At 46.8% G+C, this 288,358-nt stretch overlaps 2 protein-coding genes across 2 annotated transcripts; both read right to left on the bottom strand.

Moving 5' to 3' along the window:
* Positions 1–93,725: 93,725 nt before the first annotated feature.
* On the bottom strand, positions 93,726–96,017 carry LOC144165826 (toll-like receptor 2 type-1). Its single transcript, XM_077695602.1, has one exon. The coding sequence runs from the start codon at positions 96,015–96,017 to the stop codon at positions 93,726–93,728; it is 2,292 nt and encodes a 763-aa protein (XP_077551728.1).
* Positions 96,018–211,491: 115,474 nt separating this feature from the next.
* Positions 211,492–215,127, bottom strand: LOC144165784 (toll-like receptor 2 type-1). The gene is made up of 2 exons (XM_077695554.1): positions 215,069–215,127; positions 211,492–213,846 (listed from the first exon to the last, which is right to left on the bottom strand). Exon 2 carries the CDS (start codon positions 213,838–213,840, stop codon positions 211,546–211,548), a length of 2,295 nt encoding a protein of 764 aa, XP_077551680.1. The 5' UTR covers positions 213,841–213,846; positions 215,069–215,127; the 3' UTR covers positions 211,492–211,545.
* Between the last annotated feature and the right edge of the window lie 73,231 nt (positions 215,128–288,358).

Genomic DNA, 288,358 nt, shown 5'->3' with positions numbered 1-288,358 from the left:
AGTAACGTACTACAACGTAACTGCCTTGTCCGACTAGTCTGTTAATTATAACGAGGGGGCCGTAATATTGTAGCAGAATGCGCAACACACACGCAAAAATCAAGCCCTACTAGAGCCGATAATTCTACGGAGGCACCAGTATGCTATACTGTTTTCAGAATAAATGCATGTCAAGCAGTAAGACGCCACTCATAGAAGTGCAGTAGCGATTGTGAAGGCGCCTTTGCGCCGCTGCCCAAATGACGAGCGCACGCGTGTGGGTTTCTGTATGCGGATGAGTAACGGGGCTGGGGTGGGCGACAACGAACAAAGGAAATTCGGAGGCAGAGTCGGCTTCTTGGTTTATGCGTGCACCGGCCACATATGTTTCGCATATACGTTTACAGTGCATGAACGCTATTTTTTCGCGCAGTGCACACGTTCATGCTTTTCGCTGGTACATTGTTTATAAAACGCTGCTTAATCTTCGGCATAAATGGTTTCGTATATAGGAGCAAACAGTTCAGACAGTACCTAATATAAACATAAGAAATAGAAACCCCGTACGCTGGTTGCCTAATTCATAAATATTTTTACGGAACCCTCTAGCCGACGCCACTGTCACTACTTTGGGATTCTCAGTCGTGTAAAGCAAATTTATGCTCCAAGATAAGGGAACCAACAGCACGGGAAGTTATAAAGTAAACTTGCAGTTATGTGCGAACATTAAACTGCAAGCTAAATTGCTGAAAAGGCACGCGCCGCTGCCGTGCGATCGTTCCAAATGCTTCAGACAAGCCACGCGGCCGAAGGGTGTCCCCCTTTGACGTAATGACGGGCGCAACCAATCAGGGGAGTCAAACGACAAAAAGCGCGCGTCTTTCAAACGGGACCGCATGTTTTGCAAGATAAATGCCTGTTGGACTCATGCACGCTAAAATTAAATGTGATATTCGGAGCCAGCGCGCAAGAAACTATATAAACGTGCCTCTGACTCAAGTTTTTCGGAAAGCGCTTCAGCTTCCCTTTAAAGGGACCCTGCAACACTCTTTGAGCAGTGCAAGTAAACCTGCGCGACGTTTAGATTACACTGCCAGGAATACCTGAGCCAAATATTACACGTGCACGTGAAGCGGTGAGCGCGCAAATCGACGTGAAAGACGCGGAAAAACCAACCGCTCTCTCTTCAGTTGTCCTCATTATGCAGGGCCTAAGGGACGTCACATAGGCCATGGCTGCCCGATCGGCTGTCATTGGTAAACTTCGTGGCTAGATTCTCCCATTTCCGTCGTCGTCATCACTGTGTACGAACCTCTTCTATGCCTGAACCTGTAGGCACAGTTTTGCCGTTTCTTTTGTGTTTTGAGTGCGCGCGGAGTTCAAGTGATGAGCTCAATACTTCCCTTTCAACGGGACCACTCGACTACAAACGTTTATTGCTTCAAAAACGCCCTATCAGCCCGAGCGCACACTTGCGAGCAGGCACCCATGCCTGCTTTTTTGTGGCACCAGACCGGAAATAGGCCCCTCCGCGTTGCGGAGAAAAGGAGAAAACTACCCGGCATGCGATATATCGAAGGCTGCCGAAGAGAACGCCGCGAGCCGCCCCCCTCTCCTGGAGAGAGCGCGCAGCTTTCGTCGCGTTGTGCGAGGTCGAGTTGAGAGGGAACGATTATGCGCGATTTCTCGTCGCGCGTAGTTTCGTTAATTGTGAACGGATTTTCATAATTCTTGCGGCGGGAGATTTCTGGGACAATAGACTTTATCCCAAAATACATTACTAGTAGTCGATGGCAAGTGTTGCAGGGTCCCTTTAAGGTCGGCTTGTGGGCAGGGGAGATCATATATTTTGTGAGTTTGCAGGGGAGACGGCATAAGTCCATCGGTTGCGGTATCGTAACGCAGCAATGCAAAGCGTGTGCGTAAAATGGTGGTAGTGGGTGAGCACGTTCTGGGTGGGGCGGTGGTTCGATTGTCGGGAGTGTCTGGATGCAAGTTTTGGCGAAAGGTTTAATTGAATCAGAACGCGCCGTTGGGGCAGCCGTGCGAGGCGGCGAAGCTGAGTCCGGGTCGGATAGGCCAGTGGAGATAAAGTTCCTGGGCCATTAGACATAGTCTTAAGGTGTCAAAATTGCGAAAATCATTGATCTCAATACAGCTATGGCCTGGTGTTTTGTGTGGCTTACTGTAAGAACAAGTCAGTAGAGGTGTGGTTGGGCAGACGGAGTGCAGGTGCACGAGCGTCTGCAAATAAAATTTCCAGTTTGTTGTGCCTGCTTGCTCACACGCCAGGTAAGCAGCTCCTGATATGAGGGTACTTATTCGGACAGCTTCGACCAGCGGGAAGGGCCAGTGTCTGTGAGAGCCGTACGTTGGTGGAGGATATGTTTTGTTATCCCAATTGGGTATTAATCGTTGAAGTTCCTGGATGGCGGGCGAGCCTGAGCCGTCTCGTGGCATTGGGAGATGAGTGCACTGAAATGAGTTACTACTGGGACGGCGCGAATATGTACAATAGGAACCGGGTCCAGAGTCGGAACTAAGCGTCGAACCGAGTTCTCTGTTGAAGGGATGGCATTGGAATTTTTTCTTCTGGGAAGCAGGCCATGTACAACATTTCAGAGGACACATGCTGGTGATATCAATGATTTCGTAAAGTAAATGTTGATGTTTTAAAAAATCTGATTTAGTCTCTATTTTAACATCGTTGGCATATAGGGCACGGAGTATGAATGGGAGTGTATCCACTAGGGGAGGCAGATCTTTGAGTGCCACGGTGAAAAGTAAAAACACAATTACAGAGGCCTGTGGAGCGGCTCTGAAAAGTGCTGGGTATGATAGTGTTGGAGTGTGGGCGATTCCAACTCAACCGGTGGGGTTCGTAAATAAAGGTCTCACGTAGCCGAAAAGACATATCCAACATGGAGAGTGACCAGGCTGTTCCTTAAGGCGTCGTAAGAACTATTATCAAATGGCATCTCTGTCTTCAGAGCAAGAAGCAAGTGCTTGCGATTTTTTTTAAAGTTGGAGAAGTCTTTTTTGACCTGCAAGAGTGGGTCATGGTAGACAGTGGAGCTCATAAGCCGTTCGCTGTTCGGGAGAGCTTGGGATGATCAATGTGTGTCGTTAAGGCGATTATGAACCACGTGTTGCCGCAGTTTCCTAGGCAGGAAGCGAGGGAGATAAACCGCCGATTGAGTATCTCGATCGGTTGGCCGTGTATGGGGGTTTGTGAGTTGCGTGCGTGTTTTCATGGGGGTGCAAACGCCCCTTGTGTGCAGTGACCATTAGTAAGATTCAGGATCTGGGCGAGGCTGGCATCCATGGAAAAGGTTGCGTAATAAACGATCAGTGATTTTTTATGGCAGGGAGAAGCGTTGCGCGGGAGGTATGCTGATCGCCACCTAATATTTCTTCGCATGGGAAAGGCGCGTCCAGCATTGCTTTGAGATCAACAATATAGTTTACATAAAAAGGCCAAAGGAGTCTGAGGAGCACGTTGCTACTTTAAGTACATGTTGAGGCGTGTATGTTTATCGTTTGGAAATACCTACATGAATCGGCGGATGTGATGGTGGGTGGTGGTCTTCATCCATCGATTTCTCTGTAGGTATCGAAGTAGGTGCGCTGTTTACCTTGTATAGAGCATTTACTTCAAGTGGGTGCAAAACGTGTTCGAGTAATGCTGACCGAGTCGTTGGGCAAAGTGTTTCGCTTTCTTTGTGAGGCGAGCAATACGTAACTTCAGGCAAAAATTCGTTTTGTTACGTGTCAGATGCTTTGGTAGCAACAGTATCACTCAGCATCCTCTCTGAAACGTTGAGTATAGACGGAATAATTTGAAATGCGGTACTCATACCGAACACTATACATTGAGGACTAGCTATTGCATGTAATATTTCAAGAAAACAAAATGATGAAATGATTTGCACGACAGAAAACGTTTGACAGATTTATGCATCTATTATTAAAACCGAAGTACAGCACCATTGTGTTTACGTTGTGATTTCGGTATGCTCCGTATGTACGAAATTCATACAGACTATCTTGCTGCGTTTCTAGCGCTGAGACCGACATAAAGCTGGTGTCAAAATTTCTAAACGTTAACACCGTTGTTGTTGTTGAGGACGCCATATCCCTGTTTTTGTTTCGGTGGTGGGTCAGCAAAGGTAAGACTATTGCATTCCAATACTTTTTATATACTGAACGTTCCTGAGGCGCATGTTCAACGTAAAAAATCCATAACACCTCATGCAAGTATCAACGCCACCTTCGAGGTCTTTTGATAACACCAACGATATCGGTGGGAAATAGGTTCCTTTCGGTAATTGTGCTTCGGGGCTGCTGGGAATGACAGAGCACACTTCCAGAGAAAACATGTTTGCGAAATAACTGTACCTTTAAAGGAGCCAGCCCGTTTTTTTCTTCCCAATCGTCCGCTTCAATGCACGGTGATGGGTTTGCTTTGATTAATCACATGCATGATTTCTACGGCTCGAAACTCCCCTGGGCGCCGGATGTCGGTTTCGAAAAATGGCGGCCCGGTAGGGTAATTCCATCTAGCGCAGACAAGACGTGCCTTCAAAAGACAGTGGCTGATTCAAGAATAGCACTTCGACCGTGATTTTAACACCCCAACCCAACTTTCTCACGTGCCCATTAACGGAATCCAGATAACGATAATGACTTGTGGTGGGGTCATCATTATCCACATTTAGCTCCATTATCATCATGAGCCTCCTTTCAAAATCATCTGTTGTACGTGGCCTTCAGCGTGCGAGCCGCCACGCAGCATAACACAGCTCGAAGACGACCGTGTTCCTGGATGGTCGCTCGTCTTTGCCGCTTACACTTGACGCCGGGATGACGCACGCACAGTTAGTTTGCAGGCAAGAGATTACCGAGCTCACTGCTCCTTCCTACAAACTCTTCTCAGGAACTCATGACAGATTTGCCAACTTCCGTCTGGCTGCGAAGTCACCATAACCACACAATATTTTATATATCCGTTATAAAGTAATATTAGCGCACAAGAGCTGAAGATGGAAGAGACCATGACAAGCCTGAGTATGCGCTCTTGTTCAGTCCGATTCGCGTTTGTCCTAGACAGTTGGTTTCACAAGATCTATGAGTTCGTCCACATTGACGCCCGGTCTTTTACATTTCCGAGAGGCTAAACCCCAACAATGATCAGGGCAACCTTCTCAGGCACACAACCTATTTACCAATTCCGAGTGATCACCGCAACTTCTGTATACCCATCCACAAATATGCTTAAACCCGTACGACGGCTGCGTTGTGGGTTTCTGTATAGATGTTGAGGTGAATGGTCACAGCGGATTCACTACATGCATATTCATTTTTGCCTGAGACAGTGAGGAATCGAAGTGTTGGGAGTTGGTTCTCCTCTCGGAACCTGATAGCTTTTTGCGGTGTCTTTCGGAAAAAGCTTATATTTTTTAGCTTCATAACCTAGTCTTATTCTCTGTGTGCCGTCGGTAACTTATTGCAATTGCTATCGGTCCAGATGCAGTATGTTTGTTGTAAAGTTTCAAGCAATGTTTTTGCTAAAATAAGTCAGGCCATCAGTATCAACACCTTGACATGTGGAAGCTTTAAAAGAACTCTAGTTACTTATCAGGGAACAAGCGGGTCAGCGATTGGCGCATTCAGTACGCTGATTTAAGCGCACAGTATTTGAAACGTCACTTTGGCAGACGCTAAAACTCTGCGCGTCCCTTTACTATGTCCATAAAACGTTCTTGTGGCTGTATATATCCTCGCTGTACAAGTCGAAAAACTGAAAAAATTGTTGGTTTCAAATACTGTTATTTGATTGTAGTTTTAGAGCAGAAAAACCGGAGTTTTTCTCACCCGGTATAATATACTTAAGCAGAAAAATTTATGTAATAACTTAAAGGCCGTTTTCTCTCGGAAATAAAATTATATGCATAAACATATTATACATAGAGTTCCCACTTCCAGATTTAACCAGATTTGTTTGCAGTTAGCAGAATGTCCGCCTCGAAAGCAATGGTGTTCTGCCAGGGGTACCTGTAATACTGCAACAAAGCTTATAGTTCGAGTTTTCCTCCAGTTGTACAAAAGGTTACCTAACTATGCTATTTATTTTGTTAAGTTGCAGGTGTATGCAAGTACATTCCTACTAAAACTTTCTACGTCAGGTTACACTGAAGGAGCTTCCGGAATGGATCATGGAGAAAAGAACAATCTGGCCGACTTAAACTCATGGGATTTAAATTCACCCTGAGATTAATTGTTCCAGTTCTTTCCCTGGATTCAAATTTGATGTACGAGTTTACGTCTGTTCAATACGCAAGTATACCGGTGTGACACTGGCGGTCGCTTTGACTAGTACCTTGCATCCAATCTGGCGTTTTAACCCAGCTTAGGTAGCATAGCAAGGCAGGCGGAATTTGTTCAATAACTACGAACGATGATATTGCCATTTTATTTAATTAACGGAAAGCTTAACATAATCCGGTTGCGTAGTATATTTAAAATTCATCTGTGTTGATTGCGGAACAAATGACAAATTTTTCTTTTACTGATTCTTGGCAAACCGCTCTGAAATTCACAAAAAAGTCTCAAAGCGCAAGTACCCTACTACATTTGTGGACCACAATTTCAGTCATCACTGATTTTCATGCGGGAAAATATTAGGAAATAATTATTGTGAGATAATTAATATATTTTATTTATCATAAATAATATCATAAATAATTATAATGAGACCGTTGCGAAAATCTTTATCCACCCGTATTCTGCACAAAACATTGTTACCTGCATATTGTCAAGAAATCATACGCTTGGAAGGTTTCTCTTCTAAAAATAAACTGTTGACAAGATAGTTGCATGGCAGCTAGCATTTTCACAAAAAACAGACACCAAGATAACATTGTAGTGCTATCTTTTAAGTGATTTGCTTATTTAATGTATTTACGAATGCAAAACCTCACTGAACCGTACGCTAGGCGGCTACATGTGGAAAATAATTACAGGCTTTATTGCAGGCTAAAAATATCCCTGGATTTAAATAACAAATATTGCGAAATAAATAATTTTGCTTCCTTGCTCGTATTCTGACGTGCGCAGATGAAGGGCCATGCCCCAATCGTCTCTGCTGGGACCGTCAATGCATAGGTTGGTGGCGCGACTTTCAGGCTACGGCCGAAGCGCAGTCCGCCCGCTAAAGCCCAGTCTTGCGTGGTTTAGTCGAGGCTTGGCCACGCCCCCCGCGGTCGCTCCTCCTAGAACATCCCTGGCTTGTGCCGCGTGCTCCTGCTATTCTCTTTCCTCCCCCTCTGTCCTCTTTTCCCGGACTTAGGAACTTTTTCCCGGCATTCGCGACATGCTCTGCTAGGTTGGCTGCGACAGCCGAGCCTTTAATGTACACGCCTTTCTGTGATTGGGGCACTTCTGGGCCGCCTGTTCAAAATCGGCGTCATCTTTGTCTCTTTCAACCCTTAGTTAACACCCGTGATCCCATAAACATCGGGTTTTTCAAATTAAAAATGATAATTTGCCATATCTTCTCCTACTGACGGATACTGAACGTTTGGCAGTGACGTTACCGGCTCCCTATCTTTCTACAACTGTGCTATCATTTCAGACGTGAATATAATATTATTATTGAGGAATTACTCTCTTCTCCCATGTAAAACTGCAACTTCGTTACCTTTAAACGAATAAATATGTTTGGTATTTACGGTAACGAAATGGCAACAACCTCTTTTTTCAAAAACAACGTAAAGAAAAGAAAAGTACGCATCACTAATATGTAGGTTCCTAAACCACGCCAGAGCATTGTAAATGAATACAGTAGAATCTCGATAAACGGAAATCGCTTAAACGGAATTGCCGCTTAAACGGAACAGTAGCTGGTAAGTTGGTTGGTTTTGTATTCAGACAACTTAAAAAAGAACTATCGGTACTCGCAACTAAAATTTCCGTGCCACCGTGTAAACGGAACAAGAAATGAAACTTCTTTTGAAACCCATCGGCATAAAAATCAGCTTTGTACGCTTCCGGCTGTTTCGTTTTTCTTTTTATTGTTCTTCCTCCAGGTTTTTTTGACCTCGTTGGCCTCTTAAGCCTCGTCTCATTAGTGGTCAGCCGTGTTAGCGCAGCGAATGCAACATAGCAGTTCTTGTTCCAGTCATTTGGTCCCGATTCAAGACGCTGAGGTTACAGGGTTCAGCTCCTTCTGCCTTGTTTGTGCCATCGTGGTGCTATTCGCGCTTCCTTATCGCGTTGCGGTATGCTACATTCGGTATCTTGTAACACTCGCGAAGTAGAGGCCTCTAGCCTCCGTGAAAACGCAGTTTCAAATACTCAAACAAAAATATTTGATGAATTTTTAGTGCACAGCGACTAATTGTTGCCAAATCAACTTTGTGAATGCTTTGCCTAAAACGTTTTTAGTTTTCTTGCTTTCTTAAAAACTGTCAGCTACATTCGCCATCTATTGCTTAGAGTTCCATCAAATGGTATAAAGAGTGCGTACGCACACAAATGTGCACTTTTACGCATCTATCTCAGTAAACGGAACTCCTGTTAAACGGAACTAATTTTCTCGGTCCCTTGAAGTTCCGTTTGTCGAGAGTCTACTGCACTTTAAAGGGACCCTGCAACACTCTTTCAGCAGTGCAAGTAAACCTGCGCAACGTTTATATTACTTTGCCAGGAATACCTGAGCCAAATATTACACGTGCACGTGAAGCGATGAGCGCGCAAATCGATGTGAAAGACGCGGAAAAACAAACCGCTCTCTCTTTAGTTGTCCTCATTATGCATGGCCTGAGGGACGTCACATAGGCCATGGCTGCCCGATCGGCTGTCACTGGTCAACTTCGCGGGTAGATTCTTCCATTTCCGTCGTCGTCATCGCTGTGTACGAACCTCTTCTATGCCTGAACCTGTAGGCACAGTTTTGCCGTTTCTTTGGTGTTTTGAGTGCGCGCGGAGTTTGAGTGATGAGCTCAATACTTCCCTTTCAACGGGACCACTCGACTACAAACATTTATTGCTTCAAAAACGCCCTGCGAGCCCGAGCGCGCACTTGCGAGCAGGCACCCATGCCTGCTTTTTTGTGGCACCAGACCGGAAATAGGCCCCTCCGCGTTGCGGAGAAAAGGAGAAAACTACCCGGCATGTGATATATCGAAGGCCGCAGAAGAGATCGCCGCGAGCCGCCCCCCTCTCCTGGAGAGAGCACGCAGCTTTCGTCGCGTTGCCCGCGGTCGAGTTGAGAGGGAACGATTAAGCGCGATTTCTCATCGCGCGTAGTTTCGTTAATTGTGAACGGGTTTTCATAATTCTTGCGGGAGGAGATTTCTGGGACAATAGACTTAATCCCAAAATACATTACTAGTAGTCGATGGCAAGTGTTGCAGGGTCCCTTTAATCACCGCTTCATAAGAGATATAGCCACGAGAGCAAGGTGATTATCTGACGCGTAATGTTATTCGTGCCACCCGACTTTACCACGAAGCGCTGCCTTCTGTTTGTAAACCAGAGCGCAAAAATTAGTGCGTACTCCCGTCTTTTTTATTGGTTTGATCTCTGGTCAATAATGTGTTATGCACGGCCAGCTCGCCTAACATTTTCCGTCGCCTAACGTCCTTCCGTCCGAGCAGCGCAAACAGGGCTTTGCGTCTCTGCCAGGATATCTTTGGTGGGGCAAGACAGGCAGATAGCAGACGCAGCCTAATTCCAGGCTTCAAAAGTCGGCCCTTAAAAAGTCCTCTTTCCCACATGTCACGGGCTAGTGAGAAAAAAGCACCGTTTCGCGTTTTTCATCTTGCGCCACACCTTCGTTATTGAGTGGGACGTTCCACCGACTTCAAAGTAGCTGACTTATTAGAGCGCTGCTGGCATGGTAAAAATCTGCGAAGAGACCTACTGGTGTGATCTCGAGTAGCAATGAGCAAGCGGACAGCAGTGCTCCAGAAAGAGCTCTGCTGGTGTCGTTGGCAAGCATTCTTAGAGGGTCAATAACATTGCACGTCGCTGAACAGTAGAACACCAACCAGAATTTGAGAACGAAAACGTATGCATTTGCAAGTAATTTGCTAAGAACCCATTGTAGCTGATAATACCATATCTATATCTATATAGACATACATACATACATACCTACATACATACATACATATATATATATATATATATATATATATATATATATATATATATATATATATATATATATATATATATATATATATATATATATATATATATATATATATATTACACGTAAGTACTCACTACCCAATGATACGTACTAAGATTACATACGGTTTATAAGGAGGCACGCTAAGGCAGATAGGAAACTATTCAGAAGGGCTCGCTTTCTTGAAGTCTACGCAGCACCGGAAATTTACGTGCACCAGCCATTGTTCGGCACTTCACTGGACACAAGATTTCTGTATTCAACTCTTCTGTTTCTAAAACAGCCCTATGCGTCCTATATGACTAAACACGCACACTATAGATCCACACGTGCGTTGGAACACTCTATACAACACGAAGGATCTTAAAAGAAAACAAGTTACAAGAAAACTACTAGAAACCAACACGAAAGAACAGCTCAAAAAAAAAACGAGTTACCAGAAAAACTGCCAACCATCCAAATGTAAAAGCTACGAAATGCAAAACTTGATACGCGGGTGCATGAGACAAGAAAGTTGGGCGCCTCGTGAATTCCTTTGGCACATTTCATACTCTTCCCGCCACTGAAAACTAAGAAACAAACATCCAACCGGACAAGGATTCATTGTTGTTCATGAACAAGAGCGAAAATGATACAAGTAAAACATGATAAATTAACGAAGAAGACTTGATAGATACAGTACATGTTTACAGATGAAGAAAAGAGTAAGTGCAAAATCTCAGCAGCGGTGAGTAACTGTCGCCAACCCGACGCATTCGCAGAACTGCACACGCGCTAGCTCTCCCCGTCCGCGGCATCCCGGGTACCCCGTCTGGTGTCTTTGTTTGTACTTCGAGCAGCGCCGTGCAGCGTAAACATCTCCTCTACTCCCCGTTCCTCTCAGACCCCCCACCCCGAAGTGGCTGCCGTGTTTACTTCAAGACATAACCTAACTGCGGTGGACAGGAGCCGAGGAAACGGATATAAGGGATCACATATATAGCGTGATCTGCGTAAAAATCAGCCTTTTCATAGGCGCGTGGGGGTTTTCCTCTTCTTCGGGGCCCCTTCGCTGGGAGAACCGAACGCTTGTGCCGTTTAGTTCCTGACTACAAAGTCGTCCAACTCCCGCGCGAAGAGAGCCCACGTACCCCAAGGGTGCACGCTCATAATTGTTACTCCAGCATCAGCAGCGGCTGGGTACAGATATCTAGCTGGTGGTGATGAAGCAAAAACACCAATGACAACCAGTGGGTGCCCCAGAAACGCGGAGAAGAAAAGCCTACAGGTCTACAGTCATGTGGTGCGCCGAGAGGCAAAATTATCTCACCTCACTGCGTGCGCAGAAATTAGGTGGTCGCGGTGAAGGATGGCGGTCGCGGCGGAGTTCCGTTCACGTCCAGGCCACAGGCCACACACACACACACTTCGCCGGAGCCGGTGATGAGTATGACGCGCCTGGTTGGCGCCGGGACGGTGCTGCGTGGCAGGGTGGGAGGTCGAGAACTCATTTCCACTGTCGCAAATCTTCTGGCTTGCCTGTTGGGCCCGCGATGAAGGGACAGATGGCGCGAAAACTGAACATTCTTGCCAGGTCCAGTAGAAGGAGAACTTGAAGATCAGAAGCAGGAAGCTGAGCGATGAGAAGGGGGAGCCCATGATGGCAGAGGGGGTGCTCGTTACCGCGCACCTCACCACTTTTGTAACGGCCTAATTTGGTCCAGCACCGCTACTGTTGAAGGAGGAGTCCGGCGACGAAGCAGTCAAGGCGTTGAAGAAGTTTGAAAGTTAACTGATTTAATTTACTGGTAACATTGTTGACATCTAGCACATAAAAATCCGAACGAATACACTTGTTACATAAATGAGAAAGACAGTCAATAGCTCAAGAGTACTTAGCGGGACATGGCGACTGGAGCTTGGTCTCCCGGCGGGAGGGCACGAAGACGGGCGGCAGAGTTTCGGAAGTGAGTCCGGGTGCAGGTCGCCCGCCGCCCTCAATAGCCGGAGGAGCCGAGTTATATTCGCTTCAAGCGGTCTGGTGGGGGACGTATTGGGGGAAAAAGTGCATCGTGGAGTGTGCAGAACTAATAGAACAAGGCTTTCTGCAGCCAATCGGGGAACCAATCACGGAAGACACGATGTTCAAACTGGAAGGCGGCCGTTTGTGGCAAAAGAATTACTGTTGAGAATAAAGTAAAGGTATACAAACTCGAAAGGCAAAAAGACAGGCGGTCGTTTGAACGAGACCGGGGGTTCGGAGAAGAGAGCGGCCCGCTTATACGCAACCGGGTTCGCGGTCGGAGACGCCACTGCGGCGGGGAAACCCAACCACCGCAACAGCCGTGTATCCCGGCCACTCAGCGCGCAGACACACTCGCCGGTCCGTTTCTCAGATAAAAAGGGGCCAGGGCCTAGTCGCGTCCGAAGCGCTTCACACAACACACTTGGGAGGAAGAGCCACGGCGGCGGGAACACAACTCAAAACAGACAACATCAAAAGACCTCGGCTTCGCGACACCTCCCCTAACGGAAAAAAGAGTGCCCCCCCTCTTGTACAAACTTTAAAACATAAGAAAACATTTTCACAAACTGACGGCGATACTCAAATGACATGGCATACGGACTCGAGAAGAAGAAACCCTCTAACACAGGACACAGGAGTCGTCAAACTATCTCCGCTAAATCAGTCAACGCTCACGCGGTCACCCAGGGACGTTCTGTTTTCACTTCACACGCGCACAGTCTCTTGTCCATCACTAGAGAAAACACTACATTCACACGAGAAAGCAAGAAAATAACAAGAACACACACCATCAATAACACCGGAATAGCATGCACATTCTAAAGGTCACATCTATAAAGAAATCGTAAAAGTACCTCCGCCAGTCAGTCCATATACAAAGTTCTGAGCAGTAAGACGCAAAAGAAATAGTCTGTCCTTCGAAAAAGATCACATAAAACGTAATACTGAAACAACTCGTAAAGTACTAAAAGTAATCGTAAAATAAAAAAAAACAAAAGCACTGTCTCGGCAATATATATGTATATATTTTATATACATATATATATATATATATATATATATATATATATATATATATATATATATATATATATATATATATATATATATATATATATATATATATATATATATATATATATATATATATTTATATATATATATATATATATATATATATATATATATATATATATATATATATATATATATATATATTTGTATATATATAAGAGAAGAAAAACTTCGAACAAGGTAAAAACACGATTGTGGCCTACGTTTCAGCAAAGAGAACTTGCTTTCCTCAGGGAAGCAGGAAAGCAAGTTCTCTTTGCTGAAACGTAGGCCACAATCGTGCTTTTACCTTGTTCGAAGTATATATATATATATATATATATATATATATATATATATATATATATATATATATATGTAAATAGGGAACGATAGGGCTTTGAAGATGGTCACCAGACAGAAATAATACTTTGGAGAACATAGCGGCTTTAGACCTCTTCCAACGTTTCGACAAAGAGACTCGTCATTTTCAAGGCATCAGGGTTCATCTCTGGCACACTATTTTATAGATACAGATTGAGTTGAAGAGAGAGGGGGGAGGTTGTTAAGAGCGGTGCCGGAAGGACGACAGCAGATCGGGTGAACGGTCGGTTAAAAGAAGCGAAATAGTGAGAGAGAAAGGGAGGTGTGGATGTTGTGACAGGACCCCGCAGTAGAGAAAGAGGCAAGACTACGAGATGGTACGAGAAAAGAAGGGGGAATGGTTTAAGCTGGGCAGCGGTGGCGCCGGGCGACCTCCAAGGAGGCTTCCGGGAAGCTCGGGGACCAGAGGGGCGTCTTGGGGGTGGAATTGCAAGGTTACTGAACTGTGTGTGAGAGAGAAAACTCGTAAACAGCAACAGCCCGTATAGTTCAAAGAATTCCGACTGGGGAGGTCAGTGTTCGCAGAATAATAGAAGGGGTATACGCGGATACAACCCACGGGGAGATTTGCGGTACATTCAAGGACTTCTTTTCTGTTATCTTTCTTTATTTTGCCTTTTTTCCGTGTGTGCGTGAAGCAGGTAGTAAGACAAAATGCAGACGGTCGAGGGAGGTGAGGGCGCGTGGTATGTCGAAATCGGCTAGAAGCAAGACACGAGGAAAAAAGGGAGAAAAGCACAGAAATTGCATTGAAGTGCCAGCCTTGGGGATGGGCAGGCAGGAATGTTGCGAATGGAGATTCCCACTTTTTGTAAGAGCGTTATTTTCCTGTGCGATTCAGCTACCGTAAGGTTTCTAAGCTGTCTTTCGAAGCATTGATTCCAGCTGGCTCCAGGCAATTGAATTTATGGATTAAGTACGATTCTCTGTATTTCCGGTCAATACAGTATTTCCGGTCAATACACACAGTTCAATAACCTTGCAATTCCAAACCCAAGACGCCCCTCTCGTTCACGAACTTCCAGGAAGCCTCATTTGAGGGCGCCAGGTGCCACCGCAGCCCAGCTTAAACCATTCCTCCTTCTTTTCTCGGACCATCTCGTAGTCTTCCCTGTTTCTCTACTGTGGGGTCCTGTCACAATAACCACACCTCCCTTTCTCTCTTACTATTTCGCTCCTTTCAACCGACCGTTGACCCACTTTGACCCACTCTGCTGTCCTCCCTCCGGCCCCGCTCTTAACAACCTCCGCCCTCTCTCTCCAACTCAATATGTATCTATAAAACAGTGTGCCAGAGATGAACCCTGATGCCTTGAAAAAGACAAGTCTCCTTGTCAAACGTTAGCAGAGGTCTGAGGCCGCTACCTTCTCAAAAGTATATATATATATATATATATATATATATATATATATATATATATATATATATGTAGCGAATCAGAATAGGAAATGAGGGACTCGTAGAAATAACACAGAAATAAGGATTGGCAGTCAAGAAGACCTCGGAAAGCAAAGGGGAGGTTGTGGTAGGCCATTGAAACAGATCAAGAATTTGGAAAGAAAGAAAGAAAGCGAAGAAAAAATGCCCGCCAGGTGGGATCCGAACCCACGACCTCCAGAAGGTTGTGGGTTCGGATCCCACCTGGCGGGCATTTTTTCTTCGCTTTCTTTCTTTCTTTCCAAATTCTTGATCTGTTTCAATGGCCTACCACAACCTCCCCTTTGCTTTCCGAGGTCTTCTTGACTGCCAATCCTTATTTCTGTGTTATATATATATATATATATATATATATATATATATATATAATGGCACGGGAATAAGAAGACCCAGCTGGGCGGGCCTCCCTCATGGCAGACATCGACCTGAACGCACATAATGTGTCAATGTAGAATAAGGGCAGGCCGACTTTTATACCTTACCCAGATAACCGCCGCGGTGGCTCAGTGGCTATGGCGTTAGACTGCTAAGCATGAGGTCGCGGGATGGAGTCCCGGTCGCGGAAGCCGCTTTTCTGATGGAGGCGAAAAACAAAAACGCCCGTGTCTACGAGATTTCGCCGCATGTTAGAGATCCCCAGGTGGTCAAAATAATCAGTAGCAGTGCATGCGGCGCGCCTCATCGCCTGCGTTGCTTTGGCGCGTAAAACCCTACTGTTGTGACTTCCTCTTCGTCCCCTTGCAGCAGACGACGCTAACCATCATCATTTCGTTATGCTTCACGAGCCGTCACATGCTCGTGAGGCTGCGCCGGCTCGCTCCCGCTTCTTTATTTTCCGTTAAAGCCTCATCGTATCACAACGTGTCGCTACGGTCTCTGAGCATCGCGCCGCAGCTGGAGGACCAAGAGGACCAACACCAATAATCAGGCAAAATCACAGACTGCATTTGATGTTCCAGGATTTATTCGCAGTGTTCATTTCTACAGGGGGTGTGATATCATATTTGGCAATTGATGTATATGAGGGGGTGGCTCAAGTATGTAGGCCTAAAATATGGGTGGTCATACCGGTTGTCATATAGTAATTTATTGGCATCGATCAGAAAACTTCTGTACTAAATCGTCAATCCTGCGCTGCTCACTACGGTCTTTATTGACACAGAACAAAACTGCCTTTTCTGGCGAAGGATGATTGCGGATTATCAGCGGCACTTCGACACACCAGTGGAACGCCATTATTTCTGCATGTAATGCCGCATGACACTCCACCATTACCAAGTATTAGTGAATAGTAGATGGAAATGTTTGATGAATTAGAAAAGAGTGTGTTTGGTAAGTTTTCGGTTGTATGTCAGATTCGAGACGTCTTGAGACTCCATCACACACGCGCCATTGAAGAGAAGACCCAGCGCCCACCCAACAAAAAATGGTCTAGTTTACCCAAAAAAAATACATTCGGCAATTTACAATAGATGCCGATAAATAATATTTCAATGTTTCCGTGGGAAGCAGCAAGTTTGACTAATTTCCAAAGGTAACAGCAAGAACAATTACGACATTGGCTTCAGACAGTGGACCATTCTGTCTGAACATTAGGAACAAACAAACACTCCGGTCAGTAAACAACAGCTTACAGTTGCAAACAGTACTTGCAAGGCAGGGAGTCTAGCCGGGAGGTTTTGTTTATAAGTAATATGGAAAAGGTACTTCGATGATATTATCTCCTAAAGCGAAGTTTATGTGACTAAGCGAAAGTAACCTCCAGCCCTCTCGTGTACGCAAAACAACCCTGGCGCCACCCATTGCGCACACGCAAAAAAAAAAAAAAAATACAGGTTGGAGTGCAATTCAAATCCAGGGGCCGGCTTTAATTAAGATTAAGCTGTGCGGGTTTATTTCTCGCGCAAAAAACCGGCCGCGCTTGTAAAGCACAGTTCAGCGATAATTCTGGGCAGAAACGGCGGCAGGGTGGATGAAGCTGCTTCAAAGTTGCAATGGCAAACACCGGCAGAGCGTTATATCCAAATGCCTCCTTCCTATTCCCGAAGAGCAGGCAGCTTACCGTCAGCGCCTCCAAAACAAGACCGCGCATGAGGTATTCTCCACAAAGCCGATGCGGCTGTCCGCGACAGCTTCTGTGATTACCCATCTGTACGGATTGCATGGATGCATTTTTGTAAGTACTCCCGCCACTAACGTTAGCCAAAGAACACCACACACACGTTGCAGAAAGTCAGCACCCTCACTGTGTGTGAACGGCCGAAGGAAATTCGAATATTCGGTAGTAAAAACGTTGCACCTGTCACAACGCGGGTTCTTCATTTTTTTACCGGAAGAAATTCCTCGGTTTCCCACAGACCACTGCACGCTCAAAGTGATAACATATATTATAACCCGCTAGCAAAAACGTCGCCATCATGATATGAGCACAACCAGTACATAGCACAAAATAATGTGTGTGTGTGTGTGTGTGTGTGTGTGTGTGTTTGTGTGTGTGTGTGTTTTCAGGTGTCCAGGGCAACTTCAACCGAACGGACATTATCTTTGGATATGAGCGCTCACAACGTGACACCTGAAACTGCGTTAACCACGGAAAATGTCGTAAATGGAGACCGTTCCAATGCCATCGCCCTTCCGAGCACATCGACGAATACTGCGCTGCGAGAGTCGAAAAGCTTGTAAACTACTTGCCGCTTTTGGTTCTCTGCAGAGACATTTGATGTTTAACTCAAGAGTCTACTTTAAACTTAAGAAATTTTTCGCTGGACAAGAAACATTTGCATGCATAAGACCGTCTCCATCAAGAACATAATCAATCGTGTATGAGAGTTCCTTGTGATAATGTTTCTATGTATAAAGATTTTTTCAATTACTGTTTCTCCGAAGTAGCTGTCAATTTTTCAGAATGTCTAAAACAAGTTCAACAATTTTTTGGCATATTCCAGGAGATGAGAGCGTGAAATCTCTCATTTTATACAGGTGCAGTCATGGATGAAGGGACCGCGAACGTGAAAGTATACCCGGTAACGCGCAAATCACGTAATTTCCCGCTCAATCTATGATGCTCAAATTATCAGATCCATTTTATATTTCTATGCAGCCATCGGCACTTCGCAGCATGGGTTACGGAGCCAGCACCTAATGCCCAATTTGAGGATTAGCGGCAATAAAATATTAGCGCCTATTAGAAATTCAGGGTCGTTGCGAGGGCCTCTGTTCTGGCAGTCTTACCCGCCGCGATGGCTCAGTGGCTAAGGCGCTGCGCTGCTGAGCACGAGGTTACGGGTTCGATTCCCGACCGCGGCGGACGCTTTTCTGATGAAGGCGAAAAGCAAGAACGCCCGCGTGTACGAGAATTCGGGGCATGTTAAAGATCCCTAGGTGGTCAAAATTAATCTGGTGCCCTCCACTTCCACGCACCTCATCGCCTGCATTGCGTCGGGGCGTTAAACCCTAGAGTCAATCGAATCAATCTGGCAGTCTTTGTGCCATAGGGAGCTTAAGAGGGTACAAAGCTGGTAGACCACTCTCGAAATGTCGTATTCATTCCAGTTACAGTGCGGTCGTTCACAGAAAGGTCGCCTTCACCCTGAGTAGTCCGAGTGGCGCTGGCTACAACAACCCCCAAGGGCAGAAAACAAAATACCTTAACATAAACACCCTAGAAAGTTGGGGTGAAACATCCCCGCCGATAGCGTAGCGGATGTCGCACCAGACGCGTATTCTGGAGGTCGTGGGTTTGGATCCCACCGGGGGGGGCATTTTTTCACCAATTTCTGTGTTTCAAAATGCTTCATCTCAACTCTCCCCTTTGCTTTCCTAGGCCTTCTTTCTGCCAACCCCGATTTCTTTCTGATATATATCTATATATAAATAAATAAATAAATATAAATATTTGTATATATATATATATATATATATATATATATATATATATATATATATATATATATATATATATATATATATATATGTGTGTGTGTGTGTTTGTGTGTGTGTGCGTGTGTGTGTGTATTCTGTGTATGTGTATCAGGAAAGTAAAGACAAACACGACTAAGACATTAAACAATAAAAGTTTACAGACGTTTCAAGTAGAGGACTCCAGAGTTCCATGCAGCCTCGCATGCTCATTCATTGTGCGGTTTAACGCGCTTATGCAACGCCGGCCATTATGCTCGCTGTAGTGCAGGCTGCGGATTAATTTTGACCACCTGGAAATCTTTAACGCCCGCCAAAATCTTGTACACACGGGCGATCCAGCTTTCACCTGTATCAGAAAAGCGGCCGCCACGACCGGGAATCCTGCCATGCGCCATTTTGCAAAGGAACACTGCTTTGAAAGTGTCAGCATGCTGCAATCGGGCAGACATCGGGACGTATCCGGGCTTGCTTCAGCAAACTGGAAGCCTTTCTGTCTTCATTTCCGAGAGGACATTCAGCGTCAGAGGAAGTTGCGTTTCCTGGCAGTGCTTGTTGTGGTGCGTACGGGCGATATTTCATTCCATGATATGTTCCCGCCGGGCCCATCCGTTGTGGTGCAAGACATTAATGAAACGTGACAGTATGCCGTAACCTACCTCTAAACGGCCCTACACAAGGCCAATCAATTTTACTTACAAAAATATTGCGCAGAACGCTTTCAGGAGGTCCTTTTACAATTCAAAGTAAGGGGCGTCAAAAAAACATTTTGATTTGTCACAAGCTCGAGCGTACGACGCCTAAAAGTAACGCTCAATTTTTTTATTTATTGTACAGCGCCTTATTCTTGTTACAGTCATCCGATTCATTTAGTTCGGTTCAATTCGCCCCGAGCAAATGCTAGAACTCTCTCGAGCGAAGCGGCGGTAAGGCGACCACTCGCCGGCTCGCCGGCAACGAAATACCAACATAAAAGCTCCGCCGCTCAGCTTTCACCGAAGCTTCGAGTTCTTTCGAGGGGGCGAGCGCCGCTTTGCCAGTGCTAAGGGACGGCGATGATTCTAGAAGAGACAAACAGGGGGAGTTCTGCGCTCGTCGGTGGCGGGCTCGTTGCGGGTTGTGGCCTGTCTCTCCGCGTCGGCGCAGTTATAAAAGGAGAATCCCCGGCTCCGCAAATTAGCTACGTTTGGACGTACTGATGTGACAACGGCTTCTGCCAGTTTGTGCACCACACCATCGGCGACCCGCGCCCTGAAGGACTCCCACGTACTCCCGGGCCTCGAATCACCGTGATCGTCTCGAACGGCCTGGCCAACGACGAAGCCACGCTTCACAGGTTGCCGACTCGCCTCCGACAGCGGTGCATGGTCCGGACCGGTCGTTGAATATTGTGGGACTCTGTATCTCATATGCATGGAACTGTCTTTCTTTCAATTAGCATTTCTACCTTCAAATATTTGTTGTTAACGCTCCTTACTGTAAACTTTGTATTTGAACTGTTTGTCGCATTTTTATTCATTCTAAGTAACCTCTCCTTTACTTTACATGTCCTCGTGCTTGTCCAGTGTTTTGCCCGTCTAAATATATATGCCTTTGTGTTTTTTCGTTCAAGGCTCTGACTCATTCTTACCGCTCTGGTCGGCGAAAGCCGCACATCAGACGGCCACCCCCTTCGTCTTTTCTGCCCTGCAGAGTCGGTTGGGTAGTTGGCTCTCTTGAGTCGACTCCCCATATCTTCTCACAGCGCACCCAATCAAGGAAATGGTGATATCATTATTTGGGCTCGAAACGGTGCGTTCGTTCTAGAACCCACAATTCGACCCGAAGGATACTGAGGAAGGACCGCGGGGCACTCTCAGGATCTGCTCGAAAAAAAAGAAGTAGTTTTGCTCGCGAACGACTATGTGCGCCGGGTGTGCACAGAAAATGCGCTGCTTGTGTACCCCCAACCGAACGGAATCTCTCTGCGTCCAGAAGCCATGAGTTAGACATACAATGCTTTGCTGTAATAGAATAATATTACAATAAATAACTCTTGCCCAAGCGTTACTTCAGAAAGGTACCACATTTATTTCCACAAAATTATCGAATGCGAATTATTCGTGGGATCACCTGCCGCGGTGGCTCAGTGGCTAAGGCGTTGCGCTGCTGAGCACGACGTCGCGGGTTCGATTCCCGGCCGCGGCGGCCGCTTTTCTGATGGAGGCGAAAAGCAAAAACGCCCGCGTGTACGAGATTTCGGCGCACGGCAAAGATACCCAGGTGGTCAAAATTAATCCGGAGCCCTTCACTACGGCGTGCTAGTACTAAAGCGGCGTAAAGGTTCTTACGTGCACATAAATGCATAAGGTGAGGTTAACAAATTGCCCAGGGGCAATGGTGGAAACGTAAAATATTTGTCCATGAACTGAACCTACAAATGTAACAAATGAGATGAGAGAATACAACGTGAACACAAAATTTCCAAAATCGCAGAGATGCGTTTAATCCGTAGCACCCGTGATACTCAGGCACGCAGGAACAGATGTTTAAAAAGAGCCAGTTATGAACAGATTGTACTTTCACCAAACTGCGCATTACCTAAAAATCGATTTGTACAGAACTCTACATTTAGAGCGTCAGTCAACAAAGTATGCAAAAGAAACAAAAAGTGAAATAAAACGAAAATTAAGAATAAAGCAACATTATAAGAAACACTATTTGCATCAATCATCGACCTGGCAAAATTGAGGTGAAATAACCCCTGCCACCTTTTAGGAAGCAGATTGAAACGCAAAAACATTACACCATCTTCCCGTTGGGGAACCCTGAGTAGTAGGCAAAGCAGCCATCGGGTCGATTCAAGTGCCCTTTAGTTTTCAGTTTGTCGTTTCCGTCAGGTTGAGGTACGTAGCTACCGTTATGTTTACAGTTTGGTTTCCATGGTAACTACCACACTTTTCACTTACTGGACCTATGAAATGGGAAATTGCGTTGAGCACATGGCTGTTTTGCATACTACTCGGAGTTTCCCTACGGGAAGATGGTTTAATTTTATAAGATGCGACCGGGCTATGTCCCTCCCTTGTCGTTGTTGCGCCGTCCACACTCCGACTGCGCTTTCTCGGCTTGCTGAACGCTTGGTGGTGTCTTACCCTTAAATGGCTCCTGGAGCGACAGTGTTACCGGTGTCTTCCTGGGCCGGCCCGAGATGAGCCGAGCATGCGCAGTGTGGGTGTGGACGGCGCCACAACAAGGGAGGGACATAGCCCCGACCATGAGATGCTGGAGCGACAGTGTTGCCGGTGTCTCCGTGGGCCGGCGGATGGATGGACGACGGACGACGGACGACGGAGCCGAGAGCAACAGATGCATTGCGTTTAAAATCGGCAGGGTGTATTTCTGCTTCGCTGGACGAACAGCCATCTCCCGTTCCTGTCAAGCAATTGTCTCTCCTGTTATCAGCTTCCCCATTTACGCTGTTCCCATCGTCTGCCAGAACGCCCATTACGAATGCACTGGGCGTGTGTTTCCTACAAATCAGTTTCTCGCGTTAACCATCCCATCGAGGCCGTTATGGCTGCGCACCTCTTTCTTCTATAACTTGTTCTGCTAGGAAGTGGACGCGCATGATTTCTTGTGTTTATTTTACAGCACACCTTTTCGATGCCGTTTTTTCCCTCGTATCAATTTTCTTGGCTACTTAGGAACGAATGTCACCAGCGTTCCTAATCTTGTTAGCGCTGGTTCTCTCGCTAGAGTACTTATAGTTTACCTAAAATATGTGTGATGTTTATATTGCATTAAATAATATGGACAAGTGTACGAGGCACGCCAGCTAGCTTAGCAGTGCTTTCTTCTAACATTCTTTTATTTTGGCTGGGCGGCCGTAAACATTGGCGTACGGCGGACATGCAGAGCCATAATTTAAGAAAACACCAGCAGAACCACAATTTTCTATTTCGGCAGCTCAAGGTAGACTATCGGGTTGAAAAGAAAAAAAAAGTAGGATTATTCTGTCCTGAATTCTCAGCTACGGCAGTGTTCCGCCTGAGAGTAGTTCATACCCCATTGCTGATAGTGTTACAGGCAAAAAAAATCTTAAGGTTGAACCGCACCCCGCTATACCCTCTACCGGTTAGAATGGTGTACCTTGTAGGTTCGTTGTTAAGTAAAACGTCTTTTTTCTTCATTGATTACCAAGTATAATAGCAGGTGCCCGGCATAGAAAACGCTTTCGGGAGCTAAGCAGAACAATGCCCTGAACCAACTAGCGGCGGCACCGAATCTCGCCCTTCCTTTTTAATGTTATTATGTTACCACTGGCCTGGCATCTCGGCTCTATGCCTGACATGCACTTTCTGATGTACGCGGATGACATCACAGTGTGGACTGTACACCCAGACCTGACTCGGCAAACCGCGTGCCTCCAACAAGCCTTGTCTGACACGCAGAAATGGTGCGAATATGCTGGACTGACACTCTCCGTCGAAAAGACAGCTATTCTGCCTGTGGCCAGTGCTTGGGGCCGTCGCCGACTGGCGATGTCTCCAATCGCATTGCAACTCTGCGGGCGACCCGTACGCACTGCCACCTCACTTCGCGTGCTTGGATTAGAAATTTATGCGTCTGGGTCAGCGTCTATGTGGATACGTTCAGCTCGCCAAAAAGCGGGACAGATGCTCCACCTCATCCGACGCATCTCACAGAAGTCTGGTGGCTCCTGTTCCAAAATGGCCCGTCTACTGGTGCGGTCTGTACTCCAGCCTCGGCTTGTTTACCAGGCACAATTCCAACACCTGAACCAGGCGGAGTGGGCTCGACTTGAGGCAGTTAACCGAGCCGCAATGCGTGCAATTACCTGCCTCCCTAGGATAACACCGATCCCGGCTCTTCAGGCTGAAGCTCAAGTTAACACCTTGGATGAGCTTGTCCATCAGCGTCGGTCCGCCCGCATGCATAAACTCACCTTTGTTGCTGAGGCAGCGGCGTTAGGAAATTACATGGGTCGTTCACTACCCACATCTCCAGCCTGCGTCGTTACCAGGCCACCTTGGCTATACCACCAGGTGACCGACAACAGGCCACTAACGCGACTTCACAATCGATGCAACGGACATACTGATACGCTTTTCGCGGTCGCGCAAGAACTGGCGGCGGAGTCTCAACCCCAGGTGGTGCAGGCATTTGTGGATGCTGGGGCCAAGGACTACGTGGTGACGACAACACTACAATGTCCTTCCCACCCAGAGGCCTGTCAAACGTGCTTTTACGAAACACACCGCACCCTGCCGTCTATGCTGGCTGAGCTTACGGCCATCCGGGACGGCTTGCAAGCACTAACTCCTGCTCTTCATCAAGCCCCTGGAGGTACTACTTTACAAATTTACACAGACTCCACGGTGGCCATACGTGATTTACGTCGAGTGAATAACAACTCTGCTATCTCGAGGGACATTCATGACATACTGGATACGTACCCCTGCCCCCTGCGGCTCTCGTGGGTCCGGCGAAATACGCTTCCCGCTCACATTGCAGCGGATGGTGCCTGCCACACTGCATTTGTTCCACGACCATTGCCTTTGCTGACATTAGATACCCCAGGACAGTTTTTACAAAAGAAAGAAGATCTTCGTCGCGCCACACGAGCTCTAATTCCACCGTGTGGAACGGACCTCCCTAGCCGACTCGCTCGCTGGGAGGAGGTCTTGCTGCGAAGACTTCGTGTTGGTGTAGCCCTCTCTCCCGCTGTTACCCGGGAGTGGCCACCACGCTACCATGCCCCATTCGACCAGAGCTGCCCCTTTTGCACGGCTCCTGCCCAAGATGCCGACACAGAACATTTGCTGTGGACGTGCCCTTCATTGCAAGCGGCCAGAACACGACACCTTCGAGGCACAGGCCTCCACCCTGGCAGACCACCTGACCTCCATCGGTGGATATGGGGACCCCACCACCGCTCCCTTCTTGCGTTTGTTCGCGAAACGGGAGTTAACCTATACTTGTAGCATAGTATTTATGCCAACGGGCATACTGTCGCAAATAAAAAAAAAAAAATAAAAAAAAAAAAAAACTAGCGGCGGGGGGGGGGAGGGCGCAAGGGAGGGAGGGAATGGACTTTTTTTGAGAATAAGTTCTGCGATGCTGTAATTCTTCGCTGAGCTGCATGTGGCTCGAATGCCGCAGAATGTTTGTGTCGGTGTGCGAGATGCTCGGAGGGACATGCACGCAAAATTACGCATTTTTCTCTGCGTATGATTCATGAGCACATTTTACAAGCTGTCACCACTGCGGGAACCATGCATTAGGCTGCGTCGGAGGAAGCTATGGGAAGTGTGTATCCTCAATTAGCGGTTTGCAACTTGACTGATCCGGTTAAGTCATACGAGGAGAACGCAGGGAAGACCTTCTGAATGTGAAGAGCGGGGGAATCGTTCGTAAAAGAAAATCAGTAACACGGAAAAACGCGCTACAGCGGACGGCGTCAGCCCCAGGCCGGACGGGATGACGCTGTCGTGAAGCGGAGAAACAGGCTGGTGAAGCAAGAACCATGATAAAGAAACGACAAAATATAGGAACGGAATAGCTAAAGCAAAATCATATTGTGATATCCAGGAGGATAGCAGACTGGGGTTTAGTTGTGGCCGATTTGATAGTTTGTTGCTTTGATTGGCGCATGCGGACAGCCCGCCTCCTCCGCAGACACACGAGAATCCACATGACTTTGCAGCTTTTCAGCAGCAGGAACAGTTGCAGTCGCAACTATTCGGCTCCATGTAACTTAATTCTATCGTATTTACCACGTTCTCTTGAAGTATTTTAGTCATTTCGGAACACCGACAATTTACAACTTCCGTTTACTACCACTTTCGCTGGGCTGAGTTGCTGGACTTTTTCATACAGTCGCTGAATATTTGTAAGATTTTTATAACAATAATTGATTACTCTTTGGTGTTTTCTCGGTTGCTTTAACCACGCGAGCAGTGCTTTTTAATGTAAAAAGAGATGATACCACAATTTTTTTAGCTCTATGTTGCAGATTTAGAATCCGTGTGCATTGATGAAAGCAGTTTCATGTTGGTAGCTATGGGATTACTTTGGAATGAATGTGTCAAGCGCAATGCTGTATTTGTTACAACAGATGGGTGGATCGGTATGTGGCGTCCGCTTGGCATTTCCCAAAAAGCGTACCCCACGGCAAAGATAAGGCTATACCACCTGACTCCGGTAACCGAAGACACTGACAATGTGGGTGTTACAGAGACTGAGAGAGATAGAGAGAGCGGGAGAGTGTGAGTGAGAGAGAGAGAGAGAGAGAGAGAGGCTGCGAGCACCCGCTCTTGGGCAAAGTGCTCATTTCATCATGACAGGAACAGTTGCTGGAAGTCACTTCGAGTGGAGGCAATAAACCCATGATTTTGAAAAAGTGTTTCATTGATAAAAGAAACACGGCAGTTTTTGCACAGTTGGACGCGGAAAAACGGTATCTATTTATTACAAAACCTTTTAAGAACACAGCCCTTTAGGCGCTCGCCTTGTCGTTGCTCGATCACTAGACATAGCCGCTGTCGGCGCGACATAAGCCAGAGGTTCCGATAGCCAAACGATTTACATAATCATAAGCGTTCTAAAATGCGGAAGCGCTGGCGCTTGTCCTACATCTCCCTGTTGTTAATGCGGACAGAAACCATAGCTACATTCCAGGCAAAAAATACGTAAATAATCGGCAGCGCTAACCGTTCGTTTAGTTAGGAAAGCTTGTTGCGTTGGTTTGTACTACAATAAGCCTAAATAAAAATAAAGCCCTTCCACCAAATGTGAAAGCTGTCGGAAGTGCAGAACAGTGATTCTCCATAATGGGCTGCAGCGCCGTTATCCGCTCACGGCTGGCAGCCAGTGCATTTAAAATTTCCCTCATTTCCATTGCTCGCGTGATTCCAGCGGGAAACTACGCCAATGGGAGTTTTGTTCTCTTTGTGGTTGCTTTAATTGCGTATGCTGCCGCTGTTTTGCTGCATTTCGAACGCGCGAAGTTTTTCTTGCGCGGCTGGAGCCTTTCTGCGTCATTCCGAACCGCCATTTTTTTCCATGGCTGCTTTTTTTGCTTACCCTCGTAAGACCAACCCAACGAGCGTTCTAACTGAATGAACACGGGGGCTGCCGGTTATACACACAGATTTTGCCTGAAATAAACCAGCAGATCTCATTTCGCTAATCAACGAAGAGATGTATGACAAGCACGAGCGGTTCGCGATGTTCGAAAGTATATGACTATTTAGACCGCGTGGTTTTCGAAACCTTATCGTGACTCTGTGACGACGCTTACAGAAGGCTCTACTTCGGTCCGCTATCTAGCTGCGCCGCCTGATTCCAGCGGTAGCATCTACCGTTAGCGAGCTAATACGACAAAGATGGCTTGCAAAGTGCTCTGCACCTAAAAAAAGTGGCAGTTCAACACGGTACGAGCGGAACGAAAAGCAAGCGCAAAAAGAAGAGAACTCCCGCTGGTGCAATTTCAGCCAGGGGGCGTGTGAGCACTACAAAGGCGAGATATTTGACTTTCGCTGGGTCGTAGCAGCGAGCAGGTAACAACGCTACAGCCAATTATTGCAAATCACTGGTCAGAAGTTCCTACAGCTTTTACATTGCTTGGAACGGCTTTAATTTTTATCATAGTTCGAGGGTATTTGTCACCAACCGTTACACACACTCTAAATAACCATAGTTTATTTATTCGCTGCAATGCAAATAATTTGACTGCGCCGTGTACGTAATCAAGCGTCTACAAAGAGCTGTCCACAGCCTTATAGTCACTTTGCCTTCTCTAGGTCTCGCGTTAGGGCCAGTCAAAACAGAATTTATTAGTGGAGAAAATGCTTGTCCGTGGCAGTGAGAAGTTGCGTCAGCAGTTTTATCAGGTGATATACATATCGTACATTCCTATTCCATCTGAAACCGGGCTTCTGGGATTTTCGCTAGCCAGAAGCAACAGCGTAAAACATTGAATAAATCAGCTTACGTCAAGCTGGAAGCCGAATACGTATGGCGGAGCATCTCAAATGGCAACACATACGCTGTTAAGGGGAATGCCACTGGGTCGAACATGTCATGGGATTCCGCTGGAGTACTACCCCTGGCAACCCACGTGAAACATCTCGTCATTTTATATCGAGGGGTTTCTCGCAAAATAACTGGCCTAGCGCAATATTTATTTAACCAGTCACTCGATGTTTTCAACTAAGTGTAGGTTAAACTAGTGTCGCAATAATTCAGTATTGTGGAAACACGGCCTCCAGTCCGGCACACAGAATCTAGCACAACGTCACTTGGCAGAAAGTGCTTATGTGGTACAAATTAGATGTCTTGAAATTTTTGACGGTGAAGTAATGTGTGAGTAATACACCCGTAATGCAGGCTTCTATTTCAGCATCACCTCCAAACTCAATAAAAACTAGTTCGGCAGCTTCAGATTTAGTTGTCCGCAAGACATTACCCAAAAAAGGAGAACAAAACGGGGAGATCCGAAGGACCTCAAGCCCTACACATCCATCAGCCTACTGTCCGTTGTGTAGAAGCTTTTTGCCAAATATTTAGTTAACAGCATAGGTGAGAAGCGCGATTTCAAACAACACAGAGCAGGCTTTGTTTAGGAAAGAGTACTCAACTAGAGATCACACTCATGTCGCCATTGAAGCCATAGAAAAATCCTCAGTATACACTAAACCCCTTTACATAGCATTTATAGAATATGAGAAACCGTTTTAATTCGTATTCACCGCAGCCATGATAGAAGCTCTATAAGATCAGAGAAAAGGATACCAATGTGAGATCTCCAGAAATCATTTATAATGAATGCCCGGGAACAATAACCCTCCGCAAGCAACGCGACAAATTTGTCATCCTGTATGGAGAAAGAGAGGGAGATTACACCTCGCCGAAACTATTCACAGCATATCTAGAGTGTGTGCATAGAAAGCTTGACAGTGAAAACGTGCGACTGAGGGTAAATGGGGAATATTGGAGACATTTGAGGTTTGCGGACGACATAGTATTGCTGAGTGGGACTGAAGAACTTCTGGAAACAATGCTCTAGGAACTACAATCGAAAGCATGGCTGTGGGGCCAAAAATAAATGCGAATAAATCTAAAGAAATGAAGAATAAGGATAAAGAGAGCGTCGTCTTCAGCTAAGAAAACAAAGTGCTCGTACAAATACAGAACACAACTGCCTATGTCAGTTGGTTTTACGCTGACCCCTACCGCGAAAGAGAAATCCGGCACAGAATAGGTATGGGTTGGGGAGCACTCAACAAGCACTCCCAAATAAGAAAACGTAAGCTGGCTGTCATTCAAAAGAAAGCTCTACAACCTGTTCATTCTGCACGTTATGACGTATTGAGGTGAAACTTGGCAGCTCACTAAAAAATTACAAAGCAAACTTAGGTCGGCTCAACGGGCCATGGAACGAATAATCTTAGGAGCTACCAAAAGACGAGTTACCTGGATCAGAGAACAATTTAGAGTAGAAGATATCATAGTTGAAATGAGCTAGAAGAAATGGGATTTGGCTTTTCATGCAGTGAGGTGAACCGACAACCGGGGGAAGATTAGGAAGACAGAGTGGATAGCAAGAGATGGGTCTCGAAGTAGGGGAATGGTAGTAATCCATTGCAGGGATGAAATAAGGAAATTCGCCGGTAAACTGTGGACCCGTGTAGCGCAGTACAGGACCAGTTGGAGGTCAACTGAGAGTCCTTCATCCGGCAGGGGACCTGACTAGGCTGCTGCTGATGATAATAATAATAATACAAATATTACAAAAATAATATTATTTATACTAACGATAATATTCATAACAAATATGAATAATAATATTACCACGGAAGCAAACGGAATCAGTGACTACTCAGCAAATACTTTCCGGTTCATTACGAATAGTTGGATGAAACATGTTACAACGATTGAAAGCTTTACACAATCGAGAGCTGTCAATGTGGATTCTCTGCCCATAATTGAGTATAATACCTTACCCAGTCCTGAAACTGGAAACAGAATAACACGGATAAAAGAAGGGCGGACAGAATACATTAAGCAAACAGAAGATTCTAAAATATCCGTCCCTAAAACTAAAGAGCCGATTGAACAAAAAAGCGAGAAGAATTTTTTTTCACAAAATGCCTACGTACCTGGATAAAACTGGTGTTTATGTCAGAAGGTTCAACTTTTGGCCTCGCGCATACCGAAAGAACTTTTATCAAAACTGCTCTATTTGTAATGCTTTTGCCGATTCCGTATTTTTATGTTTATATTAGCAGACGGTTTAGTAGGCCCAAAGCAACCGCAACCAAGTACGTAAAGCACTGTCGCCTATGCTAGTTGGCTAACCAATCCGTTTCCTACTGAACTAATATACCAAATGAAGCTCCAGTCTTCTGAAAAGTCCAGATAAGGCATTGGATTAGAGAATGGGGTCCTATATTACAATTAAAATATTATCCACTGGTCCAGGTTCCTTCTCTAAACAAATGACAACCGGAATATACTGCTATGTCATACACTCACTACGCTGGAACGACGGCCTCGGTGACAGCGCCGTGTACGATGCAAGAAAATTTCTTTTGGGGGTGGGCTTGCCTGGAGGAGAAACGACATTTACTTTTTATTTCAATTTTCTTTACTTGGTGACGGTCTAGTTATGCGAACAGTTTCGACCACAGTGAATCCATTGTTGAGAGAGCATTATGTGCCCAATAAGTCGACGAAGTCGGCCGTTTAAGCCGAGATGGCCGCTAATTCCTTTCATCTTGATTTTCCTGAAAATCGAGGAATGTATTCAGTTCTTCACGAGTTACGATGCAGATGAGCGCACAGCTCAGTAGCGCGGGCTATGATTATTCATGTGACATCTTATAGTGGTGCCCCGAGAAGTATGGCGATCTGGCTCTTTGTCAGTCATTTGTGGCTAATTCAAATTACCAACAGAATCAATATTTATATCTTAAATTTGGACGAAGGGTTGCGCGTGGTTCCTCCAAATATGAATAAGCGCGGCTGGCGAAAGATCTGCACGGGCTATCTTGTGTGTAGAACCTGTATCACTTGTCATTATACACTATCCTTACCGAGTTGATGAAAAAACGAATAACATCGTTTTTCAGCTATAATGATATAGCAATGCCGGAATAGAAATGGGGAGTCGTAAAGCCTTACCTAACTTACACAGGAATGCTGAGGAATGCCTTTACAAAAGTAAGTAGAATTTTACTCTGGAATACATTTCCACGTATAGGTGCGACACGGTCATGTTAGGTAAGGTTAGGTTAGGTTAGGTTACACCCGCGACGGTGGCTTAGTGGCTAAGTCGTTGCGGTGCTGAGCACGAGGTCGCGGGTTCGATTCCTGGCCGCGGCTGCCGCTTTTCTGATGGAGGCGAAAAGCCTAAGCGCCCGTGTGTACGAGATTTCTGCCGCACGTTAAAGATCCCCAGGTGGTCAAAATTAATCTGGAGCCCTCCACTATGGCGCGCCTCATCGCCTGCGCTGCGTCGGCGAGTTAAAACCCTACAATCAATCAACCAATCAATCAATCACTCAATCAATCAATCAATAAGACCACGTGGTCCTCTTACAAAAAGTTGACATTGGATTTGGCCCCTTCACCGTAGCTGAATCCGAAAAAGGACTTTCTGCTATGCGATATCTTCGGCCAATTTAAAATTGTAATAACGAGCGGGGTCCGAGACAGCCCTGAGGAAATCCTGGACCTTCACAGGGCTTTCGACAAAACCGTGAGTTTAGGTTTGAATGAAGTCCTCGCTGTCGGTCTAATCGCCCTTCCTAAATGTTAACAAGAAGTTTTACGTTCCAATGAACACTTCTATTTCGCAGTCTTTGTTGAACGCGTAAGCTTCAAATTAGGTCTGGGCCCTGTGCAGTTGGTGTAATGCGGCAACAAACTTTGAAGAAAACGTTTTCAGCGTGATAAGTCTGTCACAATTTACGGTTGTGCTTTGGCAGAAAGTTATCGAGGAGTTATTCGCAGCGACTCAAGTGATCCCTTGAGCTACTCCTGAAGCCCCTAAAGTTGGAAAATATACGTAGCGAGCCACCATACATTACCGCATGAAAAGAAGGCATTTCAAGCACCGCTTGTGATCGTGAAGAAACGCACGCGACAAAGAGACACACACACAAAAAAAAAATTTACTTGGCCACAGCTGGGGCGATTAGGCTTCACTCACGAAGGGCGGCCTCCCAGTGCTCCTCGCTGGTGATGGTAAGGAGACTGGGATGGAATCGTTCTTGGATAGTGATATGCCATTGCAGGCCCATATGATCTGGAAAAGCAATGTTTGAGATACAGAACATTATGCGTCTACGTAGGTGTCTGGAAAAGATCGCAGACATCATGGCAGGGATGGGAAACGAGCGGGTCTGGAGCTACCTATAGAATACCGCCAAAGTTTGGTATAGAGAAGAATGGGGATGAGGATAAACGGTACGCTCCAAACCGTAATGGACGAGGATGTCCCTGTATGTGAGCAGCCTGACCCATAGAATGATGATATCAATATCACTGGCAGCGCCATCGAGCCTTCGGAAGAAGACCAAAGAGCGTGTAGCTTCGTGTGCCACTGAGTTTCCAGACAGCGCTGTAAGGGCGGGAGCTCAGACGAGGGTGAACGAGTGAGATCGGAAGTTCTGTGCCTTAAAAAGACTGATAAATTTGCAGGGAAAACTATTGCGTAAAAAATAGGATGGCTGATTTGGAGGTACTGATAATACTGGTGGAAGGGGGGACTGTGGGCCATAGCGAACGCGATGGCGATACCTCTCCCGCCGTGGGGGATGTCGTAGGTAACGAGGTGGAAGCGAGGGGGTTTGTGTCAAGTCAACCGCCCTGGTTTACAGCAGTCGCTCTGGTAGAATAGGTTGCAGCATCCCGTGTATGGCATGGAGGAGCCTGGAGGGTACACCTTTTCAAGGGCTTTCGCGCGAGGCAGTCTGCGATCCTAAGTGTGTACGGGATGCATATTTCGCCGGAGGGCGCTTTGACTCAGAGAGCCTGGCGGATGGAAGGGCGAATTTCTACCAATTGCTGGTAGTTGGAGGGCGGGGGTGAAAGACCTAAGAAAGTAAGCAAGTGCCGACCGGCGTGAGCTTTAGAGAGTCTTTCTAACTGGGCGGTGTGTTGCGGTTCCACTATCTCGGCAAGGGAGTTGTGGACACCCAAAGCAATGAGGCGGTCATTGTATGTTTTCGGGGGAGTCCGAGGGCTACACTGTAAAATTTACGTATCATGCCATCAATTTTCATTCGTTCGTTAGTTTGATGGTTAAGAAGGTGGTCGAGTATGTTTTTGGGACAAAACAAAGGCTTGTATGAGTCGAATGAAGTTGCCCTCCTTGACACGCTGATGCTTCGCAGCTATTCGAGATATTAGTCTCATAGTTTGGTATACCCCATGCTCGATTTTTCGAATAGTGTCGAGGTTGTGCGCATTGCGACGAAGGCGCAGACCAATGACCCTGGTGGTGTGGACGTTACGTATGATGTAGCCTGATTCGGTGGTAATCGAGATATTGTGTGTGTTTGTGGGGGGGGGTGTCATGTGTGTTAGGGCGAAATAGGAAAAGCTAGGAATTTTGTGGAGAGCAGGAGAGCCTACGGCTAGATGTGTACGGTTCAACCGGCGCAGACGTAAAGCGACCTAGTGTGTCAGTGGTTCATATAATACATTATAAACGTTTACCGGGTAATTAATTCTCTTGACAGCACTGAAAACAGTTCTAAGTGTGCCCTTCGTGTTTGCGGAAGCCTCCGCATCAGAAAAAAGAGGCCCTGTTATCCGTCGTCTGCGCCATTACCACCCGATTTTCGGCCATGGCGTCAACAGGTATGCATAATAAAATGGACATTATGCTGTGATACCCTACTTTCCCTGGGGAACTCCGCATCCACAATAGGGAACAGATCTTTGGTTGCGATAGGAAGTGACACGAAGCACGAAGCAGAAAAGGCCTACTTTGCAGCGCAGTTTCCTGCGAACACGAATAAGGACACATGTGCTCCCGGACCTTGCACATGTAAGAGTCATTCAGCGCAAATGCGAAATAATGCTTCGGAAGAAATTATGAATGTTCACGCACACACAGCTTGAGATAGGACGGCAGCGTCACAGTGCGCTTATTGTTAGCTTTGAGACTAGCAACGTCTATTCGCAAGCGGTCGATAGGGACGGCGCCCGTGGCCGATACAAAAGCATGGCAGCTGGCAAACAGTACCGACGACTTCACTCGGTCCTTGCAACTCGTAGGCTGTATGATGCTGCACTAAACGGTAGTTAACGTAGAGATAGTGCTATTAAGCCCTTTGGATGGCCTCATCTGTGAGCCACCATGCCGGAGTCTGTGCGTCCCCGTTGCTAAGGCGACGCATGGCCCCCGGCATGCGTTCCACGCCGGTGAATACAACCTATGTCTTCTCAGAATTTAGCAAACCAATTTGCTTGACATCCAATATCGCGCTAAGAGGACTGTTTTACTAGCATGAACGGTGACGGATAAAAGGCTTCATTCTACATGAGCCCACTTCCATCGCTCGTTAGACGGCGCTACTGCGAAATGTCTGAAGCAAACAGTAAGCGAGTGTATGTACAGCCAATTCCTGAAACTAGTCTTCGAAATGTTTCCAGTCGCCTATGTTTGTCAAATTTAGCGCGTGTACTGCTGTACAAAGTTTTATAATTTTATTACCACTGCAAAGTGCTCAGATCCGCGTGAAGTTTACTTAAAGGGTATTTAATTGTCGCTCAATGAACGAACGAAAAAACGAAAAACGATAAAAAGGCCATAATCGGTAATTGCGCTATCGCGTTGAAGACTTGCGTGTAAATGCTCAGTAGCTCCTTCAGGGACCTGCTTGTGTATCTGTGTGGCAGAGGAGCCATTTTCTTTAAGAAGCGTAGGCTGTTCTTAGCACTAGAATATACGTTAAAGCCATTCCTGAAGGGGCAGGAAGTATTTCGGTAGTGGCGGCATTTTCGGAATTGCAGGGGCCCCGATACGCACTGTCTATTTTCTGTGCAATCTGGTAAGAAGGGAAAGCGAATGCTAGCGTTGTTCTTAAGCGCGTTGCGTACTCCCAATATACCCGCCCCTAGAGTAAGGGGCGGGTATACTGTAATTTTGCAACGTAATCTGCGGGCGTTCCTAGGTGAAGATTTTTTGTGAGGCCAGTTCATCTCTGAATGGGCGATGGGAACTCCAAAGGGTTACTATTTGTTCCGGAAATTCACCTAGACAAATTCAATTCGGTAAATCTTGACGCAATTAGGATGATATTTAGGCAGTGCGTAAGACAGGTAGACATGCGATCAGTGTGCGGTTACGAATCGGCCCGCCGCCGTACTTTCCTGCCACCCTCCTCGGCTGTGCGGCGAAGCCTCTACTATGGGCGCCTTTCAAACAAGTGCCACCGTGTCGGTGGCTCGTGTTTTCAAGTCTCGACAAGCCCGGGTAAGACGCTTCCCTTTCGGCGCGTTTCAAACTTCGGCGGTAGCCGACACACGCTTCAACGCGCCCCAAGGACACGGAAGCCCCGCGTCCGCAGCGGCATCCTCCTTTCTCCCTACTATAGGATTCAGCATGCGCCGCTACAACCGACTGCTCACGAACACTGGAAAGAGTGTTGTGTTTGTCTGTGACGTTCATGGCGTGTGCACAAACTAGAGGGAACGCATGTTTTGATCGTTGACTTCCGGAGGCTTCCGGAATAGAGGCGAGGCTCTTCGTGAATAGCAGGTCCATCAGGGTATGGCTGGGTAGCCCGAGACGCTGGAGGGCGGCCCGAAGCTCTGCTCATAGACCTCGTGCTCGCGGGAGGAGCAGGGCAGGTGCTCCAGTGTCTCGGGTTCTTGGCAGTCATCCCATGTGGGCGACGACCGGCGGCCTCGTCTTTGCAAGCCGGCTGCCTCCTTGCAGCAATCGAGCAGCATGCGGAGGATTATGGAGCGGGTGTCCCTGCTCATGCGGCCAGACACGACCTGTAAAGCTTGGCTGCTGATGACTCTAAAGTCCGGGTGCATCGTCTCCACCTCCCGCACAAGGAAGGGTTGTGCAGCGTGAAAGGGCCTCAGGTCGCGGGAGGCTGAGACCCCCTCCAGGAGAGCAGCTCCTTTAGGCAGGGCGTCAGCCACCTCATTGCCTGTGATGCCGACATGAGATGGCAACCAGTGGAGCCGCAGGTCACAACCGCGGGACTCCACCAGGGGAAGCTTAGCCTAATAGAACTTGTTGTTGGGCTAGTTGGTTCATGTTTACAAGTAGAAATTTGAGCGAAAAAATTCGACAAAGACACAGAAAGACCAGACGGGACTAGCGCTCACTTACAACTGTGTTTATTTTGCCGAAAGCATCGAAGTATAAGAGTTGACGGAGCCCATTATCACGTTTTTAAAAGATCCAAAAACGCTTGCTCTTTGCCACGCAAACATACTGAAGTGTCACTAACACACTTGTCACCCATTTTTCTGATATGATAAGCCTCCATTAATTCTCGCGCTGTCTTATCACGGCTTCTGCCTACAATCGTAATCTCATGAAATAAAGGGGTGCATTTGCTGTAACTACACTCCCTACAGTGGGTAGGCAAGTGTACCCCCTTTGCGTTTGTTAGTGAAAGATAATGTTCCCTTGAAGGGTCATTTACGGATATTCCCGTCCGACCGATGTACTCTTTGCCGCATGTCAAAGGAATGCGGTAGACCACTCCAACTGCGCAGTCAACGTAATGATTAGCATGCCGCTTTTGGCAAGCCTGTTTCTTGTCGCCTCGGGCGCAAGTTCGTGGACATAGCTGCGCAAGCTTTTTGGGGGCAGAAAACACAACGGGTACGTTGTGCCGGGTGGCGACTTTTTTCAAATTATGAGCCACCTTGTGGATATAAGGCACTAGGCCGCCATTTTTTCTTTCGTCAATGGCTCGGTTCTGTGGTCAGTTCTGCCCTTAAGCTTCTGGAGGAGGGTTTCAACAACTGCTTAGCCGCCAGCAACCCATTCAACGTAGCCGCTGGAGCTAGACGGCTGGTCCGCCGCTCGCAGTCGCCACTAAACGGGCGGGCAGTCGGTGAGGTTGACGGCCCCGTGAGTCTAGTGGCCCTGCTCCAGGAGCAGGTCTGAAGCAAGGTGCAGCCTGGCCAGCTCGGCATCGGTGAAGTCGTGGGGAAGGGTAGGCAGCACATGCGACTGGTGCCAAGCTCCATGGCCGTGCAGGGGGCTCCAGCTCTACCTACGGACGGTTGCACGGAGCCTTTTGTGTAGAACTGCAAGAGGCCAGCCGTCTCGTCCTGTAGCAGGGCAGCAAAAATCCCGATGGATAGCGTAGGTCGGCGTTGATCGCTTGCTACGAATCCACGGGAGCATGGTGCTGATGCGAAGAGTTCGACCGGCGCCAGGTGGTGATGCCTCTTGGGGGGGACACTGCGGCAGCTCAATGTGACTCTCGTAGAGGACGCCAGCATGCCCATCTGCGAATAGGGGCGGCTGCGGTAGCGATGCAGAAGGGCTGTCCCACTCGGTGCACTATAGAGCAGTCGATGCGGTAAAGCCCCCTCTGTAGGGCCCGCATCTTGATAGTCTAGGTGCCGGCCTCTGGGTAGGTTGCCCAGCCGGGTACGCGCTCAGGAGCCCACGCAGAGGCGTTTGGTCCGGCGCTGGTGCATCTCCAGCTTCTTTCGCCGGAGTGGCTACAGGTGTACCAGTGGCAGAGCATGCAGGACGGCCGAGGACGCCATTCCATGAAACACTCGCATGGACACGGAGTTCGAGCAGCCCTGTCCTCGTGCCAGCAGCCTCGGCGCGCCCTACTGGACACCCACCGTGCGCTGCTGGAGTGCCCACAACGCTGGGATCCAGGTCAGCTGCCAGTCAAAGAAGAGCCCCAGGTATTTCACCCTCAGGCACCACGCAGCGGCTGGCCGCTCAGGGGGTGGAGGGGGTGTTGTCCTGCCTGCCTGGTACCCACGTGGATGGTACGAGATCGCCGGCAGAGACGGAGGATAAGTGAGAGGCCATGCGTTGGTGGTGATCTTTCATTAATTTTGTAGCTCCTAGAACAAGCGCAAAGCGTGCACACTGCGCTACACGAGCCGTGGACGGAGGGCTCAGCCGCGCCGCAGGTGGCGTTATGCTATCACTTGGCATTCAGCGAGAACGTGGGATGTAAACCAGAAGAGGTGCTTGACGAGTGAAGTGCCTGTCTTCCCCATCTGCTCGACGGCTGGTAGCTCAATCGGTAAGACAACGGGGCTGTCGCTACATAGCGCTATTCGTTGCGCTCCATTTCGCTCCATCGCGCGATTCCTGGCGGTGCCAATGACTTCTTTTATTTCTTCGTCGGAGTTTTCTGTTTACAGCAATGGTCGCGATAGAACCCTTGGGGGGGGGGGGGGGTAGAGGTAAAAAGCTTTGCTTTAATATGCCGCGTATTCGTTGCAACCCTACGCAAGAGCACTGGATATGCGGACGTAATGTTGGATGGCCCGTCGCCATTTAGAAGTTCAAAACACGTCGAGTTGCTTCTCGTAGCAGAGAATCATCAGGAACACCATTTTCAAACCGTTCAGGCCTGATGAAACTCCTCACGCCTGAAAAAGGGCTAAGCTGTCTAAATATGAACTGAGGATGGCCACAGCCTTGATTGAACTCCTCTCCTCCGCACAGGAAGCCTCGGAGGTGCTGCAAAAAAGGCCCGCGACAGCCGGGTTTGTGCTTCCCACGTTGTAAAAGATCGAAGATTTTTTGGCGGAAATCTTAAGTAAATGGTCATTTCTTCGCAAACAGGTAGCTAACGGCCTACATCTTAGCCTGCAGAAGCGGCTCTATTTTTTCATAGGTGCTCCTGTAAACCCTCGGTAAGATTTTCATCCCGCTTAAGTATGCATGTTTTTATTAACAGCAGGGGGGGGGGCTGCTGTCTGGTTTCGGTGCCATACTTTTTTGTTGCACTGACAATGGTCTTACGATGCGCCTTCGTGCAGTTGCACGAGAGCCGTCTGACGAGACTTGGTCGATATGTCTAACCACACGCAGATTACTGTTATCGCCCGGCGCCAACAAACGTAAGCGCGTGCCACCGAAATGCAATAACAAACACAAAAAACAATGATGGCGAAAAAAAAGCGGTGAGCCAGGGAGTGCCAGAAAGCTTACAGGTTTTATGTCAGCCTTCAGGTCTGGAAAAAGATTCATCATTCCCAAGCGCCATTCCGTTCTGCTGTGAAGATAATTTTAAAGCAAAGGTTTATATTCTTGTACTATGATTTTTCCGTCGCAGTAAATCTGAGGTTCATTTGACCGCAGCATTGCCGTATCTTTGGCAACGCGTCATGTGACCCTCCGGGCCTGGCTCCGCAAACAGCGCGTTCGCAGCTGCCGCCGCCGCTGCCAGCTTGGTGCATGCCCCCTGCTCAGCTGGTTCTCGCCTTACCCCGTGACTCGACGCGCACATGATAGCTTGGCAAGTGATTAAAGAGAGGCCGGATCGTATTTCTGAAGTTGCGCAGGAGTGGTCTCTTAGCCGACGGGTTTTAGTCGTCGACCTAGAAAGCCGACGGCTTTTAGCCGTTGTCGGCAAGCGTCGTCTGACCACCCGGCGAATATTGTCGGCGAGGCGTTCGGTTCGCAAAACGGCGGAAGGCAGACCAAAACCATAATAGACAAAGGCAGGCTTTGGATTTTTTGTTGAAACATTTATTGGGTATAAAATTCGCTGGCTTTATTACTGTTAAATCAAATGTTTAGCAAGTCAAGCACATAATAAAACCACACTTATGCAGACGTTTCGCTTTGCATATACAGTAATCCCTCGGTATTACTTCGTTATAACGAGGAATTACGGTACAATGTTGGCTGAGCTAAGTCGCAGTCTTTTTTTAAAGACGATAGCTTTTGTTGGGCTACTTGTAGACTGTCTGTCTGTCTGTCTGTCTGTCTGTCTGTCTGTCTGTCTGTCTGTCTCTCTCTCTGTGTCTGTCTGTCCGCCCGTCCGTCCATCTGTCTGCCTGTCTGTCTGTCTGTCTGTCTGTCTGTCTGTCTGTCTGTCTTTCGGTTCATCCGCCCAGACAAAAGCGCAGTGCTAATTTGGACGAGAGTTTCTATCTGATTACCTGGCACACCCTCCCCACCTAAGGGACACTCGCTAGGACTAAACCTCGCCAGGAATAAAAGTTTTTCTCTCACTCTCTCTATCTGACAAGACACTTTTACTTGTCATTATTAAGCAAAAAGAAAACATTAGGCATATTAGAAGTGTTGCAGTTGTGTCCTAACTATAATACATGCATACTTGGTTTTGGGATAAGAAGTTAAAAATAACGTGTTCAAAACCGTGTTTTGATCCAAAAATCCAAAGAGCACGACTGTCTATCCGCTATATTGTGGCGGCATTTCAAGAGGTCCAGCAGTAACAATAGGCTGAAGTAGGTCGCACGCAAACCATGCAACACGGCAAATTTTAATTGGGTTGAGCTAACCTCGACCGTGTTTATTATAGAAGTGGGAGACGGGAGGCAAAGAGCGTGAGATGGGACCAGGAAACTGACGAAAGGCAGCGGCGGCAAACGACAATCGTCTTTCGACGTCATTTGCACCTCACTGAGCAGATAAGCGGCAACCTTTTTCTCTATCGGCCCCCATCAGACAAACCACAACAAGCTGTTTCTCTTCAGAAGGAATTACAAAATACATTGAGAGTGCCCGCTTTTATCATGGATGCTGCTACCCAGAAGTTCGATTGTAATTGCTGAGGAGTGTGGAGGTGTTTCGTTTCGTCCACTCGCTGAAGCTTCGGAACTGCGGTGTCAGCCATTCAGCCATAGGCCTGATCTCTGTCTTGTTGAATAGGTTTTCTGCAGCGTGGTGTCATTGAAAGCAATCTCGAAGCCTCCAGGAAGCAGAGCGCCCATCGCAAGAAGTCAATTACCCATCGCAACAGCACTTTGCCGAAACGTCTTGTTACCGTCTCTTAATTCAGCATTTTTATTTAAATTCTGTTCCAAAATACCTTGACAGGCAGGCTGGCGGCACTTCACGCAGCCGCTTCCGTAGAATTCTTTTGTCGTGGTTTGAGCGTACTTGTTTTAGTCCGGTCCAGTCACATTGACCTTTCGCGCGATTTGATGTCATTACGGAAGACACTCGGACTCTCGATCCGCCGGTGGCAACGTGATAGACTAGTGCAGTTGGAACGCGCTCTGTTCCTACCTTGCAACCCTCCTTCAGTTCACCTAAGAAGTAACTTTTATTTACTCTTTAAGTGGTGGCTATTTTATGCATTGGATAATAAGAAAAAGCTGTTTTTTTTATCAATCGGGCACTTCAGGACTTCGGCGTTTTGACTGAAAATCCTGCTCCCTTTTACGTATTTACGAAATCACTCGCTAAGTTCCCCGCGGATGGGGTAGTGTCATGTTGATATTTACTATTTGTAAATCGCGCGTCAGAAAAATGCCAACATTATTCTGATTCAAAGACGGGAGATCCCAAAGACCTCAACAATTACAGACGCATCAGCCCATTCTCCGTTGTTTACGTACTGTTTACCAGTGTTATAGTTAGCCGCATAGGTGACAGCCTGGCTTCTCATAAACCACGAGAGCAGGCTGGGCTAAAGAAAGGGTACTCAACCATGGATCACATTCCTGTCGTCAACCAAGTGATAGGAAAATCGGCCGTGTACACTAAACACATTTTCGTGGCATTTAAATATTACGACAAAGCGTTTCATTCCGTACTCACCGCAGCCGTTTTAGAAGTACTAAAAGACCAGGGAATAGAGGAAAACTACATAAGACTTTTACAAGACATTTATAAGGCATGCACAGGCAGGATAACCCTTCACCAGCGAAGCGATAAATTTCCCATCCGTAAGGTAGTAAGACGGGGAGATAAACTATTCACAGCATGTCTTGAGCGCGTATTTAGAAAGCTTACCTGGGAAAACATAGGATTAAGAATAAACTGGAAATACTTGAGGGATTTCAGATTTGCGGACGACATTGTCTTGCTGAGTGAGGCTGGAGAACACATTCAAAGAGTACTTGGAGACATACAATGAGAGAGCATGGCCGTGTGGGGGAAATATTATGACTAAAAAAATAAATATAGCGAAATCTAAAGTAATGAGAATAAGCATGCCAAGAACATCTTTTTCAGCTTAGGAAACGGAACGCTAGAGGAAGTAACAGAATATAAATACCTCGGACAGATGGTTAGTGCTGACCCCAACAATGGAAGAGAAATCTGGCGCACAATAGGTATGGGGTTGGCAGCCCACGGATAGCACCCCCAAATATTGAAAAGTGAGCTACCTCCGTCACTCAAAAGGAAAATCCACAAACAGTGCATACTCCCGGTGATGACATATGGGTCTGAAACGCGGCGCCTTACTAAACACCTGGCATGCACAGTTAGGTAGGTTCACGGGCTATGGAACGAATACTGTTAGGAATAACACTCAGGGACAAGAAACGAGCTACCTGGATCAGAGAAGACACTAGAGTTCACGATATCACAGTTGAAATAAAGAAAATGAAATTGACTTGGGCTGGCCATGTAGTGAGATAAACCTACAACCGGTTGTCGATTTCCTGTAACATAGTGGCTACTAAGTGATGGGTCTAGAAGGAGGAGAATGCTGACAACACGATGGAGAGATAAAATATGGAACTTTGGGGGTAAACACAGGACTCAATTATTGCAGGATAGGAGGAGCTCGAGGTCAATGGGAGAGGCCTTCGTCCTGCCGTGGACATGAGCAGGGTGATGATGATGGTGATGGAGGTGATGAAATCGCACGCCACTGTGGACGCCTACACAGCAACTAAAAAACAGGTCACATAATTTTCTTGTTCTTGTTGAATAAAGCTTCTAAATAATTGCAGAAAATCATCTTTGAGTTAACTTTTTCTAATAATACGAGCGCTTTATGCCTTGTACAAAAATTTTCACACGACATCACAAAGCTGCTAAGAAGTGCGGAGCGTTAGGCCTACCTGTGAAGAAATCGTTTTGGAACAGCGTAGCTGCGTCTATGGTTTATTCTTTCCAACCCTCAAGTTAAGTAAAGAGAATTAGGTCAGGGGCAACGGTGTTTAATCGCCGCAGTGCACGCAAGACAAATTTAAAGAGGTTGCCGCTGCGGGGTACGTGTCAGTCACTTTGAACAAGAACGCAGGAGTTTGTGTTTCAGGATTTTTTCGTTCATTTGTTTTTGGGGGGGTGGGGGAGGTACTATTTCTTCACCTTGTTAGTTGCAATAAAATCTCGTACAAATGATAACAGGTTCGCTGTATTATAAGATTCTGAGGTCATCTCTGTCGCTTCTGGGTCGGACCATGCTTAGGATTCTCACAAAACCATCCTCTTAACATCAAACCCTAGCAATACTGTTTTGTTGGCTTTTAAAGTGTCCGTTTAGAACCATCCATTGTTTTCTTGAGAGAGCTTGCTGTGGTGGCAGGGGGGATAATATTAAAAGACTTTAACACATTCCGGTAATTCGGCGCCATTGGCTCTGTGTTACATCTGCTCAGGTGCTACTTTGTTTTGCTTGTTTTCCTTATATAGGCCTTCCTTGGTTTCTTAGATCGTGGGGTTTATTCTTCGTCCCATTTTTATTTAGGTGACACAATGTTAGTGCAGGCCTCAGTTCGTGTGGCAAAGGACCTTTTGTGCAATGACAAATGTTGCCGGATCGGCTAACGACCATATGTGTCGATAAGGCGAGGAACAACGGTGCACAAAAAAAAACTTCCTTCCCCGGCGCCACCTGGCGCCTCCTCATATCGCGTATCCTTTCTTTCGCATCCGCAGTAGTATCTCAGCCCTCTTTTCCACACTTCCGTGGCTGCTAGGTGATATTGGAGATCAAGGCAAGCTTTCGCATCCGGCTGCTTCGCAATAGCTTCCGCTTGGCAGTGATGGCGTACTTCTACGGGCGTATGAGGAGCACGGTTTCCATCGGACGGCAAGCACGCACGAACAATTTCAAAATGTGTCTAAAAACGCTGTCTCGCTAATTTTGCGCTTTTTTTTCGGCCAGAGGCAACTTTTCACCCTGTTCATCACCCATTCCACAGACATGTGAAACGTCAGCCGCTAACATTCACCGCCATTTTTGCTTTGAAATTTTGCTACTTGTAGTATCAACCACCACCAATATAGGGCGTCACTACCTCTAATAAAAGTTTGAGCGCCTCCAGCCTATACCGTGATTACATGGAAAAAGCCGACGATCAGAGTGGTGTGACCCGACCCGGTGCCTTTTATTGTACAGGAGCTTTCTTCTCGCCGATTCGCAATGTGTAGAAGCGGGGACAGAGTAATGTGTTGTAAACGTCACCGATAGCGGTTCAGCATGGTTTACGAGTGACGACTGCCGCAGTAGATTTCTAGATTTATTGATATGTGGGCGAACGAAAATATATAAGGAATCTATTCATGTAGTAAATACGGATTCAACGAATTGGATGAGGTAAAGTAAACGGAGCTGCCTAAGAACCGGGGAGTAATCTGAATCACCTTTATAACGAACGAAGTAGACTGCAAAAAAAGGAACCTTGATTCTGTAACAGTATAACTCAAGATAGTAAAAGAAAGGCTTGTTTACACAGTCGGGAAAACATTTATTTCCCGTTTGAATGAAACCGCCAGCTACAAGCTGTGGCTGAAACAATGACTACCGTCACAGGATGAAGTCAATCATGAACGCCCAAATCAAACAAGGACTCCGAAAAGTAATTGTGAAACGGAAATCGCAACGGCTTTAACGGCCCCTTGTTAATATGCGGAACTCGAAGGTGTTCCATCCTTCCCCAATAGATACGCGCATGGGGTATTGTCATGTAGATATTTACTACTTGTAAATTGCGCGTCAGAAAAATGCCAACCTTATTCTGATTCGAAGAGGGGAGATCCCATAGACCTCAGGAATTACACACGTATCAGTCTACTGTCCGTTGTTTAGAAGCTGTTCACCAATGTTATAGTTAGCCGCAAAGGTGACAGCCTGGATTCTCACAAACCGTGAGAGCAGGCTGGGTCTAGGAAAGGGTACTCAACCATGGATCACATTCATGTGGTCCACCAAGTGATAGAAAAATCGTCCGTGAACACTAAACACATTCACGTGGCATATATAGATTACGACAATGCGTTTTATTCCGTACTAACCACAGCCATTTTAGAAGAACTAAAAGACAACGGAATACAGGAAACCTACATAAGACTTCTACAAGACATTTATATGGCATGCACGGGCAGGATAACCCTCCACCATCGAAGCGATAAATTTCTTATCCGTAAGGGAGTAAGATGGGGAGATTCCTTCTAACCAAAACTATTCACAACATATCTGTAGCGCGTGTTAGAAAGCTTACGTGGGAAAACATTGGATTAGGTATAAACGCGAATACTTGAGCGATTTGTCGTTTGCGGACGACATGGTCTTGCTGAGAGAGGCTGGAGGACATATCCGAAAAATACTTGAAGATCTGCAATCAGTGAGCACGGCCGTGGGGATAAAAATTAATATGACTGAAAAATTAAATAAGACTAAATCTAAAGTAATGATAATGAGCCTGCCAAGAGCATTTTTTTACAGCTTAGGAAACGAAACGCTAGGGGAAGTAACAGAATATAAATACCTCGGAAAGGTGGTTAGTGCTGACCCTAACCATGACAGAGAAATCCGGCGCAGAATAGGTATAGTGTTGGCAGCACCCGGATTGCACTCCCAAATATTAAAAAGTGAGCTACCTCCGTCCCCACAAGGAAAACCTACAAACTGTGCGTACTGCCGGTAATGACATACCGGTATGAAACGTTGCGCTTTACTACACACCCAGCACGCAAATGTACGTCGGCTCACGGGCTATGGAACGAATACTGTTAGGAATAACACTCATGGACAAGAACTGAGCTACCTGGATTAGAGAACACACTAGAGTTGACGATATCGTAGTCCAAATAAAGAAAATGAAATGGACTTGGGCTGGCCATGGGACAGACGAGCCTACAACAGGTGGTCAATTACGGAGACAGAATGGATACCAAGTGATGGCTCTAGAAGGAGGGGAATGCTGTCAACACAATGGAGGGATAAAATACGGAACTTTGGGGCAAACAGTGGACTCGATTAGCGCTGGATAGGAGGAGATCGAGGTCAATGGAAGATGCCTTCGTTCTGCAGTGGACATGAGCAGGCTGATGATGATGATGATGATCATGGTGATGAAATCGCACGTCACTGTGGACGCCTTCATAGCAACCAAAAAAAAAAAACAGGTCACATTATTTTTTTGTCTTGTTGAATAAAGGTTCTAGGTTATTGCAGACAATTATCTTTGAGTTAACTTTTTCCTAATACGTGAGCTTTATGCCTTGTTGTGCAAAAATTTTCACATGACAACACAAAGCTTTTAAGAAGTGTGGAGCGTTAGGCCTACCTGTCAAGAGATCCTTTTGAAACGGAGTACCTGCGTTTACGGTTTATTCTTTCCATCCTTCAAGGTAGGTAAAGAGCGTTAAAGCGACACTGAAGTGAATTTGTCAAGCTCCCGTTTTTGCTTGCACTGCGTAGACTGGCTCAAATTAGCACACTTTTCTTCGGTTATCCGGTTGATTAATCGGTAATTATTTTACAAAAAACAAAAGAAGAAAAACTACCGTGCCCGGTTAGCGGTGGCCGCACCAACTAAAGCTGTGACGTTGGGAGGAGCGGGCACCGTGATTGGACCAAGGTGAGCAACCAAAAAAGTTTCGGTTTCAGTTTCGGTTCTGTAAAACACAACCGGTGGCGTTGTTGGATGGGCATTCTCAAAAACTCATTAATCATCGTACCGCGCTTCTGCCATATTGTCAGGTGTAAAAATGCATAAAGATAGGCCTCCCAGGACGGCTTGGAATCGTAGCATTCACTAGCCGAGACCTACACAGTGCATGAACGCCCTCCGCGTACCCGTAGACGCCCAAAAGTATGCGCTTTTCCCCCATATTTGGAGCTTGCCTCCCTCATGCCTGTATCGTAAAAACCGTGTTCGCACCAGGCCAAGGGTCTGTTCATTCTGGCCTGTGCCCACTGCCTGCAAGAGTGGGTGCTTATGGCAACAGCACGCCAAGGAGAACTCGCTAGCGCGCCACTGCCAGCCTGCGGGCGTTTTGTGAACTAGTTCGTGGAGCCATGAACGTTGCAGCCCAAAAAAAGGTGAACTCAATATAGAAAACATCGGCGGAAACCGAAAAAGTTAACTTACAAAAAAGAAGCACGTACCCGCCGGTATTCGAACTGGTGACTTGCAAAATACTTCCGGTGACATACCTAGCGCCCCAGACCCCTCGGCCACGGGGCGGGCTCCGCTGCCCACGGTAATATAGGGTATATATTGTACAACCAGTTTACACTTTTATTTAGTTTTGGAATTTCAGGCAGCTTAGGTGACTCTTTGTTGTATTGCGCACGTGCAGTAAGCGTCGCTCGGGTTTCCACAATAGCTCACGTCTAGCAATTGCATTTCGTAGAAGGAAAAGCGTTCGCAGATGCGTAGTTGTGCTGCTGACCGCTGTGCTTGTTCGCCCAGAGCAAAAAAGTGCTCCTCGCACCCTAGTTTTACGCTGTACGGTAAAAATATCAGTTGATTTTATTTCCTTAGTACCTATATTGACTTCGCTGACTCTTCTCCCGCCTTGAAGAGGCCTTATATTTTCCTACTGGCGTACCAGTCAGCGAAGCGTCGCATGTGCGCTTGTGCAGCGCTTGTGCGAAGCGACCTTGACTTGGAGCTAGATACAGTGTACAAACTAACCAAGTAAAGAAAGGCAGATTCTTCCATTCACAAACGTGTCCTGGCTGCGTTTCAACTGAGCGAACGAATTGCGACGACCCGTCGGCGGCCCGCGGACGAAACGCTGGGCCGACTGACTCTGTCTGAAGGCCGGGGAGCCGTGCAGTAGCGCAGCCAATTGCGAGCTCGGCTCCTCGCGACGTCACACGAAAACGCCGCAGAAAATGGGCGAGCATAGAGAGTGGAGGACAGCAGTTTCGAATTAATTTTTCTACTAAATAAAATCGCGCAAACGCGCCCAGGGTGGTCGAAACATGGCCTGGGGACTCCGGACTAAAACCTGCGCAAGTAATCCCGGAATGTTTAGATATCACTTCAGTGTCCCTTTAAGTCACGGTCCACGGTGTTTAATCGCCGCAACGCACGCAAGACAAATTTAAAGAGTTAGCCGTCAAAGGTTGCGCTGCGGGGTGTCGGTCACGTTGAACACGAACGCGGGAGTTTGTGTTTCATGGTTTTGTCGTTCATTTTTTGGAGGGGGTACTATCTGTTCACCTTGTTAGTTGCAGTGAAATCTCGGACAAATGATTACAGATTCTCTGTATTTGGAGACTGTGAGGTCAGCTCTGTCGCTTCTACCTAGAACCATGCTGTGGATTCTCCCGGAACCGTCCTCATAACATCAAATTCCAACCAAAACGTTGGGTTGGTTTTTAAAGTGTCCGTTTAGAACCTCCCATCGTTTGCATGACAGAGCTTTCTATGGTGGCAGTGCGGACAATATTAAAAGACTTTAAAACATTCCGGCCATTCGGCGCCATTGGCTCTGTGTTACATCTGCTCAGGTCCTACTTTTTTTGTATGTTTTCCTTATATAGGCCTTCCTTGGTTTCTTAGATGGTGGCGTTAATTCTTTGTCCCATTTTTATTTACGTGACACAATGTCAGGGCAGGCATCAGTTCATGTGGCAAAGGAGCTTTTGTGGAATGACAAAAGTTGCCGGATCGGCGAACAACCATATCTGTCGATAACGCGAGGAACAACTGTGTACAGAACAAACGTCCGTCCCAGGCGCCACCTGGCGCCACCCGATATCGGGTATTCTTTCTTTCGCATCCGTCGTCGTATCTCAGCCCTCTTTTCCACACTTCCGTGGCTGCTAGGTAATATTTGAGATGCAGGCAAGCTTCCGCATCCGGCTGCTTCGCAATAGCTTCCGCTTGGCAGTGATGGCGTACTTCTACGGGCGTTTGAGGAGCACGGTTTTTATCGGACAGCTAGCACGCGCGAAAAAATTCCAAAATGAGTTTAAAGACACTGTCTCCCTAATTTTGCATTGTTTTTGTGGCCAGAGGCAACTTTTCACCCGGTTCATGACCCATTCCACAGACACGTGAAACGTCAGCTGCTCACATTCGCCGCTGTTTTTGCTTTGAAATTTTGCTTCTTGTAGTATCAACCACCACCAATATAGGGCGTCACTACCTCTAATAAACTTTTGAGCGCCTCCAGCCTATACCATGATTACATGGAAAAAGCGGACGATCAGAGTAGTGTGATCCGACCCGGTGCCTTTTATTGTACAGAAGCATTCTTCTCGCCGATTCGCAATGTGTAGAAGCGGGGACAGAGTAATGTGTTGTAAACGTCACCGATAGCGGTTCAGCATGGTTTACGAGTGACGACTGCCGCAGTAGATTTCTAGATTTATTGATATATGGGCGAACGAAAATATATATGGAATTTATTCATGTAGTAAATACGGATTCAACGAATGGGATGAGGTAAAGTAAACGGAGCTGCTTAAGAACCGGGGAGTAATCTGAATCACCTTTATAACGAACGAAGTAGACTGAAAAAAATAGAAGGGACCTTGATTCTGTAACAGTAAATCTCAAGATAGTGAAAGAAAGGCTTGTTTTCACAGTCGGGAAAACTTTTTTTCCCGTTTTAATGAAACCGCCATCTACAAGCTGTGGCTGAAACAATGACTACCGTTACAGGATGAAGTCAAACATGAACGCCCAAATCAAACAACGACTACGAAAGATAATTGTGAAACGGAAGTCGCAACGGCTTCAACGGCGCCTTGGTAATTAGCGGAAATCGAAGGTCTTGCAGCCGTCCCCAAGAGTTAAGCGTCACGTCTTGACCCGAAAAGAGAGGTCCCTGAGATGCCATAAGTAAGAGTGCTTTTTGCGACACCCCACTCGATTATTTCGCTGACGGGCGCATGGGCTATTTGAGTTCGCCGTCTGTCTGAATACAGCGAGGTAGTATGGCCCGTTTCACGAAGGCAGAGTTATTATTTTCTTCGTTTCCGGTAAGCCTGTGGTACGGTAGAGATTTCTTCAATTGAAGGCAATTCCGTTATTCTTTTTTTGCAAGTTAAATTTAATACGGCTAATTTGGCACTTGGCAGTAGGAAAAGTGGTATTACAGCGCTCCCTTTATTTGCCACAAATCTGCAGATTAACTTATGCTCATTCCAGAAAAATAAAAAAAAATATCTGTAAAGAATCGACGCTTCTTTTCTACGAGAAAGATGGTTAAAACGCGAAGCTTGTTACCATGCAGCTTGAATTAGAGCCGATGTCCAAAATGTAAACTGCTTCGATACAATCGGAATGGCGGAATTGGATAGACGTCGCCTCCGCGACGCGAGTGACCCAACATCGAATTTGACCACGGAACGCATCAATTTCTTCTGGCGCTTGATGGGCCATTATGAAAACACATTATGTAAGTGGGCTTTCCGGACAAGAGGTTTCGGCTTGGCGATACTTATATTGTATGTTTTACTTGGAAGACACGTACCTAATAATAAGAGAACACCTCGCGTTTCAACAATCTTTCACTTCTCCAAAGAGCATCATCTTCGTCACAGAAGGTTAACGTTCTCCTGCCAAAGCCGCCTGTATACACATTGCCAAACGCGTGAGCGAAAAATGGTCAAACAACCACTTTCCTGGGGCTCTGCCCTACCCTTTCCCTCTCCGTACCCTTCCTGCGTGCTGTCATGTCCACCAGCCAGCGCCGCTTCTCGGAAAATATGCAAAATAGTAGTTAGTTTAACTAGCGTTCCAATGGCCGCACTCCCACGCCTGTCGGTCTTGGGCATTGAGGGCCTTGGCTGTGTCACTGCTAAAACCGCCTGCGCCGCGGAGGACGCAAAATTACTGGGGCTGCCGCAGTCTAATGCCGGCTTTGCGCGCTCAACTACTTGGATCGCGAACCCTACATTTCTGAGTGATGCATTTCCCATTTGTCCCCTACCCTCACCTACGCTATTCGCAATCCACAAAAGTATGCTAATACCGTATGTCAAAACAACAGAATGACACTATGTAGGATAATGAAATGACATGATATTTGCATGCAGGCTCTCTTTTTTTCATTTTTTTTCGCCAGCCTATAACACGCTCCGAAGAATACTTTTGGCAACGCCACTGCTGATGTTTCTTATTAAAAGGGCAATTACTACAACTACCCGTACCGCGGAAGGAACCCGCTTCATCGCGAAGCAAACGGTGTCAAGCTGCAGCAGCAGGAAGCCGTTCAAGAAATTAGAGAGATCCGTCAGCCATTTTTTGATAAATGCCGCAAGCAAGAAGCATGGGTACGGATTCTTGGGCAAGTTGGTGTGGCGATCTTGATGAATTCATAGCGCAAAAAGGACGAGGACGCAAAAAGGACTCTCTGTCCTCGTCCTTTTTGCGCTATGAATTCATCCAGAAGCATGGGACCGTTAAACGTGGTCCCAGTGGCACCCAGACCGTTCCGTCGCGAGGGGCCTCTGTAGGCCCCCTCGCGACCTAAAGAAAACGAAACAGCTCTTGAAACTCAACAGATACACGTCGTAGAAGTGGGCGACAGTTCGCGACTCTCGAGCCGTGACTTAAGCCGGGACGTCCACCGGCGCGCGCCACGTAGCGAAGGAGTGACTGAAGTAAGCGTCGCCACCATTCCCATTTGAAAGCGGGTGACGTATTAGGCCATGTTTATACAGGCAGCGTTGCTCCTGCAGTGCACGGCAGGTCAACGTGGCCACTAGTGAGGCGTAGAAAGCTTTGCCTTACTAACGTGCAAACGAAATACATGCAAGCACGTTCATGTGTAGCCGACGATATCCTAAAACTTGGTGTTGCAGTCTGTTCACGTAGGACCTGCTACGGCCACATACGGAAAGAACAAGGACACGACCACAGGTTATCTCCCGCACCTTTGCTTGTACAATTTGAAATGCTTTTAATAAAGGCAACCTTAATAGTCGGAGTTCATCTCGCCAATTTTGTCCATCGGCATTTCATATTTCGGTTGTGCTTTACCAGAACAAAAGCGCCCGCTCTGGTGGAGAACGGCGGTTTATTTTCTTTTTAAATAGAACATGACGGCTGTTGATTTCCTTCTTTAAAAGCGGGAACTCAGAGCCAAGGCAAGCGCACCAAGTTATAACGATTCACAAGTCTGACAGGAATTCCAAACGAGTAGCGAAATCAGATGCTTCCATAAAGGTGGATATGTGTGCTTGAAGGAAGTAAATATCGCATATCTCTTGTTCTTGGTTCAACGGGCCAAAGAAAATTTGTCAAATCTCAGGGAATCATATCCACACCTGATGAATATGATGTTTGGATTTTAATGCCGCAAGGCCAACTAAGGGCAAAGAGCGCCAAACAGTAGTGATTACATGAGAGTGACAAGAAAGTATAAGTATAACAGTTCAGTAAATATAAACAAAGTAGAACACAACGCAATGAAGATGACTGGTGTAAAGGGTCACGTCGTCAAGATGCATGGTAAAAAATGACATTAAAAAAAATCCCGCAATCAACGAAGTGAATGATGATGAGAGGGGCGAAGGTAAAATGCTTATCGGTAAATCCGTGACACATTCGCTAACACATCAAATAAAGTCTCGACACGTCAAGCTTTCCACCGCTCTGTTTACAAGCCCGTCGACGACGTCGATGTTTCTGGTGATTATGTAGGGCTTGTTTGGGACGATGAGAATCTCCTTGGGTAAGTTGGCGAATTCGGTGTGTGACATTTTAGCCACCTTGGTCGTCGCCTTTTGCAGAGCGTCTGGTGCCGCGTACCCCCGGTACGTGTCTTGAGCTCGCATGCTACGAACGACAACCTCTTCTTCTTCCTCTCCTCCTTGTTGTTTAGCAACGAACGCGTTGAACGTTTTGACCTCGTCTGCAAATCTTTGGTTGGCCAATCCCTAGGGGGATCCTGCCACAATCATCATCAATCCGTCATGTATGGTAGCAACGAGGAACGGGACAGGGCCCGAGCAAGTCTTGAGCTCGCAGGCGATGAACGACAACCTCTTCTTCTTCCTCTCCTCATTGTTGTGTAACAACAAACGCGTTGAACGTTTTGACCTTTTCGGCCAATGTTTGGTTGGCCAATCCCTAGGGGGATCCTGTCACAATCATCCTTAATCGGCCGTGTACAGTCGGGACAGCGCCCGAGCAAGAGGAGCTTCTCCCCTAATATTTTACGCCGCTAAGAAACTCAAAAACACGTTTGACTGCAAACATCGGATGATCTCCAAGAAGTATGATGGGTGTGGTGGAATATGTCGTGTGTATAGCTGTGGGAAGTGTTTGCGTGGTGTTGTGTCAAGTGCCTTACATTGTATGATGATGTGGATCACAGATAGCTCCTCTCTGGAACTGCTGCGCAGTGTTCTAGGAGATCCAGTGAGAAGTTGCGAGTGCATTGATTGTGTGTGCCCTATCCGTGATCTAGCCAAGGCGACTTTCGTGTATCTATTGCGTGTGTCGGTGGTGTTCGGTCCCAAGTATGGTTTTATTACGTGTAACTTGTTTTTTGTTTGTTCACTTCAGTGTGTTTGCAATGTTTTGCGAAGTTGTTGACTGATCTGTGGCTTCACGTTGGTGTAGGTTTCTGTGGTTATGTCTACTGTATTAAGAAGTGTAGCAGCAGCAGCCATTCAATCCGCCGCTTCGTTCCCGGCGATACCACAGTGACCAGGGCCCAGCAAAAAGCCAGTTCAAATTTGTGGACATACAGACATAATACCCATGACTATCAGGTTGACAACGTGGTTTTTGGAAGACTTTGTTGACGAGAACGCCCGCACAACACTGAGGAAATCTTTATAAATAATGGATTGTGGGATGTGTCATTCCTGTATATGATTAACAACCAGAAGTACATCATAAGGCTCTGTCGTATAGATACTAGTAATACTATTCAATGTTTTAGTGACTGTAATGCCGGGTCCATGCGCAGAGCAGGAAACAGAGGTGGCAGTTTTAGAGGCGTCCGTATAAAATTCACAACAGTGATATTGCTGCTGGAAATACAAGTTATGGAGAATTGCACATCTCGGAGATCGATTTTTATCTATATGTGTGAAAGATGTATCGCTTGATACAGGGAAGAGATGCCATGGTGTTACAAAATCTGTTACATAACTTCTGATGGTATCTAAAAAGCAGACAGCAAGCTCTGACGCTTCCTCTCTACCTCTGTAAGAGAAGGGCGCAGAGAACGATGGTCGATTTAGCGGGAGTTCAGTGATAAATGTATTATAAAAGACTGATTTAAAGAAGGGTGAGGCATGGAGGAAATTTTTAAAGCATGAAGGAGATCAGCGTAGGCTCCCTGACGTTCTAGGCTCCATTTGGTGCAGTCTACATACAGGCTTTCGACTGTACTAGTCCGGACGCCACCGCACGCCAAGCGGACCCCTAGATGAAGCACACGGTCCAGCAGTATGAGGGATGTTTTTGGGGCTGACCCATACACAACACTACCATTGTACAATCGTAAACCATTTAGACTGGTAAAAACATGGAAAAGAAGTTGTTTCTAAGCCCTAAAAGTCATGTTGGAGAGAACCTTCGGGAGAGTCATTGTTTATAAGCATTTGTGTTTTAGTTGATTTATATGTGGAATGAATGTGAGCTTTTCGTAAAAAGTTATACCTAAAACTTGTGTTCCTTTTTGACAGGAATCAAGAAACCCTTGAGTTGAATGTCTGGATCCTGCCGGGTGCCGCGCTTCTTGGAAAACAAAACACAAGTGCACTTTCGTGGATTAAATTTATAACTGTTGCTTTCTGCCCAGCCGGCTAGCTTGTGACCATAAAGCTGAACTTGGCGCTCGCAGATAGACACATTACAAGACCTAAAGGATAGATATACGTCGCCTACATAGATGGAGCAGGAAATTTATTGTGGCATTGCCTTTCATAGTGAATTTATTTTTACAATAAACAAAGTGCAACCCAAAACTCTGCATTTCAGCACGCCATTTTTGTGCACATGAACCATAGAGAGTGCACTTCCAACTGCTACACGAAAGGTTCTTTCACACATGTAGCTGGCAAGGGTGTTTAGCATCTTACCCGACATGCTAAAGGACTTCAGGTCGCTTAGGACGCCGCACCGCCACGGGGTCTCGTACAGTTTTTCAAGATTAAAGAATACCGTCATACAATACTGCTTGTGCAGGAAAGCTACTTTGATAAACGACTCTAATGCAACGAGTTAATCGTTGGTAGATCGTCCCACCCTAAATGGTGCCTGGCAGCTCTGGAGATGACCGTTGTTCTGTAAGGAGTACACGAGTCTCCTGTTTATCATGTTCTCGAAGAGCTTGCACAGGCAGCTTGTCAGGGCGATCAGGCGATACATTGCGGGAGAGTAAGGGTCTTTCCCTCCTTAAAAAATGCCGCTACGATTACCTGCCTCCAAGAACCTGGAAGGCGCCCTGAAAGAAATATTTTATTGTAGAGGTGAAGTAGTGTCTCAAGTGTGTCAACATGTAAGCGTTGTATCATTGTGTATGAGATCTTGTCTGAACCTGGAGCTCAAGGTTTACAAGTACCGAGTGCGAACTTGAGATCATGAAGTGAAAAGGGGGTGTTATAATGTGTGTTCGACCTATTACTGTCTTGCAATGGCTTCTTCTCACATGATATTGTGTTTTATAAAAGTGTTTGTGAAGAGTGCTGAGCTGGACACGTGTTGGAAGGGTTGTGCGAGTGTGTTAGCCTGTCTTCCAGTCTGTCTCCTGTTGTACTAACCAGGGCAGGCTGTGTGTCTGTTGTCCTTTTGGTTTTCGTATTTGTGTGCAGACTTTGTGTGTATCGGTGTATGAATTGATGGAGGTGAGGAAGGTGCGCGAACTCGCCCTTTTCGCCTTACGGTGCCCTCGCTTCCAAAAAGCCTAGGCCCGTTTAGAACAGATGAGATTATCTGATGTGAGGTACCGGCGAAGGATACCCCACGCCTTGTTCTTTGCCTCTCGCGCACGCCTACAGCCCTCATTCCACCAGGGCCTCCTTGCGTTGCACAGGGCACTGGAGGCGTGGGGAAGGGACATTTTTGCGGCGGCGAGGATGTGTGCCGTGTGGATTTGGGCGCCTTCTTCAATGCGTAGGTGTGGTAGGGATGTGCGTTGTAGTTTGGATGTTTCTGTAAATGTACTCCAGTTCGCTCAAGCTTCATTGAACCGGTTATGGGAAGGTGAACTGTACGGGCCTTAACCTATGTATGTTAATGTAGTTGGGAAATGGTCACTACCATATGGGTTAGTGTAAACATCCCATTCAAGAGATGGAACGGGTACTTCAGAGCCAATAGCCAACTCAAGGTCTGAATAAGTGCTGTGTCCTATATTATGGTATGCAGGCTTGTTTTTATTGAATAGGCATACTCCCGAAGATGTTAGACATTTTTAGATGCGACGCATCTCTTTCACTCGCCTTGTCCCTCCGGCGTCGTCCGGCGTAGTCCGCATCCCTCCCCCATTCCCCTCGCCGCGCCAGCTGCGCGCTAGCCCCGCTCTCACCGCAGTGCCATCTGCATATTAGCGCTCGCCGACGCTCGCCCCGTCGCCGTGCCAGCTGGCGTGGGTTCGGGTTATTGCGCAGCTTGCGGTCGGTTAACAAATGCGGAGGCGCTGCTATGCGCTTCTCTCTCACATTCCGCTGCATATAAATGCGGTAACTGCGCCGCTCCGCTCAGTCGTTCCGCCGCCGTTCCGCCGACGATATCCTCCGATTACCACCGATGATTTGGATGGAGACTAACAGGCCTGCTATCGCGATGGTCGGTGCAACCGTAACAAGCACCGGCCACCCCGAAAAAATTTGCACCATCTTCCCGCGATTGGAACCATGGGGTAGATGCGACGCATCGGGGGTCAACATGCTGCGTAAAATATGAACACACAACCACAATGAACACGCTAACAAAACGAAAACGCAACCGAAACCTCCGATGCGTCACATCTACCCCATGGTTCCCCTCGCAGGAAGATGGTGTAAATTTTTCGATAAGGTGACCTCGTGCATCCCTGCGAGTGGAGCCCCAAAGAGAGTAATGTGTGTTGATGGCGCCTGAAAGAATGAAAGGTGCGGATAGGGATCTAAAAGGCCCTCGAAATCGGAGCTCAAGAGCTAGAAGTCAGGAGGGATGTAAACGAAACGTAGTGTTATTAGCCTATTGAAAATTATGGTACGAATGGCAACAGCCTCAAGGGCGGTCTATAACTGGATAGTGTGACGCGCCAACGACTTTCGGGCAATGATGGCCACACCCCCGGAAGATGTACCACCAGCATCCCTCTCCTTCCTAAATACCAGGTAACTAATAAAAAAATTGTATGTTTGGAATTTAAATGTGTTTATTGTAGACATATGACACTTAGGTAATTGGAGTGTTTTATCTCGTACAACTCGTCAAGAATTTTAAGAAGGCCTCAACATTTCCACAAATTTTTTTATTTATTTTATTTACAGATAGTGCAGGCCCTTCTCGCGCCCATGCAGGAGTGAAGACAAAGAAATACATCGGAAGAAATTCAACATACAATTATGTTTTCTCTTCCCATTATTTAGTGTGAGAGCTACTGGAGTGTGTATATTCAGGTGTCGTCTTTCGAGGCTGTGATTCTACGATTGGGTTTTGTGGGCCTTTCTGTAGGCTTGGAAGACGGAGGCCGCTCTTTGAGCTGCATTGCAGGCCGGAACCGCCCGACATCCATCTCCTCGTCAGATGTCAATGAGGCGCCCGATGGACCGGGCCTCCCGGACTTGGCCCCCCTTCGGGGACCCTTCATTTTACCCGCCAGCACCGAGGGCGTTGGGGAGTCAGAGGTGGCAGGGTTGGTATGGTGGCCGTGGGAGCCGATGAGGGGCTCCTAGTGTCCATCCCCTCGGCACCCTCCAACGCACTGGAGGAAGAGGTGTCAGGGGCGGGAGCGGTACCTGTCCCGACGGAGGCGGTTGACACAACAACCGCTGCTGCCTCAGCAAGCGGCATGGTGAGGTGCTGGGCTGCCGGACGCAACCCAGCGGTGTGCGGGGGAGGGACCAGGTCAGACTTGCTGAACTGAGACCCTATGAAAACCAGCCGCCGCTCCACCCCCGGCGGCGTATTCCCAAATCATATCCCGTAGGGGCCCAGGCCGACCACACCCACTAAGCAGCGGCGCAGCCATTGAGGTTGAATAAATTGCAATTTTTTAAACTACTTGGACGCAGCACTGTGACGTCACTACCTAGATGTGCGCGACTTCATGCGAGTTGGATTTTTTTTCCCTCTCACCTCGTTTCGACTGCTTGGCAGGCGGCCGATGGTTTCGCTCCGTGGGCGGGGCTGGCCGGCGGCGCTGGGGAAGCTGACGCACATGTGGTAGACGTTAACCTTTTGTACCTGAGCCCCTGATCTCTGCGCGCTCTTCTTGCGCACCTGCAAGTTGACGCTGACCTCCGATCGTGTTCCTAGATAAGCGCTCGGCTCGGTGCTCGAAGTGCCCTCGCGCGGATGGACCCTTTCACGTACATGTGGCCATTATACAAGTTCCGGACAGCAAACACTCTAATAAAAATGAAGACAAAAATTTGTTTTGATCTTTTGTGATCGCGCTGCTTCGCGGCGGCCGATGCTTTTGCTCCTAGCACAAGCCTGGGGTACGCGCTGGGAAGATGAAACTCGCTCTCTGCGCTCTCTTGTGCGCCGTCAGTCACTCGTCTCCCATGCTGTTCCTCGTTAAGCTAGCGCTCCGCGCGTTGGTCAAAGTGCGCGCGCGGATGAATGCTTTTGCACATAACATATGTAGTTATTGTTTACGTTCCGGAAAGCAAGCACTCACAGTAAAAGGCAAGAATGTTTTTTTTTTGGTCTTGGGTGGTCCTTTGGACTCCCTACCGAAGCGTAGAACGTTTGCTCTCATTCGGTCGAAAGCCCACGCTTACGTCGGTCACTGGTCTGCTGCGAACATCAGCGAGCATGTTATTAGCCATACTCGTCTGTGCCTCCCACTCGCGCAGAACTGCCCATCACAAGGCCCGTTATCATAATTGTGGGCGCCACGCGCGTACCCCGCGCATTCACGCGATGGTCGCGACGCTTATAACTTCTGCTTCATGGATAAGCACGAGCAGCCGCTCGAGGTCGTCAGAGATGACTTCGCGTCTACAAATCATGATTCTGCGTTCCGCGCGAAACTGTCTCACGAAGTAGCAGTCAACGCCTTCATGGACACGTAGAGCGGGTGCACCAACACAACCTGGATTGTCCAAAGGTCCAGAAAAGGGGCGAAAGGTATGTTTTTCGATACGAAGCGCTGTAGTACGCGAGGCGGCGTTTTGCAACTTGTGTTGTACTATTTATATTTGTATTCCTGCCATTTCTTGTTTATACATTTGTATACTTTTTTTGCGTGTGTGTGGCTCACAGTTGAGGCGCGAGCTGTGAAACAATGCTGGCGAATAAAAAGCGAGACACTACAGAAATATATATATATGTGGTGGCTAAAAATGCGTCGCAGGAAACAGACAAACTGCTCATCTATACCCATCAGTGGATCTCGAAAAGTGACAATTTTTTGCCACTATTTGGACTCCCAGATCACTATCGCAAAAATAGTGCGCCACGGAGATAACTTTTCTTTACTTAGTTTTATATCTGCTGCACTACCGTTACATCAACCTCACGCGCAACTACTGATTAGTCCCAGCGAAAAGAATATACGTATCTGAGTGAGTGTAACACTTTATTAAATGAGAGGCCATGAGGCCCTGGGGAGCAACGATGAGGAGAAAAGGGGAAGGTCACATCTCGCCCAATGAACACAGTTGCAGTCTTGCGGTCCTAATCGCAAAATGAACACATTAAAGTCAGTCAGTGGCAGCAAAACGCGCAGTTCACACTTAAATGTGCAGTTCACACTGTAGACAATGCGGTTCAAACTGAAAACAGTGCACGTTGCAGTCAGTTCACATTGTAGACCGAACGGGGAAGTCGGGCAGGCTGCTAAACCAATTGGCAGAGTTCGTTTTCAAGGGCGTACTCGGTTATTCCTTCTAGCGCCGTGGCATCGTCACGGACCCGACTGACATGTTCTTGTTCAGTCGCAGGGGCGGGACCTAGAGTTTAAAGCTGGTGGCGATTACGGTCAAATAATAGACATAGCAAAATTAAGTGGTAACGATTTGGTGTGCCTTCCCAAATACAGGGTAGGCATCAGCGCCATTCAGATCCTGCTGGAGCTGTATGGAGGTGTATAACGTATCTTATGCAGCAAAATCGGTGTGTGCATGAAGCGCAAATTGTTAAAAATAACTAATGGACATTGGCAACAGTGTGAGTGGTAGCACGCATGATTACTGATATCAAACTTCGCCCTGATGGCTTTAGTGGAGAGACTGTGGTCAATAGCCCTGTACAGAAGATATAGATCAAACTCCTCGAGTACTTCAGTAACTGTACAATCCAACTATTACTTAGCCCTTGGTTGCTATATATTTTCGATATTGTTTCCCTATATTGTTATTACCAGCAGTGCAAATTATGCATAATTCATGACCGAGTGTAAAACGTGTACGCTTGAGCTGGTGTCTTTCTTATCCCTTGCAAGAACGATTCACACCTTCCATTGCTGTTAACAAAATGTCAATGTTTTCTTAGTGGCACTGTTCCTGATAAAAAATTAATGCAATGAAGGTAATGTTAACAAAATTCAATGTAATAGTGCTTATGAAAGTGCCAAAATGTAGCAGCTCATGCAGCTGTAATATTTCGCAAGGGTACGACAGTCTGTAAATGTAGTCATGGGTAATTGGCTGCTTTTCTTGTAATCATTACCTGCAGCACCGAATCGTGTTTTGAGGTGTGTATGTAGTGAAAGAGCACCCAACTGAATTGTATACCCTTCTGTGTGCTGTAGAATGAGCTTTCAATGAGGGTGTTTGCTTTCCGGAACGTGTATAATTGACACATTGCGCGTGAAAGCGTCCATTACGCGCGTAATTGCGCTTGAAAGCGTCCATCCGCGCGCGCGCACTTCGAGCACCTAGCGGAGCGCTTATCTAGGGACACAATCGGAGGTCAGCGTCAACTTGCAGGCGCGCAAGAAGATCGCGGAGAGATCAGGGGCTCAGGTACAAAAGGTTAACGTCTACCACATGTGCGTCAGCTTCCCCAGCGCCGCAGGCCAGCCCCGCCCACGGAGCGAAACCATCGGCCACCCGCTAAGCACGCGGAACCTGGGGAGGGGGAAAAAACATCCCCCTCGCGAGGGGCGCGATCAAATGCAGAACATTTCCGCTGGCGGCGCGCCTGCAAGTCGTATGGATTACGTATTGGTTGTTGTTGTAATTGTTGTCTTCCAGCTTAGACATTGTCGATGAAGTCGCTGGTGAAACGTGCCGTGAACCCCCTGCCGCGGCTATGACGCAACGTGGAGCGGCTATGACGCAACGTGGCGCGGTTATGACGCAACACAATCCAACACAATCCACTTTAATCTAATCCAATCCAAATCCAAACCAATCCACGCCAAGCCAATCCAATTAAATCCAATCCAATGCCCCTCGCGAAAGAGTGTTATAGCGCCAAAATCGCGCCACCACACGAACGCATGATGTTGACGTCACGATCACGCCACAGATCTTAGCGACCGGAGCACGCGCGAAGGACATAAGTAGTTTAAGAGGGAACCGACCGCGGCGAGAGAGCGCGATGCGAGCGCCCCCACCTGTTCTTGCGCGCGAACGGACTGTTGATCAGCGCGAACCCAACGCGGCGAGAGAGGGTGTTGTGCACGTCCCCACCTGTTGTGCGCCCGAACCGAACGCGGCGAGAGAGGGCGTTGCGAGCGGAGAGAAGGCGCGGAGGACGCGGGGGAGAGGGTGCACCTGTGGCCGACGGTTGAATGAATCAAGTATATAAGGCGTGTTCGTAACCTTCCATTCTGTGTCGGCTTTGTGGTGCAGTGGGTAGAGTACCATGTACCTTGCGTTCCGCCCGCAGAGTCGTTGGTTCGAAACCTGGCGCCGCTAAGTATTATTTTTTTATATAGTGTAGGGGGAGCGATGCGCACTCCGGACGCCAACGCGGGTGACATCGTGAGTTACTGAAATGCTCTGCATTTAAAAAGAAAAAATCCACCTCCCATGAAGTCGTGCACATTGAGGAAGTGACGTCACGGTGCTGTGTCCAAGGAGGTTAAAAAATTGCAATTTTTTTAACCTCATTGGCAGCGCCGCTGCTTAGGGGGTGTGGTCGGCCTGGGCCCCTACGGGATATGGTTTGGGAATACGCCCCCCGGCGAGCTGCGTCGGCGTAACTCCCAAGAGGGAAAGAAGCGAACGCCTTTCTCGCCTCTGAAAAGGTGAGGTTCTCAGTGACCTTGATGTTGTGGGAGTCGTGGAGAACCGCGACCTGCGATCCCGAGCCAGCGCGCGCTTCGGGAGAGACGCTTGTGCGCTGAAACCGGTCCGGCGCTTTCCTGGTTCGTCGGCGTCCCCCGAGAGATGGCACCACCTATGTGTGCGGGGATAGGCGCGCGGGCGCGGGCGGCGCGAACGTGCGTGCAGGGGAGTCGGGAGAGTCTCGTCGGAGACCCGGTTGGGGCGAGATCAGCGGAACATCGCGGCGATTGCGGATACCATGCATCTCAGGTGGGAGCTTTGTTGTGAGTGCCCACCTCCCGTTCGCGGTCACGACCCGGAGGGCGTGATTCGTGAACGCCGTCGAGCCTTGTGCTAGCATGCTTTGGGAATCCCCAAATAAACGGCTGTGCTTCGGCACCACTGTCTACTGTGTTCTCGTATCGGCGAACCTCGCTGGGCTGCCGTAGCCATGGGATCCCGCGTGGTTGACACGCCTGGAGCTAGCGTGGGGGCCTACCCCAGAGAGCTGGCAAGGCCCCCGAGGAACCCCTCATATACCCCACATGGCGCCCAACGTGGGGCTCGTACTCAGACGAATTCGAGGTTGCTAGCTCCCCGAGAAATGCGTTGCTGCAGTCGTAGCCCGGTACCCGTTGTCCGGAAGACTTCGGACGAAACGCCTCGCGCCAGTCGGTTGCAGGCAGACAGTTATGATGCCCGATACAGCCGTGACGGCAAATGTGTAAACCTTCCTACCCGCACCAGGCGGTGAGTCAGTAGGATACCTCCGAGCACCGCAGTCGCGGCCCGCTTGCGAGACGGGAGGTGCGTAGGCCTTGCTCCAACATGGCGGCGGGTCGCCTTCCTCGTAGCGCCGTCCCCGCGCAGTCGCGCCGGCGGCGCCGGTTGAAGTTTCCCGCAGACGCGGCGGACACTACCGAGCGAGGGTGTGGTGTTTGGGAGTTCGCAAGCCGCACGATGAGCCCGCCGCTACTGCGCTTCGAGTCCGAGGCGGAGTGTTTGCCGATTTGACGCCTGACAAAGAGCGAAGGGGATCGCTGAAGAATCAGTCTCCTCTCGCTGCGGGGGGAAGCGGGAGCGATGGGACCGTTGTCTCCGCGCCTCCGCAGTGCGTGCGTCTCGATGCCGTGAGGTCTCCGCTCGAGATTGCGTTTAGGCTGTAAGAGCTTCGCGCGGCTCGGCCGCGGGCTCGTTGGTCGCGAGAGATCGGCAGTCTTAGTAAGAGACGGACTCTCAGGCGTCCTATACCGGTGATGTGCACCCGTAAGCCGCTGGTATTGCGGTTGGCGCTGGCTCTACGGCAGCTTGTATTGCTGCGAGTGAGTTGCAGGAGCCCGCCTGCTTGATGCTGACGCAGCTTTGCCGACCAACGCACCAGGCCGAAATAGCTCGGACGGGCGTTTCGATGCCGACAACCTGTAATAGTCAGGCGAGCTGCCTCCAGGCGGGGGTGGCTGCTGGAGCACAGTTGCCGGACTCGTGATTCCACGAGCAAGCGAACGTGCAAGGGGGAGTCCCCTCGGGCATCTTTGTTACCCTATTTGGCGAGATCGTCGATAAGGTTTCCGGCCAGCCACAGGAGATTGCGGAGTCCCGCTGCTCCCCACGTCAAGTTTGGGAATCATTTAAACTGGACAGTGAGAGCCAGACCTGCAAACGGATACAACCGGGAGCCACGCCAGTCACCACTGCCACGGACAGCGAGGATGGCCTGCTGAACCACCGGCGGGACCGAGCGCGGCCCGCGGAGCTACCGCCAGTTGCTGCTCCGGCCTGCCGGACGGCAGCCAAGCGTCGGGAGGACCTGCGGCCGAGGCGGCCACGGAACCCAGGAGGCGGCGGGATCTGGCGCCTACGCGAGCGGCGCGAGCCTTCGGGCAGCCGCAGTGGGAGCGGCCGTTGCTGTTGCCGCTTCGAGCTGGGAGTGGGGGTCGCATCATGGCGCGACCACGGCGTTCGTCGGCTGCGGCTGCAGGCTACCCCCAGGCCTGCCAACCTGCTGTGCTGCCCAACCGCGAGAGACTCGGAACCATTGCAATGTGTTTGCGGGTTTGTGAGGCAAGCATCGCGACGACGGCATGGTGTGGCGAACCTTGGTGTGGACTGGCATGGGAGTGGCGTTCGGTGGCTGTTTTGCTGACTTGAGACGTCGTGACGAGTGTGGTGCAACGTGACGTCACTCGAGCTCAAGTGGCGTCCAGTTTTAGGGGGGAGGAGTGTGGGAATCGTGGAGAACCGCGACCTCCGATCCTGAGCCAGCGCGCGCTTCGGGAGAGACGCTTGTGCGCTGAAACCGGTCCGGCGCTCCGCTGGTTCGTCGGCGTCCCCCGAGAGATGGCGCCACCGATGTGTGCGGGGATAGGCGCGCGGGTGGCGCGGGAGACGGGAGAGTCTCGTCGGAGAACCGGTTGGGGCGAGATCGGCGGAACGCGGCGGTGATGGATTCATGCATCTCAGGTGGGAGCTTTGTTTGTCGCGCGCCGTGAGTGCCTGCCTCCCGTTCGCGGTCACGACCCGGACGGCGTGATTCGTGAACGCCGTCGAGCCTTGTGCTCGCATGCTTTGGGATTCCCCAAATAAACGGCTGTGCTTCGGCACTACTGTCTACTGTGTTCTCGTATCGGCGAACCTCGCTGGGCTGCTGTAGCCATGGGAGCCCGCGTGGTTGACACGCCGGGAGCTAGCGTGGTGGCTTACGCCAGGACTGGCTAGTCACCCCGACGAACCCCTCATATATCCCCACAATGTTCATGATCTTTTTTGTAATTGGAATCTTTCGTATTTCCGGGAGTATGCCGCATGCGGCCCCGGTCAGTTCACACAAGAGAGGGTGTGGGATGGACAGTTTCCAGTAGGATGATCCTGTACTGCGCATTGTGCACAGGTTGTTCGGCCACGGCAAAAGTTTGTACCTTGCCCGAACCGCAGGCACTTAAAACAGCGCCGTGTGTTCGGGATGTTGGGACGGATGGGGCTTCGGATAAAGCCGGCAGTTATATGATGCAGAAGTGTTGAGCGGTTAAAGGTCAAGATTATGTGCTTGGTGGGAATCTCCTGGTTGTCTCTAAAGATGTGATGTGCCTAACAGCTGTGACCCCGAGATCCCTCAATCCCACAGAGATGCACATCCGTTTCGTTCAACATATTTGGCTCAGAGATAACACCCTGGGAGCTGTTAAGGCTCGGTTGGGGTGTTACCCTGATGTCCAGATCAGCCAGTCGAGTTTGAGCTAGAAGCTTTGTGGCCTGCTGCTTGTCGTTTACCTCGACAAGGACCTCACCAGTCCTTTGTTGTGGAAAAAATTCACCAGGTTGCCAAGCCGAGCGAACGCGCAGCATATGGGCTCCTGGAAAAGTGCTCCAAAGCAACGAATAGGTCCACTGTTCACGAGAGAAAACTCGACGGCCACTTCTATGAAGCTTTAAGGATCATCCCGATCCCAATCTTACGGCTGTGAGTGAGTTTTTCGCTATTCCGCGGTACATTGAAGATTCAAGGCGAGAGCCGCTTTGCTAACCCTAACATCGGCGCGGCCGACACCGGCACGAATACGAAGCGGTGGCGACAGCGGCGATGGCTGCAGGCGTGGCAGCTGTGCCCGTCGACGAACAAGATAACGAGATGGAAGCCCAGGAAAGACTAGAAGCCCCAAGTATGCAAGAAGACAACGAAGGATGGATTGAGGCGGTCAGCAGGGCGACACGCAGAAAAAACAGAGCTAGCCTCGACTCCACCGCGCAGCAATGAAACCAAACCGAACGTAAAACGAGCGTTAGGCCGGGTGCCAACGCAGCAAAGCCAAGACCACCCCCTCTACCGAAAGAAGATTTCAAGATGGTAATTCGCCCCAAGGAAGGACTCGAACTGCGCAAGCAAAGCCCGGCACTCCTCGCGGAGAGCATTCTCTCGGCCGCCCAAATCACGTGGAGAGAAGCTGAGCTCCGAGTCCGGGTCGACCCGAGCCAGAACATCCTAAGTATAAGCACACCACATCAGCAAGCCGCCAGAACCCTCAACCGCATCACGCAGCTAACCCTACAATGAAAAACCTACCCGGTGAGCCTATATGGACTTTCCCCGTACGACTCCTGCAGAGGCATAATGCATAATATCCCTCAACACTACTCAATGAGGGATTTTCTCGAAGACCTCTGGCTCCCAGGTACTCAATTTCTAACCTGTCGTCGTCTGGGAAGTGATCACGATTCTAGGCAACAAGGTACCTTTCTACGTATACTATAAAGGAGTGGAGACAAGGTGCTACTTATACAAGCAAACAATTCCTTACTGCCACAACTGCCATGAGACAGGCCACCGCACTGATGTTTGCCCAACACCTAATGCCAGTGCCTGCGCCAAGTGTGGAAGACGAATTTCAGAGCCGGACCACCCATGCTCCCCCAAATGTTTACTCTGTCAGGGCGAGCACTTGACAGCGAGCAAAGACTGCCCGCGACGTTTCAAGGAGCTCTACTACATTCGCCGGAAGAATTGGGAGAAGGATGCCTGTGCCGAAAGCCCACTCTCGAGCGGCCGCGAAAGATCGCGCAGCAGAGGGTCCTCTCAAGGCAGCCGCTCCTCCATGTCACGGTCGGGCTCCAAGTCCAGGGCCCCCGCAGGCAGGAGCCAGTCAAAGCAGCGGGCGCCGACCACCTCGAGCAACCAAGAAACGCCGACTCCGCAGGTGAGCTGGTCTCAGATTTTCTCTACTACTGCTCATTCCCCCAAACCCACCTGCAATGAATGCACTAACCTACAAAAAGAAGCCACCTGTCTTAGAAGCGAAATTGCATCGCTCAAAGCAGCCATATCGCAACTGCCGCAGTCCAACACCTCAGCCCAGCACACACAAGCAGAAGTAGAGAAAAAACGTAAAATCTCCGACGCGAGCAAAATAACCACTCAGAATCATGCTCCCACTCCTACACAAATTGATGATGTCAGAACAGAATGCAAGGAAGCCATCGAGAAACACGCTCAAACTGTTAATGAGCAACTTGGTGCTCTCATTGCGCAGGTTAGCTCACTCGCACAGATCATGGCACAGTGCCAGCAAACAAATACGCTCATACTGAACCGCCTTGATCACTTGGAAAGTCGATCAACGCCATCCCTGAGCCGGTCATCTCGGAAAGAAAAGCCGTACCAACGAATAACCACGACAGACACGGCAGACAAGGACCTCTCTACGTGCCTCCATGGGTAGGCAGGATGCAGGAACGTCGAAAGAACTCATAATAAGGCAATGGAATTGTAGGAGCATAAAAAACAAGATTGGCCTACTCCAGCAGTACATTGAATCAGTGTCCACTGCACCCGACATCATTGCGCTTCAAGAAACCAAAGCACACGCTAGGCTTCCAGGATATATCACACATGAAGACTCAAAGGGGTTTATTCTTGCACACTAATCAAGCAACCCATCACTGCCATACACCACGCCATAACACAAGCAGAAGAAACTGGCATCCTCACCGAGCTCATCCCGAGGAAGGTACCCAAGGGGAAAAGCCTGTTTGTCCTCAATGTCTACTGCCGACCAAAAAATAAGCAAGATTGCATTGACCGCATAGTTCAACAAGGAACTAACACCGCGGGCTCCAATCCCCTCATTGTCCTTGGGGATTTCAACGCGGCCCACCCCATATGGGGATACCGATATGCGAACTTGAGAGGCCATGACTTACGGACTGCAGTACGCCGACGCGAATGGGCAACAGCGTAACTCCCGACACGTGCCCGGATTTGACTTTTACTAAAAACGTCAACCACGCAACACGGGTGAACCTGGAGGACAATCTAAGTAGTGACCACTCAGTCGTTTCAACGACCCTTTACGGGGAAGAATATCGAGCACCCATAGGCGACGTTCGAAAAACGAACTGGGACAAGTTCCGCGAGCGCAGGGCTGAGCTGCCTAGCTCCAAGATAGAGGACATCAACACCTGGACGCAAGCGCTACGAGCTGATGTAAAAGCCACAACGCAACAGCTAAATACCACTACACAGGTTCCGCATATAGACACCAAACTACTCTACTTATGGGGAGCTCGCCGGTCGCTCATCCGCAGATGGAAGAGCAAAAGCACAATCGCAAACTCAAATTGCGAGTTGCAGACCTGACTCAGGACGCGGCCAAACACGCTGCTGAAATTTGCAAGAATAATTGGCTCACGATCTGCGACAGCCTCGGTGGTACTCTCACCACATATAAGACGTGGCGACTACTCAGATATTTGATTGACCTTTCAAAAAGTAAAGGCGAAAGTACCAAGACAATGAAAAACATTTTGCACACTTTCCCAGGCACCAAGGACGACCTCATCAAAAAGCTTCAGCAAAGATACCTACCTCTATCTCCGCCATACTAAGCTCCAGACTAGTCGGGCGATCCAAACATCCACCTGGATAGGCCCATTGACGAATCGGGGGTACGGGCAGCGCTAGCCAAAATACGGAGAAATACCACACCCGGCCAAGACCATATCACAAACAAGATACTGACTAACCTTGACCATGACTCCGTCACATCCCTCACACAATTCATGAATGGCTTTTGGGAAAAGGGAGTCATACCGCCGGAATGGAAGACGGCTAAGGTTCATTTAATACCGAAACCAGGAAAGAAGCCAAGCGTCGAGAATCTCCGCCCAATTTCATTAACGTCCTGCATAGGAAAGTTACTCGAGCACGTCATCATCGCTCGCCTATAACAATACCTAGAAGATACTTGCCAAATTCCTACATTCATGTACGGATTCAGACCATGTCTCAGCGCCCAAGATATTATTCTTCAGCTCAAAGAGGACATCATGATGCAGGCCAATAATCACACGCCCAAAGCAATTCTCGCCCTCGATTTAAAAGGGGCGTTTGACAATGTAAATCATGAAATGATTCTGAACAATCTCAATCCCCTCCACTGCGGAGCCAGGATATACAATTACATCAGGGATTTTCTTACAAACCCGGAGGCAGTCCTGAAGGTCGGTGACGCACAATCACCTCCCATTCAAGTTCAAGGTCGAGGCACGCCACAGGGCGCAGTTCTTTCCCCACTGCTATTTAAATTCGCCCTCATCGGCCTTCCCAAACTATTAGATGCTATCCCTGACCTTCGACACGGCCTGTATGCCGATGATATATCTTATGGGCGGGCGCAGGGTCGGTAGGGGAAATGCAAGATCGTCTTCAGCAGGCTGCTGAGATCGTGCAAGCTTATGCAGCCAAGTGTGGTTTATGCTGCTGTCCAGAGAAATTTGAGCTTCTCCTTGTCCGGAAGCGCCAAAGTCAAAAACATCAAGACCCAGGCATCCAAATTACCCTTGACGGAGCTACGATCATGCCTTCCCCACACATAAAGATACTGGGGATGACCTTTCAAGAGGACTGCTCCAACTCCAAACCTTTTCGACACATAATTCCACAGGACAAATTGTTCACATGCTCCTCCGAATCACCACGAAGACTAGAGGAATGAAGGAAGCAGACACACTAAGGCTTGTCCAAGCTTTCATCATCTCTCGCATCAATTACGCTATCCCGTATGCGATCCTCTCCAAAAGAGACGTAACCAATCTTGATACACTCATTCGGAAAGCATACAAACAACCACTTGGTCTCCCCGTCAGCACGGCAACAGATATACTTGTCAAACTGGGAGTACACAACACTGTGGAGGAGCTCATAGAGGGTCATTTGGTAAACCAGCACCAAAGTCTAGCGACCACAAGAACAGGACGCCAACTGCTTAGTCGCCTTGGATACAATACCCCAGAAGAACAAGACAGTTCTTCCATGGACATACCCACAACCATAAGGCAAAACATCTATGTGGCTCCTATTCCATGGAATGTGCACCCTCAATTTCACCAAGGAATACGTGCGGCGAGAGCACAGGCATTACATATAGTTTATCGATCAAACCCCAAAACTGTGTACACGGACGCTGCCGACTACGCTCGCATGGATATGATGACAGCTGTCGTCACCACATGCACAGAACATGTCGCCAGTGTCACACTTACTGGAATCAACACTACCCAAGCAGAAGAAGCAGCCATCGCTCTTTCCATTGCCCACACCTCAGCCGATACAATCATCACTGATTCTCAAGCAGCATGCCGAAGCTACCTACGCGTAAGAATATCAAGACCAGCTGCAAAAATCCTTCTCAGCGACCCCCTCAATGCAAGATCAGTCTGGTTTGGGTGCCTGCCCACTCGTCCCTTCGCGGCAATGTCATGGCCCACACGACAGCCCGAGAATTAGCCTACCGGGCACCGCGAGACGACTGGCTTCAAGCGACTCATCCCCTAGTAACACACCAAAGCATCACACAGCACTACAAGCTGAGTAGGCAAGAGTATCCTCCTGCCCACCCGTCACTCACCAAGGAACAGGAGCATAAACTCAGGCTTTTGCAGACAAACACGTTCCCACACCTATCTAAACTTCACGCCATCAACCCCACCCTCTACAGCACCACATGCTCACACTGCGGTGAGATTTATACCCTCTACCACATGGTCTGGGCCTGCCAGAAAAACCCAAATGTTCGCCCAATTCCCAACCCTTCTTATGAGCAGTGGGAGAGATAACTGGCCAGCTCCAGCAGCGACACTCAGCTTCGGCTGGTGGAACGTGCGGAGAAGGCAGCGAGCTCCAACGGGATGCTGAAATGAGGAATCCGACCACGTGCTCCCCCTTTTTTCGCAAAATAAAGTTTAATCTCTCTCTCTCTCTCTCCTTTGTTGTTAGGTGCGAAGCATCTCATGCTCGGGGCTGTGTCCCTTCCTTCCTCCTAGTCGCTGTCGTTTTCCGCACTCCAGTGCGCATGCGCGTCTCTTCAACCCCGTCAGTATTTGGGGTGACGCCAGCGCAGTCCACTATAAAAAGAAATAGTTAGGCGGCGCCAGGTTTCGATCCCACGACTCTCTTGCCGCAACGGGAGGTACTTGGCGCTCTTCCCCTTGCGCTACAAACCGAGACGGGAGCATGTGCTGCGGGAGCATGTCCTTCACACATTCAAAATACGTCAAGAAGCTATTGACACAACGATGGCCCGCGAAGCTGAACGTCGACGGAAACGACGAACTGAAAACTAATGAAAACTTCAGTCGACCCCATGGCTGCTTCCCATTCTACTCAGAATTCCCCTACGTGAAGAAGGTGTAATTTTTTAGCCCTGTAAGACGTTCCAATTATGCCTTCAAGATATTTTGCAATGAAGAATACTGACAGAGGTGCAAGTGGTTGGGCTGGATTGAGGGATTTCATTAAAACAAATCGAGAAAAATTATCTGCTTCCAGAATTGTTAAAGATGGCAATTGGAGAAAAGATACTTCGGTTCGGCCCCTTTTCAGGGACCGATCACGTTTGCGGGGGGGGGGGGGGGGGTTGAAAATACTATACATCATAGTATAAAAGCAGGTATTCGGGGTACTTTCTTCGTCAGCCTTACACTGATAGCTGAAGAGGTCCCCGAGCTCCCTTCCTGGTAAACAGACAGGGAGCCCATCCGCCGAAACTTGACCTGGGCTCCGATGGCCACCGTTTGTATTTACTTCTCTTCACCACACAACACATCGCCACGGTTGGTTCCAGATTATGTTCGGGGGTTCGGGGTCCGCTGTATCGCCAATACCGTCACCAAGATTGCTGAAGGTGCCCCGTGCGCGGCATATCCACACCTGTGACCGCCACTGTGGAGCAGGTGATTTCTCTATCTCAAGTTGTATTACAAGTAAAATATATGCGTGATCGTTTGGGGTTCTCTAAAGCTTGCAAGATGTTCGCTGCAATGCAAGGTGGTAACGGTGCGATAATGCTTGGTTTTAATAGTCGCTTATCCATCGGCAACGCCTTTCTTATTGGCCGTCCCGCTTTATGGGTACGTTATTTGCGCTAATTTCCTCATTGGGCCGAAAACACGAGACATTAAAATGGTAACAAATCTGACGACATTTTTAACGTGGTAAAGCTATGGTCAAGATCTCTGCTGCCAGTAGTGAAACAGTTATTGGTGGTTAAAGCGCGGCGTCAATTGCGTGTTCATATTTAATGATTGCACGACTGTACGCCTTGATTTTATATCCTGTCGAAGATAGTGTATATACTGATCATATATAAAATTGGCACGCAGTGCAAATCACTACTCATGCACTTCTTGCGTCTTGGTATTACGTTTAAAACCAGGTTAGAGAGCACAGGGAAGCAAAGGCCCTGAGGCGACTCCGGCCTGCTGATGGCGTTTACAAGTGTAGCGCTACCATCATCTTCTTAAGCGCCACCATCATCAAGACCAGATTGGCGAGCTGGCACGGAACACACTCGGCTCCCAGCACACCTCGGGAACGGCACCCGCGTTCTACGCGCCTCGTCGTGTTCATGGCACAGCCAACGCAACCACAATAAACGTGGGCTCGGCCGCACCTCCTCATCGGCCGCCTACAATTTGGTGACCCGGCAAGCGGCTTCGCAATGGCTTCTCAACGCTGCTTCCTCAGCCACAACGCGGACGACGGCACGCGAAGTACGTTCCCCGGCCTCCCAGACCTTACCTTGCTGATCCCGTTTGATTCCATCTCAAACCACGCTGCATGGTTCGTCATCTTGGAGAGCCATTTTTATGTAAATGACATCTGCTCCCCGGAAATCAGGTACCTCGTGACACCACAGAAGCTACCTGCTGACCTCATTGAGCAGATCCAGCTGCCGACCCCAGGACCCGGTGCGCATGACGACTTGAAGGCCGCGGTCCTAAACCACTACGGTATAGGAACGCCTTTGTCCACACCACCACGCCTTCCAACGGAATCCGTGGATTACACGTCACCGGCAGGTCCACCCTCGCCTCACGAACAAGCGCGAGCCCCGACTACGACTTGCGGCACTTCCGAATTGGCGTTTCACTTAGCCAACTCGACGCCAAACCATGCCGCGGTCCCACACGTAGTTGCGTCTCCTGCACAAACCCACCCGTGTGTTGACTGCTTTGCCGCTAACAACTGGGACACTTCACCGCCTTCGCCGCACGGCACTGGTGAGAAGGATCTTTCAGACCCTTCTCCTCCCCGCACACGCGAGGCCTCTTCCCCGTCACCGGTGGAAAAGCTTCCAGCAGTCGACAACAGCTCGAGATCCTCGGAAGTGCAACTGACACTCGAAACTGATCAGACTGCCTCCGACAGTCCTGTCACCCTGGCTACGATGAAGACACCAGAGAAACAATTGCGGGACAAACGTCCCAGCAAATGTCGCCGAAAGAACAATTTCTTGTCCCCATGCAGTCAGACGCGCCACAAACTGGTTACCCCACCTCGACCGATTCCCTGCTACAGGAGCGTATACGGTATACGGTGTCACAGGCGCTCTACTCTCCGACGCCGGATGAAACCAGCGCGAGTGCACTGCACGACAGGAACTCGAGACACCAGTAGTTCGAGGGACGTTTGTCGTTGGCGCCCTCCGTTGCTCCGTCTCGCGCGGCGCGTGCGCACGTAGCCCAGACAGCGACACATCCCTAGAGCTCACACCCTAGTACAGTCAAGCCCGAACTCCGGTCGTCATTCAGCTGCACCGCTCTTCACCTCTTCGATGTCCTTCGAGTTACGCCTGCCGTTCGCTCCACCATCGATTGCAGCAGCCGCTTCGCATCCCACAATGCGTCCGCGGCCGCACTCCCAGCCTCGTCCACCAGAGGTTGCCCAAATCCCGGAGGCTACCTCGCCGCCGACCATGCCGTTTAGTCATCCCCTGCCACTTGACCCATGACTGCCCACGGACTCTTACAGACTACGGACAAATTGTACATACCTGAACATAGTGCATAGTGTTTTTTCCTGCATTGCTATATACATTTGTCACTTTAACGCGCTTCACGCTAGGGGGGGAGCCCTGTAGCGCCACCATCATCTTCTTAAGCGCCACCATCATCATGACCAGATTGGCGAGCTGGCACGGAACACAGTCGGCACCCGGCACACCTCGGGAATGGCACCCGCGTTCTACGCGCCTCGTCGTGTTCATGGCACAGCCAACGCAACCACAATAAACGTGGGCTCGGCCGCACCGCCTCATCGGCCGCCTACACAAGCGTTGTATAGCACCCTTGATAACACGTGTCCATTTTTGGTACTGGGCGGCGACAACAATCCCTATATTGAAGACTCTTTGCAGGTATCGCATTTTTTTACACTTAAGCCACTTCAGCAAAGCCAAGTGCTAGCGCGTTTGTTGAACACTAACGCATCAGAACACCTCCAACGTAACAAATAACGCATGAAAACGTTCTCGAAGCCTCGCCTGTAAAACACCCCATAGTGGAGTCCAAAATATATCTCCAAAAAGTCCAGGGGAAGTTTTATATGCACCTGTGTGGTCGAACTGCTACTCGCTGTACTGTTGTCTGTTTATGACCACGGCGTTCTGCTTCTTTAGCACCTTGCTCTTTCTGCGATGTTGCCTTTCGCCGAGTGTCAGCACCTACCTACTAGTTTCTCCTGCGAGTTATAAGAGGCGCTTGGAGTTCTCAGTTGTTCACACGTGTTACTGTATGAAACCATAGCCAAACGAAGGTGCGCAGTAATTTTCTGAAGGGCATACTGAAACTGAAGCTCCACGTACTGAGACTTAGAGACGGAGGAGAAATAATGTCGTCTTCCACCGGAAATGAGAATAATATATTTTTTGTGAAAAGAGTTCATAATCATGTGCTTCACCAGTACAACTCAAGTAACCACCCTTCATCAATCATGCATTAATTTAACCTTAGCAGCGATTATCTCTTTCAAGTACTAAAGGGTCTGGTTGAGTGCATTTCATTGTCCCTGGGGCCACCCTTTGTAGAGCCACGCGTATAAGTTCGAGTGACATCGCATCGGTAGTGGTTGTGGGTGACGTTTATAACTTTGCTTTTCAACCATCTTCACAGGGTGCATTGACACGCATTTTTTAGATGTCTTTAGAACAGGTTTCTTTATCAAAAGATGGCATTTAATAGATGGTTTTAGTTAAAAAAGATTTTTCCTATTCGAGAAAACTCGAACATATTGTCTTGCGAGTCATTAAAACGAGTCCTTTAGGCTACAGCAGATTAGTTCAATGTTTGTTCACAGCAGTGCGTTCGCCATGTTTTGCGAAGTAGTTGTCTGATGTGTGGCTCCACGTCGGTGTACGGTAATGTGGTTATGTCTACTGTATTAAGGAGTGTAGCAGCAGCAGCCATTCGATCCCCGGCTTCATTCCCGGCTATACTACAGGAACCAGGGACCCAGCAAAGGACCAGTTAAAATTTGCGGACATACACAGACATAATACCCTAGACGATTACATTCACAACGTGATTTTTCGGTGACTTTGTTGACGACAATACCCGCACAACACTCAGGCAATCTGAATAGATTATAGATTGTGGGATGTGGCTTGGAAATATATGATTAACAAGCAGTGCACCATAAGCTTCTGCCGTAGAGATACTAGTATTACTATTCAGAGCTCTAGTGACATAGCGGCCGGGCCCACGCGCCACGCAGGACACAGAGGTGGCAGTTTTAAAGGCGTCCGTGTAAAATTTCGAGCACTGATACTACTGCTGCAAATACAAGAGCTGCATAACTGCACCAGGTGGAGCTCGGTTTTATCTATATGCGTGGAAGATGTGTTGCATGCTACAGGGGGGAGATGCCTTGTTGCTATAAAATCAGTTACAGAAGTTCTGATGGTGCCTAAAAAGGAGACAGCAAGTTTTGCCGCTTCCTCTTGAACTCTGTAAGAGAAGGGTGCAAATAAGGGTGGTCGATTTAAGAGGCGTTCAGTCATGGATGTATCATGAAAAACAGATTTAAAAGGATGGTGAGGAATTGATGAAATTATAAAAGCATAAAGGACATCTTCGTATGCTCGCTGACGTTGTAGGTCGCACGTATTACACTCCACATAGAGGCTTTCGACCGGGCTAGTGCGGAAGCCGCCACATGCCAGGCGGAGCCCTAGATGAAGCACCGGGTCTAGCATTTTGAGGGATGTTTTACTTGTTCACCACAGTTCAATCGTGAAACTATCAGGCTAGTAAAACACGTAAATGAAGTTGTTTGTAAGCAACATCAGGACAGTGGGGAGAACTTTGAGATATTCTTTGCCTTTGAGCATTTATGTTTAGGTTGTTTTTATATGTGGAGTGAATGTTAGCTTTTTGTCAAGGACTACACCTAAAAGCATGTGTTCATTTCTGACTGGAATTGAGACACCATTGAGATATGTCAGTATCCGGCCAAATGCCACGCCGTTTCGAAAACAAAAACAAGTACACTTCACTAAATATATTTAAAACCACAGCTATCTGCCCAGACAGCTAGCTTGTTTACACCAAGCGGGACTTTGCAATCGCAGATGGAAAGGTTACAAGACTTAAAAGATAAGTGTACGTCGTCTATATAGATTGAGCAGAGAATTGATGGTGGCAATGTCTTTCTGAGTGAATTCATTTTCACAATACACAGAGTGCAACTGAAAACTTCGCCTTGTGGCACACCATTTTCCGGTACATGAACCTTTGAGGGTTCGCTTCTAACTCTAGCACGAAAGGTTTTTTTAAACAGGTAGCTGGCAAGTGTGTTTAGCATGTTACCCGACATGCGGAAGGACTTCAGGTCGCTTAGTATGCCGCACCGCCAAACGGCATCATACGCTTTTTCAAGATCAAAGAATACCGTCATTCAATATTGTTTTTGGAGGAAAGCATCTTTTATATACGACTTTAATTCAAAGAACTGATTGTTGGTAGATCGTCCCACCCTAAAGCCTGCCTGGCAGCTTTCGAGAAGACCATTGTACTCTTAAAAGCACACGAGTCTCCTGTTTATTATCTTCTTGAGAAGCTTGCGCAGGCAGCATGTCAGGGCAATGGGACGGTAACTTGCAGGAGAGAAAAGGTCCTTTCCTTCATTTAAGAAAGCCACTACTATGGCCTTCCTCCAAGAGCGTAATGTTCCCCGAAAGCCATATTTTATTGTATAGATGTAGAAGTGTTTCAAGGGTGTTTGAGTATAAGTGCTGTATCGTGGTGTATGTGAGTTTGTCTGCCCGTGGAGCTGCAGGCTTACATGTGGTCAGGGCTGCCTTCAGCTCATGAATTGAAAAAAGAATTGTATGAAGTGTTCGACTTGTTGCTATCACGCAGTGACTTCTTTTCTGTTGATGGTTTGTGTTATATAAAAATGTTTGTGTAGTGTGCTGAACTAGACACGTGTTCGAAGCGCTGTGCAAGAGTGTTAGCCTGGTCTTCAAGTTTGGCAGGCTATGTGTCTCTTGTCCTTTCAGCTTACGTATATGTGCCCACACTTTGTGTGTGTCCACGTATGAATTAATGGTTGTCAAGAAGGTGTGTCAAATATCTCGTTTTGCCTCACGGCGGACACGTTTTCCGAACACCTTGGCCCGTTTTAACAAAATAAGGTTACCCGACGTGGGGTACTTACGAAGGATACCCCACGCCTTGTTGTGGGCCTCACCCGCGCGCCTGCGGTCCTCATTCCACCCCCGTCCTCTGGTTTCGCAGGGCACCAGAGGCGTGGGGTAGCTTCTTCAGTGTGTAGGTGTCTTAAGGGTCTCTCTAAATGTATTCCAGTTAGCTATTGCTTCATTGAACCTATTCCGGGAAGATGGACTGCATGGGCCTTTACGTATATATGTTAGTGAGGTGGGGAAGTGGTCATTACCTAATGGGTCAGTGCCCACACCGCACTCGAGAAGAGGAAAGAAAACTGCGGAGCCAATAGCAAGGTCGAGTGTGTGTTGTGTCTTGTGGGCTCATTTTTGTTGAAGATGCATGCTCCTGAAGATGTAAAGAATTCCTCTATCAGGCAACCTCGAGCATCCCTGCGAGAAGAGCCCCAAAGATAATTGTGTGCATTAAGGTCCCCTGTGAGGATGTATGTTTCAGGCAGCTGGTCGACCAGCGCCTCAAAGTCAGAGGTCGAAAGTTCATGATCAGGAGAATATATATGGAGCATACCGTTATCAGTCTACTGAAAACTATTGTGCGAATTGCTGCACCCTCAAGGGCAGGGTGACAGGGTGGCACGCTAACGATTTCCCGGCGATTATGGCCACACCCCCAGAAGAGTGCGTGCAGCCATCCGTGTACTTTCTGAAGAACAGATATATATTTATGAGTTTGTGTGATTTGAATTTAACTGTGTTTCTTGAACACACATTACACTTGGCTGATTAGCAGGCAGACTCTCGTACACGTCGTCAAGATTATTCAGAAGGCCTCTGCAGTTTCATTGGACTATGTTTTCTTTTCCTATTATTAAGTATTCAGTGCTACTCTGGAGTGTGACTATTTATGTAAGGTCTTTGGGGGCTCGGACACTTGGATGTGGTTTTTTGTCCTTCTGTACTGACCGGGACGTTGCAGCCCATTCCTTTCGCTGCGATAAGAGCCGGAAGGTCTCGACGTCCATGTCGTCATCTGAAGGCAACGGTGTGACTAACAGACTGGGCATCCTGGACTTGGCACCCTTTCTTGTAGTATTTGCCCGCGCTGCGGGCGGGCAGGCGGTGGAGCTTGGATGGGCGCGGTTCCGGGCGCTCCATCTCCATCTCCTCCGTGCCCTCAGGTGTTCCTAGGCCAGGTGCAGAGAAAACAGTGAGAGCGGCGGAGCTCCCAGCCTCGATCACGGTCGCCAGATTCGCTGGAGTCGCCACACTGGGCGATTGCTCACACCTCTGGCCTTCCAAAGGTTGTCCAGCAAGGGACGGGACCCCCCAGGCTCTACAGGTGTAGTAGAGGCAGCAGATGGCTGCACAGCTGGGGGCTGAGACAGCAACACATCAGCAACAAGGCTTCACTGTGTGGCCGTGCTGACAAAAACGCCCCTCCAGCCCGCGGCGGGCAGCGTCTGCATAGGATGTCGCAGAAAGCAGCCGGTACGTTTGGCGTGCCTCAGCAAAGCTGATATTTTCTGTTACTTTCATTTGTAGAATTTCATTTTCTGCTATGAATTTCGGGCAGGTTCGCGAATAAGCCGCATGTGGGCCAGTGCAATTCGGACGTTTCATTCTGCTATTTCGAGAGTCCCCCCAGGAATGGTCAGTCTCTAAACATTTAGCACAACTCAGCTTTCCTCGACACAATAGAGTTTTTTGGCCGTATCGTTGGAACCTAAAGCATCGCCTGGGATTAGCGACATATGGTCGTACATTCAAGCTCAGGAAGCCCGCTTTGACCTTTTCTGGTGGTGTTGTGAAATCATATTTTATCACAAGATGCTTTGTTGGGATTTCTTTATTTGATCTCCAGATTACAATTCGTTGGACAGAAATTATTCCTTGAGGTTGAAGCGCCTGCAGAAGTTCCACAACTGTCTCAGACTTTAAGTATTTTTCTGAGGTTACGCCTTGAGAGGAGTTGCTGGTTCTATATGGAGTCACAGTAACATACAAGGCTGCCAACGTGGTCTGTTTCAGGAGGATTTCGCTTTGACGTTTTTTTTACTTGAACAAGTAGGTCACCGGGTGAAAGCTTCTCAGCATCATAGTCTAATAGGACAACAGACTTATTGTAGTTGGACAAAACAATGACTGACGTCTTGATAACAGGGGTGTCCCCTGAGGAATAAACTACGAGATATTTATAGAAATGTTATGCCTTCTCTTTAGCAAGTAGTTCGGTGCGGCCTCTTTCTGGAGCCCGATCATGGGCGGGAGGGGGTTGGGTTGAGAAAATACCATAGGCTATAGTATAAAGAAGGGAACCGGGGTATTTCTTTCGTCAGCCTTACTCTGATAGCTGAAGAGGTCCCGGAGCTCCCTGCCTGGTAAACAGACAGGGAGCCCATCCGCCAGAGCTTGACTTGGGCTTCGAGGGTCACCGTTTGTGGTTTCTACCCTTCACGTTACAACATATCGCCACGGTTGGTTCCAGCTTATGTTTTTGGGGCTCGGGGTCTGCGGTATCGCGAATACTGTCACCAAGAATTCTCATGGTGCCCCATGCGTGGTTTTATAGTGAATGCAAAAAAAGGTAAGTGTCCTTGCGGGAAGAACGTACAGAACGCCGCTTGTAATTGTAGGGTGCTATAGATTGCAAATCGGGCTGTGTAACTGGTTTAAATAGCTAGAACTCTCACATTTGTAGACTTTTTCAATCATAGAGACGGGTTTGCGTAATAGACGCCGCCTATGTTAACCTCTGCTAGAAGCAGCCGAACGCATTGACATAGGCACAAAAAACCTGGGAACGTGAAACTCCCATAGTGCCAGGGGCTCCCCAATGGGTTTGTGGGCAATTCAGATGTCCCAATCGGTTATTACGGAGGCTATGCCCCTGTAAACACAGGGGAATCCCTAGAAAAACTCCGTATCCAAATCAGCTGTCCCGGTTAAGGTTCAGCATATTGCGACGGCGTGTTGACTATCGAAAACAACAATCTCGTAACCTTTTGTAGGTCCACATTGTTTATTATTGTCTGTCTACGGCTGGTATCCAGCACTTATTACAGCATTCAAATATCTGTTTCTGGCAGCGCAACGTCCGCTGAGAAGTGGAAGTGTTCGACACCGTATTAGGTGTGTGTTTAATAAGGGCACGATGTTGTTTTACATCGCTGGTCACACTCAATTGGTTAATTGAGCCCGCCATACGTTTGTACAACAGGTGAACGTTTGGCTTTAGAAAGTAACTATCAATTGCAAAAGCTTGCCATTATCTTAAAAGGGCTAAAGCTCGGATTGTACATAAAACGCTGTATGTTAAACATTGTTCAATAAATACTCTCTAATCAAAATCACCTCGAAGTTTCGTGCACGTATGTTGTCTTTTTATTGTGTATTGTGAAATAAATGGGTAAGAGTTTTTCTCACAACGCTTTTGGTTTATCGTAGCTGCATTTATTTCGCTGCATTTATTTCGTTTAGTGTCGTTGATTTCGCATCACAGGGGTAATTATGCTGGCGGCCTGCGAAAAAAGCGTAGAAAAAACAGCTTGAAATAACCGGAGGCCCCCCGCCTGCCAGGTCTACAGCGCATTGAACAGATGTGCGAAGAACTCTTTTACTAGAACATACACTCATCTCCAGTGTAGTTAGACAAAAAATACAGCAATTGCACGCAAAATACTGCGCTAGCAATAGGGAGTTTTAGTATAGCGTTTTAGCTGTAGCGTTAACGTTTTGCGGGCCGCAATCGCGAACGGATAGCGCCTCGTTATGCTACGGTTAGCGTGCCCGCTAACGCTATGGGCGCGCTAAAGTGGTGCTTTCCGCTATACTAAAACTTATTAATATCTCCAAAATCACAAAGTTATAGGACACAGTGTTTACAAAAGCCGCTACAAGCAGCAGGGATTGTATTGTGAAAGCAATCACAAGCATACGATTGGATCCAGGTAACAACTAACTTATTAGCTTGCGCACAGAAGTAATTGCTTAAATATTTTATTTTCAGAAATCAATTTTTATTTTTAAAACGAATAAAAAATGTGATCAACGAAAAAAAAAGAGCTTTATATATGTACATGGTAATTTTGGAATCCAGGAAACGTAATGTTCTTTTTTAGCACTACATCTCTTACTTGACTGGTAAATTTTCAAATGGCCAGAGCAATGTCGATCTGATCAGACAGTTTGCTTAGGACTCTAATGGTTTGCTATGATAACACTTGTTTTCCACAATTGCTTCCGGTTCCGCTTGTATTACAAGCTCAAGGCTTCAGGAATGGGACTTACTGACAGGTTTGTTGAATATCAGCTCCGCCTTATATTTCGGAATAGTTTGCAGCAGTCTAAATAAATAAATCCGGTACCGTCGAAGCATGCAATATTTACCGTATAATGGAGCGGTTCGCAGGTCACTGATGTAGCCCTTATAATTATCGTAAATTCTTAACTAAATTTCTGTGAGGTAATTTATTTTTGCTGTAATTTTGACCGGCGGTCGTTCCCCATACAAGAACCCGATAGCATACCATGGAATAAAAAAGGATATTATACACCTGTCTTTTGAACCGCAGTAAAACGATGTCCGCCATCGGCACAATATTCCAACAGTCCGGGCCAGTACATTGTTTAATTGTGTAATGTCAGTGTTGCAAGTTAAATTTTTGTTGAAACATACTCAGAAATTTTCGCTCAATCGTCCTGTAGATTGTAGTCCCTGCAAACGTAATTGTTGGCTCTGTTATCATTGTTTGCTTTATTGGTGGCAGAAATAAATACATTGTGTTTGCTGAATTAGGCTCTCGTTCATTTTGCTGAAGCCAGAAGCAAAGTGTTGAAAGATACTTGTAAATGTTTTTGATATATAACTGACATTTCTTGATTCGAACAATGCATTTGCGCCATGTGCACACCTTATTAGCTCTGGTGAGTGCGGAACGGTAAATATGTCGTTAATATACAAAAAAGGAGCAGGGATCCCCATTCCGAACCGTGAGGTACACTCCGCTGAATTAAAAAAAAAATGACATGGCCTCCCTATGGCATACTACCTATTTTAGGGTGTTTAGGTAACTTTCTATCGATTTGTTAGCCACGCCTCTATTTTAGTATTTGCCGAATTCGCTAAACAATGATGTTCCGCTAATTAAATCACATGGTGCGATTTCATCAATTACTGCAGCTGTGCTATTATGTAGTTTTTGTTATTAGGCAACATACTTCTGCAGCGCTTCTTTGGGCAGACTCGAGCTGGAACAGTATCATTTACAACACCACGAGTCCCCGTTCACTTCTTCGATGCGTGTATAATGTGTTTGTTCAAAGCGTCCGCCATGGCTGAGCTGCGAATTGCAGCGTCGTCTCTAATTATCCTTTCGGCAGGCCCGTAGGCTTTCTTCTGTTGAATAATTGCATTACGACGCCTAAAATTTTTCTTCGTTTACGTTTATAATTTAAGGAAATATCTTCATAGTATTCTGTGTTTGCCGCCTTTCTATATATAAAATTGCCTTCCTCTACAGAGAGATCAAAACTAAGTCGCGAGGTTTTATTTTATATTAGGCTTTCATATTTACGGGAAGACCCCGCAACGGTAAGGTTATCCGCCCAGCGGGAAGCGTAATTAGTTGGTAAATATTTATGTGGCGGGCCTAACTAACTAAAATTGAATAGCTAACTTTTTCGTGGCTGCAGTAAGCAGGCATGTTTGTATTGAAAATTTTGACGCAATCGTGTTTCTACGCAGTTTCATTTGGAAGCAATCTTCTAGCGCATCCCTACTCCGAGGTACAGAACTGCGACGCTAAACGGCCGTTCGAACGATTACGCATGTCTGCCAGCGAAGCCCGCCGCAAAGCTAGTATTTCCTAGTTTTTCGTTATCCCAAACACAAAGTTAAAAATTTACGATCACCATAGATTAAATGGCAATGTTTTTTTATTTTGTTTTAAACATGGTGCCATGCCACTACCTCGCTTTTATGTGCTGCTTTGCATTCACACGAGTATGCAGTGAAAAATGGCGCTTCGTCTTTAATTGTCAACCATGTTTCAGCAAGTAACACCAGGTCAAAAGTATCTTCACAAGACACAGAAAACCGGCCCAGTTCCACCTCCTTACTACTTGCACTCCTATCATTACATACACCGAGGATAATCCTTGGTGATTTTCCATTAGCAAACGGTGTCCTACCATGATGAGGTGTACTGCGTAGGTCCTTCACTTCTGACTTTGTTACTGCATAAATCCTTCACTACTGACTTTGTTCCGTGAGGTCACAGAGGGCTAACAAACCTATTTCGTGCCGTTTTATCGCAATTAAGCGCTCGGTTTTTTTTTTCGGGAAAACCTGTGAAGTGGAGTAAACAAGAAGCCGGTTTTAGAGACCGCATCGCCGTACGAAGCAGCTAAAGAATAAGCGCCTACGCTAACGTGAAAGGTAGCGTACAGTGGATACTTGCTTTTCAGTTGTTTACACACAGTGCTATTTTCGGTAACAACGGAGTTTCCAGGCTAAAGAACATTGGGGGCTGAATTGTCGGGATGGAGGAGCTACACGAATAATGCGTTTCCGGCTGGTCACCAGGCAGGACCGAGGATGTACGAGTTGTTGCTAGCTCCGAATGCTGCATCATGTGCACTACGACAAGCGTCACCTATGGGTTTGTCACCTAAAGAGGCCCAGCTTGTTTGGGGTGGAAACAAGGCACAAGTTCCTTTCGGGCGCACTGTTTTCCTTGCACTGTTGCGCATGGAGGTGCTTCGGACGGGGCTGCTGCTGCAGCATTGTCGTGTTTTATGGGAGTATCGCGGGGGCATTGATTGCGGCTTCGTCTTCTCGAGAGGTGAGCCGAGGTTAGCCACCTCGCCCTGAAAAGAGGAGATCCCCGCACGCGGCAGTGTGGAATTCTCGGCGTCTCACTAGGCAGAGGAGTATTCTTCTGACGCATTACGTTCATCTGATCGGTGAGGATAAAGGTATCTTGCAGCGCGTTCAAGAGAAGCTCGCGTAAGCCCCCGAAATGACTCTCAAAGTCCCCCGTTTGGAAACCAAGCGTTCGCTTCCCGCGACAGTGGGGAAAAGGCTGCCGAAAGGGCCCGGGCGGCTCGGTCGACGTCATCGGTAGCGTTACCTTGCACTTCGCACACACAACTAGTGAAATGAATCTGCCCGGACCCAAGGAGTTGTAGCTCCTCTTTCAGCAAGGCAATACCTTTTTGAAAGGGCATGTTTGCCGCATGTCGTGAAGGGGAAGAACTTGTAGGAAGCAGGCGTGAAGCGGATATGGCTTCACACTTTTATTGAGGTCACGTAGGCCCGGCCCGAAACAGTGGCCGCCCAGCTGCTGAGTCGACGTTCGAGGTCTTCTGTGGCGCGTGGCACTGCCACGCAGCCCGGAGAAGCCCTGCTGATGGTGATTGTGGCGCTGCTAGAAGACGAGCTGCACGCCACTACATGGCTGCCCCCCTAGCGCAGGGCCCTTTAAGATGAGTGTTAACATATACAATGTGAAGTGCGCAAAACCTATGTACATGTATATACAACACGGGTGATGGGTAAGATTTGTCCGATTTCCATGTCCTTAGGCTGTCCTGGTCAGTCAGTGAGAGCGTCCTGTTTTTTGTGGCTGTCTGGGGGCCGAGACTGGGTGCTAGGCAAGGGACTAGGCGTGATAAAAACGGGGCATTGTTGTGTCCCACGTAAGAGGAACCAAGGCTGATCGGTCCACCGTACAGGTTGGACGTTCTACGGGGGTATGCGTCTGAGCTTTTGTATGCCGCAGAATGAGCGCCAGCGCAGCCGTCGAGCACGTTCAGGTTGTCGCTGCGACTGCGTTCGGAGGGCATGTCCATGGCACAAATCTCGCGCGAGTTGCTTTGGGGACCGACGGTGGCTGGAAAACAGAAGGCTAGTCCAACGTGTGTGCTGTGCATAGTGGCGAGGTCGGCGCACTGATCGCTGGTAGACGATGTCGGAGTGCAGACGTGGAAAAGCGGCCGCAGAAGCAGTGCTTGCAGCTCTGCCTACGAAGCCTGTGGGCCGCCCTGGACGCAGGAAATGCAGTTGTAGCGATGACATCGTCCTTGATCCGAGTGTCAGGAACACAGGAACTGGAACGGGAGGACGTTATCGGCGTGCGCGACAGAGGACTTTTGTAGCGTCGAGTAGGCGCAGAGGACGTTTCTTGCCTGGCAGGACGTCCTTGCGATAGAGTCCAGACTCCTGTAAACGGCACTGTTGGGGATGCCTTTGCTCGATTTAGCTCAAGATAAGCAAAATTACCTGCTACTGTCGCTTGCAGTAGAAGGAGATGGAATGGCGGGCAGTTGCTGCCATTGAGCGTCTTCAATGACGTCGGCTGTGACTCTCGTCGGTGGAGAAGCGCATTTTCGAGATGTGGTCGTAGCGGACAAGGAAGGCTGCGGTTGGTTAGCGTCGCTTTGTAGTCGGCAGCCGGTCCCGTCGCTAAAGGTGCAGCTGCCGCACTGGGGACCGAGGCCAAAGTGTCGGTGTCGGTGGGAGTGAACGTTACTGTGCTGGGTTGCACAAAGGGTACCGTGTGTGGCGGCGTAGCATGCGGGAGCAGTGAGGGTACCTCGTGTGCTGCAGGCGGCGGCCAAGCGTGCGCGGACCGTGCCGGTACCTCATCTGCTACAGACCTAAACAGGTCGTTCATGAGGCCGAAGTGCGCGAGCACGGCAGCGCGAAGGTCGTCCTACGGGGTTTCGCTTTTCGGTGATAGGGCGAGGATACAGCGGAGCTCGAGTGGAAGCGTCTCCGAAAGGATGTAGTGCTTGAACGGCTGTATTGCGACGTAGTTCAGCGAGAACGTAGCCTCAAGCTTGACAAATCAACCTAGGAGCTGGCGCGGATCGAACTCTGGTATGGGCGGGTCCCCCAATGTCGCCATGTTGATGCGCCGCTGGCCGGGTGACAGGCGCGGAAAGTCCGCGTCACCACTTGTAGGAAGCAGGTGTGAAGCGGATGCAGTTTCCAACATTTATTGAGGTCGCGTACACCCGGCCAGAACGAGTGGCCGCCCAGATGCTGAGTCGACTTTCGATGTGTTCTGTGGCGCGTGCCACTGCCCACGCAGCGCGGGCAAGCCCCACTAATGATGATCGTGGCGCTGCTAGGAGGTGAGGTGCACACCACTACAAACTGTTGTTCGGAGGTAAATTTCCGTTAGCAGACAGCGCAGGTATATTTGTCAGCCACCATTTTGCGGGAGCACCGTCGGAGCAAATGTTCTGAGCAGAACAGTCTCCCATTGTTCTGGAGTCTTAATTTTGTATCTCCTATGTGTATTTACATCAGATTTTCTGTTATAGCCGGTCGTATTTTTTCGGAGCTCATGGCAGGACCATATCATGTGGTGTAGGTTGGTGCTGCTTTGCACAAAGTGCAGAGGTTTGAGTAAAGGTCTAGGTAGCAGCGGTTGACGGAAACAGGGCTGTGAAAAGTGTTCGTCTGCAACCCTCACCGCGCGAAGACCTCTTTCCTGGAAGGACTGTGGTGGGCCAGTAAATATTTGCATCTGGATAACCTGTAGTGATTTATTATATCTCTGTATACGACTAGCCTGTCTTTGTGAGATATAATAACGTGTGCTTGTTCTTGGCTTTCCTGCAAAGGTTTTGTGTTGGGATGATGGCGGTTGTGGTGGCGTCGTACGCAACACAGATCGGTTGACCAGAGCATTAAAAGGTGTGTGGGCCAGTTCATTTCCCTATAGCCCGCAGTGGGCCTGATTTCATATCTAAAAAATTTTTCTTTGTTTAGTGGTCTTCTCTAACAGCGAGGCTGCTGCAGGGGAGATCCTGCCTTTCGAGAAGTTGAGAATGGCGGACTTCGAGTCACTTATGATTGTTGTTGCGCGGGTAGAATTTACAGCAAGGGCTATGGCCATTTCCTCGCCAGGAGTGCGATGTTTGGCCGGCGTGGATGCGGACGTCACCGTGACGCCGTCATTGCGGACGACTGCAATCGACATGGCATTGAGGGAAGAGACGCCGTTTTAGTAGTCGGCTGGGTCAACGTAGACGATCTCCCGTGGCTCACAATTGGGGCGAAAACGTTTGTCAAGGGCTTGTGCTCTAGCTTGTATTTTTCCACATTTAGCTCTAGATGCATATTCTTTGGTAGTGGCCGGATGCCAATGTAATCCGCCACTACCAAGACGACTACACTTTTACGTGCTTTCGGCGATTCCTAGCGAAGGTGAACGCGTCACATCTATACACCAGTCTTCGTGAACATCAGTGGCATTACGGTGAGTTGGACTCCAGTTGCTTACGCTACCGTTTGAATTCTTGCCGGTGTGACTGCTGAGTTACGCTTATCGCAACCCGTACGCTACTGCGTCTGCTTCGTGATTAGAATAGCTAGAGGTTATTGATGACTCACCACTGGCGGGACAATTTGATATGGTAAAATGTTCTCTATGACCGGGTTGCAAGTTTTTTCACAGCATCCAGTATCTACAGTAAAGCTTGAATTGGAAGCTATGCAGTCTGACGGCGATGTGGCATATAACCTTCGTGGTGTGGCCAATCTCGCTGCAATTGACTGGAAACATTCACTTAGTTATGTAAATCATCACCGGCAAAGATTTGCCAATCGCCACTTGGCCAATTCAATTTATTGTTCAACAATGACATCTGCAAGCTCTCTGGCTAACCTTGAGACTGCGTCCCACTCAATGGTGACGATTTCCTTGCCCTAGACCTTAGGGATTCCAGCATACTGGGAAAAAAAATTATTGAGCCTCCTGTCGTACAATCAGAGCAAGATTCCCGCCGCCATGCGAACGAAAGAACGGGAATATTCTTTGACATGCAAATCATAATTGTCGTTCTGAAGACAGATCTTACTGGGGCGGAGGACCACATTCAAGAATTACGAGCGCAGCTTGTTGAAGTAAGGTCGTATTGCGAGTGGCCTTCTGGCTCTAAAGCCACCTTTGTGTACACGGCGTCGATGCCGACTTTTGTGGATGTATTCTGTGGTGATTCTGCCACGCACGCAACTTCTTCTCGCTCCGAAAGAACGCAGCGGACTCCCACAGGAGCCTTTTGACTTCAACAATCGAGTGCTGTTACCCCAAATGCGCACCTGGCATTTTCCGGTAACGAAACCCATGTCATCCTGCTGTCTCCCGTTCTGCAGTCTGCTAGCACAGGGTCATACAGAATCACATAACTTGGATCTACTTTCGGCAATCACACATCCGGTATCGGGTGAAGCAAGTGAAGCTTTTCCCGTCACACTCGGGCCTCACCGTCGTCTCTGCCAACCGAGAGTCCATCGCCAACCCCGAGATGGCCATTGCCTAATGTGCAAATCAAAACTGCTCTCAAGGTTTTCTGTCCCCGCTCCCCCCCGCCGCGTGCGAAATTAAAAATTTCCAGTATCTCCGCGGTAACTTGCGCGCAAATATCAATGCGCGCAATAACCTTGCCATTTTCGAGGATGGCTTGCATCATCACGCGTTTTTCAGAGACCATGTGTGGAACAATGTGCATATCCTCGGGGTGTACCACGAGAGGTGTACCACTTACTTAAAAATGGAGACCGACTTCGCATAGGCTGGACCTCCTGCCGTATCAAGAAAAACTTCTGCGTTGCCACCTGCCAGAAGGGCTGTTCTTATGGCCATGTGTCCGACCGCTGTCCAAACGATGCCGTCCTTGGCCCCTATTGTGCAGAAGCGCACCCAATAACGGGCTGCAATCTTCAAAGCAAGAATAACGTAACGTGCAGGGACGGTCGTGCGCCTTGAGAAGAGAGATTTGCTCGTACGTCTAATGCACCGTGTTGCGAAATATTGAATACATACATCACCCGACTTCGAGTGAAAACAACCTACAAGGAGATTACGCTGGTTTCCCCACCGTCTGCTTAGGTTTAAAAAAAAATGACATTGCTCAAGTTTTCCTGACACATATGGATCCCACGCGCGCAGAGGCAGCACATGTCGTCTTGTATAATAAAGATGCAAAAATTTACTTGGCAGTTGTTTGTGACGTATAGGTTCGAGAGAAACTATAGTCACGGAAATTCCTGATCGTTGGTTTAAATTCCACCACGGTGAAACACCGCGGTTCATGGCTGTAACTTCAAACGCATCTTTGGACGTCTTTCAAAATGTGTCACTATTCATCATCGCCCTTGCGTTGAGTGCGCCCGGTATTTCTATTTTTTTGATAGCAGTAAACGGCGCTCCATCAGTGTCTCTAGACCATATTCTCACGTCTGAAGCGTCGATATTATACACTCAAAATTCTTACAATGTGGTCACTACGGGAAATTGTAATGCGAGGACCTCGTGGTGTGGCGATGATGTGGTTAAAACACGGGGGAAGCCGTTGGCGAAGCTCATTAGCTCACGGAAGTTGCGGATACTGAATGACGAGAATTTCCTGCCTACGTTCGTCACGGACTAACAGAAACGTGGATTGACGTCACATTGACTACCGGATCAGTCTGGTCTTGTGGGGTTTTCTGGATGGTTCGGGACACGCCGACCCTGTCGGATCATATTTTCATTTTATTTTCGACTTGCCTCACCTGCGACAGCCCATTGAGTTGCATGGAACACGCATTTTCCATGGATAGGTAAAACATCCTGTTCTTTGGACTTGCTGCCATACCGGTCGGTGCTCGGTGATTCCGAGTCGCAAAATTGACTCGCGTACAGGTCCGCGGATGAAGTTATGCCCTGGCTTACATGCATACACGGACGGTTCTTTCACGAGGATATCTGCGGCGCCGCGTTTTTTGTGTTCCGCTCGCCAGGTGAGGCTTTGGTGACACAAGCATTTCAAATTGTGCCACCGACCAAATCTTATGTTGCAGAAGCTATTGCCTAACAACGTTTGTTCCTCTCTCTCAACACCTACAAGCTCTCTTGTCCCATTTTCATTTATTCTTCCTGTCTACCCCTACGTTTTGCATTATGAGATCCCTTCAACCCCTCAGAAACTGTTCATAATTATTCAAGCCACCTATCGACCATTGGCTTTTTCCGCTCCAGTCTCCATTTTTTGCGTTCCCAGCCACCCCGGGATGAGGGGCAAGGATCTCGCTGGTATCGTCGCTACAAGAGCAGAAACCAAGGTTGAAGAATCGGAGGGGTGCTCTTCGAAGCGAATTGTAAGAGCACGGCTTTTGATGGCCGGTCCGCTGCAGCAGCAGCATATGTAGAGCTCCAACAACACGGACACCGAGCAGTTTCGATGGGTACCAAGTGTTCTCGCAATACCTTCTTACTTGCCTCCGTCGTGAAGACCCGCCCAACTGTTAAGCGGACATGGACGGTTCCCCTATTATTTCCGGAGGATTGATCTGCTGCACAATAACACCTGATTCAGCGGACAATGAGGGACAAAACAGACTGTGTTTTTGCACAATCTCCTGGATTCTGTAAAAATCGTTACCCTTGGGTCGCGATTAAGACACGTCGTTTTCCTCCCACTCGAACCTTTTTATTTTCGTCAGGCCTGGACAATGTTGAAGCAGAGAAAACTTTAATAGGGCTGTTGGAGTTTGTCGGCAATAGCATGCGGGGAATTTCGGGACAGTGAATCTGGCCTTCAAGTAGCCAGTGGCTGTATGCTCTGCACATGACATCTTCCTTCCCTTACGACATTTGAGCGAAGCCTTGAGGCTAAGCCTTTTTTGATGAGTGCACTCACGCTCATTCGCAACTTTTGTGGGGTTCGTGGAATTGCTTTGTGTAGAGTAATCGGCTGCGTTGTTCGTCTGGGCGCTTCTACTCAGTGCTGTGCTCCTGCTGCCACGCAGACAAGCAGGGTGTGAAGTTCGCAGATTGAAAGGGGTGTTCCGGTGCCTTCGGGTTGGCACGGCAGGATCGGTGACCCCCTCGTATTCTAATATATGCTTTAAGGTATATTAGTATGGCGTACGCTTAAGTGCGCGATCGGTACGCGCATCGACGGGCAGGTGGACGTGCGTGGCCGTGCGGGTACAAACTGGCCGAACTGCTATGAACTTGCCGAAAGTGAATCACTATGTGGGGGTATATAATTTTTCATTCTAGAAATTGCCTTTTTCACCAAAAAGTATGTTTGCGTAATAACCACTCTAAATTTATTTTTGTTTGGCTTTGCTGGAGCAGCTTTGCTGGAGCGGGTGGTGCTCCCCAGGTTATTCTTTTTATTTTTGGGAGGGGGAACACGAAAAAAGAACAATAGGCGGTAACCTTACGATCTATGTTCGTACACATAATTTTCTTCGGGGGGCTTTAAAGTATCCGGAGTCGTTATGAAGCTAGGATATCAACCAGTGAGCCCAAGGTACATCACAATAAGGAATACCCAAAATTAGGAAGCTGCGCATGTCTGAGACAGTTGATCCCTAATGGGCCCCCCGAACAAGCACCCTGCACGACAAAAGAGTAAGTATACCTAAATCTAATGTGTGGATGCAGTTTGCACCTTATTCATTTTCAATTCATGTAGGATTGGTAATGTCTATTGGTAATGACTACCAGAGTAGCAAACACAATGCGGTGTTTGCGTTTGCCCCATCAAGCAGCGTAGTGATGACTCGCTTGTTTACGGGGTGTCTTCATGCCATTCGTCATTCGATATATCAATTAAACCTTTGCTATATAAACATCAATATGTACAGAAGTTAAGCAAGCATTTTCCTCGTTCACATACAGTGTTCAGATTAGGTTGGCAAGGAATATTTTCTTATCCCGGCCGTCTTACAACAGTATTATATTAGCCGATCTAAAACAATGGGCGCGCAAGGTGATGCGAGAGATCCTGCCTTTTCGAACGCTCTTCATCATCAAAGTGCGGATAAATTGGCTGCAAAATCACAGAGTATCACATGACTTGCATCGTATATTTTATTTTAACGCTATATTTAGACAATATCTGCAAAACACGTTAGTTTGTTGTTAACGCTATCGGTGAGCTACGGCATTCGACTGACGAATTTCCATTACCCACCCCCTACCCATAACACGCGGGGAACATGGCCGCGTATGACAGCCTTACGTTCTATTTATCTCTCTTGCAAATGCACACGGAAAACTAGAAGACAAAAAGGGCCCTAACACAACTGTCTTTGTGGTTCGTAGGAATTTAGCTATTTCGTGCTACAAGCTCAACAGAACAAAGTGTATGGTACGAATAGGCTGTGCACTATATGAACATACATGCAGAAAAAGGAGGTGCCTCAATCTAGTATTTTCAGTTGCATGTTCTTTTGAGTTATAATAGCCTCTGTTCTCAAAACATCACCAGCTTCAATTTCTACTGTACGTACGCAGGGTATATTCATATTATTCGAAAGGTACGCTTCCTTTGAAATTGCGCAAGGCTGATACAGCTTAACATACTGTCGAAAATTGCCTCCCTTAAATAAAATGAACTGAGTAGAAGGGGCGAATTTACCAGCATTTTTTCAGCAGGCTGGTTTGGTTGCAGAACAGCCGGCAAAAGTTGGCTAGTGTTTTAAGCGGCTCAAATAATCCAGAACGTTCTACATTCTGTAGTACGCAAGGGAATTGCGTAGAGAAGTTGAAATGGGAGTAAAAAGGGGTTAGAAAGACTGAGGAGGGGCCGCCAAATTGTTCTGATGTTTTTTATGCAAATGAACGAAACATATCAGTAAAATACGGGGCTGTGAAACAAACGGAGCGCTAGCGGTATAATTTGCACAAACAAGACAATAGGGAAATTTTTAATCACAAGAACGGAGACAAATTTCCATAACTGCCATCTCTTTATTGGTAAATTCGTAAGATGCTGATAAATTCCTTCACTGCAGAGCGGCTTGGAGCTGCATCCAGAAAAGGTTATTCCGCCTCTCGGTTGCATTAAACGGGGGAACTCGTATGTACGTTCTCGATCTTGTCAGACGCAGCAGCAGGTTACTCATTTCAGATTCCCGGACTTGCTCCTTTTTGATGAAGACCAAACCGTCGGACTTTTCGGTGTCAGAGAAATGCTGTTGAGCGAGGCTCAGTTCTATCATGCACCAGCGGCTGCGGCAGAATGCAGGGCTCAACACGAAGAGGCAGACGCGACTGTGCGTAATGGCTCGCAATATATTGTCGGTGATTAAAACACCCGGTATAAAGTCTCTCGCGGCGACGCAAAGATGGAACTTGTGGGGAGGCGATTCGAGTTTGTGCAGCAGAACTTCGTGAACCCAATCCGAGTCAGAGGAATGGTAGGATACGAAAGCGTCCCATGCGTAATTCCCCGCGTTCACGTGCCTCCTGTTGCCCTTGATGCCGACTTTAAGGTACAAATGCAGATACATGAAGTTCCAGCGGTATTTGTAAGCGCCATAAACAAGCACGGCGGCCAAAATAATACAAATAATCCCCGCAGTAGCGTACACGGGATAATAGTCCGGAAGTACGCACTCTTCCTCTCTCCATGCAACGCTCCGAACATGGTATCCCTGTTTTCCCTCCGGAATCTCGCAGGTCACGCACGCTGCACACTGCACTTGGTGATTGTCCAAAAAGTTGTGAAGGTTGTTGAGGTAGCAGCTGCTGCAGTCCCAGGGATTGAAGCTGAGGCTCACGTTCTGTATGTCGTTCAGGTCGCGGAACATTTCGTTGTCGAGCACCGCGATCATATTATGGCTAAGATTCAAAATTTTCATTTTAGTCATCCGAGAAAAGATTGGTGGCTTCCACTTCGTTATCCTGTTGTGTTGAGCGAAAAGCACTTCAGGGGAACTGTTGAGAGGTTTGTCCACACGGAATTCTTCGATGCTGTTGAAGGATATGTGAAGCACTTGCAGGGACATCAAGGGAATGAGTACATTTGTCCCATCAAACACAGTCAGACGGTTGCGGTTCATGTTCAGCAATAGTAAATCTGTAAGGCCTTCAAGCGTCGCTTCATGGAGTGCTGGTATTTTGTTTCCCTCCAAGGAAAGAACCTGCAGTTTTTTTAGGCATACGAATGGGGAGCCTTGTAGAATCTCCAGGTGGCACCCATCCATGTGTAGTTCAGTTAAATTCGGGAAACCACACAGTTCACGATCACGTAATAATGTCACGTTGCTGCCGCTTGTGATTAAGCGCTCCGCACTGCTCTTTACATTACGGCTGGCGGGCCAAAAGTCGAACCCCAGTCCTGGAGGAACATTTGTGCCAGACATGTTTAGATATATCAATGTTTTCAAAGAAAATATTGCTTCTGGTATACCGGGGAGTTTCGTGCTTGTCAGAGAAATATTCTTAACAGACGGAATATGTTGGAACACCCACGGATCAACGCTCTCAATAGGACACTGTGAAAATTCAAGATGCCGAATACTCTTTATGGAAGGAACAGCGCTGTTCGCGACGTGGCGGATGCTACAACTATGAATTGCGACACGCATAATAGGTGTGAACGCAAGAATACCAAAAAATGTCAATGGCAGTTCTTCAAATATCCCCGTTACCGTTATAACCGCATCGTATTGATTTGAAATTTGGATGAGCTCGCTGAATTCATAGACGCGAAATATATCACAGCAGTCCGGGAATGCGAGGTGGTAGAAGTCAGCAAGGCCATAAATGCTGAAAATGTCACTTTGGTTGACCCTCTTGCTGTCCGATACGGCGACAGCTACAGGCGGGGGCTTGTGTAATGTCACGTCAAATGTCAGCTGCCGAATTTCTATGAGCAGTGAATATAAACTAAACCGTCCCATGTATCTTCTATCCACCATCTCAAAGTGATCGTAGCTACTATTTAAATTTTCAGGAAAGACGTCCCATTTCTTAAATTCCACACGTAGGAGAGACAAGCGGGTTGAGGCACAGGCCTGAGACACGGTGCGAACAGTATCTTCTGAAACGAGTAGTTGCTCCATTGTCATTATATCGGGTTCAGAAGGAATAGACTGGTTACGAAGAGGGAACTTGACAAGAATGTGACAACGAGCGTGAAGATGACCATTTTCAACGCTTAGGTTGCAGTGCTTGAGTTCATGGAGGAGTGTCGCCTGGTTCTTGGTTTCCTGGCAGGGCAGGTAGACCGAGGTTCCGTCGGTTGAGCATAACAAGCTCCAGAGATAGAACACATAAGTCTTCCAACGCATGGAAATCTGCAATAGTTAGAAATACAGATATTACATAGCTGTGGTTTTTAAGGTCACGAGTACTGAACAAAATAAAAACAAGTGGGGTACTCTTCCTAGTGAGATGTCTAAGCACTGTTCTTTTTAGTCGCAAAGCAGAGTGGTGATTTTGTTTTACAGGAATGTGATTACCCATTTTACTACACTTGACTGGTATTTTGTTTAAACGCATTTGTTGAAAGCGCAGTCCACTGTTTCTCTACTGCTGCAATTTTCTTGAACATTTCAACCGTTAACAAAAACCAATGTGTACTTGCCGTGTAGAAACTTGCCGTTCTTTAATACTCAACACCCTGCCCCAGTTCCTGCATGTTCCCTAAAATAACGGGAACATTAAACTCTAGTTTTATTGGAGTATGGCACCTTCTTTTGGAAATCACACATTACAAGTTACCCGATTTAAAGCAATAACAGTAAGTCAACCGTTCTGATAGGAGATTGCCAAGGCTCTAAGAAATTTTGTGCGGCTTCATCTAGATGTGAAAATTTGGGTTAATTGTCCCAGACATACTGTTCAGTGTCATTGGAATAACAACAATAATTTATTTTCTTTTGTGGTAATGCAACTTTAACCACTGGATGAATTTACTTGCCACTGTTGGAACCGTGAACCTACCATATTTGACTCTGTACCTAAGAAATCATTTCATGTGCCTGGAACAAATTCTACAGTCTAAACCTGCACCAGCGAATAGCATATTTGCCACAGAAGTATCATAAATGCGGTTATATTGATGATATGTTGGTTAAACGTAAGAATAAAGTTAGCCTATACGTGCTCCGCAAACGCCTAAGGAATACGGCTTTCGCAATATTTACACGGGGAATAGCTGCTACATCTCAGAATACTTCGTTTAGAGAATTCTATCATTCAAGGGACCTAACAATATGAATGGGAAGTGAAATTTACTTACACCACTGTGTTGTATGGCCTTCGGCTACAATGTATCCTCAGCAACACACCTCTAAGTTTCCACACGCTAGAAAGGCAAGGCTTGCCCGTGTGGCTTTTATTTTATCGCACACTAGGGTGAGAGAGGAAATGGACACGAAACAGGAAGCGAGGAAATGGTGTTTGCTTGAGTGGCGGTTGATAAGAGTGCTCGTTTCCGGGAAGATGCATAGATTGCGGATCAGGAAAAGAATTTCGCAAAAACTCTCCCGATATATATTTTGCCACCGTTTTAAGGATAGTACAAATACTGCAGATTCGGCGTCAGTTTTTTTTTTCTGTAAGCCCTTGTGCTGAAATGCTAGATCAGAGGTATTTTAATGAGAAGGTCAATATTCAGCTCTACATCCGTGTAGGATCTGTATTTATTTATTTACTTGAACACTTCAGCTGCCCGAATGCATTACAGGAACGCTGGGTGTTATACAAAAAAAAGTAATCGAAATGTCACCATTATTGCAAGAGGTAGAGTTTGCAGTTTGCAGGGTTAGTGGGGAATGCAGTGGCAGTGGAAACGCAATTGCAGTCTTTGCTTGTTCCCTGACTGAAGGAATCACTGTAGTGGTTTGTTTGGCAAAATGGCACACCTACTTTAAACCGATGATCGAAACAAGGTGAAATGTAATAGGGGGAACCGAGACCCAGGTCTTTCGAAGATGGAATATAATGATCAATTTTGTGAAAACGAGAAAGGCGAGAGCATTTTCCACGAAAAGATAAGTCGGTTAGGTTCAGAGTTTTTTTTATGGATGGGGCACTGATGTGACACGAAAAAAAAATAGAAAGTAAAACAGTCATCGCGATTTTGAACGGCTTCAAAAGTGAGAGTTAGCGTTACTTGACCGGAGTCTCAGATGGCGCATGCGTATTCCAGTTTAGAGCGTGCTAACGTTTTGTAAAGGCTAAGTTACAGTGACATAGGTAGAGAAGAAAGGTTTCGTCGCAAGTACCCGAGCTTGGTGTTAGCATTATTAGTAACGTATTCGACGAATTTCTACAGATATAGTTTGTTAGTAATGTTAGGCACAAGATATTTATACGAGTGCACTGATCATAAAGGAGAATCATTAAGAAGATACATGCAAGTGTTAGATGCTGAAGTTTTTTTAGAGACACGCATGCTTTACATTTTGTTCACTTAGGTTTCATTCGCCAGTCATGACAACACAGAGATAAGTTATTAGGCCTGTCTGAAGTGTGATAGAATCAGTTGAGTTAGTGATTTTAGAACGCAGCACACAATCTTCAGCAAGTAATTTAATGGTTGAAAACTCAACACAGTTAGGAGGGTCGTTTTTTTAAATAAAGAAATAACAAGGGACCTAACCCTGAGCCATGCAGCACACCTGATGTTGCGGCAGAGGTATCAGAAAAAAATGTTGTTAGCAGTGATATAACGTGACCTGTTAGAAAAAAAGGATTTATTCCAACCAAGCACATTAATGTGAAAGTTCAAGTGATTCAGCTAAAAGAGGAGACGTTCATACGAAATGGTATCGAACTTCTTATTAACATGAACCCAAAAAAACAATCAGTGTCGTACCCTCCGTCAGAATTGGCAAACAGATCGTTTGTAAAACATTCTCGTTGGGTTTCGCATGAAACTGTTTTCCTGAAGCCGAGGTGGGAAGGATGAAACAAGGAATTTGTTTCATGAAAGTTTATCAGATGAGCGAAAATTATTTGTTCGAGTAGCTTACAGGAAATGCATGTGAGAGATATGGGTCTATATGTTTCTGGAAGATACGGATTACCTGACTTATAGAAGGAAACCACATTTCCCGAATGCCAATCACCGGTTAGAGATGAACACTGTAATGACTGATGAAAAAGTTTATTGGGGACTATGAATGAATACTATTGTGCTAATTTCAGCATCATAGAGCATATGTCATCAGGGCCTGCAAAAGACTAGATTTTTCAGCCCTGAATAAGCTTGCTAAAGCCAACCCAGCTGACCAAAATCGGTTCCATGGGCGGAAAATCGGCATTGGGTATGAAGGGGTGAATAGGCGGGGCTGTTATTTGAAATACTGAAGAAGAAACATTATTTACAACCGTGCAGCATTGATCCGGTGGTAGAAGCAGGACAGAACTTTTGAATTGAATAATCGAGATTGATGCGACCTTTATTATGCTCCAAAATTCGCGGGGATTCGTATGAAGAAGAGCAGGAAGTGTTGAATTAAAAATGTTGTTTTTTGCGTTGGTAGCAACGTCGTTATATTCCTCGTTTACACTATAGTACTCAGACCAACGATTTGGAAGGTTAGATATTTTAGCATTTCCGTACAGACGCTTCTTTTTGTTTTGTAGTCAGCGTAAAGTGGAAATAAACCAGGGAGAACTAGGGTGAGTGCGAATTCTGGTAAGTACATGTTCGTTGATCAAAAGCAACTATTCGTTTTTTTGTATAGCAACTAGTTATCATTTACATGTCGTTCTTCATAGTTAGTTATGGATTCCTCGGTAAAACGCTCCATTTCTGTTGTAATTAGTGTCATTCGTGTTGGCACGCGAGTAAGCAAGAATTATTTCGAAAAGCTCCAATCTTGAGGTGGAGGGGGGGGGTGCAAGCTTGTGGTGCGAAATGAAGCAACGTGTGATCACTTTGCCGATCGAGACATTTGATCGAAGAAACGAAACCAGGTGAGGTCGTAAGTACGAAATTTAGAGTGGTAGAACATGTTGAAGTTGACCGCGTGGGCTCAAGAACAAGCTTGGTGAGCTTGAAGTCGTCACACAAACTCAAAAATTCGATGTTTTCTGGTTAGTTTTGTTTTATGTTAACAGCGTCTACATACCACACAATACCTGGATAATTATTGCCGTCCACATGGATCAAGTGATAATTGGGAAAGCGTACAATCAGCAGATTAAGAACAGCATGAAACGCAGAACAAAAGGAGGGGGAAGGAGTTGGCAATCGATAGCATGCACACAAAATATAGTCAAGAGTGGTAAAAATTATTCGTTCACAAACAATTTCCAGAGATGATCTGATTTGACCCGCATATGAAATAAAAGCTTGACAGCAAGGAGCACACCCCCGCCCGCGTGGACGTCACTGTCATAATGGTATGTTGGGTACGCCTTATCGCCGTCAAATATTTCACTACTTTTTAGTTTTGCCAAGATCCACATTTCTGTAAAACGGTGAAATCGGCAGAGCAAAAATTGATGGGTGAAGAAAGGGTGGCACGCCTATTCATGACGCTTCAAATGTTGCTGAAAAGAAACGATACATTGCACATGCGATTTGGAAAAAGATTGCTGGGATGATTCCGGGGAGGGACTGCTCCCGGAATCGCCGTCACTATCAGGATCCAATGCACCACTGGAGCGCGTTTTTAATGGAAATTATCGAGCGGGTGAACACTGTCGGGTACTGCGCAGTATAAATAGTGATTTTTATTAATCCCAAATTTGTTGTAGCACAGCAAAAAAGAATGTGCACTTGATTTTTCTGATTCAATTAGCTGTTTCATACAGTGCTGAGTAGCCCAAACGTCCTCACTCAAAGAAACAGCAGTATCTTTAAGTTTGGTTTTAGTGACAGAGTGCGTTCCTTCGTTTTAAAAGGCAAGAATTTGGTTATTGTTGGGCGAGTCTTACCCGCAGCAAGAGAGCCCAGCCGATTAGGTGAGGAAACCGCTGCTGGGGTAGTTGAAATTCAAGAAAACGCGACAGAACACCCCAGGCGAGATCCTTAAGTTCCGCACACGTTTCAGATGAATTGTCAGGGATTCTACAAAAAGTGAAGTAATCCCTCCGCGATCTGTCCTCCATTTCATGCAACCGAGAGGTAAATTTGGTGCTCGGTGCATTAACTGCATCTAAAGCAATCCGTTCGATTTCTGGTGCAGCTGGTACAACATGTAGGTTTTAAACGATAGATTCAACGGTTTGTAGCCTTCCCGCAAGGACTGACACCTTTGCCGCGAGTGCTGATTGAGATGTGTTCAAATCGGGAAATGCTTCGCTTGCCTCCTCGTGTGTGTGGTCGTGTTTGGAAAAGAGGGCGGCAATAGCGGCAAGCAATTCCTTGTTCTGGTCCTTAGGATCAACACGAGGGGCCCCTGGATTTAGTTCGGCGTCCCCACAAAAAAAAGAAACAAAGTTTCAAACAAAAATACGGTCACACATAATTTAATGACGCACACTCTGCCACTGGAGGAGCAGCAAAAAATGGCAGCATCTCCACGCCGTGGATGATGGCGAGGGTGTGGCCTACGGAGAGTGGAAGTTACCCTAAAGTTCCGCCCCTAGTGACATCTAATTTGCACCCCGACCATCATTAGATTTGAGCCGCCAGTTGCACCTTGATTATTCCCTAAATGAAACTGAAACTCACGGCTCAAATCGGATTTCACTTTATTTTCACTTGATGGTGGTGTGCGAAGATATGGACGCGGAGGCACATTGGGAGGTCCTAAGGTTCGCCGCACCGTTACAGGCGAGGGAGTAGTGACGGCCGGCTTACTTTGTAGCCCAATGGGTAAGGCGACTGACGCTAACTCGGTCTGGTCTACCAGACACAGGCTCGAATCCTGCCGGTGCCTGTGTGATTTTTTGGCGATTGTAATTGCTATGCGCACGGACGCGGACGGACATTGTGCGGGCCTAAGGTGCTCCGCACCTAAAATGCGTTATTCGACAGTTTACAGTGTATGAATGGGGCGGTACCAACCTGCACCAAAACGAGCGGTGCGTTGCAAGGCAAACGCACTGTAGCTGCTCTCCCGTGCCCACTGAAGGACGACTGGTGATGCCAGTCATTTAGGTCTGCCGCTTTTTCGATGGTCATCACGATGGTGCTGCTGGGCTGCTTAGTGGGGTAGTAACGGTCTCCGTGAACGTTTGAAAGATAGCGGACCCTGTGCGGTACTCTGTTCCTCGACGAACGGAGCAGCAGACGGTGGAAGTGCAGCTGCGTCAGCGAAGATAGGGTTCCATTTTGCTGAACAGAAAAAAACTACAAACATAGGAGCGGTGCGTTGAAATGCGGACGCATTGTAGCTGCTCTCACTCGGCGCAGCCTTCGTGTTTCTTGAATTTTATTCCCGTCTTTTGCAAGTACCGCTGTTGCTTAGCACCCCAATCGCATAGAAACATTTTCGAACCTGCAAATGAAAGCGGGTCGTTACGCATACCTTACTGTTTGCGAGTGAAGGACATTTCATGTACGATAACAGCAAGTAAAGACGCTAGGGTTTAAAATGCGACGACAAGCCTTGTACCGAGACCAAACGCTTCTCATCGCAAGATAGTGAATATCCCGAACATATAGGTGAAGTGTATGGCTGACGGTGACCTTGAATTCACCTGTTAACTACGAGCGCGGTATTTCTCGGCAAGATCATATAGAAACTACAATGGCTTGGCGAAAGACTGACAGGGGTCGTGACTCGAAGAATTCCTCATTGTTGACAATCACCTTCGAATGTGACCAAAATGCCACACTAAGGGAAGCACGTGGAAGAACACTGTACGGCACCGTTAGGAAAGCAACACGGAACGCGAGATGTACAGGAGAAAGTTTTATTTCAGTAAACACGGGAGCACGTGCCGCTCAATACATGCAGAGCGCTCTGGTGAGAGTCTGGCCTTGCTCTCGCAGTTTGTGCGTTTGGCGGGCGCACTCCCTGAAAGCGCTTTATTGAGCGGCTGCCTGCTGTATTAGTTACGTCAAGAAGGATAACAAATATTGTATCACCCAGTAGAGCAGTAAAAAGCAAACGTTTTATTGCGTTCGCTCTGTTTAGCGCTTAAAAAGCCCCTCATCGGCCCATGTAATCTCTGTAATCGTTTCAGATATTTAACGCAGCTACCGGAGCAGACAACATCTTAATTACCCGTTGTCAGGGAGTTGGTCCGCCAAATGTACCAACTACGACACTTCGCCATCCCATCGCTAGACCGCTCTGCATGGCCGGAGCGACACGCCCTCCCGTGTTTACTGTCATAAAGCTTTCGACTGTACAGGGGCATCTTAGGTATAAGCAACGGTAACTCTTCGGGAGTAGGGACACGGGGGGTGGGCACTGTTCATACATCAAAATAAAATATCAATAATACATTATAATCGTTCTGTCTGCTGCCATATGCTAGGGGAACACGTATTGTTATCCAGATCAAAACGCGTGGCGCACTTACATGCCTCCAAACATTTTTAAATGCAGAACATTTCTTTAACTCATATGTAGCATCCGCCGTCCATCCGCAACAGCTCAGCGTGCAGGTGCGCCCTGTCCCCCACTCCTCCTCTCCCGCATCACGCTTGCAGCACATTTTTTAAATGCAGAGCATTTCTTTACTCGCACTGTCAACCGTCGTTCCTCGGCGTTGTCCGCAGCCAGCCGGCGAGGTGTAGGTCCGCACCCCTCCCCTACACTATGAAAAAAATAGTTATCGGCGCCTGGTTTCGATCCGACGACCCTGCGGGCGGAACGCAAGGTACATGGTGTTCTTCCCACTGCGCCACAAAGCCGACACAGAATCAAAGGCTACGAAAGCGTCTTATATCCTTGACTCATTCAAACTACGTCAAGAAGATGCTGATACAACGCATTCACTACCTGTGGGCGGAACGCGAGGTACATGGTGCTCTTCCCATTACGCCACAAAACCGACACAGAATCAAAGGCTAAGAACGCGCCCTATATCCTTGACTCATTCAAACTACGTCAAGAAGCTGCTGATACAACGCATTCACTACCACCTACTCCCCAAACACTAAAAGTTAACGCAATACACCCACCCCCTATGCGACGCATTTACTCGAGTCCCCCTCGCGGGGAGATGGCCCCAATTCTTTACAAGGAAGTTGCACACAGCTACCCCACAAATACCTCGTTTATGTTTGGCGCCCGCAAAAAATATATATATATATATATGATACCCGACAAAGCTGACTTTCTTTTGTGCCTTCTGTATTCGCTATAAGACACAAATATTCCCACCGGCCATGCCCAATTTTTAGATCGTTGAAAACAGCGCGAATACAGAGAGTTATTTTATTTTCTTTTGGAGATAAGGATCCAAGTTTGCTAATTTTTTATTATAAAACTTAAGAAAATCCTTTTTCGGGAACGGGTTTCCCGTTGCCCTCATTTATTTGAATCGGCTTGTGAGGGATCATATTTGCAATTTTTTTTGGCCGACTCTGAAAAGTATAAGAGCACCGACATAAATGCGTGTAAACAAGCGCCGCGGCTTGACTAGGCGTGTCTGTTTTAGAATGTTTCTTGTTTACTGCTGAGGGCACGTTTGCTCCAAAAAACGTTAGTTTTAGCGAGGACATTGCTTTATCCTTTCTTGCGTGACGTCTCAGTAAGAGGTGCTACCAACAAGACCGCTGAACACCGCCAAGTAACAAAGCATGTCAAATTCGGGCTAGCTCACGGATCCAATATCTTCAAACGCAATTTTGACTTCTTCGTGAAGAAGTGGAAAAACAAGTAGCCGTAACCAGCACCTTGTGAGAGGAGACATCATGACTAGAGCTGCAACAACTTCCACCCAACTTCAGTTCACCTCTGCTTCACGATAATTTTGCGGAGTGCCTTGGGACAACCCTGCCTAATGGTTGGCAAAAATAGAATACTTCCACGTTTTAAAAAGCTGGATATGACGAAGCACCGAGGAATGTGTTTTTTTTTTGCTCGGGCGACTCTGCTCGTGTTTTTTTTTTGAGAACAAGGAGCGCTCTCTAGAGACTCCGGCATTATTCAAGAAAGATACTTTGAAAATGTATTATTGTATTGTTCACAATAAAGGTGAAGAACTGTGGTTGCAAGACCGCACGCATCAGCCTCTAGAACTGGTACCCGTACTAGTTTAAGGGCTGCTGAGACTGTGCCGTCGACGAGAGCCTCACAGGGAGGAAGAAATGAAACTGAGGCTATTTCTACAGGGACTAGTACACAAACCTTACGTGGGCCTTCTCAATAACCGCATAAAAGCTGTTGCATAAATACTATAAATTACCCTCTACATCCGTTCAATGCAAAATGACCGCCAAAGTTTGCTGTTTCTGGTAACCCCCGCCCCCCCCCCCCCTGACGTTGGAGTCTTCTCAGACACTCTGAGCTTAGCCGTCTGCACTGTTGTTAGTGAATAATACAATAGCTTTGGTTAGAACACCGAAGCATTAGGTCGCTTGCCTGGATGTTTCGCCAAAAGAAAAGTGCGAGAAGCACTAAAATCTGCCACACTGTCGTACCTGTAAGCACTTGGCAACACCACTACCGTTCTTGCCCTTTCGTCGTTCTTCTTCAAGAAGCCACATTTACCACCCTTTACAGATGCCTTCCCAACCACTCGAAGCGCAACATCCAACTGCGTGGAAGACTAGAATGAGGAGAACTCCCTGTCGCCTTCCGGATTAGTACCACCACGAAGAAGCCGGAAAAGTCAGCCGGGAAAACCGCTGCGCATGACTGGTGCTGCGCGCAAAGAATTGTGCGCGTTCAGGTTGCCTATAAGAATTTATGGTTCGGGAAGCTGGTAAATCAGCGCCTCAAAATCATAGGTCAAAATAGAAAAATAAGGAAGACTTTAAGGGGAGAATGTCATCATTAACCGATTAAATAATATGGTGCCTATTGCAATAGCTTGAAGCACAGTGTTCAAAAAAATAAGGTGTCTTTGCAAAAATTTTCGGGCGATTGTGGCTACACCAATCAAAGAGTGTGTGCAGCCATTCCTGTCCTTTCTGAAGAATATATAATTATTCCAGAATTTTGTGTGTTTGGTATTCAGTTATGTTTACAATACCCACATTGCAGTTGGGTGATTAGAATGCAGTATCTTGCACACATCGTCAAAATGTTAGGAAAGACTGTAAAGATTTATTGTACAATATACTCTCTTCGCATTTTTAAATGTTACGAGCTGGTGGACTGTGTTGTTTCTGTGTCGTCTTTCGGGGCTTGCACTCTCGGAGGCGGTTTTCTACCTTGTCCACTGATTTAGACACCGCAGCCTCTTACTTTCGCTCAGATGGAGGCAGGAACTGTGAGACGTCCATCACATCGTCAGATGTCCTGGGGGTACATGGTGGACCAGGCCCCCTGTATTTTGCCCCGTTTCACTTCAGTGGCACGGTAACCAACAGCGGTGGTCGAGTGGTACGACACTCGTAAAGTAAGAAGGAAGTTCCAGGTTGAAATCGTGAGATACACACCGGCATGTTTAAACGGTACAACCATCTTCATAGTGTAACACGTCTCGACTGGAGAACAACCGTCTGGAGCTTGACCACAAGCATCCATGGGAGGCCATGTGGTGCGTCCATCTAATCCCTTCAGGCAGGTTTTTGACCTCTCGGGCCACACCAGTTGCAATGGTGCAACAGCACCTGTCTGGGGCATGAGTTTAAGCGGTTGGACACGCACTACCACTTAGGAAAACGTGGTCTGTTCCTCTGGAGCCATTGGTTACACACCACAATAAAAATGGGTACACACGGGTAGGGGGATCCAGTGTACTGGCAGCTGTAACAACAAATAGGTTTGTACGATGCGGGGCAAGAATGTAACAAGTGTTTTATAACTGCTGGGCACCAACCTCCAAAATTTTTACAAGCACCCCTGTACAGTGGATCTCGTACTTGGGAAGTAACCCACCCCTGTCGGGAACTGTCTCGGTGAAATGGGTCGTCGCTTACGACCGCATCGATGGCTCATATGTACAGCAGTCACCGCGTATGCTAGAGTTACCGGGTTCGAATCCACGTACCGCCGGGCAGCCGCCGGTTTCTATAGCAAATTCAGGCGTCCCTTTTCTAGTGCCGACCTTTCAAATTGGAACAACGCCTGGAACGCTGCGTTTGCCCTTGGGAGGTGTCGCTGACATTTCTCTACGTGGTGGGGCCGCCATCCATCACAACCGGTTGCACCATTGTCGGGGATGATAGTGTCTGGCGACATGTCCTGCCCCAGGTGTTTACCGTCGTGAGCGTCCACCGTTGCGTCGGAAGTCACCTTGTGCTTTGTGTGATCTCGTGGCACCGGTGTCGTGCGAAAAAATTGCAAGACAACAACAAAGGCTAATCAAAAGAAGACGAGGACAAAACCCAAGACGTGCGCCTTGGGGTAAGCTCCAAACCCACTTAGAGCACTATCATCATCAGCGTAATAGATAAGAATAGAATATCATCATCAACGTCTTTATTCACCCTCGCTCAGGAGCCGGCCAATCAAAACCTGCCAGTGAAAGCGGCCGGTGGCGGAGGCGATCTCGTAGTTGAGAACAGAGCGAACATGGTGAATAGAGACCCGAATGCTCGCGTCCAGGTGCCCTGGCCCGGGACACGTCCAAAAGGTTCTTCACAACGAAACACCTGACGCACTCTCCCGCAACCAAGTTGTCTCGTCGACATCGTGAGACGGCAGCGACGTTCCAAGAGAGCTGCGGAGGCTCTTTAGCAACGGGAGCTCGGAGCGCGGTTTCCGGCCATCATCAATGAGACGTCAATCCATGACTCTGCCCCCTGGAAGTAAGGTACGGCGAACCATTCACGGTGACAAGCACGCTCTTTCTCTCCGTTTGAGTGAACTCTTTAGCATTTTCTATACCACGTTATCGCAGTCCCCTTTTGTTCTTTTGTTCTGCAGTGTTCCTCAGTTTCTTTACTCTATTGCATGTAGTTTGATGTGGGTTTCGGGTATCATAAACCAGTCTCGTTTCCGAAGTTTCTTCTTTTTGATAATCAGGCTCGAACCTGGCAATAATTGGCTTCAGCGACAGGACGATGCTACTTCCTTTCGCATACCCCTAAAAAAGCGAACCCGAAATGGACACAGTAGAGCTAAGTGAACTAGAGGAGTGCCCAGGCTTAAGCGGCGATGTGCTTAAGGAGTGGGTGCTTGAGGAACAAAGATACTGGAAGGAAGGGAAAGCGTTAGAGCTAGAATCGCTCAAAAAGATTGCCTAAATGGAGAAAGCACGTGCGGCAATAGATAAGGAGCACGATGATCACGTTCAAGCGGGCGTGGAAATTGAAAAGGAAACTTTTCAGCTGCGGCTACGGCTAGGTGAGCTTGAACGACAAATAAGAGGTACTTCAATCAGAGCGCGATGGAGAAATTGCTGTTGGAACGCAGGTGGAGCCATCTCCGTTGATTGATGGCGACTTCGTTGAACTTGCTGGTAATTGCGATCCTGGCTGAAGATCGCAGCTTAGTACAAAAACGCATCCCGATTACAGAAAATGGGTTTCAACAGGCCAATAGTTTCATATAGAGTCTCCAGAAGGGGTGAAAAAGAAAGCACTCCCTGCATAAGCTGAGTGGTAACTCCAATCGGTCAGAGGGACCACATTTAACAAGAAAAAGATATACAGGATGGCAAGGAGGGCAAAGCCAAACCCAAACAGTTCACAAAAGAAGACCACCGGCCGGAAGAAAAGCACCCGTGAACTTTTCTATGGTACCTACCTAGAGTTCCCTCGCGTTTTGATATGTAGTAAGAGTTGATATAATCGCAACCTTGTCACGCCCGTGGACTGAAAAGGCTGGGGATGGCAGAGCAGCCACTGTCGAAGAAGACAAGAAGCACTTGCCGGTTTGCATTTATGGTTCACATCTGGTCCGAAATCGGGCTTGAATGTCTTGTGTAAATATGGTTGGTGTTTTGACTCATTATGTAACCTGATCAGTGTATGGTGAACTCGTGTTTTCTCTTGCGCACATTTGAAGTGCTTTTATGAGGACTACAGCCTTTGTGCATGGTGTGGTGGAACTGCAAAAGGACATTTTTCGTGGAACAGTGCTTCATTGGGGGAGCATGTCATGCTAAGAAATCGCAAAGACAAGAACAAGGCTTATTCAAATGAAGATGACGATAACCAAGACGTGCACCGTCGGATAAGCTCCAAACCCGCCTAGAGCACTATCATCATCAGCGTCGGTCTTTCACCCCAACTCCAGAGCCGGCCAATCAAAACCTGCCAGCGACAGCAGCTGGTGGAAGAGGCCTTATAGTGTTAGAGAACAGAGATGACATTGTGAAGAGAGACGGGAATGCTGGCGTCCGCGTGCACTGACCTGCCCCGCGTCCAAGAGGTTCTTCACAGCGGAAAACCTGACGCTCTCTCGCGCAAGCAGTTTTCTCGTCGACTTCGTCAAAAGGCAGCGGCATTCCAAGAGCGCTGTCATGTGTCTTCAGTGACGGGAGCTCTGAGCGCGTTACCCAACCACCAGGCACGAGATGTCACGCCTTGACTGTGCTCCCGAGAAGTGAGGTGCGGCGGACCATTGACGGTGACAAGCACGCACTTTTTCTCCGTTTGCGTGAACTGTTGAGCATTTTCTATACCGTATTATCGCAGTCCCCTTTTGTTCTTTCGTTCTCCAGTGTTCCTTAGTTTGTTTACTCTATTGTGTAGTCTGATGTGAGTTGCGGATATCATAAACTAGTCTAGTTTCCAAAGTTCGTTCTTCTATTTATTATTGTCCCCCGAAGATGACATCCGGCACCTGCCCATAAAATACGTACAAGCTTCTCACCACAGTGCCGCTTGGCCTTTGTGTGTGTCTAAAATGCTTGGGGAGTTCACTTGCCGTGCACACGCAACCACTTCTTGAGAACGGGGCGCCTGCAAAAATGCAAAAACTTTTGTTTTAGGTTAACAATTATCTTGCCATTATTTTCAGCCGCTTCTGCCATCACCGTCGAGAGCGTCACGCGGGGCACGAGCGGTGCGGTGGAGCCGCTACGGCAGTGGAAGCCGCTGCAGTTCTCTTCACGTACATCTTCTCGGCACCCTCATGTGTGCTGGCGGCCGGGGACACCGGCCGGGTGGAACCGTCCCATTGGCGCTTGTTGCTATCGTAACTGCTGCAGGCACGGCCCGGGTTGTGATGGCGAGTTTTGGGAGGTTCGGGAAAGGGAGTGGCTGCGGTGCCCGATCAGTCTCGATGACCTCAGTCGCCGCTAAATGCCGTGCTAACCCCCGAGTGCTGCGTCCTAGTACTTGCCCACAGAGAAAGAAGCAAAGTTTGGGTAGTATTCGGGAAGTATTTACAGAGCAAATGTAAGCAGAGGTGTTTGTTTGCAATGTGTTTGTTTTCTTTTGATATTGTTATCGGCGTCACTGTTGTTATGCCATGATCTATCAGGCATTCCATTGATGATTGATTGTAGGGTTTAAGGAACCGTGCAATGCAGGCGATGAGGCGTGCTGTAGTGGGGTGCTTCGGATTAATTTCGACCACCTTGGTTTCTTGAACATGCGCTGAAATCGCGAACACACGGGCATTTTTGCTTTTTCCTCCATCAAAAAAGCGGCCGCGGAGGCCGGGAATTGAACTCGCGACCTCGTTCTCAGCAGCGCAATGCCTTACCAATGGGCCACCATGGAGGTTCTTAGCCGCTCTAGCTGATCGGCTCCTATTAATTTTTAAATTAGGATCAGAGACCATGTCCTGGCAGCTGTTCAGGCACCGGTGGGATGTGACTGTGATGGTCAGAGAGGTGATACAGATTTAGGCAAGGAGTTTATTGGCCTGTTCCTGGCTACTGACCTGGTCAAGGATTTTAGTCGTTATGTTTTGTCTCTACATAATTCACCGATGATACCTTAAAATATTTTTAAACAATAAAGATTGACTGCGAAGCAAGAGGATTTCACTACTCGACTGATTTTATCACCAAGATTCCAGACTAGTTTGATTTAGGAAAACCTAAGTTAACAAGTGGTGGAAGTGAAATTTCAGTGTGGCCTCTTTTCAGGGGCCAATTATGTATCGGGAAGGGGATTTAAAAACACTATATGACATAGAAAAAAAGCATGGCACGAAGGTTCTTTCTTAATTGACCTTACCCTGGTAGGCAATATAGTCCCCGATCTCCTTGCCTGGTAGACAGTGAGGGAGCCAATCAGCGTGAGCTTGATGAAGCCCGTTACATGTACCGTTAGAGGATGCTATTCTTCACCTGACTCACTGCCATGGTCCGTTACTGCTTCCGTGCGGGGGAGGGGGTAAGCAGAGTTCCCAAAAGAATAACCTCGAAAACTAAGGGATGCATTCTTTTTCTGTTGGCCTGCTTTCAAAATTTTCAAACTCACAAGCCATCCCCCCCAAAAAACTTTAGAATAATGCTAATGCGCAAAATAGAGATTTGTGGGGAGTATTTTCAACTCGCACCATTGACAAATTGAAGTATATCAAACAAAATTCCGTTTTCCAGCTCGAAAGGAAGCGCACATGGAGGGAACTTCAACAAAAACAATGAAAAAGTATGTCAATGGAGCTTGCAAAACTGCATAAAACGTCTGTAGACGTAAAGAGGCGAACGCTTGAGTATGGTCGGCATGCTGTATTTTTCATGATAGGGCACTTTCAATACATACGATGACTAAATTTTTCTCACTTGCCCTGTGTATACTTATCATCATCATCATCATCATCATCACCAGCCTATCTACGCCCACTGCAGGACAAAGGCCTCTCCCATTATTCTCCAATTACCTCGGTCCTGTGCCTACTGTGACCAATTTATCCCCGCAAACTTCTTGATCTCATCTGCCCATCTAATTTTCTGACGCCCCCAGCAGCGCTTGCATTCTCTAGGGATCCACTCTGTTACCCTTAATGACCAGCGGTTATCTTGTCTTCGCATTACATGCCCTACCCACGTCCATTTCTTATTCTTAATTTCTACTAATATGTCTTTAACACCTGTTTGCTCCCTGACCCACTCCGCTCTCTTCTTGTCCCTTAATGTTACACCTATCATTTTCCGCTCCATTGCCCGCTGAGTCGTTCTCAATTTAAGTTGAACCCTCTTAGTAAGCCTCCAAGTATCTGCCCCGTAGGTGAGTACCGGTAAGATGCAGGTGTCATACACTTTCTTCTTCAGCGACCATGGTAGGCTGCTATTCATTATCTGAGAATATCTGCCATATGCACCCCACCCCATTCTGATCCTTCTAATTATCTCTGCCTCATGGTTGGGATCCGGGGTCACAACTTGGCCTAAGTATATATATTCGCTTACCACTTCCACTGCCTCGCCATCTATCTCAAACTGTTGTGCTGTCCCCAGGTTATTGATCATTACTTTAGTTTTCTGCATATTAATTTTCAGGCCCACAGTTCTACTCTGTTCGCCCAGTGCGGAAAGCATGCTTTGCAATTCGTCCCCCGAGTTACTTAGCAAGGCCAAGTCATCAGCAAATGTGAGGTTACTGAGGTTACTCCCACCTGTTCCCAATCCAACGTTGTGAATACTTCTTGTAAGCATGCTGTGAATAACATAGGAGAGATTGTGTCTCCTTGTCTGACACCCTTCCTTATAGGTATTTTACTGCTCTCCCTATGGAGGATGATGGTAGCTGTAGACCCATTATAGATATCCTCTAGTATTCTTACATAATGCTCATCGACCCCCTGGTTCCGTAATGCCTGAATGACTGCTAGGGTTTCGACCGAGTCAAATGCTTTCTCATAATCTATGAAGGCTATATATAGGGGTACACTATACTCAGCGCACTTCTCTATCACCTGATTGATCGTGTTAATATGGTCCATTGTTGAATAACCTTTACGGAACCCTGCTTGTTCTTTAGGTTGACTGAAATCTAAGGTTGCAGAGATTCGGTTAGCGATTACCTTGGTAAATACCTTGTAGACGACTGACAGTAAGCTGATCGGCCTGTAATTTTTCAATTCCTTCATGTCGCCTTTCTTATGGATTAGGATGATGTTCGCGTTCTTCCAAGATTCCGGTACCATTGCGGTCATTAGGCATTGCGTATACAGGTTTGCCAGTTTTTCAAGTACAAATTCTCCGCCATCCTTCAAGAGGTCTGCTGTTATCTGATCCTCACCAGGTGCTTTGCCCCCTTTCATTTCTTTCAAAGCCTTCCTTACTTCTTCGGTCGTTACTGGTGGGATGTCTATCTCCTCTGAACTACTGTCTCGTTCGGCATTATCCTGGATGTCCCGGCTACTGTACCGAGCCCTGTAGAACTCCTCGGCCACTGTGACTATTTTATCCCTATTTGTGATGACAATGCCTTGCTTATCCTTAAGTGCATACATCTGATTTTTCCCCACGCCAAGACGTCTCTTCACTGCTTTCAGGCTACCTCCGTTCTTTGCAGCGTATTCGATCCTCTCCATATTATACTTCCGTATGTCAGCTGTCTTACGTTTATTGATTAACTTCCAGAGCTCGGCTAGTTCTATTCTGTCAGCTGCGGTAGAGATTCTCATGGTTTGCCGTTTTCTGATTAGATCTTTCGTCTCCTGAGAAAGTTTACCAGTATCCTGTCTAGCCATAGTGCCCCCACTTCCACTGCACACTCCGTGATAATGCGTGTAAGGTTGTCGCTGGCTTCCTGTGTCGTAAGCTCGGCTTCCTCGTTAAGGGCGGAATATCGGTTCTGCAGCGCGATCCTGAATTCTTCTACTTTACGTCTTAGTGTTAGCTCATTTTTCGGCTTCTTTCGTACTAGCTTGTTGCGGTCCCTCCTCAAATCTAGCCTAATTCGAGATCTTACCATACGGTGGTCACTACACCGTGTATACTTATAAGTGTGCCCAATGTCGTTTCTCAGGGTGATTCTCAGGGCAAGGGCGTACCATAGGAAATTATATATATATATATATATATATATATATATATATATATATATATATATATATATATATATATATATATATATATATATATATATATATATATATATATATATATATATTATATATATATATGTATATATATATATATATATATATCCGAAAAGAAAACTTTCAACAAGGGAAAAGCACGATTGGTGCCCACGTTTTAGCAAAGAGACTTGCTTTCGCCCTGCCGAAAGCAAGTCTTTTTGCTGAAACGTTGGCAACAATCGTGCTTTTTTCTTGTTGAACGTTTTCTTTTCTTGTGTTCTCTACCATCTTCAAAAGTGCAACTGCCCCCTTATATATATTATATATATTTATATATATATATATATATATATATATATATATATATTGAGAGACAAGGGCTAGGAACGGCGTTTACTGAGGCGTTCGAGCCGCAAGCACCGCAGAACACACGATGATGATGATCATGTCCGTAGAAGATGAAGTAGCAGTATCGCATGGCTGGTGCTGATGAGTATGTACAGATGAAGACGAGGTGCGGGAATTGTCCTCTGGAGTTCTCCACCTCCGGGAGTGTGGTCGCGAATGCTCACAATATATATATATATATATATATATATATATATATATATATATATATATCAGGGTGTCGAACCGGAACCGAACCGAACCGTAAACCGGAACTGAACCGATATTTTTGCCAGAACTGAACCCGAACCCGAACCGTTATTTTTTGAGCGCGCTGAACCCGAACCGGAACTGAACCGAAAAAAGAAATAACGGTTACCGGTTCATGCCGAAACGGTTCGACCCTCTGTTGTTGATATTGCACAGTCAATGCAATTTAGGCCTTTCTTTCTTTCACGTACCATCAACTTCGTACTTGCTCGGGTATTTTCCCCTCCCGACAATTGAACACTATCACGCTCTATGTAACAACAGGGGAAATGAATTAGCACCATTGTAGCAATGGTCTGTTGCTGCTGGAGGCGCGAGCGTAGTGCAAGCTGACCAAACGAAATGTCATTCTCGGCAGCTTGCAGGGGATATAAAATGACTTTGCCCTTCCCTAGTTGCGACTTCATTGGAGCAATCAGGCTGCAGGAGTGCTCCACTGCGCAACAGCGAAAGCTCACACTCGATGTGTGCAAACTTTTTGCATTTCATAATTTCTTTAAAAGGTCCGACACCTGCAAATTATTAATACTTGACAAGTGTGACCGCAGGAGCTGCTCAGTGGCTAAGCCGTTTGCTAAGCCGTTTGCCCAACTCGCTACATTGCTTCTACTGCGACTCGTTCCGGAGGGGAGTACTTCTGTGGACGAATTAAAGAGCGTCTACCCAAAAAGTCCCATCTCATGCTCCGCGTGACAAATTTCCCTTTCATTTTGTAACCGCATTATCTGTTATAAGATTCCGCAATGTAGCACACGGAACGATGGTAGGGGTTCAGGCGGTACGATGACATACTGATTGTAATGCACACTTTCGGTATCGCAAAAGGAATTGCAGTGGTCAGAGCAATAATGCAGTGACTGAGCGTTAACTAAAGCTTACTTTTAACAAAAGTGTGGCTAACACATTCGATAAGGTGACAGCTAACAAATTATTCAGGGGTAGTATTTATGTGCCTGTTGTAGGATTTTTCTGTTTTGTTACAAATATAAAAAATGTGCGCCATTGGTATTAAGCGCTGGTATTTGAACGCGCCAGTACGCAGGAATAAATTTAAGGCTTCAAGGTTAGCGTGATGGGTGATTGCATAGCGACGATTGCGATTTCAACAAAAAAGGAAAGGACAGAAAACATATCCCACCGTCATATGTCTTGGCGGTGGCTTTATGAATAGTCGCTGGGACAACATAATGTCTGAGCGAGAAAGAAGGTGGTAAATCGTCGCTTTTCTAATATCTCGTGATTGTTTAAAGTTTGCTTTGCAATCGCGCCACTGCCCTTGGGGAACAGCAGAATTTTGAATTTTTGTTTGTGTTTTGACTTGACGGTCGTTTTAAACTAGTAAATGTTTTTTTCTAATTTCAGTGATAATTCAACTCGTCGAACCGGTTCGCGAACCGGTTCAAGCTCCCGAACCGGTTCGGTGCGTGATTTTGTCGAACCGGAACTGAACCGGAACGAAATTATTTCACCCGAACCCGAACCGTAACCGAACCGGTATTTTTTTCGGTTCGACACCCTGATATATATATATATATATATATATATATATATATATATATATAAATATATATATATATATATATATATATATATATATATATATATATAGGCAGTAGAAGAATTAGTTGAGGAAATGGTAGACGCGCGAATTAAAACAAACAGTGGTTTACTGTCGTTTCGACTGGAGGACCAGTCTTTATATTGAGTAACATACAACGTAGAAGCACGCACGCTTATATAGGTACAGAAGGTGTGCTAGAGTGCAGCCTTGTTAAGACCATTGGCGGTTTGGTGCGAGGGAACACGGAAAGGAGGGCACTATACATGTGCGTACAAACTTTCGCACCGTTCTGCTACTTACAAACTCTCAGCAGCAACGAAAAGAAAGAAAGGAGATGTAGTACCCCGGAAGGCAAACTCCTTTCTAAAAACCCCAGCAATATACAACTTCATCCATTAAAAAAATACAGGGCAGGGGGCTGTTGAAAAACACACTTTTCGTACGAATTACACGAAGAAATGAATGGTGCAGGGAACGTCTGGACACACGAAATGCAAAGTACAAGAACAACAAATACAGAACGGAGGCCGCCGGCGACACATAAATTTCTGAAAATACCAATTACCAGCGGCGTGGAGAGCAGAATGGTGCGAAGGTTTGTACGCACATGTATAGTGCCCTCCCTTCCATGTTCTCTCGCCCCAACCCGCCAATGTTCTTAACAATGATGCACTGTAGCACACCTTCTGCACCTGTATAAGTGTGCGTGCATCTATATATATATATATATATATATATATATATATATATATATATATAGTCAGGTAAAAGATAAAAACAACTTTGCGGTTAACTTGTTTATTATAAATTAGTCCGACAGTTTCGGAAGTGGAACTTCCTTCCTCAGGGACAACCTTGTGAGATTGTCCCTGAGGAAGGAAGTTCCACTTCCGAAACTGTCGGACTAATTTATAATAAACAAGTTAACCGCAAAGTTGTTTTTATCTTTTACCGGACCGTTTCTTCTGGCCCGTTGCAAAACTCATCGAAATCTCATATATATATATATATATATATATATATATATATATATATATATAGCAGAACAGAAAGATGCGGGATGAGGAACTCAGTAAAGACACAAATCAAGGTTGCAGTCGTCATTGCCAGTGCTCTTCGGCTGTTTCTGAAATATTTATTAGTGCCGAATGATGTGTGTTTGTCATGTTTCTTTGATACAGTGATAAATAAGCGAAAATATAGGTCGAGAAAAAATCCGCGGTTTTTTCCGGGAGCAAGTGTCGAAGCCACATCTCCGCATAACACGTGCGGTGCAATGACCAAATATGTTTTGCAACAGCGGCTTCTCTCTCGACTTTACCGCGGGGGTTTATATTTACAAGTGCTCTGAGGACGGTCAACTAGCGCCGCCCTTCGACCACCTCGGCAGACGTAGAACGTCTTTTTTCCAGCAGCCGCCAAGTAAGACGTGGTCGGAGGTCGGGGTTAGCAATTGGCATATCCGAACTGCTGGAGCCAGTGCCTCGTAATGCATGTAGCAGAACAGAAAGATATGGGACGAGGGACTCGGTAAGCACACATATCAAGGTTGCAGTCGTCATTGCCAGTGCTCTTCGGCTGTTCCCTCGTCCCGAATCTTTCTGCTCTGCTACATGCATTACGATGGCTCTGGCTCCAGCAGTTCGGATATGCTAATTGCTAACCCCGACCTCCGACCACGTCTTACGTGGGGGCTGCTGGAAAAAAGACTCAGAGCACTTGTAAAATAAACCCCCGCGATAAAGCCGAGAGAGAAGCCGCTGCAGGATCGCATAATTGGTCAGTGCACCGCACTTATTATGCGGAGATGTGGGTTCGACTCCCGCTCCGCGAAAAGACAGCGGATTTTTTCTCGACTTATACTTTCGCTTGTTTATTACTGTATCAAAGAAACATGAGAAACAAACGTCATTCGGCACTATTAAATATTTCGGAAACAGCCGAATAACACTGGCAATGCCGAATGCAACCTTGATATATAATTATATATATATATATATAAATATATATACCTATATATATATATATTTATATATTTATCTATTTATTTATTTATTTAAATGTACATATATATATAACTTTGGAGCAGGTAGCGGAACCTTACACCTGTTCCCGAACGGAATGTTACATCCGCCTCCCACACCACGTGTAACAGCAACGTTATAGATAATTCAGAAACATTATCGACAACCGGAAAAATTATCCTAGAACGAGGCCTCACTTTCTGCCCTACCAACAGCCGCGTGAATGAATACGAGTTACACAAGGATCTCACGGAATGTTCCCGCAGAATGAGAATGAAGGAATTCTTTTCCGACAAGCAAGACAATAGCGAAATCAATGACGATGCACTCCGCACACCAAGCACTTGGACGCCAGATGCCGAGGAATCTCCAGAACTCGATTTGTCACCATTTGGCAGACATTCCGACTTCTCTTCATTCATTTCTTCAGAACAACCCAAACTTCCTCTGCTATATAGAAGCAATAAATGATGGTGGGCAAATACACAATGATGCCCTTCTGGTCAGCTCGACATCTCCGCCCTCTATAAGAACATTCCCATCACCGAAGGAATAGAAGCTACATCAAAGGCCTTAGAAGAAAACCGGCACCAACATGCGTTGGAAGTCTGCATTACTTTACTAAAATTAGTTCTAACTCTCAACTACTTCGAGTTAAACTCATCTTACTACTTGCAAGTTTTTGGAACCAGTACGGGCGGTTCTTTCGCACCCAGCTACGCCAACATTTTTATGGGACAACTTGAAGCTTCCCTCTTAGAGTCTTTCCTCCTCAAACCGAAGGTTTACCTTCAATACATAGATGACATCTTCATAATTTGGGAGTACGGCTGCACGGCCCTAGAAAGTTTCATTGCGCATCTTAATTCTTCGAATTCAACCATTAGATTTTCATGTCAGTACTCCGATAAAGACGTGAACTTTCTTGACACCCCTGTAGTTCTTGACAATGGTAAACTGAAAACCACGCTTTACAGAAAACCAACGGACAGGCAACAGTACCTAGACTACACTAGTAATCACCCACGACACTGCAAACAAGATATCTTTGTAGGACAGGCTACCAGACTGAAAAGAGTATGCAGCGATAACAGACTATATAAAACACCTTAATGAACTAAAGTTCACCCTGGCAAGCAGGAATCACCCGGTCAGCGCGCTGGATATGGCTTATGAAAGAGCATCCAAGCTAGAATGGGACGAAGTGCTCAAGCAACAACGTCGGAACGAAAGCGCCCGACCGCAAGCCTAATAACCAATATCTCAAACGCACTCCCTAACATAAACAACATCCCGCGGAAATACTACCCCACTATAGCCAGTAATGACCGACTTAAAAAGACGTTCCCGGAAGCCCCAAGAGTCACCTGCAGAAGAAAAAGAAACCTAAAAACATTTTACTGCATATCGAAATTGGCGCCTCCCAGGAACCAGACATCGGCCTTTCACTCCGTCCTACATGCAAGACACCTCCAAACATCTGTAGACGGATTGCATTGTCAATAGCACTTCCAGCCAATACGTTCACAAAATTATTTCAAGCTTCACGTGCAATTCTTCTAACATTGTGTATATGCTAGAATGCTCACTCCGTCAGAAGCAGTACATAGGAGAAACGAGTCAAACTATGAACGTACGCCTGAATTGACATCGGCCCACACCCACAACAGTGCCTCCATAGAAGTCGCGCAACACTTCAACCAGCCGAACCACAATTTCGATGAACTCAAGCTCTGTATTCTGCGGTCAAACTTTAAGTCTCCAAGGAACTGGACATACAGAAAATCGTACCTAATCCATAAATTCAATTGCCTGGAGCCGGCTGGAATCAATGCTTCCAAAGGCAGCTGAGAAATCGTGGGGTATCCCAATCGAAAAGAAAAATAATGCTCTCACAAAACGTGGGTCTCTCCATTCGCGACAACCGTGCCTGCCCATACCCAAAGCTGTTACTTGAATGCAATTTCGTTCCTTCCTATTTTCTCTTGCTTCTAGCCGATTTAGACATGCTCCACGCACTTGCATCCCTCGATCTTCGGCACACACACACTCGCAAAAAGGAAAAAAGCAGAAAAAGAGAGAAAAGTGAAAAGAAGTCCCTGAATCCACCACAAAGCTCCCTGGTAAAGGTACCCGCGCATTCCCCTTCCATTCTTCTACGAACACTGACCTCCACACTCGGAATTCTTCGGACTAGATGGGATGTTGTGGTTTACGAGTTTTCTTCCTCACACGCAGTTCAGAAACCCGGTAATTGCACCCCGCCGACGCCCCTTTCGGACCCAAAGTTCCTGGAAGCCTCCTTTGAGGCCGCCTGGAACCGCTGCAGCCCAGCTTAAACCATTCCCTCTGTTCCCTCCTACCGGGGAGGGGAAATCTTACTGCCGGCCTGCACGTGGCCCCCCCTGCCGGCGGACTGGGCTGTGTCGGTCGGTTTCGGCTGTCCTGCTTTGGTCCGTCGCAATGGCAGGAGTCAGTGGTGTGCCAGGCCCACTGTATTGGGTATTCAACGCCCATGGGAGCTTGAGCAACTCCCAGGCACTCTGAGGGCAAGTGCCTTCGAAGAACACCGATGCGTGATGCGGACGCAGGCCCGGAGAGCCTGGGTGGCTACCGAGGTTGGTGCTTGGAATGGTAATTTGAACGAAATTTGCGGTCGCAAATTTCTGTGGATCAACTATGATTCTCTTTGGCCGGGGGCGGTAACGCGCCCCTGTAATCCAGTGTGGTGGAGGCCGGGGGGTCAATGTTGCGAAGTGCAACTGCACCAAGCGGTACAGTTTGTGTTATAGTGGCGCAGGGTTGCTGAAGCAATGTGAGCGCTACTATGAGGCCGGGGGAGTGGCGAGCCCTTGTAACCGCAGCTAGGAAGGGGCCTATAAACACGAACCGATCTGTTCGCCGAGGGAGGTGACGAGCCCTTGTAACCCAAGTCATAGGGGTACATGCGGTACAGTTTGTTTTATCGTGCCATGCTGAAGCATGGGTACACACAATGAGGCCGGGGGTGTAGCGAACCTCTGTAACCGGAGCATGGAAGGGGCCTTTAATGCGAACTGGTCTGCTTACCGAGGGAACTTGATGAGCCCTTGTAACCTGCAGTCTTGGGGGCGAGAGTGCAGAGCCACTGGGAGTTCCTCAGAGGATCCCTTTTATCCCGAAAGACGGTATTTGTGGAGCAACTATGACTCTCTTGGCTAGGGGAAGTAGCGAGCCCCTGTAATCCAGTGTGGGAGGAGGCCAAAGGCTGGGGGTGGTAACGCGCCCCTGTAATCCAGCGTGAGAGGAAGCCAGCGGGTCAATGTTGCAACGAAATCACTGCGCTCAAGCGGTACAGTTCGCAAGTAGTGTTGGCGTACCATTGCTGAAGCAATGGGTAGACCACTACCGAGCCGGGGGCGTGCACACCCCTGTAACCATAGCTTGGGGCTCGTTCTGTAGAACTTGCGAACTGGTCTGCAGGCGGGTGGTTGTGACAAACCCTTGTAACCTAATGTCATAGGGGCCAGAGCGTGGAAGTACGGTAATTCCACGAGACCTCCTCGAGGAATCGGGGAGGCCGCACAATCCCGGCCCAGGGAGCGTGCAAAATGGCCGTCACTGCGGAGGTTCCTGTTACAACTGGAATCAGGTCCTATACGGAGGTCGGGCGGTCGGGTGTCAACCCGGAACTTGGCAATGCGATTGAAGCAGGAAAGCGTGTCGAGATCGATCAACTATGACTTTCTTTGGCCGGGGGAAGTAACGCACCCCTGTAATCCAGCGTGGGAGGAGGCCGGCGAGTCAAGTTGCGAATGGAGCAAGTGCCGCAAGCGTACAGTCGTTTGTATTAGGAATACCGATTAAATTCGGGAAACCATTACGGGCCGGGGGACTGGCGACCCTTGTAACCGCAAGCTTTGGCGAAGCCAGCGACCTGATCGCATTAAGTCGGGGGGAGTGACATACCCCTGTAACCAAATGTCATGGGGGCCAGATGTTGTACAGTCCGTATGAGGCCGGGGGGGGGGGGGGGTCGCGCCCCCCTGTAACCTTGCTGCGAGGGGCCTATAGACTGATCTTCTCAGGCTGCCACGGGACGTGCTACCACGAGCTACTTGGTGTTCCGCACGTGGAAAACGAGGAAAGGTGAGGTTAGTACACCGACCGGAGAAACTCTCCTGGCTTAGTAACGGCTAGTAGGCCCGGACCGATCTCCTCTGCCAGATGCAAGGCAATGCCAAGAGACTCTTGTTCCTATGAGCGACAGAGTAGGCAACAAGGAGTACATAAGAATAGGTCCTTATATGCTGAGCGGACCTTGCGAACGGGCCGTTGAGGCACCGTGCGCATACAAACTCCCGGTGTCCGGAGACCGTGAAAAGCAGGTGTTGCAAGTACCCATGTTTAGTGGAAAGCTTCACTGGTGATTAGTGAGTACCGGGTGCGGGGCAGTTGATCGAGGACGTTAGTACGCATCGGCCGCAGAGCTGGGGGTCGGGGGGGGGGGCCGACCCTCGCCACTAAATAAGGTACTTTCTGTCTCCGACAGTTGGGGCCGAGTTATCGGACCCTATGGGTGAGCGGTAACCCATGGCAGGGGCCGCATATTTGGAATTGGCACTGCCTGATGCCCTCGCTGAGCAATCAGTCTTGGAAGAGAGTCAGACAAAAGGATTCGAGCAAAATTGCTTCCCTCATTCCCACCCTTTTTCCCATAACCCATCCCGATGTCCAAGTTCCCGTTCCCAGCAACCCACCCTATCCGGCTTTTTCCTAGGGGGGACAAGAGGGATACCCCCGGGCTCGTCCCCCTGGCGGTGGGTCGCAAGAAAGTCTTTCCCGTTAATTTCTCTCCACCTTCGTGTGGACAAAATTCTCTTTGCCGGTTGGCCTGTATTTGTACTGTGGCAATTGGGTATAACCGGTTGTACTTCGTGTGGTACTGGGGAGCTATTGAAAGCTTCATTTACTCAATGTTCCCTCCTACCCACTCGTAGGTTTCCCTCTTTCTCTCTTGCGAGGTTCTGTCCCATTCACTACAGCTCTGTTTGTCTCCCACTATTTCGCTCCTTTCAAACGTCCGTTGACCCACTCTGCTTTCCTCCTTTGAGCCCCGCTCTTTACAACCTCCCCCCCTCTCTCGAACTCAATCTCTATCTATAAAGCAGTGTGCCAGAGATCAACCCTGATGCCTTGAAAAATACAAGTCTTGTTGTCGAAACGTTGGCAGAGGTCTAAGGCCACTACCTCCTCCAAAGTATTATTTCTATCTGGTGGCCATCTTCAAAGCCCCCTGGTTCCGTAGATTTTATCTACGAATATGACGGGACAAGGTAAGAAACGTCTCCTCTCTCTGGCACACCTAGCTCTAATTGGAGACAGCAGCTTGAAATACATTCAACATTACTTTCCGTATGGACAACATGCACCGTACATTAGATCCCAAAACGGCGCCACAATCCAGGACATTAAGAAGCCTATAGATGCCGCCCCACGCAACATCACGCACTTCGTACTGCAATTCTGAACTAACGACTTAAAATACAACAGCGCTGAAGACACCTTCGAAGCAATCAAATCTCTCGTACGAGATGTTCAGACAAAAGGACCCAACTTGGAGATAACACTGACAATAGTGCTACCCAGAATTGAAAACAATCACCAGCCACCCACACCCCAGATACACCGAGTCATATCCCACTACGACCCAACAGTTAGGCTCAACGACGCCCTCCTTGACCTAGAACTCCCCCACAAAACGTGGACATCATCTACCACACAGAAATCTATCATGACTCCCAGGGGCACCTGGCCAAAGACGGTTTACACCCCAACTTCCGAGGTGTTTGGATAATGGCAGAAAACATTAAGCACAGGCTGAGCAAGTCGTTTGAGGTGACACTCCCTTCTACCATGACCACACGGCCTGGCAGTGGCCAGCACCAAGCAGCAGACCTAACCTCACATTGCCAACAGTAGCGAGCCACCCTGTCCCACAAAGAACACCACATGCGACGCCAGCACACAAACGGCAGATGCAGCCACAGCACCAGCAGAACAGCACGTAGGAGAACAACATCCCTACCCAACAAGGACATTACACTCAATATACACGCAGACATCTACGCGCACTAAACCGCAAACAAGCAGTCAAACAGACATCGACGTGGACATCGCCCCTAACAGCCACCCTAAACAACAGACTCCGAACAAAAAAAAAGAACCATCCCGTAGGTCCACCCGCAACAAACGAAATGACCTGCACCGAGCGGACTGGATGCCTTACCCCTCAAATCCCGCGCTTTACTCAGGGTGCGAAAACTCGCTGGCAAACAAACACACTGCAGATTACCCTCAACACCTAGTCCTCTTACCTCCAAACCAGAAAAATCCCCAAAGGCCTCCACCTTAAAGCTACTTGTTCCCTTGGAGCTCTCCCCCTCAACTAGAAGCTAAATGGCAGGACACTCTGAAGCGTGCATCGCTTTCCCTTCTCGAAATTCTCTGAGAGCACTGTGACACAAACTTAATGTTTTAAATGAGCAGATTGAAATATTTCCACTCACTGAGCAAGAGAAAATTTATCTTGGTGCATTTGGAGGGCACAAGGAACACGAGCTGTACAAGAAACAAAGAGTTAAATTTGAACGTGACCAGCTCCTTTTGCCTGACACACATTGCACCATTGAACCTCCTGTTCTCGCTAAGCCTGAAGACGTGGTACTAAATCATCTGACGTCCCCCGCAGACACATCAGAACCTGCTACGGTGGACTTTTTATCTCTCACTATCAATCAAAATGTAGAATCTAGCTCCCACAGTACGAGTAACAGCAACATTACACCGGTTCCCAAACAGAATGTTCCATCCCCCTCCCCCATCACGTGTAACAGCAACGTTATAGATATTTCAGAAACAATATCGACAACCGAAAAAATTATCCCAGAAAGATTACTCACTTGCTGCATTACCAACAACCACGTGAATAAATACAAGTTACACAAGGATCTCACGGAATTTTCCGGCAGAATGAGACTGTAAGAATTCTTTTCCGATAAGCAAGACAACAGTGAAATCAATGACGAAGCACTCCGCGCACCAAGCACTTTGACGCCAGATGCGGAGAAATATCTAGAACTCGATTTGTATTTGAAATCAGTATCACAAGACACATTTATGAGAACAAAGAAACCAAATAAACGCAAAAACTTGACCCCCTCATAAGAAGTCACGCTAAATAGCCTAGCAGCCAGAACGGACATAATGATTAAACCCGCAGACAAATTGGGTAACATTGTCATCTTACCAATGGAAAAATATAAGGATGAGGCCTCAAGCCAGCTTAACAACCATGGCCACTACCACCCTTTAAACCATGATCCCAGCAACGAATACAGTCAAACGACCCTTCGAACTCTCACAGATCTTCTGGCCAGAGAATTAGTCACCCCAACAGAACTAAACTTCATGAGACCGACGAACAAGCAAGCAGGACGCTTGTACCACGTCCCGAAAACCATTAACGTTTCCACTGAAGCATTATTCTCAGCGGATATTCCAGGAAGCCCCATAGTTTCTAACAACAGCACCCCTACGGAAGCATTGTCTGTGTTTCTGAATCACCATTTGGCAGACATTCCGACTTCTCTTCCTTCATTTCTTCAGGACACCCCACACTTCCTCTGCAATATAGAAGCACTAAACGATTGTGGGCAAATACCCAATGATACCCTTCTGGTCGATTCAACGTCTCCGCCCTCTATACGAACATTCCATCAACGAAGGAATAGAAGCTACATCAAAGGCTTTAGCAGAAAAGCGGCCCCAACATGCGTTGGAAGTCTACATTACTTTACTAAAATTAGTTCTAACTCTCAACTACTTCCAGTTAAACTCATCTCACTACTTGCAAGTTTTTGGAACCAGTATGGGAGCTCCTTTCGCACCCATTTACGCCCACATTTTTATGGGACCACTTAAAGCTTCCCTCTTAGAGTCTTTCCCCCTCAAACCGAAGGTTTACCTTCGATACATAAATGACATCTTCATATTTTGGGAATACGGCTGCACAGCCCTAGAAAGTTTCATTTCACATTCTAATTCTTCGCATCCAACCATTAGATTTTCATTTCAGTACTCCGATAAACAAGTGAACTTTCTTGACACCCCTGAAGTTCTTGACAATGGTAAACTGAAAACCATGCTTTACAGGAAACCAACGGACAGGCAACAGTACCTAGACTACACTAGTCATCACCCACGACACGGCAAACAAGGTATCTTTGTAGGACAGGCTACCAGACTAAGAAGAGTATGCAGTGATAACACAGACTATATAAAACACCGTAATGAACTAAAGTCCACCCTGGCAAGCAGGAATCACCCGGTCAGCGCGCTGGATATGGCTTACGAAAGAGCATCCAAGATAGAAAGAGACGAAGTGCTCAAGCAACAACGTCGGAACCAAAGCGCCCTGACCACCAGCCATAATAACCAAATTTTCAAACGCGCTATGAACATCCCGCGGAAATACTACCCATTATAGCCAGTAATGACCGACTTAAAAAGACGTTCCCGGAAGCCCAAAGAGTCACCTGCAGAAGAAATAAGAACCTAAAAACATTTTAGTGCATGCCGAAATTGGCGCTTCCCAGGAACCAGTCATCGGCCTTTCGCTCCGTCCTAGATGCAAGACACCTGGAAACATCTGCAGACGGATTGCATTGTCAATAGCACTGCCAGCCAATACATCCAGAAAATCAATTCAAGCTTCACGTGCAATTCTTCTAACATTGTGTATATGCTAGAATGCTCACTCCGTCAGAAGCAGTACATTTGAGAAACGTGTCAGCCTTTGAACGTACGCGTGAATGGTCATCGGGCCGACACCCACAACAGTGCCTCCATAGCAGTCGCGCAATACTTCAACCATCCGAACCACAATTTCGATGATCTCAAGCTCTGTATTCTGCAGTCAAACTTTAAATCTCCAAGGGACCGGAAATACAGAGAATCGTACTTAATTCATAAATTCAATTACCTGAGCCGGCTGGAATCAATGGTTCAAAATACAGCTGAGAAACCTTACGGTATATCAATCGAACCGAAAATTATTGCTCTCACAAAACATGGGCCTCTCCATTCGCAACAACCCTGCCTGCCCATACCCAAAGCTGTTTCTTGAATGCAATTTCGGTCCTTCCGTTTTTTCCTTTTTTCTCTTGCTTCTAGCCGATTTAGACATGCTCCACGCACTTGCATCCCTCGATCTTCGGCACACACACACTCTCAAAAAGGAAAAAAGTAGAAAAGGAGAGAAAAGTGAAAAGAAGTCCCTGAATCCACCACAAAGCTCCCTGGTGAAGGTACCCGCGCATTCCCCTTCTATTCTTCTACGACCACTGACCTCCACACTCGGAATTCTTCGGACTAGATGGGCTGTTGTGGTTTACGAGTTTCCTCCCTCACACACAGTTCCGTAACCCGGTAATTGCACCCCGCAGACGCCTCTTTCTTACCCAAACTTCTTGGAAGCCTCCTTTAAGGTCGCCTGGCACCGCGGCAGCAAAGCTTAAACCATTCCCTCTGTTCCCTCCTACCCTCTCGTAGCTTTCCCCCTTTCTCTCATGCGGGGTTCTGTCCCATTCACTACACCTCCGTTTTCTCCCACTATTTCGCTCCTTTCAAACGTCCGTTGACCCTCTCTTTTGTCTTCCTTTGAGCCCCGCTCTTAACAACCTCTCCTATCTCCCTCAAACGCAATCTCTATCTATAAAACAGTGCGCCAGAAATGAACCCGGATGCCTTGAAAAAGTCGAGTCTACTTCTCGAAACGTTGGCCAGGTCTGAGCCGGCACCTTCTCCAAAGTATTATTTCTATCTGGTGACCATCTTCAAAGCCCCCTCGTTCGCCATATAGCTATATATATATATATATATATATATATATATATATATATATATATATATATATATATATATATATATATATATATATATATATATATATATATATATCCGGAAAAAAAACAGTAGATTTTTTTTTCTGGACTTCTATTTTGGCCTATTTATCACTGTATCAAAGAAACAGTGAATAAAATGGCTAAACAATGCTTAACAACGGTTAAAAAAAATCGGCCCTGTTTTTTTTGCAACTGCGCGCCTGCTTCCATAGTTGATTTAGTGGAATATCGTATGAGACTTGCTGCTTAAGGCATCTTAAGATGAACGCTTCTTTGTAACATTGCTTTTATTTTACTTCTTGTGAGTGTTTAAGTTCGTGAACCCCGTTTATTGAACTGTTTCCGTGCCGCCTAGCCAGCATTCAGATAGAGGCTACTCCGCATTCTTCGGTCGTATAAAGTGAATTGTGTGTGCTCGCCTTCCAGCAATCTCAGGAACGATGTAGCAAACGTAAAAGGAAAGCTTGATACCAAGGTCGGGTTGTAAACGGCAAACCTGCGCACTATCCGTGAGCGCCATTGGAGAGGCGTATAGCGTTCAACAAATAGGCCACGTATCTCCGTGCTTCACTGAAAATACCTTCTTAAGAGCAAGTATCTCCTGGATGTGGCACGTAACTTATCCGTTGTTGCTAAGCTTTTCGCCTTCTTTTCTTTCATGTTTATATCTGCCTATTCACCAGCCCTCGGCCTCCTATCCCCTTTCGCACCACTTCCCTGATGCTCACTTTTCCCCTTCATTTCCCTGCGAATCTCTGCTTCCCTTTCTTTCTTTTTTCAGAACTCTCCTTGTAATACCGTCCCAACTGGGTTCTACTCCTCTTGAATTGACACACTTATATTCCCTTCCAATATGACCCTTTCAGTTCTCTACTTTCCTGGAACCTATTTAAATCTTGGAAAACGACTCTTAATCTCCCGATCTTCCCTTTTTTTATCGCTTACCTCCCGCAACTCCTGCCTCCAACAGCCCCCTCATGTACGTTACCCTCCCCTGATTCTCTCTTTATAATACCAAAATATCAAAATCACAATTATTCTCCTTTCTATTACATTCCCTACCACCGTTTTGTCCTTATTTCCCTCTCAAGTCGCTGTGGTCTACCACACTATTCAACTCCACTTAGTCCTAATTCTCTCCCCATTGTCCATTCTCTTTATTCGTTACCTACTCTTCACCAGAGTAATGTTACTATTCCGTTTTCACTTCACCCTACACCGCCACTCATCGTTTTCGGTGCAGACTCTGTGAATTCGCCTCCAATCCTTTCTCATGGGACAAGATGCGAATTTTCTGCTTAATTCCCGTCTCCTTCGTCCGTTCTTTTTTCTCTGCCTTTCCCAGTCCTGTGCAACATTTTCTTTTAAACTGACACTCCGTCTTCCCTTACCGGCCACACATTTTTCATTCTCCCTGCGTGTTTACTTACGGCTACCTCTTTTATAGTTCTCTTCTTTCTCGTCTCACACCTTTTTCTCCTTTTGCTGTACCAACATCGCTCTTAATATTTAATGACCAGAAACACGTTTTTACCAAACCGAGCTGCACCTCCCAACCGGCTTACGTGATTCTTTAGTTAACGCAGATAACCCATTGCTGACCGGTACTCGGTAGCCTGTCGATTACCTCGTGCCGTGGGTCACGGACTATCGCTAAGTGATACGCCCATGTGCTTAAATTCGTGAAAGCTTGGTTTAGATTTGTGAAAGTTTGAAATGCAAAATCGACGATAGACATTCTTATATTGCCTTTAAAATGAGCCCAAAATGCGTGACTGATAAGCAATGCAGTGCATTTGTAATAATGAACCAGCGTTGCTATACAAACTAACACTTCCGCGAGAATTGAAAAAAAAATGAAGAAATATAGCAAAAACCCTTGAACTCTTCAGCATATCTGGATGCAGGCACATTTCACAGACATCTTGACATTTTTTGAGATATGTCAAGATTGCGTCTTTGTTAAAAACTGTTTTTTGAAAGTAAAAATGAAGCATGAGAACTCATTCATAAGTATGCAAAGACTCGGCAGTAGAAACCTTCGGCAATAGCTGCAATCGTTAATGTTTGTAGATGCAAAGGTTTCGAATTTCGCGGGACAGTCCAATGCACCTAGCTCCCGAGGTGGCTTTGGGGATTTTATTTTGGCATACAGAAATTTTTTTTCCGAAACCTATCTTCACATAAATTATGCCCGGTGCATATGGGACTAAACATAAAAGTTTCGTAATAATTACAGATGTCGACGGCACCCGCCTGTTCCGTCTCCTGAAAACACCCTGCGATGTTTATATGACATCTTATTATTGGGAGCGCATAACGAGTTGGAAGTCGGTAAAATAAAAGGGTTTTTATGACCCAGCGTTCAAGCCATGTATACCGTATGTGTAAAATTGGAGAAATTTTTCGGTCAAAGAATAAAGCAGAACAGCGGGGGCACCCTCAGCCGCAATGGCGGAACGCGTTGTCAAATAATCCGAGATTATGTTTCTCAAAGGATTTAAACGTACAATAATTGTGAAGGAGTTGCCCTTGGATTCTCACAACAGACATGGCTCCCAAATGTTTGGTTTGCATAACAATGTTGGGAACCTAATGCACTTGTGCAATAATTAGCCTTCCGCTAGGCCACAACAGCATTTATTACGTACTGTCCGTTCTGACTGCCAGAAAGTCCCCAGGTCATTTTGGTGGGGCCTTACTTCAGGGTTCCCCTGCAACAACGAGGCCGGTGTCTACGTTTGTCTTCACAATCTGTAGCAATGCCACAGAACTGATCTCAAGTACCTCTATAAATTCAAAGCTATTCAGAGCCATTCCTGTTTAATTACTTATCACGAGAGAGGTAATTTGTAAAACAAAGCTTGAACTGGGCAATTGTAGGTTGAGTAAGAAATGGGAGTTTTCAGGTTACCATGTTTTTTCGTAATACATTTTCTTTCCTTCTGTCTACGCATGATTCCATTCAACCGAAGTGATCGCGGCATACCTGTGCTTCATTGTTTTTCACTTACTGACCCTTAAAAAGAGCGGGAAGCAGCAAGTGGCTGTGGCATCACGAAAAACATTGTGGAAAAGCAAATTCTGTTGTCAAACTTCCATAGTGAATATAAGACGTCCAGCATTACGGTGGGAACATCGTGCTCTGAAGGCCGATTATTAATTCAGCAGTGCTACGCATGACGAATAGGGCTGTATAACGGGTTAAAAAAGCTATAACTCTCCCGTTTGCAGAATTGTTTAAGCCGGAAGTCAGCTTCGGCCAGCAGACGCGGCCGATATTCACCTCAGATTGAAGAACTAGTACACATTTCCATGGGCATCAGAAACCTTGGAACCTCAATGTACCGGGTCGCTCCGATGGGATTTAGGGCGATTGAGCTGGCACAGGTGTTATGAAGAGGTTATGCCAGTGCATAAACAAATAACAGACCCTTGAAAACTGAATATCCGAATCAGCTGCCCCGGCTAAGGTCTGGCATAACACGACGGACGGTTCACTCTACAAAACAGCTATATTGTGCGCTTTTGTCGTGTCCCTGATTGTTTTCTGTTGCCTTTCCACGGCTGGTAGCTCGAACTTATTTTAGCACTGAAATATCTCTTTCTGGCACCGCAACGTGACGGACAAGTGGAAGGTTTTCACAGCGCGGTAGACGAGTTTTTAATGAGGTTACAATAATGCGTTACAAGGCAGCTCACTTTGGAAAGGGTAAGTTTAGTTGGCCTACATTTGTACAACAAGGGGAGTCTACATTAGGAATTAACTATGAACTACAACCCCATGCAATTCTCGTAGACTGGCATATGCTCTGATTATACACAATTCTTGTAGTGTAACACATTAGTATATAAATTTTATCTAGACTAAATCTCCTCGGAGGTTTGTGCACATTGATTGTATTTTCTATCCAATGTCTAATAGTAAATACATATTTAGGTATATTTACTACATACACAGCTGCTTGGTCACCATAGTTACATTTGTGGTGCCGGTTTGTACACGTCATTTTAAGCGGTTGTCTTTAAACACTCAATTCGTAAAGTCGTTTCATGAAATTTGCACACCTGCCAGAGATACCACGATACACCACAATAAGTAATACCAAAAATTATCAAAAGGACGCTTGTTTGAGATGGTGGATCAATACTGCTCCCTCCGAACAAGCGCTCTTCAAGATAAAGCAGCGAGTGTATTGAAACATAATGTGGGGACGCAGTTTGTACTTCATTTTCAGTTGATAAATGATTGTTCTGTGAGAGAATATACACTTAGTCTATTGGTAATCTCTAGCAAAACAGTAAACCCAATGCGCTGCTCAAGTTCACACCATACAGCACCGCAGTGATAGCTAGTTATTTCACAGTGTCCTTTGAGGTTATTCGCTTTCCCAAGTATCAATTTAAATGTCTGTATGTAAACATGAATATGCAAAATAGGTATGCATGCGTTTCGTTTGTTCACCCTACAGGGGGCTCAGGTTAAATGGGCTTCGTATCTTTTGTCAGCCGGGCCACCTTACAACGATATCGTACTAGCCGGCGTAAAGAGTGGCCGAAAAACACGATGCAAGAGAACCTGTCCGTTCAGAGGCGCTTCATCATCCAAGTGCACATAAATCGCGGCGATTCCGCAGGGCACAGCCTTGAATCGAATATTTGATTTTAGCGCAATATTTATACAATATCTGCAAACCATATTAGACTACCGGCGTCCTGAGGTATTGTACTAGCATTGCTCAGCTTTATTGTTTGTTTCTTTTGTTTTCTTACCGCCCTACACAGAAACAGTAGCCACGTATCAGAGAGTTAGGTTCAATTTATCTCTCTTGCAGACGCACACTGCAAACTAGATGACAGATGGGCCCTTACAGAAAATTTCCCAGTGGTTCTTACGAATTTAGCTATATCTGGCTACAACGTGCACAAAACAAAGGTTAGGAGACGAATACGTTGCAAACTATATGAAGCGTACATTCATTAAAACGCTGTGCCTTGATGGGGTATTTGCTGTTATACGTTTTTAGAGATAAATTAACCCCACTCGTAATACCATTAACAGCTCATTTATTACTGCAGGTACATAGGCGATATCCATATTATTCTGAATGTATGCGCAGGGTAGATAATGCTGCGCATATTCTAGAAAAAAAGTCTCATAACTATTAGGAACTGAATAGAAGAGCGAATTCAGAAAATTTTTTTAGCAAGCTGGTTTGCTTCCGCAAAAGCTAAAAAGCGGTAAATGTTGCCCTGTGTTTTTGCGCGCCTCATATAGCCTAGAACCTTTTCGGATGCGTAGAAGTCACAGAAATTGCTTAGTGAAACTCCAATGTGAGTCAAATGAAATTAGAAAGACTCAGGCGGAACTGCCGAATTGCGCCTGCATTTTCTATGCAAATTAAGCAAATGTATCAGCAAAACATGATACTATAAAATAAACCCAGCACTTGCTGTATAATAAGCCGCCAAGACGACGATAGTGTAACATTTAATTAAAATAAAAGGGCACACATGCGCATATCTCCCACCCCTTTATTGATAAATGCATAAGATGCTGTTAGTAATCTATCGCTGCAAAGCCGGTTGGAGCTGCAACACGAAAAGGTTATTCCGCCTCTCGATTGCATTCGATGGGGGCACTTCTGTGTACTTTCTCGATTTTGTGAGAAGCAGCAGCATGTTGCTCATTTCATGTTCCCGGACTTGCTCCTTTTTTGACGAAGGCGAAACCGTCATAACGTTCGATGTCAGACCACCGGTGTTGTGGGAGGCTCAGTTGAAACATGCACCAGCGGCTGCGGCAGAATGCAGGGCTCAACACAAAGAGGGAGACGCGACTTTGCGTAAACGCTCGGCATTTATTTTCGTTGATTGGAATACCCGGTATGAAGGCCCTCTCGGCCACACAAAGTCGGAACTTGAGAAGAGGTGATTCCAGTTTGTGGAGCAGCACGTAGCGAACCCTTAGTCAGAGGCATGCTAGGATTCCCCATGTACTCGTTACTCCTGTTGCCTTTGATGGCTACTTTAAGTTTCAAAGACACGTACTTGAAATACCGGTGGATTTCTAAGCGATATTAACAAGCATGGCGGCCACCGTGACATATATTACCACCCGGGACACCATACACGCGATAATAGTCCAGATGTCCGCACTCGTACTAACTCTATGGAATGCTTCGAAAATGGTATCCCTGTTGTTCCTCTAGAACCATGCAGGCAACACACTCCGCGCTTTGCACATGGTGATTGTGAAGAAAGTTGTGAAGGCTGTTGAGGTAGCAACTGTAGCAATCCCAATCATTGAAGCTGAGGATCACTGCCTGTGTGCCGTTTAGATCCCGAAACATTTTGCTGTGAAGCCTCCCGAGCTTATTATGGCTAGGATCCAACATTTTCTGTTCAGACATCCGAGAAAAGATTGGTGGCGTCCACTCTTTTATGCACTTGTGCCTAGTGAAAAGCGCTTCAGGGGAACTGCTGAGAGGTTTGTTGATAGGGAGCTGTTGTATGCTGTTGAAAGATCTGTCAAGCACTCAGAAGGACACCAACGGGATTCGTATATTTGTGCCATCAAAGACAGTCAGGCGGTTGCGGTTCAGGTTCAACAATAATAAACCTGTCAGTCCTTCCAGCGTCGTTTCATATAGTGCTGGTTTCCTGTTTGTCTACAATGAAAGAAGCTACAGGTTCTTCAGACATATCAATGCAGATCCTAGCAGTATCTTCAGGTGGCACCCGTCCATGTGTAGCTCTTTGAAATTCGGGAAATCACATAAAAGGCGATCCCGTAACCGTGTCACGTTGCTTCCACTTGTCAATATATGGGCAGTACTGCTGTTATTAAGATAGCTTCCGTGCCAAAAGTTAAACTCCACATCTTGGGGAACATTATTGTCAGACCTGTTCAAACATGCTAGTGTTTTCAAATAACTTGAGTGCCGGGAGTACCAGGGAGCTTCTGAGTACCGTGGAGCTTTGTGCTCGTCAGAGAAATTTTCGTAACAGACGGAATGAGGTGAAAGGCCTCTGGATGAACGACCTCAATGGGAAATACTAAAAATTTAAGATGGTGGGTTCACTTCATGTGAAGAATAACGTTGAACGGGATATGTCGGAAATTTCATCCCCAGAACGCAAAATACTCAGTAGGTGTAGAGGGGACAAGCTTGGGAAGCACGTTGGGGATTCCTTTCACAGTTTCCGTAAACCTAACATAACGGTATCGTTGGAGGCGAAGGCAATGTTCCAGAGCCTGATGAAGTTTGTGACAGCACCAAAGTTATGCGAGGCCGGGAATGCGTGGTGGTACCGCTCAGACAATCCTTTAACGCTAAACATACCGCTTTGTTTGACGCGGTTGTTGTTGCACATGGTGACAGCTACTGGCGGGGCTTATGCAATATTACGTCAAATGTCACTTGCCGAATGTGCCTAAGGAGTACGGCGGGCTACGAACACGACGATAATCAGCGAGGTGGACCAGCTGCTCTTGCCCCAGCATATTGACCTTTCGGACCTTCGTGTTATTCACGGACGTCTCCGAGCAAGCAATTCAGCATTGTCTGTGCTCAACGCCGAGCTCAAAGCATATCTGACCGAAGAACAAGCAGCCGACGACTACCCTTCGGTCATGGAGTATGATGACGCTGTGACCAGCGCACTGGCTTTACTTGAGCATCACATAGAGGTGTTGAAGTCCTCTTCGGCGCTCCAGACCTGCTCCCTTGGATGACGCCAGCGGAGACCGCAGGACTGCGACATCTACCGGACAGCCCATATGTCAGGTTCGGTGACAACAATATTAAATAGAAGAATGAGTTTTATGAACGAGACTAGTTTTTTATAACACTCGAGACCCAAAAAACATGCAAACTATGTAACAAAGAGCAAAGCGGAATTAACAACAAATGGGGAACAATAGAAACTATTACCAAAGTGGTAACCAAAGCGGGTTTGAAGAAACAAGAAAAAGTCACGGTCCGGGTATAAAGGTAAACGACGCAGTACGTGGATACTACCGGCACAGGTTTGTGGCAGCGTTGAAATGTTCACGCAGTGGGTCGATGCCGTGGCAGTGCAGCGCGCTCCTAGCTCCCGTCCCCGTTGTGGCGAACGCAGCTGTCTTGGGGCCGCTGTTTTTTCACTCTTGCCCGGCAACACGACTCGCTTGTGGAGAAGATGTCTTGGAGGTTGTTCTGGTGGAGGACCTCCTGGGGCACGGCACGGGTCCGGTCGCCCGACCGCCGCGCAGCCTGATCACGCTCCACCCTTCAGTCTCCCACGGTGTTGTTCTTCGGCCGCTTCTGCCGCGAGCTGCTGTCGCTGGCCGCGTCCCATTGGTTGGTCGCCGGCGCAAGCTCGTGCCGGGGTCGCGAGCCTTCGGCGCCGTAGCCGGTTTCGATGACCTTCGAGCCGCGTGCCTTGCGTCTTCTTTGTTTTCTTCTTTCACTCATGACAATATCCCCCCACTTAAGCATTTTGCTCTGAAAAATGTCTCTTCACAGTCCTACACTCCACAGAAACACATAGTGCTTGAGATGAATGGTCACACACTATTTAGTCCCCATCACTGAACTTGAAACCTCCCCGCGAAAAAGCACAACAGCGCAAAAAACCGATCAAAGTATATCATAAACCGACACACCAAGTTAATCTATACTATATACGCCAGGTCCAAGTGGGACAGCCAGTCCAGAATTGTCCTAACAGGCAATCGGGCAGATATTTCTTTCCTTTTCCGACAGTGGCTCCGGTGCCACTCCCTGCCTCTTACGTACACACGTCTGGCCACGTAGTTCAAGGGCTTTCCATTTAAATCATATGGTTCCCGCGCACATGCGAACTTTCTGACAGACCGTGGAAAAGACTGAACAATGTGTCTTTTAGTGGCCTTCGCATTTCGTGAGCCACTCGTGAGTCGTGATACAGCTCTTTTCCCGGTACTACAGTTCTTTTGCTTGGTTTTTGAACTTCTACACTTTACCCGACTAGGGTAGTGCCTTCTTAACTTGAGAGTAGGGTGCCTTCTTTTTGACACTAAATGGTCATTTTGGACTGAAGTTGGTTTGGCATCTCTGTCTGAAGTGGGGGTCTTTTCCAATACAGGACGGTCCTTATCAGACAAAATGTCATGGAGGCCCGATTTACGGCTCTCGTTAATCTTAGGCTGAGCAGACCCGCAAACAGTCAAGTGCGATGCTGCCACAAGAGTTTTAAGTGAAGTTTGTTTATCATCCTCTGTGGGAAGATGCACCTGCTGTTCCGTGCTCACGTTATGCTCACACGGTTCATCGACATCCCCAGACTCTTCAAAAGGGGTCAGAGGTTGGCCTGCACAATAGCGCGGGGGCGAGAAAGCCTGTACTCTATGAAAGCTTTTCCCGCCATCCTTAGATTTACAGGCCTTACTTCGCGTAGCCTCAAGCTCCGCGAGTCGTTGCCGCAGCTTCAAAGTTTCCTTTTCAATTTCTGCGCGCTCCTTTTCTATCTCGGCTAGCCTGTTGGCCGCCTCGATATCTAGAGCTATTTCTTCACGCCAGAGCCTTTGATCCTCGAGTGCCCACTCTGTCAGCTCGTCGCCGCTTAATCCCAATCGCTTCCCCAAATCAGTTAGCTCTGGAAGGTCCATCTCAGGTGTTTAGGAGTATACACAAATGAACTAGTCTCGTCCTGCCGTGGATGCCAATTATTGTCAGGTTCGGTGACAACAATATTAAATAGAAGAATGAATTTTATGAACGAGACTTGTTTTTTATAACACTCGAGACCCAAAAAACATACAAACAATGTAACAAAGAGCAAAGCGGAATTAACAACAAATGGGGAACAATAGAAACTATTACCAAAGTGGTAACCAAAGCGGGTTTGAAGAAACAAGAAAAAGTCACGGTCCGGGTATAAAGGTAAACGACGCAGTACGTGGATACTACCGGCACAGGTTTGTGGCAGCGTTGAAATGTTCACGCAGTGGGTCGATGCCGTGGCAGTGCAGCGCGCTCCTAGCTCCCGTCCCCGTTGTGGCGAACGCAGCTGTCTTGGGGCCGCTGTTTTTTCACTCTTGCCCGGCAACACGACTCGCTTGTGGAGAAGATGTCTTGGAGGTTGTTCTGGTGGAGGACCTCCTGGGGCACGGCACGGGTCCGGTCGCCCGACCGCCGCGCAGCCTGATCACGCTCCACCCTTCAGTCTCCCACGGTGTTGTTCTTCGGCCGCTTCTGCCGCGAGCTGCTGTCGCTGGCCGCGTCCCATTGGTTGGTCGCCGGCGCAAGCTCGTGCCGGGGTCGCGAGCCTTCGGCGCCGTAGCCGGTTTCGATGACCTTCGAGCCGCGTGCCTTGCGTCTTCTTTGTTTTCTTCTTTCACTCATGACACCATACCACCGACCCGTAAGTTTGGAGCACGTCTCCCGAAGCTAGAACTGTTGCGCTTTGCCAGAGCGATAACGCGGGGAGAACCTATCTGGACATGTTTCGCCATTCTGTACACGAGAATCCGCGGCTGTCTAATATTGACCGTTCTCACTACTTCGTTTCGCTTCTTGACGGAGCTGCTGCTGAAGCCGTTGCTGGCCTGCAAGTGACAAAGTCCTGCTATAAAGGTGCTCTTAATATCTTGGAGAATCGGTTTGGCAATTCCAAAGCGATAGCGCAGAAGCCTTTTGAAAATCTGTGTAAGCTTCGACCTGTTGACTCAGCCAGCAACGTGCCCGCTTTCAGGAAGCTGTACGACCGCGTGCAAATCAACCGGTGTGGACTGGAAAGCTCGTGCGTTCGAATTTCTTCTTACGTGGCTATGCTTAATGAAGTGCTTTTAAAGGTGATACCTGGCGACATTATTGTTGATTACTTCAAACAGCAGAGCCTTGCTGCCAGCACCGCTTCCAACGAACAGTCAGAGTTCTTCTGCCGAAGATGTAGAACATCTGCTGTCTATTCTGCGAGTGGAAGTCGAGTGCAGGGAAAGAAGCCCCCAGGTCAGCAAGCCTCAACAAAGTGAGGAGGCTGAGCGAGGGCGCAAGAAGCATTAGTCTATTTGGACCGCTGCCATCCTGCACAGCAAGGCACAGGCTTCGTCTTGCTTCTTCTGCTCCGCCAAAGATCACAGCACAGAAGAATTTCCGAGCGACATCAATTTGGCCGTCATGCCTCAAATAGAGGGATAGTTCCCATCGATTGTGTGAAATTTCTCAATGGCCTGGCAGGGCACTACAGGTGTAACTTTCGATTTCGCAGCTGTCCACCAGATTACTTCATACGAGCAGTGGGAAGGTATGCTAGCCAGCCCAGACCCCAGCGATCTATCAGCTTCGGCTGGTTGAAACGGCCTTCCAGGCAGTAACCACCCAAGTAGTTATGGACTGAGAAGACCCCTCATTGCCGTGACTCCAGAAGTAACATAAAGACAAAGGTTATTCCTATTACTGCTCACCCAGATGTTTTAGTAACCAGACTAAATCATTAAAACTGCGGAAGCTGTCTCGGGGGAACGTTAATCAGCCATCTGAATTGTCTCACAAAAGGTTTCAGGTTAACTTGGGCTTGACACGAACGGTTTGGAAAGTGCCGAGCTAATTCTGCAGGCCGTGTCCGATTTTTATAGCTGGTTAGTAATTTCTTCTAGTTAAAGTATTGCTTTTTTGTTCAGCATAGCGGGCAATCTGTAATCACTCGAACGCGTACACTACGCCTTTAACCATTAAACGCCCGCAGGGAGGCTAATTCCCACTTCATTTAAATGGCTTCATAGCCCGTAGGGATTGTATTACCTCGAAGTATTCAGGCAACATCAGTGCGATGCTTTGCACAAATTAGAGAGAAAATTTGTTATTTTACATTCATTTCACTGGGTTCTGCTGCTGTTTCTGTGAATATATGCAGCCCTTTTCTATCCGTCTGACCTTGCGAGCATTGAGCACCACAAGGGCTACGAGATAAGAATTATGAAGTAATCCACTACGAGAAAAGTGGGTAAATTCTATTGATATGAGAGGTTCATCTATTAGCTAGTGGACTATGGGGTTTTGATACCATGTTTTGCTTTTGTGTACTATGAGTGAGGCTTGAATCAGACCTGCCACATGGGGACACATTTCCCCACGGGCTTTCAGCGCATTTCAATATTTTTTCCGTATTTTCTTTTTGTTTTATATGGCTTGGCACCTGCCTGCAAAAGTAGTTTACAACATTTTTACTCCATTCCTGACAATCCAGGCCACTGTACGAGGAGTGAGGATGAATATATTGATAGGGTATCAGCTGTGTTTACACATTCAAAAGGTGCAGAAGGTGATAGCATCACAGCTTTTGTCAGCTTGTCACACGCCAATTTGAGCCAATACATGATTGAAGAACGTGAACGCAATTATGACCACTGGAGAATGCGCTCCCTTCCGCACGAAAAAGCATTCCGAATTTTCGTTCACAGCCACAAGCTTCATTGAAGCTTCCCGAGAAAAACATGTACACCCTTGATTTTTGACGCAACGACACGTTGTTTCGCGATACTGTTAAAATCTTCCTTTTGTAAGTAAGGCTGTTTAGGAAGCAAGGAAAATTAAAAACATAGAGGGCAAAACAGGCGAAAAGAAAAGCAACTTTATTGTTAGGGAAATCAAGATGGGTTTTCGTAGTCAACACCGCACTTCTAACACGCGGCAACGCCCTACGACTGGCTCAGATATTGTTCCACAGCAAAAAGTGACAGTCGATTCGCAGTAACTTCCAGAACATCCAAGGTTCCCTTCTGCACGATTCAGTGTTTCGCAATGGTTTCACACAAAGCGGGCACCCCTTAACGCCCACTGCGAAGAATTTTCCCATAGCGGTACATTTTGTTCCTTGTGACCACAAGTGTTTTCTCGGGTGAAGTTGTGTTCACAGACTAATAAATAGTATTTGTGGAAGAATTCACTCATTTATCTTCTGTAGAAACCTTATGGACCCTTAGGGTTAAAAGTGCTGGTGCTAATCTTCGAAAGAAATGTGTGGGGATTCTTTTGCTCTGGGTAACGAGTTACAGAGATGCTGCGGGCATCCCTTTACATTTATATACCCCCGCCTACCCCTTGTTTGGTTGTGCATACTTGGGATACAGTGGACATTTTTCCCCCAATTTAAGAGGGTTCGTTGTAGCAGGCGTAGACTGTATGACTTTCTTGGGTGCCTGAAGGCCAGGCATAGGTCTTGATGTGTCTGTACAAGCATTGACGTCAACAGAATATGAGAGGTAAAGTAAATATAAAATACAATATTTTGTAATATTTACTTTTACACAGCTTAAAACCAAAAGTTTTAGTCGGCTCTGTAATTCCGCAGCATCTCCTTACTTGCGGTGCTTACGCTTTAAAGGGGGACATGGCATGAAAACGACTTTACTGAAGGACCAAACTGAACCAAAATGAGGAGAATCTATCTAGCTAACCATTGTAACAACAAAGCTGAAATCAGCTTAAGGATCCTTTCTATAGTAATAGGTTGGAAAACTAATTACCTGAAACTTGCATACAGCATAATTCACTAATTAGGCAAGAAGTCAAGAAGAGTTTTACCTCAGCATCACCAGGAAGTCTACTCTGTGCAAGGAAGCTATCAGATTATTGCATTACATCCTTTCGGCATAAAGAAACAACAAGAGAAGTTTTACCTTCCTTTCGAAACCAGAAATAGTTTCTTGTAAAAAAAGTGAAACTGATGTCTATCTTTTTGGATAGCTAAAGGAAATAAAGCAAGCATCAACTAGCTTCTCTACACATAATAGCCCTTCCTGGTGATGCTGCCGTAATATCTTCTTGCGTTCTTGCCAAATAACTCATTAATCCTGGGACAGCTTTGTGAAGGTAATTATTGTAGCAACTTAAAAAGTATATAAGATATTGGTGAACTGATTTAGGTTTTGTTGTTAGGCTAGTTAGCTACGTAAAACCTCCTACTTTGATTAAATTTAGACAATATTTAACAAATATAGCTTTACTTGCCAAGTACCCCCTCAAAGGCCCATAGACGCAAAATACAACTTTTTTTGAAAAACTCACCATTGATATTTTACTTAACTTTATTGCCCCACAGGAAGATGTTTTCACCATTATGAATCAGAAATATAAAAAAATTACCCAATGTATGCACTCACATCAAAGAGGTTCACAAAGCTATCAGTGTTTGTACTTGATATTACTTCTGAGCAACATGGTGAAACCGGACTGGGGGCACTAATCGAAAGCGCTGTCCTGCTTCTGATCCCTGGCATGAGTTGGCCGTTCGAAACTTCAGGCAGGTGTCCTATCATGCCCTACTAGCGATCAGCTTCCAATATATTTGTGCATGGATACGCTAGCCGGACCACTCAAACATCAAGTAGGCACTATATTTCAGAGCATAAATGAAGCTTCGCCTAATGCTTTTCGTATTGCACTTATTCAGGTTGACTGGACCCCCATTCTCACGCTTTATAATTTAAATGAGGCTTACAATAATTTCCTGCGAATGTTCAAGCAACTTTATCATTTTTATTTTCTTTTTACAACAAGAAAACCACCTAGAAAGTCTCGGAAACGTGGATCACACCCGAGCTGCGACAAGAAATTAAAGTGAAGGACAAGCTTTATAAAACGTTTTTAACCACGCGCACAGTCGATGATTGGAATTTTTTTCAAACAGTTTAGAAATAGATTGACGAAGAAACTGAGAGCAGCACGAACGGAATACTATTCCGCATTCTTAGATATAAAGAAAGGTCGTCATGATGTTACCTGGAGTCGGTTAAACTTATTACTTCACCGTAATCAGCAACAGAATCAAGTGTTAAATTTAAAAATTGATGACAAAGAACTAAGTCGAACTGTGCTGGTAAATGCGTTTAACCATTTTTTCACAAATATGAAAGCAGACGGCTCATTGAAGGATGCATACGAATATATGCGTGTTCCGAATGTACACACAATATTCTTAGAACCTGTGACAACAGATGAAGTGATATCGGTTATAGACAACTTAAACAATAGAAAATGTCTAGATATTGATTATATTCAAATAAGGCCACTGAAACATGTTGCAGATATCATAGCACCATTAGTTGCACATATATTAACCACTTGCTTAACGGCATCAGTATTTCCAGAGAAAATGCAGATAGCCAAAATAACAGTCCTGTTCAAAAGTGGAGATCGGAACAACTTCAGCAATTATAGACCCGTATCTATACTCCCTATATTCTCAAAAGCCTTGGAAAAGGTTTTGCATATCAGAATAATTAAATTCATGGATAAACACAACGTGATTACAGCATGCCAATTTGTATTTCAGAAAAACAAATCTACAGACCTCGCCCTCCTGGAACAAAAAGAATATATTCTTACACAATTTGAAAATAGAGCCTTTGTTGTGGGAATCTTTATAGATTTGTCCAAGGCATTTGATTTGGTGAACCGCGTGCTACTTCTAAAGAAGCTAGAGTACTAGGGAAATTGGGGCCAAGCTGCATTACTCATAAAGTCCTATTTGTCTAAAAGAAAAAAACCGTCATTATAACCGATACATATTGAGAAGTAAAACCGGTTTCTTCTGGCGTCCCACAAGGAAGTGTGCTTGGTCCGTTGCTATTTATTATTTACCTTAATGACATTATAAATATCAACCGGGATGCAAAATTTATTATTTATGCCGATGATGTGAGTGTTGTCTTCTGTGGTGGAGATGTCCATGGTCTGATACAGGCCTGTAACATATTGATGGCCGCGCTGGAGAAATGGTCGAAGTCTAATTATATGCGCGTAAATGAAAAAAAGACAAAAGCGTTAATATTTCATTCGAAAAACAAACCAGTTCTTTCCCACGATCCCATTATGTTTAGCTGTCGACAAATAGAAGTAGTAGATCAGTTTAAGTGCCTTGGTGTAGTATTTTTGTCCACTATGTCTTCGGAAAATCATGTAAATCATGTCGTCTCGTGCTTGGGAAGGATAACCGGTACCGTTGGGTGTATTAGATATATTCTCCCAAAATCTTTAAAGCTACTATTGTATAACTCTTTATTTTACTCTCATATGAACTACTGTCAGCTTGTATAAGGAACTGCCACACACTCACTTCTAAAGAAAATTCATCTATTGCAAAAAAAGTTCCTTCGTTATGTTTTCAATGTAAAGTACTGTGCGCCAAGCAAATGTCTCTTTCTTGAAGCAGGTGTAATTACAACATACGACTTGTACAAATACCGGCTGAGAGTTCGATTTAAAATAGAAACCAAAAGGAATATAGACCATATACGGAATCTGGCCCATCTTCAACAAAAGAAAACAAGTTACCCGTTCAGAATGCAAGGAAGCTAGTTTGTTCCAATGGTGCGCCTAAATACCGGTTGGGAATGCTTAAAATATGCTTTGCCTTCTCTTTTGAACATGTATGACTGTGAAGGGTTTGATTTGTTCACATGTACGCACCGGGAACTGCGTTGCAGGTATATATAATGTATTTCAGCTGAATTTTTTCGGTACATCATAATGCTCTATATATGTGTGTTTGTTTTTATTTATTGTTTGAAGAATGTGCTATTTCTTCACCCATTTGTTATGTAACGCCTTAAGCTTGTACGCGTGCGTAGTTTTGTTTCTAGCTGTAGTTAACCGCTTCGCTGTTCATTGCTACTGCTGTTGCTTGTCTGAACGGGGGCTGCGGCCTAGTCAAGCTGTAATGACGGCTTTTTCTGCAGCTCCTTTGTCTCTCTTTGTATGTTTTTGAGGCAGAAATACACATTATTATAAAATCACAATTATGTCCCTCTGACAGTACAAGGATTCGGAAAGTGGCTGGTAAAATTATACACAAATAGCCCTTCTGCTTGACCTATTACCTAATTTATTAGAGTCTACGCTCCTTACGGCGGATCCAGCAGCAACAAACTTCCGGTTCCATCAGGCCATTCCTGTTGGTTTGTATGGTCCCCATGCATTTTAAATGGGGCCCACTCCACTCATAGATAGACCCGGATAGAGCAGACTATGGGCTACAACACCAAATTTACGGCGAAAATTGTTTCGACTGAATGTTTAGAGGGGCCTTCCGCGGGCCCAGCACACGATGTTTTTTCTTTCTTCAGTTTGGCAAAAAAAGTAAATTGTCTGGCAACATTGTTGGCCCCGGGTTTGTTGGTGCAGTCAACGGAAGCAAGTACCAGTGGCTTTTTTTGTGCGACCGATGGCATGAGCGACACGGTAGCTGATTTCTGTGTCGGATAAATTAAGCAAAATTGGCGCTGTGTAACATGGGGAAAAACCGGCCTACATCACAGGCCTGTCTAAGCAGATGGTCCGCTCGACGGTCAAGAACAAGGCCGCTGCAGATAAACGCGACTGCGGTGAGATCGAACAGCGCTATCGAATATGCATATTGGTGCACCCGTAGTCGAGTCTGCCGACTTCACAGTTTTCTTTATGTAGTAAAGAACTCGGGTTCAGTGAAGTTCAGTGTATATTATACACATAGATGTATCGTTCCTGTTTCGTTCGCTGAAAAAGGTAAGAAATGCCTCAAGTAGGGGGGTGGGTTCCCGCCATCCAATTTGTGCCATCGGCCAGTGGCCGTGCCCAGTCCAACTGGTCTAACTTTCGATTTCACGGCTGTTCTTCATCACATTATTTCGTATCAGCTGTTTCAATGGCCAGACTAAAATCATAAAAAATGTGGAAGCTGCCTTGGGGGAAATCATGCAGTTATCCGATTTTTTTCACGGACGGCTTCATGTAAACAGCCTCGTCACGACGGGATCAAGAAGAGCCTTGATAATTCGTATGGCCACTACTGATTTCTATAGCTGGTTAATGTAGGCTGGCTCCTAGGTAAATTCCTGCGTTATTGGCTCACCCTATATTGCGTCTTTACACACTTGACCGCACGCAGTAGTCCTTTTCCAAGTGTGGTGCTAAGCTTTGGAAACAATGTTTAGGCGATTATTTGCCCTCGCGCGCCACGTTCTTAGACTAGTTCAGTTTTGCAGCTTCCCATACGTGCCCTTTGTTCGGCGTGGCCGGAACAGTCGTCACCGGAACTAACGGCGCTGCCGTCGAGTCTTGCTTCATAGCTGGTGCGTCGTCTGCTAGGATGGAAATGCGCCAACGTACCCCAGTGCGTGCGGATTGCATTTCATAGCTCCAGCCCTTCCCAGGCCACACAACGTAAGACGTACATTTGTATTTATCAAATGGGTGTCCATGTGTAAGCCTTAGATCACAAACAGACGTAGTACAGAAAGGAGTGCTCAAGACAAGCTCTGTGTCGCAACTGTCTCTTTTGTTTCCATTGCTTTTTCTTGCATCCTGGCGATTCGTTCGTGGGGAGTTCATCAGCCAACCATAAATTTATAAAAAATTTGCAAATGCGTGCGTCTAATGTGCGTTTGCGTGGTGGTTATGTGAGCCATTTTTCTCACATGATCTAACAATTTCGAGGCGAGGGAAGGCTCGGGAACCGGATATTTCTAATACCGAATGCATTATTATGTGGTATTGAGCGTCGCATACGCTCGCTTCTCCCACTCATTGTTTTACTTTCTTTTCAATGCATTACATGGCTGGCTGGCTGGCGAACGTTGGTACGGGTTTCAACCTTCCTTTCCGAAATCGAACGCCACGCAGTGCAACGTTGTTACATGTATTTGGAGCTGAACAAGCGTTACTTTAGCATCAGCACCCAAAATTACGTTAAAGCTTATAAGATTTCACTGAGTACGATTCTTATCAACTGAATAAAGCAAAACTTATTCACGGCAGGAATATTTTTATTGAGCACGCAATTTGAATAGAACAAAACAGATCCACACACAGGAATATTGATCATTGAGTATGTAGCACTATTTCAGCAAGATGGCTTAAAGTAGCTTTGCCTTGTTCCTTGCTTGCTGTACTTGCTGAGTGACCAGCATTTCACAGTTTTTCTTCCTTGAAAAGAAGTGAATTCGCAAGACAACATAAAACTTGACCATGGCACTAACTTCTTAGCAGTGCTTATCAGATCCCAAAGCAAGCAGAGAAGCCTTTTTCAACTCATCTATCACTTTCCAAAACAGGTCAACAAACACAGGATAATTGTTCAGTGCCTGGGAAGCAGTTTCCTCCATTTTCTTTACTATTCTGTACAGCCTCAATGACGGTTTTTGAAGACACCCTGGCATGTATGAGCGAAGTACCGTCAGATGCCTCTGAAGCAAGTCAGAGTGATGCGCACTTAATTGCTCGGGGGAAGCTGTCAGTATAGCCTGCATTTCTTCCCAAGATATATTTTTCGTCACCTTCTTGTGGATATAACTAGCGAGGTAGTACACAACCGTACCATGTGCTCCTGCTTTCTGGGAACCATGGTCACCAAGGCCATCGCTTTCAGCAACTGAAAAACAAAGTCCCTGGAGCCCTTTGTTCAACTTTGCTTCAACGGCACCTTTGAAATTTGCGGCGGCCTTTGCCTTTTCCTCAGGCTGTCATACAGGGACACCAGAACAGTGTCAGACGCTCCTTCACAATTTCCTTTCACGGCATTCTTCACAGAGTTTAAGAGAGACAATAACCTATATATTTGGCCTAACTGGATTTGTTGGATGGTCGTCATCACCATGAAAGAAACAAACAATGCCGAAAAATCTCTGCAAATGAAAAAAAGTGCCAGCAATGATTCGTTTCGATAAATAATTGCATTAAAAGATGAAAAGTTGTAAGGATATTGAGTATCGAAATCAAGTTGGTAAAGTTAATATGAATACACCGACTCTGCTCAGTTTAGTTTATTATGGGGAAGTGTGTTACCTTCAAAGGGTCTTGGTTGAGCTTAACCGTCATTACGTAGGGAATGTTGTTCTTGTGAAGCTCGTGAATGATGTCCAACACCGATGACAATGTTACTCGCAGAGATTCTGTTGCTTGTTGTGAAGCAAACAGGAGCATGTTCCAAGGACGGTAGTTCTCCTCTCAGACGTTTACATAAATAGAAAGTCTTTCATGACAGCACAAAAAACAATAATTGCACTCAGTGACATCAATTGTGCAACGAATGTGGTCTGTGAAATCTAACAAGGTTGCATTAACAAAAACCACCATATTCTTTGTTATGTTGACTCTAATCCCTTCGCCAGGACGTCTGGCGTTGAGTGGGTCAAAAAGGTCGTTAATTTGCCATGTGAATGCCTTCGTACCCGCGAATCCTGAAAGCCTTGAATATCTGCTTCCCTATAGACTTGCAGACCAACGGCCGTGCTTCGGCTGAAAAGATGCACCAAAATAAGACAGAGCGCACAATATTTATGCATTTTAATAGTTGTAACATCTTAAACGTGAAAATAACAATGCACTGTAAATGTTGCACGTGGTTTAATATGTGCTCATTTCTCACATGGGTTGCCAGCCGCACATTCATCCGCCGCAAGTGTGTAGGTTGCACATGAGCCGCAGTCCCCTTGGTAGCAACCTTCAGATGACTGTTCTTCTCAGCATCATAAAGGTGCTGATAACGTGAAGTCTATGCGGTTGTCTCCTCCTTGAAGTAGAATTGAGATTACCACATTTACTAAAAATCTATTTTATGACTGCTATAAAATAAAAAGCAGCCTTATAAGAAAACTGTTCTCATACCTGGCCATATCTGTGCTTCAGAAGATGGTTCCGGACACTATTCATGGCATGTGGCATATCACACGTGAACTGCGGGTACTTTCGGTCGGGTAGACGCGGATGCGGCACCTTGTTGCACGCTGACGCAGCATTGCCGCTGATTTCAAGTTGCTGCCATAATGACCGCTTGTTTCCAGTGCCATCACTTACAACCGCCATAACTGTTGCCAACGAGCTGTGCCAAAATTGTGCCGGGAGCAGCATCCTTGATGGCAAGAATAGCGATAGGCTGCACCAAGCTTTCAAAAAGAGGCACAAACATTAAAACTAGTGCAGGTTCTGCACGTTGATTGGATACTTTGTTTGACAGGCCAGCATAGTTCACAAAGCAACAAATTTTGTAGCTAGATGCGTTGCAGTCATAGGATCGGCGTAGCTTTATTTCATATAGAATCAAGCTGCCACATTTGTGGCCACATACCTTTTCGCACAGCTGCTTCTGAATAGCTTCTAAGCAAATAGCGTTGAAGTACTTGCACAGTATCCCCTTGAGAATTTGTGTCAGCCGACTCAGAAAAGGCAAAGGTAACGTCTTCATGTTGGCAAAAGTAACATCTTCTTGTGCTCGTGGGCTTGATACCCTCAACATCATACAGTTTAGGATCAAATGAAAGCCAGACGCTGCAAAGGCGGAAGCTCAAACCCAGAAGCTGCAAAGGCGGAAGCTCACTCAATGCTTCTTCAACCTTCTGGTCTGAAGGCTTTTAAAACTTTTGTTTTAGTGCCACAAATGCCTTCTTGTGCTTCTGGCTGGAAGCTGTGGGTCGAGGCACCCTCTTTTCCAAGTTCCACAGAATGTATCTCTTTTACGCGTTTGCCGCAGTGACTTTCTCTTTTCAATTTGGCTTTTCGGGGGCAGGCACCTACCACATGCTGGCTGCTTCAAAAACACACTGTAATGTTTATTACCCTAAGCTGTACTTGTTCAGTCGTATTGCCACTTACCCCTGAACAGATCCAAAAGTCTTTCAATTATGGGAGGCTGGCTGCCATTCTTAGTGGCTGCCTATGCTGCTTGTTAAAACCTTTTACGGCACATCTTCCGTTTCCGTCAATGATTACTGTTCTAGTAAAACCTGTAGCTGCTCTGCCACGAGCCGCCTCATGAAGAAAGCGCCGCACGTTCTTCTAGTGGTTTCACCGTCAATCACCTCGAACCTCAAGTTATTGGAAGGCGAGGTCGCGGTCGCGAAGTCATCGAATTTCATGCCAGAAGCATCAGAATCCGACGAGTTGGGAGGCGTCGTCTTTCCACTGCTTTCCACGCACGCATCACTCGGGCAAGCTGCACCATCACAGAAATTGTCTTTCATCGCCGCTACCGAAGAAAGGGGAAGTTTTCTGGGCGATTGTGCCTGCACGTCAACTTTGGTTTGGAGATTCGCTCGATAAGGCCAGGAAAGAGCCGAGGGATAGTACCGGGCACTAGCTCCGACTTTGCACGCGGAATTATCAATTCCTGTCCATTTAAAATATGTTTGTAGCGCTTCACAATGTCTTGGTCTTCGAAATGGAGCTGGCATACCTTTGATGTGCCACTGAGCCATCTGTCCTTCCGATGTAACGGCTGCTACCACCTTTTGAATTACGTCTTATTTCGTGGTGGTGCGAAAAAGTGGTGGCCTGCGGCATCGTTACGATAGCCTTTTGTGCAGCATGGCCGCAAACAAGAAGGCATACGGAAAACTTTCCTACTGACACCAATTGCACATGTCACCGAAACAACGCGAATCACATCACCGTCCGTCAACAAGACAACCAACGTTCTTATCGCGAGAAACGCAAACAGCCTGGCGACGAGGCGGCCCACGCTGCAACCACGCCAAAGGCGCCAAGGGTAGGGAACAAGATTCGACCGCAGTGCCACTAGTTCACGCGACCGTCGTTCCGGCCACCTTTCAGCGGAGCTGCGAACTGAAGTAGTCTAAGAACGTTGCTCGCACGAGCACAGTGCAGAGATGCTGCAGGCATCTAGAAAAATACAGTGTCTGTACTACGTATATGCAATATAGGTCAAAGTAGCCACTTTTGTACTCATACAGCCCCCCCTTCCCCAGTTGGATACTACATACTTCGGCTACACCGGACGCTTTTTCCAGATTAAAGGGGTCCGTTGTAATGGGCGTATATGGTGGTCAATACAAAACTATTTAGCAGAGCTCACAGACAGCCCAATCATTACAAGAGAAATAAATGCCACCAGGGTACCGACTAAGCGCAAACTTCAAAATACCACCATCAAAGACAGACATAAGGATTACATCGATTTGGAAAGATAATTTTTGTGGCCTAAATCGGTAAGAAAGGCAGTAACCAAAGCCTCTAATGTCATTGCTAGTCATTTCTGCCAAGTCCATTTCAAAACATTTTGCCTGCATCATAAAGCAAAAGCACATCCAGTGATACTGCTCCCTTGTGACTGATACTAAGGTTCAAAAATAACTATTTGTGAACTCAAAGTAAACAAGGTGCACCTGTCCTTTCAGCAATGTAAGGAAAGGTGTCACACAGTACTATCTACATTAACAAGATCAGAGCTCGTATTCACATGTTCTCATATAGAATTCTCCTAAACACTACTAACGCATCACAATGACAACAGTATTTGCCAGTAAAACGTTTTCTTGACTGAATGAAGACTTCTTAAAAGTAGCTAAAAATTCAAGCTACTCACATAAAGTCAAAGCAAGTGCAGCTATCAAGAAAATGATGGGGCCGGAAGCTTCTAGGGTGTTAACCAACAGTGCAACAGAATAAGAGTTGAAATGGGACGCCTAGGAATCTCGTAAAAAAACATTACGTGGGTGTGGGGAAATAAACGTGATACCCGCAGCGTTGGTATCTTGAATGAAGTGTGCTCTATATACTTGAGTGGGTTTGACATTTTTACATACCCGTTTGCAGCAATAGCTTCCTCTGAAATTGTTTTGGGCTTCGCGTCCTGCGCCACTCGGCCCCTGCAGAAGCTAGATTTTTTAGAATACAACCTACAGTAGCAATTCAGTTTGTGGATTAGTCAATTAAATCATTGGGGCTATAATTGAGAGATTGAGCTGTCAAGACTGTATGTTGTTTCCGCCAATAACGGGGCACACTTGTAGTGACTGCAGTGGCAGAACTGCAGGCCTCACACTACTGTTCACACTGACCAGCCCCTTAATGCAGTAAATGTTTATCCACAATTTATGCCAGGGACAGCTATATATCCCAAGTTGCTGCATAATTCAGCACACGTCAGCAGCTTTACATATTGCAGTGACTCTGGCAAGATGGTGCATGTAATGTAGCAGCAATCATATATATTTTTAGAAGGAGAGCATAAAGAATTCTCTTTTCCGCTGCAGGCGATTTTTCTTGAACTGATGCATATTCAAGATTGCCTTCCGACGTAGTGTTTCCGGCATTGTTCATATATTCAATATTTTCCCGAAAAAGTGGCAGCATTTTTCCCCACTTGCCGAATGTGCGCTATTGTGCAGCTTAGATACCGAATTTTTTAGTATAACCGTAAGCAATGTCACCAAGGAAAAAAAGAAAAAAACGTCGCAACAGCTCAACCTTACGAGTGCGTAACCCAAAACTTTGTCTACATGCCCCAATTGAGAAGGGCGCAAAGCACATGTAAAATTAAGCCTTGTATGCAGTCATTACCTAAGACATAATAGATAACTATTTCTGCGCCAAAATCAGCAGGCACTTTTTCTATGACACTTCATCAGATTTATTTCATAGATTTTCAGACTACGTGTATGTGGCAAACATGAAGTATCTATACATTTACAGATTCCCTGCAGTTGGTAAACTCTGGTGCTAGTGAGAACAAACCTATTCTAATCATAATTACCTAAGCCGCTTTACATTGGCATGTTTCACGGCTGAAGTTCCATTTCGCTAGGTAATAACCCAAAAAAGGCCTCACTGAGTCAATCTGACGTACAAGCTCAGTGAAGGCAAAACCAGTGCCTCATGTGGTTGTGGAATGAGAGTATCTCATTGATTGCTTGTTCCAAAGTGTGGTGTGCAGGAGGAGATAGGGGAAAGATCAAGTGCATGGGCCATCAGAAAATCAAACAAGGAGGACAAGGTTTCCTCCAAGTGCACTGTACTTTTTGCCTTTACAGAGTGTTTTCTCGTGCGCTGCAACTGTGTACATTTTAACTGCCCGCTCTCGGTGAAAAAATAGAGCTTGTGCTTTAATACAAAGTTGGTTTGAAAGCTTCGAATAAGAGCAAATTTCACGCTGTGCTTCCCCGTTTACCGGGCACTAGATGCCTTCAGAATTTTTTCTTCAAGTGTCAGCATCCAAAACAGACCTCGACACCCATAGCCGTTCACCTACAAAAGCAATCAATCTGCCCTCTAGTGTGAACACTTAGTAATGGCAGTTACATTGCCGTCTTCAGCCCAGCCCTTTCGCTTCATTCTCTACACAAAACAGTTATGAACAGGATGATTTACATGCTAAATTTTCCACAAATAAAACGCCATGTCTATAGGGTAATGTCATCTATACAACACTGAAAGCTACATGTTACAAAAGATAACACACTACACAAGAGAAAATCTAGTAGTGCCCATACCACTGTCACGGGACATATGTTGGCCTTCATAAGGGCCCCTCCGGAAGAGGGGGGTGAGGGGAATATAGACAGGGAGGAATTGGCTGCATCCATGCAATGGCAATAAAACAGGATGAACAGGGAAATTGACTTTGGAGGCTGGTCATTAGGAATGACGAGAGAGTGCTGAAAGACGATATGAGGGATGCTCAAGACGAGAAAGAAACGACTGCCCCTGCTCAAGACTGGGACTGTGCTTCCCCGTCCTGCAACTATAAACACCTCCATTATGACATTTTGACCAGAAAAAATATTGTGTTTGCCAGGTGTGTGTATTGGCTGCTAGTACCGTATTTTTAAGCAGGATAAGTACCAGTGTCTGTCACTTCTGCACTGGCTTTCAACCCTGAAATGCCCCGCAAGGGGCACATTGAGTAAACTTCGTGATGGTAATGGCGATACCGTTAGAACCGAGCACCCAAGCATCAGCTAGAACCAACTGGGGCGATGTGTTCGATGCTGAAGCGTAGAAACCACGAACGGTGGCTGTCGGACCCAAAGTCAAGCTTCGCCGGATGGGCTCCCTGTCAGTTTACCAGGCAGAGAGTTCCGGGACCTTTTCGACTATCATGGTAAGGCTGAAGAAGAAAGTACCCTCGTCTCCCTGCTTTTATACTATTCTATATGGTATTATCTTAGCCCCAACCCAAACGCGATCAGCCCCCGAAAAGGGGCCGCACCGAAAATTCTTTCCGACTACTCCCTAACTTAAGTCCTCCGAAGCGAACACCTTCCCTCGCTTAATGGTGATGGAATCGGTCAGCCAATCAAAACCTCTTGCTTCATAATTAATATTTCTTGTTCAAAAGTTTTTTGAGGGCATTGTTGGAGAGTTGTATAAGGTCAAAAAACATGGAACTGTTGAAATCCATGTCGAAGTCAGTAGGCAGGATCAGGAGGATAAACGCGTTTTCTCAAAAACGCGTCGCCAATCTGGCCATCCGAGTCATGCCCCACCGCTGCCTCAACAGCTCCCAGGGCATGATCTGGGAGCCAGATCTGGCAAACGAGACAGAGGCCGACCTCCTTGAAGGCCTGCGAAACCAAGGTGTGGCGGAAGTTCGGCGCATTACTAATCACAAGAGATGTCAAGGAACTACCCACTAGACACAAATTCCTCACCTTTGACCGGCCCACTCTTCCAGATCACATCAACGCAGGCTTCATCCGGTGCTCCGTGTGAGCGTACATTCCGAACCCGTGACGATGTTTCAAGTACCAGCGATTCGGGCGTGGTTCTGCACGTGTCGGGGCCAAATAACCTGTGCCAAGTGCGCCCAACATGACCGTCCCACACATAATTACAGTTCAGAACAACTCCTCGCCATCAACTGTCAGGGGCAACACGCGGCATACTCCCGAAAATGCCAGAAGTTTCAACTTGAAAAGAAAATAATAAACGTAATGGTCGCAGAAAGCATCACGTTCCCAGAGGAGCGAAAGTGGTTCGGCTCTTTCCCCTTGGGAAGGTACACCGACACAGCTCGCCGTGGGCGAAGCGGCGTCTGGTTTCGGAGGGGACCCAGTACCGCGAGTCGGACTTGGTCTCGCCCCCCCCACCCATTGTTGCGTCCGGTGGCCCAACCCATCACACACCGCCTGCTCAGTCAGGAATGGCTGTGGTTGCATCCACGTCCATTGAGGATGCTGCTGCATCCACTGATTCCTCGCAACCGGCCCGAAGCATTCGCGAGGGCACGGAGGAGATGGAGACGGAGGAAACCGCAGCAGTTCTCACCCCCGCCGCACCGCCTGTTCCACCCGGGGCGCACCGGACGCCCTGGGCGCTCGCAGCCGAAACGAAGGGCACCGGAAAGGGTGTCAAGTCTGGTGGGTCTTCTATGCCGGGTACTCCTTCAAAATCTGATGATGAGATGAATTTGGGACCTTTCCTGTCTGCTTTGCAGCGGAAGGAGTGGGTCCCTCCATCTAGTCCTCCAGAGAAGGTAAAAAAACACTCCCAAGAGTGCAACCCCGCAAGGCCTTACATAAATAGTCAAACTCCAGTAGCTCTAACACATCATAATGGGAAGAGAAAGTATGGTTCGATGGAACTGCACAGGCCTTCTGAATAATCTTGCGGACATGTATGAGATTCTGCCTTCTAATCAGCTAAGTTTATTGTGTGTCCAAGAGACACATTTAAATTCCAACAATCAAATTTCCTAAAAATAGCTATATGGTGTTCAGAAAGGATAGGGTTGGCTGCGCACACTCTTCGGGTGATGTATCCATAAAAGCCCGCAAATCCCTAGCATGCCACCCTGTAACTCTGAACACCGTCCTTGAGGCTGTAACAGTGCGCACAATAATTTTTGATGGCTTGATAATTCTATGCTTCATTCACATTCGTCCTGATTTTTCGGTTTTGAGCTCTGACTTCGAGGCGCTGGTCGACAAGTTGCCCGACCCATACATCCTAACAGGCGACCTTAATGCGCACAACTCTATTTGGGGGTCTTCTCCCCGGAGGCCCGAGGTCGCCTGACAGAGACATTCTTTACATCTTCACGAGCCTCCCTCTACTACAAAAATAGGCGCACATACGTTGTTATAGGACACAATACACTCTGATATCTTCACTTGGCTATTGGCACCGCAGTTCTCCTTCCTCTCCTCCAGTGGGGTGTGGGCACGGACCCATTAGGTAGTGACCACTTGCCTGCCTCACTAACATATATAGGTGAAGGCCCATGCAGTCCATCTTCCTGAACAGGTTCAGCGAAACAAGAGCTAACTGGAACACATTTACCGACACATCCAAACTACACTACACAACCATAAGACACCTACATATTGAAGAAGCCACCCAACGCCCCACGGCGCACATCCTCGACGGCGCCAAACAAAAAGTCAATCCCCCACGCCTCTGGTGCCCCGCGCAAACAGAGGAGCCCGTGGTGGAGTGAGGAGTGTAGGGGGGCGCGAGAGGCCCTGAACCAGGCGTGGGGTATCCTTCGTCGGTACCCCACGCCGGGAAACCTTTTGTTCAAACAGGCCAAGGCGTTCTGAAAACGTGTACTCCTTGAGGCAAAACTAAAGAGTTGACGCACCTATTTGATATTCAATAATTCATACACGGACACACACAAATTCTGGACACACATAATTAAGCGCAAAGGACAACAGCCACACATCCTGCCCCTGGTTAGCACAACAGGGCAACAGAGGACCCACTTAAAAACCTGGCTAGCACACTTGCACAACACTTTAAACACGTTTCCAGTTCAAAACACTACACAAACAATTTAATTAAACACAAAACATCTGCAGAGAAAAGCCCTTACATGACAAAGACAACTCAAAAATTTCTTACAACTCTGAATTCACTCTCTATGACTTGAGGGCTGCCGTTAGCACGTGGAAACCTTGAGCTCCAGGCGCAGAGATTTCATACACCATAATACAACACCTACACCCAATCACTCTTTGAAACACTGTTACACCTATACAAAAAATATGGATTTCTGGGAACATTCCATGCTCTTGGAGGGAGGCCATATTAGTGGCCTTGGCAGCGACGACGGGCCACGCGTGCAACCGAATACGTTCTGCATCATTTTTCGTCACAGGAGCCGGCCGCGCAGCTGCAGAGAACACCGGGAGCTATCCAGCCGAATGCGCACGCCATTCCGGGTTTCGGCTTGAGAAGCTCGGCAATAATTCTTCAAAGAAGGCGGTGATATCACCTGCTTCGGTGGATTTCCCTTGGATGACGTCTTTGCCCAACCACTATAAAAGAAGCACCTTCCCTGCCTTCGGTGTCACTTGGCAGCGACGACCGGCCACGCGTGCAACCGAATAGGTTCTGCATCATTTTTCGTCACAGGTTAGTGTTACCCTGGGTTGTTTCACGTTTCAGTAGAAGTTCTGGTGTTTTCGGCTCAGTCGTCACTGCCAAAGTGTGCAATTCTAGTGTTCCATTGTTGCTTGCATCCCTGTCAAGATGTCTAACGACTTGTTTAAACTGAAGGATGATGTGAAATGTGAACTGCCTAAGAGGAAGGAGGAAATGCAGAAGGAATTCAAACTGTTTCGCGAATCGATGAAAAGGGAGCTGCAAAATGAAATTCGCGAACTGAAAGTCACCCAAACTAACCTAGCAAAGAGCGTAGAGTTTGCCCACGCGGAAGTGAAGGACCTGAAGAAAAAACTGGACGACGAGGTTGCAAAAACACGCAATTGACGAAAGAAAAAGAAGCTCTTCTTTCTAGATGTATGGCCGTTGAAAACGGGACGAAGAAGCAAGAAAAGCGGCTGACGAGCATGGGACAGTACTCGAGGAAAAACAACCTCGAGATACAAGGGGTGGTTCAGACTGAAAACGAATCGGCTTCTGACGTTCTGGCTAAGATTGGCGATGCCATAAAGGAGCCGATTACGTGCGCCGACGTTGAAGTCTGTCACAGAGTGCCTACACAGGATGCAGATAAGACCAATATCGTCGTCCAGTTTCCGTCATGGGCAAAACGCGACGCTGTTTTAAAAAAAGGCTAGAAAAGCGCGTCCCACGAACAACGCCATCGGCATGAGTAAGGCAACGCCTATTTATGTCAATGAGCATCTTTGTCCGGCGGGAAAGCGACTGCTTGCGCTATCAATCAAAGAAGCATGAACATAAATGGAAGTCGGTGTGGACGATCAACGGACAGATTTTCGCTAAGCGCACTGATAACTCTCCGATGGTTCGCACAACTTGTGAAGATGACATCGATAATATCTTCTCGCGTACAGCAATCCCGGAACTTGCTGTCGCCAGCTGCGGGACCGGCACTGCACACGATATGGCTTGAGCGCTAGTGTCAGGATGTCGAACTCACAACGCGCAATTGATAAAGTCCTTATGAATTACTCGGAGCTCATTATACCCTCTCAAACAAAACTAGAAAATGAATTGTAGAATAATAAATAAAACTACATATAAATACCCGTTCCGCATGTAAAAAAGAGGACGAAATCAATCTTTTCTCAAACGAATTTCGTTTTAAATTTAACATAATAATGTTATCTGAGGCGTGGTATTCAGAAGGCTGCAATATGATACAGGTAGATGGATATGATCAGATTTACCTAAATCGTTCAAATCGTCCAGGTGGTGGCATCGCTCTCCTTACTTCGAAAAGGAAAAACTGTACCATTGTCTCAGAATTCAGCACTGTCACTGGTGATTACGAAATGCTAACAGTTCAAAGTAAAAAAGATAATTTCAGTTCTTTACCGGCCTCCCAATGGAAAGTGCTCATCTTTGATAAACTTCTTTGAAAGTTTCCTTGAGTATGTTGGCAAACACAATTTCCGTCTTAGTAATACTTCAACCTGAATGTATTAGAACAAAATGCCAATACACGTGATTTCAGTGCACTGTTGCTGTCATCCGTTTTAACAAATGTAATATCCACTGCAACTCGCATTGCAAGCTCTTCATCAACAGCGTTATATTTATTAATAACAAACATTAGCACAGAGATCCTTAGCGCTGGTACTACTTCATTAAATATTAGTGACCATTGCCCCGTATTTTTAACATACCAGGGTGCACACGCAAACAAAATAGAAAAAAATCCGGCAGTCACAGTGCAATGTGTTACTTAGGGTTGTCTTGAGTCTTTTAGGCGTGAAATAGCTTTGCAAAAGTGGATTTCTGTTAAAAAATAAACAAACTGCAGACGACGCCTATAATGAATTCATCGAGATATTCATCCACATCTATTATAAGCACTTCCCGTTTAGGGTATATAGATCATCAAAAAAATCACGAAAGCCTTGGATAACTCGAGAACATTAAAAAAACATCAAAGATAAAGATCGTATTTATCAGACTTTTTTGCACACACGCTCGAAAGACAAGTTCTTAGAATTTAAAAAGTTTCGAAACCAACTGAATACAAAAACTCGACAAGCAAAGTTTCAATATTATGACCATTTCCCCGCACGGGGCACCTTGAGTATTCATGGTGACGGTGAGCAGCGACACCGCGGACCCCGAGCTCCCAACATAAGCCGTATCCAACCGTGGCGAGGTGTTTAAAGGTGAAGGGTAGAAGCCGTAAACGGTGGCCGTTGGAGCCTTGGGCAAGCTCCGGCCGATGGGCTCCCTGCCTGTCTACCAGGCAGGGAGCTCCGGGACCTCTTTGACTACCAGGGTAAGGTCAAAGAAGAAAGTACCCCCGTCTCCCTGCGTTCCAATGTATCATATGGCATTTTCGAAAGCCCCCCTAGACGTGATCGGCCCCAGAAAAGGGGCCGCACCGAAGTTTTCTTTCCACCCCTATCAACTATCAACGTTCCGAAACATGACAACTATCCCCGTTTTTTGGTCCTTGAATCAATAGACAAATCCAAACCCGTCTCCTCCCAGTCTGTATTCCTCGTCTCCAAGTTCCTTGAAGGGGTCATTGGCAAATCTTTCGAGGGAAAAAAACTATGAACAGAGGAAGTGTTGGTTGAAGTCAAGACGCAGCAGCAAGCCACAAATCTCCTGACGCAAACTCGCATGGCATTTCCGGACATCACTGTCACACCCCACCGCAGCCTCAACAGCTCGCAGGGGGTGATATCTCAAGCAGATCTGCTAAGTGAAACAGAGGCCGACCTTCCAGAAGGCCTGAAGGATCAGGTCGTAACAGCTGTCAGGGGAATCACCATACGTCGCGACAATTTAGAAATACCCACAAAGCACATAATATTAACATTCAGCAGTTCAAAACTTCCTGAGCACATCAATGCTGGTTTCATTAGGTGTGGTGTACTTCCGTACATACCTAACCCGCGCCGCTGCTACAAGTGCCAGCGGTTCTGGCACGCCACGACTTCTTTCCGCTGCAAACAGACCTGCGCAAAATGCGCCGCACACGACCACCCCACTGACAATTGTGATTCCACCACCTTCACCAGCGCAAACTGTCAGGGGCCGCACGCGGCATACTCCCGTAGCTGTGAGAAGTTTCACCAGAAAAAGAAGATCATCTAGGTGAAAGTAACTGAGAACATCTCCTTCCCCGAGGTGCGAAAGAGGTTCGCCTCTTCCCCCTTGGGGAAGTGCACCGACGCAGCTTGCCGGGGGGTGGAGCGGCGTCTTGTTTCGGCGGGGGTCCAGTTCCACGAGTCGGACTTGGTCCCGCCTCCGCCCCCCCCCCCTGGGTTGCCTCCGGCGGCCCAACCCGCCACCGCACCGCCTGCTCAGTCAGCAGCGGCTGTGGTGGCATCCACGTACGTTGGGGATGCCGCTGCACCCTGTGTTTCCTCCTCTCCACCGGCCCGAAGCACATGCGAGGGCCCGGAGGAGATGGAGCTGGAGGAAACCGCAGCAGTTCCCACCTCCGCCGCACCGCCTGTGCCACCCGGGGCGCTCCTGACGCCCTCGGTGGTCGCGGCCAAAACGAAGGGCACAGCAAAGGGTGCCAGGTCCGGGGGGTCCGGTACGCCGGGTACCCCTTCCAAATTAGATGCTGTCTGCTTTGCAGCGGAAGGAGCAGGTCCCTCCATCTAAACCTCCAAAGGAGGTAAAGAAACCCCATCCAAGAGTCCAAGCCCCGAAAGACCCTACATAGTAACACTCCAGTAGCTCTTATACATCATAATGGGAAGAGAAAATATTGTTCAATGGAACTGCAGAGGCCTTCTGAATATTCTTGACGACGTGTATGAGATTCTGCATACCAATCAGCCAAGAGTAATGTGTGTTCAGGAAACACACCTGAATTCCAAGAACACAAATTTCTTGAATAGTTACCTGGTATACAGAAAGGACAGGCTTGGCTGCACACACTCTTCTGGTGGTGTTGCCATAATCGCCCGTAAATCCTTAGCATGCCACCCTGTCACCTTGAACACTATCCTTGAGGCTGTAACCATCCGCAAAATAATATTTACTAGGTTTATAATGGTATGCTCCATTTACATCCCTCCTGATCTTGCACTTTCGAGCTCCGACTTCGAGGCGCTGGTTGACCAGCTGCCCGAACCATACATCCTTACAAGCGACTTTAATGCTCACAACTCTCTTTGGGGCTCTTCTCGCACGGATGCCCGAGGTCGCCTGATAGAGAAATTTCTTACATCTTCTGGAGCATGCCTTTTCTACAGTAAACAGCCTACAAACTTAAGATAGGTCACAACACATACTCATGTCTTGACTTGGCTATTGGCTCCGCGGTTCTCTTTCCTCTTGTCGAGTGGGGAGTGGGAACTGACACATATGGCAGTGACCACTTTCCTACCTCACTAACATACATAGATAAAGGCCTATGCAGTCCATCTTCCCATAATAGGTTCAATGAAGCACGAGCTAACTGGAATACATTTACAGAGACATCGAAACTGCACCACACATCCATAGGGCACCTACACGTTGAAGAAGCTACCCAACTCCTCACGGCGCACATCCTCGACGCCGCCGAAAAGACCTTTCCCCACGCCTCTGGTGCCCCGCGCAACCAGAGGAGGCCGTGGTGGAATGAGGACTGTAGGCGGGCGCGAGAGACCCAGAACAAGGCGGGGGGTATCCTTCGTCGGTACCCCACGTCGAGTAAGCTCCTCTTGTTCAAACGGTCAAAAGCGTTTGGAAAACGTGTGCGCCGTGGGGCAAAACGAGAGAGTTGGCACTCCTTGACATCCGTAAACTCATACACACACACACACACAAAGTCTGGACACACATACGTAAGCTCAAAGGACAACAGACACACAGCCTGCCTCTGGTTAGCACAACAGGGCAACAGAGGACCCACTTAAAAACCTGGCTAGCACACTTGCACAACACTTTAAACACGTGTCCAGTTCAGCACACTACACAAACACGTTCATGAAACACAAAACATTTGTAGAAAATAAGTCACTGCATGATAGCAACAAGTCGCACACTTCTTACAAGTCTCCTTTTTCAATTCATGAGCTGAAGGCAGCCCTGTCAACATGTAGGCCTTCAGCTCCAGGTCCTGACAAAATCACATACACCATGATACAACACCTAACCCGGACACTCTTGAAACACTTCTACATCTATACAATAACATATGGCTTTCGGGGCACATTCCTCGCTCTTGGAGGGAGGCCGTAGTAGTGGCTTTCCTGAAGGAAGGGAAGGACCCTTCCTCTTCCGCTAGCTATCGGCCCATCGCCCTTACAAGCTGCCTTTGGAAGCTCCTCGAGAAGATGATAAACAGGAGACTTGTGTACTTTCTTGAGTACAACGGTCTCCTCGAGTGCTGCCAGGCAGGCTTCAGGGCGGGGCGATCCACAAATGACTAACTTGTCGCCCTTGAATCATACATAAAGGACGCTTTCATTGACAAACAGTTTTGCACAACGGTGTTTTTTTACCTTGAGAAGGCATATGACACCGCCTGGCACTACGGGATCCTCAGTGACCTCAAGTCATTTGGCGTCTCAGGGAACATGATGAACATTCTTGCTAGTGTTTTGTGCAAAAGGACGTTTCGTGTGAGAGTTGGTAGCGCACTCTCAAGGGTCCATGTACAAGAAAACGGCGTTCCGCAAGGTGGAGTTTTAAGCTGCACTCTTTTCATAGTTAAAATGAACTCCCTTGGGAAGGCATTGCCACGGACAATTTCTTATTCCATGTATGTAGACGACGTCCAGGTACCTTTTAAATCATGCAATATGTCCATCTGTGAGCGTCAAGTCCAGGTCGCTGTCAAGAAACTTGCCAGCTGGGCAGACAAGAGTGGGTTTCAACTTAATCCAAAAAAAAGCACCTGCGTTGTCTTCTCCAGGAAGCGTGGGATCCATCCGGACCCAGACATTACACTTAATGGCGTTTCGCTTCTTGTGAGGAAGGAACACAAGTTTTTAGGAATGGTGTTTGATGAAAAACTTACATTCATCCCTCGCATTAAGCAATTGAAACATAAATGTCTAAAGACTCTCAACATTCTTAAAATGTTGTCACAACAGTCCTATGGAACGGACAAGCAACTCCTCTTACGTATTTTTACAAGCCTAATGGGGGCCCGATTGGACTATGGCAGCGTCATTTATGGGTCTGCAACAAAAACGGCACTGAAAATGCTCGACCCAGTGCTGCATCTGGGTCTTCGCCTTGCATGTGGTGCTTTTCGCACTAGCCCAGTCGAGAGCCTCTACGCCGAGTGTGATAAATGGTCCCTATATCACCAGAGGATTTACATGGATTTGTTGTATGCCTCGAAAATCATGGCTCTGACTAACCACCCTTTTAATTCCACCATTATTAAGACATCCTCACAACAACTGTTCTTAAATCGTCCATCCATCTCTCTGCCTTTTTCACTTAGGGTAAGAGAGGAAGCCTCTGAGCATGAGGTACCCTTTTTAGACATTCACAAGACACCCATCACTGATTTTATACCACCATGGAATCTGCGCCCTGTGCTCTGTGACCTCTTTTACGCATCTTGATAAGAACAGGGCACCAAGAATTGCGATTCACCAGCATTTCATGTATCTGCAGGATAAATAAAGGGGTGCAGAGTTTTTCAGTGATGCTTCCAAAACGTTCACTGCGGTGTCTTGTGCTGCTCATGGACCCAATTTTGAAGGAGGTAGAACCATGAATGCAACGACAAGTATTTTTTCGGCAGAAGCATGTGGCATCTTTCTGGCTGTAAATCACATAGTTGAACATAATATTCCTAAATCCATCATCTGTACATATTCGCTGAGCGTCGTCCGTGCATTATCATTCGGAAAGTCATCAAAAAACCATGTAGTTAACCTTGTCCTGAAATCACTTATGGTGGCGTATTCTTCAAACCTTGAGGTGACTGTGTGTTGGGTGCCAGGCCACTCTGGCATCGGCGGAAATGAACTGTCGGATGAAATGGCCGCCAATGCTGCACTCCGAAACACAGTAAACATAACAACACTACCTTACACAGTCCTCAAGCCACACATAAGACAGCAACTCCGTAAAACTTGGCAAGCACACTGGAGCGAACAGACAGACAACAAACTACACGTCATGAAACCACACTTGGCACAATACACTACTGACTCACACAACAGGCACATTGAAGTTACCTTAGCTAGATTACGGATAGGCCATACACATGTAACGCACTCGCACCTGCTCACGAGATCTCCTAGACCCCTGTGTAGCAGGTGTGGGGAGGGCCTACCCGTAGTCCATATACTCATACAATGCAAGGCACTTCACACAACACGACGCAAACACTTCAGAGAACTCTACAGACAACATATTCCCCTACACCCATCGTTGTTTCTAGGTGACGAAGCCATTGTTTTCGTGCAACGTCTGTATGAGTATTTGTCAGAAACACGTGTTTCTGTGAAACGCGTGTTTAAGTATTTGTCAGCATTAAGTTTTTAAACCTCATTTCTTATCATGCATAATCAAATCTGGCCCTATGCACCAGCCTTAACCATTATCTTTTTTCTTATCTTACAATGTCCGGTTTACACGTTTTATGCCTATCTTTTGCGGTGATCACTTCTTTTCATTAAACAACTTTTCTGCGCTCTTTGCCCTCGTTGGCCTTGCGCCATAAAGCACCAACCATCATCAATATTATTTATTTATTTATTCATTTACCCTAAAGGCCCTTACGGGCGTTACATAGGGGTCGCAATGAAAAAAAGAACACATTGCAACATTAAAAACAGCAACACCCAAAAAAAATGCGAATACATATACATTCATGTCGAAATGCATAGTTTCAAAAAAAGGGTACACAAAAGGCGCACAACAGTTATCCAATCCCTAAAATGCGAGGGTTAAAAAATGACCCAGGTTCAAAATAACACAAACATCGAACATTGAACCAATCTAAGAGGTTCAAAAATGACACAAACACTGGAAAATGATTTATACATTGAGGAATAATTGCAACTCTTTGATAAATGAGTCGTGATTACTGAGGGTGACGATGTTACCTGGGAGCTGATTCCAGTGACGAATAGCAAGTAAGAGTGGCGAAAAGAAAAATAGGTTGGTACGCGCGAAAATTGGTTGAACTTTGAATGCATGATCCAAACGGGAAAAAACGCGACCAGCGGGTCTTATGTGCGAGGCAGCGAAAGAAGACTGGCTGTGGTATAGCCTATGGAAAACCGATAAAAGACTAAAAAGCCGGCGTTGTTGTAGAGGTGGTAAGTTCAGGGATTGTTTCATTTCTGTTATACTTGATGTTCGTGAGTAGTTCCTGAGAATGAATCGGGCAGCTTTATTTTGGAGTGCCTCAAGTTTATTTACGAGATACGACTGATGGGGGTTCCAGATTAGCGCTGCATATTCAATCTTTGATCGAACAAGTCTTTGGTAGGCCAGAAGCTTTGTGGATGTGTTAGCTGAATGCAGATTGCGCCTAATGAATCCGAGTGATTTAGAAGCTTTGCTGGTTATTGTATCGATATGGTGATTCCAGGTTAGATCAGAAATTATGTGGACCCCCAAGTATTTTACCATGGTTACGGTTTGTACAGGCATACTATTGAGAAAATAGTGACGGGGCTCAGACGCGCTAGTTTTGGTAAATGTTATGGCGTTAGTTTTGGGCACATTTACTTCCATCTACCAATCCATACACCATTTTGTCAGTTGATTAAGGTCTGCTTGCAAGGATAAGAAATCTTGGGGGTTTTTAATTTGCTTATAAATGACGCATTCATCCGCAAATAATCGGATAGTAGAAGAGATATTAGTGTTAATGTCATTGATATATATTAAAAATAAGATAGGACCCGAGACTGAGCCCTGTGGAACACCGGAAGTTACTTGAGCTAAAGAGGAGGAATTATCATTAATGGTTACTGACTGAAACCGATGGGTTAGGAAGTTCTTAATCCACCTGTTAATCTTAGGGTTGATATTAAGAGCAGAAAGTTTTTCCATTAGACGGATGTGAGGGACTTTGTCGAAGGCCTTGGCGAAATCTATGAATATAGCATCTATTTGTGAGGAAGAATGTACTGCATTATGGAGATCAGTCATTAATTCGAATAACAGTTTCACAAGAACGGCCTCTCAAAAAACCATGTTGATTAGAAAAAAAGAAGCTCTGTTTTGTTAGGTAGCTCATTACGGCAGATGATATTATGTGTTCTAGAAGTTTGCAAACTATGCTGGTTAAGGAAATCGGTCTGTAGTTAAGAGGCACAGATGGGTCGCCTGACTTAAAGATGGGGATAACACGGGCAATTCTCCAAGCAAACGGTACGCATCCTGTGTCTATCGATTGCTGAAATAAAGCAGCTAAGATCGGGGATATGACCACTTTAGTCATTTTTAGTAGTTTGGTGCATATTTCATCGGGGCCTGGTGCAGATTTGGTCAGGAGTCTATCAATGGCTGCAGCAATACCCTCCTGAGTGATAAGCAAGTCATCCATTGCTGAATCTAATGACTGTAAAGTAAGAGTGGCTGGTAATGGGCTTTCATTTGTAAACACAGAACAAAAAACAGAATTGAATTCCTCTGCAGCCTCTGATGAGGAAAGGTCTGTACCATTTTTAGACAATGATATGGACGATGATGATGAGTACTTTGGATTTATCACTTTCCAAAATTTTCTCGTGTTGGTCTGCAGTAGGTTTGTTATATCGTTGTTGAAAAATTTTTCCTTGGCTGCCTCGATTTCTGCTTTGCACAGTTTAGAGTGTTCTTTGTAGCGCTTCCAGTCATCTGCTGAATCAGATCGTCTGGCCTTGGAATAAAGTCGCTTTTTCTTATTGATGCAGCGTTTAACGCCGGTCGTAAACCACGCGCTTTGCGTCGATGACGTGATACTGATTCTTGGAACGTATTTTTCTTTCAGTTCCAGAAGCTTATCGCAAACAATTTGCCAGTTTTCATTTACATTTCTGAGAGCAAAGGAAGTGAAGAACTGCGCGGAAAATGATAACAATTCGGTTTCTATCATGGCGCGGTTCGCGCGGCTGTAATCAAAAATTGTTTTCGTTTTATTCTCGGTTTTGGAGCTTTCTAGTGTTACCTCACAATGCACTACGTTGTGATCGCTGATGTTATCTAAAACATGTACGAGCATATTGCTTGGTTCTGTGGTCAGCACAAGATCTAAAATTCTGTCGACACGTGTAGGCAATCTGACCATTTGACTCAAACTAAAGGCAGACAAGACATCGAGAAATTCTTGACATTCATGCCTTTTTGTGCTGCCATGTGGTATGCCTGACCGCCAATCAATCCCTGGGTAATTGAAGTCTCCAGCAAGAATTATTGGGTATTTTGGGTACTTGTTTTGTATAAAGCACAGCGATTCGTGTAAGTGCTCAATAAATTCGGGGGAAGAATCTGGCGGACGGTAGCAGACCCCGACAGCACAACGCACAGAGGCAGATACGCGTACTATCACCCATAGGATCTCTATACATGAAATTGTATCGACTAAATGGGCTTGCAAATTCTTTTTAACGGCCACAATAACACCACCACTGCGAGACACTGTTCTATCTTTCCTAAATACAGAAAAGTGTTTAGCCAATGACAACTCGCAATCACTAACATCAGAGGAAAGCCACGTTTCAGTACCAAGCACAATATCCGCCGAACATGATTCAGTGAACGAGCATAGGAGGTCCTGTTTATTAAATAGGCTGCGAAAATTTGCCAGGAGGATTGACAGCTTTGAGGACGAACGATTTTTCAGTCACTTTTCTTTAGCAGCCGTGGCGCTTGACTCCTCTAAAAGTGTCTCACCCTGTTCCGTAGCAGGGGTTCCGCGCCTCGGCAAGGGCGCGACACCATTAGTTACCGGGTCGAGGTGGTAAAGTCGGCCATTCAGGAGAAGTTTATCAGAAATTACCTTGTATTTTTCACCTTGTTGCTTCGTTGCGTGGGCAAAGTCTCTGAGCTGTTTTCTGATTAATTGCATTCTTGGAGAAAAGTCTTCCTCGATCCATACACGTGGCGCCAATACGCCTTTCAGCTTCGATGCATTCTTTAGGATGTTATGTTTGTCTTTAAAGTTGAGAAATTTTACAACTACAGGGCGGACAGTTCCTTCTTTCCATTCACCTATTCTGTGTGCCCGCTCGATCTCACCGACGTCTATGTCTAAGTTTTCGCTAACAAACTTGGTAATTGTTTCCTCAGTGTCTGCCCACGTTTCCGGGCTGGTCTCAGGAAGGCCCTTAAATATGAGGTTATTGCGCCGTATGCGGTTGTCTAGGTCGTCCACAACAAGGCTCGATCGCTGAGTTTGCCTTGAATCGATGTTCCTAAGCTGATCGCATGATTCCTTTAGAAGGGAGCTGACACTACTGACGTCTACACGGAGGTCCCTGACAGAATCAGATTGCTCGAGCTCAGACAGGCGTCTTTTGATATCCGTCACACTGAGCTGGAGGTCTTTCAATCTGCCAGATACCTCCCCCTGAAATTTGTGGTTTGATGTTATCGATTCCTTAACAAGTGTCAACACCTGATCCAATTTATCCGGCCCGGGGTTTGTTTCCACGTCGCCAGCACAGACAAGCAAGTGGGCAAGACAAAACAAGACCAGCGAGAACCTTGCCCCAGTACTCAGATGTCGAGTAAGACTTTCGGCTTGAAGCCACACCGGACAATCATTGCGCGTAGAGCAACCGGCGCGAACAAAGCAGCCCACTCTAATACGGTACGTGCAAAGATCAACGCCCATCGCAAAGCCTTCGGCGGTCAATCGTCTCCCTTTGAGCCACAATCGCACTCACAGGGTCAGGCGTTGGAAACCACGCGTCCACCACAGGCACCAGAAAACACAGACCACAAAATACGTCTGTAGTGGGCACTCCCCCTCGAAAGCGGGCAGACACAGCTTGCGAGAGAGACGGCGAGCACCGAGCAGCGAGGTGTCACGTTACCTCCCGGCGGAAGAGAACGGTCCCGTTCGTTTCCCTCGTGGGGGGGGGGGGGGCATCGAGTAGCTTCGGAGGCTGGAAGATCGCACCCGCTCGAGAAGAAGCGGCTGCTGATGGCGTTGTTGGGTCGTGGTAGAGGCCTCGCCCGTAGTAAGCGGCACGCGTGGATGACGGGCGCCGCGGCGGGGACGAACCGAGGGGGCGGGCGCTGGCGGGGCGTTGTCGGCTTGAAGCCTGGCGGGGATTTTGCTTCGCCACGCGGTGTCTGGTGGTGTGTACACAGCCACTTCTAGGTACCAGTACTACGGCGGCACAAATGCTCAGGGAGGCGGGTGAAGATGAGAGCGGCGGCGGCTGCACCCGTATCGGATCCGTTAGGCTTACTGAGCTTCGAGACTTTCAGGGCCTGAAAAGTCTGTGGTACTCACGGTGCGGCAATAAATTTGGAAACAACAGGTGCCGCTTACCTTGTCCGCGCGTGGGGAAGGAACTACTTGACGCACACGTCACGTATCCGGCACATTCGAGGAAATATCGTGGAGCGACGCGAACAAGCGTCCGCGCACAGTGGCGACGGTGGCGCCACTTTTTTTTTCAGAACATTTTTTCAAAATTTATTTCAGAACATAAACAAACAACGTCCAGAAGCAGGAGGGAAAGTAATGAACAGCGTTCTGGGACGTGAAAAGAACAATATCCCGCCGGATGCGATGTTATTGAATGGTCAGGAATTGAGTGGCACAGCCTTTGCCGATTATATGAACTCTTATTTTGTAAATGTTGCCGCCTCTCCCCACTATGCTCTTGAGCTGACCGACCAAAGAATTAGTTGTGTTCCTAATAGTATATTTCTCGAGCCGACTGATGAGTGTGAAGTTCTTTCTGTCTTCACAGGACTGCGAAACTTAAGAGCTTTAGATGGAGACAATTTGCAGACACTACCAATTAAGTATGTACTGCTATCAATTGTATCTGTACTAACACATATATTTAACCTGGCTCTGGAATCTGGTATTTTCCCTAGTGCAATGAAAGGGTCTAGGGTGTCCGTGATTTACAAAGGGGGAAACCGAGATCTGCCTACAAACTACCGTCCAATATCGATTTTGCCAGTCTTCTCGAAAGAACTCGAAAAAGTAATTTTCACTCGTATTACTAAATTCTTTGACAAACAAGGAATGATAACTGACTCTCAATTTGGATTTAGGAAAGTTAGATAAACTGAAACTGCTCTGCTAACCTTAAAAGAATATCTATTACAAAACATTGAAAAAAATCTTTTCTTTGATGCGATTTTTGCCGATCTTAGCAAAGCTTTCGACTCCATTAATCACAGTATTTTAATTGATAAGCTAAACTGCTACAGGACACGGAAAAGGTTTAAACCTCATTAGGTCGTATTTAAAAGACAGGAGGCAATATGTTCACATCCATAACTTTAATATGGCCTTTCTGCCTACTAGACATGGTGTGCCACAAGGGAGTATACTGGGGCCTCTTTTATTTAACTCGTACATTAATGATATTGTTGATATCGATTCCGATGTTAAATATATTATCTATGCTGACGATGGCACGCTGCTTATTTCCGGCCATGACATTAGTGATGCTATAGAGAGATGTAATGACGTTTTATCAAAGCTATCCACGTGGGCGAAACTAAATAGGCTTCTTCACAATAGGCTTCTTCACAAATAATTCTTCACAAACTAAAGCAGTTTTCTTTACTGCTTGAAATAAAAATATTATGTTAACTAGAATCCTCCTCCTAGATTCCAACGAAGTTGAGGTCGTTTCAGAATTTAAAATTCTTGGTGTATATTTTTCTTCACACTTAAGTTTTGACGCTCATATAAATTACCTGTCTAAGAAACTACCCTCAATTACGGGTGTTTTATCCCGCGGTCATTTCTGTTTTTCGCAGAAATTAAAAATTAACATATATAATGCCCTATTTAGCTCACATTGAAACTACTGTTCATTGATCTGGTGGACAACTACACATACAAACCTGAATAAGCTTTTAGGTTTGCAAAAAAGGACTATTCGACATATAGGAAATATGGAACCTCAGGCCAGTACTTCAGCTTTATTTCTGTTATATCGCATTATTAATGTTAAAAATATGTATCAATATCGCCTATTGAAGCTGCTATTTTTCCTCTCATTTGTTGATCAACCGGATAACGGGCTTGGCTTCCCGACAACATAGACATATTCTAGTCAATACCAGAAGTAATAAAACTTGGGCCATCCCGCAGTTTCGCACGTTTTACAAATATCAAGCGCTAGCGTAAAACATTCCTTACTATCTTAACAAATTCCCTCAGCTTTTAGGCGTAAACTGCAAGTAATTGGAGTCGTATTTCATACAGCTTTAAAATTATACTACCTCTGTTTGTATGTGTGGTTTCTGCCGAAATCGCTACGCGATAAATAAAACAGGCGGCTTTGGCGACGGGTAGTTCTATATAAACGAAATGTAAAATTCTGTTGCTGACTCGTTCGCCTTTGAGATTCTTTTATTAATGTGTTATTTCTTTTTTGTTGTTTTTTTTTTGAAAAAGAAACGCATCATCTAGACTCCAACGTATTTTATGGTATGCTCACTGTATTTTATTGCACGCTGTAAATGGAATCTGATTGTGCGGTTACCTTGGTATTTCTTTACACTAGCAATGTTGAATTGGCTTTGCAGGCGTGTATGACGGAAACTGGTGTTAATACCTATGGTCAATTGTATTTGTTTGCTTTTGTTACGCAGCCATCTTTGTTCAAATCTAAAAACAAAACTCTTTGGATCTGCTGTAAGTTGTTGAAGGGTAATCTCTCACTGTATCTGTTGTTTTGATCCTTGCAATTGTTGTAAGTTGCATTGTAAAGCATGTGTAAGTAGCGTTCTGTATTACTGTCTAATGATGTTATACAGATATGTTTTTCTAATTTTGCTAATTTTGATGCAGCACTGGCTTTGTGTATTATCATGTATTGTTTCTGTTGTGCCGCGGCCTCGAAACGGTCTCCTGGGCCCAGTAAAGCTGTTCGTTTTCAGCTTTTAGCCCTGGCGACCATCCAGACAATCTTTTTCCAGAAAATAAAGATGAATTGATTTGAATTGAATTGGCTTTCCTAAAGGAAGACAAGCACCCTTCCTGTCCTGCCAGATATCGCCCCATTGCCCTGACAAGAATCCCTTGTAAGCTCGTCGAGAAGATGATAAACAGGACACTTGTGTACTTTTTAGAGTACAATGGTCTTCTCGTTAGCTGCCAGGCAGGCTTCAGGGCGGGGCGATGAACAAACGATCAACTCGTTGCATTAGAGTCTTATATCAAAGATGCTTTCCTCCGAAGCAGTACTGTATAACAGTACTCTTTGATCATGAAAAAGCGTACGATACTGCGTGGCGGTACGGCATCCTAAGCGACCTAAATTCCTTTTGCATGTCGGGTAACATGCCGAACACACTTGCCAGGTACTTGTCTGAAAGTACGTTTCGGAGCGAGTTGGAAATGAACTGTCTTGGTTCACCTGCCGGAAAATAACATGCCACAAGGGGGAGTTTTGAGTTGCACTCGGTTGATTGTGCAATGAATTCACTTAGAAAGGCATTGCCACCATCAATTTCCTGCTGAATCTACGTACACGACCTGCAATTATCCTTTAGGTCTTGTAACCTGTCTATCTGCGACCGCCAAGTCCAGCTTTGTGTTAACAAGCTAGCTGGACAGGCAGATAGCTACGGTTTTAAATTTTTTCCAGTGAAGTGTACTTGTGTTCTGTTTTCGAAATGGCGTGGCATTTGGACGGATCCAGACATCAAACTCAATGGCGCCTAAGTGGCAGTCAGAAATGAACGCAAGTTTTTAGGTGCACTCCTTGACAAAAAGCTCACATTCATTCCGCATATAAAAGAACTTAAACATAAACGCTCAAAGGCTATTATATAGTCAAGCTTCTGTCCCATTCTTAAATGGTGGTGACGAACTCCTTTTACGTGTTTTTAGTAGCCGGATAGGTTTATGATTGTACTATGTAAGTGTTCTTTATTGTTCAGCAAGTAACACATCCATCAAAATGCTAGACCCAGTGCTTCATCTGGGGCTCCACTTGTCGGGTAGTGCCTTCCGGACTAGTCCAGTTGAAAGCCTGTATGTAGAGTGCCACAAATTGAACATACAACGTCAGCCAGAATACACAGATCTCCTTTACGCTTTTAACATTTTATCCATGCCTCCCCGTCATTTTAAATCAGTTTTTGGGGTAGTTCTAAGACTGAACTCCTGCTAAATCGACCATCGTTCCCTGCTCCCTTCTTTTACAGAGTTAAATAGGAAGCGTCAGAGCTTGCTGTCCCCTTTTTAAATACCACCAGTCTTCTGTAACACATTTTATAGCACCATGAAATCTCCGCCCTGTATCATGCGACACATCTTTCATGCATGTCGATAAATACCGAGCACCGAGATGTGCAATTCTGTAGAACTTGTATTTGCAGCAGAAGTATCAGTGTTCTGAACTTTATACAGACGCCTCTAAATCTGCCACCTCTGTGTCCTGCACGGCGCATGTGCCCGGAATTTATGTTACTAGAACTCTGAATAGTAGTACTAGTATTCTTGCGGCAGAGGCTTGTGGTGTACTTCTTGTTGTTAATCACATACTTCAAAGCCACATTCCACAACCAATATTCGATGCAGATTCCCTCAGTGTTGTGCGGGCATTGTCGCCAACAAAGTCTTCGAAAAATCACGTTGTAAATCTAATCATCAAGGGTAATATGTCTGTGTATGTCCACAAATTTCGTCTGGTCCTTTGCTGGGTCACTGTGGTAGAGCCGCGAACGAAGCCGCGGATTGAAATTATGAGGGCTGTGTTATTGCAATTTTAAACAGAGTTTTTGCAGCTACCAAAGCTGAGAGGACACCGGGTGATAGAATTTGGTGGATAAAAGCAAGCCATTTTTTAGGTACAACGTTTTTATTAGCGACACTGATACGTGGCAAATCAAAATGGCTGTTATGTTATGAAAACAAATTACACCTTCTTCCCACGAGGGGAACCATGGGTAGATTCGACGCATCGTGGGGTTTTCGTTGCGTTTCCGTTATGTAGTTTCCATTATATTACGTACGGTTGCGCCGACCATCGCGATAACAGGCCTGTTAGTCTCCATTCAAATCATCGGTGGTCATCGGATGTCATCGGAGCGGCGGAACAATTGAGCGGAGCGGCGCAGTTGGCGCGTTTATATGTACCGCGCGTTAACGGTGAGGGGAATGAGAGAGAGCAGCGCATGCCAATGTGTTCGATGTTTAACCGAGCGCTAACGCGCGCTGACGCACAGCTGGCACGGCGACGGGAGCGAGCGCTAACACGTAGATGGTGCTGTGGTGAGAGCGGCGTTAGCGCGCAGCTGTCGCGGCGAGGAGAATTGGGGAGGGCGCGCAGCTGGCGCGGCGAGGAGAATGGGGGAGGGCGCTCAGCTGGCGTGGCGAGGAGAATGGTGGAGGGATGCGGACTACGGACTGCGGAAGACGCCGGAGGAACAAGGCCAGTTAAAGAGATGCGTCGCATCTAAAAAAGCCACCACGTTATAGAGGCTAGATTGTAGTAATCAAAATCTCAACAAAATACCCAAGCAGCAGAAAGTGCCCAGCCCAATCAATGCAAATCATCAGTGGCCAATGTGTCCGAGCTAAAAATAACCTCGGCCGCCTTAATTTGCTGCTGCTTACGAACGGCGATAAGCCAACAATTTGCAAAATTCTAGAAGGCCAATATTGGACAACGCTTGGCAAAGCATATTATCGCGATAATGTGTACTGCATGCAATTTTCATGCTCATTTCTGGCTTTCTGGCCAGTAGTTATGGCCATTCCTTTAAATATGAGTTGCCTCGCGCCCGATATCTGTTTTACAAATGCGATTTATTGTACAGGAAATTCATTACGTGCACGCATTAAATAATTTTGTATAGAATGCCACGTATGAAATAGAAATTAGGCCACCAGAAACAATTAATAAAGTGCAGCAAATTCGCCAAGTAATTACGTGACTTCTCAAAAACAATTGAGCACCACAACACCCGAGGACACATTTGCTTTGTTGCTTAATATGTAAAGGAAATATGCAAGAAACCTGACTAAACAGTATCAAGAGTATGAAATAAGTTTCTGCATAACTTAAATCACGAAAGCGAAACACGAGCACAAAAGTAGACCAAAAATGAAAAACCTTATGACGCACAAACCAATTCATGCTTGGTTGAGCTGCTTGAGATGACTACAAAATACAAGCATTCAAGTAACTTAAAACACGATCATTTTCTTCGCAAATCGCCGACCGTTCAAGACCACAATATGTAGCTCAAAAGCCGTATTGTATCCATCTTGCAAGACTTGTTCTCACTGCTGCATCCGCCAGTTCTCCACGGGAAGCACCTTTAGTTTGGTGCGCCTGTCCTAAGTAAAAAAATCGTTCACTAGAATTGTAAATGCACGCTACCTAATAAATACACCATCTAGCCGCATCCTAATTGCATGCCCGTGAGAAAATATTCAGCCTAAACTCTAAACTTGTTCACCCTCCCTTTGAAACATGAAACATACCACCATCGCTCACTGCTACTTGCTGACACGCGCCAGAAGCGAACGGAACCGAAGGTGAAGACCAGAAGCAGTGTTATTTGTCGCTAGGCAATATCACCGTAGCTCACGAAAATAATAAAACGAAAGCTTCATTTATAGCTAACGTTTAGTAAGTCCACCTTATTACATCCGTAACTCTTACACTGCACACGAGTCTTGCCTCGACGTATACTGGACGTCGTCCACTGGCTCGTCAACCCCCTCTTCTACCCCTCTCCTTAAGAAGTCACACTTCTATATATAAAATGCTCAGTGACATGTGACCTATACACTCCAAACCCTGAATCAGGATATGGAAGGCTTCAGCAATTTCCCTGGTATCACATTATCTGTGTTAAAAGCACTTGTGTGTCTGTGAAGCATGTCTTACAACCGCACTCAGAACAGTGCAGCGCCAGGTGTGGGTAGGGCCTTCCTTTCAAGGAGGACTGATGCTCCCTGAACCGTACATTGAGACGGCGGCCGGTCTGGCCGACGTACACCCGGTCCCAGTTAATACTGGAGTCTGTGTTTAATCAAGCAACCACGTGTGGAAACGCTGCCTCGGGAGTCATGTGTGTTGCATACCATGCTACATCTTCTACCAAGCTTATTCCTTTCCGAGAAAACCACCTTAACCCCGTATTTGAAGGCGTATTTTCTATGCTGATTAATATCAAATCTAAATTGTCATGTGGCCCAGACAACATTCCTAATGTATTTCTTCGTAGCTACGCCGAGTCACTCGCACGTTTTCCAGTTGTAATTTTTCGCTCGTCCTTATCGCAAGGCATTGTCCCGAAAGATTGGCTCATCGCCCGGGTGGTTCCAGTGTTTAAAAAAGGAGATAATGCCATCGTAACAAACTATAGGCCCATATTACTAACAGTGTCATGTTGTAAATTCATGGAGAACATTATTTCGAACTACATTTTAAACTTTTTTGATGAGCGTAATATTCTGTCACCATTTCAGCATGGGTTCCGTAAGGGCCTTTCTACCACTACTAAGCTTATTACTTCTATTCATTCCTTCTCTGCTGTAATTGACAAATCAGGCCAAACCGACGTAGTTTTCATGGACTTCAGCAAAGCTTTCGAGAGAATTTCCCATTCAAATGGTTATTTTCAAGCTTAATTTACTGGGTCTTCCATCTACAATCGTAAACTGGATAAAATCTTACCTGCATTCCCGCGTTCAATTTGTAGATATAAATGGTTCTCATTAAGACTTCCTTCCTGTTAATTCCGGCGCCCCCCAGAGAAGTGTTCTGGGACCGTTACTTTTCCTGATTTAGATTAACGATGTAGCTTCATGTGTTAAAGAAGGCATTGAAATACGATTATTTGCAGATGACTGTTTGTGATCCAGCAAAATTAATTCTTCTAATGATCAGCAAATTCTGAACGATAGCCTTGACGTGAAAAATAATTGGTGCGACCTTTGGGACATGAAACTAAATACTGAAAAAACCGTATTTATGCGTATTACTAACAAAAAGCAACTATAAGAACATCAGAACACAAACAATAATCTTCCTATCTCGCGAACTGATAGCTTTAAATATCTTGGCGTTACAATTACTAGTAATCTAACATGGTCCTCCCACATTCCTAAAGTATGCGCCTCAGCACGACGAAAACTAGGCTTACTAAGAAATAAACTGAAAAACTCGCCAGCAAACATAAAACTTCTTGCTTATAACACAATAGTACGACCATGCATTGAATGCGCATGCGTAGTCTGAGATCCCCATACTAAAAAAGACATTGAAAATCTCGAAAAAATTCAAAGATTAGCAGTCCGCTTCATTTACAACCAATACCGCCGTCATGACTCCCCAACAGAACTAATGAAAATAAATAAAATCCCAACTTTGGAATCTCGACACAAAATGAATAGGCTAAAATTTCTTTTCCAATTATCACACGGGAATATCAGACTCGAAACATCGGCCTTCCTGACTCCGTTATCATCGCGTCCCGCCAGGAATTACCATTCTGCAAAGTTCACGCCTATCACAGCGCGCACTAACAATTTTAAGTATTGTTTTTTTCCTCGCACTATAACCGACTGGAATAACCTCCCGCATGAAATTCTTTCATCCGATAATGTGGTGAAATCTATTGATCAAATGTTTGACTTTTAAATTTTGTATTATTAATTAACAATGTTCTTCAAAATAACTTTGTATTGTCCTGTTTATTGTTTTTACCTCGCTAAAGATTGTGTAATTGGTCTAACGGCACTGTAACACCCCCACTCCTGCTTGGGCCCATTCGTGGCCTGCCGTATTGTATAAATAAATAAATAAATAAATCGGTCAGCCGTCGTATAAAGGCGGTGCGACAGCGCTAGTACATACGGTGTAACCGCCACCTCTTTTACTCCTGTCGATATCGGTTATGTTTTGCGCGACACCTTTCAATTGCTTTATCAGACGGTGAAAGATTGACTGGAGCACGGTGAGGGGAAAGCCAGAGTTCTCAAGCCGAAATATTAGCACGTTGAAGCTTTGTTGCGCCGACCCGCCGCGGTGGCTCAGGATTCTGCTTCCGGCCACCACAGTGAACGGACGCAGGATGCAGGGCTCCTCAGGAGCGGTTAATGCGGCCGTTCCCGGCCGCGGTAACAGGTTTCTTGCTCAGGACGATTGTTATCAAGTTTCGTTGCCGACATTGCCTACAGGACGTATTGTTTTTAATACCGTTTTTTTGCACGGTGACATGCGTGCGCGCCCGTATCGCGTTGAAGATTTCCGCGATACTTTGGCTCGGCTGGAATTGCTCCCTGAGGTACTTGCCTTGGGGGCGTTCCAAATGAGTCACGTATGGGCGGTGACGTTCAAGTCGGAGCTAGGCGTCAAGAAGATCTTGGAAGCAAAGGAGCTTCACGTCAAAGGTCGACACTGCCTCGTCATTGACCCTGCCAACCAGGACCTGCGGCTGAAGCTCCACTGGCTGCTTTACAACGTGACCGAGGACGACGTACGAGTTGCGCTGGCTCCCTACGGGAGGGTCAGCGAAGTTTCACGGGAGCGCTGGCGTGTTCAAGGCGTCCACGACAAGGGCTCGACGACGCGGTCCGTGACCCTCAAGCTCAACGCGGGCGTTTGGGCTGAAGACCTGCCCCCCCAGCTTCGTGTCGCAGGCGAGCAGGCGCTGGTGGTCGTGCCCGGCAGGGCCCCGCAGTGCCTTCGCTGCTCTGGCACGGGGCACATGAGGCGCGACTGCAAGGTGCCGCGCTGCACTCTCTGCCGCCGCTTCGGTCACGAAGCGAACGAGTGCGTGCGGGCGTACGCGAAGGTGGCCGGACCGGTGGGGGATGTGGACCGAACGGAGAACATCATGGACGAGGAGGAGACGGAGGCGGCTGCAGCAGGGGGCGGAGGAGACCCGGTGACGGAGGACGCGCCGCCTGAAAAGAGCGCTGAGGTGAAGGAGTCGGCCGCCGTCGTAGTGCTACCTGCGCAAAGTGTCAACGAAGGAGACCAGCTGACGTACGACGGCGACGGTGAGAGCCCGGTGAGCGTGGCGGGTCAGTTTGCGGCGTTGGAAACTCCCGCCCCCCAAGAGGGCGTCGACTTGAAAACTGGCGACCAGGACCAGTCTGTGGCCAAGCGGCCGCGTCAAGACAGTGTCGGACAACGCGGAGGGGGGGATGGCTCCGTAGCGGTGGGGTCGGTGAGTGTGGGACCCACGTCGCGGCGCTCGAGCTTCAAGCCGAAGCTCAACACGCCCTACGACAGAGGACCCACGGCAACAAGGAATTCGTAAGAACGCCATCCTTGCCTTCGTTTTCGGACTGCTAAAAGTATTTTTAAGTTTTCTTTGTGTGTCTTTGAAAAGCAAGAAAAGTGCAGGGCGTGTTCTAGTCATGGGTTTAAGCTCGTTAGTTGTATTACGTGGGTTTTTGGTTCTGTGTCGGGTGTCGAAGGGTTTTCCTTGCGGTCATTTCGCGTTTTTTGGGGGGGTGTGTTGGGCGTCGAAGAGTTCTTCCTTCGTTTCAGGGTGGGGGTTTGGGGTGCTTTGTATGTACGAGCGTCAAGTGAAGCTCTCTCAACGGGCTCAAGTTGGATCCGTTTGTTTTTTTCCATGGGGGGAGGGGGGGGGCTGTTTTGGTCGTTTTACGGTGTTGTGTTGTTGTTTTTTTTTCATTTGTCAAATGTACCAGCATAAATGCTTTCGGGTCTGTTTGTTTTCTCTCTTAACCTGGTGTATTTAAACACGCCAATCCGTATTGCCACGCTTAACGTCCGGGGGCTTGCTGACAGGAGACGGCAGAATCAGTTGTATCGTTTAGTGACCGAACAGGACCTGGATATAGTGGCGGTACAAGAAACGAAGGTTGAGAGAGAGGAGCAGACAGATCGTATGGTGCGCCCGTTTGCGTCGAGGTACGACGTGTGCGTTGCTCACGCGGTCGGGATGTCTGCGGGCGTTGCCCTGTTGGTACGAAGGAGTTTGGGGGCAACTCTAGAGACCGTCACCGCGTCCGAGTGTGGGCGTTTTGTTGTGTGCGATTTTGTTTCATCGTCAAGTGAATGGCGCTTGATTTGTGTGTACGCGCCCACAAAGGCAGCGGAAAGGAAGGGTTTTTTTGAGGATGTTCGCGGGTTTTGCGATACGGAGAGGCTCGTTATTTTACTTGGCGACTTTAATTGCGTATGTTCTGCGCAAGACAAAAGTAGCTCGACAAGGTCCCGCGATGCGAGTACGATAGTTTTAACTGATATCGTCGCTGACTTCGCGCTGGAAGATGTGGGCGATAGCCTTGGCAGTAGCGGTACCGTTCGCTATACACACTTCCAGGGCAACAGTCATGCGCGTCTCGACAGAGTGTATGTTTCGTCAGAGATTCTGCCGGAGTGTGATAGCTACCGAGTTTCCCCCGTTTCCTTCAGCGATCACTGTCTTGTGACCGTAACCGTTGGTAGAATGGTAAAACCAGGCAACGCGTTCTGTTGGGGGCTTTGGAAGCTTAATAACAATCTGCTGCAGGATGAACATTTCACTGAGGCCGTTAATGCATGCGCACGGACGTTTTTCGGTGGAGAAGAGAATGTTAACTTTACTCTCAATTGGGAGCTCTTCAAACAAGAAGTTAAGTTAAAGGCCCTTGAAAGATCATCCGCAATCAAATACGACGAGAAGCAAAGAGAAGCCTGGTTACGAAGTATCCTGGACGTTTACGTTAAGGAAGAATGTGAATCGCCCGGGGCGTTGAAGGATGACATTAGAGGATTAAAAGCGCAGCTCGAAGTAATAGATAAAGAGAAGTATGAGGGTGCGCTTGTGCGCGCACGAGCTGAGAGATTTTTGCACGGGGAAGCGCCGACTAAAAGAGCGTTCAGCGCGGAAAAGAAGTATGCGCGCAGAAATGCGATAGTGGAAATTGAAGCCGAAGGTGTGGTTTATAGTGAGCAGGCTAATATAGAGCGCTGTTTTTGTGACTTATAAAAATTTGTTTTCTTGTCATCCTGTCGATGCCGTCAAGTTTAGAGAAGAGTTTACGTCTTTGTTACCGTGCTTAGACGAGGAAGTTATGGCGCATCTCGAAAGAGATATTACAGTAGAAGAGATACGCGGCGCTATCGACGAGTTAAGCCCAGGGAAGACGCCGGGCCCTGATTGCCTGAGCGCTGCTTTCTACAAGGCGTTTAAGGGTGACATTAGCCCGGTCCTACGTAGAGTTTACTCTGAGGCGTACCACAAAGGTGTGCTGCCACCTTCTTTTCTCGTGTCGCACACTGTGTTTATACCGAAATCGGAGGAGGTTGCGAAACTCAGGCAGATCCCTGGGTATCGTCCTATTAGTCTGACAAATGTCGATTATAAGGTTTTAATGAAAATATTGGCAGGCCGCTTACAGACTGTCATAAAGGACCTGGTAGGGCCGCATCAAACGCGCGGGATCAAAGGGCGGTCGATAGTTACAAATATTCATACTGCCCGAAGTGTTCTGGAGTGTTGTGACGCCATGCAAGGGACTTTGGCAATGCTCCAGGTAGACATGGCTAAAGCCTTCGATCAGGTGTCGCACGAACTTTTGTTAAATATGTTGGAACACGCGAATGTTGGTTCTGTTATTCTCAATGGTGTGCGCATGGCGTACACTGGGTGTTCTACTAGGCTTGTTATTAACAAAACGATCGGCGCACCCGTTCCGGTTCAACGTGCCGTTCGTCAGGGTTGCGCATTGTCTCCGTTGCTTTTTTGTTTCTACATTGAAGCGTTTTGTTTAAGTGTAATCCGGAGCAAAGACGTCAAAAGGTTTAAACTTCAGTCGTGTGAAGTGCGGGTGTTAGCTTACGCTGACGACATTGCTCTTTTTTTTGTTGATAGGAGAAGCATAAGCATTGCTGTAAACACCTTGAAATGTTTTTGTAAGTACAGTGCCAGTGGTGTTAATTGGCAGAAATGTGTTGGTTTCTGGCATGGCCAGTGGGACAGTATGCCTAGTGTTTTCGAGTGTATCAGCTGGCAGACGACGCCGGTGAAGTACTTGGGGGTGCCCGTCGAGAACTATGTAGACAGCGACCCTTATTGGCGCAGTCAAACAGTCGAATTGCGTGAAAAGGCCGAGAAATGGAAGGGAAGCGGACTTTCAATATTTGCTAGGGCATCAGTGTGTAATGTGTTTTTAATTAGCAAACTGTGGTACGTTCTACAGGTGTTGCATTGTTCGCGGGCACGTGTACAGGCCTTGCACCGAGTTTTTGCTATGTTGATTTGGGAGTCGTCATGGGAGAGAACAAGCCGTACGAACCTGTTTCGGCGCGTGCGTCTTGGTGGCCTGTCATTATCGCATCTGTTTTTGCGTCAAGTGGTAAATCGTTTTTTGTTTCTTCGGGATGTGAAGGACTCCTTTTTGCGCACTGTGTGTCAGGTGAAGTTGGCCAGAGCGCTTCCTGATTTTGTTGTAACGTCAGCTTCTTTATCTTTTGGCGCAACGAAAGGCTACTTCCGTGAGGTGGTACAAGCCACCATGTTTTTGCGTGCACGGTTCACGCAAGAGTATTTATCTAGTGTGACGCGTAAAAGATTGTATAATGACCTCGTTGATTCCGTATTTCCCGTTCCATTGTATAGATCGCTGTACCGTGTAGGGCCAGGACAGGATGTGCTCAAGCGTGTGAAACGTATGGCGATTGGCCCATGGGTTAAGACGTTTTTCTTTAAACTTCACTCGGGCGTCCTTGATGTGAAAACGTGGCAGAAGGAAAAGGGAATGTTTTTGCCGGGTGGGATGGACTGCTACCCGTGCAGAAAACCCGAGACTGTAGAACACGTGTTTTTGAACTGCTGGGACGGGGTCTTCTTTTGGGACGTGCTTCAGCGAACCCTCAAAAAAGATTTTCCCCTGGACGCTCACGGCATTAGGTTTTTACCTATTGAGAGTGACGAAGTACCTTACGACCTCGTGATGGTCCTGGCCCTACATGCAATTCGGAAATCCCGCATGGCCATACGCCGTAGGGACGTTGACGCTAAATGGTCAAGAGAATATTTCGCTGATTCAATGCGTATGATTATTGAAGTGTGGAGGGCTCAGCCTGAGCCTCCAGAGTGGTTGCCTGTGATGGAAACACTGACCAACCTCAAACAATTTTAATCGTTTTTCTGCTGTCAAGGTGATGACTAGCAGTTTTATCGTTGCAGTTTTTTGTTTGATGGTGCTTGTTTTGTACTGAAATGTTGCAATAAAAAAAAAAAGCCGCGGTGGCTCAGTGGCTAAGGTGTTGCGCTGCTGAGCAAAAGGTCGCGGGTTCGATTCCCGGCCGCGGTGCCCGATTTTTTAAAGGAGGCTAAAAGCAAAAACTGCCGCGTGTACGAGCTTTCGGCGCACGTTAATAATCCCCGGGCGGTCAAAATTAATCCCGAGCCCTCCACTACGACGCGCCTCATCGCCTGCGTTGCGTCGGTGCGTTAAACCCTACAATAAAATCTTTGTTTCGCCAAATGATAACTGGACTTATTGACTGCGAATTTAAGCCACGTGTGGGCTATCCCATTCTTAACTACCTTTGAAGGAAAAGAAGCGAAGTTTGAGATTGGCTTGCTGGAACTTGGCGCGTACATCCAGCATGAGTGATGCCGCGAGAAACAGAGCTCGCGGTCATGGAATTTCAAGGTGCCGTCAACGGGAACCCCAGCCGTGAACTTCAAACCTTCACCGTTGGCTTTGCAGGCATGAACAACCGCACATTTGAAGGACTGAAATTGCACGTTGCAGCCGCGGACCAAAAAATCGTCCACATAACGTAAACCTTTGTGGCAAGGCCCTGTAAACCAAACTGCAAATCACCGTCTTCCTTGACCAGAAAGGTATTGCTCAGTACTCGAGCATCCTTAGATCTAATGCACACTCCCGACATTTGTAAGTATACCTTATCTTGAAACCCCACAACAGTACATTGAAGGTAGAAGCTTAGCAGCTCCAAAAACGCCGCCACGGGACTATCGCTACGATTCACAAAGGCCAGCTCATCATTGTTGTTTGTAATGCACTCTCTGAGCATATCATGAGGCAGGGAGTAAAACAGGACCTCAACGCCTACGTTAATGTCCGAGACGTCCGAGCAATCACAGACTGGTGATGATGTTTTGATTTTAATGGCGAAAGGCCAAGTGATGGTGAAGAGCGCCAAACAATAGTGATTACGAGAGAGTGACTTGAAAGTAAAAGTAGATTTCAGTAGGAATAAACAAAGTAAAACACAACGTAATGAAGATGACTGGTGTAAAGGGCCAGTTTATCAAGATGCATGAGAAAAAATGAGATGTAAAAATTTTACGTCGGTAAGAAACTCAAAAACGCGTTTGATTGAAAACATGGGCTGGTCACCTCCGAGGTAAGACGGGTGTGGGGGAATATGTCGTGTGTGTAGTTCTGGGAAGTGTTTGCGTCACGTTGTGTCACGTTCCTCACATTGTACAACGATGTGGATCACGGATAGTGCCTCTCTCCTCCTGCGGCACAGAGGTCTTGAAGATTTAGTGAGAACGTGCGAGCGCGTTGCACGTGTGCGCCCTATCCGTAATCTAGCCAAGGCGACTTTTGTGTATCTGTGGCGGGTGTCGGTGGTGTATGGTCCCAAGTGTGGTTCTATTACGTGTAACTTGTCTGTTTGTTCACTCCAGTTGGTTTGCCATGATTGGCAAAGCAGTTGTCTGATGTGTGGCTTCACGTCGGTGTAGGGTAATGTTGTTATATCTACCGTATTCAAGAGTGTAGAAGCAGCACCCATTCGATTCGCTGCTTCGTTCCCGGCTATAGTCCAGTGGCCATGGACCAAACAAAGGACCAGCTCAAATTTGTGGACATACGCAGAAATAATACCCTTGTATATCACATTGGAAACGTGGTTTTGGAAGACTTTGTTGACGAGAATTCCCGCACAACACTGAGAGAATCTGTATAGATAATTGATTGCGGGATGAGCTTTGAAGTATATGATTACAACAAGAAATACTCCATAAGCCTCTGCTGTGGAGGTACTAGTATTACTATTCTGAGTTTTAGTGACATTCATGCCCGGGTCCATGTGCAGCGCAGGACACAGAAGTGGCAGTTTCAGAGGCTTCTGCATAAAATTCATAACACTGATACTTCTGCTGCAAATACAAGAAGTGCTGCACAATTGCACATCTGGGAGCTCGGTTTTTTTGCACATCTAGGAGCTCGGTTTTCATCTACATGTGTTATTCATGTGTCGCATGTTACAGGGCGAATATGCCTTGGTGATATAAAATCTTTTCCGGAAGTCTGCCTGGTATCCAATAAGGAGGCAGCAAAATCTGACGCTTCCTCTCTACCTCCGTAAGAGAAGGGCGCAGAGAACGATGCTTGCTTTAGCAGGACTTCAGTCATGGAGCTTTTATGAAAACTGATTTAAAAGAATGGTGAGTCATGGATGAAATTTGAAAAGCATAAAGGAGGACTGTGTGTGCTCGCTGACGATGTAGGTTTCCTTTTATTATACTCCACATAAAGGCTTTCGACCGGTCTAGATCGGAAGGCACCCCATGCCGGACGAAGCCCCAGATGGAGCACTGGGTCTAGCTTTTTGAGGGATGTTTTACTTGCTGACCCATAAACAACACTTCCATAGTTCAGTCGTGAACCTATCAGGCTAGTAAAATCACGTAAAAGAAGTAGTTTGTCAGCACCATTAGAAGAGTGGCAGAAAACTTTGAGTTTATTCATAGTCTTTAAGCATTTATGTTTAAGGTATTTTATATCTGAAATAAATGTGAGCTTTTCGTCAAGGACTACGCGTATAAACTTTCGTTTATTTCTGAGTGGAATTGAGACACCATTGAGTTTGAGGTCTGGATCCGCCCTAATTCCACGCCTTTTCGAAAACAAAACACAAGTACACTTCCCTGAGTTTCATTTAAAACCGTTGCTATCGCCCATACAGATAGATTAACACCAAGCTGGACTTGGCGCTCGCAGATAGACAGGTTACAAGACTGAAAGGATAATTGCACGTCGTCTACATAGATTGATCAGGAAATTGATGGTGGCAATGCCTATGTGAGTAAACTCATTTTTAGAATAAAACCACTGCAACTCAAAACTCCGCCTTGCGGCACACCATTTTCCTGCACATGTACCCTTGAGAGTTGACTTCCAACTGTGACACAAAAGGTTCCTTGAGACAAGTCTGGCAAGCGCGTTTATCATGTTGCCCGACATTCGGAAGGACTTCATGTCACTTTTGGGGCCGTACCGCCAAGCAGTATCGTACGCCGGTTCCATATCAAACAATACCGTCATACAATTCTGTTTGTGGAGGAAATCGTCTTTTATATGCCTCTAATGCAACGAGTTGATCATTGCTAGATCGCCCCACCCTGAAGCCTGCCTGGCCACCGTCGAGAAGACCACTATACTTTAAGAAATACACGAGTCTTCTGTTGCTCATCTTCTCAAAGAGCTTGAAAAGACACCTTGTCAGGCTGATGGGTCGATAACTGGCAGACGAAGGAGGTTCCTTCGCCTCCTTCGGGAACGCCTCTATAATAGCCTCCCTCCAGGATTTTGGAATTTGCCCCGAAAGCCATATGTGGTTGTTTAAGTGTAGGAGTGTTTCAAGAGTGTCTGGGGTAGGTGTTGCATCATTGTGTATGTAATATTATCTGCGCTTAGAGCTGAATCTTTACGTGTGCTCAGGGCAGCCCTCACCTCAAAGAGTGTAAATTGAGAATTGTAACCAGATTTTGACCTGGTATTTTCATGTAGGGACTTCTTTTCACAAGCACTTTTATGTTTCAGGAAATTGTTTCTTTAATGCACGGAGCTGGAAACGTGTTGGAAGTATGGTGCAAATGTGTTAGCCTGGTCTTCGAGTTTGTCCCCTGTTGATCTGACCAGGGGCAGGCTGAGTGCAATTTGTCCTTCAGTTTTCGTATTGGTGTCCAGACGTTGTGTGTGTCTGTATAAATTGATGGAAGTGAGGAAGGTGCGCCAACTCTCCCTTTTCGGCTCACGACGCACTCGCTTCCCATATGCCTTTGCCCGTTTAAAAGAAATGAGATTATCGGACGTGGGAAACGGCGAAGGACAACCCACGCCTGGTTCTTGACCTCTCGCTTTCGCCTACAGTCCTCGTTCCACCAGGGCATCCGTGTGTGGCGGGACGCCCTGGAGGTCGGGGGAATGAACTTTTTGGCGGCGTCGAGGATGTGCGCCGTGATGAGTTAGGCGGCTTTCTCCACGTGTAGGCATTTTATTAACAGGTGTATGGTGTAGTTTTGTTGTTTCTGTGAATGTTCTCCAGTTTGCTTTTCATTCATTACACGTGTTGTGGGATGATGGACTGCATGGGCCTCCACCTCTATACGTTAGTGAAGGGGGGAAATGGTCACTACCATATGGGTCCGTGCCCACACCCCACTTAATATGATGTTAACAGAATTGCAGAACCAAAAGCCAAATCAATACGTATGTATTGTGTCCTAAGTTATGGTATGTAGGCTTTATTGTGTTGAAAAGCCATGCTCCCGAGCATGTTAGGAATTTCTCTATCAAGCGACCTCGGGCAACGGTTCTGGAAGAGCCACAAAAAGAGTTGTGCGCATTAAGGTCGCCTATGAGAATGTATGGTTCGGGTAGCTGGTCAACGAATGCCTCGAATCTGAGCTCAGAAGTGCAAAATCGGGGGAGATGTAAATGAAGCATACCATTGTCAACCTTTTAAATATTATCGTACGGATCGCTACCGCCTTAAGGACAGTGCTTAAAGAGAGAGGGAGGCATGCTAATAATTTCTGGGCGACAATGACCACACCGTCCGAAAAGTGGGCGCAGCTTTACCTTGTCTTTTGTTAATACCATGAACCTATTTAGGAAATTTGTCTGTTTGTAACTGAGGTGAGTTTCTTGGAGACAAATGATACTTGGCTGATTGGCCTGCAGCATCCATACACATTCAGATTTTTAAAAAGGCCTCTGCAGTGGCATTGGATGATGTTTTCTGTTCCCATTATTTACATTTAGGAATGACTGGAGTGTGTGTATGTGTTTGTGTATGTGTCGTCTCTCGGGGCTGTTACTCTGGGATTGGGCTTTTTGGGCCTTACTGTAGGCTTGGAAGTCGGAGGTTGATCCTTGCGCTGCGTTGCAGGCAAGAACGGCGCAACGTCAATCTTGTCATCCGATGCACGCGGGGTGCCCATCGAACCGGGCCCCCCGGACTTCCCTCCCTTCGGGGGCCCTTGTTTTGAGCCACCACCACCGCGGGCTTCGGGGGCGCCAGAAGTGGCAAGGGCGATACGGTGGTGGTGGGACCCGATGCGGGGCCCCGGTGTCAATACCCTCGGCACCCTCCAACTCACTACAGGACGGGGGGAAGAGCCCGTAGAGGCACCGGTCCCGACGGAAGCGGTTGGCATCACAACCGCGGCTGCCTCAGCAAACCGTGTGGTGACGGGTTGGGCTGCCGGAGACAACCCAGCAGGGGGCGGGCAGGGACAAAGTCAGACTCGCTCAACTGGGTCCCCGTGCAAAACGGACGCCGCACCGCCCGCCGGCGAGCAGCGTCGCCGTACCTACCAAGGAGGAAACAGGCGAATCTCTTCCACGCCTCTGCGAAGGGGATGTGTTCTGTGACCTTGAGATTGATTATTTTCTTTTCTACTTGGAACTTCTCGCATTTCCGGTAGTAGGCCGCATGTGGGCCCCTGCAGTTTGCACATGTGAGTTTTTCTGAATCAGTTGTCGGTGAGGTGGTCCTGCGCGCCACATTTCGCACAGGTTGTTTTCCTGCGGCAAGAGGCTGTACTGTACCCGAACCGCTGGCACTTGAAGCAGCGGCTGGGGTTCGGAATTTAAGGACGACTGGAGCATCGAATGAAGCCTGCATTGATATGTTCAGGAAGCAAGGAACGGTTCAATGTCAGGATGATATTGGTGCGAACCATGCTTTGGGTTTGCTTATTTATGGTTTATTTTTACTGCCCGGCCGCGCCCAGCTGTGTCATGTGTGTCCCAAGCGAAGCGCATGTTTTCTTCTTTATTTGTATGCCGCACGGGTTATGTCATTCGGATAAGGAGAGCGTTTCGCCCTAAAGTCACTGGCCTGGAATAATCTTCTTTGATCTACAATGTTCTGGATGTAAATCGTCAGTTCGAGAAAAACTCGCGCCGGAAGATAAAAGCCTGCAGAGCCGGCTCCGAGGTATTAGAATCGGCGACACCAGTCTCCACACGTCACTTTGTAGACTGTTGTTTCGCCGCGTCTGCATTCTTTGAGTTGATATTGGAGCACAAGTTCGCTTTAATAAACTTGGTTTTTCTTCAAGACAGCTGTGTCGTCTTTGGCTACGTGACAATGTGTTTCGTGGGGATTATCTTATCATCCCTGCGCATCGTGATTCGGCGCACGGCTATGACACCCTGATCCTTGAACCTCCAAGAGGGTCTGCTTCTGAAATCACGCCCTTTCTGTTGAGGCTCTGGTGGGGTGTGACCTTGATGTAAAGATCATGGATTCGGGTTTGTGCAAAAACAGTGCGGGCTTGTGATCGGCATCGAGTTCTGCTAGTATTTATGCGGTCCTGAGCTTTTTATTTTGATATTTTCCACTTATTGCGCTTTGCAGAAATTTAGAAACCAAGAATACGGACAGCGAAACGACAGGTCTTGCTGAGTCAGCTGACTCTATCACAAGAAAAGGAGCATAGTTATTCCCGGTTGTTGAAAAGACAGTTGTTGGAAGAGATGGGAATGGAACTTTGGTGCGGCCCCTTTTCAGGGACCGATCACGTTTGGGGGGAGGGGGGATAAAATACTATGCGCATTGTATAAAATCAGAGAGGCGGGGGTACTTTCTTCGTCAGCCTCACCCTGATAGCAAAAGAGGTCCCGGAGCTCCCTTACTGGTAAACCGACAGGGAGCCCATCCGGCGAAGCTTGACCTGGGCTCCGACGGCCACCGTTTGATGTTTCTACCCTTCACCTTAAAACTCCTAGCCACGGTAGATTACAGCGTGAGTATGGGTGCTTGGGGTCGCCGGTGTCGCCAATATTGTCACCACGATTGCTCAAGGTGCCCCGTTCGGAAAATCATCGACTGCTTCGTTTCAATTAAATGTTCAATTTCAATTAGTTTCAATTAAACGTTCAATCACGTTCAATTAAACACAGACTCCAGTTTGATCGGTGTATGACGCATGTTGTGTACTGTATTCCTATGTCCTCTGGACGGGTGTGCGTCGGCCAGACCTGCTGCTGTATCAATGTTCGCTTGAAGGAGCATCATTCCTCCTTGAAATGAAGGCCCTACACGCACCTGGCGCTGCCCTGTTCAGACTGCGGTTGTAAGCCATGCTTCACAGACACGCAAGTGCTTTTTAAACACAAAGAATGTGCTACCAGCGAGTTTGCTGAAGCCTTCCATTTCCGGATCAGGGGTTCGGAGTGTTTAGTCTCCCGTCACTGAGCATTCTAGATAAAGAAGTGCCAATTCTTAAGAAGAGGGGATAGAAGAGGAGGGGAAGAAAACGAAGAGAAGGAAAGGGGACGGTTGTTCTCATGTATCCGCACGCCTGTGCGACGGTCACACGGGCCTGATTGTTGGGTCTTGGCACAGTATATATGTGTTTTCGATTTTAATAAATCTTTCAGCTCATAGTAAGCGCTGGTGTCGTCTCCATTCCTCATCCCTGTATGTTCGCGCTTACCTTTCACTCCTAAATACTCACCAACTTGCTCGTCTAACCATTTCGCATCACAATTACTACGATATATTTAATAGTTTTAAATACCCGAACCCGCCTATAACCTGTTTTTGTTACGACTTTGCAATACGCGAAACCCCCCTCTCATCCTCTCATCCCAGCATGCAGAAACAATCATAATAAAGTATTCGATTACCATAAACAAAACTGTCTATTTATTGCAAGTAATGAAGCCACTTTCCGCTGTAATTACCTACTTTCCCAAACAGCAGTGATTCTTGTTTTCAATTTTGTTTTGGCGGCATCAACTAGCACCAAATTCTCTACATAAGGCATCATTTCCACATGTTGCATTCCGTGTTCCTGAATATGGAAGCAATATTGCTGGAGCACATTGACGGCCGAAAGCAGCTCATTAAGCATCGGTCGGCTTCCGCTAGCGACATCCTCCGCTTCATCGGTGCTTCCAGCAGCGCCACCAGCTATGACATCTGAAACGGGGTCGGTGTCCAAGGGGCTTACAGTAAAAACAACGTCGTCGTCGACACTCAGGCAATGCTCGAAGGGCACTCCAGTCAGCACAAAATCGGGAAAGGTGGCCAGCTCAACTCAGAGTTCATCGATGCGCTCATTTTGGTCCGGAATAGCAGACTGGGAGGGTATATTCATAAGAAAGACGCGTCGGAATCAGTTTCGGAAAGTGACGGAAGTCACATCACTCCATGGGAGGCTCAATATCTCCATGGCAGCCAATCATCTCAATCGCCGCTCCAAGGAGCAATTGGCAGCAATTGGCAGCGATCGCCACTCCGAGCAGCAATTTGCAGCAATTCTGGGCTCGCCGAGTTCGATATAGCAGATGTGAATTCGTTATAATTCATTTGTTTCGCATGTATTTTCGTAACTGATCTTTCTTTTGTTCGATATATACCCTAATTCGCTCTATCCGGGTTCGTTGTATTCGAGTTTGGCTGTACGAGTTTCCTTTGCTGGTCATAAAAGGCGCTTGGAATTTTGTTTGTGGACACAGGTTACTCTACGGAACCATAGCCATATGAAGATTCGCAGTATTACCTCAAAGCTGTAATTGGCTAGAATCCAGCTGATCGTCTCCGGTCCCACAGCGATGTAGACAAGGATCGCTAGCGAACGTACCGCCCAGTTGCGGAGCCCACTTAAATCCCCGGAATCGTAAAACTGCGCAACACACCACCGGGGCAAGGAAAAATCATACAAAATTAAACAGGTCCTAGGGCCTTCATATTTTAACACAAGACGGCTATGTTTCGTTTGAAAACTGGCTGGTTATAACGATACTCCCTAATGCGATATTTGGGCGCTGCTAATCGGCCAGCTCGTTTAGCAACTGCGGCAGACAGCGCAGTTCCACCAGTTGCGTCGCTCATTGCTCCGTAAGAACTGGCTGAGATCACATGTGCGCGTTCCACAACATCCGCTTCAGATGCGCATGACCGGTTGTTCCACTCGCAGTTCAACACTGATGACTGCCGTGCGATGGGGCAGCACTCACTCGTGGGTTCTTTCGACGGTGAGCCTCTGCGGAGGCGGCGGCGGCGGCGGAAAGTGCGTCTCAGGAAAGGACCGCGGACTGCGTCTCAAAATTGCATGGTTCACAGTGAAGTTGTAAATATTGTGGAAGTCTTGGCCGCTGCCTATACATATGGGACTCCACGGGAGGGAAACGGACAGCCCCATGCTGCTGCGCGCGAACAAAACTCTAGTCCGTCAAAAGTTCTTTCAGTTAATTAACAAGCAAAAATTCTCAAACGCAAATTATAAACAAACGTGTTTTGCTTCGTGCACCCCTGGCACTGCGACCCAGTCAAAGCTCACGTTGAGGCTCGGCACCGCAGCTTTGCTGGCCATCCTTCTTCACAGAGTGCAAGGGCACTAAATTTTTGCTGAAAGGCATACTGAAACTGATGCTCCACAGACTGAGAGAGTGTTTCACCTTTTGACGGTCCCCTTTTTCACGCTGTTGTTTTTCATTGTGTTTGTTGGAAACCGTAGTTTTTGAGTTTGCATACAACAGAGAACACTTCACTTCGCATGACCTTTGATTCTTAAGAGGACTTTTAAAGGGAAGCTTTTTATGTCTAATCCCCCAAGGGCACTGTCGCGACAGTGGGTGTAAACAGGAAACCTCCGCGAACAATTAACAGATGTTACAGGCATGCCAGGAATCAAACCTGGAATAAATAGGCAAACGAAGCGAGAGCCCATTGTTTTACCGATTGAACTATGAGCCCACGCTTAGACAGGGTAGAGAGACGGTGCAATCGCTGAGCACATCTTCGGGTTTATTCCCTGCACAGCGTGTTGTTGCCGAGTAGGTACTGCATTTCGAGGGTAGGAAAAGTGCGCGTAAAAACACAACAATGCAGCGGCTGCTTTGTTATGGAGGCCAAAAGAATAAACGCCGGTGTTCGAGATTTTAGCGTACTTAAAAAGGTCCTCAGTAGGTCAAAATTATTCCGGAGCCCTCCGCTTCAGCGCGCCTCATCGCCTGCGTTGCGTGGCGCGTTAAACCCTACAATCACTCAAAAGACACGAAAAAAAGGAAGGAACAGGACGGGCGTACTCATGTACATGCGCCCGTCCTGGCCTTTCCTTGTTCTCTCTTCTTTTACGCGCATTTTTACTATTCTTGGAATTTACATCCGGCGTTCTAGCTAAATGCCACGTGGTAGCGTCACGCGACCCCTTGCGCCGCTGCACGCTCTGCCTACGGCACGTGGAGCGGCCGTGTGCGCATTTTGTCATTCCCTAGGAGTTAAAAAATATATGAAGCTGACACCAGCATATAATATCGCACTTCTCATCCGTCTCTGCCAGGGACAGAGAAGAATTGACATCGCCTAACCCCGGAATTCAGCTTAATATAAGTTCTATAAAACGTTACTACTCATGTGCTTCACCCGTACAACTCAGCCAACCACCGTTCATGAGTCATGCATTCAGTTACCCTTAGTCGCTTTGAAGTAATAAAGGGTGTGTTTAAGTTTATTTCACTTGTCTCTGGGTTTTTTTTTTGTAGAGCCACGCGTATAAATTCGAGTGACGCCACCTAGGTAATCGTTGTGGGTGTCGTTTGCAGCAGCGCTTTCCAACCACCTTCATAGGGTGCATTGGCGCGCATTTTTTATGTTCTTTCATGTTCTTTCATTTTTTATGGATATTTCACCAGCGCGGAGGCAACCGTTACAACAAATTATTTTTAAATCTAGTACGCCTTACCTCCTTTTTGCGTTGCCCCTAACGAGTGTGCTGTATTTTCTGCATATAGAAAAACACCCTACTCTTGGAGTTCGTATGGCAGTGTGTTAAAAGTATTGGAAAATAAAACGCTTTAATACTAAGTAATGGCGAAAATAAGACGTGCCTGTGGACTAGCAAGACCCATGACGACGCATACGATATTGATTTGACCGTCAAAGACGCTAGCGCCAGATTCCTCTCAAGTGCGAAAGAAACTGTCGGTTTCAAACACGCTAGCTGACAGTAGTACTTCATCAGGTAAGTGCCGCTTAAGAATTAGGGCGTTAACATGCCGCCCCAATGCTTCAATCTTCAGCCGAAGCCGCTCTCTTTGCTGTTCATTTATTCAGAACCGACTTAACTTCATCTAGAACATTCAGCGTTGCTTGGCTAGGTTGGCGATAGCGCGCACTTCGCAGGCGTGCGCAAATGGCGTGCAACGCGGAGCCAAGTTTGCTTAAAAAAAGAGGAGCACAAGTTATAACTGTGAAATAAAATACCTCGACCTTCCCCGGTGTGGAACGATGACAAGAGAAGCTAGGCGCATTATATCGAGTACTTAAAATAAAAAAACGTTTGTTTATAATTGGCGTTTCAGCCGATTTCCTAGCCACTAGTCAAATGAAAGATAGAACGACTCGAGCGTTATTCTAGCCGATAAGCATGGGGCTATCTTTTACCCTCCACCTGTTTTTTTTAAAATAGGCTCTCATATTTACAGGAAGACCCCCCACCCCCCGCCCCCCACGGCGACGTTATGCGGACAGCTTAACGCGTAATTAGGTGGTAAATATTGTCGCGTGGATTGTGTATTAAGCAGGGCAATCCCCTGTTTAAGGTATGTAAGGGTCATTGCACTTGGTACAATCTTCAAGTGATGGATACGTGCCGTGTTTCTAGGATAGCCATCTAGCACGAAGACGACGACTCAAACGCGATCCCCGGGCCCCCGCGCGCTTCTCTCGGTCAGCCCTTTCTGCTGAGATTTGACGTGCTCTCTTGCCTTCCCATTTTAGGCGCCCCGCCCCTAATAAATCGGTGCAACACCGTACAGCCGATTTTGCCTGCGTCTATCGGCACGCAACACTGGAGGAGGTGCGGGGTACACCCATGCCTGGATCGCAGTCGGACACCAGCCCCGAAAGGCCTCGTCTCGTCGACACCCCCGTGCATCGGACCAGTCGCCGCACGCTCGGTCTGTCCCCAGAACTCTCGGGCCTGCCTAACAACGTGCCCCGGAGTCAACCTCCGGTGTTAACACCTCAGCCTCAATCTCGACCGCCTCCGGTGATGGCCACCTCACCTCTGGTGTTAACACCTCAGCCTTAATCTCGACCGCCTCCCGTGGTGACCACCTCCCAGGTGATATTCCATCAGCCCCGCACCCCAAACGCGTTCCATGGTGAGGTGTTCGATGATGTTGAAGACTGGCTCGCGCATTTTGAGCGTGTGGCCGATTTCAACCGATGGGACGATCGCTAGAAGATGCGGCAAGTCTACTACTCGCTGGAGGACGGTGCTCGCACATGGTACGAGAATCACGAGAGGAGATTGGCGACTTGGAACGACTTCTGTCAGGAGCTCCAGGAAACCTTTCCGAACACCGATCGACGAGACCAAGCGCTGCGTTTGCTGGAGTCGCGTTTTCAAAAGCCCAACGAGAGTGTCGCCATGTTTTCAGAGGACATGGCTCGCCTTTACCACCGCGCTGATCCAGCCATGTCTGAGCCAAAAAAACTCCGATACCTTATGCATGGAGTCAAGGAGCAGCTGTTTGCTGGGCTTGTTAGAAACCAACCACGCACGGTGCAGGAGTTTATCAAGGAGGCCACGGCTATCGAGCGGGCTGTGCAGGAGCGTAGCCAGCAATATGCCCGTATTACAACCAGAAGTCGCGCCGATGTCGCTAGTATGACCTGTGACGAGAGCTTCTTGCGGGACCTAATACGGTCAGTTCTTCGCGAAGAGCTGAATATTCTTGGTATTTCGTCCCAGCAGTCGGCTCTTTCTTTGGCCAGGATGTTGCGCGAGGAGATACATCAAGTGTTCTCACCCCCCTATCCGCCGACGCAACATTTCCCTACAAGTTACGCCGCGGCTATTCGTCAGCAAGCTCCAACACTGCCGACTCAACCACCCCCGCCACGTCGCCAGCCACCTTTGCCGGTACATCCTTGGCCCACACAGGAACCTGCTGTAGGTCCGCCAGTACGAAAGACGGACTTGTGGCGCACGGCAGACGGGCGGCCATTGTGCTACCACTGTGGTGAACCTGGCCAGATACAGCGACGCTGCCCCTATCGCGACATTGGTCTTCCAGGATTCTCTCCTACAGCTCCTCGTCCGCGGTTGGGACAGCGGCCTGCCGAAATCGCCGATTATCTCGCCGCACAAAACGCTACGTCTCCCGACAGTCGTCGATCACGCTCGCCTTCTCCCGCAGCCCACTCCTCGCCGACCCGCCGTAACCCTCGAGACAGCCGCCCGGGGAGGTTTTCCAGCCCCCGGCGGGAAAACTAGGCGAAGCAACCCCCGGAGGCAAGGTTGCTGAAGATCGCAAATGTAAAGACATTCAAGCGACGCAGACGACGACTCAAGATATAGCGACGAAGACCCGACGGATTACCGACATATTACCACCCCAAAGCAAGTACATGACGACGACGCCCCTGAATACTGACAGAGTCGCGAATGCAGACCTTCCTATTACCATCGACGGGCATGAGGTGACCGCGTTATTCGACACCGGCGCGGATTATTCAATCATTAGCCAAGAACTTGCCGACCGTTTACGGAAGGTCAAGACTCCGTGGGATGGTCCGCAGTTTCGATCTGCGGGAGGTCACCTCATGACGCCAGTTGGGAAGTGTACAGCACGGATTGGTTTTGGGGGCGCTGACTTTGTTGGTACTTTCGTCGTTCTTCCGCGGTGCTGCAAGGACCTGATATTGGGTATGGATTTTCTGCGCGAGCACAATGCCGTTATAGATCTCGGAGAGCGCCTGGTGAGATTGTCCACACGCCTGCCCCGTGAACAGCTTACCGACCAGCGCCGTTTGTCCCTTCGTATCGCGGATGAAGACGTGAGCCTGCCACCACAATCCTGCGCATTCGTTTCAATATCGCGCGACGATCCCTGCACCGCTGACGGGGTTGCCGAACTGCATACTGCGCTCTTTTTCGACTAGGGCTTTGCCATCGCAAGAGGCATTGTGCGCCTGTCAGGCGGCCGCACCAATCTCTTGTTGACCAATTTCTCCAACGAACGCCGGCACATCGCGAGGGGGACTGCAGTAGCATTTTTTTAAGGTATCGACAAAGGAGAATGCCGTTTTCTGCTTCAAATCAACCCAACTACAACGACGCGCGCTAAATGCACAGTCGACGTCAACTCCAACCTCTCGTCGGAAAATCACCGAGCGCTCCTTGACCTCCTTCAGCACTACGAAGATTGCTTTTCGTCCACGTCTGGTGTCCGTCAGACACATTTGACAAAACATCGAATAATCACCGAGGAAACGACGAGACCCATACGCCAGAACCCTTACCGTGTGGCTCCCAAGGAGCGCGACGCGATACGGAGGCAAGTACAGCATATGCTGGAAGACGACGTCATCGTGCCGTCGAACAGCCCCTGGGCGTCTCCAGTCGTTTTGGTTAAAAAGAAAGATGGGACATTGCGGTTTTGCGTTGGATTAGCGCAAGCTCAACCAAGTGACAAAAAAAGACCTTTAACCGTTGCCACGAATTGCAGACTCATTAGACCGACTGCGAAGCGCCCGCTACTTCTCGTCCATGGACTTAAAAAGCGGGTATTGGCAGATAGAAGTCGACGAAAGGGACCGCTAGAAAACCGCTTTTGTGACGCCGAATGGACTTTACGAATTCAAGGTTTTGCCCTTTGGATTGTGCTCAGCCCCGGCTACTTTTCAAAGACTTATGGACACCGTGCTGTCGGGCCTCAAGTGGCAAACATGCTTGGTATATCTGGATGACGTGATCGTATTTTCGACCACGTTCGAAGAACACCTCGAACGTCTTCAGTCGGTCCTCGAGGTTATAAGATCTGCCGGACTTACGCTGAAACCAGAGAAGTGCCACTTTGGATACGAGGAACTGTTGTTCCTTGGCCATGTGGTCAGCTCTGCCGGAGTTCGTCCTGATCCTGGAAAGGTAGAAGCGGTCGCCCAGTTCCCCACGCCCGTCAACAAGAAAGCCGTGAGGCGTTTTTTAGGCCTGTTCTCCTACTACCGGCGATTTATTAGGAATTCTGCCCACATTGCGGCGCCCCTGACTCGTCTTACGCGGGTTGATGTCGCATTCCTCTGGAGTGACGGAGAACAGAGAGCGTTCGACGAGCTGCGGCAACGGCTGCAAATGCCTCCAGTACTGGGTCATTTTGACGAAAACGCCGCCACCACGCTCCATACGGACGCTAGTAACGTTGGACTTGGAGCTGTCCTTCTGCAACAGCAAGACGGTGCCGAGAGAGTTATAGCGTATGCCAGCAGAACACTCTCACGGACAAAAGCCAACTACTCGGCAACCGAAAAGGAGTGTCTGACCGTCGTATGGGCGGTGCTGAAATTTCGACCGTACCTATATGGTCGTTCGTTCACGGTGGTGAGCGATCACCACTCACTCTGCTGGCTAATGAGCTTAAAAGACCCGTCCGGACGCCTAGCACGCTGGAGCCTTACGCTTCAAGAATTTGATGTGACTGTCGTGTACAAGTCCGGTCAACAACACGCCGACGCCAACTGCCTCTCGCGAGCACCAGCTATTCCAGCGTCGTCAGATGACTACGGCGATGATGACACATTTCTTGGCGTTCTGGACGCATCCTCTCTGTCGGAGCATCAACACGAAGATCCGGAGCTGCGGCCACTCATCGAATTCTTGGAAGGACGGACCTCCACCGTACCGAAGCTGTTTTCGAGAGGGGTATCATCCTTCGGATTCCGGAATGGAGTTCTTTAGAGGCCAAACTTTTCCCCACGTGGCAGAAGCTACCTTCTTGTGGTTCCCGCTGCCCTCAGGAACGACGTTTTGCGGGCTTGCCACGACGAGCCGACAGCGGGTCACCTAGGCTACACTCGTACCCTGGCCAGGATCCAGCAATCCTATTACTGGCCCAAGCTGGCAGCCACGGTGCGACACTACGCACGCACGTGTCACGAGTGCCAACGTCGAAAAGCACCGCCACTCCGACCAGCGGGTGTACTGCACCCTGTTCAGATTCCAGCAAAACCTTTTGAGCAGGTCGGAATGGACCTTTTGGTACCATTTCCGACGTCATTCGCTGGTAACAAGTGGATTATAGTTACCACGGACTACCTCACTAGGTACGCGGAAACGGAAGCCCTGAAGCGTGGAACAGCTCACGAGGTCGCCCAGTTTTTTGTTACGAAGATTCTTCTCCGCCACGGTGCTCCTGCTATCGTAATTACTGAGCGAGGAAAAGCATTCACTGCTGCCCTCGTCGAGGAAATCATGCGGCTCAGCGGTACCTCCCATCGTAAGTCAACCGGGTATCACCCGCAGACAAACGGCTTTACTGAGCGCCTAAATAAGACAATAGAAGACATGCTCAGCATGTACATCGACGTGGAACACAAGACGTGGGATGCTGTGTTGCCATACGTCACGTTCGCCTATAACACGGCTCAGCAAGACACGACAAGAATGACGCCGTTCTCTCTTCTTTATGGCCGACCTGTCACCACCATGCTGGATGCAATGTTGCCCCGTGACACCACCGGCGACAACACGGAACTGCACGAATTCACGGAACGAGCAGAGGAAGCGCGGCAGCTGGCGCGCGTTTGAACAAGACGGCAACAGCTGTACGACTCCCACCGCTACAGGACTGCTGTGTACAAACCTGGCGACAGAGTCTGGGTATGGACTCCAGTCCCACGTCGAGGACTCTGTGAAAAACTTCTTAAACGGTACTTTGGACCGTATCGGGTGCTGCGCCAGGTTACAGACGTAACGTATGAAGTTGTCGACGATGGCCTCATGTCTCGACGCCGCCGTAACCGCTGCCCTGACGTCGTTCATGTAGTGCGCATGAAGCCATACTTCGATCGTTGACGGACTCATTTTGGGCAAAACCATAAGTGCATCTATCATTTTAAATAAATCTGCGTGCATCGGGGCGATGCTATTTCGACGGGGGGGGGGCAAAATGTCGCGTGGATTGTGTGTTAAGCAGTGCAACCCCCTGATTGAGGTATGTAAGGTTCATTGCACGTGGTACAATCTCCAAGTGATGGATACGTGCCGTGTTTCTAGGATAGCCATCTAGCACGAAGACGACGACTCAAACGCGTGCCCCGGGCCCCCGCGCGCTTCTCTCGGTCAGCCATTTCTGCTGAGATTTGACGTGCTCTCTCGCCTTCCCATTTTAGGCGCCCCGCCCCTAATAAATCGGTGCAACACCGTACAGCCGATTTTGCCTGCGTCTATCGGGAGGCAACAATATTAATGTGGGTTGCTTAATTAACGAAAATTGAAGCGTTAACATTTTAGATGCTGCAGTAAGAAGGCATGTTTGTATTAAAAATTTGGACGCAATCGTATTTTTACGTAGTTTCATTTGGCCATACCGAGCTTTCTCGCTTAAAATTCCGACCTCTCAGGAACCTAGGAAAACGACTTCATAAATGTGAGATTTGGCACAAAGCAAGAAAGCAATGAGCAGATGAAAACACTAGAAGGCATTTATAGGATTCAGAATACTTTATGTGCAATTCGCTGTCAAATCTCACGATCCATGCATTTCTATGGGATAGTTTCCATGTCTCAGGAGTCAGGAACCAAGCCGCAAACTGTCCAAGAGTTGAAACTGTGCGCAAAGCACGTTTTCACCCCCAATACTAGCAGCGCAAAAGAAGTTTACATTACGCTAAATAACTACAGAGGAATCGCTGTTGAAAGGGCTGCCATGAGCGGGAAAGCTGCACATAAAATTCTTCTAGCGCATCTCTACTCCGAGATAAAGAGCAGCGAAAATAAATTTCCGTTCGAGTGATCTCGCATGAAGGGCAGCGAAGCCCGCCACCAAGCTAGTTTTTCCTTGTTTTTGTTTTTCCCAAATACAAAGTTAAAAATCTAAGATAACCAGAGATAAGACAAAATTTTTAAATGGCAATGTATTTTACATTTTGTTTTAAATATAGTGCAATGCCACTAACTCGCATTTTTGTTCTGCTTGAGCATTCACTTATGTATGCACTGAAAATAGGGCTTCGTCATTAATTGTCAACCATGTTTCCGCAAGTATTACCATGGCAAAAGTATGTTCTCAATACCCACAAAATGGGCAGGTTTCTACTTCCTTATTTCTTTCACTGCTATCATTTCCATATACCGAGGATATTCCGGAGTTATTTCCTATTAGCAAATGGTGTACTACCATGATGAGTTGTACTACGTACATCCTTTACTTCTGAATTTGTTCCTTGAGGTCACAGAGGGCTAACAATCCTAATTTATAGAGTTTAGTTTAGGTTCTGCGCTCCGTTTTTATTCAGAAACCCTGCAAACCGGAGAAAAAAAAAGTAACCTGTTCGAGAGACAGCATCGCCATACAACGCAGCTAAAGAATCAGCGCCTACGCTATTGTGAAAGGTAGCGTAGATTGGTTGCTTGCTTTTCAGTTGTTAACACACCGGTCTATTTCCGGTACCAACAGAGTTTCCAGGCTGCAGAGCATTGGGCGCTGAAGTGTCGGTGTGGAGGAGCTACACGAATAATGCGTTTCTTGCTGGTCACCGGCAAATACCGAGGATGTCCGAGTGGTAGCTCGCTCTGAAGGCTGCATCACGCGAACGTCGACGAGCGTCCTCTATGGGCTTGTTACCCAAACAGGCCCAGCTTTGAGGGCGGGAGCAGTGTGCCCGATTCACTTTCGAACGCACTGTTGTCCTTGCATCGTTGCGCTTGGAGGGGCGTCGGACGGGGTAGCTGCGATGGCATTGTCGTGTTATACGGGAGCATCGCAGGACCATTCCGGCTTCGTATCCTCGAGCGGTGAGCCGAGGGTACGCATCTCGTCCTGAAAAGAGGCGATCGCCGAAGCCGGTAGTCTGCAATTCTCGGCGTGTGCCTACGCAGACGAGCATTCTTCTGACGCAGTGCGTTCATCTCGTCGGTCAGGATACAGGTATTTTGCAGCGCGTTCAAGGGAAGCTTGCCTAAGCCGTCGAAATGACTGCAAGGTCGCCCGTTTGGGAAGCGAGCGTTTTCGCTTCCAGCGACAGTGGGAACAAGGCTGCCGAAAGGGCCCGGGCGGCCAGGTTGACGTCATCAGTAGCGTTACCTGGCACTTGGCACACACAACTAGTGAAATGAATCTGTCCGGACTCAAGGAGTTGTAGCTCCTCCTCGGGCAAGGCAATACATTTTTAAAGGGCACGTTTGCCGCATGTCGTGAAGAGGAGGAACTGTTGTTTGCTGGAAAATTTCCCTGAGAAGGCTGTGGAGGTGTATTAGTCGGCGACCATTTTTCAGGATCACCGGCGAAGAAATATTTAAAAGCTCGAGGAATGCAGCACAAGTGGTTTCACCAATCACAAGGGGGCGTCAGCAAGTGTTATGCAGGCAGTTTTTTCGATGGTGAGGTTGGCGTCAGGATTCTGGAAAAAAATAGCGGTTACCCGTACATCTTGAGACGGAGCCGATGTAAAGCCCAAATCCCTTCTTGGAATCCTGGGAAGTGATTTCAGATGATGATGAAGAAAAGGGGGTGTTTTCCGACTAGCCCGTTTTACTTGCTTTCGGCAATTCCTAGCGAAGGTCAACGCGTCCCATCTCTACAGCTATCTTCGTAAACATCAGCGACCGAGCGGTGAGATGGGCTCCAGTTCCCTGAGCGAACGTTTGAGTGTTTGCCGGTGTGACTGCTGAGTTGAGATTAGCGTCACACGAACTCTATTGCGGCTGTTCAAGATTAGATTAGATTAAGCTTAGTGATGACTTACCACTCGTGGGACAATGTAATAAGGTAAAATGTTTTCTATGATCGGGTTCGAAGTTCCTTCGCAGCAGCACGACAAGCTGGAATTGCAAGCTGTGCAGTCTGACGGTGATGTGTCACATAACCTTCCTGGTTTGGGCAAGTCCACTGCGATTGACTCGGAACATTCACCCAGTTCTGTCAATCATCATCAGGAAGGAGTTGCCAATCCCCACCTGGCAAATCCTACACACCCCTTAACAGCAAGCCAAGCAAGCTCTCTGACTAACCTTGAAGACGGCGTCCTACTCAAATGTGACGCTGCATTGGCCGCAGACATTTGGGGTCCCAGAATACTGGGAAAACAATTTACTGAGCCTCCTGTCCGACAATCAGAGCAAGTTTCAGTCGCCATGCGAGTGAAGATAACTATTATATTCTTCGACATGCACGGCATTATTGTCGGTTGAAAACAGATCTTGCTCGGGCGGAGGGGAGGACCGCCTTGAAGAATTACGCGCGCAGCTTGCTGAAGGAAGGTCTCACGTCGAGTCGCATTCTCGCTCTAAAGCCACCTTCGTGTCCTCGGCGTCGATGCCGACTTTTAACGGTGTGGTCCTTGGTGATTATGCCACGCACGCAACCCCTGCCCACTCCGAAGCAACGCAGCGTACTCCCAGAGGCGCCTTTGGCCTTCAACAATCGAGTGGTGTTGGCCCAAACGCGCACCCGCCATTTGCCAGCAACCCAAACCATGCCCTCCTGCTGTCTCCCGTTGTGCCGTTTGCTAGCACAGGGCAGACAGAATCACATTACTTAGATGAGCTTTCGGCAATCATACACACGGTATCTGGTGAAACAAGTGAAGCTTTTTCCGTCACGCTCGGGCCGCACCGTCGTCTCGGACAACCGACCGTTCATCGTCAACCCCCAGATGGCCATTGCTTCGAATGTGCAAATATAAACTGCTCTCAAGGGTTTCTGTACCCCCCCCCGCCCAGTCGCCTACCTGAATTCAAAATTTCCGGTGTGGGCCCTAGCATTCTCACTCGTATCTTGCATGCACATATCAATGCGGGAAATAACCTCGCCATTTTCGAAGATGGCTTGCATCATCGCACGTATTTCAGAAACCGCGCGGGGAACATTGTGCATTACATGGGGTATCGCCACCGGTGTATCCCTTGCTTAAAAATCGGGACCGACATCTCATAGGCTGGACCTCCTGCCCCATCAAGTAAAAGTTTTACGTGGCCACCTGCCAGAATTGCTTTTCTTATGGCCAAGTGTCCGACCGCTGTACGAACAATGTCGTCATTGGCCATTATTGGGAAGAAGCGCTCTCAGTAGAGTTCCGCTATCTTCAAAACAAGAATAACGACGTTCAGGCGGTGTCGTGCGGCTGGGGAAGAGAGATTTGCTCATACTTTTATTGCACCATGCTGCGAAGCCTTGAATAAGCGCATCGCCCGACTTCCAGTGAAAACAATCTACGAGCAGATTACGCTTGTTTCACCAACGTCCCCTTAGGGTTTCAGAAAAAAATGACATCGCTGAAGTTTTCACAGGCCAATCAGGATCACACGAGTGCAGCTACGGCACATGCCGTCTTGTACATAAGCCGAAAAAAAATGACTTCGCAGTTTTTTTTGTGACCCGTACGTTCGAGAGAAGCTATTCCAGAAAATTCTTGATCAGTGGTTTAAATTCCACAATGGTAAAACACCGCGGTGCATGGTTGTTTCTCCAAACCCACCTGTGGACGACTTTCTAAATGTGTCACCCTACATCATCGCCATAACTTGGAGTGCGTACGGCATTTCTATTCTTTTGATAGGACTATACGACGCTCCATCATTGGATATGGATTGTATTGAAACGTTTGTGTCGTCAATATTACAGAGTTAAAATCATGACAATGTGGTCATTGCGTGTGATGGTAATGCGAGGGACGCGTTGTGGGGTTGTGATGTGGTTACCACACGGGGGCAGCCATTGGCGAAGTTCATTAGCTCGCGGCAGTTGCGAATACTGAACGACCAGAATTCGCTGTCTACGTTCGTCACTGACTAACAGAAACGTAGATTGATGTGACATTCAGTGCCGGGACAGTGTGGTCTTCTGGGCTTTCCTGGACACTTCGGAACGAGCTGACCCTGTCGGAGCATTACTTCATTGTCTCTTCGACTTGTTTTACCTGCGACGGCCCATTCAGCAGCACGGAACATGCATTTCCCTGGGATAAGTGCAACATCCTCTTCTTTGGCTCTGCAGCCATACCGGTCGGCGCTTTGCGATTACACACCGCAAGATAGACTCCCGTACAGCTGCGCATATGAAGTTTAGCCCTGGCTCACATGCATGCAAGGACGGTCCTTTTACGGCATCTGTTGGAGCCGCGTTCGTTCTGTTCCACTCGGCGGATGAGGTTTCCGTGACTGAAGAAAGTTTTGCCACCGACCAGGTCTTACCGCAGAAGCTGTTGCCTTACACAGTTTGTTCCTCTACCTCAACACCCACAAGCTCCCCTGTCCCGTCTTTTTTATTTATTCTGTATGTCTACCCCTAGTTTGGCTTTAGGAGATCTCTTCAACCGCTCATAAACTGTTCGTAAAATTCAAGCTAGCTATCAATCACCGGTTTCTTCCATTCCAGTATCCCTTTTCTTCGTTCCAAGCCACTGCGGGGTGTGGGGCAAGGGTCTCGCCGATCCTACAAGTGCAGAAACCAAGGTTGAAGAATCGGAGGGGTGCTCTTCGAAGCGAATTGTAAGAGCACGGCTCTCGAGGGCACATCCACTGCAGTAGCAGCGAAGGTAGAGGTCGAACAACACGGACACCGAGTTGTTTCAATGGGTACCAAGTGTTCTCGCAATACCTAATACCTTCCTACTTGCCTCCGCCAAGAAGACCCACCCAACTGTTAAACGGACATGGAAGGTCCCCCTATTATTTCCAGAGGATTGATCTGCTGCACAAAAACACGTGATTCAGTGGACACAGTCGGACAAAACAGATTGTGGTTTGGCACAGTCTCCTGTATTACGGAAAAACACTTACCCTTGTGTCCGGATCAAAACACGCCGTTCGCCTCCCACTGGAACCCTTTATTTGCGTCAGGCACTGGACAACGCTCAAGCAAAGAAAATGTTAATAGGGATGGTGGCGTTTATCGGCAATAGCATGCGGCAAATTTCAAGACAGTAAATCTGGCCTTCATGTGGCCGGTTGGCCTTTGGCATCTTCCTTCTCCTCTTGACATCTTCCTTCCTCTACGACCTTTGAGCGAAGCCTGGAGGAAAAGCCATTGTTGTTGAGTGCACCCATGCTCATCCACAACTTTCTTGGGGTTTGTGGAATTGCCGTGTCTGTAGAGTCATCCGCTGCGTGGTTCTTCTGGGCACTTCTACTCAGTGCTGTGCTCCTTCGGCCTTGCAGACAAGCAGGGTGTGGCGTTTGCGGTTTCAAAGGAATGTTCTCGTGCGTTCGGGTGGGCACGGCAGGATCGGTGACCCTCTCGTGTTCTAGTTTATGCTTTAAGGTATTTTAGTATGGCGTACGCTGTGTTGCGCGTTCGGTACGCGCATCAACGGGCAGGGGGACTTGTTTGGCCATGCGGGTGCGAACCGGCCGAACGGCTATGAACTGGCCGAAGTGAACCAATATGTGGGAGTATATATTTTTGCGTTCTACAAATTCGCTTCTTCAGCAAAAAGGATGTTTGGGGTATACCAACGTTCATTTTTTTGGCTTCAAACCTGCCATAGCGTTGCTGAAGCGTGTGTTGCTCTCCAAATTATTCCTTCATTTTTGGGAGTGGGCAACACAAAAAACAATGTTTTGCGGCCAGGTTGCGGTGTATGTTCGTACACATCATTTTGTATGGGGAGCTTTCATGTATCCGGAGTCGTTATGAAGCTAGCATGCAAACTTTTGAGCGAAATGTGCATCGCAATAAGGAATGCCCGAAATTAGGAAAGGGGCGCATGTCTGAGAGAGTCTAGGCCTGACGCAACCTCTGAACAAGCACGGTAAACGACAAAACAGTGAGTGTACTGAAATCTCACTTGTGGGCGCAGTTTGTACAGTATTCATTTTCAATTGATATAAGATCGTTCAGAGAGAAAAAATAGGCTTACTGCACTGGTATGATCTAGCAGAATAGGAACACAATGCGGTGCTCGCGTTAACCACATCAAACACCATAGTGATGACCCGCTGGGGTACAGGGTGTTTATAGGTCTTTCGTCATTCGAAATATCGATTTAACCCTCGCTATATTAACATCAATATGCAATATAGGTATGCAAGAGTTTTCCTTGTTCACATACAGGGTTCAGGTTAGGTAGGCGAGGATTTTTTTTAATGTAGGCCGTCGTACACTAGTATTATGTCAGACGATGTAATAAAATGCGAGATCCTGCATTCTGGAACATTCTAAATCATCAAAATGTACATAAAATGCCTGCGAAGCCCCAGAGCTTGGCCTTGTGTCGTATATTTTATTGTTAACGCTATATTTATGCAATATCTGAAGAACACGTCAGTGTTTTGTTAAAGCATAGCCTCCTGTGTAACGCTGTGTGCCTGCTCAGTGATAGAAATACCGCCGTCCTCTCTGGTGACGCCCTAGTCCCAAATTCTATGTGTTGACGAGGTGTTGTCAGTGATGTCAGCTTTACCAATGCCGGACCAACTATCCGTTTCATTGAAACGATGTACCGCTGGTTCTTACTGATGGACGTCAGCGACTGCACCCAGAACAGACATCAAAACCAGCCAGACTGCAAAGAATACCGTAATACTGGCGATGAACGTCTTGTCTAGCTCGTGGAGGACTTCATGGAGTTCCTCGGAGCTATATAGAAAGAAAGCGACCACAGCCACTTCTTCAGGAAGCAGAGTTATGATGCCCTGCTTCTCACCACAGAGTACTACGCTCAGTGCTCTGAAAGGAGGTACTTCAGAGAAAAAATTCCAGTTTGTTCTGACAAGGAAAATGTCATCCGACCCGATAGAGTCTTTTTAGGGAGCATGCGAAAAACAGCCGGAAGCAACAACCAGGCAGACGCGAGAGCAGTCGTCGCCGATATAGAGAAGATCCTGAAGTCGGGAATATTTGTAGCGTCTTCAAACAGCAACGTAATAAGCTCTGAAGGAAGCTTCTAATGTATTTTCCTCCCGGATTCGGCTGAACAGGGCACCGACGAAGGGTTTTTTTGCGAACACGCGAGGTTCGTGCTTGAGAGAGCCTTCCTCACATCGCCAACACTTATGCCTACGCCGGACGTGGCGGCCCTGTCAAATAAAGGAGGCTACCTTGCGCGCACAGGTAAAGCCAATATTGACTGTGACCGGTGCTTTCTGTTGCTTGTGAAGACGCCATCATACGCTCCCGTCGACCGATTGATCCTTCACCAAGACACTGGTCATCTCCTGTACCCATATTCGACGTTTCTTCATGTCCTCTGCGGCTTGAAAAAATTTATAGAGGCCTTTTTGGATCGTCGTGGAAGAAAGCTACGGAACCCCCTAAAGCAAGCCGTCAATTGGTTATGTTACTGATTACGACCATATTTATTTTATATATGCTTGAAATATTGCCAAATGAATTCACCACTGTGCACCTGAATTGTATTTTCTTTACTCCTTTGTGAGACTGTTCTATTGTTGCTGTTTAGTTACGAACAGTGCATCTGTCATCACTTTGTTATTGTTGTACCCCTCCCCTCTATAATGTATCCGTACCCTGAGGGTAAAATAAATGAAACGAAATGAAATGAAATAACGCCGTGAATGTGCTTTCAGGGCAGGACGAGCTGAAATGTGCGAATCCTGGACACCACACAGCTCTGCCGACCTTGTTGTGCACAATGTTCTTCCCGCCAGTCCTGACAAACTATGCACTTTCTGTCAATGACAAAAAATGACGTGGTAAAAATGTTTTTTGCCTAGCCCTTATCTGGAAAGGCGATGAAGCTTTAGGTTATTACATTTGTAAATAGGCTTTTGTCATTGTAAGTACGCCACATTACCTGTAAATATGTAAATATGGGGATATGTAAATATGTAAATGTCTTCTCTCCACTGCTTCGCACCTTGCCTACGTTGGAGGGCTTGCGCGTCTCCATGACCCAGAAAGCGAACCGGTGGGGCCACCCATGCCGGAAGGATCGAAAGGTAGAGGCCAGACCAAGCAAAGCTTATTCCGCAGGGCGAAACAACACAACTGTTTTGTTTCAGTCACGTTTTTCCTTGGCAGGAAGAAAACGAGACCACTGCGGTGAACTCATACGCATATATTTAGTGCTGGAATTTTTATATCGCCGGATCGGGTTGTGCGTTATGTGCTGCTTTATTCGCCGGTGGCAGTGGCCTGCCACTTTAGGGTTTTGTAAACGTGCACTGCTGACGTAATTAATTTCCTCAGTAATACTTTCTGGTTTCTGCATGCGCTGTGTATTTACTGCATGCAGTGATGCTTCATGGACATGGCGCTTACGACGGGAAGGGTGGGGATCGGATCTCTGGGGTAACGAAATTCCCGAACACCCCAATTTGCCATGCATAAATTTTATCAAGGGAATAATTTAGAGCCCACCTCCGGAAAGTAACAGAACATCTCTCGAAAAATATTTCAGCCTTCTCCATTAGACCGACTTGTGATTGGACCTTTTCACACAACCAGCTGTCAAAAGAAATATTGTTGTGGCAGAACTTTTTTAAGGCTCGTGAATTCGCGTAAACATGCCAGTGTGGCGAAAAAAAAAGTTTTTTGCTGCAACTGCATTACCCAAGGACAGGCTGTGAAGAAAAACCACTTTCGCCAGGAACTTGCTGGTACCTTCTATTTGGCGTGTTTTACACAGTAATCCACACCTCTTTATTGACTCTACCTGTTCAGCCTGCGGGGCACTCGACACTCACTACCATTCCCTCTGCGAAAGCCCCGCAGACACGTACCCCCCCCCCCCCCCCCCCGTTGCGTGATGTCGCGTGACCCGAGGGAGTCAGGCCAAGTCCTGACCACTTCCCGTGCCCTGGCGGTTGCACCGGCCTTGTGGGCATCCTCCACCCCCAACACCTGATCTCGATAGACGAATAAAACGTATTCCTTCCTTCCTTGTGATGCCATGGTCCAGACTTTCACCAGGATGATATCTGGCAATTCGACAGGAGAGAACAGGGCGTTTTCATGTGTACAACAGCTCTGCTTTCTTTGTTTGTGTTGGTGCATGTGTGCTGGTGTAAGCATGCAAAGGCGTCCAGCTGCATTTAATTGCACAGCTACAAATTAGTACTCCTGGTTGCTGGAAATTCGGAGTGTAAGCGCTGTTTTATGCAGTTGATTTCTTTTCACAACTATTGTAGCTGCGAGGACCCTACGTTCTATCAATCAGACATGAACACGAATCGGAGATGCCAATCACAGAATTTTCTGTTCGTATTTATGAAAACATCTGCTTCAGGAGCACCGATCACAGATATCTAAAAAGCTTCAATGTATTGAAGCTAAGCGCATTCCGAATATTTATCATAAGCTTTTATAGGGGCCCTCAAATGCTGATTATCACCTTGATCCAAAGTTCGAAGTCCTCATTGCAGTCCTCATTGCAGCCGGTTCAATGTTGAACCGGCTGTTCCTATAGGTTTTCCGGAAGATAGAGCACGCACAGTAGGTATGAAAGGAGGCCATGGTTAAAGCTAGCGGCGTGCTGCGGCAATCGACTAACGGCGGTTAACGGCGGTTTACTTTATTGTTTTTTTTCTTTCCTTTCCCTTTAGAAAGAATACATGGCAGCGTACGATAGGCTTACCTTCAATTTACCCTTCCTGCAAATGTGCACGGGAAACCATGAGGCAAAATGTGCCCTTTACAGTAATGTCCTTCTGATTCTTACGAAATTAGCTGTGTCGTGCTACAAGCGCAACCGAACAAAGGTTAGGGCACGAATAGGTTGTGAACTATGTGAACATACTTCCAAAAAACGCTTTGCCTCGATGCAGTATTTTCAGTTGCATGTTCTTTATAGTTAAAATAACCTCAGCTAAAAAGACTTTACCAGCTTCAGTTTCTACTGTATGTACGTAGGGTATATCCATTTTATTCCAAAGGTATGCGACCTTGGGAGTTCCGCAAGGCTGATACAGCTAAACACAGTGTCGAGAAAAGCCTCCCTTAAGTAAAATGATGGCAGTAGGAGGGGCGAATTCACAAGACTTTTATCAGCGGGCTGGTTTGGCTGCGAAACAGAAGCGGCAATTATTGGCTTAGTGTTTCACGCTGCTCATATAATCCAGAACCTTTTAAATTCCGTAGAACGTAAGGCGATAGCATACTGAAATTAAGATGGCGGTGAAATAGAAATAGAATGACTGCGGCGGTACTGCCAAATTGTTCTGAGGTTTTGTAGGCAAATGAAACAGACATATCAGTAAATATGGGGCTGTAAAACACACTGAGCGCTAGCGGTATAATGGGCACAAACAAGACAACGGGGAAATTTTTAATCACAACAACGGAGACAAATGTTCATAATTACCATCTCTTTATTGTTAAATTCACGAAATGTTGTTAGAATTCAATCACTGCAGAGCCGCTTGGAGCTGCAACCAGAAAATGTTATTCCGCGTATCAGTTGCATTTGTCGGGGGAACTTCTATGTACGTTCTCGATTTTATGAGAAGCTGCAGCAAGTTGCTCATTTCATTTTCCAGGACTTGCTCCTTTTTGACGAAGACCAAACCGTCGGAATTTTCGCTGTCGGAGAAATGGTGGTGAGCGACGCTCAGTTCTAACATGCACCAGTGGCTGCGGCAGAATGCAGGGCTCAACACGAAGATGCAGACGCGACTCTGCGTAATGGCTCGGCGTATATTATCGGTGATTAAAACACCCGGTATAAAGTCTCTCGCGGCGACGCAAAGACGGAACTTGTGGGGAGGCGATTCGAGTTTGTGCAGCAGAACGTCGAGAACCCAATCCGAGTCAGAGGCATGGTAGGATACGAAAGCGTCCCATTCGTAATTCTCCGCGTTCACATGGCTCCTGTGGCCTTTCATGCGAACTTGAAGGTATGAATATAGATACATGAAGTTCCAGCGGAATTTGTAAGCGCAATAAACAAGCATGGCGGCCAAAATAATACAAAATATCCCCGCAGCAGCGTACACAGGATAATAGTCCAGAGGTGCGCACTCCTTCTCTCTCCATGCAACGCTCCGAACATGGTATCCCTGTTTTTCCTCCGGAATCTCGCAGGCTACGCACTCCACACACTGCACTTGGTGATTGTCCAGAAAGTTGTGAAGGTTGTTGAGGTAGCAGCTGTTGCAATCCCAGGGATTGAAGTTGAGGCTCACGTTCTGTATGTCGTTCAGGTCGCGGAACATTTCGTTGTCCAGCACCGCGATCTCATTATGGCTAAGGTCCAACATTTTCATTTCAGTCATCCGAGAGAAGATTGGTGGCTTCCACTTCGTTATCCTGTTGTGTTGAGCGAAAAGCACTTCAGGGGAACTGTTGAGAGGTTTGTCCACACGGAATTCTTCGATGCTGTTGAAGGATATGTGGAGCACTCGCAGGGACATCAAGGGAATGAGTATATTCCTGCCTTCAAAAACCGTCAGACTGTTGCGGTTCAAGTTCAGCAATGATAAACCTGTAAGACCTTCCAGCGTCACTTCACTGAGTGCTGATATTTTGTTTGCCTGCAAGGAGAGAACCTGCAGTTTTTTGAGGCATACGAATGGGGAGCCTTGTAGAATCTCCAGGTGGCACCCGTCCATGTGAAGCTCATGCAAATTCGGGAAACCACATAGGTCCCGATCACGTAACAGCTTCACGTTGCTGCCACTTGTTATTAATTGCTCCGCACTGCTCGTTGTATTGTGGGAGACGGGCCAAAAGTAGAACTCCAGTCCTGGAGGAACCTCTGTGTCAGACATGTTTAGGCATATCAGAGTTTTCAAAGAAAATATTGCTTTTGGGATACCGGGGAGCTTCGTGCTCGTTAGAGAAATATTCTTAACAGACGGAATATCGTCAAACGCCAGAGGACCAATGCTCTCAATAGGACATTGGGAAAATTCAAGCCGCTGAATACTCTTTAGGTCAGACTCACCGGCGAAAAAGATGTGATGGAAATTACATCTGTGGAACGCGACATGTATAATAGGTAGGAACTCAATACTCCTCCAAAGCTTCATGGGCAATTCTTCCAATATTCCCGTAACCGGTCTAACCGCATCGGTGGAGACGCTGCCTTCGTTAGAGTGCATAATGATATCCATGAGACCAACGAAATCAATAGAGGCCAGGATTGCGTGGTGGTACCGTTCAGCAAAGCCGTAAACAGTGAAAATGCCACTTCGGTTGACCAGCTTGCTCTCACACATGGCGACAGCTACCAGCGGGGGCTTGTGGAATGTCGCCTCATATGTCATCTGCTGAATGTATTCAAGCGGTGAATAAAGACCATACGGTTTGACGTTGCTCCTCCGCGACACCTCAAAGTGATCGTAACTACTATTAAAATTATCAGGAAAGCCGACCCAGTTCTTAAGTATCACACGTCGGAGAGACAAGCAGACCGGGCCACAGCCCTGAGACACGGTACGAACGGCCTCTTCAGAAACCAGAAGTTGCTCCATTGTCAATACGTCGGGCTCATAAAAAATAGACTGCGTTTTAGGAGGGAACTTGACAAGAATATTACAACGAGCGTGAAGATGACCATCTGTAAAGCTCAGGTTGCAGTGCTTGAGTTCACGGAGGAGTGTCGTCTGGTTCATGGTTTGCTGGCAGGGCACGTAGGCAGAGACTCCCTCGGTTGAACATACCAAGGTCCAAAGAAAGAACACATGTGCCTTCCAATGCATGGCAATCTGGAACAGTTAAAATGCAGAAATAAAATAACTAGGGTTCGTAAGGTCACGAGTACTGAATAAAATAAAAACAAGTGTGATTTCTTCCTCGTTAAATGTCGAAGAACTGTCCTCTGAAATCGCAAAACAAAGAGTGGTGATTTCGTTTTCCATGAAAGTGATTACCAATTTTAACGCTTGACTGAGGTTCTGTTTAAACGCATTTGTTGAAAGCGCAGCCCTTCGTTTCTCTAGAGCTGCAATTTTCTGTAACATTTCTACCGTTGTCAAAAAGCATGTGTACTTGACGTGTAGAAAGTTGCTTTCTTTGCTACTCAACAGACTGCCCCAGTTCTTGCATGTTTCCTAAAATCCAACTGGAACATTAAACTCCTGTATTATTGGAGTATGGCACCTTGCTTCGATGTCACACATCGTAAATTACCAGATTTTAAGAAATAAGAGTAAGTCCGCCGTTCTGATAGAAGATTGCTAAGGCTCTAACGAAATTATGAGGCTTCATCTCAATCTGGAAATTTCGGGAATTTCTCCCAGACATATGGATCGTAGTCATTGGAGTGACCCCGAAATTTTAATGTATTTTCTGTTATTTCTAACATTAAACTCTGGAAGAATTCACGTGCCATGATTAGAATTATGAACCTAGCATATTTGACTCAGTAGGTAAGAAACGTTTTCTTTTGTCTAGAACAGATTTCGCAATGTGAAACAACAGCCGCAAACAGCTTATTTTTCCCATAAGTGTCATCAATTGCTAACGCCTAACGAAATAAATGAGGTTTCATCTCGATTTGAAAATTTAGGTTATTTCTCCAAGACATATGTGATATGTCACTAGAATGACACCAACAATTTTTGTTTTGTTCTAATGCAACTTTAACCGCTGGAGAACTTTTCTTGTCATTGTTAGAAGCGCGAACCCACCATATTTGACCCTCCACTTGAGAAATGTTTTCTTTTGCCTATAACAGATTTTACAATGTAAAACCACAACCGCAAATAGCATATTTTCCAGAGAAGTATTATCAATGAGGTTGTATTGGTGATAGGTTGTTTATCCGTAAGAATAAAGTCATACTATACGTGCTCCGTAAACGCCTTAAAAATACGGCTTTCACAATATTTAAACGGCGAATTTCTGCAACTGCTCGGAATACTTCCTTCGTGGACCGGATTAATTCCGGCGACCCAACAACAAGATTGAGAATTGGAATTTACTTACACCACTGCACTGTATGACGCTCGGCGACGAGTTTTCCCGAGCAACACACCTGTGAGTTTCCACACGCTAGAAAGGCAAGGCTTGCCCGCGTGGCTTTTATTTTATCGCGCACGGGGCTGAGAGAGGAAAAGGACGCGAATGAGGAAGTGACGAAATGGTGTTCGCTTGAGTGGTGGTTGATATGAGTGCTCGTTTCCGGGAAGATACATAGATTGTGGGTCAGAAAAAGAATTTCGCAAAAACTCTGTCCGATAAAAATTTTGTTACCGTTTTAGGATGCTACAACTACTGCAGATTTGGTTTCACTTTTGCCTTTCTGTAAGCCCTTGGGCTTAAATGATAGATCATATGAATATTATGAGAAGGCCGATATTATTCTGTAGATTCGCGTAGGGTCTTTGGCTATTTATTTATTTATTTATGTCTATCTATCTATGTATTTATGTATTTATCTATCTATTTATCTATCTACATAACTTTACCCCCCCCCCCCTTTTCGGCCCTACAGTTCTTATAGGCCTCTGAGCCAGCCCTTTTCCCTGATAAAGTTACATCTATCTATCTATCTATCTATCTATCTATCTATCTATCTATCTATCTATCTATCTATCTATCTATCTATCTATCTATCTATTTTTTATTTATTTATTTATTTATTTATTTATTTATTTATTTACTATTTATTTACTTTGAATACTTTGCCTAGCCGAATGCTTTACAGAAAAGAGTGGGTGTTATACAGCAAGAAAGTAAGCGAAATGTTACAATAGTTGTAAAAAGGAGACCTTACCGTTCACAGGGTCGGTGAGGGATGCGGTGGCTGTGGTAAAGATGTTCCATTCTTTGCTTGTTCTGGGAATGAAGGAATCACTGTAGAAGTTTGTTTGGCAAAATGCCGCACCTACATTAAAACAAATGATCGAAACGAGGTGAAATGTTGCAGGGGAACAGAGAACCTGGTCTTTTAAAGATTGATTTTAATGATAACTTTTATGAAAAAGAGAGAGGCGAGAGCATTCCCGGCGAAAAGATCAGTCGGTTAGGTTCAGATTTCTTTTCATGGGAGTGACACTGGTGAGACACGAACAATTACAGAAAATCAAACGGGCATCGCGATTTTGAACGGCTACAAGAGTGAGAGTTAGCGTTACTTGACTGGAGTCCCACATGACGCATGCGTATTCTAGTTTAGAGCTTGATAACGTTTTGTAAAGGCTAAGTTACAGTGACATGAGTAGAGAAGAAAGGTTTCGTCGGAAATAGCCGGTCATGCGGTTAGCGTTACTAGTAACGTATTCGACGTCTTTCTGCAGATGTATATTCTTAGTAATGTTAAGCCCAAGATATTTATACGAGTGCACTGAGCATAAAGGAGCATCATTAAGAAGATAAATGCAAGTGTTAGAAGCTGAAGTATTTCTAGATACACGCATGCTTTGCATTTTGTTCACTTAGGTTTTATTCGCCACTAATGAAACCTAAGAGACACGTTATTAGGCTTTTCTGAAGTCCATCCCACTTCCGCACTATAAAAATTCTTTCTGTTGACGTGTCAAGTAATTGTTACTGCCTTCGCAGTCATTGTATTTGTAGGCTTACACACGACAAGGTTAGCCATTAAAGGTTCAAGCTCCCGTTTCTTGGCAACGAACGCACTGCTCTGGAGCACGCCTTCTACCCCTTATCTAATGCAGGATTTAGGAGTATAAGTAAAATGACAAAGGCTTCGAATATAGTCCCATGTTTTCTGGCTGTGAATTGAAAAAAAAAATCGTCGTTGTCTCTTTGCGAACCAACCGAAACACAAGCACGAAGGGAAGGTCATCAAGCGGATGTTGGAGTAGTCGCATTTACCCGTAAACATAAATCACAATGATCCCAATCTCCCCCAATTTATTGACGTCCTTCTTCTGGGGTTCACTCTTCAGAGTTGCATGAAGAAAATTTCAGCACGAAAGTTTTTTACGCGTAGCTCCACCAAGATCTCACTGACGTAATATCCGTCACTAGAAGTACATCGCCACAAAAACTGATTTACGCGGCTGCACTGAGATTCGAGCCACCAACTCCTTCACCGCAACGGCAGGCACGAAACGCGCTCCCAACTGCACTGTGAATAGAGGCGTAAATAGGCAGATGAACGCGCCTGATATCCTTCCTTTCAGATCCTTCTGCCATCTAGTATAGGCTAAGCGTGGTAGCGCATCATCACGCTATTGAGCGCCGACAGTTGGCTCTTCGGTGACAGCGCCTACGTGGATGGTGGACGCGGAGCCTAAGCTGCGCCGGAGCCAGGAAGAGAACGACGCCGACTTGGAAATGTCGCGCTCGTTACACAGTTCGCTGCTTCTTTCCCTGCAGTGAACCGTGTGTTCAGCAAACGATTTCCTCACACTCGTTTTTTTTTTTTTGTCTGCATGGATTGTTTGCAAGGGCCTGTGGCTTCAGTCGGATTTACTCAATGCTCCGGTGCATGCAATCTATTGTCTACCGTTGATGTGTACAACGGTGCCATAACGACGAAATGTAAATAGCGATGCGAAACTTCATATCGATGCACAATAAACATTAAACTGCTCTTTTGAACGCACTATTCACTTTCGCGTATTACCGGTTCCTATGGAAGAGGGATCAACCGCATTTTTGCATACCTTGGTTCTGCCTTAATGTTCTCAGCGAAGAATCTTTATTACAGAAGCCAATAACTTAGTCTGTGAAGTTTAATTAAAATTTTATCCTACACGTGGTCGCCCTACGATTAGCACGGAATAGATCCCACGAGAAGGAGACAGGCCGAAGAAACTAGCGCTTCTAGCCAACTCATCATTGTCGTTATCATCATCATCAACAGCAACCTACTCAGGATCTCTTCAGTGCGACCGCCTCTTACAGTCACTTGGAAAAGATCCGTTTCTGCGTCCCTCAAGTCCTGTGTTTCACACTCAATTTGCGTATTTCATCTTTCCATCGTGTATTAGCATTCCTCTTCTTCTAGACTTACCTCTTGCTATCGAATCTGTAACCCTAGTTGTTTAAAAGTTGTTGGCCCGTGTCACTAGATGGCCAGCCAAAGACTATTCTTTTTGTTTATTTCGGTTATGATATCATCTACTCGAGTATCTTCCCTGATCCAAGAAACTCGTTTCCTGTTAATAAGCGTTCCTCCTATTAATATATGTTCCATAACCCGTTCAGCCTGTCTAAGTGTGCTTCCGAGTAGTTTCGTGAGGGGCAGTTTTCAGCTACGTCTGTAATAACTCGCAGTATGCACTTCTTGTATTTTTACTTTTGAGTGATAGGGGTAGCTTTCTTTTTTCTATTTAGGAGTGCTTGCTGAGTCCTCGCCAGCAATACCTATTATGCGCCGAATTTCTCTTCTGCAGTTGGGGTCAGCTCTAACCATCTTTCCGATGTATTCGTATTTCACTTCTAGAGCTTCGTTTCCTAAGCAGAAAAGGGCGCTTCGGCGTGCCTATTCCTCGTTTCTTTTGATTTATTCATAAATATTTTTATCCCCACGGCCATGATTTCTACTTTTAATTTCTTAAAGAGTTTTTTTTCAGGTGCTTTGCAGCCGCACAGCATACAATGTCATCACCAAATATTATTCAAGGATTTTCAAGAATTTTATTAAACATTTTTAGGTACATACACATCGCACGTACAGTCAAACCCGACAACGAACCCTCATCGAGCGGATTATGCCATATTTCGAACAAAAATAAACCAGCAACGGAAATACACGCGAACCATATCTCTTATAACGAACTTCACATCTCATATATCGAAGTCGGCAAGCCTAAAATGGCCAACAAAATGCATGGTCTCGAAGGGGTGATTGATATGTTGATTGACCGTAACCACTGAGCAAAGGCCGCGACTGAGACATGGCGCTTCGTATGGTGTGACATGACGCACGACACTTTCTGTAACTGTTTCCGACGCACAGAACTCACGAACAAATCCACCAAGTTAGTGAGTCTGGACCAAGACGACAGCTCGCCAACCTTCACGATGCTGTGCCGAAACGAGTGTCCTTCGGAGATTTCCTGAGTGTCGGCGACGACGTTGTCGTCACTGTAAGCCATTCGCACGCGGTCACCGTCAGCAGCAGCGTCGTAATGCTGAATAAAAGCAACGAAAAGGCACAAAATGTCGGGAGTAAGCCGTCCGACGCTTAATGAAGTGCTTTCGGCAGTCGATGTCCTTCGCCAATATTTGTTCGATTTTGAATAACACGGACTCGAACTGTTGCAAACAATGTCTCGTATAAAGAATGGTTTGCTAGTTTACGCTGCCAAAAGGAAAGACAAAACAAAATTCACCGCTTTGTTGAAATTAGGCAGTCAAGGCGGAAAGTACCTTTATTATTTGCAATAAATTTATTGTTCTGTGTATGGGAATGACACTTTATTTTGTTCGTTTCTGCATGCGTGAATGGCTAGGGGATGGCCGCGTATTCCGAACTCGTAACTACAAATTGTTATAACCGGATTCGGCTATATCGAACTATTGGGTATATTGTACTAATTGCGGCGCATATTGCAGTTTGCTATAACCGCGTTTGACTGTAGTTACTAATACAGTAGGAGGTGCCACCCAAATTAAAACTGCCGGGGGGACCTCCTGTTAATAAATGCAAAATTATTGTTAAACATTTTAGGCACTAGAGGTACGCGTCAGTCTAACATGCTAATGAAATATGCATACACTACAACAAATATTATACAATATTAGCTTTTGAAAAACAGGTTTGACTGCTATAAAACGGGAAAAGCACCAACATTATAAATAAGGAAAAAATGTTAGCAAGCATGGTCTTAAAAACTCTGCATTGTAGAAGCAATACGCTGTAAAAGTACTGAAATGTTGCACTTAGTTACGGGTCAGTCTAACACGCCAATAAAATATGCAAGCACGAGAACAAGAAATCATACAATATTAGCTCTGAAAAAACAGGTGTAACTGCTATACACAGGAAGAACAAGACTTCATTGTTAAGGAAAATTGTTTAGCAAAAGCGATCGTTAAAAAACTGTAGAATGACCTAATAGAATAAGACAATTTATTTGTCATTGGTAATTCATACCAAACTTGAATGCCGGCAAAAATGGCTGTTTGTTTCGGGTAAGTAGTGTAGACCTTACGCAGCAGTAAGTTAAGGCCTTGAGCAAATCTTGTGGGGTTGGTGTTTGTGGGGTGGGAATCCAAAAAGCCACTAATGATAAGCTTGCGTGTGAGACTGAAAAATGATAATCCCACTTTTTGTTGAAAAGCAAGTTTTAGGGTAGAATTTTCTGACTGCTATAAATGGGAAGCACCGGTCATCATTATTGAAGCAAGTTTTCTCGGTTGAATCTGAACATCTTCGAGAGAACTCTGTCTGGTTGGGTTAAATTTGAAGAGGCAAATAGACCAACCGAGGGCGTTTATTCAACGCAGTCCCAACGTTTCGGAGTCAACTCGGCTCCTTCATTACCGGTGACTGTGTATGACAAGAAGCAGCCGTTATATAAGGTGTCTCCTTCTTTTCTTTTTTCTTACAGGAATCTTGCCCTTGCGCTTGAGTCCGTGGGCGTAAATGGTTGGAAGGGATCCGAGGGATCTATTCAGGGCTTGCTGGTTCCTTTGTATGTGCCACTACTGAAGGAGTAATCTTTGTGAGTAATGGGTTTTGGCGCCAATAACCTGCGCGCCGTCAAAGTTAATCATGTGGTCAGCTTTTTCCCAGTGCTCGGCCAATGCACTGCGCTGAGTGTCGGACTTTGAACGTCGTTTTTGTGTTGGCGGAGGCGTTCCGGGAAGTTCCTGGTCTCCCCAAGTAACTAGCGGGGCATTGTGCCCAAGCAATTTTGAAGACGACCCCTTGGGCTTATTCTTTTGGCGGCTGCTCTTTAGGTCGACGTATGAGCCGTCCAAAAGTTGACACTGGCTTGTGGGAGATGACAATGCCTTCCCTGCGAAGAATGCGGGATAATGTTTCACTCGTTCCTTTAACATAGGGGAGGGAAATACAGGTGGGTTGGCATGTGGAGAGGGTGGGGGGGGGGTAGACGGCGGAGACAGGAGTGGGGTCGTTCACAGCCGTCGTCAGTACATAGTAATTTTTTGGTTGCAGCCCGTTTCAAAGCGACGGCGTTTGACGCGTCGTATGAAATTGCTCTGAATTCATTTTTCATGATATCAGCGATTACGGCTTTTTTCTTTCTTCCGGTCTCTTCTGTTGAGCATATAGTTCTGGCTCTAGGTACGAGAGCTGATACCACAAATGGTTTGTGGGAATTTTGGTGGCACGAAGCGAATTCCCGGTAGCTGCCAGTATGGGTGGGTTTCCTGTACACTGGGAACTCTAGTCCGTCTGGCTGCCTTTTTATCAAAACGTCGAGGAATGGTAAGGTGCTGTTCATATCTTTTTCCATAGTGAATTGCATCGCTGGTTCACTCGAATTTAGCTGTGACAGGAAGTTGTCTTCTGTTGTTTCTTTGATGACACAAAAGCAGTCGTTCACGTACCGGAGAAACACCTTGGGCTTTTCGGGGATATTTTCCTGGGCGATCCGTCCGTTTCCTCTCATTACAAGATACGCTGTGGTCAAGGAAATAGCAGCCCCAATCGCAGCTACACTTACTTCCCTGAAATATTCCTGCTCTTGTAGCAGAAATATATGCGTTGCAGGCAGAACTGCAGAAGTTGCGTTATCTCGCCAACGCTGAGGCAGGTCCTGGAGCTCAGGCTGTCATTGTTCTCGAGGGTTCTTGTGGGAGCTGCGACGGCAAGGGAAACAGGGGCGCTGATGAAAAGCGACACGACGTCAAAAGTGACGAGTCTGTCCCCACGGTAGATCGGTACTTCCGAGACAAGTTCGACAAAGTGGCCGGCGTTCTTGACGTTGGTGGACGTTTTGCCTACAAGAGGGGAGAGAACCTGATGAAGGAAGGTGGACAGGGCTCGAAGTGGTGAAGTTGTGAAGTCCACAATAGGCCGGAGGGGCACTTCTGGTTTAATAATTTTGGGTAGCCCATAAAACCAGGCGCTAAATCATTCCGGCAGATCAGTCGCAGATATAGGCTTCGGAAATAGGGGTACTTAAAAATGTTGGCCAGGAGTTTGATCAGCTCCCTTTAAACTGATAGAATGGCTTTTTTTTAGTTTTTCGTACGTTGAGCAATCGAACAGGTCTTGAACTTTGCATTCGAAGGCTTGGTGGTCAAGCACGACGGTACCATTTCCTTTGTCAGAAGGGAGGACAAATACATTATCATCGTCTCGTAGGCTACGAATGGCCGCGCCTTCATCTGGGTTTAAGTTCTGTTGGTGCAGTCGGGGAATTCTCGAGAGAACGCCAAAAACCTTCAGACTGACTTCCTCTCGGACGCCTGCTTCAAGACGCATAATCCCACTTTCAATGGCAGTCACCATTTTTCCCAGTGAGGGCCGGGTATTCGAAATGTAAAGCCATGGCCTTTGGCCAAAACTTCTCTCTCGGAAGGAGAGAGTTGTCTGGATGAAAATTTAACAACAAGGCTGGCACAGTCAGCACGTGTGGCCTTTTTTTTCTTCAGTGCCGAAAGCTTGCGTTCTTGGGACGACTGATGTCTTTCAGACGCAGAGAAAGCGACACTTTTTGCAAAAGAATCTAGTGAATCAAACTTGCCTGGTCTGCGATGCTCCAATTGCTGCGGAGGAAGAAAAGGTCCAATTCCTTTCTCCTTAGGGTCGCTTGGCACTCGTGGACTCGCAAGCGCACCAAACACCGTTCAGCTTGCGCTATTATGTTGTGGCCTTCAGGAGTGTGGACCATGCGCTTGAGCTGGAGGCTGCGAGGGGCCACGTCGAAGTCCCGGCAGGTCTTCGTAAAGGCAAGGTGGTTCTTGAAGGATGAGATGCTTCTGGTGACGTTTACGTAACTTTTTGCAAGCGCTGCTGCTTCTTGGCCGAAGTCGAGGCGTAAAGACTTGAATATGAACAGCTTCGACAGAACTCAGTCTGGTTGAGTTAAACTTGGAGAGGACATTACACCAACCAAGGGCGTTTCCCAACGTTTCGGAGCCAACTCGGCTCCTTCATCAGGGCTGACTGTGTATGACAAGAAGTAGTGGGTATATAAGGTGTCTTCTTCTTTTTCTTTTCTTCTTACTGGAATCTTGCCCGTGCACGTCGGAGGCCGTAGGCGTAGACAGTAGGAAGAGCTCTGAGAGATCCATTGAAGCCTTGCCGGTTCTCTTGAATGTGCCACGACTCTGCAAAATTTCCCCCAAAGCCCAACGTGTTTCTCCAGTACGTGGATGACTGCGTTTCTGTCATCAAAGAAACAACAGCAGACAACTTCCTGTCGCAGCTAAGTTTGATTGAACCAGCCATTCAATTACCCAGTGAAAAAGAAACGAACAGCACATTATCATTCCTCGACGTTTTGATTAAAAGGCAGCCAGTGAGACTAAATTTCACAGTGTACAGGAAACCCACCCATACCGGTCGGTACCTGCAATTTGTTTCCCGCCCCCCCAAATTCCCAAAAATCACCTGTGGTCTCAGCTCTCTTACTTAGAGCCAGAACTATATTCTCAACAGAAGAGGACCGAAAGAAAGGAAAAACCGTAATCGCTGACCTGATGAAAAATGGATACGCGAGCAACTTGATACGACGCGTCAAACGCCATCTCCCTCAATCAGGCTGTAAAAAAGAAAATTCCTCTTTACTTATGCGGCCGGTGAACAACCCCGCTCCTGTCTCCACCGTTTGCCCCCCCCCCCCCCCCCCCACCCTCTCTGCACGCCGACCCACCTGTATTTCCCTCCCCTATGTTAAAGGAACCAGTGAAACATCATCCCGCATTCTTCGCAGGGAAGGCATTGTCGTCTGTCAGAAGCCAGTGTCAACTTTTCGACGGCTCATACGTGGACCTAAACAGCAGCCGCAAAAAGAAAAAGCCCAAGGGGTCGTCTACGAAATTGCTTGGGCACAATGCCCTGCTAGTTACGATGGGGAGACCAGGAACTTCCCGGCACGCCTCCGCCAACATAAAAACGACGTTCAAAAGTCCGACACTCAGCGCAGTGAATTGGCTGAGCACTGCGAAAAAGCTGACCACATGATTTACTTTGACGGCGTGCAGGTGATTGGCGCCAAAACTCCTTACTCACCAAGATTACTCTTTCAGTACTGGCACATACAATGGAATCATCAAGTCCTGAATAGATCCTTGGGATAACTTCCAACCGTCTACGCCAACGGACACACGCGCAAGGGCAAGATTCCTGTAAGAAAAAAAGAAAAGAAGACACCTTATATAACGGCTGCTTCTTGTCATACACAGTCACCCCTGATGAAGGAGCCGAGTTGGCTCCGAAACGTTTCTGGTCGTCACATGAAGGACTGTATTTGAAAGGACGGGAGATGACGGGGGAGAGAGGAGGACTTAAACATTAACGAAGGTATGCAACACACAGCAGATATTTTTTTCGGCCTAGAACGAATGTTCTGAAAACAGTGGTTTCCAGCGTTTTGTTTGTAATCACGGTAGAATGAATTTGTGCAAGACCATTCCCAAGTCATATAAATACCGACTCAGCAAGAAATTAACAAGTACAAAACCTGACTACTTTACAAGGCCTTGTAAGTTTGCAAAAGACCGCCACACTACCCTACTAGACATACAAAACACTGGTTAGTGCATACTCCTCGTCTAAATACCGGTCAACAACTTTTATCTTACATTTGTTCTATCTTTTGAACGCGTACAAATTAGATGGAATGGATTTGTTTTCCTGTCCTTAACGAAATCTGCTCATGTACAGTGCTTACGTTTGACGCCTTCGTTTACATGTGATTTCGTGCTATGCCGTGTTTTGTGAGCTCACTTGAACTTGCTTTATTGTTCTTTTTTTTTTCTTCACGGAAGCAATGGAGCAAGTTTTTTTTTTCAGTGCGTACAGTTCACTTAAAATGACAGTTGCATGCATTGTGCTGAAGTGCAACTGTGCTGATGCACCTAACTAAATCAATCAGGGGCTTTGAGCTGGTCATGGTGCCTGCGAGCAGATTTTTCCCACCGCCTACCTATCTTCCATGTATAAAGTCAAGTAAACATGACTTGAAATTGAAAATGTAAAGTTGTTGACCCATGTTTGAGGCAGTTGCACCTCTCTGCAATCTCTTGTCACTTCTAGGTGGGCGAAAACCACAAACGATGTACGTGACTTACAACTTTATATGGATAATAACCTTACAGGGACAACTGAGACCAGGGGATTGCTTTAAGGGCACATTGCATGTGTAGTGCTTTTTTTTTTTGCTTTAGCAATAATGTGACAAATAGCGAGAAAGTAGAATATATAATTTTATGGTTTGTATTACTGGTGCAATTATTTGCACAGCAGCAACGAAATAATAACTGCATCAAGTTTTATTGTACACAGAAGCCACAACAAACGTGTCAAGTCCACTCCGAAAAATTATTCCGGCAGCCAGCAACAATTTTGACTGCATTGTGGATTTCACCTATGTTTTATCTATTCCAAGTTTTACCAAACATTCTTTTTTCTTTCAATTTCTGTGACTCTTGTTCGGAAAACGTTTACCAACCGGGCTTTACTCATTCCTCCCAGATTACACATAAAGCGATGGGAATAGGGGCACTGCACCCATCCACACGTGAATGCAAAACTGCAACAAATAAACACTGCTGTTGCCGAAATTATAAAAAATAAATGTAACAAACCACACTCTCGAACGAATGCCTAGGATCAACAAGACCGCATACTTGCCAAATAGTTTTGTCACTGGCTATTTCCCTTTCGTGACTTTGCACACAAACATATAAAAATGTTTTAGGTGCAATATGGGGGCAATAATTCATCACAAAAGAACAATCGCGTAGCTTAAGAAATGGAATCTTTTGGATACCGCCCTGTAAACTATCTTTCTCAGCATAATAGATACGTTTTTGTGTTCGTTCCCGGTCAACGATTCATAAAAATATATAATTTTTGTGCCTCAAGTACCACAAACGTTTTGCAGAAAATTGGTTAATACGATCGACGAACCGCATATCGACCGACGCTTCTCAAAATTTTACGTTTATTCCTTGATATATTGGCTCATACCGCATTCCAACCAGCCTCCACCTTCATCTGTCAGAGACGCTAATGCCGTGGCGTGGCAGCGCTGGTTCTTCGGAAAGAAACACCGCTGCAGGCGTGGCCCGTCTGACCAGTGCATACGATAAGTCAGATAGAGTTCCTGTATATCGCGTAGCGCGAGTTGAGCGTCTGATTGCCCCTTGCCGCGGGTTCCAGTTCGACAGAAAGCCCGCTTTCAGTGGTGCGCACAATCAGTTCTACTCAACTGGGCATCGGCGGTTCTGGAAGCGGCGGCAGCGGCGGCCGCTCATCTGATAAGCGGTCCAATCGTGCTCCAGTTTTTGCCCGGCCGCTCCTCGCCACTTCTCCTCGCCGGTCGCACAGGCGCGGCCGACCGGCGACAGCTTTTTCACGCGAAAAGGGTGGGTTTCCCGCACGACCTGGAACTCAAGATGGCGGATGGACGCGGAAGTCTGCTTCCCTAGGGGATCTATATACAGGAATTCTAAAGTCAGACGATGCACTGCTCCATCTCCCGAACGTATCAATCAAAGAAGAAGGTGCGCAATGCTCGCGGCAGGCGCTACTTCTCTTCACGACTTTTTGATTCTCCATACTTTTTGCTTAGTTCTTTGTTCTCTTTCTGCCTTGTTGGTGTGGGAGATGGTGCTGCCAGGCGTGTGAAAATGTCGTGGAAACACTATGCGTGCTATATAAAAAATGAAAAAGTATACGCAAATATTAAGAGAATAGGCTGAGGGAGCGCTTGTACTTTCTATGCCAGATCGGTTTACACTATCAACGCTGAATAATATTGTCGATCAACAATAGCGACGTCGAAAGGAGCTGCAAATTTTTGGCCCGGGGCAAAAGAAACACAATGCTTGAAGCATAACTAAATGGAAGATTTCTTGTTGACATCGTTCAAGGAAGTTAGAGCGGCCGGAGTATACGTTGACGGGTTCGACCTACGCAAAAAGGTGGCAACATCCCGCTCATATTAAACATTGAATACTTCCAGGCGTCTCCGGGTTGGCTTCGCGTATATAGGGCACGACATGAATTGCCGCACCAAACAGTGTCGGGCGAAGCGAAACAAAGAATTTGTAGGCACTCTTTTTTATTGATAGTAACTCTCGCTAGTCAGCCACCTCAAGCATTCTGCACGGTTGGGTAAAATAGTATCATTGTATTTATGCTGACGAATTATAGAGACATGATTCAACTTCCCTATTTACACGAAGGGGAACGACCAAACAGGTATGAAGACCAAACTAGCCCAACAACATGCTTTACTTAACGAACTGGGCTTTGTCATTTCGAAGAATTGAAAGGAATACAACTGAATCAAGTGTTTGTTTCTGGGAATGGAAATAAATTGAACAAGCATGCTCATACCGCCCCAAATCAGCGGATGGATATCATCACCTCAGTTTATCTTCTAAAAAACAACCACAAAACCTACTCGACCGCTGCCGAACTGACAGCAGTTAGGCCTGCATTTGATTAGAACGGCTAAAATCATACTCAGCAAGGGGTCATATTCTTCAATTTGCGTGGCGTTTTACAAGACCTGCGCACAGAGCTTTCCAAGCACAGCTGAAAGGTTCTATTTTAAATTACGACAATTCAATCACCAGCACTACTCGCAGACCATCACGTTGTCCTTCAGTGGCTGCCTGGTCACTCCCTGTTACAAAGCTACATTATATTTAAAGTATTCGTCACCGCAGGCCCTTTGCTGATGATTACCACATGCATTTTTAGTCTTGCGCGTCTGCCACCTTATCATCTCTGCGATTTGATAGGCGCCACAAATTTTGTAGGGGCAGGACATTCACCGCACGTATCCTGCTTTCCAGGCTATTGACCCTGTGCGTGAATTACACTTTCCATGATGCCTCAATAAATGGTCTGAAAGGCTCTGCAGCAGACTGGACGTCTGCACCTCACCACCACGGTTAACCGAAGTTTTAGGTACAAGATAGGTTGCGACGATCCACCGCTGTGCCGCATTTGCTCCGTTCGCGAGACTACAAAATTACTGGCTGTGCCTCTGCCCTGGATGTCCTGGTGCGCCAAAAACTGCACCTAGTTAACTGTCTGGAGCACGGCGAGGCAGCACGCTAGAACTCTGTCGTTTTCTCGGGCGCAAAAAAATGATGACGATTTATCCTTGTGAAATAAATCATTGCTTTAATTGCCCCAGTACTCTGAATAGATCTTCTAATAAACCAAAGCTTTCTAGCTGTACTAGCCAACGCTTGTTTTGTGGCGTGCGAGACAACAAACTCTTAACGTGGCGGAAGTAGGGGCGGGGGGAGGGAGGGTGACGAGGGTTTCACTCAAGGAGCACACTAGCGATGTCGCGGGAAATTTACCAAGCGTTCCCCGCATGGGATTGCACGCCAGCCGTGGTGTAGGCGGTGAGAATTAGTCGTCTGCTTCAGCGGAGGTTGTTTTGAGCCTGTTTTGGTGCAGCATCGCATCTATTGCGCGGTGCCTTCGCGCGGCTTGGTTAACTTGTTCGATAGCACCTTCAGGAAAACCCGCACTCGATGGAATTAGGTGGTCGTGCCACAAACATGAGTTAAGAATTGGTTTGCAGGGCGGGAAAACAAAATGTACGAAGACATCAGGCCGCTACAGAAACTCTACCTCTTGCGCACTCCTTGCCACGATTGGGACTGTATTTTCTAAACTGGTTTAGAAAATACTGGTTTAGAAAATTAGAAAAAAACTGGTTTAGAAAATTACCATTCGGTTGTGTTGGAAGAGGTATTAGGAAAGGCTAAAGTAGCAACTGGTTCGGGCAAATAGGAATTATAACAGTTCCCTCAGCTTTCTCGCAATTCTCAAACCTACTAAACTGACTAATTTAAATAGGTATAAATGGGAATCACTAAACTCACAAGCCGCATTGTTTCGATGTCTACGCCTCTGTCACGGGGTGGTGCCACCCCGAGCCAGCACCTCATGATGCCTATGTTTCGCAGTATCACCCTTCGAAAGACGTCCCTCTGCGTTTTCTCTCTCCCGGCCATTGCCGACGCTGCTGCTGTGTCCGAGCACGGGGCCCCCGCGAATTCCAGTTAACACCTGGCAGAATATCTGATTTCGCTCATTGAAGAGGTCTGCGCGTTAATTTAAGTGACTTCGCATGGGCGATTGTTGTGGGTGTTGTCTACAGCTTTGCTTTCCAAACACCTTCACAGCGTTGATTAGAGGCAATTTTTTTTTATTTTGATTTTATGCGCGTACTACACACCACGGCGCATTCACAGGATGCCAAAACGCGCGAGTTGGCGTACTGGCAGTGATCCTGCTTACAAATGAGTCGTCTCCATGGTTGGCCATGAAAATACCGTGGTAGGTTACAGTGGAATCCACAATGTGGAAGCAATCTGTAACATACGTGCTCACACAGTTCTGTACAGTATCTTCTAGTTATGATATTATCTAGTAATACCAAAACAGAACAGTTGCGGCTCAAAAGTTGTTTACTCCTGATATTTTCAGCGTATTTTTATTTGTAGGAACCGTGTGTGGTCAGTATGAATAAACCGAAGTCGCGAGGGGTACTCGGAACGGAAAACTGGCGTGTATAGGCGCCCATTCTTGGAATATTGACAGGGTCGCTATCCCAAACTTTATCAGAAATGTCGCTCGGCGTCAAAATAAGGTTCTTATAGAGTGGTTTGGGGCGGTCGCTTGTAATATCGGCATAATGAATTTGTAAGACAAGGAAATTAAACATGTGAAGTTGGTGATCTAGGTTTGAGGCAGCCGAACCTGCCTGCGAATTGCTGTCACTAAAGAATACTCCCATAACGAAAAACAAATATACGCCGTATATTCCTGTGGAACTAACCCATAGAATTGTGAAGCGGTTAAAAATTCTAGAGCAAAGTGGTACGCCTGTAGTCTCTACGGTTTTGCAAAAACACGACCAAAATATGCAGAAGTACAGATTACCAATTTCCCTACGCTACCACTGTTACCATTCTTTAAAAGATCAGCCACGAAAATCAAGAGTGCAATACATTTTATTCTGAACTTGAGGATTAAACAGGTATGTTAGCAATGCGCTAAAACTGAAAAAAATATTCCATCATTTAAGACGCAAATCTGCTTGCAATAGGCGCCGTACCGTTTTTGTTACGTATTTTAAGATCTACCAACCATTGTTTTTTCTGTCAATTGCAGGGACGCGTATTCCCAAACTATATCCCGTAGGTACCCAGGCCGACCACACCCTTTAAGCAGGGGCGCAGCCAATGAGGTTAAAAAAATGCAATTTTGTAACCTTCTTGGACGCAGCACAGTGACGTCTCTACCTATATGTTTCCCTAAATTGTTATGACCAGCACTGCAAATTATGCAGAATTCATGACCGAGTGTAAAACGTGTACGTTTGAGCTGGTGTCTTTCTTATCAATGTATCACTCTTGCAAGAACGATCAACACCTTCCATTGCTGTTAACAAAATGCCAATGTTTTCCTAGTGGGACTGTTCCTGATAAAGAATAATGCAATGAAGTTAATGTTAACGAAATTTATGTAATAGTGCTTATGAAAGTGTCAAAATGTAGCAGCTTATGCATCTGTAATATTTCGCATGAATAGGGCAGTTTGTAAATGTAGTCATGGGTAATTGGCTGCCTTTCTTGTAATCCACCTGCAGCACCGAATCGTGTTTTGAAGTGTGCATATAGTGAAAGAGCACCCAACTCAATTGTATACCCTTCTGTGTGCTGCAGAATGAGCTTTCAATGAGGGTTTTTGCTTTCCGGAACGTGTATAATTGCCACATGCGCGTGAAAGCGTCCATCCGCGCACGCGCACTTCGAGCACCGAGTCGAACGCTTATCTAGGAACACGATCGGAGGTCAGCGTCAACTTTCAGGTGCGCAAGAAGAGCGCGGAGAGATCACGGGTTCAGGTACAAAAGGTTAGCTTCTACCACATGTGCGTCAGCTTCCCCAGCGCCGCAGTCCAGCCCCGCCCACGGAGCGAAACCATGGGCCGCCTGCCAAGCAGCCGAAACGAGTGAAGGGGGAAAAAGAAAAAAATCCACCTCGCATGAAGTCGCGCACACATAGGTAGAGACGTCACGGTGCTGCGTCCAAGGAGGTTAAAAAATTGCAATTTTTTTAACCGCGTCGGCTGCGCCCCTTCTTAGGGGGTGTGGTCGGCTTGGGCCCCTACGGGCTATGGTTTGGGAATACGCGTGCCGACGTATTTTCAAGTAGACATGGTTTTCTACAGAAGTTCACTCAGCATGCACGCCTGCAATTTCCTGGTTGCATTATTAGGCAAGTGTCGCAACAGATAAGTAAAAAGAGAAAAAATGGATCAATGCAAACGAAAGCGACGGCAGTATGTAAAAGCAAATAGCAGGAAAGCTCTGGCAGCAGCGCAGCACAGAGCAGCACAACACAGTACTGCGATGGAAATAATGCTTGCGCATACAAGTGCGGGAAGCAACGATCACTACAATCATTGTAATGCAATAGACAAGCACTGAGATAGACAATTAAAGCGAATCGTTTAAATTCGAGTGGTACTACTCTGAGAAGTCCTAGAGTAATTGACACCACTTGCTCCGAGCCAGCCTGAGGTGAAATCAAGAGATAACTGTGACATAACAAAGCTTTAGACCCATTTTTTTTTTCGAAGCACCACCACGTCTTCTTACACACCCCCCGTGCCCGTATTAACAGTACTGTAATTTTGCGTTACCTGTGGAAATGAGAGGAAAAATGGTGCAGTAAAACGTCAGGCGTACGGGAGTTGCTGTTGCAACCTTGTACAGCACATCGTTTCCGTAGGTACCGAGGAAAGCGCTCCGCTCCAACCGTTGGCAGCATCGTCCCGTAGTTCACCGTGCCCGCCGGGCACGGTACTAAACGTGTTCACCGACGATACAACGCACCTCGCAACTCCACTAACAGCAAAAATTAAGTGCACACCATATTAACAAGGAAAAACGAATGCAAATGCGCACTACCAAAACAGGCGATGGGCGTTTTCTTGCAGACGAACTTTAAGAGCGCCTTTCCGGACACTACAAGGACTGCATCACCGAGCAATGACATGTGACTTTCTTCAGAGGGCGCTACAAAAAAGGTTTTTGGGAATGAACAGCATTTTCATTCATTATTTACACACTGTGGCTAAATAAATGTGATTCAGAAATAAATATGCTTTCTAAAATATAAATCTTGTTTTATTGTTGAACAAAACTTGTTTTTGTTACTAGTGTTTCTTCCCTCCTCACCTAGTCGCGCTTCAATCGCCACTCCCATATGCCCCTATGCTGATGTCACTGGCAATAGGTTCTGAACCGCTTCTCGCTCGAAGCTTCCCTACCATTTATATTTACCTTGGCACACATGCCGCAATCGATCGCTTCGTCGCGATTGCCTTTCACTGCGACAAATTGACGCCAGGGGAACCGCGCGGCCCTTTTGCTGTCTGCTGTGGAAACGGCGCGCTGGGGCAATCGTCGGCAACACGGCCCCGCTGGCAGAGTTGGCGCGCTAGTGATTATCTCGTGCCTGTAGCTTTTCTTTTGCCCCGGCCCCTCCCCCCCGCTTCATATGTTGAAGCAGATAATGAAGCAGAAACAAATCACTGTGCAGCTGAAGAAACTAAGACAAAAGACCATCTTTGTCGGTTTCGAGGATAGATGCGAAATTATAGGCGTCCTGAGAATGTCAGTGAAGTAGAAAAATTATTGATGCTAAGCTTACACGAGGTTTTGACAAATACTACTGTGTTTAGGTATGTACTGCATTGCTTGATGAAACTTCGTTTGCCGTGTGCGGGATATCTGTCATTTCGCAAATGCTCGGGAAAATCCAGTTTCGAAGTTTTTTTCAAGTTCGAGGCACGTACACATACATTTAATCTTGAAAATATCCGTTGCTATAAGGGGCCCCATTGAGCCCCTCTTTGAACGCCCAGCGACTATCGAAACGCATAGAAACTACAGTTTTCAATTAGGTAATTTGCACTTGAAAACAGTATTGACAGTTCTTCGCACTTCTGTGACACCAGTTGAAATTGAAGGATTTGATCCAAAGAGGGATCGCTGAGTATATGGTTTAAGGTAGGATTACTAGATTCTGGTCTACGCAATGCGGCAAACAAACTACGGTATAATTGTAAAAAAATTAACAAGTTTATTTACACGTATTACTTTACAAAGCATTGCATAGGGCCATCGTTCTCAGATGGGGGTCCGCCGAGCAACAAAGGTCGGTGAAAACACTTCAGACTCAGTGGTTCCCTCCTCGATATTCCCAAGTTCATTTTTTTTTTAAATCACGCCTCCAACTAAAAAAGTGGATTTGCCACATTATATGCTAGAATAACTTCTCCACACAGCACAATATTAGAGCTAGCTTTCTGCACAACGTTTTAATTGTGCAGAAAAGCCACACTCAAACGGCGAACATAGATGTGTATGAGCGACTTTGCCTGCAAGGGTAATTGTGAGACAATACGACACGTATTACCATATTGGTGCCCGCCCACTTTTTAAGTCCAAAAGGAGTCGTATGAACGCTACCGGCCAAATACCATTTACATAAAAAATCAGGGGTCGGGCAAATCCAAAGTACTGCGGCCAGCCCTAGTTCTTTCACAACGTCGTGCACCTACGTTTAATTACATAAGTCCCGCCTCCGAAAGAGACGTCACAACGGAGAGTGAGAAGGACCTATCAATTAACCGATAATAGGCCGCTTATCTACCACAAATACAGTCAATTGTTGTGTACACGGATAGCCATATGACCCAACTCTACCTCGCACTCTCATCCGGACACTCCAAGGTATTTATCGAAAACACGCAACCGAAGAAACAAGAAGACAACAGAACTGAACTGAGAAAGTTGCACCACTCAACTATCAAACCTCCGGTGCTCTGTATGAATTCCCAGCCATGCATTGCAGAACTAAAATTAAACTCCGCGCTGAAGCTCCGTCTTCTCCGTCTTCTTTGATAGCCGGTGAGGCTTCGAAGAAGACGGGCTGCGCACGCATTACAAATGAGCCATCACACACTGCCTCATCAACATACCTCTGTGGTTGTGGCTACAGCCGTAGACCCGCGAGGAATCAAAACGCCACTGCCTAGTTTGAACAACATAATCTCTGTGGACACATTTTCGCGTTTACGCCTTTTAAACCTCCTGACCCCTCCAATGACCTCACAGTTGTCGTGTCTTTACTGGGAGCTTCTATCTACAACAACCCTTATAACACCCTCAAAAACACTCATCGTCGCCTCCCTAACACGGGACAAAAATGGCAAAAATATTATACACTTTGCCAGACAACCTCCGCCCGTTTCGGGCCCACTACGCGGCATCCAGGCTTTCCAAGAAGCGACGGAAGACGAAAAAACGTTCCCACACGTGTTCTCCGCAATCCCAACGCACATCGGCCTAGCCGGCATATACTAGCAAATAAACAAACAATCAAAACAAGCAAAATAGCCGGTACACCATCTTGAGCTAAGAGAAAGCACCCACGTTGGACGGCCCTTTTTTTTCGGATGTGTTAATTGCAATTCCTTCCCGCTGCGACCTTGTGACACCGAAGAACAGAAAGGGTACGAGCCGTATCCGCAGCCACAGCAGGCTGTGTGCACGACGTAGAACCATTGCCGCATATCAGGAGAGTCGCACCGTTTTCAGTATAGGGGAGTGCGCGGCATTGTTCCCATCACTGCGCGCCGTGATTCCTCTGGCGCTGATTCAAGGAAGCTAGAATCAGTCACGAAGAAGCAAGTGATAGTGGCATGCATGGAAAACTGGTTGGCTGCGCCTGCGCTGCGCGTGGTCTCGACAGCAGGCGCTGCGTAACCAGACGGCGCAGCGATTACCATAATTAGCCGATTCTTACGCGCACCCGATTCTTACGCGCACCCGATTTTCCAGGCAAAAAACCGAAAAAACTGGCACCTCCGTTTGTAACGCGCAAGGAACTTTGTGAGCAAGAAAAACGAATTGGAGAGAAACGGGCGATTTATTCCCCGAAGTAATCTCGCTCATCTCACTCCTCGCCGCTCTCCGAGAGCTCCTTGTCGCCTTCCGCTGACCGCAACATCTCGCCATTGGTGCCGTCAAGCACGTTCGCGATGCCACACTTCTGAACGAACGTTCAACCTTGTTCGATTGGATCGTGGCCCACGCCTCGCACGCCCATCCCGCGAGCTTCTCTAGAGGCATACGCTTCAGCCGATCGATCGTTGTGAACGTGTGGGAGCCGCTCATAAGCCGCGGAAGCGGCGCAACTTTGTTACCGCTGCTGCCATTGTTGTTATCAAGAACGCAAGTGGAATAATTTGACGATTTGTGTGAACGCCGATAGAACAAAGCCTAGGCGCCTAGATCCAAAATATTGTTGTTAAAGCTTTGGCGCCATCTTGAGATGGCGATGGCGATGGGTGGAACGAAATTTCAGCTGTTTCGGCAGTTTCGGTTTCGTATCCGATTCTAACGCGCATGCGCTTTTTCGGCCAATTTTTGCGGCAAAAAGGTGCGCGTTAGAATCGGGTAAGTACGGTAGTTTTGGCAACCGCTCTCGTGGTCCGTTTACTTCAGTTCACGGCTGTACGTCTTGTCACTGAGCAAAGGCAAAGTACACACCACATTTTTGGCGCACTGTACACATTTGGACCCGTGGTTGGCACCGCAGCCATTTTGCGGCCTCTTTAAAGATGTCTCAGCTGCATTCTGTACTGCCGGGCAAATGCACCTGAGCCGTTCAGGAGCGCTGCATGCAACCCTGACACCATACCTTGATGCTGCTTTTTGTATCGCGTGCCACAATTTGGGGATATAGGGCACAACCACAGGCCTGTCTATTTTGCAAGACGTCATGATCGCCGCGAATATTAGCGCATTTTCACCACCTTGTGAGATCACACGTTCCGGATACGTGGCATTTTTTTATCTGCGTAACGGCCTTCATAGACTGGTCGACACGATGTGTTGGCAAGGTTTTATCACGGCTGTCTTAGTGCGCTGCACCGCAAAACTATCATTACTAACCTAAATATCATACTTGCTGTGCTATAAATCACAAAGACACCAAAAATCGGACACTAAAGATGGCAAACAAAATAAAACTGTAAATGTGCATTACTACGCGGTAGAGCGGCCGATTTAGTACAAGATTTGTTCACTCGGATTCGTAGTTATTACGTTGAAGTCGAAGAGTAAATCCGAGTGGATGTAGATGTTGGCATTATCAGTTGCTCGTGAGTGTCCTGCTGCTTCAAAGAGTGTTCAAAAATTATGTTGAGTCATCTCGGCTTCAGATAATTTAATAAAATTAGTGATAAACGGTCAAAGGAAGAGATTATAGAAGCTCTTCGCATTACATGTGGCTGAAAACTGCGTGACTATTGCAACAACGAGTGTAAACCCCATAAAGAGGCAGTTACTTTTCATCAAACGGTTTGTGTTTTTGATTTCAAGTTTTCGCTTGAGTACATTCTATGTTGGCTTTCTAAAACGGCGCGCCCGAAGAGCACAGTATCCTTGTTTCCTTCAAGTCTAGTAAGAGAAGAAATTGCTAATTTAATGTTTCTATTTCAAAATTGAGCTCCAAGTAAATCTCCAAACCAATGTTATGTTACCTTACGTTTTTCGTAGAAGCTATAAAACACTATTTCTACCCGCCACCCGTCAAGGACACTCCGCTTTTTCCCGCTCCTATTTCTTCTCTGTTAAAATCGCCATCATGGCGGGGGGAGTACGCATATTTCGTGATTTCTGGTGCGTCCGATGTGTGACGCTACAGCTTACCGTGCCACAGACAATAATACCAATGATACATGAAAAGTGTACCAGAGATAAATGCTTACGGCTGCAGCATAAAATCTATGAATTCATTCATTTTACATCTACGTTAAATTTGTTCGCCGTCACCACCCGCAGTTCACGTCCAAATTAACGAGACGAGCATTTCCAATTAAGGAACGGCGTTAACATTTCGATCACCGGATACTTTCAGTTAATAACTACAGGTGTTGGACACCTGCGGTTGCATTTATGCTCGGTCTGAAAGCTTTCGTCGCATCTAACATTATATTGCAGAATCCTGTAAAACCTTATGCAATTGCGCGATGAATGTGGTAAATCAGCGCCGCAAGCACAAGAATGGCTTCGTTTTGGGAGGTAGGTTTAGAATTCGTGTACAACAGCTTATCTCTCCCGCATAAACCAGCAACAAAATAGCCAGTTCTTCCAGTAAGCGTTCATGTTGACAAGCAAAGCGGTGTTTAAACTTACAGAGCAAATAGAAGGGCAGACGGGACCACTGCTAGGCAGATAAATAACGGAATAATGTCACTAGTTCGTGTTCGTGTTTATCGTAGTGCGGCCATTTGTGTAAGGGCGGAATACATACTCCCTCACATGATGGAAAATTCCATGGAAGAGCAGAAAGGTTCGCGACATGAACTCACATATTTTTCTTCGTCTGAAGCTCGTGCAATATTAAAGCTTGTGCAATAAACGCATCCTTGAAAACCCGGTAATTCCAAGCCCCGACGGAGCTCCGAGCCGTGGTATCAAATAACGATCTGGTCATAAAATGCGAGACAGTCAAAGAGCCCTGCACAAAAAAATCAGCGTATTAGTCTTGTCGTAACCAGAATGTGCAATGCAACAACAAAATATTATTTTTTCCTTGCGCGCTAAGTTGTAGCTAGGTGAAGTTTTCCAAATTAACACACATTTCTAAGGTGATGAGATTCACAATTCAGCGTCCTTTTCTGCACCAATGACGGCATGCACCCAGCACGCCTTGGGAATTATGCCTGCATAGGTCAAAGCCGAAGTTTGAAGTTCTCTGCAGGCTGAATGACACTTCGATAATTGTCTTGCACCGACTAGCACTCTGCGAGTGTGAGCAGTGGCCACCTGGGCGTTCAGTATGGCGGCTCAGCTCTTTAGCTCCTTCCACAAAAGGCGACTGTGTATGGATGGTGAAAATTCATGTGACTGCTAAAAAGGGCAAAATGGCTTTGCTATTCCGACCTTAAGATACGTGAAATGGTTGGATGGTCCCTAGAGACAATGAAAGCGCATGGTAAGGTATGCATGGTTGCACCACCTCGTCATGAACCTATAAGGGTTAATGGTTTTATGCTCTGATCTTCCGGTTTGAATACGACCACTAATCAAACTAAGTATTCAAACCCGGTTCCTGAAGAAATACCGCTTTGGTAGTTGTTTCTTGCCCTCCCACAACGCGGTTAATAATACTTTATTTTTATTTCATTGTTATCTGATGTGTTTTACTTTAATTCATGAATCCAACTACATTATCAATGCTCAACTAAACCAGTCAGCTTCCTCCGTGGCCGTGGAGTGCTTTGTCGTCTCACGGGTTTTGCGGGTTTTATTCACGGAGCAAAAAAAGTGGGCCCCGGATGGCGCATTGTCCGAAGCTCGCCCGATTGACCACTGAGTCCGGCCAGAACGACCGAACATCAAGCTATGACGTAGCTCACTGAGATGTCTCCTTTCAACCTGGAGGTAAAGTGTTGCTTTCGACGCCTTTTCGTGCGCCAGGACTGTGCGAAATTTTCATGCCCCGCTTCATTGTCCTCTGCAAAGCTCTTAAGCGTACCTCCCCACAGAACTAAGTACCTTTACTTGTCTCGTCACCGACCGTCGATTCCGCGGCGTTGAGAGTGCGCACTTGTTACGTATGTAGGCGTTCGTATACCGCTCTCAACGCCTTTTACATTTGCCAGGTTATCCGTCTCGCCGTCCAGGGGGAAATAGTGCGTGCACAGTATTTCAGTACTCCAGGATATATTGTCCTGCAATGGTCAATATCATCATTACCTGCGAAAAACCTTGAGCGCTCTCAATTCTTGTTTCGTCTTCATTCACCCATCGGCCAACATCATTATGTGGGCCGCGGACGCATTCGCTCTTCCCCTCAGCTTCGGCCGGTATCACACCAAGGTCAGTCGCGCCATAGCCCTGCCACCAACGCTTCCCCACTAACCCTGGTCCACATCTCTCAATATACAGAATAGTTATTGTTGCACAGAGGCAAAAGGCGGACCCCTAATTGATGAAGCCTTGAGTCAAAACATTCCGCTGTAAGTTTTTGAATTTCTTCTATTTTTTTATGTTTGAAGACTGAGCTGTGTATATATGTACGGGGTACTGCTTTCTTTCGTTTGGTTATATTCCTGTCAGTTGGTGTACCGTCCTGAATGTAATGAATTTTATGGGTTTTTTTGTGCCCTTCTGCAAGACCAACTGATGTCCCCAGTACATATAGAACTAAAATATATGTATCACCGAAAGGTACCAAATGCTGCGTTTTGGTGCACACCGCCAAACAACCGCCTGCCTAGGCAAGAAAACATTAAGGAAAGTATTAAAGTTTCGCTGTTGCTGGAAAGGATAGCGATGGCAAGAGGCCTCAAAGCACTCTGACGGTATAGTTGGTCTGACATGATAGAAATAAAATTCCACTGCAAACAAAGCATGACAGAAGACACCGCACAGCCCAGACAAACAACCTGAGTTAATTTCCACTTGCATATATACGTCTATCAAGTAGAGACGTGGAAGAAAGAGTAGTTTAAAATACAGAACTAAAATTCTACACAAAAACTAATAAATATTATAGAATTAAAACGCACACTTTAACCATTACACATGCCGTCTCCCCCAGATGATCACCTTCAACAAACGCGATTTCTTTGCCAAACAAAGATATTGAAGCGCGATCCCCCGCGATCCCCCGCGCGCACAATCTTACGCGCCTCTGTTATTTCCCGCGTGAGCGAGTCACGGCTTCTAGCGAACACCTTAGTTTTTTCAAAAAATGGAGCACACAGTCACGGCAATAAATGCCAGATGCCCGCTTATCGCGTTACTAACATTATTTTTGTGCTCACGGAGTCAATCATTATTGCATCTCTCAGTTTGTCCGATATATACTTTTTAGCAGGGCAATGGAAGCAATTAAACCATTCCCTCTGTGCACGCAACAAACTTACTTTGGTGCTTCGTGCTGCACCCTTGCAAATCTTTTCGAGTCCCGTTGACCCGGCGACAGAGCTTCGCAAGCTTGTCGGGTGCGGAAACAACCACATTCGTTCCTGCACCTCGAGCGATACGCTTGATGTTCAGGCTCAGCTGGTGAATGTATGGAATCACCGCGATTTTTCGTTTGTCCTCGGCATTTCCGCCACCTGGTGGCCTCGTCATGTCTCGCTTTGCCAGCTTAGTCTCTTTAAGCACTTTTTCGGCAACTGACACAACCAGGTGTATGGGGTAGCTGGAACTCGATAATCGCTCATCTTGCCGAGCCAGGCTAGCCGTTCTCAAGTGCAGGCATGATTTTGGTGAGGCATTTCTGACGCACAGGTTAGCAATGGCGCTCTTGACCAGCTTGGAGTGGGGAGAACTACACAGAAGGAGTGGTTTGCTAGCCCTAGGAGCATAAGACCAGCAGATATGGTTGCTAGTGAAATGTAGGTCCAGTTCTACAAACCTGATTTCGGCCTCGTGGGGTAAGTGACTTGAAATAAGCAGGTGCTCTCTAAAAACACCAATGACACATTCTGCGGAGCCTTCCAAGCTCTGGGCCACACAGTCTGCAAGAACAAGGTCGACGTAACGGAATACTTTAAACACTTTCGAATCATTCACGTACTCGTTAGTGTTTCTGTCCAATTTTGCAAGGTACAAGTTCCTATGTAGTGGCGCTTTACACGACCCAATACATATGCCATTCCTCTGAACGAAAGTGTTATCGTCAAATGTGTGCGTGGCCCAGAGCATGCAAACCCACGCACAGCGTGTCATTCCGCTTTTACCGAGCACCTAAAGCCTTTAATTATTAACTAGCAAACTACACCAGTAGGCCCGCATCAGGTATTTAGAACTGGACCTACATTTCACCAGCAACCATGTCTGTTGCTCTTACTCCCCTAGGGCGGTTAAACCACTCCTTCCGTGTAGGTATTCCCACTCCAAGCTAGTCAAGAGAGTCATTGCGACCGTTTTCGTTAGAAATATCTTATCAAAATCATGCCCGCACGTGATGACGGCTACCCTAGCTCAGCAAGCTGAGTGATTATCGAGTTCCGTCTACCCACAGACCTCGTTGTCTCAGTAGCTGAAAAGGTGCTGAAAGAGGCTAAGCTGGCCGAGCGAGACATGACGAGACCAGCAGGGGCAGGAATACCGAAGAGAAACAGAAAATCACGGTGATTCCTCCCATCCACCAGCTGAGCCACAACCTCACGCGTATTACTCGAGGTGCAGGGACAAATGTGGTTGATTCTGCGCCCAACAAGCCTGCAAAACTTTGTCGGCAGGTCCACGGTACTCGAAAAGATGAGAATGGGTACCGCACGGATCACCAAGGTAAGTTAGTTGCCTGACCGGCGACTCAGCTTCGGAGAGCGCAATCCCCAATGCGGTGGCAGCGGCGGCGGCGAAGATGGCCAGCAATCATGTTTGTCGACGAAGCTCAGCCTGGCAAGTCACATGATGTGCACTGTTGCCATGGGTAGGGTGTAGTTGCTGCCAAGCGAAGGTGAAATACTCCGAGACGACGACACCGCTCGGCGAGATAAATAAAACTTGGCTTTAAAACGAGTAGCACTCACTCGTAGTGACGTAGACGTTCATGAGGTGAGAGCAGAAGGGAATTGCACAAAATTTATAACTACCATTTGAAGCACTAACACAAAAAATGTGAATGAAACGCGGAGTGATGTAAGACTAGTCTTAGAGAAAAATAGTTATACAAATATTTTCAGTATGGTTTTGATAAACAAGAACAACAGCCACATTCCGGAACTAAAGTCCTTCCGAAGGCGGCCATGATTTGCCTAAATATCTGTGACGTCGACAGCCTAACAGCGAACTTTTTATGACAAATAAAACTCAGCATAATGATAGAGCCGTATTAAAAACCGATGTATGATTTGGTAGATCTTTCTGGTGATTCAGGTGTCCAGCCGCCTTTTACGTTTGTAATGTCATATCCGATTACAGGATTCTGAAACTTACCGGGTGGAACGGGGCCAACGGTCAGCCGGAACGACCACTTATTCATGTTGACGCACCCATCGATAATAGCTACCTTAAAATGCATTCCAGTTATCCGAGCAATAATGAGTGACTGAGTGTTATTAAATATCTCCCTTTTACATCATGTTGGCTCACATTCTCCAAGCGTGACGGGTAACAAATTACCCTATGTGGCCAGAGAACCAAATTCACAGGTCGCGTTTACGTTGCTGCTGTAGGATTTCTTGTGTCATAACAGCTGATGAAAAACTTCCAACGCTGATATAGAAACACGTACAGGTGAAGCACCCGTACGCAGGTCGAACTCCAGGGTTCTATATTGAGGGTGATATACAGAGAGAGCAGTGCAATTTCTACAACTAGACAAAGCAAACGAGAGCAAGTATATCTGAAAGGCAGTCATGACCTTTGGTGGTTGCATTAATAAGTCCAAGGGAAACATATGGGCTTGCCGGAAACCTAGCCCGTAAATCGCCAGCACTTCATAGGTTTTCCTTATTATGCCACCTAATTTCTTACTGTTATATTTAAAATTGCCAACCTTTACTGGCAAAGTCAGATTTTGCATGCGCCAGGACTGTATCTCGTTTTGGCGGTTGCTTTAAACTACGGAACACCTTCTTGCACTTCACTAATAATTTAACTCTCCTACCCGGTTCTTGAACCGGTTCAAGCTTCTGAACTGGTTCTCCAATCATTTCGGGTAGTAATTTAGTCGAACCGGATCTGAAGCGGAGCTAAATAAATTCTCTCGCACTCGAATGTAGTTGTCAAAGAGGCGGAGAATGGAAATATTGCGGCGGCTATCTAATGGCGCCAGTGTAAGGATTAATTTAATTTGTTTTATGTTTGTGTACGTATAGTAGTCACGTGATATAAAGCGGGCTGCTCTATTTTGAGTCGTTTCTGCAATTATGGTCGGGTTCTTTTGGTGAGGGGACCAAATTTCTGAGACAAGTTATAATATTGGAAAAAAATGGTTACAGAGGTGAGTTTACAAAAGTTCGTAGGGGAATTTCGCAAGTTGAATCGTAGGTATCCCAGTGAAATTGGTGCTTTGGCACATGTACACGTTATGTGGGCACCCATAAAAATTCCCTTTAAGACACCATGTTATTTGGGGGGAAATCGTGGAAAGGATGGTGTTATTTAGGTAATGGGAAAATTCAGTTTACATGTTCATGGTTGAAGGACATTACCTGGCATTTTGTAAAGTTAAATTCCACAAGCTATTTTTTACACGAGTTAAAATACGGTTAAGATCTGCTTGAAGAATAAAGTGCTTATTACTGGAGTTAATAATACAGTGTATTATAGAAAACATCGGCTAAAATACACGTGCGGCATTATTCTCACACGGTAAGTCCTTAATGTAGAATAAAATAAGTTAGTGCCCAAGGACGCTGCCATGCTGCACACTCAAACAGGTGAAAGCGGTGACGAAAAAATCATTAACAGCGCGTTCCTGTGGAAAATAAAATAAGTTTTGAATCCACGATGATACTAAAACGTAAAGTTTTAAAGCAGGTAATTTAGAAAATAGTAGTCGGCAGTGGGGCACGCGACGAAAGGCTTAGAAAATTTAAGAAATATACCGTCGGTTTGATGGTTGTTGTCCATGGAAAGTCGAAGTGATATGTTTTCCAAGCAATTGTGTCAAACAAAATTTTTTTTCTAAAACCGTGCGATTAGCAAAAAAAAACTTCTTCGTATCACAGTGATTTAACAAGTGTGAATTCATACTGTGCTCAGAAATTTTGCAGCATATGCAGGTCAAAGATATGGGTCGATAGATGTCATACCTGTGAATATTGCTTTGTCTTGAATTGAATTCAATTGAATTGTATTATAGGTTGTATCTTTCCTATTCACGAGGCGTCGGGTAGCCTTCCATATGTGAGAGATGGTTGAAAAACTGCGCCATCTCCACTAAAGTGAAGCCTGGGGAGTGCTGAAGCCTGCCTTGTATATGTGCACTGAAAGATTTTAGGTCTGTGTCTTTCCACATGGCGCTCCCTGGTGGGCTCGAAAGAAGCGCTGGCGGGATGAGAACCACGCTCTTGCTAAGGCGGAGACGCCACCTCTTACGTCGAACCGGACTTGAGCAAATTTATGAGATATACTCGTCATAAATTGTCTTCGAGACACGCCCCGCAGCATGCTAAGCAGCATTCTTTACAGGAGCGTGATTACGTGAGAGGACAGGAGACGCCGACAGCAGGAGCCTCTAAAGTGCTTCGGCTTTAAATAGTGCATAATATTTTTGCTTGATATGGCGAGGATGTTCTTTAGTTCATAGAGTTATCGTTATTCCTCACATGTCAGAAGGAGAGAGCCACAGCGGCTCACGTCCTATGGGACTGAAGCAAAAATCCACACGAAGCGGCAACGAGGAAGACGATCCCGCCGCTGCTAGAAGCAGCGACGAGGAGCTACGACAGGGAGACCCAGATCCAGGCCATCCAGCAGGTCTCGGCCGCACTCCAAAGGCAGCGACCCAGCGAACCCGAGGGAAGACTGCCGCTCCAGACCAGGGGCAGGCGTGGTCGACCCGAGGAAGTAGCGGGGCCGCGGCCAAAGTAGAGGCGACACCAACCGAGACGACGTCAAGGCCGCGTCGCGGCGAAGTACCCTAACAAGACCAGGGCGACAAGCCGTCTGCAGGCACTATCAATAAAGTTGTCGTACCGTACCGTACCGTTATTCCTAAAGGCTGATGCGGATGTTTTAGGTTACTAATGGATGATTCAATTTCTCCAACCGGGACAGTAATGGGATCCATATTATCGGGGTCATGTTCAGGAAAAGTAGACTCTTTGGAATAGTCCTGCTGGCGGAAAAAGAGGAAAAAAACGTGTTGAACACAAAGGCGCAGTCGGCGCTGGAATGGACATGTTGACAGTTCCGCGTAAAGTAATAGTGTTCGTATCTCTGGCCGGGGATATACGTTATCAAAATGTTCTGCGATTAGACTTCCACATTGACGGTAGACCTTTCCAGCAGTATTTATTTTTACTAGAAGATATTCCTGAGAAGCAGGAGTTCCAAAAGGGTTTTTATGGTGGCCATGCCGCATCCGTGCGCAATATTTTGGTGCAATAACACTGAAAGGCGCAGTAGTCGGTGACAATTCATGACTGTAACTTGAGCGCACAACAAAATGAGGACTGAACCAAAAGACACGAAGACCAACGCAGAATAACAACTGAACATTTATTCATCACGCACTACATACATACACTCTTTGATGACACCAACGCATTATCAGAGGTGTACCTATCACGTCATGCACACAAACACAAGAAAAAAGCATTTCACACTTTACATTACTTCATGTGGTCTAACAAGTTATTTTCCTTATCAGACAGCGCTACTGACGATTGACTTCTGCATGCTCCCTTCATTTTCCCCATTTGCAGGCTTCCACTATTTCTTTGCCGTCCTATGGTGGTGCTGGAACTCCGTCGTCGTTTGGTCAAACAAGGGCTCGCACTTCGGTTTGTGCACTGCACACTAAGCACATCCAGATGGGTGTATGGCCGATCTTTAATGCTGGACAGATGTTCTCTGAGCCTTATATTGACGCATCTACTACCTTGATCGACGTACCAGGGCCCACATGGGAAGGGAATACTGTAGACGAAGTTTTTTTCTGCGTACTAAAAAATCGTCCGTGTTACGCATGGCGCATTTATTAGCCTTGCTGCTTGCGCTTTCTTCGTACAGTCTGTTAAACGCAAGGAAAGCGCGCCCCACTTTGTTTCTGGCAAAAAAAAACCCTTCCAGGTTGTACTTCGCGGCGGCTTTTTTGAGCCTGTGAAAGAAACCTTGCAAGTAAGAGATTACTGACATGCTCTTGTTCCAGTTTTCAGTGCTTCTTTCATTCTCCTTATCCTCCAGTTCTACTCGTTTTAGTAGCTTTTCGCTAACTGTCACACCATCGTCTCGGTACCCTTCCTTTTCAAGACGGTGTCTCTGCTCACTGAACACTTGTTATATTCTATGTTTGCATGTTTTGTGGAGAGCGAATTTTGGACACATCGTTACTATCCCATTTTTACCTATCCTTGAGTGGCCTGACGTGTACTGAGAGAGTGGTGTCTCTGTGCGTGGTAATTACTGCCACTACCTGTCGTGTTTCTCAAAGGCGAACTGCACATCTGGGAATTCTATACAAATTTTCTTTGGCATCTCATCTGTACAGTTTTTCCCTCCGCCTCTTAAGGAGAATACGTCAACGACCCGTGCACGGAACATTTCTATATCAGTGTTACTGCTTAGTTCCAAATATAAGTCTATATACCGGAATATAAAGAGCTTACTTCTAACTCTGCTTTCACAAGTCTGTCAACCTTACCCAAAAACACTGCACTCAACACTGGGGCCAATTTCCATCAGTTGCATACTCCTTGTATTTGAATGTACCCCTCGTTGTTCGACATCACTTGCGTCCTCCCAATTACAGGTTAAGCACCTATAGAAATGCGTTTACCGACACTCCACTTTTGCTACAAAAAGCGACTCTGAATTTCATAGCTGACATTTCTGTCTCTCTGCAATGTGGGTGACACCTTAGCAAAAATACTGCCTTGCAGGCCCTTCATCCACGTCGGAGTATCGCGACACCGTTCGAGACTTGCATACTTTATCTATGGCCATAACATCAGTACATCATTGGGCACACCGTCATTGGTTTGAACATCGGATAACCTGATGCCATGAGAATCAAGTAGTAGATCCCGATTCAAAGTTCTCCGAACGACATCCCTCAAAATACCGCTTTCTAACAATCCAGAAATACATTTTCCTCACTTTCAAGTTTTCTACGCAATAAACAGCCAATTCACCACGACAAAAACAAACACTTCTCAAGCATCTATGTTTTTACAGCTGGCACCCTAATATTAAGTAATGAAAAACGTTTTTACACATGGCGGTACTGTCATCGATTCCATACACCTTTGAACACATCGTCCTGGTCGCATTCCAAACATCGATATGAATAACAAACTTGAAAACACGTTTACGCATGGTCTTTGTATAACTTTATCGTAGGCACTTTTTCTTAAACCTCTTTTAAATATCCGCGGACCCCTTCAGTAAAAAAGGACGTGGCGAAACAATAAAATCACGCTGGTATCTATCATATTATGCGTAACAGTGCGAAAGAGTGGCCCTTCGCTTCACGCAAAACACAAAAACGATTTACTAATTGTAGTAGAAAAAGATGTGATAGCGACAAAAAACCCTTGCGCACACTTCGAGAAGATAAATTCTACTTGTCCGTTTCCCGGACTTACCCCCCACCAAAAAAACGGCACATATACCATGTTACCTGCAGATATTTCCACAAGAACAATGAGTAACCTGCAAAACATACGACAGTTTGGCAAACGAAATTATAATAGAAACCTTCGCCCGAGCAAACAGGCAACATTTAACAACTCTGTTTCCACTTGTACGCTTTAACTTGGAGCGCCCTTGTTAGGTGGCGTGATTACGGGTGGATATCCTGGTAATTTTTTAGCGGATATTAAGAGTAAAGTCCCAGTTGCCATGACAATACTCCAAGCCAAGGTTTCCATTTACCCACTGCCACTCTATTTGCAAAAGGGTTTCAGTATTTTAACAGTACCAGTGATGTGCTCCCTGTCTCGGCTAACGAAAGCGATGTCATCCGCACATGCTGAAACCGGACGTACGTGCCTTCCACGGAGTCACGAACACTGCTCCCCTTTATTATGCCTAAAAAAATACACTCAATGTATAAAGAAATCCGTAAAGCGACAGCGGGCATGCTTGTCATTAACGAGTAACATTATTCGGGCGGGTTACACACCTTTGCTTTATCAACCTTGACGGGCAATAGTTATAAAGTTTTTCAAACTCTGATTCTTCTCTCCAAATTTGCATGCGGCGGTACATTATACAGCCGCTAATGAGAAACTTTATCGCAGTTCCTCTCAAGGTCATTGTTAGCACCGGAATTACTTTATCCTTACCGTCACAGAACTCGCGTAGGGTTCGAGCTGTGCGTATATAATTGTATGGACCTAATATTTCTAGCACACGTGTGTGTCCCCTGCTATATCTATTATCACAGCCTGAAACCTCGTTCTTATAACTTAAGCTACTATTTTTTAGCCAACAGTTTTTAGCGTGACTGGCGTATTCGCAATTACTCCTCTAAGCTATTTTGTTGAATCGGATTTCGGTATAATTGCCATACGTGGCCATGACAAGGAAGGGCGAAATCTTTACACTTTAGAAGCTTCTTTGTTTAGCTCTACAATACCTGAATGTGACAAAGACGGGGGCAATATTTCCACCTGATAAGACTTTTTGTATACCTCCATAATACCTAACTTACGCCATTGGGAATGTTTTATAAAACGCTGCACGTAACCCTTCGATCCCTCCAGACTGCCCAGGACTTAAGTGATCTATAAATTTCTTAACTTTATCTACTGTGATTGCCTCCTCCATAAAAGCTCTTTAGTCATCGTATATTGTCGGAACGAAAGTCATAATGTGTTCTCTAAATTGGTCGAAGTCGGACGATTGAAGAGAAAAAAAAAACTTCATAAAAAATGGTAAAGGCACCTTGTTTAGTTTCAGGTGCTTAAACGCTATTCGTTATGCACAATTTCAAACCACTACGTATAAGTGGCATATAAATTCTCCGATACAGAAGCTGGCTTGGAAGAAGTTTGCCCCAACAACAACTTTTCTGCCCGACATCGCATTAGTGCGCAATGGTGTTTTTCTTCAATTACTGGTTACTTACATATCGATGTTTGAATACCGTCCTTGAACCATCCAGGTGACTGGCACCCCAGTACGGAAAGAGTCAGCACGTTTTCTCTAGCTGGGCTTGTTTCTTTTTTCTTTTCTAGTCGGGAGAGGCACTCGATCATTCTAAACCTTCTTACATAGTTTCTTCTTTGAAGATCTCCTACTTTGAAGCAAATCAACATTTTCCTTGTTCCAGCTTGCTAATTTTTAAGTCACCCCTAATACAAATTCGGCATCTTTCAACAATGAAATATTCATTTTTCGCAAGTCCCAGTTTACAAATTTTGTTTTTTCTACTCCCCTTCAAGTAAGAAAGACGCGACAGAATGGTCGCTAAACGACAACGACAAAACGCACTGAAATACCAGGTCGACGAATACATAAGCTCTGTCGAACCGTGCGGGGATCCCGCCCTGAATGTGTGTAAACTGGATATGATTCGTAACGTTCAATGCATGCCCTTAAACGGAAATCTGCGGTGATCCCAGCTAATGTGATTGTACTCCCATTATGAAACGCCGTAGAACGTAATAGATCACGCGGAGACCAAACAGAATTAAATCTCATAACAAGACAGTAACATTGTCTGTCTGAATCTACGTTCACAAGCTTTCAAAAAAGGATTTCCGTTTATCGCCTTTAGTCGGCGCGTATACGCAATAATTCGCCATTACAGTGGCAAAAATCTTATTTAACATACCGGCCGTCACAGTTGACGTCACCTTTTGTATGGCAGCACAGAAACTGTCGCATTTAAAGAATTATATCTGCACAAAGTCTCCCAACATACCTGACAAAAGCGTGATTACATGAGTGGAACACGCTCACAAAATGCTTGATGTTTTATACGTTTTAACGTTCGTTACTTGTACAGCTACGACGTCTGCGATTTTTATGTCATCAGCTTATACACATGAATTTGACGGTTGCGCTCAGACAGTAAGCGTACGTTGAGGGTAGCACATATCAAATGAAAAGGTGAACGAGACAATACTGGTAGAATAATGCACACCTTAAAAATGATCTGAACACACTGTGTTTAGCGCCGAACGTCCCTGAACAACCCCCTCCCCCCCATCTGCTGCGTTCAAAAATAAATATGTGCCGGAACGTATATACTAGTTTGTCGTCTCGTACTGAAACCAGCGAAAATAAGACTTTCGGAGGCTTTGTAGGCGCCGATCCCCTGATGCTGGGCGTGTTGGGATGGAGCTCGGAGCTCGGGCGTTGCCTTGTGAAACCTTCGGCCGTTGTCCGGACTTCCCCGACGCCCCCGCCTTCTTTTTGTTGTTTTTTAACATCCTTTCTCGGTCGCTTTGCGACAGCCCCGGAACCAGCGTAATCGCATTCACTGCTATCGAGCATTTTGCGACATTCGCGTCGGTCTTATCAGGCGTAACAGACGCCGCGATCGTCGTGGCGTTCCCCGGTTTTACTGACGCTGCCTCGCCCTCTGGGGCAACTGCTTCTCTGCAAGGGAAGCATTTGTTCGAGGCCTGATTCCGCCCGCCGGACTTGGGTTTCCGCCCGCATCGCCTCGTGCGTCCTCCACACCGTCCGCCTTGTGCGTCCGCTCTCGGGCACGTCCGGTGACACGGGCGTGCGACCGCTCCTACTGTGTCGCTTTTTGACCGAAGCGACAACATTCCGTGTAGCTTGGGACTTCACATTTGTGTCACACGTTGCCTTACGCGCAATACCAGGCAAAACCAGGCCCTGCTTGGCAATACCAAGGGCTGCTGGCGTCCGGCAATATCGAGTTCATGCGGCCGTTTGTCGATGTTCATGCGACGCCGAGCCTGATGGTCATCACGCACGTGGTCTAACTCTTCTCAAGACCCCCTTGGCGCGCCACCGATCACGGGCAATATCGACGACACATCAGTAGGAACCTAGCACGGAAGCTAGCTACCATTATTCGCACGTTGCAAAGTAGCCAGTGCACTTTTATCTGAATATCCTGGTTGGCGGGATCGATAAGCAAACACCCGCGCGCCGATTGCCGTGGGCCTGCGCTTAACGCAGCTTTCGTCCAAAAAGGTCACGGCCCTACGTGGGCTATAATAAAGCGCCCAAGTGGTGCCAATTGGGAAGCAGTTCCAAAAGAGTCAAAGCGTCGCTGAAATCATCGATTTGATACGGTCTTGCATAAAAGTCTGCGTATTATACAAACTGTGCTTAACGCACAGCGACTTGTGGTAAACCCAGGTAAAATCGTAGGCAGTCGTCGGTATTCTGCCCAATAAACGTATTTCTGCGGCCGTACATGGCTGCGTTCGCCGCTCCGGTGCAGGCAATTGTCTTGCATGCATAGGATTGCATACCATTACGCAGTAGAGGGGAATACGGCGGCGTGGTCTACGGTTGCCGCGCTGCAGCGAGCGTCTGTCATGTACAGAGGAGGCACGTTCCACTTGTCGTTGGCATAGCTAAAGAACACGATGAAAAGTGGGCCTTGGCTGCAGAAAATCTAAAATATCACTGTAAATTAGAATTCAAAATATTTTTTTATTCCAAAAACTCAAGCTGAAAATATTTCTTTGGGAAGGTTTATTCAGAAAGTCCATGCAAGATCAACAAGACAAAATGTTGCCCGTTTTTTATTGAACCTGGCTTCGAGACAAAGAAGGAGGCATAAGGGTACCTCAGCCAAGTAGGCGAGGTACGTCGGTAACTTCAATGGCGCGGCTCAAGACGCCCAACGATTGTAGCGCGAGATTTCCCTCTTGCATGAATCAGTATGAAACATTATGCGTTCGTCCACACAATAGCGCAAACGGATGAAAATCGAACTGTGCCACAACCTACCTGGAGATGGTTGGAAAATAACCTGTATACAAGATTGTGGCCCGACCTTTGAGTCGCATTTATGTTTTCAAGTTGATTTTAAGAATTTTTGGTTGGTTACCTCAGCATTTTTTTAAATACCTGCTGCGCTGTAAGATTCCATGGAGCACACCCAATACCTAATTTCCTGCAAAAGCAATGTTTCGGTAAAAGTAGGGATCGCAGTTGCGTTCCTGGCTGCATCTGCGATTTCGCCCTGCGGGAAGAGTGCTGGCCGTACTTTTGCTTACGCTTTAGCCTTAAACGTCAATTGAGATTGATTTCTTATGGCATAAAAAACCTTCAAACTTCTCTTTTGGTAATTAATTAGGATACATTTTGTCGGGGGTGCTGGTTTGGGCCTGTTGGTATAACATGACAAAGAATTGAAGCGCTAGGACAGCGGCACAAGCTAGTGAACACACACATGGGGCTTGTGTGTATGGACTCGCTAGTCCCGTTTTCCTAGCGCGTCAATTCTTAGTTTTATTGCTGGTCGCACACGAGTATGCATTTTTGAACTTTGGGAAACGAAGGGTCGGCAATGGAAACGGCTGACGCCTGGTCAGCCGAAATATGGATCGCATTAGCGCTACTGGAGACTTGCAGGTTCTTCCTCGATCTGACTATCTTTAAAAATCTCTAAAAACTATTTTAGCAGAGCCGCATGCACTACGGCACAAGCGTTCCCGGTGCGCTCCTAGATCGATTCCGACGACCGTTCATCCGATTGGTCGTCCTCGTGTCGCCCTGACCAACGCGTGTTAACGAAACGCGGGGTAAAAGAGTAAATAACATAAGTGTATACGAACAGAATGGCGTGACGGGTGCTACAGGAACCACTAATTCATCTAAGGTACTGCGGCGACCCAGCGACGCTAAATAGTCGACGTTTATCGACCACATTTAGGGGAAATCCCCAAGATAGGGTAAGTTTCTGCAATGGAAAGTTTTGTTCCTTGACCAGGACGAATTTTACTTCAACTGCGAAGTTTCGGGAAAAGCTGTAAAGCTTTTCTTTGTAGCCGCATGGGTGCACTGAGGTGGATGTCAAAAGTTTTGTTCGCAGTCGAAATTTGTTTTCGCCCGCCGTGCAAGAAATAGCAGCAGCATTTCTGCTTTGCGACGCACATGGGAGAATAGACGACGAACACGCGTCGGATTGACGCAGCCAGAAAACATCCGGGATCGTACAGCACACCTAGCAACAAGGAGTGAGGTTTTCGCTGCACGTACAAAAAGTATATTTGGCACAGATGACGTTGATCACCCAACGTAACGATTTTGCTGGTTCACATTGTGTAGGCTCAAACTGCCCTTCAGTGCCCTTTACATAAATTCAAAAAAAGGGACTCGATTCAACAATATAATATATTATCTTTAACTATTTTATTTCTGTTGCCCAATTCATTTGCTTCCCATGAAAGGGTGAATGTATTGTTGGCGATGGCTGGAATCCTTCAGAGCCGTGGCGTAAATATATTACCTTCCTCACATTGAAACACATTACTTTACTTGTCGCTCTAAAATAATCAAAATGAATACAAAAATTACTTTTCTGTCAATTGAAATAATAATTATGCCGTTACAACCGAGCTTTACCTACAAATTTCTATTCCTCGTTAACGTAGCCATCACTTTAACACCACTTCAGCCCAAAAGCGTTGTTGTGTAAGTGCGATCTTACCGTTCCTAAAGGCAGCGGCTTGCGTTGATGTGGACAGATGATGAGGTCAAACCTAATTTTTAAACTAATGTCGAGGTAATGTGTATGCTCGCCAAGTGCAAATTGTTTGAAAAATTTACCCATGGAGCCTCTGCTATCATAATATTGTTATTTTCAAGTAGAGAATTTGCAGTCTGGGTACAATTTTTTGATATTTTGTCTCTCTCTAAACGTTCCTGTAGGACGACATACTACTGCTGCTGAAATTTCGCCTCCACACTTAGCTACGAGAAGGCACCCCCAATAAGTAAATTTGCAGGCCAACGTTTCACTTTACTTCGCCTAGTAGAAACCTTTATTACAGCAATACATTCTTTGTTCCCGGTGATTTCCTCAAAGGTTAGCTTCTTCCGACCTCATGATTTTTATTTCGCAGTTTTCGGCTTTCTGAATCACGGGCAAAGTGGAGAGTGATGTGACAGAGCAAGAGTATAGGACGAAATGTACCTTTACAATTGACCCTGCGCAGCTTAACCCGTAGCTCCACACCTAAAACGGGACCGTGCTTTAAAATCACCTGAAATTATCAAAGAACCCGTTTTGTGACAATGCTTAGCAACGTTACCAATCTAAACCAACAACTTCCATTGTTTCTCGCTGGGTGCCATGTGGAGAACTATAAACTAAGGTACCATATATATGATGAGCTGTCAAAGCTGATCCGACTACCTGCGATGGACAACCAGTAAAAATATCGCAACCCTTATGTCTTGCAACGCCTGCATTAATGAAACCAATTCGCATAAACAAGTAGGTACACAGATGTGCTAGTAGCAGAAAAGTTCTAGTTTCGTTGTTTAACCGCGGATTCTATGCAAGAGTTGACGTCGCCACACTGTTTCAAAGTGTGCTACCACTTCAGTCCCCAGGAAATGCTGTAATATAATCGTGTTTTTCCTTGCATTTTTCAGTCGAACTTACCGCATTGTTGTAGCACCGTATGTTAGTCAGGTGATGTATATCTGTGTATATTTTTTTGCCTCTTTCCGCGCGGAAGGTCTTGCCCCACAGACGTTCTTGTAATGATGGAAATCATTGTTGTTGGTACAGGCTTGTGCGAAAAATTCTAGTAATATTGCCTGCCACTTGCCACTGGTTCTAACCATCAGCTTAATGCATTACGAAAATCCGACCGAATCCAGCTTCGATTTATTTATCGTCCCGGCGGCGGCACTTCCCAACCTACGCTCAACAGAACCTAGAGAAACATCCTGCGCCAACCAGAAATTTGTGATTCCCTTGGCGTCTTTCGGAATTCCCTTGTCCACACTTTTTATTCCTTCTGCTTTTTTTTCGCGTTTGCGCTCCGAAAGCATTAGACTTCGGCGCCGGTTACGAGAGAGACCCCGTGGAGTTATAAGTACGACAACTGTATTGAGAGTGTGAGTTATCTTGTTGAAATTTCGACCGCGACTTTGTTTCGCAACCTACGGATTACACCTTTATCAAGAATCATCTAAGGGTGGACAAGGACGGTAGCCGACGCGTAAATTGGTACTATTAGAGTACTGCATAACGTTTATGACGCGAGGTGTATGATCTAGCGGACCGCGCTTTCTATTGCGAACTTTTCTTAAAATGACAATTTTATTAGTGGTGTATTCTCGTATTAAGCGAGAGTTTAATTCACGAACAAGGCGAAAACCTTTTTTGTCTCATTCTGTGAAAAAACGTCATTCATGTATGCGTCAAATTATTTTTGTACGTTTGTGTTCATGAAATATACCGGCACTGCAAACAGTACATAAAAGAGCGCGTGTGCGATTTGACAAGATTTAAAAATTAGTCCGCAAATTTGCAGTAGAGTGTTGCACAAACAGTGCGGTCTGAGCACATTGGTAGCATATAACGACAGTTGTTTTTGTTGTTGTGGGTATTTGTTTCGTGCAGATACAATCTTGGCGAATTGGCCAAAAACCGGGGGCTTTAAGTGGTCAATGTACAAGCTAATGAAGATTCAAATATCAGATGATGAATCATAAGAGTTTAAAAATGGTGCGTTCCACGTGGCGTCCTAAGCAATGGCTTGCAACGTTAGCAGCTAGGAACGCCAGACACACAGAATCCTGATTTTAGTGAAGCTGTTGCTTTTCCTGGTCTGCTTTCTGACATACCTCGAGATCAATGACAAGGAAACGAAAGCTAAGAAGCAGATACTCACACCATGCAGCGGAAAAGAGGCCTTTGAAGTTACTCGCTTCAAAATACAAACCAAAGTGAACTGTGAAATAGCGCGCACAATGCAGCAGTAAACAATTCATTAATAAGTACACCCAACCTTCATCTTCATGTCACACTGGCAGACGAAAGCACCCGCAGATTTTTTTGCCAAAAGTGCGACCTTCAAGTGTTTCATGCGGACACGCATTTTCCAGTCGGGGAAAGGGCTGGGCGTCGAATAAAAAAGGTAACTTGATTAATCGGCTGCCTTATTTCTTGTAATTACACAAATAATGGTTGCGTATATTTAAAAAACGATAAAAAGAGACTATTCAAATATTCATAGCTATATACTAACACGATGTCAGTATTCTTGTAGGCTTGCCCAAAAATATTTCAGCATTTCTCAGAAGCTCATCTTCTTGCCGCTTACTCTGCTCTGAAGATTATGATCGCGGTCGTCATTCACGCTCTTTTAAATTATGTATTCTTCTATTTTCCACCCTTGGAGACAAAGGACGGAGAGGAGAACCTGCGACGTGTCTGTTCACTTGTCGACGAATGACGGAATTCGTCTTGCACATCTGCCAAGTAAATGCTTAACTCTCTTTCATGCTGACATCTCATGCTGTTCCTCTGCCTTCTCGCTCTAGCCACGATAAACACACTCGAGGTTTGCTGAAGTCAATTTAAATTTAACAGGTTACAAAGCTCCCCGCCGGATACCTCGATGCCAGATACGCCGTGCGGTGGTGGCGCGCGTGTACCGAGGCGACCGACTACACCCGCGTTCCAAGCGCCATTCATCGGGACGTTATGGTACTGTTTCTACCTTGTTTCTTGAACTGCCGCTCGGGAAATGGCGGCTGACGGCGTGTGTATTTTTTTGTATGTATTTTTGATAAATGAAGCATTTGTATATTTTTAATAAAAGAGCACTGCGAATATCCCTTACGTATATATGTCTTGCTCAGACATCCCATACTTCCGTTGTACCTCACCAATGCCGTCAAATATAGGCATTTCACCAGATTTATATGTTTAGATTTGGCTTATGGTATATAAATGCACCATTCAGCGTCTTGCGTAATTTATGCCAAGCTTCTCGATCAAGAGACAGACAGACAGACAGACAGACAGACCGCACTTCCCGCGTTTGAATAGCCCAATGAAGACTACGGTCGTTAAAAATAAGTACAAACAGCTTGACGACCTCGCGTTTCTTCACCCGTCCAAAATGAGGTGCAATATGACACGTACAAGTTCTGATGGGATTACCTGGAAAAAACACATGGAAAAGCACAACTAACCGAGAAAGAACATATCGGTTGGATTATTGGCGGCCGCGCATAATCATGGTTTGCTCATACCAGGGTTGATAGCATGCAAACATCGTGCTCTGCAAGTTCACCTCGCAGTTTTTTTGTATCGTGCATACTTCTATTAGGAATAGACAATTTCGATCTCGTCATGAGTACCACATTGCGGTTTTCATCTATAAAATCTCTAAGAATTCTACAGTCGCTTCTGCTGTGACTTGAGGCGGGTTTTTTGGACACGAGTAGGAGCCTGGATAAGTTTGCCAACAATTTTACCTACATTATACCTTGTGTACGGTCGGCACCCTTCACACACTTTGGATACCTGCTTCTTCACCGCTCCGGTTTCCCCTTCTGCATCGTTTCCCGACAATTCGTTTCTCGCATCGCACACAGCCGCCAGATTGCTCGTATGCGCACTCAAGCCAGTCAACAGGACCGCAAACAGCGCTATGACACTGCTCATCGATCTGTTTATTTCTCCCCTGGTGACGAAGTCTTGATCTGCACACCGGTCCGCGTTCCCGGCCTCTGCGAGAAATTTTTACACCGCTTCCTTGGTCCTTACAAGATTCTTGAGGCGACCTCACCCGTAAATTATCGCGTCACCCCAGTCTGTGGAACTTCAGACCGCCGTCGTTGCGGTACAGAGATTGTACACGTGTCCCGGCTTAAGGCCTTCAATCGTCGTGATCCTGCATAACCCGCGGCCAGGCGGCCGCTTTTCCCAGAGGAGGCATTAGTATGAGCGTTGTTTGAGACTACAGCTTGTCTGCCACCGTAGGCAGCAATTGCTCACTATCATCACCACCGGCTTGAGGTGATCACTTCTTCATTCCTTGTACATACTCATCATCATCGACGATGCCGCTTCTTCAGAGATCATCACCAGCGCTTCGGCTTGATCGCCATCTTGGGTTCTCTTCGACTCGCCTCCGAATAAAGGAGCTACGAAGCCACGGTCTGGTCACCTCCTACCTACGGCCTCACAATATATATTGGTTAAGTGGAAACTTTTGTGCCGTGCATTTACCTCCCATAGGCGCCATGTATTGGCCCCCCTTTATCTCGAGACGGTTTTTCGGGGGACCGCGGATATCTCGAAGTGTTGACAGAGAGGACACAAGGCAAAGTCTGCTACCGACAGCGGATGGGTGTCCATTCGAACGCTTAGGTCCCACTACGTTCCGAACATAGTCGCGAACGGCAAATCTGCGCGGAGTACGCCCTTTACGAGCCGATGTTCCCGTTTCCGGGGTTCTGTCTGGCGCTTACACCGTTGAGAGAGCTGTGGACGACGCAACTGATCATACGGAGGAAAAGGAGCCCCGAGATATGCCTACAATGACAAACACATTAACCTTGCTGCGCCTGCTTCGCTGCGAGGTAGAATGTAGCGGTGGTGACCAACAATTGACGTGATGCATTGAGCAGCTAGAGAACGCTTCTCTGGTAGCAGACGCGAAGGCGAAAACGCCGAGCATCATGACGTACTTTATTCAGTAATAATAACAATTCGTTTTTTTTTTCTGCGGACCTTCTTGCTTTTGAAGCTCCCCTATGCACTGGAGCATTTGATAGCAGATTTATCTCTTATTTCAGGGACCTGGACAGAAATTATTTCCATTTCGCTTATCTCAAAACTCCGCATATCTCGACATTTTAAGCTGATTTTACGACTTCGAGTTAACGTGTAATTACTGTATATATATATATATATATATATATAACACAGAAATAAGGGTTGGCAGTCGAGAAAACCTCGGAAAGCAAAGGGGAGGATGTGGTAGATCATTGAAACAGATTAAGAATTTGGAAAGAAAGAAAGAAAGTGAAGAAAAAATGCCCGCCAGGTGGGATCCGAACCCACGACCTCCAGAATACCGGTCTGGTGCGACACATCGCACCAGACCGGTATTCTGGAGGTCGTGGGTTCGGATCCCACCTGGCGGGCATTTTTTCTTCACTTTCTTTCTTTCTTTCCAAATTCTTAATCTGTTTCAATGATCTACCACATCCTCCCCTTTGCTTTCCGAGGTTTTCTCGACTGCCAACCCTTATTTCTGTGTTATTTTCAACGAGCCCCTCATTTCCTATTCTGATTCTCTACATATATATATATATATATATATATAGTTATAATTATACTTATAACAATACCGTTTATAACAATACACTGGATATAAAGATGAACAGCTACGGCACCGTCCGCTTTTGTATACTTTACAAGGCAAAATAAACTGCTTATTGCGATGCTCCAGTGCCGCGATATCGGATATAACAATTGAACCATGTTACAGCAAGCACCGAAACTGCGGTTTGCCACCGCCTCTTCACACCGACACCATGCGCCGCGAGGCTCCTCGCATCCCGCCCACCCCCCAGAAAACTAGTCAACTGCGCAGCTTACGAGGGCGCGAAAGAAGAAGGGTAACAGTTTTTCTTCCAAACACCCCTCCCGATGCCGCCGCGTTGGCCCCATCCCTGTGCCTGCTGCTTTGAATTTGACGGAGTGCCTCTTCGACTACCTCCGTTTTTCCGGGGATCAGATGTCAGGTGCTGTGTTTTGGAAACGTCTGAGTGCCTCACTGAAGAGGCAATCGTTGCGCCGGTGCGTACTGCGGACAGCGGTGGCAGTTGTTGACGCGATTGCACAGCCTACTCAGGTAGGACCTTCGCAAGAGGCTCAACGCATGGTAGTCCCTCAGGGACTTGATTTCCACCAAGGACCCTTCGCTCAGCTAGGTGAAGCGCCTATGATGCTCTCGAAAAAGATGTGCGCCAGCTTCATGTGCAGCAAACAAAGCTGACCGAGTTTGGCTACTTTTCCACAAATAGGTAGCAGTACAAGCTTGCTTGCCTGATATAAAATGTTGTGTGTTCTGCTACGTCTTTTTATTTAGCAACCCGCATATAAAAATAATCGGTTATAGCGATGGAATTTCCTTGTCATTTGGATGCTGTTTTAGTGGACTAGACTGGGTATATATATATATATATAATAGTCTGAAAAGATAAAAACTCACACAGAGCGCGAAACAAATAAGGTTAGTAGAGACAGAAAACAAAAAAGAAAGACGTCGAAAATAGACATGGGTTTACTGACGTTTCAGGGAGAGGACTCCCTTTCTTCAGAGTACTCTGAAGAAAGGGAGTCCTCTCCCTGAAACGTCAGTAATCTTATTTCTGTTTTCTACGTCTTTCGTTTGGCTGTGTCTCGACTAACCTTACATACCTATATGTGGCGCCGTCAACGCAGCGCACGACGAAAGGGCACGTGACGGAAGAGCACCGACATAACAGCATGGCGTCAAAAAGGCACGCGGCGGAAGCGCACACGGACAAAACAGCACAGCGTCAAAACAGCACAGCGACAGAAGGGCACGAATTTTATGGAATGCATAACTGGGCAATTGTTTAGATTTTAAAGCGTATACAAACATAGAGGGCGGAAGATGCTCTGTAGAAGTTTCTCTTCACGTTCCGCTGCTCTTTCTTGTATAGAAAATAAATTCAAATAGAAAAGACGAAAGGTTGAAACTCCAAATGGCTTTTGTTTCCTTTTCAACATCAAGGTTTATAGAAACGATCCTTTACACTAATCGTTTTAAAGAGCCCTTCAATTTTTGGGGGTTAATATCAGAGTAAAATAATAATAAAAATAATAATAATAACAAGCTATTGGCCTGAGACCCCCTTACAAAAATTTTTGGAAGTCTCTGCGTATCACAATTCTTTCGATTCTATTCAAATATTTCTAGCCTTGCAGTTCCGATTGAATGTAGAGGTGCCACAATATGTGGAAGCTCTCTTCCACCTTATGCGACTCGGCGTTGCCTACACATTTTTTTGTTTAAAAAATGCCGCAGCGTGCACTGCAAGAAAAAAAGCAGAGATAGCGGCCCCCTCTCTTCGTCGGAGACCAGTCTGTTGCATCTCACATTTATTTCCGAACTTGAAGCTGAAACGTCTCCAAGCCTGGCAGGCCCGAATCGTTTCGTCCGCAGGCTTCCACATCTTTGCCAAAGTGGGCCGTCCGCGCTAGAACTGGCGGCCGAGTCTAAAGTCTACGCCCGCGCTACGAACCCAAAGGAAATGCGGTGCGCCCGGAATGCGATGCTCAGTCAGTATCCATAACGCGAGAATCTCTGTTTCGATACCGACCGCGGGCATGGGCCCCTTAGGGGCTGGGGATGTTGGCGTCTCCTGTCGTCGTCTTCGTCGTCGTAATCGTCGGCTCGCGTAGTGATGGCGCTAAAAAACAGGAAAAGTCATTTGCGCCTTGCGAGAGAACGTAACGCGTATTAAAAAACCGGGACACTCGTTTACCTCTCGCGCTGGAGCGCTTCGTAACGATTATTAAAAAAACACCGGTACACTAGTTACGCCTCGCGCAAGAGAGCTTCGTGCTTCAAAGACAAGAGACTGTTACAGCAAAGCTGTATACCTCTACCCCCAGTGGTTTCCTCTCCGTTTGAAAAACGCCAAGTTGCCAAAATACACTTCCACTGCATGCATCGGCCCACCTCAGGTTTCACGTTAGTGGAGATGACCCGGGATTTTTTTCTTTCCAATTATTGTTATTGTGTTGTTCACTGCCGCCGCTGTAACCGTGCCACCCTCGGACCTTTGGGGTGGCACAGTGTTAGGTTTCCGGTTTCCTGGCGTTTCTGGTTTATGGTTTCATGCCCTCCCGAACCACAGATATTTCTCAGGTTTGGAGGCTTTTTGGTAAGACTGACGGCCAAAGCTCGGCCAAACCAGTTCTGCTGTGAAAATGACTGTAAAATTCACCATCCCGCGCATGCGGAGAGCACAAGGAAGATGTTTCCAGCGTGGTATTTTAGACTGTCCAATATACTGCTGGCTAAAACGTGAACTCTACCACAAACAATAGCAGTAGCTAACCATATTATGGTGGGTCCAGAAACTATATGGGCTGACGCTGGACGTCAAAATAAGGTTGTCCGTGCTTTTAATGCATTCTTTAACTCAACAGGTATCCTTTCAAACTAATAACGGATAGTTTAAGCCTTTCACCGCGAATTCCTGAATACGAACACAGAAGGACCAACTAAACCTCGGGAACCTCGTGCACGATATGGTGTACTTGTGATATCTTTAATTGTATCTATGGCCCTTCGTTCAGCGAAATGGAGTAGCCGGGGTTTACTGGCTTCCAACCCTTCCTCTGAATAAACCAGTTAACCGAGCTACCTACCTATTTTCTAAAAGACCTAGGTGGGTTCCAAGGCACAAAATCTTTAAACAAAGCTTGACTTGCACCACGGATTCAAAACACGGCATGGCTTACACTGCGTAAACCTACAGTGTCGAAATATTTACACTATAAACAATACGATGTTCCCTCGAATCTGTACCCTGTAAAAAATTGGAAAATTCCAATTCACTAGATAAGAGGATAAAGAATTATAGCAACCACCACACAAAGTTTGAACATATTAGCGAACAGTGTTTGCGAAAGAAGAAAGAATCCCGTACCATCTCCACTCACGTGAAACCTGGGGAGGGGCAAAGCATGCAGTGTATAACAGTGTTCTTGGTGCCTTGGCGTTTTTGCCCACGGAGATGAATCATTTTGGGGGGTAGAGCCTAGAGGCATACAGCTTTGCTGAAAAAGTCTCGTTTCCTTGAAGCAGGAAGCGTTCTAGAGCGAGGCGTTGGAAAACGAGTGTCCCGGTCGGTTCTTTTAGTACGCGTTTTTTCCCATGGTCATGTCACTTTCTAGCGCAAGTCGTAGGAAAACGAGGGTTCTGGTGATTTAGCACCGTGACGACAATGACTAAAATGACAGGAGACGCAGAAAGCCCGAGCCCCTACTACATAACCTAGTACGATGATTGGCTTAACGTACAGGGCTGCGATTGCGGATAAAACAGAATCAGATCATTGGCTCCAACCTACCATAAATGGCTTCAGTGTAGCAGGTTGCAAACTAAACAGTATATACGCAGACACTGCGGGAAGCAATGTAGTTATTCAATTCAACACAAATTATTTTTGCACAGCTGATATTCAAGGCAAAACCCTTCCACCGTGTGCATAAAACCATAGCGGTGGCTTTAAACAAGTAAGCCTACAATCAGTTAATGCGCTAAAATAAACCGCCACCAAATAATGCCTATCTGAGCGAACGGCGTTTCGTAGAAGGGGGATTCTGTCAAGACGTTTCGTTGAATAAATTGTACACATCTAGAGAAGCGTCTTTTGCGTGGATGGACAAAAGATAAGCGAGGTTGTTGTATTATACTCACGCTTACTGCATTTAAAGTTGGTATTTCGACAGGAATCTTGTGTTCCTTATTTGTTGTACACTGTAGGTAACCATACCGCTCATCTATTTCATTCAAAACAAATTTATAACTATGAAGGGCTTAGGTCTTTGGGCTTCTGCGGGATAGTTGCATGCATTTTTCTTAACATGATAAAAATGTATGCCTTGTTTCAGTTCCTGCCCTTCAAATGCTACATGCAAACACGGCTCCAGGACACAAAAAATAATCAAAGTCATTTAATGAGGAAGACAGCTGAAACACAAGCGTTCTCTGGTTTAAATGAAGAAAGTGGGCGCTTACAATTCGTTTCTTTAAATTCGATTTATTCATATGTAAGAGTGGCTTGGAGTATAATTTGATAGAGAAAGCACGTCATTCTGAACTATTTATTACAGATGTTCTTGCTCGCAATTCTGCGTTATTTTAGGCCAGCGGATGGTTATGCAGCCTTTGCAAAAATGTAAATTTATTTGTGGAATATGAGCCGACATATTTAAAGCTTTAAGTCAATTTTGTTCCTTATTTAATTTTTTCGAGGACTTAATTTATAGAGCAAATAAGTGACAGTATCATCGTGTTTTTTTTCACTGGTTTTTTGTAACGACTTATTGCCGTTTTTTTTAGCAAAGCTTTGAGCAACCTGCGACCACAGCTGAGTAATATAGCGCCAGTGCCTGAGTAATTGAAGTGAGTGCGTGTTGAAATATCGTTTAAACGAAACTTCAACCAATGAAAAAGGATCTACGAGCGGTCCTTATTAAATATTCGCAGAAGACATTGTTTCCAAAAACACGCGCAAATATAATTTCGCAATTTCTATCATGTTTTCATTGTTATTTTCCGGGCGGACGCGGTAGTTCACACTCCACTTCGGCTCCCGTTTAATGTCTCACAATTTGTGAATCATCGGCCCCAGCTTTCAACCGAACTCATCATCGAGCGCCCAACCACCTTCGGAGCGGATCGATACCTACATCAGCCAGGTGCGACCATCGGAACTCGATTAGTTCACCACGCCAATTTCTACACCTCGCCGGCAAAGCTAGGCCTCGTGCAGGCCTAGCGACACCGACGCACAATGGATGACGACGACGACGCTCACCCGCAGCCGCCGAGCCTGCCGGCTGCGTCTTGGACGCGAACGCTGCCGAGACGGGCTCGAGCGGATCCACCAACCCCTGGATTACGGTACTTTGCAAGCGCTGCAAGGAACCCGCCGACAACCGAACCAAGCCGCCCACCGGCGTCCGCCCAAACCCGCCGCCGGCAAGACCGACAACCAAACCCGCCGTCCGAGAACCACCCGTCCGCCTACCTCCCAACAACTTCACGATTGTCTACCGCCCGCGCGAAGGCCTTCACGTAGCCACACTCACCACCCAAACCCTTACGTCGGCACTCGCAACGAAATGTGGCCTCTCTCTCCCGGAATTTTTCAAGCAAGTGACCATACTCCTGCAACCTACGCTCAATGTTATGGTGGCCAGCACCGCTGACCCGGAGCTCGCGATCACCCTCAGCGAAACTGAAAACCTTCAGTACGCCAACCGTCAGCTAGAATTCTGTACTTACATGAAACCGCCTCCCGGCACCAGTCGCGGAGTTGTACACGGACTAGACCCTGCCATAACAAGCACTAACCTCATGGAGTACCTTCAATCAAACGGCCCGACTCTTCTGCACGCTCGCTTCATGGGGCACACCAGTTCCGCCCTGCTCACCTTCCAAACGAAGTACGTGCCATTCTACGTGAAGGTGGGCAGCGTAATGCACCGCTGCCGCCCATTCCGACGAACTGTTCCAGTGTGCCGTGCGTGTGGTGACGTAGGACACCGGACGGACGTCTGCCCAACCCCAGAACATTCAAAGTGTGTAGACTGTGGTCTCGCTGACCCACCAACAGACCACTCGTGTGCACCCAAATGTCAGCTGTGTTCTCTCCCACATGCCACGGCGAGCAAGGACTGCCCGCGCCGCTATCTCCCCCAACCACCTACCCGCAAGACCAACACGCATACATCCCGACACGTAAGCTGGCATGCTGTTGCCGCGCGCTACCCCGCTGCTCAACCCTACACTACCACCACCAAACCAACCGATCATTTCCCCCCATTACCATCGACCACGCCTCTACCACCTCCCCAACTAACCCAACCGCACAAAACCCCCGACCTAAATGAAATGATGTCCACATTCCAGGAGCAGATTTCCAAGCTCCTCTCCCGTGTCGAAGCACTTGAATTTGAACGCACCCAACCACCCCCCTCACCCCTCCTCCCCCCACTGCCGAAGGAGGTTACAAACGCCCAAATTGAAGCAATTGTCGACGCACGCTTTTACACAATCATCCACTGCCGTTTCCAGACTGTTCTCATCCCGCAAGTAGAAAAACATCAAGAGCAACTCACGGCTAACCTCACCACTTCCATAACCGGCGCCATGGACCTTCTCCGTTCCCTCAACGAACGCATCGGACATATAGAGAGTATAATGCAATCAGACAACCCACCATTAATAAAAAAACAACGAACCCAAGATGGCCAATAGACCTCCCGCCCGCCCACCCTTAACGGTATACAAGTGGAACTGCAGCTCCTTCAGAAACAAAAAGGCCGCCCTCGAACTTTATCTCGCCTCACATCCAGCCGACATCATTGCACTGCAAGAAACCGACACCCCCCACCCCACCCTTCGAGGATTCGATACATATACCAATCCCCCCAACACCCGTACGGCCATATTGGTATCCCAAACTCTTACCGCCCAAGTGATACCCTCCATGCTTCCTATCGACCACGTGCTCATCGAACTCATTCCCTAGCAACCCACCACCCCCAGCATCTATATACTAAACGTCTATAGCCCCCCGAAGCAACCCCTCACCGACATTGAAGCCCTCCTGAACGTCACAAGCAGCCATGCCAAAACGGACCCCTGCATCGTAATAGGTGACTTCAACGCCCCCCACATCACATGGGGATACCCGCAAGCCACACGGAAAGGCACGGCACTGCTCAACGCCATTCAGCACCACCAGTTCACATTACAGAATGACCTCACTCAACCCACCCGTATCGGCACCAGCGTCACCCGAGACACAATTCCCGACCTCACGTTTTCTCGCAACGTCGCAAATCCAACCTGGACCACGCAGTTAGACACCCTGGGTAGCGACCACCTAATCATAAAAATTTCCATCCCCTCTCCCCATCACAAACACCGCATAGGTGTGGCCAAGCTAACAGATTGGGAGGCCTTCCGCGTGGACTCACTCCCCCACACCACTCCAGCAGAACACCTGGACCGTTGGGCACGAAGCATAATCGACACCCAGGCTCGACACACCAGAACCATCCACCTAACAGAGGATCTCCCAGCAGCTGACAACCATCTCAACCACATCTTGGAAGCACGACGAAGCCTCCTGAATCGCTGGCGCCGCAATCGACACAACCGCAACCTAAAACGCCGCATCGCTCAATTAACAGAATCGGCGCAGCAATATGCCAGAGAACTTCAACAACAGAACTGGCGCTCATTCTGTGATCAACTAGCGGGGGCTCTAACGACCAAACGGGCTTGGCACATCCTCCGCAAACTCATGGGCACATCCCCCTCCAAAACGGCCACCAACCAAGACATCGCACGTCTGATACACAACCAACGCAAACCCCCAGCGCAGCTTCTCTCCACGCTCCGCCAACGACTCTTCCTAACACCTGTCAAGCCACCCCATCACCCGGATTACCAAGGGGCCCAAAACCCGGACTTCGACGCACCTTTTACCAGCACGGAACTCCTTCAAGCCCTCGCTAAACTCACCCGCAATACCGCACCCGGACATGACCAAGTCACCTACAAACTTCTACGAAATCTCAACGACGAACATCTCGAGGCCCTCCTCAAATACTACAATGACCATTGGAGCCGCGGCACGTTACCACCACAATGGCGCCATGCAGATATCAGCCTTCTCCCAAAACCCAACAAGCCGATCAATTTAGACAATCTTCGGCCCATCGCCCTGACATCATGTATTGGCAAGCTACTGGAATGCCTGGTCACCCATCGGCTCACAGCCCACCTCGAAAGCACTGCCCAGCTCCCCCACACAATGTTCGGGTTCCGGGCCAACCTCTCCGCCCAGGACATACACCTCCAAATTAAAGAAGAAGTCATCGACAAACTGAGCAAGACCCACCCAAGCTCCATTCTAGCACTAGACATAAAGGGGGCCTTTGATCATGTAACTCACTCAGCGATTCTAACTCAGCTCCAACACACCGGATGCGGCGCCGCAACATACAACTATGCCCGAGCGTTCCTTTCGAACCGTACTGCTACCCTGAGCATCGGCCCACACAAAAGTTACTGCTTTCACACGTCAGCGCAGGGCACACCACAAGGCTCTGTCATATCGCCTCTACTATTTAATATTGCCCTGGCAGGTCTCCCACCACTGCTATCCTCCATACCAGATGTCTCTCATGCATTTTATGCAGATGACATTACTCTCTGGATTCGCAAAGGCTCTCCTGGCTACCAGCAAGACCGGCTGCAAGAGGCCACAGACACTATCACGCACTACTTACGGAACTGTGGGCTCTGCTGTTCACCCAGCAAATCCGCTCTTCTAATACTACGTGACAGAACTAGCGGGCGCCGCCCACAGCCAACCCCCGACCCGACTGTTACCATCGACGCCCAGCCCATACCAACGGTCAGAACTCTACGCATCCTCGGCGTGCAATACCATCACACTGGCTCGGGGGCAGCCTTTCTCCCCAAAATCCGCACAACAGTATCCCAACTGACTCACCTCATCCAACGAGTATGCTCCCGTCGACACGGACTCCGAGAGGCAGACACCTGCCGGATCGTGCAATCCATGATCACGAGCCGCATTGTCTATGGCGCCCCATACCTCGCTCTAAAATCCCAAGAGATCGCCAAACTCGACACACTAATACGAAGGTCGTATAAGGCAGCCCTTGGGCTTCCCAACTTCACTTCGACGGAACGCCTCCTTCGGCTGGGCATCTATAATACCGTTCCAGAGCTTATTGAAGCACACCTTACAAGTCAACGCCAGCGGCTACAAGCTGCCTCCAGTGGCCGCCACCTCCTAACCCGCCTCGGTTACCCCTCCAACCCCACTCCCGAAACCTTCTGCACCCTCCCCCCCACAACCCGCGCTGCCATCCAAGTGCTCCCAATACCAAAGCACATGAACCCCATCTACAACAAGGGGCGCCGCTCACACCGCACACGACTACTACTTAAACGTTATAGCACAGACCCCACCGCCTACTACACAGACGCCGCCCCATACAGCACACACCCTGCACACGCCATCGCAATCATACACTCAACAGGCAACACCACCACTACAGCCACCATACGCACCACATCTATTGACACTGCAGAGGAGGCGGCCATTGCACTCACCATTGCACACACGCCTGCTACGCACATCACCATCCTGACTGATTCCCAATCCGCCTGCCGTCGCTACGCTATGGGTTGCATCCCCAACCTCTCCCTTTCCATCCTCACCCAGCGACCCACACTACCGGACATCCGTCTCGTATGGATCCCAGGGCATTCGTCTCTTCCCGGGAATGAGGTGGCTCACGCCACTGCCCGCGCCTTAACCTACCGGGCATTGCCGGAGGGGATGAACCACCCACCACCGCCAGACCCTCCTACCCTCCAGCCTTTACCCCCCACCTACGCCGATATACTCTCCCACTAACGTCAGTCCCGTCGCTACTACCCTCCACCTCACCCCTCCCTTCCCACCGCGGACGCTCGGATCTAGCGGCGCCTACAGACCAACACTTTCTATAACCACCAACATCTACACCACATATCCCCAACCACCTACTCCCTAAACTGCACACACTGCAACTCCCCATTGACAACACTCCATTTGGTGTGGCAGTGCCCTACTATCCCTTCACCCCCCACCCACCCAACCTACGAGCAGTGGGAGTGCGTGCTGCGCAGCGGCCAGCTCAAGGACCAGGCTGCACTGGTCGAACGGGCTAGGTCAGCGGCCGTGGCACGTGGCCTACCGGACTAGGATGGCCGCCCTTGCCCGTCTTCTTTTAACACCCTTTTTACCCTCACCCAAATTTCCGAAATAAATGTTTATTCACTCACTCACTCACTCACTCACTCACTCACTATTTCCATCTTTGTTAATTTTTGAATACCTACGATATGCACACTTTTTATTTGGTTAAGTAATTTTTGTAAGTTGGTTCTTTCTATTCTTGGACGTTCAAAACTTCATTGGACCAACTGCCTCCAGTCACGCTGTAGATGAAATGTGTCAGCTTGTTTTGCTTTAGTCTGTGCGTATGCTTTCGTAGTACCTGCGAAAGTCTCTAGATTTTTTCTGCCAGGAATGCCGCAGTTGAAAGTGGGGGGGGGGGGGGGGGTATGTGGCGGCCGAAGAGCCCAAGGGAAATAATTGAGACGCCAACTTGACGTCGACGAACCCAAATTCCAAGGAAGGAGTTCCGGGCGCCCCGTGTGCCAGTGACGGTCGTCATTGCATTGGCGTGGGTCATCATCTTTTGGAGGGGAAAAGCCTGATGAGGTGGGAAAATGGCAGTGTAGACGAAGACCAGAAAGGCCAGCCGGCTTGAGGCGATAGCTGGCGGGTTGCCAGGGAGTAGTTATCGCCTTGCAATATACGTAAACAAAGCTGTAATAAACGAGTGATGTCACAAGCAATAATGATATAATGAGCCGTAGAGTTCAACCTCGTCTACATCGTCGATGCAGCCGCAACGAGTCCCAGTGTCCCAACGAACGCAAACAAAGTTGTAATAATCTAGTGATAGCACAAGCAATCATGATATAATGAGCCGAAGAGTTCAATCTCGTCTGCATCGTCGGTGCAGCCGCAACAAGTCCCAGTGTCCCCATCGCGGGTCACGGAATTCACAAAAAAAAAAGAACGCGAAAGATATGACGCGAGTAAATCAACACAGCCGCAGCTTAGCTGGCGAACATGGGAATGTTGTTCCCGCTAATTAAAGTGATGAAAATAACTGGAAAAACAAGCAAGAAGGGGTCCTCCAGCCAGTATCCGGACATTTCGGTGTAGGAGGACATGTCGGTGCAGGACGTTTCGGTGCGGACATTTCGGTTCACGGTGCACGGACACTGCGGTGGGTGGATCACGGAACAACCCGAACGCCCTTTGCCAGTCTAAGAAACCCCCTTTCAAAACAACCGCGCTATTTGCACTCGTGTTCACAATCCCTCCTCTCAAATACACACGTGAGCATCTGCCCCGTCCGTGTAGCCTCGACTGCGCCATCTCCTCAGTGAAAACGAGTGGGGGTTCCGCTTTTGTTGCACCCAAGAAGAACAAAGGGGCAGTGCCAATCCTGCGCGGGACTATACAATGGCCTCCCTCTCCCCCCCGACACAACAGCAACAAACGGGTACTACAGGGCGTGCGCGGGGACGTACAATGCGTGCACGTGCTTTCAAAAAGGTCTGTTCTTCCTCCACGCCAATATCGTAGGCTTGTCTGGAGAAAAATCTTGGGGCAACAGTCTTTGAAAATTCAGTTTATCGTGACAACGCAGTTCAAGGAAAACTTTTCCTCAGATTTTCTGCATTTTTGGGGGCAAATGAATGTTTGTAAAGCTGCTTTCTTTGTAAAGGTCGAGTGCCTTTTATTTTCAGCAAATATCATTAGGAATGCATTATACCGTAGTGAACACCGCCCAAATGCCTTAGCTGATTTGCTTGCCATAAGATCCGGGACCATATGAAACTTATGGTCCCGGATCTTATGGCCCCGGAACAAATGGTCCCGGGCACCTCATCAGGCAAAATGATTCCACAAAACGTTACGTTGGCTCTTTGTTTAAATTTGTTGCATCTTGCTGAAGTGGTGTATCGCCCTCTGTAACAAAAACTGTCAGTAAGCCATCGCTTCATTTTAGTATGCATTTTTGCGCAAATGCAAATGCATGGCGTAACACAGTTGGCCTGTTTCTTGTTATTTTTTATTTGTGCTTCCGCCGTTATTTTCCGGGTTTTCATTTCATTCTTTGTTGTAGATGTTTGAAAATACATTTTTATTTCTTTACTTGTTTGTAATATTTTTTTTACTTTTGTATTTCTTTGGTATTATTTATTTATTTTTATTTATTTTGTATTTATAAAAATTCCGCCCTAGAATTTATTTCTATTTACGCTATCATAACTATTAAACCGTTACATCCGCTAATTATATATTTTCGCTAGTTCTTCCCACCACTCTCCGAGGTTTTTCTTGTCACAGCAACTACACTACCAGCAACTACGTCCAGTCACGGCCAGACTCCACGCTCCTTTCTCACTGAGGAAGGCAGTTTTTGAGTCCGGCAGTGTTCTAGGAAGGCGCACCGGTCGCGAGGAACCGCAGCGAGTAAGAGAGGTTGGTGACAGGCAGAGTTCCGAGACATATGCACGCCTGATTACGACTACATCGCGCATCATCGGCTGGGCCGCTGGTCCAACGTGGCTATCACGACATTCAGCACCATGACAAATTTCTTCTAAAGAGGGCAACAAGGGCCAGCTCAAGCAAAAGAAATATTCTACCGAAGCGAACCACCTACACTCCCCCCCGCCCGCTCCTTCCTGTTTGATCTCGCTTTTTAAGGAGCGTCCCAAAAAGGCAAGTCTGGCGGCGTGGTGCATCAACTTTCATCGATCGTTGGCGTTTCATTGAACCATGACAAGTGACTGTCTTTGGTTCTCACAATTCCTGGGAATTAAAGCCGTCAGAAAGACGAGCGAAAACATGTTTTCGTATTTGCGGAAATAAACTGCATATATTTGTGCTTAAATGCAATTCCGAACAATAAAATTTGTTGATGTTGGGTGACCAGTTTTGATGAGCTCACCTGCTGGCCTTAGCAAATGTTACGCTCCCGCAACACGCCGACAAAATTAACAAATCATGTTAGTAGCAGTCTTCTAAACCTTCCACAAGAAACAATGTGTATTAATAGCTACATTGCATATTTTTAGAGAAAAAAAGAAGTATCTAAGCTGCAAGCTGCCAACTTATCAAGGTCGAATATCTTTGTTAGCGCCGCTTCGCTTGATACGAACTGCAGATATCCAAGCCTTTCAGGTGAAGAGCGCCGTAACGCAGCTTAGCTAACGAAATATACCATTCATCGTGTAAAATTCTTTTTTGAAATAGCGATAAATCGGCGAGCGTACAGTTCTATGTTGTATGATAATCGGCAGTACCGGCCCACTCACATTTTCGATACTTCACATAACCTAGATAATACTGCCACTCTAAATAGGCTCCCCGCACAGGCTTAAGTGGCATTCGCTTAATAGCTTTAATAAACAGAAGAACAAAGCAATGGAAGCACGGGACAACATACACGTGCGACAACAAAGTTGTATGCAGCATTTAACTCAATTAAATTCAGCCTTAGCAAATATATTATACAGGGTGATCAAAGTTAAGTCAACAGGTTTCTTTTTAATTAGTCGTTTAATTTTACGTGAAGACAACCTATACAGTGATGTTATGCGTCCAGGGGGACACAGAAAGAGGTGCTAAATTTTAATGTCGGTGGCCTAATTAACTAAAATTGTATAATTACTTTTTTGTGGCTGCAGTAAGCGGGCATGTTTGTATTGAGAAGTTCCATGTAGGTTCATATGGCAGAATTCTCCTAGCGCATCCGTACTCCGAGATATCGAACTGCGAAGTTTAATTACCGTTCGCATGATTACGCATGCCAGACAGTGACGACCGGCGCAAAGCTCCTCCCCTTTGTTCGGTGTTTCAATAAGGGTTGGAATACTGCAGATGGCTACCGCCAGCCAAGACTGAAAGGGTGCCAGTTATCACATTTTCTTATGCCTCCTCCCCGTTGTCGAACTAAGCACCGTACAGGGCAGGGGCGTCACAAAAGGGAGGAGCTTTGAGCTGGTCTTCACTATCTTGCATGCGTAATCATGCGAACGGCAATTAAACTTCACGGTTCGACATCTCAGAGTATGAATGCGCTAAAAGAATTTTGTCAAATGGAACTTCGTGGAAACACGATTGCCTCTAAATTTTCAATACAAACATGCCTGCTAACTGTAGCCGCTAAAGAGTAATTAACAATTTAGGTTAATTAAGCCACGGACATCTATATTTACCACCTCACTGTGTGTCCCCCTTGGTGCATAACCCAACTGTAGCGGTGGTCTTCACGCCTATCTAAGCATCTAATTTTAAAAATAAATGTCGACTTAACTTTGATCACTCTGTATATAGACTGATGCAAAATACATTGTGCACAAATACAGACATATAAATACAAAAACACTGACCCCCTCCCTCCTTCTCTCATAGAGGCGCTCGTGCATAGGTGCAGTAGTGGTGGGACCATTTTTCCTACTTTGAAGTTTGGATCATTTGTTCCTTGACTATTTGTTCCCGGACCTTGAGTTCCGGGGCCATATGTTCCGGGGCCATTTGTTCCGGGGCCATTTTTTCCGTGACCGGCCTATGGTGCGAGAAAATCAACACGTCCGCTGTTTGAGCCGGCGCGCGTGCCCTTGTCATACCCGTGAGTTGAAGTGTTGAAAAAAAAACACACAAAAAAACAAATGGAGCGAACACATGCCTCAAACGACCGCGTAATTCTCGGGTCGCGTGGGAGAGGGCAGCAATCGTTGGATGACAGAGGCTACAGCAGTGTTGGGGCCGGAATTTCTAGGCCCGGCCCTACCCCGCCTGATAGAGACACGGCCAGGGCCAGGCCCGATCCCGACAAAACATTAAGAGAAACGCCCAAGCCCGGCCCGAGCCCGACAGCATCGATTAAAAGAAACCCGAGTCCGCGCACTGTTTTCTAAGCTCAGCCCGAGTCCACCAGACTCCAAACATGAGCCCTCAAAGTTTGATCTTTTTAGCCTAAAAGAGGCTTAGAAGTAGTATATTGAATTTACACTTATTCAATACTTAGATTTATTTCTGTACAACATAAATATCCTGACCTAAAAAATGTATCTTTACGGAAAATATTGGTAAAACAGGCGCTGCATTTGCGACAGTGTCCGAACCTAAAGCACAATGATGGTTGCTTAAATGATGCTGATAAAAGTTGATATTTTTATTTATGCATTTCTTGGACAGATATGCCACGTTTCGTTATTTTATTCAATTCTTTTCCCAAAGAACTCTTTTCCTACTTGTTTTTGACGCCAGCACACTCTGCCGAGAGCTAGTTTAACGTGTAATTCCCTCAATTTAATATGCCAAAGTTCGTTGTCGGTTTGCACCAGGTGTCTATGCAAGTAGACCTAAGTTCCTCCCATGCTCACAAAGTGTTCTCAAAAAATCGCTTTATTGACAAAAAGGTATGTATATAAAAAGCTTTAAGAAAGACACGAGGGTACGTTAGCTAATCTTTGTTGTTATGGTCTGCACAAAGTGCAATGTCCAGGTCACATTTGTTTTGTTTTTTAGTTTGAAAAACAGCGGAAAACGACAATCATGTACTCTACTACCAGAGTGCTCTCGTTTTGTGACCCGTCCCCTCCCACTATGCTGATGAAGTCCATACGTTTTCTTTTGTTGGCTTGAAGGCTTTATGAGTGCAATACGTCATTTTGTTATTTTTATAGCATCGCCACGGTGACAGACTGACAGAACTTCGTTTTTTTTTTGTTTTCCACTCAAATGATCACCCATTATTGTCAACATTCTAAATCTGCGGCACACGACTGCCGGGATTCAGGGTCTGCCCGGGCCGGCTCGACCCAAAAAGTGTTTTTGTTCAAGCCCAAGCCTCGCCCGGGCCCGAGACAATGCGTGCTGCGCGGCCCGAGCATGGCCCGTGGGCCGGCCGGGCACGTCCTTTTGGACCATCCCGGGCCCGAGCTGTGCCCTAAATAGAGCACTACCCGGGCCGCAATTTCTAGGCCCGGCCCGAACCTGCCCGATAGATACACGGCCCTGGCCCGGCAAACTTGTAAAATGTAGGCCCGAGCCATACCCGAGCCCGGCAAAATTTAAAAATTTGATAAATTAAGCCCGAGCCCGCCAGACTTGTTAAATGCCCTCCTTAGTCCTACAGGCTACAAACATGAACTCGAAGAAGTTTGCTATTAGCTTAAAAAGCGCAAGCACAAAGCGAATACGACTAATTTGGATTTAAATTTCCATTACACTTGGACCGAACTTTGTACAACTTCAATATCCTCACTTAGAAACTGTTCTTTCAATAGTCATGAACTCCTTTTGCGACTTCGTTTGCGAGTCTTCGAAATAAAGACACACCGAGGATACTTCAAATGATTCGGAGCAAGTGGATAATTTTTTGCAATATTGAAATTCCTCAGCAGATACTGCAGCTTTCGCTGTTCCATTACTTGCTGAAATTTGAGCTGACAATGCGTCCGGTTTCACCACTTCATTTTAGTATTTTTCTCTAGTTACGTTGGCAGCAATATTTTATCGGCGCTTCTGTTCTTTTTTGCCTCTTTTCATGGGTTTGAAAAAAATTTTCCCGGAAGAAATCATGGGCTCTCCTTCAAAAATTGGTCCTTCAAACTCTGCACATAGTCCAAAGTCCACGTCACGTTTGTTCTGTTTGGGTTTGTTTGAAAAGAAAAGGGAAAAGACAATCGTGTTGTACTGTGTGGCAAGTGTGCCATCGTTTTCTGGCCCACTCTCTCCCACTATGCTGATGCGTCCCAGATATTTTTTTATTGATGTAAAGGCTTTCTCAGCGGAATCGCGTTTTATCATCTTTTTAACAGCGCCGTCATAAATTTAGACTTCACTTTTTTTGTTCTAAATGAACATGAAACATCAACAAAAAATTTTTTGTTGTCAACAATTTATAATTTGTGGCACAGGATTGCCGGGCCTCAGGGATGGACAGGGTGGCTCGGGCTGGCCCGGCCCGAAAATTTTGGTTCAAGCCCAAGCCCGGCCCGGACCCGAGAAAATGCGTGCGACTCGGCCCGAGCCTGCCCCGCCAGTGCACTACGTCAGACTACCTAGCTACGCCACCGCACCCAACTGTTTCAGGGCTGTGGCCTTGCGGTGTGCTGTTTTGTCGTGTGCTGTTTTGTCGCCGTGCTATTTTGTCGTGTGCCCTTTTGTCGCTGTGCTATTTTGTCACTGTGCTTTTCTGTCGTGTGCGCTTTTGACGCTGTGCCCTTCTGACGCTGTGCTGTTCTGTCGCGTGCTGTTTTGTCGCGTGCTGTTATGGCGGTGCTCTTCTGTCACGTGCCCTTTCGTCGCAGGCTGTTCTGTAGGTATACCATATATATATATATATATATATATATATATATATATATATATATATATATATATATATATATATATGTTGCGTAGCTCCGGCTCCATTTTCGGTTATTAACACGAAAGCGTTTTATGCCGGGGTACACCAAGATCCAACTGACGTCAAATCCGTCACGGAAATGACGTCGCAAGAGAACTTGGATTGACGCGGCGGCGCCGGGATACGATTCGCGAACTCTCCCGTCGCGACAGCAGGTACGAAACGCGGTGCCCACTACGCTATGAGCAGACGCGATAATAGGCAGACAAACGACCCTTATCTAGGAGAGGCGCCGAGGCGCTATCAGTTGGCGCCTTGATGCGAGCGCCTACGTGCACCTGGGACGCGCAGCGTAAGGTGCCTAGAAGCCGATTGACTGATGTCGTGCTCGTGTCATGACGGGACGCGGTCCGCTGCAGCGTGTGTTCACCGAACAATTTTCTGATAACTCGTTTGCTTTCGTATGCACGGACGGTTTGCCAGCGCCTGTGGTTTTAGTCGGATTTACGCAATGCTCGGACGCGTGCAATCCAGTGTCTAACGTTGATGCGCCTAACGTTGCCACACCGACGACATATAAATAACAACGTGGAATTGTTAATACCGATGCACAAGAAACAAAAAAATGCTCCTGTGGAGGCACATTTCACTTGCGTGTTTTACCGGTTCCTATGGAAGAGGGAACAACCACATTTTAACACGAAAGTGTTTTATGCCGATGTCCACCTAGATCTAACTGACTTCACATCCGTCGCGGATAAGACAGCGCAAGAAAAACTTCAATTGACGCGGCGGCGCCGTGATTCGTTCCAAGAACTCTTTCGCCGCAACGAGAGGTACGAGGCGCGCTCCTGACCATGCTATGAACAGACGCGTGAATGGGACGACTAACCCGCCTTATAGCCTTCTTTTCAGATAATGTTGCGTGGCCTCGGTGATCACGCTGCCGGCATCAGATCGCGGAGGCCACGGGTGCTGCATCATGACGCTAATGAGCCCCGACAGATGGCGCCTCGATGCCAGGGCCTACGTGTACAGGGGACGTGCAGTGTAAGCTGCGGAGAAGCCGACTTGCGTATGTCGCTTTCGTGACCCAGTCCGCTGATCCTTTGCTCCTTTCGCTGCAGCGGACCGTGTGTTCACCAAACGATTCGCTAACAAACCGTTTGGTTTCATTCGCACGGACCGTTAGGGAACGCCTGTGGTTTCAGTCGGATTGACGCGCAATGCTCCAGCACGTGCAATCTAGTGTCTAACGTTGATGCGTCTAACGGTGCCACACCGGCAATGTGCAAGTGCTATAGCGAAGTGCAAGTTCATATCGATGCGCAAGTAATGTTCAGCTGCTCCTATGAATGCACATTTCACTTTCGTGTTTTACCGGTTCGTATGGAAGAGGGAACAACCCCATTTTATTCGGTGCCTTACTAGAGCTGTCTGACGTATTTGTGAGTTGAAGATAATAATTTGTACCGTTTGTGTTGCGGTAGTGCTCGATTCACGCCAAAGGGATGCGGAAGCTGGAAGGTATCATCCAATGCTCGTTCACGTTCACTGGCTTCTTGGGTTTCTTCTATGAAGGCAATTGCAGCGCCATTGTTTGGTTAAGTGCTAGTACTCCTCTGTGAAATTAGTGACCAAAACGTGGGATTGGCGTTGCTCAAAGCGCGCAATGCCGGTTGCGACGGAGACATCGCGTCGAGAAGCAACCTTTGGTCACTTTCTACTATAGCGTTGACGTGAGGAGCAGCATCTTTACAGTAGACGATGATCATCATCAAGCTTGCACGGGGTGGCCGGGTGACATGATTATCGGCGATCCTTAAAGCAGCATGGTGTTAGGGGTTCGGTTCCGGCGTCATGGAGTGATCGGGGGGGAAAGTTATCGATAGGGTTTGTAGGTCAATTATGGCACCGTTGTCCGTCAAAAAGTCCATTGCAAGGATTACGTCGCGGGAGCAGTTAGGCAAAATGACGAACGTGGCAGGGTACGTGGTGGCCTCAGGGCTGACGGGTGATGTGCAGGTTCCATTTGGAGTTACGAGATGGCCTACTGCTGTGCCTATATGCGGACTGTCCATCAAGCCGTTACTTCCCAGTCGAATAACACAACAGGAATTTCTGTCGCACAACAAAAATCTCTGTCGCACGATAGGGGATTTCTGTTGGGTCTACAGTATGGTCGCTCGTACGACAGGAATTTCTTTAGTACCACTACAGAATATCGGTCGTATGACAGGAATTTCTGTCGCACGACAGAAATTTCGGTTGGGAATGCGGGATAGTCTGTTGTGAGACAGGAATCTCGGTAGTATGACGACAGAATGTCTGTCGTACGACAGAAATTTATGTAGTACAACAGACCTTTCTATCGGGTGACAGACATTGTTGCACAACACAAATTTCTGTAGTACAACAGTAATGTGTCATGCGACAGACATTCTGTAGTCCTACTACAAAAACTTTCGTAATAGAACTACAAAATGTCTGTCGCATGAGACATGTCTGTTGTACTACAGAACGTCATGTTGTGCAACACCCTGTTGGCCCTACAAAAATTTATGTTGCATCACACACTGTCCTTCAGCCACTACATCCAGCATTTTATTATAAAAGGAGGGGAACAGCGCAAATTTGACAGACACGAGAAGAAGGAGGCGGCACGCACAGCGCACACGCACACGCACAGTCCTTGCAAGATTCCATTATTACTATTGATATCTGCCATGCGACAGACCATTTTGTAGTCCCTGCAGATTTTTATAGTGTGAAAAAAAATTTTTGATTCATTGCAAAAGTTTCACATGACCGACCATTCAGTAGTGCTACAAAATCTATTGCTTACAAAGTTGTTACTACAGAAATTTATCGTGCGGCAGAAAGTATACAGAAACCTAAACATTAAAGAATTATAGATCTTTTCTGAGTTGTATCCTTGAGCATTAATCACCACACACGTATGCCGTGTAAAGACATATACCTTGTACTCTGAAAGAAACTGCAGGCCGGCAATTAGATGTTCTGCCGACAATACTTAGCAGCAGTAAAACTTGTTTGAAAGTGGTACTACAAAATTCATCACCCAGGGCCCTATTTTCAATGCACTAAATTCACCGTGAATGGTGAATTTGCCAGACGTCTTTTCTTGCTTGCGATTTCGGTCGCGTGTTTCCGGTTGATAAAGCGGTTGACAGCAACGATCAAAACATTTATTTGAATGTTTGGTTCGCACCCCTGCTGAAAGTACAGCCTCTGCTTGTTTCTAATCATAAAAAATTAGAATGAAAGCTTGTGTGTAGAGGGTGGTGACGACAGGGTAGCCAGGTCCGGCGCTATGTCTCCAAACTGGCCCCTTTTAGACACTTATGCCGACGGAAAGTGCTGTGTGGCGACTTGGCTCCTTTAGGGCTCCTTCGAGCATTGGTGATTTTATATAGTTCAGAGGCGTTGCCATGCCCCACTTTCCACAAAAGCGGTCTTATATGACCTTTCAGTGCATTTCAGCCGTCGCAGAAACCAAACAAACAACAAACACATAGGTAGACGACGGCGCTACTTACCGGGTCCAATCGAAACTTGCCGTGCTCTTTTTAATATCCTGCACACCTGGTATAGGAATAGCGTCAAAGCGTTCAAGCAATGCCATCACTTTAATTGATGCATCCCTAATTTACGGGAGCATGAGATGTCGTGCAGAGTAGCAGAAAGTATGTTATGACAATGTATACTAGGAATGAGAATGTAAAGAGCCTCCGAAACAGGTAAAACGTGGTGTGCAGACAACGCCCATTCAAAGTCATGCATATTCTTTGAATGATACACCCTAACCTGCAAGTCTACTAGTGGTTGACTACTTTTAGACAGTAGTTGTCGACCGCTGTTGCTCCCACCTAGTTTATGGCCAAATTCCCAGCTTCGTGCTGCTCGTCCCAACTGGGCGCTACTGTGAACAACAGCGCCCAGATGAAAATTTCGCCATAAAACACTTCTGGCCAGCTACCAGATTTCTTTATCCGGAAGCGAAGAGAGCGTTGAATGCCTGGGATGACAGAGTTAATTCAGGCAAACACGAAGGTGATCGCAAACATTTGAGGCGTCGGATGGACTTTGTTCAAGCGCAGCAGTGGCTGGGTCACTCGTTTTATGAATCGATTCAGGTTTAGCATGAGGCGATGGACATCTGTGTGCCTAAACCAACCGCCTGACTTCGGGGAAAAGCTAGCTACATTTCAGCGCTCTCTTATCATGAAGCAACTGGAAAAGGAGTACAGACTAGGCCGGATCGGTAACGCCGATCATACCCCGGTGTATGCCTGTGGCCAACACACTAAATGAGAATGCCACAAAACAAGTGAAAGTCCAAACTGTGGTCTACAAAAAGCCGCGCGCTACCGTGATGTTGTGTTGCGCAGCCGATGGGCGAAAGTACCCGCCCTAAATAATTTTTAAGCGGTAGATTCCACCAGCTGGGAAAGTTTCCCTAAGACAGTCGTACGAGTCCATGAGGATGCATGGATGAGTGATGACCTCAGCAAAGGCTGGGTGAAGACCATATAACAACGCCGTGTGCTGTGCAGTTTTCAGTGTCTCTCCTGGTCGCGTCTACTGTATTTACTTGACAGGAGCTGTCACGTCTGTGCTTTCAGAAAGTGGTACAGATATTGCAGTAATATTTGGATGTATGGAGAGCCAGCTACAACCGCTCGACGAAGCCATCAACAAGCCATTCAGGAACATGCTGCGGAAGCGTTACAATGAGTGGTTGATGCTGCACGACCAATAACTCACACCTACCAGGCGCATCAGGCGTGTTTCTCTAAACCAAGTAGGAAACTAAGGTCTTCGGAGAGCGGAACGCAACTTTGGCTAGAGCTGTGCACGGGCCAAAAATATGGGCCCGAACCAACCCCGGGCCCTGTGCTTATCGCAGTAGGCCCAGCCCGACCCGGCCAAGAAGGCTGACGGGCAGGCCCGGCCCGGCCCGAGACCGTAATCCTATGGCCCGGGCCAGGCCCGGCCCGGCTGCGTGTTTTCAACTCAAATACCATTGAGGCCCGCGGCAGATTTGGGCACGTTTGCATGCAAAAACTACCTAAAGGTGGTAAAATGCTTCGTAAGGGAAATGCTAACAGGCCAAACCAACATTAAATCGGCAAAACAACCCCAATTGAACATAACAATCATGAACATAGCCCTACCGCAGCTGTCCTTCGCTCAGCTACATAACAAAGAATTGAAACCGACATGACGATGACCGAACCACCCAACCTAGAAAAAAGATGAACCAAAAACCCCCCAACCATGAACAAATTCATGGCAATAGTGGAAAATATTCAAGAAACGTAGGCGAAACCGAAACGACCAAAAAACTGAAAAGTGAAAAAAAAAGAGCTGGAGCTCACCTAAATTGAACAAAAGCACCCGGCATTTTGTGCAGAATTTTATAATGCGCCATAAATGAATTAAAACAAACAATTAAAAATAGAACGTCAACTTGGAAATTTGAAGCTGATTCTTGCGATTGATATCAAGAAATGGAACCTTTATGCCAGGGGACCAGCCGGTTCCTGTTTGTTTAAACAGGGTGGATAGTTTCTTTGTTGTTTCGTCCGTATACGGTTCCTTTTCTCAAGAGTATATAGGGCCGTCGGACTCGGTCCCTTCTTTTTATTGAGACGCAAAGTACACGCCTGCCTTTATGCACATTATATCGTTGCCGCTTCACTACGTTCTATAGCGACTCATATCACTATCTACAAATTTTCAATCATAATTAATGTTACAGTTTACGTGGACGTTGGTGCATTTAAACCACCCTACTCCCCTGTTGCGCTTTTATTTTCGTCCTCGTCTGCCCGCCACGACGCCCGAGGGCACGGGCCCCCTCCTACCACCAGCTACGCTGGCCACGATGTTTTCCCGCCGAAACAAGGAGAAAAACTAAATGTGAATTGTGACCTCAGTCTCTGACAGCTGTACTTTTGTTGGCTCAGAGAAGGAAACGCAACTCTGAATAAGGCACTGCTACAGAAAATAAATGGAGACGCAGGTTTTTCTAGCAGCGTTTGCAGTTCAAAGTTTTTCATCTTAGAAATTTCTTTTCGCCCGAACTTAGTGTTGGAAACTAGTCACGCTGAATTGTCATTCCTTGTACTTCCATAGGCGGTGTGTCGCTGAGCTGCATGTGTTGCTCAGTTCATTCCAAAACATGCAGTTGCAGATCTCCCACTTTTACCGCCTTGCTATACGCCCACATGTGCCTCAGGGCATAACGATAAGTCCCGTGGACGTAAAAAGAAACCTGCCCGTGCTTTTGCCCCGTCAGCCACAGGTAGTGTCGGTGATATCGATATCCTAAGTATTGCTTCACTGGCAGCCCGGGCTGTCAGGACGGCCTAGCCCGTCCAAAGCATTTACATTACGGGTCGAGTCCGGCCCGGGGCTGGGAAAAAAGTAAGTCGGGTGGCCCGGGCCGGGCCCGAGGGCCGGCGCCGGCCCGGGCTTTCGGGTAATACCGAGCCCGTGCACACCTCTAATATTGGCGAAGCTAATTCTGCGGGGCTGCCGTCTCTGCAGCGTCTCAAATGCGCTCGATGGGAGTTAGAGAGTTAGGACAGCGCTGGGGGAAGAGGACAGCGATGCCGATGAAAACGACGACAAGTGATCATTGAACATATAGGATGAGCACCATAAGCATAATAAAGTGCACGTTCTAGTCCCAGTCCGACACCTTTTTTAAATGCAGAGCATTTCTGTAATTCACGATGTCACCCGCGTTGACGTCCGTAGTCGTAGTTCGCACCCCTCCCCCTACACTATATAAAAGAAATACTATCCGGCGCCTGGTTTCGATCCCTCGACCCTGCGGGTGGAACGCAATGTACATGGTGCTCTACCCACTGCGCCACAAAGCCGACACAGAATGGGAGGCTACGAATGCGCCTTATATCCTTGACTCATTCAAACTACGTCAAGAAGCTGCTGATACAACGCATTCACTACCACCAACTCCCCAAACACTAAACATTAACGCAATACACCCACCCCCTATGCGACGCATTTACTCGAGTCCCCCTCCAGGGGAGATGGGCCCAATTTTTTTATTCTGCTTACATTCGAGGTAAGCTTCTCTTATTTTGTAACCTTCTGCATTTCGGGGTCTATCTAGAATTGAGGCTGGCATAGATTAATGTAGATAGGGTAACATTATAGTGTAAGTGGTCTTGTGAGGAATGCATTTCGAAATATTTCTGTTAACTTTGTCCAATGAACAGTGAAAGTAATATTGTAAACTCTACCTACAGCAATAAAAAGTCACCTTCTAACTTCTTATTGGGATTTTGCTACATTTAAAGAAATCTTGCAGAATCGTTTCAGAATAGTTTTAGGAAATTGGCATTCTTCAAGCTTATATGCCGTAACGCTCTAGTGTTTACAGCACTGGACCACTTCGCAGTTGCTGTTGTTCAAGTAGCAATTTCATTTCAACTGCTTCTATTTATTTTCTTTACTGCATGTAGCAGTTAACTTAACAAAAGGAAAAGGAGCTACCTTATTTCTTTAATTTAGGCCGGCCTTCATTGTAAACCAGCCCACGACATTTCGAAGGTGATAAAGTGGCCTTGAATGTAACCCGAATGAAAAAAGGCAATGTAATTTGTTCCAAAGCATGCGCTTTATTGCACTTGCGGCACTCGTCTTAGCATGTTCAATGCTCACTCATCGACGCTGTCTTTGTCTGCATCGCTGTTGTTTTTGTCGCTAGGCTCTTCCCACAGCGCACTGCCTTCCTTCCGTCCAGCGCATTTGAGACGCTGCAGCTATAAAAGGCCCAAACCATTAGCTCGGCCGGACTTTCGCCCCATTCTGTAGTTACCCTATTTTGCTACTTGGCTGAGTGAAGCACTCTTGATGCGCCTAATAGCTGCGAGTTGGTGGTTTTGCAACGTGAACCAGTCATTGTGACTCTGCCACTGCCAGTAGCTAAATGGCTTGTTAATGATTGCATCAAGTGATTGTAGCTGGCTCCCCATACTTCCAGCTATTACCGCAATGTCTGTACGACCTTCTGAAAGCATTTACGTAACATATCTCAAGTAACCACGGTAGGAGTGACTCCTAAGAGTGACCAGGAGTGACTCCCTAAACAACAAAACCCTCGGCATTACCAGTCTTTACCAAATCTTTGATGAGGGCACCACTCATCCAGCCATTCTCGTGATCTCGTTTGAAAGCGTTTTTAGGATGAACTTTCTCAGTTGGAAGGCTTCCCCTTCAAAATATTGTGGGCGGCAGCTTTCGCCCATCACCTGTGCAACATGACGTCGCGGTGGTGCGCGGCTTCTCGTAGCCCGCAGTTTTCACTTTCACTTGTTTAGCGCCCTTCTTATTGACTGTGAAGGCCACATCCATACCAAATACACTGGGGTCTGATTGGGGTTATTAATGTGTCCCACTCTTTTTCCAGCTTCTTCTTGACAACAAAGGGTTGAAATGCAACTAGCTTTTTATTAATGTCAGGGGCTAGGTTTCGTCCCACAGACGTCCGCCGTCACAGGGAGAACCCGACCTGCTTCATGACCCAGTACTTACTGGCCTTCAGCCGACTCCATGCGACACCTCGAATGTTTCCGCACAGACTCAATACACGCAATTCGAGTCCTTGGTTCACGCCAAATTACCAGTCGCCCTGTAAGCAGAATAAAAAAATTTATTGCTGTATGCTAACAGAGTGGCATGCAATACCAAATCCTATGGGTCCCTGGACATGACGGGATTGAACGCAATGAAGAGGCACGCATTATTGCCCGGTAGCAACTTCTTATTCACCCCAAGTAAGACACGTTTAGGACCCGCTGATTCAGATGAGGAGGGCAACATCAACGCAGAGGACGGAAGGCCGTACTTAAATACGAAATTCCGGAAGACCCCAACCCGTTGGCCCCCGGATTGAGCAGATGGGCAACAGTGCGGTTAAGTGTATAAGAACGGGCACGGCCCTCACGCCTAGTACGGCTCACTATTTATTTGCTCTCCCTCCAAACTCGAATTGCTAGACGTATACCATTCGTAGACCATGTGTGTGTGGTATGACATTTGTTAAATTTTCTTGTACCGTTTAACGTGAATAAAATAAAAAGGATGGGTGGTAGCAAAGATCTTTGTGGGGTGCCTCTACATGTGACGCTCTATTTTGGGCTAGTTCGTCGAGCACAGTTACGAAGGTGTTTAGCGCAACAAAAACCGAAGGATGCTAAGGATACACAGGGGTAAACTGAAGAGTGCCCTTATATTCTGAGTCGAAGCCTCTACTCTATAGATTTCATATTCTGACACATGCGGGCCTATTGCTGTAAAGGTTATACGTGTGACGAACTCCACAGCATACCCGATGAAATCGGTGCAGTACAAATAAGCACAGTGTACTTAAACATAGTTTAAGAGGCCACAGCACAAATCTCCAGAACCATGAATTAGCACTGAGTAAAATAAAACCAAGCGTCAAACTCTTGTTAACTCAACTAGAAACCCAGTCAATGTCACCCTTGCAGATGGGAAGGGATGTGCAAATGAACAGAAAAGCAAAAAAAACAAAGGGTTCCGCTTCTACAAAACCTTGTTCGAGATTAACAGCAGGACAGGAAACGCGTGAAAGAACTGGGTCAACCAGAGGCCTACATAGCGTCGCAGCTCAAAGCAGGCGCGCTATTAGTTTGCGGCAGGTACAGGCTGCGCCGATATCAGCACAGAATGTAGGTCATCGCAATCGATATAAACAGGCCGTCGAACCGGAACCGAACAGAACCGAATACTGGAAGAAAACCGGTAATTTTTGCCCCAACCGAACCCGAACTAGAACTGGAATTTTTTGAGGATGCTCAACCCGAACCAGAACTGACCCGAAAAAAAGAAACAATATACCGGTTTATGAGGAAATGGTCCGACCACCAGCTGTTTAAAATGCGTGGCGAACGCCATTCCGCGCTTCTCTCTTACTCTCGATGGAGTCTGTAACCTCTCACGCACTTTCCTTCTCCTATCACTCACAGCACCATCGACGCTCTGTTCGTCGTTACAAGATGAGGAAATGTAGGTGTATCCCTGTTGTAATGGAAGGCTACTGCTGGTTACGCGAACAGATTGTAAGGCTAAGCACATGAAATATCCCACTCGAGACAGCCCGCAAGCGATGTGAAACATACATTTTTCCCTTCCCTCCCTGTGGCTCTTAAGGGCAATCGGGCCGCAGGATTGCTGCGATGCGGCACCGCAAAGGCCAACACCAGTAATCTGCAGGCTTGTTACATTTGTGAAGTTTCATTTGAAATGGCTCGCACCTGGAAATGCCTTATACTGGACTAGTGTGACCTCCAAGAGCTGTTTGGGGCTGAGCCTTTGGCTGTTGACCACAAGGACGACGGTTCTACCATCGAAGGTGCGATTATTCTGGGTCGTGTTCCCACGGGAACACTTTCTCCTCTGTTTTGCTGCCTTCAGGTATGACATCAGTAAACATCAAAAGTTAGATTATGCTCTAGACATCTCTTTTTTAGTCCCTACGTTCACTCATACAAACGTGTCTTCACGGCGAAGGTAGCGAGCGCCATGGTGCCTGTGTGACAGTCCGTTTTATAAACTATAGTGTCCCTGTGGCCACCTCATCGCGAAACGTTTGGCCTGCATGTGTGGCTAAAGCTGAGACAATGCTTCATACTTGTCAACATTGTTCAGCAAAAAGACAGGATTACATATATTTCGTGCTAAACGTAATACATAACTGATTCTGAAGTGATCTTTTAATTTTAAGGGGACATTGACGTAATTTTTGTGACATCAAAATGAAAAAAAAAACGCGTGAAAACAACATTTTAACTACAAAATCCAAAACAGGCTCGCTCTGGAGCGTTTTGCTCGAGGGTTGGAACTGTAAGAAAAGGACCATCAGATGGCGCGTGAACAGTTCCAACGGGGTTAATTTCAATCGAATTCAGCAAACCGTACGTCCTGGTGTTTCTCACCGCAAAACCGAGACAGGAGGGTAAATGTGTGAGAAGTACGTGGAGAGAGAGGGGAGGCAGTCACGTAGCAGGTGGGGCAGAATACCATCAGCCTAGGGTGAAATGTGCAGCGTAGAAGCACATACCCGGCCAATTTTTTAGGAAACGTAGAGCCGCAAAATCGGCATTTTTTCCTATGTCCAAATATTGATAATAGGTATAGCAAAGGAAACGGTTAGCGTATGGCACGCAATTTTTTCATTTGCAAGAAATCATATTCCCCAGCATTGCAGGCGCTACTTATGGCGTCTCGAATGAAAAAAAATGGCACTAAAGAAGTAGCTGCCACCCGCCGATAGAACGGCAGGTCCCGCGCTCTCACATTTGGCCAGCGTTCATACTTTGTGGTTCTTCTGCTGGTTTGTCTTTAACAGCGCTGCTTTATTATCAGAGATTCCCTTCATTGACTAGTTTAACTCGCTCTTGTGCCACTGCTTCTGGTTCTGGGACTTTATTATCAGAGATTCCCTTCATTGACTAGTTTAACTCGCTCTTGTGCCACTGCTTCTGGGAGGCGGTAGGGCTTCGACGAATTAACGAGAGCCTTCCCACAAGAGATCTATCTCGTGATTCACGTGTCCAGTAGCCTTGTAAG

Source organism: Haemaphysalis longicornis, unplaced genomic scaffold, assembly GCF_048455015.1.
Source record: "Haemaphysalis longicornis isolate Haplotype H1 unplaced genomic scaffold, Haemaphysalis longicornis Haplotype H1 scaffold_15, whole genome shotgun sequence".
NCBI classification, from domain to species: Eukaryota; Metazoa; Arthropoda; class Arachnida; order Ixodida; family Ixodidae; genus Haemaphysalis; species Haemaphysalis longicornis.
Note: the sequence above shows the minus strand (reverse complement) of the source record. Positions and strands in the feature narration are given on the sequence as shown.

Coding starts and splice junctions, on each gene's coding strand:
- LOC144165826 (XM_077695602.1), bottom strand. CDS start 96,017: ATGCGTTGGAAGACTTATGTGTTCTATCTCTGGAGCTTGTTATGCTCA.
- LOC144165784 (XM_077695554.1), bottom strand. CDS start 213,840: ATGCATTGGAAGGCACATGTGTTCTTTCTTTGGACCTTGGTATGTTCA.